Source organism: Panthera leo, chromosome D3, assembly GCF_018350215.1.
Source record: "Panthera leo isolate Ple1 chromosome D3, P.leo_Ple1_pat1.1, whole genome shotgun sequence".
Lineage (NCBI taxonomy): Eukaryota > Metazoa > Chordata > Mammalia > Carnivora > Felidae > Panthera > Panthera leo.
Window position 1 is genome coordinate 62,117,373 of NC_056690.1, and position 288,358 is coordinate 62,405,730.

The window sequence follows — 288,358 nt, forward strand, 5'->3', positions numbered from 1 at the left end:
CGGGAAAAAATGACAGCCAGGGACTTGACACTTATACAAGCAAGATGTCTGAACCAGAATTTAGAATCACGATAATAAGAACACTAGCTGGGGTTGAAAATAGATTAGAATCCCTTTCTGTGGAGATACAAGAAGTAAAAGCTAGTCGGGATGAAATTAAAAATGCTATAATTGAGCTGCAATCTCAAATGTATGTCACAGCAGCAAGGATGGATGAAGCAGAGCAGCAAGTCAGCGATATAGAGGACAAACATGGAAAATAATGAAGCAGAAAAAAAGAGGGAGACTAAGGCAAAATAACACGATATAAGAATTAGAGAACTCAGTGACTCATTAAAAAGGAATAACATCAGAATCATAGGAGTCCCAGAAGATGAAGAGAGAGAAAAAGGGGTAGAATTGTTATGTGGGGAAATCACAGTGCAAAACTTTCCTAACCTGGGGGAAGACACAGACATCAAAATCCAGGAAGCACAGAGGACTCCCATTAGATTCAACAAAAACTGACCATTAACAAGGCATATCATAGTCAAACTCACAAAATACTCAGGCAAGGAAAGAATCATGAAAGCAGCAAGGAAAAAATAGTCCTTAACCTACAAGGGAAGACAGATCAGGTTTGCAGGAGACCTATCCATAGAAACGAGGTAGTCCAGAAAGGAGTGACAGGAAATATTCACTGTGCTGAATTGGAAAAATATGCAGCTAGGAATTCTTTATCCAGGAAGACTGTCATTCAAAATAGAAGAGAGATAAAAGGTTTCCCAGACAAACAAAAACTAAAGGAGTTCATGTCCACTAAACCATCCCTGCAGGAAATTTTAAGGGAGACTCTCTGAGGGGAGAAAAGATGAAAAACAAAACAAAACAAAAAGACCAAAAGCAACAAAGATGAGAAAGAACCAGAGAACACCACCAGAAACTCCAGCTCTACAGGCAACATAATATCAATAAATTCATATCTTTCAGTACTCACTCTGAGACTTCAATACCCCACTCCCAGCAATGGACAGTTCATCCAATCAAAAAATCAACAAGGAAACAATGGCTTTGAATGACACACTGGACCAGATGGGCTTAACAGATATATTCAGAACATTTTACCCTAAAGCAGCAGAATATACATTCTTCTCCAGTGCACATGGGACGTTCTCCAGAATAGACCACATACTGGGACATAAATCAGCCCTCAACAAGTACAAAAAGATCAAGATTATACCTTGCATATTTTCAGACCACAATGCTAACAAACTCAAAATCAACCACGAAAAAAAAAAATTTGGAAAGATAACAAATACTTGGAGACTTAAGAACATCCTCCTAAAGAATGAATGAGCTAACCAAAAAGTTAAAGAGAAAAATAAAAAGTACATGTAAGCCAATGAAAATGATAACACCATACCCCAAAACCTCTGGGATGCAGCAAAGATGGTCATAAGAGGGAAGTATACAGCAATCCAGGCCTTCCTAAAGAAGAAAGAAAGGTCTCAGATACACAACCTAACCTTACACCTTAAAGATGTGGAAAAAGAACAGCAAATAAACCCAAAACCAGCAGAACACAGGAAATAATAAAGATTAGAGCAGAAATTAATGCTATTGAAACCAAAAAAACAGTAGAACAGATCAATGAAACCAGGACTGGTTCTTTGAAAGAATTAACAAAATTGATAAACCTGAGCCAGTTTGATCAAAAAGAAAAAGGAAACAACCCAAATAAATAAAATCAAGAATGAAGGGGAGAGATCACAATCAACACAGCAGAAATACAAACAATAGTAAGAGATTATGAGCAATTATATGCCAATAAAATGGGCAACTTGGAAGAAATGGGAAAATTCCTAGAAATATATAAGTACCAAAACTGAAAGAAGAAAGAATAGAAAAGTTGAACAGACCAATAACCAGTAAAGAAATCGAATTATTAACTAAAATCTCCCAAAAACATGAGTCCAGGGCCAGATGGCTTTCCAGGGAAATTCTACCAAACATTTAAAGAGTTAACACTTATTCTTTTGAAGTTGTTACAAAAAATAGAAATGGAAGGAAAACTTCCAAACCCATTCTAGAAGCCAGCATTATCTTGATTCCAAAACCAGACAGAGACCCCACTAAAAAGAACTATAAACCAATTTCCCTGATAAACATGGATGCAAAAATCCTGAGCAAGATACTAGTCAATCAGATCCAACAATACATTAAAAGAATTATTCACCATGACCAAGTGGGATGTATACCTGGGATGCAGGGCTGGTTCAATATACTCAAAACAATCAATGTGATACATCACATCAATAAAAGAAAGGACAAGAACCACATGGTCCTCTCAATAGATGCAGAGAAAGCATTTGGCAAAATACAGTATCTTTTCTTGATAAAAACCCTCAAGAATGTAGGGATAGAAGAATCATACCTCAGGATCATAAAAGCCATACATGAAAGACCCACCACTAATATCATCCTCAATGGGGAGACACTGAGAGCTTTCCCCCTAAGGTCAGGAATACAACAGAGATGTCCAGTCTCACCACTGATATTCAACATAGTGTTGGAAGTCTTAGCATCAGCAGTCACACAACACAAAGGAATAAAAGTCATTGAAATCAGCAAGGAGGAAGCCAAACTTTCACTCTTCACAGATGACATGATACTCTATATTAAAAACCAAAAAGATTCCACCAAAAAACTTCTAGAACTGATCTATGAATTCAGCAAAATTGCAGAATATAAAATCAATACACAGAAATCGGTTGCATTCCTATACCCCAACAATGAAGCAACAGAAAGAGAAATCAAGGAATTGATCCCATTTACAATTGCACCAAAAACTGTAAAATACCTAGGAATAAACCTAACCAAAGAGGTAAGAAATCTATACACTGAAAAGTATAGAAAGCTTATGAAAGAAGTCAAAGAAGACACAAAAATATGGAAAAATATTCCATGCTCCTGGACTAGAAGAATAAATATTGTTAAAATGTCAATACTACCCAAAGCAATCTACATATTCAATGCAATCCCTATCAAAATAACACCAGCATTCTTCACAGAGATAGAACAAACAATCCTAAAATTTGTATGGAACCAGAAAAGACCCCAAATAGCCAAAGCAATCCTAGAGGCATCACAGTCCCAGACTTCAAGATGTATTACAAAGCTGTAATCATCAAGACAGTATGGTACTGGTATAAAAACAGACACTCAGATCAATGGAACAGAATAGAGAATCTAGAAATCGACCCACAAACGTATGACCAACTAATCTTTGACGAAGCAGGAAAGAATATCCAATGGAATAAAGACAGTCTCTTCAGCACATGGTGGTGGGAAAACTGGACAGCAACATGCAGAAAAATGAACCTGGACCACTTTCTTACACCATACACAAAAATAAATTCAAAATGGATGAAAGACCTAAATGGAAGACAGGAAGCCATCAAAATTCTAGAGGAGAAAGCAGACAACAACCTCTTTGACCTCGGCCGCAGCCATTTCTTACTCAACATGTCTCTGGGGGCAAGGGAAACAAAAACAAAAATGAATTATTGGGACCTCATAAAATAAAAATCTTCTGCACAGCAAAGGAAACAATCAGCAAAACTAAATGGCAACCGACAGAACGGGAGAAGATATTCACAAATGACATATCAGATAAAGGATTAGTATCCAAAATCTGTAAAGAACTTACCAAACTCAACATCCAAAAAAAAATAATCCAGTGAAGATATGGGCAAAAGACATGAATAGACACTTCTCCAAAGAAGACATCCATATGGGTAACTGACACATAAAAAGATGGGCAACATCACTCATCATCAGCAAAATACAACTTAAAACCACAATGAGATACCACCTCACACCAGTCAGAATGGTTAATATTAACAACTCAGGCAACAACAGATATTGGTGAGGATGTGGAAAAAGAAGATCTCTTTTGCACTGCAGGTGGGAATGCAAACTGATGCAGCCACTCTGGAAAACAGTATGGAGGTCCCTCAAAAAATTAAAAATAGAACTACCCTATGACCCAGCAATTGCACTACTAGGTATGTATCCAAGGGATACAGGTGGGCTATTTCAAAGGGGCAGATCCACCCCAATGTTTATAGCAGCACTATCAACAATAGCCAAAGTATGGAAAGTGCCCAATGTCCATTGACAGATGAATGGATAAAGAAGATGCAGTGTATATATACAACAGAATGAAATCTTGCCATTTGCAACTATGTGGATGGAACTAGAGGGTGTTATGCTAAGCGAAATTAGTCAGTCAGAGAAAGACAAATAACATATAACTCCACTCATATGAGGAATTTAAGGTACAAAATATATAAACATAAAGGAAGGGAAGGAAAAATAATATAAAAACATGGAGGGGGACAAAACATAAGAGACTCTTAGATATAATGAACAAACTGATGGTTGCTAGAGGGGTTGTAGGAGGGGGGATGGGCTAAATGGGTAAGGGACATTAAGGAAGACACTTGTTAGGATGAGCACTGGTTGTTATATATAGGGGATGAATCACTGAAATCCAGTTCTGAAATCATTTTTGCACTATATGCTAACTAAGTTGGATGTAAATTTTTTTAAAAAGAACATAAAAAAAGAAAGTGGAATTAGATCATTCAAAAATAAGTTTTAAACTTAAATAATCCACTCCCAAAAATGAATTGAACAACTAGACAGAAGATAAACAAGGATAAAGAACAACACTATAAAATCAAGACTTAACAGGTATTTATAGAACAGTATACCTAACAACAACAGAATACACATATTCTCAAGTCTCCAGGATAGACTATATTTTATGCCATTAAAAAACTTCAATAAAGGACTAAAATCATACAAAGTGTATTCTTCAACTACAATTAAACCAGATTGGAAATCAGTAACAGGAAGAATATTAAGAAACTCAGAAATACATGGAAATTAATCAACACCCTCTTAAATAACCAATAGGTCAAAGAATAAATTGTAAAACTAATTAGATTGAAAACAAAAACACAACATGTCTAAATTTACAAGATGCACCTATAGCAGTGCTTAGAGGAAATTTATAGGTCTACGTTCCTACATCAGAAAAGAAGAAAAGTCTCAAAGCAACAGCTTAAATTTCCACCTTGAGAAACTGAAAAATGAAAATCAAATTAAAATCAAAGCAAACTGAAGAGGATATAAGGAAATTATAGATTAGAATGAAAAACAGTAAAATCAAAAGAAGAAATAAACAAAACCAATAACTTAATCTTTTTAACAAAATCAACAAAGTTGATAAACATTAGTCTATATTAAACATGAAAATAAGAGAGAATAAAATTCCCAAATTAGAAAAGAAAGCAAGAACATCACTACCAAAACATTCAAAATTAAACACATTTAAAGAATATTATGAACAACTTTATGGCAACAATCTAATGTAGACAAAATATAAATTTATTTGTACTTCCTAAAGCAGTCATTAAGAAAATATAAAAATTTTAAAAAGGCAATAGAATTAGAACAGTCTACTAAACAATTATTTATTTAACATAAAGGAAGATAATCAAAGAGAAACAGAAGAATATTTTTGAAGTTAGAAAAATAGAAAACAAACTACAAAATTACCAAAATTGGCTCAAATGAATTAGACATTTTTAAGATAATTATAATAACAATTTTTTTAATTTAATAGTAATTAAAATTTCCCTACCAGAAAAAGCTCAAGCTCATATGGCTTTACCAGTAGATATTAACAAACTTCCAGAAATTAGAGGGAAAAATAATGCTTCCCAGATCATTCTATGAAGCTAGCATTACCCTGAAATGTAACCCAGACAAAGATATTAAAAGAAAATAAAGTAACATGCCAACTTAGATGTCAAATACTCTTCAGCAAAAGATAAGCAAACGAAATCCTTCAATATATGAAAAGAACTATGCACCATGACTTAGTCAGATATATCTTGGAATGCACAATAGTTTAACATCCAAAAATCAATTAATGTAGTATACTATGTTAGTAGAATAAAGGGCAAAATCAATATGATCATCTTAATAGACATACACACACCAGCTAACACAATCAAACACCTATTTATGATAAAAACTTTCAAACAAGTAGGGAAAGAATGGAACTCCCCAACCTGATTAAGCAGACTTTAAAAAAAAACAAAAACCTACAGTTAACATTATTGGTAGAGGACAATTCTCCACTTGAGATCAAGAGCCTAAATGTCCATCAACCGATGAATGGATAAAGAAATTGTGGTTTATATACACAATGGAATACTACTTGGCAGTGAGAAAGAATGAAATATGGCCTTTTGTAGCAACGTGGATGGAACTGGAGAGTGTTATGCTAAGTGAAATAAGTCATATAGAGAAAGATAAATACCATATGTTTTCACTCTTATGTGGATCATGAGAAACTTAACAGAAGACCATGGGGGAGGAGAAGGAAAAAAAAATTGTTAGAGAGGGAGGGAGACAAACCATAAGAAACTCTTAAAAACTGAGAATAAACTGAGTATTGTTGGGGTGTGCGAGGGAAGGGTGGGTGAGTGATGGGCATTGAGGAGGGCAACTGTTGGGATGAGCACTGGGTGTTGTATGGAAACCAATTTGACAATAAATTTCATAAAAAAAAAATAATAAGACCAGGATACCTGTTCTCACTACTTCTATTTATAATTATCCTCAAGTTTCTAGCAAGAGTAATAAAACTAACAAAAAGAAATAAAAGACATCCATATTTATTTTTTTTTTTAATTTTTTTAACGTTTATTTATTTTTGAGACAGAGAGAGACAGAGCATGAATGGGGGAGGGTCAGAGAGAGAGGGAGACACAGAATCTGAAACAGGCTCCAGGCTCTGAGTTGTCAGCACAGAGCCTGACGCGGGGCTCGAACTCAAGGACTGTGAGATCGTGACCTGAGCCAAAGTCGGACACCCAACCGACTGAGCCACCCAGGCGCCCCAAGACATCCATATTTAAAAGGAAGAAATAACATTGCCTTTATTTGCTGTTGACATCATTGTCTCTATAGAAATCCTACAGAATCAAGACAAAAATACCATTATCATTAAAAAATTAATTTGTCATTATTGTGGGATAAAAGAACAGTAACCAAAAACAACTTTATTTTTATATGATAGCAATGAACAACTGGAAATTAAAATTTTTAAAAACTATTTATAATAGCATAAAAATATAAAAATCTAGGAGAAAACCTGAAATATGTTAAAGACTTACAAACTAACACCTATAATATACTGTTGAAATAAATTAACAAAAATCCAAATAAATGGAGATATATATCAAATTCATGGATTGAAAAATTCAATTGTTATTGTTAATATGTTAATTCTTACTAAACTGATCCATATACTCAGTGCAATCCCAATGAAAATCCTGGCAGGCTTTATTTTAAATACATTTCTTTTAATTTTAATTTAGAGAGAGAGTGCACGAGCATGGGAGAGAGGCAGAGGCGGAGAGAGAGAGAGAGAAAGAGAAAGAGAATCTTAAGCAGGCTCCACACTCAGTGCAGAGCCTGACACAGGGCTGGATCCCACAATCCTGGGATCATAACCTGAGCCAAAATCAAGAATGGGATGTTCAACCAACTGAGACAACCGGGCGTTCCAGGCTTTATTTTTAAAATTACAACTTGATTTTAAAATCCATATGTAAATATAAGGTTCCTAGAATAATCAAAATTACTTTGAAATGAAACAAAAGAACAAAATTGGAGGATTTACCTGACTTTAAGAATTGAAGACAGTGAATTATTAGAAAGATGGAAAAAATAAATCAGTGGGGAAAAAATAGTCAATTCAGTGGAGACATGATAGTGTTTTTAAAAAAAGCTGCTGGATCAACTGGATATCCATACATAAAATACAAACTTTTTTTAAGTTTATTTATTCTGAGAGAGAGAGAGAGAGAGAGTGGTCAAGAACACACACTAGCTGAGAGGGGGAAAGGGAGGGAGAGAGAGAGAGAGAGAGAGAGAGAGAGAGAGAGAGAGAGAGAGACAATCCCAAGCAGGCCCCTTGCTGTCAGCATGGAGCCCGACAAGGAGCTCAAACCCACAAACTGTGAGATCATGATCTGAGCTGAAACCAAGAGTTGGACGCTTAACCAACTGAGCCACCCAAGCACCCCTAAAAATGTGAACTTTTATCTATACCTTGCTCCATATAAAATATATGTATAAGAAGAAAACAGACAATCCTCTGAAAAATGCAGTAATACATTTTAACATTTATCAAAGAAGATACAGAAATAAACACATAAGCTATACTTAACATCATTATTCATTAAGAAAATTGAAATTGAAATCAAAATTAGATACTATTTCACATGTTAAAGATCTAATTCAAAGACTGACCATATCAAGTGCTGCAAAGATCTGAATCAACTAGAACTCTTATAAATTGCTGGTGGGTTTATAAAATGCTATAACCCCTTTGTATAACCTCTGTGATTTCTTAAAATGTTAAACATATAGCTACCATATAACTCAGCTACACCACTTCTAAGTATTTACTGCAGAGAAATAAAAAACATATGTTTTTAGAAAGATTTTAGGTTCTTAATAGCTTTATTTGTAATAGCCCCAAACTAAATCATCCCAAATGTCCATTAACAGGTGAATAACCAAAAGGTGGTATATCTATATACTAAAATACTATTCAGAAATAAAATAAATGAAGTATTGATATATCTAAAGACATTGGTGAACCTCAAAATAGTGAGGTTAAGTGAAAGAAACCCCAAAACAATGAAAAGGTCCCATCCTACACAATTCTGTTTATATAAATTTCTAGAAAATGGAAACCATAGGGATAGAAAGTAGATGAGTTGTTGTCTGGGGGTGGAAGATTAAGGAGGGGCAGGAGAAAGGGATTACCAAAGGTCACAAGGAGACGGGGAGGTGATGGATATGTTTGTTATCTTGATTTCACAGGTGTATGCATATATTAAAAATTATCAAATTGTATACTTTAAATATGTACCCTTTATTTTAAGGCAATTATACCACCATAAATCTGTAACACACACACACACACTAGAGAGAGAGAGAGAGACAGAGAGAGAGAGAGAGAGACAGAGAGAGAGAGAGAGAGGTGAGTATTTCATTCACATAATCATCACGCACAAATTTGTTTTCAAAGGTAGAAAAAATAAGGACCAAAGCAAAAAAACAAAACAAAACAAAAAAAAACCACCCTGCATATCTAACAGAAATAGAGATAGAAATGGAGAAAGAGAAACATAATAGGTATATTTAGTTTTTATGTAGTACATATCTGAAGTCTTTCTGTCCTTTCTTTGATCTCTCTTAAAAGTCATTGGAATAAGTTAACTGGAAAACCCTAAATTTAGTGAGGTTCTCCAGCTACGGGAGTTGTATTGCTGTGACCCAGAGCTACCATAAACTACTGCACTGTACAAAGGTAAACCTGGTTTTACTTCAAAGATGGATTAAAATATGAGATGTGAAATAATATCCATTTCTTTTAAAAAAAAAAATTTAAGGTTTATTTATTTTTGAAAGAGAGAGAAAGACAAAGCATGCGCTGGGGAGGAGCAGAGAGAGAGGGGGAAACAGAATCTGAAGCAGGCTCCAGGCTCTGAGCTGTAAGTAAGCACAGAGACCCACGGGGGGCTCAAAGTCACAAACTGTGAGATGATGACCTGAGCTGAAGTCAGACACTTAACTGACTGAGCCACCCGGCCACCCCAAAGCAATATCCATTTCTAATGTATCAGAATATTTGGATATAAAATATATTACTGTAATTAGCATAATGAGTGACTGCTTCTAATTTATCTTACTCTATACTTGCTGAGAGGGAGAGACACCTGTCATCAGAAATTGGTAGTTTATCCTTGGGATTTTAATGATTTTTGAGGATGTCCTTCATTACATCTTTGGATCTTCATTTCTCCATTTGTATACTCAGGTCATGGAGGTATTTCCAGGCAGCCAGGATGTGGTAGGATACTAAATTGCTTGATTACTCATTGTGATCTTTGGCACAAGCACAAAGCATTATTGTTGTTAAATATTATTAGCTAGGGTATGGTGCTGAACTGATAATTACTTCAAGGAACACTTCATAAAATGCTAACTGTAAAGTGTACATAAATTTATATATCCATTAATATCAAACCTGCTATGAACAAATATTTTGGAAGACTGCCAACATTATGCCTTTTAGAGTGTTGGTAAATTTCAATTTATATTCAAACCCAGCCCCTCAATTCCTCACATTCAACTCTCTTCCATACTAATTTAAGTTCTTTGGGTTGAATAAAACACATTTATTTACTTCTTCCATGAGAAGGATAACAGCTTGTGACACAGTGTGAGGAGAAAAAAAACCCTACTACTACAGTTTAGTTGTGGTAGCTTTATATTGTAGTGTTTGGTAAGAAAGAAATGATTGTAGAAATCAGGGAAATTGGGAGTTAGAATTTGGGAAAATAAAAAAAAAAGAATCAAATATTGCTATGTTAACAGAACCGGTCACACACGTATTGTTGAATTTGACATAAACACTGTTCATCAGAAATCAATTTTATTGTCATTTCAGAATGCATATCAACAACTCTGCAATCAGAATTGTGAGGGGTCGATATGAGGTAGGAAATGCGGTCCCCACTATCAATACACACAAGTGTTATACACATATCCCTGTATGTGATCCAGAGGTAAACTGTCTCATTTATCAACCAATTAAGGAAGCCCTGGTACCTACTGGGCCATTCGAGTCCCCAGACCAATTTGCCTACCTTCACCTCCTTTTTATTCTAAAGACTTCCAATTCAACAGAAAAATTAAAAGGCCAATATAGTGATTATGTCTCTACTCAATACCTGAACCCACTAATTGTTAACATCTTGCAACATTTGCATGCACTCTCTTGGTCTCTCTCTCTCCCCCTCTATTTACAGAAGCATTTGAATATACATTGTATACATTTCTAAGTCTTATTACATGTTCTGAATAGGGGGAGTTACATTTAGCCATTGATATCAAATTTCATCATCCCCCCCGAAAAATGAGTGAAGTTTATTTTTTAAAGGCTAATTACATGTGGACACACCTTTAGAAACCCACATAAAGAGACTTCAGGCTGGGCATGCACAGAATGCTCTTTGCTCTCCAGATGGGCACCTAGAATAGGAATGACCACATAGTTTATTTCCTAAACCAGGACATTTCTGATAGTGAATTGAAGCACTGTTAATAATTACTTCCAGAGAACAGGTGAAAACAAACTTCCTCAGGAATACTGGGACTTTTGGACAGTCTACCTTCAGCATACATTGTAGGTACAATTGCTGAGGAGTAACTTGGGTACTGACTTGGGTGCTTAAATTCTCTCTTAACAGACACAATCCCAGAGGACAACACACTTCTCGACCAGGTGATGAATCTAGGACATAACTCCTATGTGATTAACTCTCCAAACAGTGTAGACTAACCTTTTGGTCTCAAAAAAAGAAAGAAGGAATTTATTCACTTAAGATAAATGAATCCAATACAAATGGGATATAATTTATGTCAGCTGTAGTCAGGGCGATACTCAATAAGTGAATAAGCTGGACTTGTCAGAAACTCAAACTCTACCACTGCTGCCAAGTCTCCAAAAAATTTTTCATGTCCCTTAGACGGTAGTTTGAGAAAGGATCAAAAGTCAGGTACCTGATTGCTGGGCAACACAAGAGTCTTTTTCCCTAAATTGGGCTTCTCAAAGGAAAGTGTTTATGCAAACCTAGTTTGATTTCTCCATCTGAATGCAACTGTGCAAGTGAAAATGACCATTTCCTCTCATGCACTGTCTGGTCTGGGTATAATGTAAATCATTCTTTTTATCAGCATATATGAACATGTAGTTTGTTACTAGAAAAAAGAAATATCAAAATAGGTAAAAATTCACCAACACCGAAGTATCATTAGAAAGGACAGGGTTAAAGGGAGCTTCGGTGGCTCAGTTAGTTAAGTGTCTGACTCTTGGTTTCAGCTCAAGTCATGATCTCATGATTCATGAGATCAAGCCCTGTGTCAGGCTCTGCACTGTCAGTGTAAAAACATAAAAGATATAGGTATTTTAAAATAATCTAAATCCTGGGGTGCCTGGGTGGCTCAGTTGGTTAAACATCCAACTTCAATGCAGGTCATGATCTCATGGCTAGTGGGTTTGAGCCTCACGTCTGGCTCTGTGCTGACAGCTCAGAGCCTGGAGACTGCTTTGGATTCTGTGTCTCTTTCTCTCTGTCCCTCCCCTGCTTATGCTCTCTCTCTCTCTCTCTCTCTCTCTCTCTCTCTCTCTCTCAAAAACTAAATAATAAAAAAATTAATAATCTAAATCCCTATATAATCCATCTAAAATAATATATATCTCTATATGATCCATCTCAAGTCACTATGGATTGGTCTAGCCAAGCAAAGGAGGAGCTGGGAGGCATGACTGAAAGACTTGTTACCAGAAGAAAGACTATCTCCAAACGATTAATGTTCTCCTCTTGGGCCTCACAAAGAATCTCCTTTTAGGTTCAGGGAATTCCCTGGGCAACTACCCAGACCTGTTGGTCACTAGGGCAAGGATTCAGTTAACTCCATACCCAGGTGAGTGTGAGGAAAGAAAGAATATCTTTTCTAAAAAAGACAAAAACCAACAAAAACAAACAAAAAACAGAGGAGGCAAGGCATTATAAATAACACTCAACAAAAGATGACTGATAGGTACAATAATTGGAAGCATGATCTCACATAAGTATCAATCTGAAAGATACCACTGAGCTCTGAGCTATTCAGGAAGGCTTCAACGAAGGGGTACACACTGAGCTGAGATTTAACATGTGGATAAAAGAGATGGGTAATGAAGATAGTCAATCTTTTAAGGAAGAAACAAAGCAATGGAAAACATGGAGGTATATGTAATTCCACAGTGAGTTGAGTGGATAAATAAACATATAATGTGTTATGTTCTTCAGAGCTCTTTTATTTGTACCATATCATTTATGTATTTTTTTACATTTGTTTATTCATTTTGAGAAAGCAAGAGAGCGAGAGTGGGGATGGGGCAGAGAGAAGGACAGAGAAAATCCCAAACAGGTTTTGCACTGTCAGTGCAGAGCCCAACCTGGGGCTTGAACTTACAAATCATGAGATCATGAACAGAGCTGAAATCAAGAGTTGGATGCTTAACCGACTAAGCCACCCAGGTGCCCCAGTACCATCTCATTTAATCATCATAACTAAGAGGTAAACTGCATAATCTTACCATTTCCAAATTATAAATGAGGAAACTTACATATAAAGAATATTAACCTGCTAAAGTTCCTTTGAGTTTTAAATCACAGTGTTGGATCTGGTAGACACATATTTTTATGTATTAGTCTTATACTTATTTTAAATTTATAGATGAAAAAAGTGAAGTTCAGAGAAATCAGCACACAAGTGGCAGTCTCAGGTTCCATACTCCATTTCTCACTGCACCCTATTGACTCAAGAAAGAGAAAAATGAGGGTCAAAGAATCCATTAAGAAAGTCAATCTCAAAGCATAAACTAGGAGGATAAAAGTTGTGATTTCCAAATGGAATCTTTGGTCACTATGAGACTTAGATGGTATCCAGGGACACCAATCAGAATACCTTAAGTATTCCAATAGCTTTCTCCAACTTTTAGCCAGTCCTGGATATGAATATTATATTTGTTACTTTCTCTCTGCCTTCTCTCAAGTTTTCCTGTGTGTATGAAGGTCTTGTTCGCCTCACAAGACCCTTATCCATCCCTCAGGGTCTTGGTTCATGAACGCTGCTCAGAACCCTTATTCATCTTTCCCTGACCTGCACTTCTATGGTACTTGTCTCTGAAACACACATTAACATAGCCCTTGTTCTGTGTACAATGAAGAGGGCCCATGTTCTACAGTTGATCCTTATGCCAAGGCAAAATAGAGTGTTGCTGTTTGGTTTTGCTGAGAGCAAAGTGCTTCCCAGAAAATCATGCTGAGCTTGTTGCCTGCCCCTTTTACACAAATTTAGGAGTCATTTCACTCCAAATTCTCTGCTTCCTGACTTCTAGGGGTAGTCATTTTATATTTTAAATATTTTTGAGGGGGGGCAATGCATTTTGGAAATGCTTGTCCCATATTTTAACACTCTTTTCAAAAGTGAAGGAAGGCACACCAGTTTACTGCGTGTGGGGAATTAAAATCTTGGCTCGCTGAGTCCACCTTTTCCTTAGACCTAGAGCACAATTGAATTTTCATCCAGCACCAGCTTTGACTTCAAGCTGGGAGAGCACAGGTGTTTGGAGGCTTAACTCTCTCATTTTTTTTCACATGTAGGGAATGAACAATGTCTCCTGTGCCCTGGCACCCATCACCGTGCCCCTCCCTGCATTGAAAGAACCAATCGGCATGATCACAGTGCATTTTGGCTTCTTTCTCTTCATCCTTCTGATTTAGGCCAGACACTGGCCAAGTCTCTCATCATTTGGCTTTGCTCTTTGAAACTGGCAGAAACTTAAATATAAGATATTCATGCTTTGTTTCCTAATCACCGTAAAGGGGATGCTGTTGTCCCAGCGCCACTTGGAACACCAGCTCTGGTCTGTGCACTGTAGAAATCTGCATTATAAATGGAGCTCCTTGGTTTTGTGGCCTAGATTATTTAGAAATGATAAAAAATCAGGGTAATTCTTAAAGGAATCTTAAGAGGCCCTTTTTAAGTTGTCAGCTGCAGGGATAATGTAAGGGATAGGAATATGCAGTCAGCCAAAAGTGGATGCAATCATGACAATGACATACTATGTGACTTAGAACAAGTTTTTATTTATTTATCGAGCCTATGATTTCTTTTCAGTCTATACTTTGCTAAGCACTTTAAAAGCATTTTTAAATTTAATCTTCACAAATATCTGTGAGGTTGATATCATTATTCTCAGTGTACAGATTATGAAATAGAGGTTTAGAGATTTGAGTAATTTTTAAAAGGACTACACATTGTCGGCTGAAATACAAACCCAAGTCAAGATGATTTCAGAAACAAAGCTCTTAATCATTACCCTATACTATTTTCACCAATATGTATTCATTTCTGCCTGTCCAGAAAGTGTAACCCTCCCCTTCTCTATGTATAAGTGTTTTGCTAAATATTCATTGTTAATCTTTCTTTAAATGATAAAGAATTGAAATTGGAGAAAAATGACATACTGTATAAAGAAAGCTCCCCTTTATCCAAAGTCATCCACCTATTCAATAGATCTTTATTGAGTAGCTTCTGGTCTGAGGCACTGTACCAAGGGATAGAATGATACATACATAGCTGTTTCTGTCTTCAATAAGATTATTATTTATTTGAGAAGACAACTAAGCATTAAGGAATAGTAAGTATTTTGCTAGAGGTCTACTCATTATCCTTTATGAGTACATGGGAGGCTTTCTTTACATAGGAAGTTCTTTACATGGAAGTAAGGAAGGTCTTCTTAGAGGAGAATCAGACAGATAGTATATAAGAAAATTAAGTTCAAAGCCAAGGAATAGCATGGAATGTAGAGAAAGAGAGCCTAAAATCATCGCATTACCTACAACGTTCAGTGAGCCACTGGCAAATGGCCGATGTATTTATTTCACAACTTATTCGACTTAGCCACCTTATTTTCACACTAGATCTTTTTTTTTTCTTTACATAAGATCTCTCTCCCACTATGGTGTATAGTTCTGACAGGAAGGAAAAGACCAAGCCTTATGGCATCTTTTATCCCTTGGTTCCTAATACACTTTGGGAACGAATAACTGTTAATGATGACTGTGGTGGCAGTAATCATAGCAGTGGTACAAAGGAGAAGGAAGAAAAGGGAGGAGAGATGGTAAGCATATGTATTGAGACAAATAATATATTGGGACAGATGCAGAACTTTGAACAAAGTATTCAGTTTTTCTATCTTTATGTCTAGGATGAAACTTGAAGGGTACAACAGTTACTGAACAATGTCATTCTCCCGACTGCCATTCTCTCAGATACAGAGGCATGCTTCTGAATATAGTGACTAATGTATTGGTTCTGAATACTTGACACTAGAGAAAAGATATACTTTTTTCAAGCCCTAAAAAAGCACTAGGAATTAAGAGTAGTTAACCAGAGGAAAAAAGTCCATCTGTTACTCATGGCATCATTTCCCCGTGTCTCTAGTCTATGCTTTTTCACTTAGGCAATAAGCTGTTTTTTCTGCTGGAAAAAGTAAGCAGGGTGAGCAAAAACTCAATCAATAAAAACCTAAGGGAATGAATGGGTGATAATACAAAGCATAAAATATGAGTAGGTGAATTGAAAGAATGTGATTTTTATGGTCATATATTTTGATGGCATTCTGAGAATAAATTCAAGAAACCTCAAATAATGAGTTTTGAATGCTAAATGAGAGAAAGCTATGCTGATTTCTTCTTAGGATCTTATTGCTAAAGAAGATGTTATAAATTGTAGAAACTTAGTACCCAAATTGAGCCATGACCACATATAAACAGCAGATTGGGAATAAGAAGTGGGACTCAGATTCATGTTTTCTTGTTCTATAGGAATAGCATCAACCCTGTGATACACTCACTCTAATTCCACTGGATTCCACTCTTCCACTATAATCATTTTATTCATGATAATAACAACAACAAAAACATACAATTTTGTCCATTTACTTTCTGCAGGACCCTATATATATATAGCCAGATTCTTTCTAGAATATCTAGAACCCAGATATAGCCAGATTCTTTCTAGAATATCTTCCAGTTCAGATGCTATCTATCCTTCATGGCCCAGTTAAGTGTTATGGTTCCCATTCTGTCTTCTCCTCATTCATTCACTTCAACTGACTTCCCCGTCTTGAATATTTATGACACTTGTTGTACACATCACCTATTTGACCTTCCAGTGTTCTCATCTGAACTAAATTATAAGCTCATGAAGGTCAAAGAAAATAAATTGTAAATAAATTGTAAATATGCCTAATTCACCCCATAAACATTTTTTTTTGCATTTATCATATTAACTTTGAGGTTAGAACATAGGGGGCAACATACTAGATAACTTTTTCCTCCCCAGTGAAGTTAATACTGCATATTGCAATGACCCTAATACAAGGGTCAACAAACTGCCTGCCTCCTGTGGGCCAAATCCAGATCTACACATCTGTGACCTTAATTTTCATGTAAGTAACATATCCACAGATTCTGCAGGTTAAGGCATGCACATCTTTGATAGACATTATTCTGCCTACTACAGATAGTAATTATTTTCCTTCAATAATTGAGATTTTCTGTTTTTTCTAAAAAACAGATGCAATGTTCTCTGGATACAACATTTCAAAAATATATATAAGAATCCTGATAGTATTCTTTAAGTAGACCTTAAACGATTATCAAAATGTGCTTCTGCCTTCATACAAAGTGCATAATTCATTTCACTCAACCTTGTTTTCATGATAGTCTCTCAGAGGGATTTAGAAACAGTGACCAAGGGGGTGAATGAAACAAGTGTAGCCTTTGAAAGAAATAGCTACTGAATTATAATGAAGAGGGAAGATGACTACCAAGCTTCCACCATGGTAGGTAGCCCAATATCTGATGTAAGGAAAAAATGGGAAAGATTTTGAAATGGGCATAATAATTACTGGATATCCTTTTAATTGAATGCTGAGCATAGTCTAGCAGACTAGGGGTTGTCCGAATCTATAGGCTCTACTGGTTTCATCACCTGTGACTAATCTTATAATTCTGCAAACTGTACAAAACTAAGGGCAATGAACATGAATTTTGTCTTAAAATATGCAAATTATTTTGTTCAATGGAGATGCAGTTGATTTTCACTTCTGTTAAAGTTTATGTATTTTTGAGAGAGAGAGAAAGAGTGTGAGTCAGGGAGAGACAAAGAGAGAGGGAGACACAGGATCTGAAGCAGGCTCCAGGCTCTGAGTTGTTAGCACAGAGCCCAACATGGGGCTCAAACCCACGAACCTAAAGATCATGACCTCAGCCCAAGTCGGAGGCTTAACTGACTGAGCCACCCAGGCGCTCCTCATTTCTGTTAGAGAAAACCAAAGCTGGACAATAGTTCAAGCAGTAATAACAGATTTTATTCAAGAATTATTGCAATAGGGGTGCCTGGGTGGTTCAGTCGATTTATCATCAGTCTTTGGCTTAAGTCATAATCTCACATGAGTTTGAGCACCGTGTAGGGCTCTGAGCTAACAGCTCAGAGTCTGGCACCTGCTTCGGATTCTGTCTCCCTCTTTCTTTTCCCCTCCTCTGCTCACTCTGTGTCTTTGTCTCTCTTTCTCTCAAAAATAGATAAAACATTAAAAAAAATGTAAAGAATTATTTCAATAGTGGAATAAAGAACTCAGTATAGAAACGGGCTCAATTCCTACTACAACATGGACAAGAGAAGATTGGACAGGAAGCAGAGTTGGAGTGGGAAGTCAGCAGATGGAAAATACTAAGAGGAAACATCAGAGGTTGGGGTGGAGGGGATTCTGGCTAAAACCACTTGTAAGGATTCTTGTTGAAGGCAGACCAGGGGTGATCAGATGTCAGAGGTGGGGGATAACAAACTTGACCCAGAATTAAGGGTAATCAGGTACCAAGGGTGGGATATGCTCTCTAAACTGGTTCAGAAAGATTTTTTTTGCTAAAATTGGAGACACATGCTCAAGAAGGATAGACATAGGAGCCCAATGTTGAAATCTAGTTGAGATGAGGACTCTGAGGCACCTGATTAGTCTCTCAAAGAGAGAATCTTTGTCACTTACAGAATAGGTTAAGCAGTCTTAACATTTATTAGGAAATTCTTTGAGCATTCCTAATTGCCTAAACATACGGTTGTTATTCAGATGTTCTTTTTTTTAAATGTTTATTTATTGAGAGAGAGAGCACAGGGGAGGGGCAGAGAGAGAGGGAGAGAGAAAATCCCAAGTAGGCTCTAAGCTGTCAGCCAGAGCCCAAGGTGAGGCTCAATCCCATGAATCGTGAGATCATGACCTGAGCTGAAATCGAGTCAGATGCTCAACTGACTGAGTGCCCCTCAGATGTTCTTTTTAACTAGTTTTAACACTTTACCGGTATCCTCATTAATTAATTAACTGAATAAAATCTTAAAAAAATTTTTTTTTCTTTTAGAAAGAGCATGCAAGCAGCTGAGAGAGGCAGAGGGAGGGAGGGAGGGAGAGAGGGGGAGAGAGAGAGAGAGAGAGAGAGAGAGAGAGAGAGAGAGAGAATCTCAAGCAGGCTCTATGCTGAGTATAGAGACTGATGTAGGGCTTGATCTCCTAATGCTGGGATCATGACCTGAGCCAAAATCAAGAGTCAACACTCCCAACTGAGCTACCCAGGTACCCCTTGAATAAAATCTTCGACACACATTAATTTTATATTTCAATGAGAGTTATGATTTATGTTTTTTAAATTACCCTTTAGCACAGATAAAGGAATAGAAAGTAAGTTTCCTATGCAGCCTTTTCTCTGTTGTATAAATCTACTATCCATCATTTTTCAATTAGCTTTGAATTTAGGAAGAATTTATTCCAGAGACTGACTAATCAATGATGAACATTTTTGGCTTCCATTGCAATAACTACAGAATTTCTTGAGTTATTTTCAGTAAGAAACTTGGTGATGGTAACTAACCACCTTAAAGTGATCTTATTATCCTTAGAGACATAAAAAAATACAATTAAAACTAGATCGTCTTTTCCACACAAATGTCTAAGAATGAAATATATCCACGGAACAATCAATTTAGAAGGTTGGGGGGGAGGTAGGACACAAAGAAGCATTTTCAAACTTTGCTTTTTTTGCACATAACTCTGCCCAAGTCCAGAGGTTTCATCCCCAACATAGGGTGCAGAAAGAAGAAAGAGAAAAAGAAGAGACCAAATTTGATGAGAACAATGAATTTTTGTGAAAAGCTGGCTGGTTTCTTCCCTCTTAAAACACATGTTACGATTTTGCTCAGTTTAATGTGTGTGTGTGTGTGTGTGTGTGTGTGTGTGTGTGTGTGTTTCTCTTTCAGTTTGGATAACAATAACATCAATATTTTCTTTAGGATGTTCCTCCCTGGAGCATGGTAGAATGTAAGGCAACTGGAAGTCACACAGAGTGAGGACCCCTTAGGTTGCCTGCAAGCAACTTATCCAAGTGGGAGCCAATGTTACTGTTTCCCTTCAATTATGCTTGTTCTTTTTTGTTTTTTCCTTTTCAAGCCTGTTTTGGATTGTAGAACCTTGAATTGGAAACTCAGCATTAGCAATTCAAATTCTAAACTGAGCTTTTTAATGCTAAATACTTGTGGATATCATTTGAGAAGATTGTCAAGTTAAACAATGTAGATTTTTCATATATACAGCAAAGTGACTTTCCAGATATTACTCAGTTAAGATCCAAGCCATGATATTCATCTTGTGCTTATGCATAAAATCCAGAACCAGCAAAGTATTTTGTAAATTCAGCATTTAGTTATCTCTTACCCATTAAGAGGAAGAAAAGCAAACATTTCCCCCTCCCCAACACTTTTATTCATGCCTGAAGCTAAGCAAGGAGGAAGGGAAAAGGTTTTTAGAATTACAAATAGAACCTTTAAATTGTAGAAACTTGCTAATTTCATTTATGAAAGCATGCCTAACTTCTGCTTTCTCTCTCAGTTGTTATTCAAATCTTTGTCCCTTGCCAAAGAAAGAGAGAGAATAATCCTACTAGGAATTTAGTGAGTTTTCTTTTAGAGATCAGACATAAATGCTGCATATTTGAATATGCAAATTTAATAGAACAGATTGCCAAGAAATGAAAAATGGTTGTATGTTTAGCCCTAGGAAGTTAGCCCAGCTTAATAGAGCTGACAAAGAGTTAAGGAGTGCCCACTTGCAAAACTCAAACAAGGAAGAAAGTGCATATAATTTGCTTACCTAACAGGAAGCGTTGCTGAAAATTGAGCTGGATTGTAGAGCCCTAGATTCTCCCAAATTAGCCATAGCATTCTTTTAAAAGGCCTCAATTTCTTCCTATATAAAAGAAAAAGATTATTTCTTTTTTTTTTTAATTTTTTTTAACGTTTATTTATTTTTGAGACAGAGAGAGACAGAGCATGAACGGGGGAGGTGCAGAGAGAGAGGGAGACACAGAATCGGAAACAGGCTCCAGGCTCTGAGCCATCAGCCCAGAGCCCGACGCGGGGCTCGAACTGACGGACCGCGAGATCGTGACCTGAGCTGAAGTTGGACGCTCAACCGACTGAGCCACCCAGGCGTCCCGAGAAAGATTATTTCTACCATGAAAATTTGATGGTATCTTTCTAGTATATCCACCAAGTTCATACTATAGAAAAGGGCCTCTCATGCCTGAGAACACATGGGTCATATTGTTTAGTGCAGTTTGTGTAAAATATGGAGAACATTCACCCCTACTTCCTGTGGCCATCATTTATATGCCATATTTAGGTCTTGTATAGTTTGCCCTTTTTAGGTAGTCCCAACGAGTTTAACGAAAGGGGAGATTTCATCAAATTAATTTATATGTTTAGGCCTCCAAGGAATTCTCTATTTGTCTGCTAACTAATCAAGGTTTTTCCTCTTTAATACTTCTTTTCTTATGTGATAAGCCTCAGACACCTAGTATTTGGAGGTTTGAGAAATTGAAAATTAGTTGCTCTTTTGGATTTACAGTAATCATTTGGGCAGCTTGTCAATATCAATTTCCAGTCTACATGACTCTAACATACCACTCTAAGAATTCGGTCAAAACTGTCCTTGGATAGAAAATTGGGCAAAATAAGCCCAATATGGCAAAAACAAACAAACAAACAAACAAACAAATAAATAAAAACCTAAATCAGTTAGGTAGAGTGGGGTAAGGAAAATAACAATTTGCCCTGGGCTCAGTTTGTAGATCTAGAAATATAGTCACATGTGTGTAATATGTTATACATTCTGACCCCCAGGGGATAGTTCCAGCCCTGTTTAAACTAAACAGTAGGTTTCTGGATTATATACAATTTCTTTGATTCCATCATTTAGTGGGGTGGCAGAATATGCCATCCCGAAATATGCCTCTTTGGTGTAAAGATTATTTTGAGCTAATTAGTCTGAGAAACATCAGACACAGAAGAAGCTCTGGAAACAGAGAAGAAATTATGCTTTTGTAAAAAATGTATAGGTATAATGGAAATCCCCATTTGTAAGGGTGTCTTCTTCTCCATCCGAAAGAAAAGGAAGACAAAATCTCTAGAAACTTCTCAATGGAGAAGGCACTGACCTACATCTGCATAACAAAACTTATTTTTATTTACAGTACTTTTCCTGATCACATCCCCTTACTGGCCTACTCCACACTCTTTTCTCTTTTGCCTTTAGCTGAAGAATGTATTTAAGCATGGATTCTGAAACACCTCTGGGAGTTACTCGTTTTCCCTGGGTATCTTCCATGTATACTTGAGGCATACATTTTAATAAACTTTTGTTTGTTCTTCTCTTGTTAGTCTATCTTTTGTTACAGAGTTCCCAGCAGAGAACTTAGAAGGTTAGAGTGAAAATTATTTTGTTCCTCCCCTGCAATTTATTGTTAGAGGTCATACTTATACTTGCCATTCAGCAATGGCCTTTTATTTTTTTTAACATAGAAGTAATTGTTATAGTCAACATTTAACAATATACCAGGTCCTGTTCTGAGCACTTTATGAACATGAACTCATTTGATAGAAAAAGTGAATATTATTTTCATTACAATTTTGCAAATAGAACTAAAGCTCACAAAGGTTAAGTAAGTTGCCCAAGATCACATAGCTGGTAAGTGATGGAGCTGGGATTTGAATCCAGGCACTCTGGCTACATGGCCAAGTTCTTAAAACTTAATTTTGCTGTCTCTCATGATATTAGGAGCTAGAGATCATTTCATGTACAATGTGAACATCTTTTACAAGAAAATGACACAAGGAAACTTAAATAGAGGGCAAAGGGCATAAGAATTTTGCAACCTATGTATAGTATTTAATAAGTGGCTTGATTTCTCCAGATAATTCAATCTATTTGAGTGAAAATCTGCTACAACAAATGGGTGAATAATAAGTAAGGAAACTTATTATTAACACATCTAATATATGACTATGATATTTTTTGTTAGGAAAAATAGGACTGTACAAAGCAAAATGATTTATTTTCTATATGGTCCCATACTCTTCACATATTACTAATTCTTAATTCCTTTCCAAATATATACATAGTTTGAATAGTGCTCTTTATTTTGACACAAAAAATTGCTATCTGTATTTCTCTCAACAATGTTCAACTTATGTTAGTTTAATGTAATGATTCTCTAATGATCTTCAAGAATACACAAGGTGGTTTTAGAATCTACAGACCAGCTACTTCCAATTCTACTGAATAGAAACCACAAGGAGAAAATGAGAGTGAACTGCAGCTTAGTGAGAGAGAGCACTGTAATGTACATCTGATGGGAAATGCTGGGGCTTAGGAGAGAATGGTCAAGAAAGAATTCTTGAGACATCTTCAGTGCAAAAAGGGTGCTTATTAAAGCATGGACCCATGGACATAAAGAGCTGCACAGGGGTTGTGAGGAGTGACTGATTATATACTTTCAAGTTGGGAGGGGGTTAGGGATAGCGTAAGTATCTAAGGAATTTAGAAGCAAGGTTTCTAGGACCTTGAGGGGCTAGCTGTTGATAGGAAAATGTCATTTACTATTCTCTAGTAAAACCTTAGTCATGAGACCCTTTAGATGTAATCAGTGGGACATATGCTTAGAGGATGATTGCTAACATATAGCTTAGGTGGGTAGAGATAAAGGAAGTTTCTAAAGGGATTTTATAGGATCCTGGAGGTCGGGCTAATGTCAAGCTAAGGTTGCCTTTTTGTCTCTAGCAAAGTATTAACATCAAAGCAGCTAAACTCCTTGAGGAAGGTCACTCTGCCTGTCTCAAGTTCTTGTCAATGGGCTACAAAGGAAATTTAATTTTTTCCCCTATATTTCTTTTGCCTTTGTTTTCCACATCACATCAAGGTAATATGAGTATTAAAATATGAGAACAGTTTATAGGGAGTTTGAATTAAGTGGGTTGCCTCTCCCCAAAACCAGAACAATTTGACTAGAAGGGAAAACTGGGAAGAACATTTTGTTTCCTTTATTTGTGTAGATCTCTTTGGGAAAAAATGGTGCTTGTGATCCACCCTTCTACTGACATATCATCCCTGGAATAATAGTTCAACTTGATCAGTGAAACTAGCCAGGTAGTACAAGTATACATATTTACACCAAATAAGGACTAAGCTCCTATTCCTATCCCTCCACCTGGCATTTAGACAGCACTTTCCCTTATGTGAACTTCGAGTCACCTGTAACAACAATAAAAAAATGACTTAACTGTTACAAAAATAAATTTCACAAACTGAAATACTTACCCCAATATCAAAACTGGATTTCTCATATAAAAATCTATGAATATTTAACAGAAATCCTTAGCTTTTATGTATTCATGTATATTTCCATATACAATTTAGGCAGCTAGGTTCTGGGGCACTGAAGAGAAAAAGACCTAATTAGCAGTCATCTAAATTGGAGAAGAAATGTAAAGGAAAATCTAAATAATTCTAGGATTGCATTGCCTTCGAGGAACAAATTGAAATAGAGTTTTTAAAATAGTCAAATAAGTTATAAATATGATGTTCTCAAATCATTCCTTGTGGTGTAAGTTAGAGAACACTGCAGGAAAGCAAAATGCATTTACCTGCAATACGGGTATTGTATTTTATACCGTGTTTGCTTTTCTCATTGTGAGCAGCCTTTTGGTAACCCAATGAAACCTTGAAATCAAAGACACTGGAAATATATCAGATTAACACTCAAACACAGGGATACAAAAGAGGCATAATCAATAAACTCTCTTAATAGCCAACCCATCAAAGATGCTAAGATCTATTAAATGAATAATATGCATGTAAAAACCAATGTTCCTTCTTCTTGACTGATTTCACACTTGTGTTTCTCTCCACAGTCCTTCTATTGACTTGCTTTTAGATTTTTCATGATGCTGGAAAATACCTTTGTCATTATACCTCAGTTTATATATCTGTCTCTCAAGCTTTTCTCCTTCTGGAAGGTTACAGTCCTCTCCAACCATCTGTCTACTCTAACTTGCTCTTATTCTCTTTTCAGAGATTTTAAAGTAGTACAAAAAAACTAAACAGGTTGGGACACATTGACAGCCCATTAGAAAACTTTGAATGCAACCTAAAAGGAAGTATTGAGCAATCCAGCAGGATTGGTGAAGAAGATACAAAAAAAAGTATGTATGATGTATGTATGTATGTATGTATGTATGTGTGTGTATAAATAATAGATTATACTAGACTAGAGCACCTCACGTTGCAATGTGGTCATTCTCCAGTTCACAGGAGAGGTAAAATATTTCTTACAGACAGTTCTTACCATATTTGAAGATCAGTTTTAAGCCATTTAGTTTTAAACTATTGAACATAGATGGAATTTATATTTTGAATGTAAGACAGATATCATTTGAGCACAACAAAATGAGTGGTAATGGTGGTACCCTTCACAGGTCTTCCTACCTATGCATGCACTGTTCCCACTTTGCACACTTTGTGGACTTTGCCACAAATATTATTAAAAATAATTCATGCAGAAAGCCTCAAATCCTACAATATACACCAATGATGGCAGGCGATAAACGTTGTACGAGGAGAGTCACAGGAAAGAATTCAACTTGGCAGCACCAGGGACAGTGACTCAGAAGTCAGGCAAGGGCAGTATGTTAGATGGTTCTAGAAGTGGATCTGGTTGTTTACACACTCATTGCCTCTAGAATATGCCCCAAACCAAATAATCTAGTCTTCTCTAGTATCTCAGATCACTAAAACAACATCTACTTATGGTGACTTATTTAAAGTGTCATGTGGGCTAATGTAATATGGGCTAATGACATCTATATTGTGTTATAATTTTCCACTGCTTTAACATTAGCACTTTATATAGTGTGTATATGGACACAGTTTGATATTTAACCTTCCCCAATTCTAAATAATGGGTTTGACCATCTATACCTTTTATCCTCTTTGATTGCCTATAGTCCAAAATTATAGGACTTTTATTTATAAAGGTAGGTACTAATTCTTTGTCAATAATGAGACAGTGGTTTTTAAAAATTCACTTTTAAAAGTTTAAAATACCATTTGAATGTAAGGTACTATTATTGTTGTTATTCAAGCATTCTTACTCATCCAATCACTTCTCTAATAATAAAATTTTCTGAGGTTGAAATTTATGAATGTTGAGATTGTTCAATTAGGGAAATTTTTGTTGTAAGGAACAAGCCTCTCATAAGCCAACCCATTTTTAAAGTGTTTTTTAAAGTACATAGGAGTGAAGCTCATGGACATTAAAAAAAAATGAGAAGTGAAATATATCTGGATCACATATGCATGAAATTAGAAAAATCAAGTATAGGAGTATTTTAGCAAGAAAAATATCCTTTACTTTGATCACTGCTGACCAGTTCCTCTCCACCCCAGACCATGAAAATATTTTGCTTAAACAACTTTTGTTGTTATTATTTTATTGTAATATGTTCTTTGTACATCAGAGGGCACTATCTATAGAAATAAACAAGAACCAATGGTCAACATTAGAGACCAAAATGCTAACAAGGCAGGAAGAGAGGTCTTATCAACACTGAGATGAAATTACTATTGTTTGGCTATTAATGCCCTATGGCGAAACCAGACCCAGAGGAGAGGATGACAGCAGGAGTTAGGCCAACTCAAGAGGGACAGATCTTCTTGGAGATTCCACCATCCAGCTGTGAAGGACGTTCCTGTGGTCCAAATACTTCCTGAAAGTAGAGTAGTCTCTATCCCTTCCCAACTCAAAGGATCATGTTCATGTGTCTTTTCCTTTCTCTCTTTTTCTTTCCTTCCTACTCATTTATTTTTTCAGACATAAGGAGAATCTAAGATGCAAAAGGAGCAAACATTATATAATGACCTTTTCCTCTTCAGAGTTTTCAATTTAGTCTGCAGAAGCTTCTAAATCAAGCTTTCTTCTATACTAAACAAAATCTTAGAAATGTACTGAATATGATAAAATTCCAAGGTATCAGGAACTAAAGCTTCTCCTCAGTCTCTCATGGGGCTGCTTGGAATTCTGTTATATGGTTATGCCATTCCCTGCTTACCTATGAAGTCCACATTTTTTCTATTTAGTATGGTTTCTCTGACCTCCTATAACCTCCCCTGGCTTTGGTACCATTTGGAGCCATTTTACTATCTGGTTCTAACATCATAGGGACGTTCTGTTCAAGCAAGGACCATCATGTGATTATATTCTCTCAGTTTTACTTTTTTAAGGTAGGATATGATTGGTAGTTTGGGATACTTTTATTTAATCATCTGTGATCTAAAATCTTTGGGTGGTGGACACAGACAATGAATGAAGTTATGTGGCTTTCTGACCACTCAGCTGGTATGTGAGTAAAAGCAAATTCTCTGAGGAATAGAGAAATAACTCCACAGTCTGCCTATCATAAGGATCATCTTTTCCAAATTCCCATATCCCTATTACATATTTGCCAGATGTTAATCTAGCCTCTATTTGAGTACTTCCCATGATGGGAAGTTCATTATCTTTGAAGTAGCCTATTGCACTTGAGAATATCACAAATTATTCAAAACTTCAGTTGAGCCGAAATCTACTTACTTATAAATTTGATCTATATATCCTACTTGTGCCCTCTGGGGCAGTAAAATCTCATTATATCTTAAATTGACAGGATTTCACATATTTGAAAAAGTTATAATTCCCTTAAGCCTTTCCTCTCTAAACTAAATATTCTAATCATCATTCTTTGAACAAAAGTAAAAATATAGGTGGACCCACATTTTATATATTTGGGATATTGAGGGAAAAAAAGCATATATAATTCAATTTACTCATAAGTACAAAGAGCTGTATTATGATACACAAAGCTTTGGTACATTTGATGCCAGAGGCCCTGAGAGCAAATCCCAACATAGTCATGTGAAAACATGCCATTTAAATTCTTTGATCAGTTTTAGAGTTGAGGAAATGTAGACAAGATGGTTAGGTAACTTCTTCAAGGTTTCATGAATTGTAAAAAAATGGTGGCATCAGATGGTACAATGCCTCTAAGATAAAGTTTAGGCTCCTTAAATTCTATGAGACTTTTATAGCCTGGATTTCCAGTCCCCTAACTTTTCTCTCCAATCTCATCCTTCCCTCCTCCTTTTTCCACCTACTGTCTACATTCCCGCCACTAAGATCCTATCACAGACTATGTTCTCCCTTATTGCAGTACCATCTACACATGATATTGCCTTTTTCTGAATTATCCCTCTCCCAAATATCCACTTGAAGAATTTGTACTCCTACCTTAATTCCCTATATTATCCCCCTCAGTCTTCTTTGAGTATCTAAAACCAAGTTCAGTGCCACTGCTATGTGCTCTCATTGCATCCCAGTTTCCTCATTAAAGTACATATCCATCTTTTGCTCATTTACTTGTTAACTATCTCTATAAACTTCAAGTTCTCTGAGGTCTGGTATCCATTTCTTTTGTATACCAAGGGCTTAGTTACAGTGTTTGGTATATAACAGGCATTCACAATTATCTGTCAAATAAATAAGCATATCGAAGCATCCAAGGAACTAGAAGACATCCCCTTCCTGAAAGGTTTCAGTTTGTCGTGTGTGTGTGTGTGTGTGTGTGTGTGCGCGCGCGCGCATGAGAGAGAGAGAGAGAGAGAGAGAGAGAGAGAGAGAGAGAGAGAGAGAGTGAGTGTTGGACAGGATTCTGGCTCCTAAGCAGTTATCTGTACAATTGTACATATTACAAGATAAATGTGACAGCATTCATACAATATGGCATTAGATATATTATGTCAATAAGTGCTTTAGACAGGTGGGAAGTGTGTACACTCATAATTGTAAGAAGCAAAAATAGTACCTCATTTGTCTAAGATTCCTTAATATTTGGCTTTACTTGTGTTTGTCAAATTTGAGCATATTCCCACCAGTCACCCTTAGAGTAATATTTACAGAGCAGAGAACAAATGCCTCATAGGTCCTACCTTTATTCTGACTGTCCCTGTGATGGCCCTGAGCTATTGGTTCCCTCCAGCTGGAATGTAAACATAACTAAGCAGTGCTCCTCTCTCGGGTACCGCTGCCTCACTGTCCACTAATTAAAGCCTAGTCACACAGAAAGTACCTGTCTTTATCCATCTGACAAAGGCAGTATGAAAAAGTCCCTGAGCTATTTTAATTTTTGATTTCTGAATATTCCACACAAGAGAGGAAGGAAGCAAATGCATGTGTTTCCCTCCAGGCACCTTTCCCAAAGGAGTAAACTGCCAGCTTTTCCCAACATTATACACGACTCGATGTCAAAGTCCTTCAATGTATTCACTTTCCAGAAATCATGTGGGCCTCCACTTGAAGATGGTCATTCTTAGAAAGTGTTTTGACACATTAGTAAGAAGAGCAGATGACATTATATGACTAAGTTTTCTTCAAATTTAAAATTGCATCATAATCTGCTATTTTTGTTTCCTGAAATAAGATGCAAGGAAAGACTCATGAAATAACCTAGATCAAGCAAACAGTACTGCCAAGCTTACTCTGGGAAAGTAAATTTGCGTCTCCAGAAAAGAGTGTGCCTATGGATCATAGATAAATCCACCTTAATAACTGACCTCTTGATAACTGGATCAACATTCCCAGCCAGCAAATGCTAGAGCTCAATATTTTCCTCTTTCTTAACACCTTCTTGGAGCCCAAAAATAGCAGATAGGGAAAGAAGGGCAGGGCAGGAGACCTCACGGCTACCTCTGTTCCATCTGCTAATGTCCCTTTCTGGGCTACCATTGCTTTGAGGTAACCCTAGCAGTGCATAAAACACTGATTCTCTGAACAGATGGTGAGACCAGGTCTGATCCTCCCACATGACCTCACATATATGGCATCTCTGCTACCATCATTCTTGCCTACTCACTTGGTGGTAATCATTCATTTTTGCCTCCTGGTCAGAACATGTCTTCCCATATCACATGCTACTCCTGGGTTGCTAATATAGTGATGCTGACCTCTTCTTAGCATCCACAATCTTTGGGGTCATCAATTCTCTCTCCAATACCATCCCCTAAAGTGTCACTGCCACATATTTTTGGATATCTGGCATTCACCTTTCTCTTTGAAGAGAAAACACTTAGACTTTCTCACATGTTGTTCTCTCAGAAGCTTCACTTTTATTGAGTCACTTTGTCAGTTTTACCTCTCAGTTTTTTCTTTCTCAAAATATTTGGGTGACTGGGATCTACATCAAAGAGGGTTCAGATATATCTTCTAAGTTCCATTTGGAACCATGGCCCTTCTCTTACCCAAGACCCATTGCTATGTCTGGTTCACCAAGACTCCCTTTCAAGGACAACCTGGCTTCCAGTGAACTTCTCTTATCTCTCAAGTCCATCCATATCCTGCCTGAGCAAAGTTACAGATGTTGACTCCTAGAGGCTTTGGGGCCCCATGAAAGGCATTAGATATGAATTTTTCACATGGACTTCTTTAAACACATTGACACATACACAACACCTTGGACTTTACCCTTCTAAATGCCTAAATGGTACATCTATTCTGTCCCTGTAATTAGACAAATCATTGAAAAAGATGCTGAGGAAATAACTCATGAGTAGAGAAGAGAGTTTTATTCTGCCCCAAATCCTTTTGTTCTTTGCTCATCTTAACTATTTCATCCCAAGCCTTCTGATGACACTCTCATATGTAATACCTCCTACAGTGAAGACTGACGGCACCGATGCCCACATCTCTTTGCTCTCTGCCTAGTGGATAATCACCTACATTACACATTTGTACTGGCCACTAAATAAGTGATCAAGGTTCACTGTGAGTGAGACACTTCCAGTTTTATAGAAAACATACAGTTGACTTAACTACTATGGTTTGGGGGGACCACCACTTCGTTGAATCAGCAGCTTCTCAATGTCCTTCCTTTGCTACATATCTAAGGACCACATACTGAAACTATTGGTAGCTCTCAGCAAATGGCAAGAAAAGGATAATAAAAGTAGAGTAAATAACAGCCTGAAGCCACCACAAGCTCACCCCATCTCTGCTGGCACAAATCTGTTATAGGAATTATCATTGTTCTTGAGAGTAATAAATAATAAATCCCCTAATAAGTAGAAATGAATGATTGCTGCTTTGTGGTTTAGCAAACCCATAAAAGCAATTAAGCCCAAATGGTTGGAAGAAGAGAAAATTGATGGGAAATGAACATTTGGAATTTATATTTTTGGAGTTGGGCTGTTGGGCTGAACGTTGAGACAATAAACGGCTTCTTGTCTAGGAACTTGGTAGAAGTTACAACTAACTTGTTGAACCAACCAATTGCTTATATGAGTTTTAGCTTTAACCCAGCTAGTAGCTATATAGGTCCCTCAATATCTGACATTTCAAACTGACTTTTTGTCCCTTTTCCCTCTTAGTAGTATAATATTACTCTACAGAAATGATCAGAAGTTATTAATTTGGGGAATATTCTATATGGCAAATATGAACTAGAACTACAAATAGTGTGATGATCAATCAGGAATCCACTGTTATCGTATAATGTTATTTATTTTATTATATGAAAATATTATTACTCAAAACAATAACTAATATCTATTCTTGAAGTAAAAGGAATGTGACTATGTACTGATGTGATGTTAGACATGTGTTTGAATAAAGACTAAGATGATGAGATGGGAAGAGCCCATTCCCAAGACTTTACTGGATTTGGTGGTTATCTCCTCTCTGTAGTAAATCAGTAGCCCTTGGCAATTCATTTAAAAACTCTAGGTCTTAGGGGCGCCTGGATGGCTCAGTAGGTTAAGCATCTGACTTCAGCTCATGTCATGATCTCACAGTTTGTGGATTCAAGCCCTGCATCAGACTCTATGCTGACAGCTCAGAGCCTGCTTTGGATTTTGTCTGTCTGTCTGTCTCTCTCTCTCTCTCTGCCCCTCCCCTGCTCATGCTCTGTCTCTGTCTCTCTCTCTCTCTCTCAAAAATAAATAATAAACATTGAAAAAATATTAAAAATTCTGGGCCTCAGTTCCCTCTTATGAAAAATCAGGTGTCTCAATATTGATCTGTAAGGTTTCTTCTTCCTTTGAAATTATGATTCTACAGGATTTTTTCCTAAGAGATTTCATATTAGTTTTTTTTTGACAAATAAGCTCATAATCTTACCAAAAATGATGAGGATGGCTCTTTAGTTCCAATTTTATAAATAATACTATTGAAGTTCAGTGAAGTCTTGATTCACCTAGTCACATAACTAGTTTAACACCATGACCATATTTATGATGGAAATTTCTGGATTTTCCTGGCACCACTGTGCAGATATACAAAAGGGAGGTCTAGATAACAGGATACTCTTGACAAATAATTTAACTGCTACAATCATTTGTTTGTTTTTGTTTGTTTTTCATCTGAAAAATCAAGAGCATAATATCACTCTGACTATTTTACCATGTTAATGTTAGATTCGAATGAGTTGATATATGGGAAAGGATTTTGAAAGCTGTAAAATGTTATTCAAATATATTAACCAGACTACATACTGGTGCTGAAAGCATCAACATCATTTTTAACTGAGCTGTTTTATTTGACTCTATACATTCATCACCATAACTGGATAATTGGAAATTCTTGCTTCTTTTTTTGCTATATAGAAAAAACAGGCAATATGTAAATGCTATATATTTTATATAAGGTATCACTTGAAGTTTTTTTTGGTGAAGTCAAAACTCAGATTTATTAATTCATTCAGCATATATTTACTGAGCACCAACTACCTGCCAGAGGCTGTTTAGAGAACATAAAGGTAAATAATGGAGACAAGCTTCTGGTGTCATGAAATGTAGAATTTAGTGAAGGACAAAGAAAAAAACATCAGATATTGGTAAGTTCTTGGATTAAACAACAATAACAACAGCAACAACAAGGTAGGGTTAACCATTAATGTACAATGTGCTGAGATTAAAATTGCACTAAGAACCAGTTAGGTGAAATAGATTACATTGTGCTAAATATACATGGATAAGTCATCAGCTGACTAGTGATAGCTAAAGAATACTAATGGATTAAAATTAATCTACCAAAATGATTATAGAAACAGAGAGGTGAATTCTGTCTTTAATCCTCTTTCATTTAACAACTATACCAATGTGCCAACTAATTCATTTTGTTTGTATCTTTATAAAGTATAAAACCTAACAACTAGTAAAAAAAGAAGAAGAAGAAGAAAAAGAAAAAGAAAAAATGGCGATATAAAAGAAAAAATACTATCAAAATGTTTATGCAAATAAAAACTATAGGTAATTACCATAGACTTTTATTCTGAGCCTTCTAGGAATGAGGCAAAGGATGAAATTCCATGGGGTATATAACTCTCATTTTATAATTAAAGAAAAATATTTCCCTTTCCTCACCTTTTCCTTGTCCTCAACTCAGAGAATCATTTGAAAATAACAACTTTATGTGGAGACCTTGCACAACATAACAGACAATGCTGTCACTGTGATCTTTCCTAAAACATGTGTTCTACATGTAGCTATCCTTTTGTCAATGAAAGCCAGAGAGAAACAGTGGAAGTATATCTTTTTTTTTTAAATTATATCTTTACAAAGCAACTTGAAGAGTCTTTGTGTGGTGTATGTGTGGTGGGACAAAAAGAGATAAAGTGATTTCTGAGTTGCATCTTTCTGAGGACTTAATAAAGGGCTGAAAATTTAATGGAGATATGGATAGAAAACAATGATTCTGCAATTTTTTGATGGCTTAAGGATGGAAAAGCAGAAAGTATGTTGGATGGCATAATCAGGATCCAATGAAACTATAATATATGAGCTGAATATAATGAAGTAAAATTTAAAAGGTTTAATGTTAATGCCTAATGATCTAATGCCTAATATTAATGCCTAACATCTAATGTTGGAGCCAACATCTAGCTACACAAATCTAGGAACAGTTAGAGATGTGGTGGAGTAATATTTAATATGAAAAGTACTTACTAAGAATTGTTAAAATGCTAACTATAAATCAACAATAAAACATCTCCAAAATCATAAATCAGGAAAGGTTGAGAGTAACATCCATACAGTATTAGAGATAATAATAATCTCATTTTATTCTTTGCTAATCAAACTTCAATTTATATATATTACATACTTCTGAGCCCTAAGTTTAAGACAGATAAGCTAGAACTTGTTCAAATGATGGATGCTGGAAGGAAATGAATTCATGACTTAGGATATTCAATGAAAGGAATTAGCAAAGTTTAGCTGGGAATAAGGAAGACTGGGTGTATTGTATGAAGACTAGTTTACTTCAAAGAGCTGACAAAGGTTCACTTACTCTATGTGACCACAAGAAGTCTGATAAGATAAAAAGAGGCTGATTTTAGTTCCACATAAAGAAACTTGTCAAGATATAGTATTAGATCAGTTGCCTTTGGAGGCAGGGGTTCTCTTTTCCTAAGGGTCATTTGAGGTGGGTGGAGAGGGCGTGAGAACTCTGAGAAGAGGTTAGTCTAGAAAACCATTAAGGCCCAAACCTATCCTTGATATTTTTTTTTTTCTATCAAATATAGATTGTCATTTTTTTTAAAAGAAAAAGCAACCTTTACAGAAAGAAAATGAAACCTCAGGAATCTCCAAGTTGAATATGAAGATGTTTTATTAGAAAGTTACATGCCTTTGACCTCCCAAGGGGGAGGTGATTTTAATTTCGACAAGTAACCTTTGGTATTTTATTCTAAAAGTTAGTAGGGGCACCTGGGTGGCTCAGTTGGTTAAGCCTCCAACTTCGGCTCAGGTCATGATCTCATAGTTTGTGAGTTCGAGCCCTGCATCAGGCTCTGTGCTGACAGCATGGAGCCTGGAGCCTGCTCCAGATTCTGTGTCTCCCTCTCTCTCTGCCCCTCCCCTGCTCACACTCTGTCTCTCTCTCTCTCTCTCTCAAAAATAAATAAACATTAAAAAAAAAATTTTAAGTTAGTATAGGTATGCATCAAAGTGGCTCAACAATGCTGATATTAATGTCCTTCTTTAAACAAAACAGTTCATAAAATCATTTGGATTTGCTCTGATGAAATATGCCAACGTGAGTAAAGAAAAATTATCACTGTAGCATCGTTTTTTGGATAATGAACATTTCACTTGCTACCCCTGCTTCGATCACCTGGCGATACTGTTCTTTCATTTCTCTCCCAGCAAGCCTGGCTTTCTGTAGGGCAACTGTTGGGTAGTACAACAGCTGATCTCAGCTCTCAGAGGGTTCATGCTGAGCAGCTGGTTGGATTTTGCTTTAAACTTGTTTGCACAGAGCTACTGTGTACAGCTGTTTACCCCATCAAGTTTATCTCCCAAACACAGCACAATATAATTTATTTTTATAGGGAATTCTTCATAATAGGGGATCGCAAATGGCTTCTTAGGGAGAGTCAATCATAGAATAAAGAGGAACAGAAGGGTTGAAGGGGAGTTGTAATGTGAGAAAGTGACACATGGGAGGTGAATATTCCAGAGAAAGTGAGAATTCCAGCAGGCAAGAGGAAAGACCACAGGAAAAAAATGGGAAAGGTGATGAATGGTGGTGGAAGAGAGTGAGTCAAAGTGGCAGGGACCTGGCATCAAAGGAGGGAAGGTAATGAGAGGCACCTGTGAAAAATTCTCAGCTCTGTATTTTTAGTGGCTTACCTTAGGGCTGCTCTGACAACACCAAGTGAAGAACAGGGCCAAGTTTTTAGTTAAATGACAATGTTTTGTTTACCAAATGTATTCTTTCATGTAAGTTTGGGGAATACTGACCTAGGGATTACCTAGAATGCTTGTTAAAAACACAGATGCTATAGATACAGAAAACACATTGGTAGTTGTCAGAGGTGGGGGTTGAGTGAAATACATGAAGGGGTCGAAAAGGGGTTAAGACTTCTACTTATAAAATGAATGTCATGGAGATAATGTATAGCATGATGACTATGGTTAATAATACTCTGTGGTATACTTGAAAGCTGCTAGAGAGTAGACCTTAAAAGTTCTCATTATAAGAAAAAATACAACTATATGTGGTTATGGATGTTAACTAGACTTATTATGGTGATCATTTTTCAATATATACAAGTATCAAATCATCATGTTGCCCAGTAGTCCCCCTTTATCTGTGGGGGATACATTCCAAGATCCCCAGTGGTTGCCTATGACCGGCGAAGAGTTCAGATAGTATCAAACCCTATATGTAATATGTTTTGTCTATATATACATATCTATGATAATGTTTAATTTACAAATTAGGCACAGTAAGAAATTTACAATAATTAATAATACAATTATAACAATATACTGTAATAAAGTTACATGAATGTGGTCTCTTTTTCTGTCTCTCAGAATATCTCATTGTACAGCACTCACCTTCTTCTTGTGATGCTGTGACATAAAATGCCTAAAATTCAGTAAAATGAAGTAAGGTGAATGACACTGGCGTTGTGACATATTACTGACCTTCTAACAAAGCAGCAGAAGGAGGATCATCTGCTTCTGGACCATGGTTGGCCACGAGTAACTAAAACCACAGAAAGTGAAAATGTGGATGATGGAGGGCCAGTGTACACCTGAAACTAATGGTTAGTTCAAAACATCCTTGGGAGTTGCTCTTCATAATCTGAAAGTGGCCCCAGAATTTGGAGATGAAGAAGGGACTGAAGAAAGAGATAGGCCACTCCACATTGGTAGGTGGCAGTTTTAGTAAGCGAGGGAACTTACATATAAGGCTTATCTTGTGTTGCTACAATATGAGTAGACTTCTGTACCTGCCCACCAAATCTCAAAGTTTATATAGAGGCCTTGACTGGGTTAATTCACATATACCATACGGATGGCCTCAACGCCACATCACTATCATAAGGATATGTCCTTGGAGCAACTTCTGGGATTGGGTAAAGCAGTGGAATGTACACTCCAAGGGCAGGGAAGGGAGTAGGGAGCCTCTGATTGTTGAGGTCCAGCTCACGGATCAACCAGTGGTCACATCCTCTTGATGACCTCCTCCAACACTAATATAATGTTATACGTCAATAATATATTAACAATGCTATTACTACTACTACTAAAATAATAATAATCACAGATATCGGCTCTAATCTCAAATCTACTGTAATGGAATTTATGAAGGATAGACCTAGAAAACTTTCTTTTGAACAATCACCTTGTGACTCTTAGGAGTAGTACAATTTGTAAAATGATGATTGAGGAACACAATTGGTTACAAGCAACAGAATAGCCAGCTGACAAAAACTCAATTCTAAAAGTATTTATTTATATATTTACTTAGTTATTTTTACCCAAGGAGACTGGAAGCAGTTGGCTACTGACATTAACCCTTTTAGAGATCCAGGTACTGTGATCTTCCTTCTCCCCAGCTCTATGCTAATGACTTTTTGCCTCATATACTTTGAATCAGAAGCTATCACAAAAAGGCTACCTCAAACCAGACATGGAGTCTTCATTCAAGGCAGGAAAGAAGAGAGGAAAGAGAAAGCAATAGAGTTTTCTGTTTTCTCAGAAAAGCTAAAGTTTCCCAAAAAACTTCTTTAGTAGTTTCACTTAGGTCCCATTGGAAAACACTGTATGATGGGGCCACTACTGAATTAAGAGGAATCCAGGAAAGCAAATATTAAACCCTCTCTAGTAAATACAAACAAAGGAGAAAAAAATTGGGAATAATGTTGAGTCAGGCAAACTATAGTGTCTACTACATTGATTTAGATCAATTTTAGAATTTTATGGATGAAGAATCCCGGGCTTGCTAGATGATGTGATTTGTTTGTAGCATGGAAAGGATTACAGTTACACTCTGTTGGCTATGACTCAGTGAATTATCCTGAGCTACCTTGACACCACACCTATTCTATAAAGGTTTTCAATAGTGTCCTATATGATCTGTGTTTTTCTGATTCTTACTCTGGTTCCAAGTCACAAGTTTGTACATACATTGTAGTTTACTGATATTAGGGATTCCCGAATCCAATGCCAGAAAAATAAAATCACAAGATTGTGAGTCAAACGTATATATTTTTAACACATGATTATGAGTTTTTCAAGCCTCTGGATGAGCTGGCACTGTGAGATTTCACACAGAGAAGGCAGAACCAATCAACCTCTATTTTGCATCCATTATTGACCACAGGAAAAGGATCTTCACACTTAAAAAAATAGGATAGACTTAATGAAGAGGAAATCAAAACCTCAGAAACTGTGGAAGGGAGTTCTGGATGACTGCTTTAAATAATTTCAAAGTTCCAAGAACAAATGAATTACATCATAGGAAAATAAAGAAATAAGTAAAAAATAAAGAGTAGTAATTCTGGAGAAAAGAATCACAGAGAATTGATAAAGTGGCTAAAAAGCAGAAATGGGAAAATATTCCATAATTAAAATTTTCCCAAAGGTCAGTATTTCTCATTCTTCCCACTGATAGTTCTGAGAAATATTGATCTGGAAGTCTAAGGAAGATTATTAAAAGACAGTGTAAAAAGACTTAGAAAAAATTAAAGAAAAATTATACCCTACACAGAAGGTATAGAGTATCAGTCTATGTTCTTCTGAAATGGTACAGAAACTAGGGTATAAAAACCAGTGGCAAAGCAAGAATTTGGCTTTTTGATCATCCAGCTTCAGGACCCTGCCTGGGGGGAGAATTTTTGGCATTGGCTTTCCTTGAAGGGAACCCACAGCCAGTGGTAAACTGCACTAAGGCAGTGTGTGCAGGCTCCTTGTCTGCCTCACCTTCCTACCTCACTTTCTCTTAGTTCTGCATACTGGGTAAATAGATTACATCCTTAGAGTAGGCACCATCTCTTTTCTCAGCTCTGCAACCCATACACGATACTGTGAACATGGTTTCATGAATGTACTTATATGTTTGCCTTGTTGTAGAGATGCATACTGACAGACATTCAGGTAATTTTCAGGTTTTCTTTACTACAGATAATTCTGTATGAAATTTTCTTGTACATATTTATGTGTCCACAGGGCAACTTCCTAAGTAGAGTAGCTTATATGTTTGCAACTCATTTTAAATTTTAAAATGAGGTATGCTCATTTTGAATTTTGATATAGACCCTATATTTGATTTGTACACCATCATGAAATAACACAGATTGCAAAATATTTAAAAGAAGACTGCCTTCAGATATTTTACTATATAAGTGGTACACAGCTAACAAATTCACATTTAATAAAAATTATAAACAAGCTAAAATCTTCCATATTATTATTAAATATTCACCATTAAAGGCCACCATTTATTTGCATTTTAAGTGCATGTATGACACATCTCTAAGCACAATTAATCAGCTGGCATCTTTGGTTAATGTTGATTTTAGCTAAAATGTGAAATTCCCTCATAATAGCACAAAGCCAGACAAATAGAGAAACATGTTTAGCACCATGCAAATTAATGCAAGGTCATAGGCAAGACCCACGAAATAATTAAACCAGGTTAAGGGAGCCATGATTTGGGAGACTAAGAATTTTAATTAAAACTGTTATTGAGTTCAAATGAGGGGGTTCTGTCTGTAATTAGTGAGTAATATCTTTCTGCATTAATCAACGTCACCAAAAACTGCCTAAATTAACACTTTGCTTTTCCTATATTGCTTCAGGTTTGTGGGGTTAGTGGGGAGTAAGTTATATAAAAAAGTAATTAAGATTAGAAGGATACTTTTAAAAATCTTGCTTTTCTACCTGATTTAATCTTGGGTACCATACTTGACAGTAGTGAATTAACACATATTTATTGAATACTGGCTACAAAAGAGTCATGGTAGGAACTACAAAGAAGGTTTAGCTGCCACTTACAAAGGATGTATGATGTGTTAGGCACCGAATTAGGCATTTTATAACCATTGCCGTATATTTTTTCCTCACAAGAATCTTTTTTATAGTTGAACATACCTTTTCCTTTTTTTTTTTCCAGAAGAAATAAGTGATTTACCGAAAGACTTAGTAGTAAATTACAGTGGAGCCCATAGAAGTCAGATTGGAGAATATGGTTTGGATGTGCAGTCATAATGGAGCCTACCAGGAAGACATTGGTCTGCCCCACCAGTCTCTGTCAGGGGTAGACAACCATAATCCTTCTGGTCTACCTCATGCCTAACAGCAGACCAGAGCATACCCTCTGAGAGCAAGTGGATGTGAGAGTAGGAGAACTCTCTGAGGTGACTGATTGTCCACCAGACAGGTAAGTGACTTATTCATTGGGGAACATTGAGTAATATGTAGGCAGAGAGGGCAGGAAAGTTGTTGTCATATACCCTATGGAAATTTGAGGCCAAGAATGTACAAGCACATCACTAACAGATTTTGGATTCAAACTCAGTGACATGCAAAGTCAATGTTTTTCCAGTGTACTGTTCCTTGTCCATAAGACCATAGCATCCTCCAACAGGAAAGAAACATGCATATAGATTTCAGTCCAGATCCTTCTGTTACATAATGCACCTCACCTTCAGCTCCTGCTTAGTCTCCATCCTGAGGGCCCAATTTTACAACTAATGGGCAGATGATGAAGTATTTGGGGTATAATAAAGAAGAGCTCTGGAGGATTATAGGGGGCTAGAATTTCGGGATTCGCTTACTGACAAATTACTGTTGAAGATTTTTTTTTTCCCAGAAGCAATACGGTGCTTCACTTCACATAATTGAAACAGCTCACAGGAACTAAAAACAAGAGCCTTTTTTCCTTCCCCCTCCCCTGCCTCCCTTCCTTCCTTTCTTCCTTCCTTCATTCCTCCCTCCCTCCCTTGCTTCCTTCCCTTTTCCCTTCCTTCCATTTATTCAACAAATACTCACTAAATGTCTGCTATGTGTTGGGGTCAAAACATCTATTATAATATTTGTTAACACGGCAGCTCATCTTTTATGAAGGCCTGTATAATTTCTTATGAATCCTAATATTTCTCCTCTCCACAATAATCTCGCCTTTGTTATTTCATCAAAACATTGGTTTCTTTAAACAGCTGTTAAATTGTTTGAAACCCTATAAAAAGGATTGTAAAAGTGGATTAACATCAGTCCATTTCTCTCTGTTGAAGATCCATATTAATGCTTCATATAAGTAAAATGAAACTCCAACCTGAGAAATATCCCAATTACTTTGTTTTTTGGGGGGAAATTTTGCTATTTTGCTTTTGTTTTGTCAATGGTGGTGTTATATGGCATTCAGGAAAACAATTTTGGGACAGACTTTGCATATATATATATATATATATATATACACACACATATATATATATATATATATATATATATATATATATATATGAAACTTTATAAATTGAGGCATCTTATTTTTTTGCTGGCACTATCTCTCTGCTTCATTAAGGCTATATTTCTTCCTCTTTGCCCAGGAAAACTGCTCCTATCTCCAAAGGCAAGTTTGAAATTCTATTAAACTTAAATTGCTCAGTTACTGCAGGGTCCAGACATGCACACGTGCACACATGCACGCACCACCCACCCACCCACACACACATATATTTTGGGGGAAAAATGAGGACCAAGTGGTAAAAGGCATAATACATAAAAGAGAAATTGAAATGTAAAAAGAAGAAGAAATACAACACGAGAAAAGGAGCAGCAGAGAACAAGGGTGTGTTAATGCACAGTCAGCTTTTGAATTGGGAACTCTGAAAGAGCAAATAGCTTCTGAAGCAAATACGCATGACACTACTATAGATTTCTGGATAATTAGGCATGAGAAATGATAAGTGATATATTCACCTACTGCATTTATGTTCTTTTTAAGGTATCCAGCATTTTTTTTTCTTCAGTAGATGGTTTGAAGCTTGGAAGTCGGGTGAGGGTAAAACTGCAAAGAGTGGTAGATATTCTCCAAAAATAGTTTTTAGCCAAAAACAGATTAATTAATTTGATTGCTAAAGTTGGTCTCCTGAGTTGCACTGAGTACCAAACATAAGGTGCAGAACTCTGAAAGGACTCGGTTATTTATTTATTTTTTAGTTTAAGGAACATAGAAATACTAAATACAAATGAAACAGCTGAGAGGCTTGGCCTCACCGTCCATTAAAGATCGGCTTATGTCAGAGATTTGAAGGCTGGTTGGTCTCTAGTCTGGGCACCCTCACCACGTTCCATATGACTTCTTCATACGTTGGAGGGTAAGATACAGAGTCCTGTTCCCTTTATTAATTGGTCATTGGTTTTTTGTTGTTTTGCAAGGTTCCCCCACACACACTGGTGCCCTGGAAATACTGACTTCTGCAAAGTGTCCCTATATTAGGTTATCTTCTGTATAAACACTCTGTGGCACACTACAAAATAAATATAATAAATCAATCATGTTTTTACAAAATATCTATTATTGGTAATTGGCCAGAGCTATCCTTGAAGCAGCTTCAATATGCTCAACATGTTGGGAGCTCTAGTGGATAAAAAAGAACATAAAAATCTAGTCTTCAGAACTTCCAGAGTAAACTCTTGTTAGAGAGACATGAGTAGAATACAAGACCTAGACAAAAATGAATCCTATATAGTAGTGAAGAATTTTGGACAAGCAAGTGGGAGAGTCATGCAAATTTGGAATCCTTCGTGTTTCTAACAAATGTCATCTGGTCATTTTCCTGGGAGATCTCTAATGGTACCAACCCAAAGATCTGGTCTAAATGCTTTTTTTCAGAGGCAGCATATTGGGAATGGAAGCATGTATTGACACTCTCATGGGAAAAACTAGTCATTCCTACCTGCTGTCCATTTCTCCTCTCCTGCCCATTAAGTCTGAGCTTGATTCTTTCACTGTTCAAGCCTCCTTGGTACAGTTTCTGCAGTATCCCATGCTGTTCTCTCTTTTTCATCTCTCTGTGGCCTCTCAGCATGGCAGAGCTCTTTCCTCAGCATAGGGGAGGGAGTTGTTCCTGGGGTAAAGTGTTAATTGTCTATTTTTCCCCTCCTTTCATTCACATGTGGACACATTCATTCATTCACTCACTCCACAAGCACTCATTAAGAGCCTTCTATAAGCAGGCACTATTCTAGATTCTTGGGATACAGCAGTGAACAAAAAATATAAAGAACTCCACCCTTGAGGAGCTGAAATTCCTCTGTTGATAATAATAGTAAGACTGTTAATAATAAACATACTAAAAGATCTGCAAAGCATGGAGACTTGGACCATTTAATGGAAAACAAATGGGAGGAGAATGAGCAGAAGGAAAGAGAAGGGGCAGTAGGTTGCACATTAAATATAAGGGTTGTCAGTAGAGGCCTAATTGAAAATCTGAGATCTGAGAAAAGAGAAGCAATAAGAGACTAGGAGGGCTGGAATGGGGTGAGCAAGGAAGGAATACCATGAGAGACAAGGTCAGAGAGGAAAGCAAGGGGACAGTTCATGTAGGACTTTATAGGTCATTGAAAGACTCTGAATTTTATTTTCAGAAAATTTGCTTCATCTATATATCCAAATTATGAAATAAAACTTTGAAAAAGTCACACTAATTTGGAAATGGCTAACGGAACTAAATGAAAGTATTTGATTTCTTTTCCTTTTGATTTGTGACATGAACTGATTTCAAAAACCTACAACTTTGCATCTAAATTAAAACATTTACACATATTTTTAACTGTTTGAATTTAGATAATGATAACCCTAGAACTATTCTCAAAAATATTCATTCTCTCATCTCTTCAACAATGTCCAAGAAAAGGACTGATTGTACTAAAACCTGTGCCTAATCCTGCTCTCCAGCTTAAACTCCTACAACAGTTGTCATAATTGATGTATGACTCCATAGCTGAAGTAGAAACAATGGGTAAAAGTTACAGGGCCAAAAGTCACAGGTGAACATAGGGCAAGGCACCTCAAAAGGTCCAAATATGGAACAGGAAGCAGGAATCTTTTTACTACTGAATATATTTAAACAGAAGCATACTGGCCATCTAACAAAAATCTTGTAAGGATGATTCCTGTATTGCCAAATGAATAGAGAACATCTTACATTCTGTTAGGTATATAAGATATAAAGTTGCATTCACTTTAGGGTTCCTGGGTGTCTCAGTCGGTCAAGTGTCCCACTTCAGTTCAGGTCATTATCTTGGTTTGTGAGTTCAAGCCCCACATCAGGATCTGTGCTGACAGCTCAGAGCCTGGAGCCTGCTTTGGATTCTGTGTCTCCCTCTCTCTCTGCCCCTTCCCCACTCGCACTCTGTCTCTCTTTGTCTCAAAAATAAATAAACATTAAAAAATTTTAAAAAAAAGAATTCTAGAACTTCAATGGACTTTTCTTGACTACTTATTATGAGCCAGATATTTCTGGAAGCATTTTATATAGATTAGCTCATATAAGCCAAACTACTCTCAAACTTTTGAGTCTGGATTTTGTTGTGCTCACTTTACAGGAGAGGCAAATGAAACTGTCCAAGTTTATAAAACTAGTGATTTAAGGGGACAGTATATAAATTCATACTGGTTTTATTCTAATTCCTTTGTACTTTTGTGTTGTTATTCTTTCCATCCCATTTCTCAGAAACCAGAATCTGAAATAGTCTACAAACCAACTTTTATCTCATTATTACTTTACTTATTTCCAGAATCCATCTGCTCAGTAGTCATATATTAAGTTCCTCACATGCTCAAGGCATTGTTCTGCTGCTTTGAGACACAAATGGAAGACACAGACATGGAAGATAATCATTACAATTAGATGATCAGAGAAGTAGAACTACCCCTTGTATACCGTGATCTTGATCTTAATTCTATTTCCTGAGTAAATTCCATGTATATATTTTGTCTTTTTTTTTTACTTCAGTGTCTTTGCTTTTCTTTATGCTGCCTATAAGAGTATCATCTAATTATCCAATTGATAAATACTTCAACAGCTTTATTACTCAGCTGTAAATAGAAATATTACTGAACCTAGCTTCAATGAAGGCAAACACACAACTAAGGACATTTACTGATTTATGTAACTAGAAGGACAGAGTTTGAAGTAGTCTCTGGGTCACTGGGTCCACCAATTCAGATGGTGTCATCATGTCCTGCCTCAATGTTCATTTTCCCACTCTCTCTAGTTTACCCCCTCACAAATCTCTCTGCCTGACTTATCTCTACCCAGTTTAATTATCTCTTATTGTAAGAAAGCACTTCTTAGGCAGCAGGGTCCATCTGCAAACAGCTCAGGCTTTACTTCCTTTCAACCCCTTGACCTTCAAGATAAGGCCTCTGATCTTCCAGTTTTAACTTTTAAAAATTTCCTAAAAGAGGACACTAATAAGCCCAGCTTGACCTGCTGAGTAGGATAAAAGTAATGGGTTGGATATGGGTCATGGAGCAAATATGGGTCACAGAGTAAACAGGAATGCAAGGGCCTTGGGATTGGAAATTCCACTAGAATCACTAAATTCCACTAAACCTGTAGAGAAATAGTTCCTCCAAGGAAAAGTAGGTGTGGTAGAGGAGACCAACAATTCAGCAGCATGTGTCCACCACAAGACCCACATGAATTGCTATCTTCTTCACAGTGTATCCTGAGCCACACCACATGTATGATCTTTCCCCTTCTAAAATTCCTGACACAGTTGCCATCTAGAGTTTCAATTGTCATTTACAGCCATGTTTGTCCCCTAAGTGATTTAGATCTCTTACATGAAGTCCCAGGCAAGACTCATCATTGAATTCCCTGAAACCCATGAAAGAATACCTTTCCTGAAAGCAGTGTCTCACAAGTACATGTTAGTGGGAAATAGAGAAAGGAGCTTGAGCTGGGGAAGAAGGACATTAACTCTTATTGACCCACAAATTTTATTCAAAAATCTTCCTTGAAATACTACCATTCACCTGGCATTCTGCTAGAAGCTGAAGCCTACAAGGTAGGCACTGTCCCTATTTTCCTGGAGCATATATACCAATGCAACCAGATATTCAGAAAACAAGAAAATAAGCACAGAATGCTGAAGTGTCTTTGGAATTAAGAAAAAAAAATTCCTAGAGTGCTATGTGAGGAGTAACTAAGACATCTAACTTGGATTGTGGGGTGAAGGAAAGTCCATTTGAGGAATAGCAATTTGAGCCAAGCCCCAAAAGCCACGTAGTAAACACATAGGTGAAAACTGGGAAAAAATGACCTAGATGAAGAAACAGCATCAATGAAAGCTTATAGCCTTTCAGCATTTTAAGGAAACTACAAGAGAGCCCATGTGGTTGGTGCTCTTGGGAGTGGAAGTAGACTACATTTCACCATTTCTTTACCCTTCCACAGGATGGGTTTTTCCACTCTTTCCCTTGCTTTCACAGTGAGGGTTCTTGAGAGCCAGGGTCACCTGAGAAAGAGGTCCTGTGGAAGGAAGGACGGCAACATCAAGACTGACTGGGGCACCAAGGCTCTCTATTTGCCAACTTCGCTCTATTGCTAACAGCAAAATGACAAGTTCTGGAAATAACACTAAAGTAGACACAGGAGACTTCATTTGACAATCTGGACATCTAGTTCATCCCCTTTAGAACTGGGACAAATCACTAACTGTGTCTGAATTTTCTGTTCTTGTATATAAATTGGGGATGCTCCCTTACAGAGTAGTTTTCAAGTTTTACATGATATAGTACACTTGACTTTAAAAGATCAAAAGTGAGGGGTGCCTGGGTGGCTCAGTTGGTTTAGCTTCCAACTTCAGCTTAGGTCATGATCCCACATTTCGTGAGTTCAAGCCCCACTTCAGGCTCCGGGATGACAGCTTGGAGCCTGGAGCCTGCTTTGGGTTCTATGTCTCTCTCTGTCCCTCCCCTGCTCTCACTCTGTCTCTGTCTCTCTCAAAAATAAATAAAAAATTAAAAAAAATAAAAGATCAAAAGTGATATGCAAGGCAAATACATGGCACTCAGGGCTGTTTTGTATATTTAGCATTCAAATTAAACCCCTGCACATTACTGATTCTCACAGCAACATCCCTGGTACTCTAGATACGGTACAGAAGCAGAAACTCATGTGCGTGTGTGTGTGTGTGTGTGTGTTTGATTGAATATGCGTTGTATGTGGCGAATTCATGTGCTGCTTGTGTGTTGGCTTGTGTGGTGTGTGTGACATGTATGCATGTTTGTGGTGTGTGTAGAACATGAATATGTGATATGTATGGGTGCAGATGCCTGTGTGTAGTCTGTGTGTTTATGTGGTAGAAGAAGGTATGGTGTGGGGAGATGCAAATGGGCTGAAGTCAAGAATCATTATCTGAAAGTATCCAACTTAATTCCAATCCCTGGGGGTATCCCAGAGATGGCACATTGCTAAACCCACAGAGACTGCCAGCTTCAAAATAAACCTAAGCCTTTGCTTTCTGGTAGTTTGGCTAGGGTCAAACTGGAACCCTCTGGGAAGTAACAGAGGCTGTGCTATTCAGGCTTAGGGTTGCCGCCAGCCCTCCTAAAATACTACAGGTGCCTAAAAGGCTGTACCAGGAGAGAGAGGCCATTGGCAGGTGCATGCTCTGAAGCGTGCCAGTAGCAAGACCTCTCCAGGCCAACCTTGGGCCACCAGAAGCTGGGGAGAAGAGAGTATCTTGGTGAAATAAGCTGTTGTGATGCCAGGCAGAAGAAAAGCAAGTGTATTGTTCAGGTTTAATATAATCCCCTTTTACTCAACTGTGTAGCAATGAGTAAACATCTAGTATCCTGGTTTCTACATCCCCTAGATTAGGGGAGAGTAAACTGGAAAACTACATGAGACATAGAGCCACATAGCATTTGTTACTGCTCATCCCCAGGGTTGTGTGTGGAGGAAGGGGGCACTCCAGGCAATAGTGCCAGGCATGACCTCACATATTCTCTGGACATACGCTGCACTGACTGCACCTCCAGAACATACTAGAAGAGATTTTTTAATCAAAAGCAGTGCCCTCAAGTTATAGTCACTGTACACTAGAGCACATGTCCATCTCTGCAGGGGAAAAAAAAGGAGGAAATGAAGTACAGTTCTTCCTCATAGAAAATTCACAGTCTAATGCAGAGACAAAGAGTTCTAGCTAGAAAACAATTATGGCAAAGTATGATCCTGGATTAAATTCTCAAATGTGAAGTACAGAGATGGAGGAAATCCATTAAGAACATCTTTATGAATGGGACTTGAGTTTGGTCCTAGAAACAGGTGGATTTTGCAAGCCACACTGGCTGACAGTGGAAGAGAAGAGCAGAGAGAGATAGCACACTTGGATGGGATATATTCTGTATTTAGGAAAATACACAGTGTACCTGAAACAAACTACATGCACAGAATGTAGTTTATCCCTTAGGTCCTTTAGTTACCTCTGAGGTTGCCAAGGGCCTACAATAATGATGCTTGAGACCTAAAACAGTAAATATAGACCCAAAATCTAAACAAAAAAATTATAATCAAAATTATAAATATTCCATTATATCTATAAAACACAGCATAATTTCCATTAATCAGCTGCATCTCAACATATAAATGTGATGTTTGAGACAGATGTTTGATACGGTGAGTGGTGAGATAGCCCCCAAAAAGAAAGAGTGGTCAGGACCAAGAAGGTCTCAAATAGGCCCTGCTTTAAAAGATAAGACAACAAGGGAGGTACACCAAGAAATGTTACTTTTCTAGACATTGCTTTCTTTTCTTTATTTTTAGAGAGAGAGTATGAACAGAGGAAAAGGACAGAGAGAGGGACAGAGAAAGAATCCTAAGCAGGCTCCATGCTCAGCACAGAGCCCAATGCGGGGCTCGATCCCACAACCTCAATCTCATGGAATCATGACCTGAGCCAAAATCAAGACTCGGTCACTCAACCAACTGAGCCACCCAGAAATCCCTAGATACTGTTTTCTTACCTGAAAAAAAAAAAAAATGAGGCTTCTAAATTGGGCTCTCTAGAGGCCTGGGCATCATAAAACCATAAACGAACCACAGAAATTTTACAAATTTACATAGAGATAACTCAATTCAAATCTTAGAGTAATCCAGTCATATTACCTAGTATTTGAGGATTCTACACAATCACTACTACCTTGGGGGGGGGGGGGCGTAAAACTTGTATAATGTTTTATCTGAATGTACATGCAGATCCTGCTAACTTAAACAGTCTATAAAACCTAACCAGCTGTACCCTGCTGTTTCAGTAAATGTTTTGTGATGAAGGTGAGAGTTACAAACAATGGAAAGAACTTCAGTTATATATTTAGAATTGTGCCAAAGCCAAGATCTGGAGATATAGGAGTATGTCACATGTATACATTGCTCTTAAATGCCAATGTGCTCTCATGGCTATTTAAAAATTGCTCTTTCTGCAAATTCTGTAGCTTATCTGACATGGTAAATACTTTTACCTGAATTTGGCAGATAGGTAAACCAAGTTGGAGCCTAAAGTCACAGAGCTGGTTTTAAAGGAGGAGCTAATCTCTTAACTACCAATACCATTTGTTCTCATGATGCCCTCATGTCCCAGAGTTCTATGGAACACTAATTCTTTGTGTTGGTACTCTGTGTGGGTGTCTGTGTGTGCCCTATAGGCTGGCATGTCTGTAAATTTCTAGGAGCGATAAACTGTATATACCATTTCCCAGAGTTATTTAACTAAAATTACTTTTCTGGGTATTCAAAAGAACACATTTTGAGAATTTTTTTATTCCTCCATGAAATCTCTATTAATCTCAGAAGAAAATAGGCCTTACTATACCTTGCATACTTGATCATAATGTTGATAATGATACACAACCATTTCAAATCTGTTATCTTTTCTCTAAGAAATTTGCAAAACCAAGTAAGAGATGCCTAATGCAGTTTGTTTAAGAAACCCCGATTAGTGGTTCAGACAGATGCTTTCTGGAATAACAACCAGTGAGCTGTGACTGGAACGCTATGAAATGTTTTGCACATAAAATGAATCCTTATGCATGGAAAGTCAATATCTGTTGTGAGTGGTTATCGTCTGGTGGTTAGTTTGAAGGGCTGGGAATTAGAGTAGCTCATTCCAGCTGAGGCTCTCACTCCTCAACGAAGAAGCACGAGCCAAGAAGTTTACACAAACCCAAATGTGTTATGTTCTGGCTTTGTCCCAGGTTAGTACAAAAGGCACAGCTCACACCTTTGGAGGACTTGCCATACACAAAGAGCAAACTTTGCCAGAAAGAGCGCAGGATTTCTCTTCAAAGGCAAAGAATGTTTTACAGTATACCCCAAAAGAGTCTTGATATTTCATTCTGCATAGAGCATGGAATAAGGTGACCACTCAATAAATCTACTTAATTAGATTGAGTAATGTTGAACTTCTTTTATTGAGGCAGAAAAGTTGTTTTGTGCCTATCAATGATTTTCTTATATCAATGAGATACATTTTAGATCAGAAGTTCTAAGAAGGCAGAGACCATGAGGTCTTCATGATAGCAAATCAAGTACTAGATTTAGTTAATTCAGAAAAAGGCAGCAAGTCCATTTATATAACATTTTGGAAGTCAACTGGAGTTATTCAAATCATTAACTTTTCAGTCATGAGTTAGATATGATGAGGAACTTACATTCTTATAAGTAAGCAATTCCATCAAGACTTATTATCTGCCCAAAATAAAATTTCTTCTAAATTTTATTCATGGAAATGTAGAGCCTATTTCCTTATCTTTGCATTCTTTTTAACCGGTTCTTCTCCCTACAATAGTTCTTTGTCTCTCTGTGAATTTCTGCTATCTTGGTAGTGATTTCTCTATCTCTTTCTCTTTTTCATCCTCCCACCCCACTTTTCCCTCTCCCAATCTTTGGTGATGATTAATGGCCAATCATTGTTGGGTTAATAACATGACAAATATGCCTAGGAAAGGAGAAGGAATTAAAGAGGACATTTTAAAAAAGTAGTCAGTGTGTGATTCCCCTGTGGTCCTGTGGCCATATCCCAATGCCCTCATATTCCATGTATTCACTGAAGGAAAGCCTTAGCCTTCACCATCATTAAATTAAAGAAGGTGTTCTGTAGTGCTGAACCTGACCTGGGTAGAATAATGGAAAATCACAGAACCAGAAAGTAGTTGGGTTTGGAGGAACTTTGGGAGACATCTAATCCAGCATACATGGTGTTTCGGTTACAAGTATGGGCTCTTGACTCAAGACCGTGTTCAGGTCTTCTCCTGTTATTTTCCAGCTCTGTCATCCCTTTCAGGAGGATGACATTTTCTTTGCTTTGGCTTCATCTACAAAATGAAGATGATCATAGTACATATTTCAGGAATCCCTGTGCTGATTAAATGAGTATAGCATCTGGCATGCGGCAAATGGCTCATAAATATTAGCTGCTATTATTATTATTATTATTATTATTTAATAATAACAAATACTGTTATTAATAATAGCAGCAGCAGCAATAGTAGTAGGAGTAGTATAGTAGTAGCAGCAGCAGCAGAAGTAGTGCTATCTATTATACGAGGAAACCAAAGTAGACAGAGGTTAAATGGATTTTTTAAACTCATAACAATAAGAAGGGACAGAGCAGCAAAAGCCATGAGTCATCTCAAACTCATGTCGAAGTGTCATCGCTTGGCATTCCCCCACTCTGCCATCATTCCCTATATTCAGGGGCCATGCCTGACTTGCATATTTGCAACTCCGAGATCTAGGATCCCATTGTGACATGGCAGGAGGTTCTCACTGCGTATAAACGAAGAGCAACTTTAGAGTGACACAGTTATCAGAGGTTCAAGAGAGTAAGGAATAAAATAAATCCTGAAGTTGTACCCAGAGGACTTAAATATATATATAATACTTCAGATTCTGAGGACAGAAATGATGATGCTTTCTTAGAATTTTAAGAGTTTTAGAGAAGACAATGCAATGAAGGCGTAAGTTAAAACTAGGACAAGAGCAATAAAGAAATAATGGGAATTTCTAGGACCTCAAACCAGCAAAATAACAGCTATACATACATGAAAAGAAAAAATATAAATTTCAGGCAAACCAGTATTAAAGAGTTTATGCTTTTGTAATGACAAGATTGAATGTATGTGTGTAATCTATTCATGCATATAAACTTTGTTTAGCTAATGGTGATTGTTTTATACTTAAGGCTTTTATTTTTACTTTTTTTCATCTTTCCTAATATATAAAAATTTGCTAATAAAGACTGTGTCTTCATTTCCGGTAACTGTCTAACAGTAGCACCCACTTAGGTCAATTTAGTTCTAACTAGTATTTTATTTATCTTTTAACATGCTGAAATGAGGCAAAGTAACAGTCAATTAAATATGTTTAAAAATTAATTAAGCAAAATCCTCCATACTGGATTAAATTGTATTCACTCTTTATAAATACCAGAAAAATCTTCATAGTTAAAAGAAGAATAGAAATATAAAGACTAAAGATTTTTGTTACTACTCTGGGATCTATGTATTTGAATATTAAGACTGTTTTCTATCACTACTAGATAACTCTAGAACTTGCATTCTCAACAGAAATGTAAATTGGTTCCTAGGGATGAAAATTTTTTTTTACTCTATGTGTAAAGTGCAAATATACATATAGCACATACACAGAAAACAGTATTTTATCAAATGAACATTTCATGGGGAGAGCAATTAGGAAGACATTTTCTAAAAGGCTCCATGGAGGGGTAGGCTAATAACCAAAAAGGATTGAGAAATACTGGTCTAAAATTTCTGTACTACCTTGTTTTGATTCAGAAAAAGAGCATTCTATACCTCCTAAATGCCCCTCCATCATGCACTAGTTTGATTGTTCTTAACCTATCTTTACTAAGTTTTTCCATGTTAAAAACAGAGCCCGGAGGAGAAGAAATCTGGGTTTGACTCCCACTTTCACTAAGCTCTACTTGCATTCACTGTGTAATGCAACTAACCTCTCTTAGCTTGTATTTTCTTTAAATCTGCACAGTGAAATAACAGCACCTGCCATATACTAATGTTGAGAAGAGTTAAATAAGGTAATATAGGACAGTAATTTAGCTCACGGTTTGGCACAGGTTAGGTATTCTGGGTGAGTGTGTAGCCTTGAGTATTATGACTCTTCTAAGTTTTAGTCCTGGAGTGCTATTTCCACGTGGAGGCAGTAACAATCCTGCTTTTGAAACCCAATCAAAACCAATTTAGAACCTTCCCACTGAATGAAAGGTGACTGCATTTTATAATCTGGCCCTCCTTCAACTGATTCTTTTTTGACAATATTTCAATCTAAACAGATTACAAAATAAACCAGCACATACACGTATATGTATGCATAGGTACACATGCAGATGTATATATATTTATATAAGACAAAGATCAAAGGGGTGGAGCACTTTGTAGAAATGTGATTAAAAAAGGAAAGTTAATAAGCGTTGTTCAAAAAGATTCCAGGTATGGCAGAACAATAGGATTAACTGCCTGTTTTCTAATTCCTAATATGAGTATATGCCATGAAAAGAGATACTAATCATACTTCATTATAGCAATATTTAAAAAATTCAAATTATTTCATCTTGTAATGATTCTTTCTGTAACCATATTTACCCTTGGCATGAGCTGGAGCTAAAAAACAAAACAAAACAAAACAAAAATCCATCAAATATTTATAGGGCACTCAGAAATTTATAGTGACTTCAGAAATGAGAAGATGTTTTCTGATATAGTTAACTCCATATTTTCTTTCTTCTTCCAAGATTATTTGTTTCTCACAACTATCGTTTGCATAGCATTTTGTTTCTCTGCTAGATTGGCAGCAGAATGGTGATAGATGAAAGCTGGAAAAGATTAGGAGGACTGACCAGTAATGCTTCAGAACAGAAACCAAACTCAGAAGAGCTGGGCTGGTACAGAGATGGAGTGTGCCTTCTCGCCTAGAGTTCTAACAAAATACACTCTTCCATCAACTGCTTTTTTTAAAATAGTGATAATTAAACAATAATTAAGCAATAAACCAACAAGTATTTTATTTTAGAGACTGCATGTTTTAGGAACAGCCAAGAAAGAAAACATTTATTATATAGTGTTATTAATTGTAGATTATTTGTTGTCACCAGATCAACAAAATGCTATTACAGTACACCATTCCTCCTGGGATACAAGAATGACTTTGTTATGCAAAATGTCTCTCTGTAAAGCTTTATGCCAGAATCAGATTTTACTATGACAGCACTTTATTCTACATAGCTAGCAGTACAGAGCCCTGCTCTCTGACCTGTACTGAAAACATGAGGGGAGAGAATACTTACTGCTCCTCTTGCTACTCTTAGAGAAAACAAAAAGGTGTGCTAGCCGAACTCTGAACCAGGAGCCTCGGATTCCAGCTTCACAATTAACCTTGGAAAACGCACTTACCATACTGTACTTCAATTTTCACATCTGCATAATGTTGATAATAATTCCTGATTTAACCACTTCCTGGAGTTACTGTAAAGCAAAAGTGTTGAATAAAAATGGTTGGTCCCAAAGCATGTAGTGATAGACATTTGTGAGTAGCTAAGACAGTTCTTTTTTTGAGCAATGACATGGATGGGACAAGGGTAAGGGCCAGGCTGCCCATCAGAGTTGATAATAAAAATATGTAACAAGAGGCTGAGCTACCATGAAGATGGAGTGGATGCTGGAGAGTTGTCTCAGGGAGTATCATCAGTATCCCAGCCCTGGCATTTTTTGCCATTGTAGCTAGCTCATTCAGGACATATTCTGAGCTTCCCTTGAATAATCAGTCTCTCTAGACATCCCTGTCATCCCTTCTCCTTTGGGTGGGGGAGTCATCTCCTTCAGTGTCTGCCAGACAGAAGAGCTTATTACATTACCCTTATTAAATTTCCTTTTGCTCTTCAATTCTCATTGCCTATGCCCTCTCATTTCTATCAGGCTTATAACATTTAATTTCTCCTTTCCTCTGCTATTATTGAGTCCAATTTTCATCCCAATTGTGAGGCTACAGGATGTAGCTTCCATTCCAGTGGGAGTTCTCCATGGGGGCTTTTAGAGTGACAACTTGACTTATTAATATCATTACCGATTAATCATTTTAAGTGCAAGAAATATGTCGAATACTCTTGTTTGAATTTTCCAAGTATCTATGGCTCCTGAATTAAATGAGACTTGGTTTTACTCCTCATTGATAAACACTTATTTTTTTATTTCCCTTGGCCACATCTCCTTAGATGTGATCAACCAGTGGCAATCAGTTCTATAGTGGATTAAACTATAGGTTGGTCCTTTTTGGAAACCTGAAATCGCTCTCCCATTCCTTTGGATATAGTTGAAGATTCTCTGGATAGTTCTTTATAAGCAGGGTTCTTTATAAGCAGTTCAACAAAACAGTAAGAATCTCGCAGGGATATCTCTACCTTGTCATGTTTATTTACCATTATCCTATTAATTTAGTTAGGATTATTCTGCAGGCTGCCTCATTCTCATCTTAGCATGTTTTCACATCTTTTTGTCTTTTCTTCTCCTCCTCATCCTTTTTTTAATGTCTTCTCATCTCATAAAATCCTACTCGCCACCTAGGGCACTGTTGAAGTATCAGTCTTCCCCACATGGTTGAGGTGTCCTCTCTCTGCACATCTTCATTGTACAACATTCAGTACTACCACTTATTGTCTTACTATATCAGCTAATTTGTCCATTGGTATTGCGTACCTCACCTTACCCTGTAATTTCTTTGAGCCCAATTTACTTGGAATAGTCTTTCTCCTGTCTTATAGGTCTCATAGAGATGGGAAGAGATAGGCATAAGGATGCTATACACTTACTACTGTGCAATAAAGTGTGATCATCAATGCTTGTGAAGCAATTGCTTTGAAGACTGTCTCCACACCCTTAACCATTAGACTATTCTGCTCCATAATCACTACGTGTTGATTGCTGAGTCTATTTTAAACATTTGCACAGAAGCAGTGAGCATATACATGTCTAGAGCATGGTCTTCACCTCACATCCAAAAATCTCTAGGGTATTAAAGAATAGGTTTCAAAGATCTTATTAACACATTAAAAACTGGATGCAAAATTTTGTGTGATTTGATTCTGTCCCTTATCTGTTGCTCTTCTCACAGCTTTAAACCTCCTCTCCAAGGAGTCTATGACTTCCTAGGACATTAGAAATCTTCATACTGAGCCTAGGAGGATACTGCCAAAGCCAACCATTGCACATGCTGGTGTTGGGCAGTGGTCAATAGGCAGCAAAATACATTGGAAAAAAATGATTCCAATTTTGTTCCAAATTCTAGCCTTATTTCTTAGTGGATTTAAGCTGTTATATCGGGGAATGCCTGTCTAGGTCTCTTAAAACAGATTTCTATAGTTGTCTAGGCGAAAATGTTATTTGCTGGTCCCCATCCTTCCTATGGGGAGTCTTCCTCCCACTCCAGTCCACTGCCCAAAGCTTATCAGCAGAGCTGTGCCCCGGGCTGTGTACTGGTGGGGTGGAATGCCTAAAGCAAATCCAGAATTAAGGAGTTCCACAGGGAGTGGCCCTGGGGGGGCATTAAGGAAACAGGGCTCTGATTTTCCCTCCAGCAACAATCCTGTTTCTCCACCAACCCTTCAGGGTGAAGAGGAAAGCTCAGCGTGAATTAGTATCTCAAAGCAAGCCTGCCAACCAGGTCCACAGTAATTGTCTTCTCTTCTTGTTTTTGGAAAAGAAAACCTCATTTCTGATTTTCCCCTGGACTACAGCTTTCATTCTTCTCCTATCTGCCTGGGCTAATGCACTCCAAAATTGCTTTTTTCTCACACTTCTGATGTTCATCCTTTACTTGGCCTCCCTCTAGGTTAACACTGACTTTCTGAGGGTCTAGGGTGGGGGAGGGAGTGGATGCATTATGCTAATAAAGTTCTATCTCTCTTTCCTCTTAGAGTGGCAAATCCCAGTTCTCAGGAAGGCTCTTTCACAAGGCTTTTAAACACCTGAACTGCTCCTTTGAGGATCAGTGAATGTGGAACACAGCCTTAGACTATAAAACATGGAAGTAGAGACAAAGTAAAGTTTGCAAAATGTGTCCTGTTAAACTTATATGGGAGGTTTGCTTGCCCTTCTTCACACCTAGTCCTCATTTTACCTCTAGTTCTTAAGACCTCAGTTGCTTCCACGTCTGAGAATTTCAGGTCTCATGAGAGACTAGGTGACTATCACACTGCCACTAGCAAGAATGCAGAACATGCCAGCAGAGTGTGCTGTTCTGGGTCCCATGGTCAAATGCACATAATTCCCTATGGGATCAATAGGTTAACAACTCCCTAGACCCTCTAGTCCAAGCATCCCAAGTTCTCCAGGGGCTCTACGGTGTGACGTAGAACCACAATTCAAACTCAACTTTATCAAAACATGGGATTACGGATAAGTTTTAGGGGCACCTGGGTGGCTCAGTCGGTTACGCATCTGGCTCCTGATTTCAGCACAGGTCACAATCTCACAGTTCGTGTGTTCGAGCCCTGCGTCAGTCTCCATGTTGACAGTGTGGAGCCTGGAGCAGAGCCTGCCTGGGATTCTCTCTCTCTCTCTCTCTCTCTCTCTCTCTCTCTCTCTCTCTGCCCCTCCCCTGCTTGTGCTCTCTCTCCCTCTCAAAATAAATTAAACTTAAAAAAAAAAAAGAAAATAAAAGGACAATCTCTAGGAAGATGAGTACTTGCTTTAACCTATGAGCATTACAGTCAGCTAAACTTCAAACACTATTCCTATGTACTTCCGCTGGCCCTATTTACCTCTCCCCTGCTATTGCCTGGCCAGGGCTCCAGCACTCATCTGGGCACCTTAATATTATGGCTTGTGGTATTCGCAGCCATTTTCCCCTTAAAAAAGTATCAAGTGATGGGGAGTCATTTTAAATATGCACAGGTTTACACTTAAGAAGATAAAAAAAAATGTTTATGGTGAGATAATACTTTCGGGTTTCCATGTCTTCTCATTGGATCTGTTTGAATCAGGGTAAATATACAAGTTGAATATGAGTTGGAACAAAATAATCAAATTGACTAAAACTCATTTTTATCTCCAGTCTATTTCTGAAGTATTTACCAAACATTGACTATGGCTCAGTTCTGGGATGTTGAAGGAATTGCAAAATCTGCAGACAGATAGCAGAATCTTCTCAGAGGGTTATATTTTAGAGAAAAGAAACTATATAAATTAGTGGCTAAGGTGTGTACTTTTCAAAAGAGTCAAAATTAGTTCCAATGAGGACACAGAGACAGACAAGATGCACACAGAGAAAATGCAATGTGAAGATGGCAGGGGTCAGGGTGATGCTTCTATAAGCTAAGGAATGCCAACAATTGCCAGTAGCCACCAGAAACTACGGGAGAGGCATGGAACAGATCCTTCCTTACAGCCTTCTTAAGAAACAAACCCTGCTGAGGTCTTGATCTTGGACTTCAAGCCTCTAGCACTGGGAGACAATACACTTCTGTTGTTTAACCAACAAAACAAAACAAAACAAAACAAAACAAAACAAAACTTTCAGTGATACTGATGCCCTAAATTAAATTTCAGCAAATTCCTGAAGTACATATAAACACATTTATTAAGTTGATTTATGACCATACCCTCATTGGCTGAAGCTTCTTGATTAATAATTATTTTACCCTGTTAAACTAACAAAGAAAACCAAATCACAAGACTCAGAAACTGCCAATAGCTTTATTTCTGACTGCAACTCTCTTTCTAAATTTTTTACACCATTTGGAATAGGCGGGTAGGAGCACAAAAAAAGTCATATGCAGATGTCTATAATATATTTGAATATATTGCCCAAACAACCTCAATACATTTGAGGCATATCCTTGTTCCTCTGTTACTTATTTCTTAAGGTCCTTTCACAATTTAATGTGGCTTTAGGACTTAGGTAAGAATTTGAATGGGCAGTTGACCAAAGACCAGAAGTCATCTTTGTAATGTGCAACATGTAATGGGCTCCTAGGGCAAAAAGAATCGTGAATGAGTAAAGTTAACTTTCCTATCATTATGACAAAATGGTGGCTTGGAATTCTTACTAAGTTGAATTTTAGGGGGAAAATGCACTATAGTCCATACTGTTGAGTTTGTGGACTAAGATCACACCACTTACCTAAGTATCTCTCAAATCACTCTAAGTGGCAAACTTCAATGCTGCTCTTGACAATACAGTATTCATGTTTCAGTCTACCTGCATCTTTAATTATCTCCTGCCCAAACTCCCATTTAAAAAAGTACCATGACTTTCCCTCTTCCTCTTATTGCCTAAATATGAAGCAATGTTGAAAAGGTTGACTATGAAGGATTCTATAAGAGTTGTAATCCTATCTGAGATGAGAAAGTAACAAAATTGTATAGTAATTGATAGTTTCTCATCCAAACCAACTGCTGAACAAACTATTTAGAATAACAAGCCAGTGCTGGGAGTTTAGAGAAAATCTGTATAAGCTCAGTACCAAGGTCGGTTTGGTGAGGGAAGAGTTGAGCAGAGGCCATGATACTGAATGTGGCTCTACCATTTAGATGAGGAGAAGAGGGTAATGGTCAGAGCAGGACTATGGTCCATGCCAACCTTGGGCCATGCTGGCCCTGGGGTAACCTGCTGTGCTTCTCCTCTCCATTGTCTACTATCACTGATTTATTCCCACGTCTAAAAGCCAGTTTGCAAACAATTAACAAAATGCCTATGCTGATGTGAAACTGCAAAATTGGAAGTTTGCTTTTTCACCCACCTTCCATTTTGACAACTCTATCTGCCCCTGTGTTCTATAGGTTTCTTTCATGTATGAATAAATGATGAAATCTCTCAGGTTCTCAACATGTGTTCAAATTTTTGATACGTGCTATGGGGATACAGGTAGGAATAGGGCATTCCCTTCATGACAGGGAAATGGAGAGCTGTATGCTATTTGATAATATTCCTGATGCCCATTTTGAAGATGAATGGACAGGGTGTGCTACCTGGAGGGAGGGAGTAGAAGCTACAGGAAACTGAAGGGAACAGCACCGATCTAGGGGTTTCTGGGACCTGGTCATAAGAGGAAGAGCATTTACCCATGGCAGTGGAGTTAGCGTCACTGGGGGGAGAACTGGGAATGCTAGCGCAACACATCAAGGATAAAGGGTAAGGCAAGGTGATGCTAGAAAGGAGAGAACAGGCAATGGGGGCTGAGGCTGAGATGATCAAAGGCAGACTGGGACGTGGCACAAAAAAATGGGTCAAGACCAATGGTTCAGAACTAAGGCTGTGAACAGCAAGGAAGAACTGGAGTTCGCCTTTTATGTAGTGCCCAGTGTGTGGCCATGGTGTGAGGGTGGAGACTTACAGCAACCATTAGGGACTGAAGCAAAACACATTTATAATGTGTGCTTAAGGAACATACCTTATTACAGGGCAAATAATCATTATAAATATTAAAGCACATTATTGTACTTTTTCTAAATAATTTACCAATAGACTCATACATGTGTCCTATGCAGGAAAAAATATTTTGATGATAATTAAACAACTCAAAGATCTTGGTTTATTTGCATGTTTTGTCTGTAGTGACTCTCCCATTAAGGCTGACCTGCCAATCAAAAATCATATTCATGGGACTTGTCCCAAACTGCTTCATACCTCTCTGCACTGCAGGGTATTTTCTCACTCTGTATTTTACCCTTCATACCAATTCCTATGTGCTCTAGCCTTTCTAATTTAGGATGTCAACTGATTGACATCTTTAGATCAGAAACCTTAGTTTTTTCCCAGCCTGTAACTGGTTTTGTGCCCTGAATGGTTCTTCATTGAAAGCCTGGTAAATAAACCCATTTAAAGAAATATGGTAGCTCTAGAAAGCCCTAGAGAGCCCTGTTGAGCATTGCCCAGGAACCTAGTTCATACCGCCTTAATTGATTCCAGCATTCTTCAAAATTTTGGGTCCTGTCTTGATATCCTCCTTTTCATAGCATCACTCAATGTCCACCCATAGTTTTGATACCCTTCGTTAGAAAAAAATTTTCTCTTTCTTCCCATCAATATGATAAAATAGTGAATCATTATATCAGAAGGATTTTCCACATCTAAAAATCAAATTACAAGGCTATCTTCATTAACTATACCCCAAATCACAAAGAGCTACAAGCAATTCTATTTACAGGTGAGGCTGCCACACTTGCTCAACCAATAGTGTATTACCAGCACAAGCCTTGTATAGTCTTCAGTGCACTAAATTGAATTGGCCTTGTAAAATTACTCTTTCAACACCTTTCTTGGGTAGGAAGATAATATGTACGCATGAAAAATTAAATAATAATACAAGGAAAGAGTATGAGCAATGTAAGTAGTATATGATTAATTAGCCAGCGAGCTCTATCAGCAATGAGTCTTACACTTCAGAGGAGAGATTAATCAGAAAAGGGGTGAAATGGAGAAGCTCACTGGGATGGTACTATATGGTTAGATCTTGAGCCATGGTAAGAATTGTTAAAGGTGGAGAGGCAGAAGGGAAGCATTCTGGGAGAGAAGAGCAGGAGACATTCTTGGAAGGGAAAAAATGCATGTTTAGAGGCTGCAGACTTGCTTATAAAAGAAGCTCTCAGGGGCGCCTGCCTGCCTCAGTCGGTAGAGCATGTGACTCTTAATCTCCGGGTCAGAAGTTCAAGCCCTATACTGGGTGTGGTACCTACTAAAGAAGAAGGAAGAAGAAGCAGAAGCAGCAGAAGCCGCAACAGCTGTCAGAAATGAGGCATCAAATCTGCCCTCTTCTCTCATAAGGATGATTTGACAAGAGTGTCTTTAGCAATATGCAGGGCTCTCTTCTGTGGATAAATAACACTACCTGGACATCAGATATTTCTAATTAGAACCATCTCACCAAAGTAGTGTGATGAGCAGCATCTCCTACTCCTACTGCACCTGTATGACTTTGCTTTTCCCTCCTCAAATACCTGTTCCAAACTACTCCCTTTCCAAGCAGCTATGCTAACCCGATTCCATCAAGGAATCCTTGTTTCAGTTGAAAACTAACTTAATTCTGGTGGCAACTAGTAATGGCAAAAGGTTTCATCTTTCCAACCTCTAAAATGATTCATAGGTTTCCTATAAAAACACTAAGATACTGACTGCTTTTTAAGGAGATTCTAAGGGAAACATACCTCGTAAGAAATATCACTCAATTATAAGACATTATACAAGAGAAATAAGGAAAGAGAACATTTATTCTTTCACTTAGGTAATACACCAAAAGTAAAGGTTAGATATACCAAAAAAAAAAAAAAAAAAGGAAATATGATGAATCCACCTAAGATGCCCTGAATCATGTGCAGAGATTTTGCTGAGTAATAAAATAGGAGTAATTAAATAGCGTCATGATCAGTGAAAGGCAGACTGAGATTTATTTATTGGGTAGTGTGAACAGGTATGTGGTTTTTCAAAGACAAATGAAGGTAAAGTTCAATACCTGGGAATTCCATCATGTATGGAATAAAAACTCAAATATACAGCTTAGGACACAAAAGACAGCTTAGGATACAAAAACAATACCATACAGATTATAAATATGTAAAAATGATACTTCAGCAAAAACAAAAAAATACTCTTCCACCCTCCATAGGCATGTAAGGTCTACAAGCAATTTTTCAGCAGTGGTCTATAAACTTCATGAATCTGGACTGACTAGAAACACTGTCATCAGCATGCAGACAGTTATGAAGACGATGCTGATACATCGTACAATCAGTACAAGGTGCTGATAGCACAGTCATTGCACTGAAAGGGCTTTCTATCTCTTTGGGGAGAACACAACTACTGCCAAACGTCAAAGAGGGACATAAATCTTCAAAAAAATAGCCCCAGTTCTCTCTCTGCTTTTGCCCTCTGATTTTCTGCTAAGTACTTCCCATTGACTAAATCCAATCAGAAGGGAGAAAGGCAAAACAAGCCATAAAAGTCAGTCTCTTGGGCCAAAAAGCAAAGGAAAGAAGTATAGGAAATGAATCTGGAAGGTAAAATAGGGACATGACATTGCAGTAGCATGAGATAAGCAACCCACTTCTTAGCAACTCATATATTCAGGAAGGTCAGGAAAACCTTTAGGGAAATAGGACCCTCTAAAGTCAAGATGCTGTCCTATAGACTGTGCACCTGACCTTGAACAGAAAACCAATACATAGTATCATTACCCCAAGTAGCCAGGTGACTCAAGAACTTGGTTACTATTCCAGTAACTCTAGACTTCAGTGAGTTTGGTAGATTGTATTATCATTCACAATATTATCTGTCCTGCCCTGAGTGAGGATTACGGTTTTCTGTCCTATTTATATCATTCTTGGTCATGTGACTTACTCTGACCAATTAAATGGGACTAGAACCGGTTTCCAATTAAGTTATGGGAGGCACAAAGAGGAAATCAAAAAGTGGGAGGAACAGGTCTCTTACCCTCTTCCTTCTGCTTCACATCACGTCTCCAGCAGTGGCTGCCTCTGTCCATGACTACAGTCCCTTCTGAGCAGCTCATTCTGCATGGTTTCAGCTCTCATTATGTTCCCTTAACACTATTTCCTCTTCCTGATTCTTCAAGTCTGAAATTATATCAGCATCCAATAACTGCTAGCCCCTGTATGCTTCAGCATGGTCCCCTTAACTTCAGCTATACTCCTCCTATAAGCACCCCTTTTTTCAAATATTTCTTTGATTTTTCTCATTTGGTTGATTCCTCCCACCCTTGACTCTCTGTGCTTGCATAATACGTCGTATATAACATTATGCTTCTAATGTAGAAACACAAACATTTATGTAACCGAAGAGTTTAACGCTTACAGGGTTTTTTGCATGGAGGCAAATACTGAACCTAGTAACTTGGGTTGAAATCCCCTTAATTTTATTCAATGGCCATCTTTTGAGTTTTAGATTATTTCTGTAATTATGTTCATGTTCTCAACATTTTCCCTAGGAAGACAAGCCATTTTTTTAATAACAATATAGTATTCCCTGGGAATAGACTACCTGGCAGCTGGATGACATTTGAGGTATTATTTTAATTTCTTATTCTTGACCCTTCATTATATCATCCTCCTGTTGAAACCCAGCCAAAACCAGAAGCATAACCCAAATTCAAGATGTAATTTGTAAATTCGGGTATTTTAATCAATTAGCCAGTAATTCAATGAGTTGTTTGTGTGAATTACATTCCAAGGATTTTCTTAGTGATGGATGCTAAAAAGAGGAAGAAGGGGTACTAACAATCAAATTGAACAAGGCCAATGCACATGAAACAATTAGTTAATAGTATAAGATGGTATATGAAAGCATTCTTAATGGGGTGATACAGACTTTTAGAGCTTTGGGAGCTCAGAGAAGAGGGAAATCAATAAAGCATAGAGTATTCCAGGAAGGCTTTAGCTTGAGGGAGCATGCAGTTTATAGTTTGGAGTGGAAGGTTTTAAGTGTTTATACTGTGTTTATACTGAGGCATTGGCAGTGTCTCTCCAAATATATGCCACTCACCGATGGAAGAGGCAATACACACAACAGTGTCTACTAGCCATCCATTTCCCATAATACACAATGTCGACGCTGTTGGGGAATTTCCCAACTGGCATCCATGTGAGCCAATGTACCAGAATCATAGAAAAATTACCAGACAACAAATTGTCTTTTTGTCCTTCTGTACACATAATAAGAACAAATAGCAGCAACCTTCCTTTGCAGGGCTGTCCTTAAATGGTTCTAATACAAATCACGTTACACTGAAAACCTGGCAGGGTATTCATTAGAACACCTCTAAAGTCTGCGTGGAGGGCTTAATAGGTAAAACAAGTGATAGGAATTAGCCAATCATTCTATAACTGAACTCACCATGAATTTTTTTCTAGATTTAGATAAAAATTCTAGAGACATTCGCTTTGCTACACAGTAGAATACCGCTCAGACTTGCATATGTCTTGTCAACATTTATAGTTTACAAAACAACATTTATCTGGGTATTTAACAAATATTTATTTATAATGATGATAATAGAGATTAATTCAGATTGGAATTAAATAGCAAATACTATAAAATTTGGATTAAACGAGATTGAGTCTCTGCACAATGAAGTATTAAACATAAATCCTCTTCTCCTCTTTCAGTTCTTCATTAGAAAGTATTGACCCATTTTACAACTGTATACATCCACACATGCAGAACACACACACACACACACACACACACACACACACACACACCTAATCTTTATTGAGCAACTATTCTAAGCACTTTGCTAGTCCTTATTTCTGCTTCAGTCAGGGCAACTGGATGACCATAACTGCATCATTCTTTGATGATGGTGTACTCATTGGTTCATTCTGGTTATCATAGCCACCTTTTGTCACTGTCAACTTAAAAGTGGGTAATAGGGGTACCTGGGTATCTTAGTAGGTTAAGCATCTGACTCTTGATTTTGGTTAAGCATCTGACTCTTGATTTCAGCTCAGATCATGATCTCACAGTTCATGAGTTTGAGCCCAGCCTTGGGCTCTGTGCTGACAGCGGGAAGCCTGTTTGGGATTCTCTCTCTCTCTCTCTCTCTCTCACTCTCTCTCTGCCCTTCCCCCACTCTTGCATACACACTTTCTCTCTCAAAATAAATTAATATACATTAAAAAAATTAAAAGTGGGTAATAAGACAGAACGGGTAATATGTGAAGGGAAATCTTCATGTGTAAGCAGTATTTTAGGCAAGGGGAAACAGGTGACCATGCAGTGTCTTTGCAGGTGAGGAGGCATCTGTGAGCAGAGGCAGAGGTGGACAGGAGAATGTACCTGCTTTCATGGACAGGGAAGCCTGTGTCAGAGGCCAATGTAGCAAATGGAATGCTTACCGCACTCACTAAGAAGGGGAGATTTTGACGGCAGGCAGTGTGAGCATCAACACATGTATGTTTGTTATCTCTGGCATGTATGACATTCCTTTCCAAAAATCTGGTGTAGATAATAGTCTGAATAAATAATGACCAAAGCCTACAGCCAGAGAGTACATTTAACAAAACAGGAGTTAAACCCCTAATGACATTTATTTCTTTGTAACATGTCCCTTTTTGTCTTAAATCAGAACTACTGAGGAAAGAAACCTATTGAGGTTTCTTTCTATGGTACCAGGAATGTGATTACTGTTGATTTAAAGTTGCTGGTGACTGCTTCCAGCTTCCCTATAACACCATCTGTGGTTCTGTTGAGCGTAAGGAGGTCTTCTTCAGCTCAAGGCCAAGAGAGATTACTACTGAAAGTAAACCTTCTCCCCTCTCAAAAAACCCACCTGGCCAAGACCTGTTTTACCTATAGGGTTACCTTGAATCATGAAGCCTGAGTTAATGGGATAAAGCTCCCTAAAACAGATTTTCCCTTGTTTTAAATTGTTCTACGTCTGAGAAAAGACACTTTAATCAAATCTGGAAAGAATTTTAGGGCAGAGAAATGAATTCTGAAATGTAGAAAGATAGACTTCCTTTGGGAATGGTCATAAGATATATTAAAACTACAGCTATAAAGAGATTGCTTATAACTGGTTAACTCTACTTTGATTTTAGAGAAAACATTTTCTACCAGATTGGCAATGCATTTTTTCATACATATTCACATGCACAAATATATAAATATATGCATATTTATATACTTATTTGTATATTTACATATATATTTATGTATTTGTGCAAGTTATGTATATATGGTATAATTTAGATGATTATATACAAATTATATATCTGACATATATATATATTAGATATATATTATATATATAACAGATATATATGTAAATTTTAGATAGTTAAACACAAAAGAATACAATACTGAAGCCATCGATGTTAATATAGATCATTCATTACATCTCTCACTTTGAAGATGAACAACAAGAAAGTCAAGAAATTTTACTTCTGCAAGTCACCCGGGCTCGGATCTGCAGTCCACATGCTTCTTGTAACATCCACATTATTCTCTGTTATTCTGAATTATGGCAACTTTTCCCTACCCTTTTGGGAATCTTTATGGAGTTCATACATGCAATCATATTGTTAGTTTTCTGGACCAAGCAAATATAACCACTTGACTCCGTATTTTTCCACAATTTCTTATGCCATCCCCATAGCCTCTTAGCTGCCAATGATTGCTCTGGACAATTTTCTGGTAGCGATGCTTAAGGAATGGACAGTGGCTTCTGAGACTATTTCTGGTTTTCCTTCAAACAAGCTTAGTGAAGTGTATGTCTTCTTCACATTAGTTTCCTGGTGAGGACATAGCTGTCCCAGTAAGGCTGTCATCACTCAGATCTTCTGGCAATTCTAATTGTTGAGTTACCTTGACAGCCGTTTCAGAATCCACCCAAGAAAAAATGAACACAACTGCTTCTCCTTCACTTCTTCTCTTCCTTCTAGCTGCTATTGTTTTATAATCACATCTCAACTTTAATCAAGCCTCCTGCAATATGCTGCTTGGATCTGCTAATTTTCATTAATTTGAATTTATTCCTTAAATATCTCAAATTATCTTCCAACATAAGGAAGCAAATCTCAGTATTATAAAGCCATTTCTCATTACAACAGTGAACAGATTAGTAACTTTTGTTTTCAAAAATACCTTTCAGTGCTTCTAAATATTAATATCGTTGAACTCAGACATTTGTTAATTTTGGTGCCAGTTTCTGGCTAACAATTATGTGTTGGAAGTTGTTGGTTTACATAAAGGTTCCAACTTAAATTTTCCATAATATTCTTTGGATGGTAGGTAGCTTAATTAGATTATTGTAAAAAAAAAAAAAGGTCTTATCAGCTTTCCCTTTTTTCCTAAGTTATTTTTTGCAGAGTTCCCTTGCTAAGAAATGAAAAATAGGCAGCCACAGCAGAGAAACTAAGAACTTGTTCTTACTTTGTTCAGCTGAGCTAAATCTCCTTAGTGGACACTAAATGTATACATTCTTCTCTGTATTTCGATGTTGCTAGGCTGTCAGGTCTCATATATTGTAATTGAGACACCAGACCATCAGCCCCTACATTTCCCTAAGTTAGGATAACTGAGCAGGATCTTCTAAATGCAATATGTTGGATGGAAACAGGTTTAATAAATTATTTTGGAAATATATATAGGAACTTTTGAAACTAGAATAGTAATATATTTACTTATGAGTCAAAAATACAAAATCAACTCTAAAGAAAACATAAATGTAATTAGAAATTAGGTGTTCAAAATCAAGGAAATAGGATAATTATGAAAGATTTGGGGACAAGCATTTAAATAGAAAATCCTGGTCCAGCAAAGGGTCACCTCTGTGCAATGTAAGAACTCAAGACTGGAGAAATTCCTGAGTTGTTGTGATGAGAAACCTTGCTTGGTCAGCTGTCCATTCATACTTGTGCCCTTTAGAACCAATGCACCTAACCAGCAGTCCTGCCACCATAATGCAGGCCATCTCCACCATCATTACTGTATATATGCCTTTGGTACTCATTTGAACTACCTCTAAGGAGTAAGATGAGTTGGATTGAGAGAATGTCATCAAAAGAGATCATGCTACCTTGTCCGTTTGTCTGTCTTACTTTTAGACTCCTATTTATCAATGCAGGAGACCTCAGCTAGAGGCCCAGCTGCTGCAGTGTGCTGTCCGAAAACATAAACACAGTGCGTCCAGCTGCCTGATGGGGAACTCTACTAATTGGAGAAGTCTGCTCTGGTCCCCTGTCACCAGTTGGCAGACAGAACAGTCTGGGCTGAAGCTGATTTCCAGAGTCAGGCATTCATTTATCTCAGTGATAACAGGGTATGTGTGGAGAGAGGTAGCAAAGAAAGCAGAGGGCAGCTGCAGTTGAGGTGGGGACAATACTAATGCCCCAGTATCAAGGACATGCTGCGTGTAGGGGCTTGGCAGTTTATTCCTCTCTCCAAAGTTTAATTAGTCACTAATTATAAACAACTCTCTTTTATTATGGATGCATTTGGCCAGTGCTGTAATTTTTTTAAGAAACATGTTCTCATCTTAACTAAGTTCCAAATGCTAACGTATCAATGTCAGAAACTGCAGTCAAGCACAACCTGTCCCCAAATCCCAGCCCCTTGAAACACGATGGCTCATTAATAACTTAAAAAGGATGATGACACTGATACTATTTATAGGGCCCTGCCAGGCAGGTCTGCCAGCGTTAAAGAAATTAACACGGAGAAATTGTCAACTGGAAAACATTAGTGTTTATCAACAGATCAATCAAACTTCAACAACTGTAAACTGTGCTCTTAGCTAAGTGAAACGTATTGACAATGACAGCCACTTACCCACCTTGCTGGGGAGCCCCCTATATTTCCAGGTCAGCCCCAAACCAGGCAGACTCCCCTTGACACTGCAGCCATGGTCCTGCTCTACAGCCGCCTTTTAGGGAAGAGTCGGCCTGCCTCTCTCCCATATCTGGGGGCAAACTGGAAGGACTGGGTGGTGGTCTCAGTTTTGCATTAATTAGTTTTGACTGCCAGTTTGTAAAGTCTCAAGCAGACTAAATTGAATACCAAGGTTAGTGGCTCCAGGAGCCAAATTCTAGATTTATGTATACTTTATTAAAGGAAGATGCTATGATTTAAGGAGTTTTTCTTGGTTCTCTCGTCCTTTTAGAGCAATGCTTGACTCTCATTGTTGTATATTTAGAGATGGTTCTATTTTCATTTCTGGGCTACATCGGTGATGATGACATGGCTTCAGAACCTGAACAAAGCTGGAGAGCTCTGATAGGCTGCTGGTGATGTCATCCCTGTGCCTCTAATGCCCAGGAAAAGCACCAGGGACTGACTGTTTTCCTGACTTTTTCTTTTCTTTCTTTCTTCTTTTTTTTTTTTCCTTTTTCTTTTTTCCTCCTTCCCCCCAACCCCACCCAAGTACGAAATCCCACTTTCACACTAACAGTGCGTTTGGAGTTTCATATCCTAGCAACGTTATCACTAAAGGTAGCTGGTGACCGCTGCACACAGCCCAGCACTGCTTTGGTTTGATGCAGTTTCAGCCCTCATGGAGAGGATTTTGTGCTGCATCACACTGAATGTTGCTGCTCCCGTAATTTCTTGTCATTATAGCAAACCCGTTCACACGCTCCCTTTCTGTAACCCAGATGATCAACACCTGTCAAATTCGACTGCTCACACAAATCCTAAACACAGGAGCCTAACAGTGGCAGGAGGACTTGAAAATCGGAAGGAAAAAAAAATAGGAATTAGGGCCAGGGTACCTCCTTTCAAAATTATGATAGCCCCCCTCATCCCACAGAGTTCTTCTGTTTCATAAAGCCTCACCAACTGCCACCTTTTGTTCTTTTTATGCATACATTCCTATAACTGCAGGATAGCGGAAATGGTGTTTTTACTGGCATCAGAGTGGGAAGGCCTGGGGGCACCAGAAGAGGGATAAAAGGAATGCTCTTGGTCCCTATTTAGAGGGGTTTGTTTTTGTGTTCAATGTGTAACAAATGTCATATTCTTTTAAAATAAAACAAAACACCACCAATCCTGCAGTGTTACTTTTGACATCCTACGTAACACCCTCTCCAAGCCCCATGGTCTCATCTATTAAGTGAGACAATAAGGTACACCTGAATGGGAGTTGTGCAGATTGGACGCACCGCTGTATCTAGAGCATGCAGCACATAAGAGGAGCAAAACCAAAATCTGCTCCTGCCGATTAGAATCCACACTTGGTGACACAAGCAAATAAAGATAACAAGGGAAGGTAAAAAGTAAACAGGAAAAAAAAAGAAATCGAGCACTGCTCCAAGATCTCTGTGGCAGGCCAAGGAGTCAGGACATTCTCACCTCCAGAGTCCCCGCCCTTCCTTGTACCATCACAGCTGGTTTTCACCCTGGAGTGAAATCTACACTGCTAGACTTTGAGGGGAGATGGAGGGATACTAAAGTAACTTTTCAAATCAAAATTAAAAAAAAAATCAGATGTGTCTCTACCTGATGCAAAAGATTGTGTAGAGTTCAAAGGAAAACCTTCCCTACAGCGTTTCTGTGCAGGAAATTTAGCAGATCCAGGAGGCTCTGAAAAAGGAAGCTAGCAGTTGTAAATGGATGTTTTCAAAACACTGTTCTGACTTCTGTGAAAATTACAAAGTAAATACATCAGTCATGGGCCTTGGCATCAAGACTTAATATCCAGTTTTATCCTAACTTAAATCTATAAAAGTGAACAAAAATAATTGCTCAAAATGCAAATATGAGTTCAAGATAACAGAAGACCATCAAAAGGCAGCATGTGGTCAAATGTGAACTGCACTGTACATTTATAGGAATTCGAAAGAGAAAGATTTTACCCCTTAAACAAAATGGCCAGAAAAGGTTGGATTAAAGATAAGAGCTACCCTCTGGGCTTATGGAGGTTGGTTTGATGTGGATAAACAATGAGAAGAGGGAAGGGAAGTTCAAGATGGTAGGAAAAGTGTGAGTGACAGGCTAGAGGAGCGCCCGTCTGCAGGAAGTGGCAGAAGAGCACAGTATTTGTAAAGGTGTGGAGAAAAAAATAGCGGGCAAGTGCTAAGGGTTCCAGTTGACCCTGGAAGGCAAATGTATGGCTTGTGCATTCAACATGGAAGAAGACAGGCAGATACTTGTTTTCAAACTCACTTTTACTTATGGATCTGAAGCCTTCCGTATGAGTAGTATGCATACTAGCTCCTCGCTTTCTGGCCCTCCCATATCTTTGACACTATACATTGCTACCCACCTCCTTCTGGAGAGTAAGGCCTGGGCCAGATTCCGAAAACTCATCACTAAATCACATTTTAACACTTCAGCTTTCAATGTGTTCAGTAATTGCATGTGCTAATATTCACGGATTGGTGTAATTTCTTCAGAATGAAAGATGTCTTTTTTTCTGTTTATTTCAGTGTCCCATATTGTTTTGATGCAAAAAAAAATGGTATTTTAAAAACTGTGACAAAGTTCACTCAATGTAAACTATGTCATGTGTGTGGATAATGTTGAAAAATGTTTGAAGAAAATTTAATTGGCTTGATTAGGAGCTTCAGCATCGTAATCTTTTTCATTCTGTACTCCCTTACTTACGTTCATTTTCTGGTTAAATGTCACTTAGTATGCTATTCCTAACGTAACCCATCTTGCCCACTAGAGCAACATAAGAAGGACAAGTTTTACAGGTTGCCAAAAATACTACCTTGAGATCCAGAGAACGATGGGGACACAGATGACTACAGTGGTATCAGGCAGACCACAAAGTAGAACACCTTCATGCCTCATTTTCCTTTTGAAATTTTCTAACTCATTCTGAAATCTTCACTGTTTGGACCAAGTCAAGGTTTTACGCTCTATTGCTTGCTATTTATTTATTTACTTTAGATTCATCCAGCTCTTATAATTCCTCACTATCCAGTTAGATGCATGGAGCACTTAAAAATGTTTTGGCTACCTGAATGAGCAAGACCCCATCTGCTAGGAGCCATACACTGCATGTGCAGGCACAGTCTTGGTCTTAAGGGAAGAACCCCCAAAATATGTGTCCAGGCAAATAAATTGTGTTTTAAATGATCGTTCCTGTCACATCGGACAGGTGGTTTTGAATTAATAGCATCATTTCAGAAGTAACTAAATATAATATTTGCACTGGCACATTAAGTGTTTCCAAGCAGGAATTTTCAAGCTCATTAGAGGAAAAGGGATATGATCTTACAGACAGATAGTATTGTCAAGTGACCTCTGCTTTCTCCATATCATAACCTGACAAAGAGAGAATAGTTTCTATATTAAAGTGCCTACAAACCACAAAGCCACTTGATTCTATAAATAAACCTACGCGTGTGGCTGGGAGAGAAGCCTTTCTAGCTTATTAAGAAAATTTACTTTTTCCGGGGGCACCTGGGTGGCTCAGTCGGTTAAGCATCCGACTTCGGCTCGGGTCATGATCTCATGGTTCATGGGTTTGAGCCCCGCATTGGGCTCTGTGCTGACAGAGGAGCCTGCCTCGGTTTCTGTGTCTCCCTCTCTCTCTGCCCCTCCTCTGTTCACATTCTGTCTCTCTCTGTCTCTCAAAAATAAATAAACACTAAAAAATTTTTAAAAAAGGAAAAGAAAATTTACTTTTTCTAAGACTGCCTTCCAAAGTAGCCATTTCACTAATTGTGAAAGGTGTATCCATTCCTTCTTTCTTTTTAAAATTACTTCCTTCAATACATATTTATTGAAGGACTAATATGTAGCAGGTGCTGTTAACACAGGGTGAATACTTGCTGAATAAGACAACTATCTTCTCTGTTCTCTTACATTGTGTTGTGGGAGCAAAACAGGGCACAGTGATATAGAGAAGCAGAGAGAGGAAGCGAGTCATGTTTGGTGGTCAGAGGGAGACTCTGTGAAGAGTGGGCATTAAATTTACACATGAAGGCTGACAAAAAGCCATTCCTAGGAAAAGCAAAGGGAATAGTATGTGCAGAAACCCTGAGTTAGAAAACAGTTTAGCAAGTGAGCCCAAAGGAAGTCCAAAGGGCTGTAGCAGAGTGAAGGAGGGGCAGAGAGTAAGATATGAAGTTGGAAAGGAAGGCAAGGGTCTAGTGGGCCAAGGTATATAGGTAAAATATAATTCAAAGGGGAGATGCCGAAGAATTTTAAAGAAGCAAAGAATTTAGGGATGCAAAATGATCATGCAACTATTTTAAAAGATTACTCTGTTACACAATGAATGCAATGAAGAGCCTAAGAATGTTAATGTAGGAATTGTTAGGAAATGTGTAACAGTCTGGGTGAGAGAGGATAGTGGTGGCTTGGAATTGGATTAGAATAGTGGAGATGGGGAGAAATATATGCATTTAAAATACACATGTAAGTGCACACTCCAGAACATGCAGATGAACACAGCTACGAATGAATGAATGAGACAGAGAGAGAGAGAGAGAGAGAGAGAGAGAGAGAGAGAGAAGTGTGTCAAACTGAGCAGATGGATAAACGGTGAAAGCCTTTCTAGATTAGGTTTGGGGGGGGATTGTATTGGAAAAAAAGAAAGTTTAGAAAGTCACTTAGTCTTCTCAACATTGAAATTCTGTGACCCATCCAAGTGGTGACCTCCGGTAAAGGGCTGCTATCCAAGTCAGGAGCTCAAAGAAAGGTCAGGGTGGATTGAAATGTGGGAGTCATCAATGTAGAGATGCTACAAAGGAGGAAAAGTTATTTTTCTTTCTACCCTCCTAGGTTCTCCAGCTGGAGCCCTTGTAAATTGGACTGACAAAAGATAAATTAACAAGAGAAAAGCATGCACATTTATTTAATATTAGTTTTATAATACAAAAAACTCCATAAGGAAATGAAGACCGAAAGAAACAGTTAAATCTGAGTGCTGTTATACTAGGCTTGATGAAGAGTGTAAAGTTGTGGGGAAAATGTGGTAAGACAAAAGGGTAGTAAACTGGAGGGAAGTTAGTATGGCCTGTTTGTTCAGATCCCTCTTTGCATGCCTCCATCTTCTGATATAAAGATGCTCATTTACTCCAGGTATAGAGAGGGCACCTCTCACATAAGGGTCTTGTGACCTGCTTCAGGGAAAATGATGGAGGTCAGAGAGTCCTTCTTGCACCTACTATGTCTCAAATTCCTTTAGCTTAAAAAAATCAGTAAGCTAAGGAGCCATATTTTGGGATAGTATGTCCTGAACCCCATCAACTCCATTTAATAGGATGGCAATGGATGAGATCCCCTTAGGAGAAAGTGCAGAACAGAAGCACCTAGGACTAATACTGAAGGAATTTTAATATTTAGATGCTGGGGAAATAAGCAGGAATTGAAAGAAGCTGAGGAAAAGAGGCCAGAGAAGTGGAAAGAAAATTAGGGATGTGTAGTGTCATGAAAGCCAAAACATGTAATATTTTGAGAAAAAAAGCAGTCAATTTGGAAGAATGTTCTCTACAGCAATGTAAGGCTAAGAAATTTCCATGGGCACAAGCCACGTCTGGTGTAGGGGTGGGGGCATAAGCCACCCCAGTGACTTGAGGCCCATAGGTGATGTTTTGCCTTGGTTTCATCTTAGTTTTAAAGTCAAACTGAAAAATTTCCCTAAGCATATGTCGTTACTTTACACATGGTTATATAATGTTCCCCAGAACGGGCCTGTTGGTTAACTTTGTGACAAAGGTTCAAACTGGTTGTTTAATTGAACTTTTCAGTCATTCCTACTTGATAATCTCTTTGTGTATCTAAATATATACTCCAACACAGACTGGGGCCGATGTAGTCAACAAACAAGCAGATAGAAACCATTCAGTGAAGAGGAACAAAACATCCTGTTCCTGAATGGAGAAGAAAGATTCATATTTATTTATTTTATTTTTCTATTATTCAGTTTTTTGAATTTTGTTGCTCAAATTCAGCAGACAATTGCTTAAGTCTCCACAGAAGTCACACTGTAGAGTCACAGCATGAAGCTGGCCATCCTAAAATGTGCAAAAATTGAACTTGCAGAGAAATCTCATCTCCTCATGCTATCAGACTTAAAATATTCCAAAGACTGGAGACTGACCTTTGTCTGCTGGACCTCTCACTATGTCAGTTGAGTGTCCTACTTCACCGAAATGGGCAGGATTCTCAAAGTTGAAATATATATGGGCCACATAAGTTTGGACCATTTGAAACATAAAAGCAATTAAATGCCCCCAACACACACAAGCACACATACAACACATCATCCCTAAGATGAGCCATCCAATTTCTAATAAAAAAAAAAATTTTCCAGTGAGTAAGCTATGAAAGCAATGCACATTGTCTGCATAAAAGCCTACTTTTGACGAGAAAATGACTATTAATGAGAACATGTTCATTTCTGGCATCAGGCTCGAAGAGACACAGGTCATAAATCTCTTTGATCTTCTTGCTAAAGCTAGAATCAAGCAAAGAAGCAAGTTCATTCATTTAAAAAAAATGGTTTTGATTGAAATGATTCCATTTAGTTACAAGTAATTTATCATGTTATTCTTTCCCTTCCCAGGTTTACTTTGTTTTCCATTCTCCACTCCAGTCATCACAGTTAAATCTTTGCTCATGTTCCAACTAGATGTTACTTTGGGGTTTCTTATTTGACGAGGGTCAGGCAAGACTTCCAAGAGAAATGTGTGTGTGAGGGGATGCATAGTTTGGGGGGGGGGTGAGACAAACAACAATAAGAATTCATAAATTTTAAACAACAACAAAAAAAATGTCTTTCGTAGTTGAGCCTGTAAACCTCCATGACTTGCTTTACATGTGCCAACACTGCCCTCTCTTGCTCGTTCACAGCCTACATGGAAACCAAGGTTTCCGTGCAGCCTTACAATTCCAGCACCTCTCTATCTTCCCACTGCTCCCCGAAACTCGCCATCAAAAACAGAATGCAGAGTTCTTCCAAGGTTCTTTTCCAAGTTGAATTTATTCACTTTTTAAATGAAATCTGTTGCCTTCCGTATTTCTGTCCCCTGCCTCCCTGCACGCCTGCTCGTGTGTTAATACGGAGCACCTCAGAGGAACAAGCCTTTCAGTAGCAGAGTCCCTTTGGAGATAATGCAAGCACTCCCAGCAGGGGAATCAACATCTCTCCTTTCTGTAAAGAGGCCTAATTCTACCCCCATTACCCTCTGAGAATGAGTTTACTTACAGCCATACTAGATGCAAGATGATATTAGGAGTCCTTTACTGAGTATCTCAACCAAACGTCCTTACTATTGGAGTCTCTGAGCTTCCTTGGTGAGAAGAAGAATGGAAGCCAGAGGTTGACTGTACAAAGAGGAGAATCTGCATGCCTTTCACTATACAGAGAAGGCAAGAAATTACCAAACACTCATCTATGACCTCTCTTTAGTTTTCAACAACAACAAAAATTGCGTGAACAATTGCTCTCTCAATTTCTGAAAAATTCAGAGAAAGTGGGAGATATTAAGGCTCAAGTCACGAATTGATACACTTAGTTATCCCTCTTGCTGCACTGCATAGCATTTTGATCTTGGTCACAGGAGTTACAATGACAGGACAGAGAGAAATGTTAAAAACAAAATGCTCATTTGAGTCATTTTACATGTAAGATTTGGAGCTCTCAAGTGTTGCTTAGTCATGGGTCGCAAGGAATTCTCTCAGTGCTTCTGAGTATGCAGTACAAATTAGAGAAGGACTACAATAAGCCTAAGAAAAGTAGAGTAAAGTCTTCAACAGCTGCTGGCTTCTAGGTCAAATATGTGGTTTTATTTGTGTGGAAAAAGGGCTTATGGGAAATCCCCCACCTACACACTCAAAAGATATTTGGAATAGATCCCATCTGTCTTGCCTCTTCCAATTAATAACTGGCAACTGGGTAATGAAGGAATCTGATACCCTGACAGTTCAGTGGGGGGAAAATATGTGCAATCTAATGATGGTACATGCTATCAGAGTGGGAATAAGGGACGATCAACCACAGTGGGTTTAAATTTTGCCATTTCTTCTTCGGATGCCAGCATATGGCCTAGAATTATGTTTTGTTTATCACATTTAGAGAGGATTGGCTCATCTGCATGGAAGGATGCAAAGGAGGACTTTGTAGGAGTAAGAGACAGGACCAGGCACTTCAAGGGGAAAGGAAGAAAGGAAAAACTTAACTCATTCACCTGAAGAGAGAAATAGATCTTTGTGTTCCTCAACAGTCAAAAATGGCAAGAAGGTACACAAACGCATCAGTAAATGAGAAATAGCTGGAGAAAGGACTGGAGGAGGGTGAGGCAGGGGTTCACTGGATGACAATATAATATCGAGAAGTAGGTTTTCAGTATTTCAGTTTCCACTTACTATCAACTCACTGTCTTTTTTCACTTGCTGTCATTCTTATATTCCAGTATCCAGGTGTTCTTGGCTTTCTCTTTTCATTTATCCCAATGTGCTTTTACGGAAATCTCTCACATTGTCCACCTAACTCAGATATTTTGCTACTGTCATTGTCAAAATATACCTGTTTCATCTCTAGACATTTGGAAGTGGCCAAGAGAGGAGAAAAACAAGTTTGTCAAATGTCTACTACATTTTCATACCCAACTCCGTAATGTAGACTTTTAGAGCCAGAAATGACCAACAATGTAGTTGAATAGATATTATCAGCTTTTGTTTGCTTGTTGTAATGGAATGAATATTGGACTTAAAGTCAGAAGGTGTATATTCAAATCCTGTGTGATTCTGTTGCATGTCAACTGGGTGACCTTGGCCAAGTCACTTAACCTTCCTGAGTCTAGTTTCCTATTCTATAAAATGAGGATAATAATTCCTGCCTTGCCAACCTCACAATGTTGCTGTGAAGATCAAATGAGACACTGTATGTGAGAGTTCTTTGAAACACTACAAAACACTACACAGATGCAAGCTATTGTTACAAAGCTGAATCCCGGTGGGTCCCTGTATTTTTTGAGCCATACATGAGCATGCTGGGTCTGGTCTATCATTATTTCTAAATATGGCTGGTCTATTGGCTTCTGAAGTTTCCACATGAAATATAGTCTGTGTATTTGCTTGAAGCCTCTGCTCTATGTCCTCAAATAATGGGCCATTAAGTGTTACATTCCAAACCAGCAGAACCAGCATTTCTGACCTTGTACCTGTGACCTGCAGAAGTACTATTGTATCTCAGCGATAAACGTACCTGAACTGCAAGGTGCTTAAAAGATATATTTAGTGCATAGGCATTTCATTTGTCACTGAGCAATTTTACAGTGTCTGATATAAGCTGGAGATTTTATGATCTATAATCAAAGGCTTTTGCAGACACCTCTCCTTAATTTGGATTTGTGGCAGTACTAAAAAATGGGACTTTCATCTTTGGATCCATTTCACTTACTTGGATAAAACAGACATGTATGCTTTTAAGTGCAAGTCACTTAAAATTTCAGACTGTCCTTAGTAACACAGGAACTCTTGACACAAACTTATGCTATTGACTTAAGGGAAAAACATTGTATTTTCTGCCCCTTTTGATCACCCTGGAACCTTTCTTGCACCAGGCTGTTTTCACTTATTAGACTCAATGTGCTAAGGATCTAATGGTCAAGGGTGGAGGTGGGTATTTCTCTTGTTATAATTACATATAGATACTCTATGACTGAAATATCCATGGCATAATGGAGATAGAATCTCATAACGTTAGAACTAGTCAAGAACTTTCAGAGCATTTCTTTAAAGAGTCCCATTTCACTTATATAAATTCTGAGCCTCAAATAGATTCAGAGGTAAACCAAAAGGCACACTTCAAAATAAACATTAATGACTGACAAAATAAACATTAGAATCAATATCTGGTTAAAGTATTATTGCTATAGTACAAGAGATAATCTTTCATTTATAATATGAGGAAGACCCATCTCTGAACATGTTCATAAATTCCTACAGATAATTCGAGCCATGGAATCTTGTTATATGGCATATATCACCTTTTTCTGCTCTACTGGAAATGCCATGAAATAACGAAAAAGCATCCCTTCCTTCTTCAAGACTATTTGAAGAAGTTAGATCTACATAAAGGCTCTACCATGTATTTACCACCATTATGTGAATAGATTGCATGCACATACAAAGTAAAAAAACAACAACGACAACAACAAGCAACCTCAATCACAAGAGCCATTCTTCCTTCTCTTTCACACTTTATTCCTTTTATTAAGCTAAAACATAAAACCCTGGGATGTAATTAATTTTGTGTCCATCTCTCAGCTTTCCAGGACTCTGCTGGATGATCTAAATTTCACAAGGGGATAGAACGTTTCTTTCCACTTGGCCTCAGTAAAAAGATTCCCCCTTCTCTCCATCATTCCATTTTCAGTGGCTCTGGACCTACTTTGTTGGTCATAAATCTGCTCTTATGGCTTCCCACCTCTAGAAAAACCAAAGGTCAGTCATCAATAGTCCTTATTCCCATCTACCCTCAAACAATGTGGGAGGGTACTCCATAAGTGTGACCAGGAGATGAGAATTATTGAGGCTATTTTGGAGTCTAGATGCACAACTAAGGTGTAAAAAATATATATACTGAGAGGGATTAATAGATTTAAGAAATATTTAAGAAATTCATAGATTTAAGAAACAAATGTATCTGGTTTTTAAATAAGTGGAGATGCTTGGTATTACCAATTCTGCACCACAGAATGTTCTCAGGTCAAGCCAAAATATTTCTTGGGTGTCATGTTGCCCTAGATTGTGTCTGAATACATCTTGGATGGGGAAAGATGGCAGGAAGAGGAAGAGAAGAGTGGCAGGCACACCAACATCAGTCCCCTACCAGGGAGAGCTCTGCAGAGCGGCCACTTACAAAGCACTGTTATTGGTGCCAGAGTATGTACACACATCCAGGCCCTCATATTCTGCTTCCCAGGCCAAGTTTCATCCACCAATGTCTGTGTATGTGCTGTGCTCTCATTGGTGGTTATTAGATGTGCTTGTCTTCCCTGAGCAGTGGCCAGCATGTACCACACCCATATCAAGAAACTGAGATGCCATTTTCTAACAGATTTTTTCCCATTCCCTCTGCATCTTAAGTGTCTCCCTATTGCCTGGATCTTCATAATTCTTCTCTTTATATTGATTGGACAAATCTAGTAAGAGAACTGGCTGGCTCCATCATGCCTCAGAAGCTAAGCCATTTTCAGGCACAACTATATTAGCAACGGCATGTGAAGGACCTGAACACAAAGAAGGTTTTCCCCTTGGCTTAGGCTCAAAATTGGGTCTTGAGCCAGACTGTGACCAAGCTGATAGTGTGTAGATGCCAACAGCAAGAAAGGGGGATGCTTCTCCTCCACAGGAGACCAAGGAAAATGAAATTAAAATGGGATTTGGCACAGTTATCTCCCACACCTGAGCAACTGATTAGCATTTTAAAGAAAAACTGAACACGGTGGAACACAAAGAGATGTAAGGCACAAGGAGAAACTCTTCAGGTGAGCAGATTCTTTTAGAAATATTTGGGGAGGTGAGTTGTTTAGAAGACATTTTCTTCCTGAGCATCCTTGGGTCCAAGATGATTTGGAAAAACAACAGAATAAAATAATTAAGAGAAGAACTATAGAGATGTATGTCAGGAAACATAATTCAATTGCCTTAACGTAAGTGCAAGTCCTGCAGTGGGTGAGGCTTCAGGGTTGGACTTATTCAGACCTGGCTCAGTTCTACCTTCCCAACTGCTTTTATGGTGCCAATCTTATCCTATGACTGGATTCGCAATAAGGACAGATTTGTTCCCACAGTTCCAGGCTTCACATCTGCAGAACCACCACCATACTCAAGGAGATAAAGAGAAATTTTTCCCCTCTAGTATCCCTAGTAAAAGTTCTGAAATTGAATCTGTTTGCATTGCTTAAAATAGATGCTTAATGAGGGTGGCCAGGAGAACAGAATATGCTGATTGGTTTATAACCAGGTCCCTAAATTTGGCAGAGGTGGGGGTAAGAGCTCTTTAAAAGATAAGACTGCAAGAAGAGGGTAGACACCCCAAATAAGATTTGGTTTATTTTCAAAAGAGGTGGTTGGTGAGACTAGGGGAGGCAACAGATTTTGGGTAAGCAACAAATAATATCTATTTATTTTGATGTTTATTTACTTATTTTTTTTTCAATATTTACTTATTTTGAGAGAGAGAGAGGAAAAAAAAAAAGAGTGTGAGCAGAGAAGGGGCAGAAAGAGAGGGAGAGAGAGAAAAAAATCCCACGCAGGGGTCAATGTAGGGCTATAACACAAACTGTGAGACCATGACCTGAGGTGAAATCAAGAGTAGGATACTTAATTGCCTGAGCCACCCAGGTGCCCCTAAACTAACTTATTTTAGAGGAAAGTTTGATACCTATATCAAGATTTAAAATGTTTATGCATTCTGCCATAATTCTATTCTTAGCAGTCTCTGCTTGGCAGAAATACAAGTGTGCAAACACGTAAGTTCAAAACTATTCACGATTTCTTTACTTGACATATTAATTTAAAAAAATAAAAAATGCAGGGGCACCTGGGTGGCTCAGTCGGTTGAGCGTCCGACTTTGGCTCAGGTCATGATCTCATGGTTCGTGAGTTCGAGCCCCGTGTCAGGCTCTGTGCTGACAGCTTAGAGCCTGGAGCCTGCTTCGGATTCTGTGTCTCCCTTACTCTCTGCCCCTCCCCTGCTCATGCTGTCTCTGTCTCTCTCTCTCTCTCTCTCTCTCTGTCTCTCTCTCTCTCAAAAATAAAAAAATAAACATTAAAAAAATGAAAATGAAATGAAATAAAATAAAAATGCAACCTAAATTCATTAATTTAACAAACATTACTGAGTACCTACAATGTGCCAGATACTGTTCAGGACTGAGAAAACAGCCATTAACAATAGAGCTACTAACTTGGCCTTCATGGAGTTTATATTCTAGTGAGTGTAGAGCCTATGACTGAATACATAATAAAATAGATTTGTGGGTTATGACTTAGAAGAAGGTCTATGATATTTTGATAAGTGATAATAGGCAAGGTTTAAAATATAATGTGCTATAATTTCAGTTTTTAAATGAATAGCACATGTGTGTCTGAAAATAATTTACAAAATAAGCACCATACTGCTAACCAATGGTTATTCTACCATGATAAGGAAAGGGTAACCTTTCTCTCATCTTTTATACACTATATTGGTTGACATTTTTTCAATAGATATGCAAAAATTTTGTAATATGAAAGTTTCTTTAAAAAAAAGAAAATATATAATCAATCATATTGTACTGACTTTGATATGGAGAGTACCAAAGTAGGAAAAAGAAGATAGAGGAGAAAGGGGAAAAGGAGGAGAAGGACAGAAGAGACTGAATATGTCAATGAATAATGGCCAGACCATATATAAAAACAGAACCTTGACCTACACATGCAACAACCTGCACAGGAAACCAACCACCACATCTGCAATAAAGAAGCCAGCCTTCTATAAACCAGACTTACAGGAATCCAGATTGCTATCTCTATTGATAATCCAGGAATCTTAACAATAATTTCTGTGATAATTGGCCCCAAATGACCAGAATTTATTTCTGAAAGCTTCCCTAACTTTTGTCCCTGTTTCTAGCTTAAACCAGAAAAAAATTAAATATGCACTGGTAACCAACGATACAAATGTCCTGCTTCTAGTTAGCCCAACCACAGCTTCCTGATGCCAACAGTCTCCAATCAGCACTTACCTGAAGCCATCCCTTTTATCCACCATAACGTTTTCTGAGTCTTAAGCCTTCCTTTGAGTCTCTGCCCAAATGCAAGTAAAGCAGCTAACTCCCTTGCTACAGAATGCTCAAAATTAATAGCCTTTGCCTTTCTCATTTGTGTTTGGTCTTCATTGATTTCCACAGAGGAGACAGAGGAGGAAAAGAAGAGGAGGAGGAAGAAGTCATCACAACATTTGATTTGTAAAGTTATTGAGAGGATAAATCTATCAGGCCTGAAACAGTGAGAGAAATATCATAGATGACAGACACAAAGACTTAACAATTACATGGCACAGATTGTAAGTTATTTGAAATTCAGGAGAAAGTTCTGTGGACTACAACACCGATAGATCAAGTTGGGCCTTCATGTAAAAATAAGAACAAAATAATGCTTTCTCCTTGGGCTCTCAGGGGAACCATATCTTGAGTGTCATACTGGAGAGAGATACCATAATCAAGACCTGATATTCATACTGTCTACCAAAGGAAAAAAAATGTAATGTGTGCCTCCTGGTTTATGATTTTTCTCACCACACCTCTGTCTTTTTTTCTTAAATAAGTCTATGACTTTATTGAAAATTCCATTCATTACTTCAGGGAAAAAGCTAAAAAAAATAAGGCCCTAGAAACAGAGAGCTGACTGAAAAATAAAAGTACTTGTATTACTTTTATTTTTTTAATTATTTTTTATCTTTATTTTAGAGAGAGAGTGGGGAAGATGGACAAAAGGGGTAGAGAGAAAGAGAAGGAGAGCAGGAGAAAGCAGCAGAGGAAGAAAGAAAGAGAGAGAGAACAAGACAGGGAGAGCAGGGAAGAGAGGAAGAGGGAGGGAGAGAGAGAATCTTAAGCAGGCTCCACACTCAGTGTGTAGCCCAAAGCAGGGCTTGATATCACAACCCTGGATCATGACTTGAGCTGAAATCAAGAGTTGGATGCTTAACCAACCGAACCACCCTGGTGCTCCTGTATCACTTTTAATGTAAGCTTAACCTATAGGGTGGAAGGGACTGAATTCATGTATTATGGTGTATTATAATGATATTCTTTTTATTATCAACATTCAGAGTTGACACACTGTGCAGGGGTGGGGGAGGGAGTGGGGCTTTGGGATTCAGATAGCCTTGGTCCCCTTGTCAGGAGCTCCCACTGCACAGCTCGGGGCAAGGAGGCAAGAACACTTACATGCTGATCCAAAATAGTTGCTTGGCCATCTACTTCTCAGGTCTATAAGATCCATGAGAACAGGTGTCTTCTTCACGCTGTACCATCATATCTAAAATATAGAGCACCAAACTGGCCATGCTTCATCCTTATGTATTTTTCAAATGAAGGAAATCTTGAATCAAATCCTCACTTCCACTTACTAGCTACAATCTTGGGAAAGATATTTAGTTTAGTAAAGCTCAATTCCATGATCTATAAGATGAATTAAATAACACTCAGCTCAAGACTGTTGAGAGGATTACATGAGAAAATATAAAGTAAATAGCACATTAAATATTGCTTGCTTCTTTTTTTCCCCTCTCCTCAAGGAAGAGGTTGCTTAGTATCTTCTATTTCCATCTAAAAAGGGAAAGGGAAATATATTTAAATCACTGCATTTGCACATGAGAATTTCTTGCCATCAGGACAACAAAACCAAGAATGTGTTATTGAGGAAAGTTGGTAGAAATTTTTAAAAGAAGAAGAAAATGTAAGGAGAGAGCTGACATTTTAGGGCCAATGTTCTATTTTCATCTTGGAAAAAGCTTGCTGAAGTAGAGAGGATGGAGAACTTTCTCAGACTCTCAGGCTTCATAACACTAGTGGTCATTTCCGCTAAAGCTAGTAAAAAGATAATTAATGCGGGAGGAATAAATATTTCTAAGATTATTTAACATTTGCCTCCATCTGATCTCTAAAACTGAAGGAGCATGTCTACACAAATCTGATTTTTTTTTTTCTTTCTGTGAGCAGAGGGTTGGCAACAAATTGATTTGGAATTACCATCTTGCTATATTTCCTTATGATGTTACTTTGGGCAAGGGTGAGGGAAGATAAAAAGAAACCTAACATTTATATAATTTATTTCAGTCTCTCTCCTCATAATTTTATATAGGAGAGATCCTACCCAATTTTTTGGAGGAGGATCTTGGGGCTTAGTAAAATGACTTCCCAAGGCCACACAGCAGACAAGATGAGTAAGTAAGGTTTAACCCAGGGGTGTCCGACATAACCAAACTCTTCACCCAACTTTTATTTTTAACTACATCATATGGCTATTTGAAATTTACTTTCCTGACTCTCCTTTCCTAATCTGTTGAATAACGTGATGGATTACATGCTGTAATTTATTTTCCCTGAGCAAGAAGGTATTATTTCTCACTTGAAAAGCTATACATTTTAGCACTCGCTGGTCTAGTATAAATACCAATGTTTTGTGTGTTAATTAAACTCAGAAATTAACCCATCTAGGAGAAAATATAAAAAGGAATCTGAAAGTAACAGTATGTCTGAGGTTTGTTTTTTTTTATTAATCCATTCATTCATTCACCTATTGGCAAATGTTTATTGAGTGTCTATTACTTGCCAAACAATATTCTAGGAAGTGGAATAGGGAGCCTTGCTACAAATGTGATCTGTGGACCAATGACACTGGCACCTCTTAGGAGGATATTAGAAATGCAGAAACTTAAGACACAACCCAGGCTTCAAAACTCAGAATATGCATTTTTAATGAAATCTCCTGTCGATTCATATGCACACTAAAGATGGGTAAGTATTGTAAAGAAAACAAAATAGTAACTGGCTTTTAACTAAGAAAAAAAGAAAAAATTAAGAAAAAATATAACCAGTCTTTTGTTTAGGTAATACAGACAGAAGTATTTATTTATATATTTATTAATGTGTTATTATGATATGATTGTATTTTAATTGGACTAATTCTCAATGCTGGATTATCCATTTGGAGGAAAATTGAGCTTTTGGTACTCTTATCATAAACACCCACAATTCTCCCATTTGTTCCAATTTATCTTTTAAAATATTTAATTATTTCTTGCTTACAAAGTCTTTAAACAATGGGAAAATAATGGTCCTAGGTAATGTGTATAGTAGCATCTCGGAAACCATGACTAACTAAACCAGAAAGAATTGTTGGAAAACACTGCAGAGCTATCAAAAGTGCCAGCTGCTACAATGTCCAGGGATGGCACCTAGTAATTCTTACTTGGAAAACACTTTCTTCTGTCACATATATGATGAGGTAAAGAGCCTGTTCTGGCTCTTCATATGGAGGCTTTCGATAGTTATATATTCTGGAATACAGTTGGTTAAATGAAATATTCATTTTACCATTCAAAAAATAGAATGGAAATGCACCCGATGCCCACTGGGAAGTATCCAAGAAGATAAATTATTGGGAAAAGCAGATTTTGCCTCCTTCTTTTCCCTGGTCTCCATGCTTTCCAAATCCAAGATTTCTTTCTCTTTTTCTTTCCCTTGAGAACATTTTAAAAAGATAAATACAGATTTATCATTTTTAGCCCAAATGAATGTTTTCAAAATAAGTTGTGGTTCTGTCTGCCAGCAGTAGGCACCCCTGTGTTCAATAGGAAAATTCTGCCAAACTGTGTCCTCATGGGCACCTTTGCACTCTAATTGCCAAAAAGGAAGGGGAAAAAAAAGCCTCACATCAAGTATGTGGCACCCAAGGGATAGAAAAGCAAAGAATATGCACATGAACGGTAACATTTTTCAAAGAAGAAACATAACTTCCTGAAGCAATGATAGGTGAATGGATTTTTCTAGAGATATTCACTCTAAATTTTAGGCATCAATAATATCACTACGCTGGATAGAAACTTTCACACATAGGACCTCAAAATAGTCGTCATGGAAACACCTGGATACCAACCCTAAGATCAGACCCACGCAATGAAGCAGGGTAGCATTTCAGGCTGTGTCCTCTACAGCTCCATTGCCCATCCCCAGGAAGCACTGTCCACATGGACTCCAATATAAATGGCATCTCTCCAGGTTGTAGGGCATGGCCACCTGGCACAGAGGCCCCCTTCTCAGCAACAGTCTTATCTTTCATCAGAAAAGTGTTAACACCTCAGTCTGATATTCCACCTCCTAACCATCCTTCCATTCTCGCCCCAGGTAGCTCTAAATTGGGTGAAATGCTACGAAATTTCATAGTATAACTCTTTTCCACCCATTTCTTCTTTTTGGCCACCTAAAATGTACTTCCAATTTTTACTTCAGCTGGCTGTCTTCTAGGACATCCAAAAGAGGAAAAAAATAATAATAGTTGAAAACTTTGGCTTTTTTGTTTTGTTTATTTGCTTCTGAAATCCAATAAAAACAGTGGAATGACCAGCGAATAAAAAAGATGCATTTGGTAAACAATGTAACTGTCTTGGGCTTTCTGCAAATCTCAGACCATGGCATAAATTTGCAAACAAGACTGTCTCACCTAGTTAAAAATTTCATGTGGAATTTCCAACAGTGTTTGGAGGACTCTGCTGATATCCACCATCACACACCACAGATTAAGTTGGTTTATCAAATTTCTCCTCTGTCTACACTGATTGGGGAACATTTGGATTCATTCTGTACATGTATTATTTTATAGACATTATATTATTTTAAATATCTCATTTAACTCCACTTTTTTAAATTTTTTTTTTTGACGTTTATTTATTTTTGAGACAGAGAGAGACAGAGCATGAACAGGGGAGAAGCAGAGAGAGAGGGAGACACAGAATTTGAAACAGGCTCCAGGCTCTGAGCTGTCAGCACAGAGCCCGACGTGGGGCTCGAACTCACGGACCGTGAGATCATGACCTGAGCCGAAGTTGGACGCTCAACCGACCAAGCCACCCAGGCGCCCCTTAACTCCACTTTCAATAAGCAATGAGAATAGGTATGTATTCTAAGATGTTTGATAAACAAGCAAATGAATAAACAAGTAAATGAAATTGTGAAATACTGTGCTAGGGATTTATTGGAGCAGGTATTTCCCAAAGGAAGATTTAAGATGAAGTCTCAATCACTGAGAAGTTTAACATTTAGTTGAGATCTCAAAATCATGTCCAGTTAAATTGACATCTGAGCCTATACCAAAGTCCAACAAGATAGCAAAGTAGACAGTAGAGACATAATGATGCTGTAAGAATTCAAGGTGGAGGTGCAGAAGTCAGCAATTGGTCAGAAAGTTCCCCCAGGAAGTGAAGTTTGAGGTACCGTTGGATGAATGTGCAAAATTTGCTGTAAACCATGCTAATTTCCACATACCCATTTACAAAGATGGTTGACCTTAATGGCTGAGGAATGTTCATTTAAAAAGGGCCAAGAAACTGAGGATTTTTATATGTCACCATAATGTTTACTGACATGAGTACAGTCTTTGCTTTACAAATATAAGACACAAGAAGACACTGTTTTTTAGAGTGAAGCAAGTATCTGAAATCACAACTGTAGTTCTCTGAAGGCAGATTCTACTTTTACCACTTATCCTGGTTCTGATTTAGGACACATGATAGAAAGTGGAAATTGCTACTGAATACAACAGCCTTTCTGAGAAACTTTAAACTATATGTAATCTAATTAGCAGAAAGAAATTCCAGAAATGATGTCAGGACTCAAAGAAGATGGGAGTATTCCTGATCAGAATTCTTCTTAAAATTGGTGTAGTCAAGAGGCACATATGCAATGGTCTTCTTAGAACTGGCCTAATCATATTTATCCAAGGGATACAGGTATGCTGTTTTGAAGGGGCACATGCACCCCAATGTTTATAGCAGCACTATCAACAATAGCTAAAGTATGGAAAGAGCCCAAATGTCCATCGATGGATGGATGGATAAAGAAGGAGGTGTGTGTGTACACACACACACACACACACACACACACGAACACACACACACACACACACACACACACACACACACACACATACAATGGAGCAATCAAAAAGAATGACATCTTTCCATTTGCAACTTTGTGGATGGAACTAGAGTGTATTATGCTAAGTGAAATTAGTCAGAGACAAATATATCACTTCACTCATATGAGGACTTTAAGATATGAAACAGAAAAACATAAGGGAAAGGAACCAAAAATAATATAAAAACACGGAGGGGGACAAAACATAAAAGACTCTTAAATATAGAGAACAGAGGGTTACTGGAGGGGTGTGGGAGAGGGGGTGGGCTAAATGGGTAAGGGGCATTAAGGAATTTACTCCTGAAATCATTGTTGCACTATATACTAACTTGTGTGTAAATTAAAAATTAAAAAAAAAAAGAACTGGCCTAATCAGTAGACATGTATGTAGTGACCACTTTAACATTTTTATGTAGCACTGGTGTAAAATAAATTCATCTGACTTCAGTCCATCTATCTCTCCCTAACCCATTTTAAACCTGCCCTTGATCCAGGTCTCCAGGCAATAATCATATCGGAAAAAGAAACAAAGATTTTGAGTGTACTTCTTTTTCTAAAATAGCAGGTTTGAAGGGTCTATGTGTTACCCAGGCAATATAAAAAGTATCTAAACACTGTGAGTTCTGGAAAAATAAATCTGCACTGTGTGTGTGTGTGTGTGTGTGTGTGTGTGTGTGTGTGTGTGTGTGTATGGCTTTTTAAAGCCTTGTCTCTTTAACAAGAGTGCTTCTGTAATGATTTAATGATGGGTGCTGATGGTTAGGGGCTGCCTTCTCCCTGAACAGTATGAATAAAGCAACAGGACATCTGTGATATGCAGACTTATAAATCTCAAGACAACAAGGGTCATTTGGGTTTCCCATTGCTCACAAAGCACCATTTATATTTCCCCTATGTTTTATTTATTTGTTTGAGTGTTTCATTGCACTTTTTTTCTATTTCCTTTACTTTTGAGGGCATTGACCCATCTCTTTCTTAAGAGCATAAAGAATGAGAACAGAGATTAAAAAATAATAATAACTCCACATTAGGCCCTTCACTTCCTCTCAGTCTTCAGTGAAAATTTAATAACATTTGAAACCTGATTCTATCCTTCATGTCCAGGAGGGTGTTAGTAACTTGCCCTTTTATTTCCCCATCCAATACAAATTCTTTCTTTTCTAAGGGAAGATTAGCCAGCAATTGGGCAAAACAGTTTTATTCCACTTAGAAATGGCCCCTGGAGAGTGGTCTGGGAGAAGACTCCTCCAGACAGCCCTGGTCCTCAACCTGGTCCTTGGTAGGGAAGTGTAAGCAAGTTGACAGATTCAGCAGGTTGTGTGCTTTCCTCTAACCCTGCAACCTGAGAACTGACAGAGTTTCCCCAATGGATCTTTGTCTCATTGTCCTTCACTGTCCCTATTTTCATCATTTGCTCTCTTGGGATCTTAAATATAGGATGCCAGGATCTCTGAAAGGATAGACCAGCAAAGTTGCTTACATAATACCCTAGGGGTAAGTGTTTTTAATATGGAGGCCACCTTGACGTTAGTCCTCTGAGTCTCAGTTTCTTCATGTGTAAAACTGAGATAATAATACCTGCCCTGTGTTGTTGCTGATAAGAGGTTACGAGATTCAGTAGCCTTATAAATGTAAGATATATCATCATCCTTACATTTAGTAGACCCTCAAAGACTCCAGTTTCCTTCCCCTCCTCAGGCTTCTGTTATATTTCCACCACAATACTCACCATGAAAATCCACATAAGCTCGGGAAGTTCTTTGGAATTAATGGAAAATGTTAATATTTCTCACATGTGACTAATGATACCTATTGAACCAAAGCTGAACTCTAAAATCCTTTTGGAGCTTTCTCCCTCTTTATCCATTATTACAGCAGCTCCCATCAGAGCATCTGTCAAAAATTGCATTGGGACACATTTGGCAGTCACTTTCCCCCTCATTCATTTAATGTTACCAATTAAGGTGCAACCATAATCAAAGAACCCATGGTATAAATGAAGATATTGAGCCAAGTGAAGTTTAAAGTTAAAAAAAAAAGTTAAGATCTATTTAGATCATTCTCTAATGTGTGTGAGATATGACTCTTACTATTACAGGATGCACTCAAATTTGTGGCTTATTGTATTTATCATGGGTCTCTGAAATGTGATTTTATTACTAGAAGTACAGAGAGTACCATTTGCTACCACGGGATTAACTGTACTTAGGTCATAAGGCAGGGACCCCAAGGATACTTTGGCAAATATAAATATGCAAATGGATTTCTCTGTTCATGGAAGATTACATCAATTTCATCTGTAGCAGGTCTGCCATTTTGTTGGGAAAGGGCTTTTCAAAACATCCATGTTTTCTGGCCTCTAAAACAACTTCCCCTCAATTTTGTGAGTGAGTCTGCCTCTTTCACAGGATGTAGTCAATAAGGGCAATGACCTAAAAAGTATTGCCACCTGAGGTATCTGGGCATGTTATCAGCCTAGTGAGAGAGAAGAACAGCCACGTTAGATTCATTTCACATCAGTTGCATGTCACAGCATAGACAGTAGCAGCACAGTAAGAAGAAGATGGTCCTGCTTGCCAGCCTCGGAGCTGCCCCAGGTACCACCTAGCAACAGCAGCCTGGGCTGTCGGGAGGCGGCCTCATGCCATGCCTACCTCTCCTTCAGAGGCCTTGCTCTTCACACTAACAGCACCCCTTAGCAGTAATTCCGATGGTAAAATAACGCTGCCTCTGCCCTGCATAATCAAAGAGCAGAAGGAACGTGGCACCAAGAAGCCCGGGCGTGAGCAAGTAATAAATATGTTTCGAGATGACAGTTTCAAGGAGCCTGAGTCTGCACGGCAGAGTTGAAAGCAGACAGCTCCAGATGGCAAAAGCTGCCGAGGAGATGTCTTGGAGACCAGCAGTGTCTGAAAGGAAAGAACAGAACACAGGCCAGGTCTGGATCAGAGGAAAAGCCCCAGAGACGTGCGATGAGATGTGCCTTTTGAAACAGCTGGGAGAGAATAAGAAATAAGGAAGGGACTGAGCCAGTTCAAGTATTCTTGTAATAGGATGAGGTTGCTTTATTTCTGTATCTGAAATCAGTTCCCTTTCAAGGCATTTCTTTTTACTCCACTTTGCTTTAGCCCCTGCCTCTTAAGTTCTGTTTCATAGGGCACCGAAACTGCATAAATAAAACCACTTTGGAAACTCCCCCCTCAGTCATCTTGGGGGCATGCATGATAGGCAGTGTTGGTATAACTCAGCCTTTTATATATTTTTAACTACCTGACATAAACCTACATTTAAATGTCACCAGTAGCAAAGCCAAGAATAAATTCACAAGCATGCTTGCATTCAAGCACGACAGCAGAAGTGCAATAGCACCCACGCGCACACACACACACATGCACACACACACACACATTGGTACTAAGAACAAACTTGCCATTTGCAAATGGGACATCAGAATCCATTAGGACAAAGGTGGCCCTATGGTTTAAAAAAGTAAATAATTGGTTTTTGTCCTGTGTCATGTTTTAATTAAAGATAGCAATGTAATCTACAATATATCTGGAAATTATTAGAAACCTTTTTTTTTTTCCAGAGGCAAAAAGGATCAATACCTTTTTGTCTCAGTGGCATAAAACATCTCAGGTTACTTTGTCCCTGCTTTTTACAGCAACTCAGAGTTGAAAGTAAACATTAACGTGACGAGGGTGAAATCATATTCTGAGAGTAAATGAGGACATTTTGAAATTAGCTAAATTGTTTGTTTCAATAGCTTTCAAGACATCAAACTGGAGTCCTTTGCTCTAGGGATAGAGACAAAGGAAGAGGTAAGTGATTCAAGGTGGGGGGGGGAGCTTTCTGTTTTTCAAGCAGAACAGTCAAAACTATTAGACAAAGCTGCGACTCAGAGTCTGTGGAGATGGATGGTGACAATTCATCCCATTTCTGGGAGGAACTAGAACAATGCAGCAAGCTCTGTGTGTTTCTCTCCATAAAATGGGTTTTCAAAATTTGCTGCTGCTTCTCAGGATGATGAAAGTAACATATCATGTTAGGATACTGAAAGAAAAAACATGTTGCTTCTGTAAAAAACATTTTGAGAGGTGACCAAATGCAGAAGCGGGAAACCTCTTTTCAGCTACCGAAAAGAGCATTTTTCTAGGTCTTTCCCACAGAAACGTAACCATCCGATAGCATTTCAGCACACTACACAGAAGTGTAGAAATGGAGAAAATAGAATGACCCTCCAATCATTATCTATAGGACATTACACTGATAAATGGTGGTGTTAATGAACACAAATGAATTTGAATCCTTTCTCCCTGCAGTTATTTTGATAATACTGGAATCTACTAAAGTGCATGGAATTAACAATTAAAGGGGGTTAAGCAGACACTTAATACTTGTTCTATTTTGCACAGTTTGGCAGTAATGCATCTGCCGTAATCAGGGTTTTTATTTCTCTTTGAGAAAAAAAAAAAAAAAGGAAATGTTTATGTTTTGGAAGCAAAGCCTCCAGGATCCAGGCTCCTCCGTGCAGACGCGGCATGTAAGTGTTTGCGTTGTGTGAGCTGGTGGCCCGCCGGGCGCGGCTGGCCTGTCTGGCTTTCTCCTTTTGCAACAGCTCCACCTTTGGGCTTCTAAAGGGAAAGGTCTCTTTTTCGCTAAAGGACATAAAAACCAGCAATAACTAGAAATACGCACTCCATCCTCAACCTTTTGTTCAGTGAAACTAAAACATAACATCATTTTCCTTCTCAGAAAGAGAGACACAAAGGAAAAAAGGAAAGAATGGGGAGAGAAAAGGAGATTAACACAGGAGGTAGGAAACCAGAAGAGAGAAAAGAGGGAAAGAGAAGAGGGAGGGAGGACAGGACAAGGGGAAAGCTTCCTTTCTGGACCAGAGGAAGATGCAGCAGGTCATGGAATCATTCCTTCTTGGTGCGTTCCTCCCTGGATTACCGGCTTCTGTAAGGCTGAGACTGACCCACGGTCCCAGATTCCTGTTCCAGACTTCCTCAGTGATGCCATTTTCCTATCTCTTGTTTATAAACCATAGCAACAGCTTCATGAATGACAGACTAAGAGAAATTTTGGATTTCTGTTCAGCCCATTCTGTTTTAGATAAGAATTAAATACCATGTGTGCACTTGGTAAGGATCTTACCTAATGCTAAATGGTCTTGGATTCTTTTCAGACAGGTACAGCCTCACTCCCAGGAAGCGTGACCTCAGCTAACTAGGAATGGGGGAATGAACACAGAGAAACTTCTTAAATTCCACTGTCTACTAAATCCCAATTTTAGATGTGCAGGGTTGAGTTAAGGAAGTATCCTGGGAATACACAATCCATAGCTCAGTCAGCAGGGCTGGAAAGCCAAGCAAATTTTGTCTGGGGAAATTGGTTTGGGTCTTTTATTACAAAAGGATCGGAAAAAAAATGTAGACCCCAAAGAATGTGCCCTCAATGAATTTAGATTTTTTTATAATCAAATCTATGAGACTATAAGAAAAAAAAAAGGAAAGTGTTGCAAATAGAGTGGAAAGGACATTCTGATGCCTCAGATTAACTCCAGGACCCAAGCGATTACATGCACTTTGCCTTGGAACTTTTAATTCTGACCTTCATAGCTTCAAATTTGGGCTAGTTCTCCTTACCCTACTTGTTACCTCTTCTCTGAAAATCTCCTTTCATAGTTTACCTAGATCCCAAAACCAAAAGTGCCTCCTTCAATCAATAATTCTGTTATCACGGGGCGCCTGGGTGGCGCAGTCGGTTAAGCGTCCGACTTCAGCCAGGTCACGATCTCTCAGTCCGTGAGTTCGAGCCCCGCGTCAGGCTCTGGGCTGATGGCTCGGAGCCTGGAGCCTGTTTCCGATTCTGTGTCTCCCTCTCTCTCTGCCCCTCCCCCGTTCATGCTCTGTCTCTCTCTGTCCCAAAAATAAATAAAAAAAACGTTGAAAAAAAAAATTAAAAAAAAATAAAAAATAAAATAATTCTGTTATCAATTAATAACAAAAGCTTTTAAGTTCATTGCATTGTTCATATTTCTCAGCCCTAATACCAAGGTCTTTGCAGAACTGCTCCTAAAATTCCCTCCCAATAATTCCATGTAGGGATGGTCCGTTCTGGTTATGGTGGACATTCAATGCCTCATCCCCAAGACCCCACTAGGGCATCCCTGATAAACCCATTCATTAAAGCATCCATTCCCTCTTATAAACCTGTAGTTCTGATTATATAAACACTCACTGAGGTATATATTTTATAGGGGATGAGGTTGACTTAACTCCCTATGTCTCATATTTTCAATTTGGCTGGGTTATAAGTTTGTTGAGGGCATATCCCATGCCTATTCGAATCTCCTTGTGACAATTAGAATAGTGTTTTGTATATTGAAGTGTTTAATTTTAAAAACACAGATTTTCTACACTGCATGTTCCAGGAAAATGAGTGTTTCAGTTTTTGCACACCCAAATACTTCTCCATGGCATCTTTTTTGATAGTTTAAGGGGCCAGTCATTGAATAAATCCGACCTGCAGAAAAGCAGGCACTTCTGCTTCTAAATCTTTACGATTTAAAATTTAGGCAGTCCCTATTGCAGAAATAAGTAGGATCTTTATATTATCTCTGTCTTCTACCTCCCAGCTATATTTACATGCTTTTTACATTTATTTTAAGTATCTATAAATCTTACATAAGCTGGAACCAGGAAATAGAAATCTTCTTTTTTTGGTGTATAATTTCTCATATACCCTATTTTACTGGAAGCAAACAAAGCTCCAAGAACTCTTGTGACTCTTAACTATCACTTAGGCCAGAAATGTATCCAATATAACCCTATCTCTCCCTATTATCATATATCCACATTTTATTATTTTTTAATTTGGCTAAAGAATAATGGGTGCTGAAAAAGTCATCATTTATATATTCTCCATTTAGAAGGCATTCTATGCTTCCTTTACGTTCTGAGAAAATGTTCTTTCCTTAGCTCCTGAACAGTGAATTATTTAAGTAGGGCCCTTATGTTTCCATTGGTCCCACACATGATCACAATGGACTGAGTGCAGAAACCCTTGACTCAGGATGAATAAGGCTCAGAGGCTTTTGCATAGCAAAGATGGTAAGGGAAGGCTCCTTATCACTCCACGGGGTCTTTTCATCACTGCTGAGGAAGGTGGGCTTTGAATATTTGCGTCATGGAGTAAAAACCATCTTTATCAGTCTACTGGTATATTTCCTATTTGTTTTGTATAAAACATTTGTGCTTACTGCAGAAGACGTGTCAGTTATAGCCTCTGACTTCAAATTCTGAGTATGCTATAGAATCTTAAGACTAAACATCTATAAGCAAGAATAATTTGTAAGAGGTAAATTGTATATAAAAGGCTATCCACCCTGAAAAAGCTTATAGAACCTCTTCCAGATCTGGAATTAGACGGGGCATGCCAAACCCATGGAGGATTGACAATATTCTCCTTGCCAGGATTGGATTTAAGCAACATGGCTTTTTTTTTTTTTTTTTTCCTGCTTATTGTATGCTTTCCTTTTTTTAAAATAGAAATTCTGGAAAGGTGCTGGATTCATGAATACACATCTCCCCACTCTCTAATCTTAATATTTTATTTGTAACCAAGCCTATCACCTCTTCCAGACCAAATTATTCACTTCTCATTCTAGACTTCTTGTAGATACCTCTATTTTACAGCAATTATTTAGTGTGTCCGTCCCTCTGTAGGTGTATATTTATCAAGAGCAAAGAATATGTCATATATATCTATGTATTCCCTCTACCTAGAACACGACCTAGCACATCAGGGTGATCAATAAATGCTTGTTAAAATGTTCTAGTAAATTGTAAGCTGCTTTGAGACAGGGAATTATATCTTGATCACATTTACATCCTTAACATGTTTGGAACAATGTTTTGTAAATAGATGGAACTCAATGACTATTTGTTGCTTTAAAATAAGGAGGAAATACATGATCCAAACTCTAAGAGATGAAAGCTAAGTCACAGCACAGCATATCTAATTTCCAGGTTTGGGGCTCAGATACAGAATCCAGGCCATTAGCTGATATAAGAAATATATCAGACAACATACATTTATCTTTTCCTTCATCAGAATAGTGTATCTCAAAAATTTCTTTTAAAGAAAGAAGTTGTCATTTATTATCGTGGCATTTCATACTTGCTTTCAAGTTCTATTTGTCAGCATCAGATTCAGTACTGCACTGTTTCTCTGGTAACTTGTGCCATTCTGGTAAAGTGCTAACTGCCTGTCGATGGGGCAGTTTAAATGTGTCTGAGGAATAACGGTACCTGGCCTTTCACCTTAATGCCTTTAAAATGATCTCTGCTTTGTTTTCAAAAGTGACTAAGACAGTTTGATATCAGAAAGGGCTGAGTAAGTATTCAAGGCAAATGCATTTCAAGTCAGAGATGGGCTGGACCCCTATGGTTCACATTATAAATTCATCTTGTGGGTTTCTGGAACAAGAAAAACAATTGTTTCTTGGTGCACTTTTAATCCCCACCCCCCACCCCAGGCTATTTAGTCTGTGACTGCTCAGTACATGTAAATAAATATGTTGTTACCCCTTTCTATTTTCAGAGTAACAGCAATAAGGGAAGAACTATAGCAAACGTCAGGATGTAGGTGTGAATACTGTGGGGGTTTGGTACTTGGAAATGCAGAAAATCCCTCTTTCCCTCTGATCTATGAGAACCAGGCTGAAAGGCCAAAATTACAAAGGCTTGGTGTAGTGAGAATCTCCAGAAATAGATCCAATAGGATATACACATATATAAGAGAGAGACAGACAAAGAGACAGAGACAGAGAGATTTATTATAAGGATTTGGCTCATGTAATTAGGAGGCTGCGAAGTCCCAAGATCTGCAGTCAGCAAGATGGAGACCCAGGAGAGCCAATGCTGTGGTTCCATTTGAAAGCCAGCAGGTTCTAGACCCAAGAAGAGTAGGTTGTTCAGTTCTAGTGGAAAGGCAGGAAATTACTGATGTCCCAGCTCAATCAACTTAGAAAAGACAGTTTCTTATTTCTCAGCCTTTTTGTTCTACTCAGATCTTCAAGTGACTGGAGGAGATCCACCCACATTTGGGAGGGCAATAAGCTTCACTCAGTCTGCCTATTCCATGTTAACTTCCTCAAGAAATACCTTCACAGACACACCCAGAATATTTGACCCAGTGACTCAGTCAAGTTGACACGTAAAATCAACCAACCCAGTTGGTATTGCTTAAGAACATAATTGGCTCTTGAATAAATGTGTATGTGCATGTCTGTGTACATGTGTAAAATTTCTAAATTTAATCACTTGCTATCTCATTGTATATTATTTGTATTAATGCATTATAAATACAGGTAGGCATCTGTTTAGTCTTTACCAAGTATCTAGCACTCTACTCAGTGTTTTACATACAAATGATGTCATTTATTGCTCAAAACAATCCTGAAGGATAGGTATTCTCATGACCCCAGTTTTATAGATACAGAAACTAAGTCTGAGCCAGGTAAAATAAATTTCCCAAAATCACAAAACTTGTAATTCACAGGCCAAGACTAGATCCAGATCTATTTGACACCAAAGTTTTGTATTCATTACTCTATTTTGTACAACATTCCCGAAAATCATGACACTCTGAAAAATCTGCATTATATGCAGAATCCTAAGATTTAAATATAATAGTCCTGTTTTGAGGAATAATATTTCTGCCTTAGAAGCCAGTATGCAACAAAATGTCACTAGAAATATCACTACTTAACCCTTTGTACATGCAGAGGAATAGTAATAAGAAGAAGAATTTCTGAGGTATTCCAAAATCTTGGAATGCAGCATAGTGAATTACAAACTCATGAACACAAAACCACTGTTTTTCTCTGAAATAAATATTCCCAATACCAGAGTGTTCAATTTTTATTTTTCTAAACAACTTCTGGTCTATTTCTGCTCCCCCTTTGGAAAGTATAATTAATTTGATATGCTATGATAAAATTATAATAATGTTAGATGTTGATATGGCAAACTATACAATAGACCTGGCTACCTTTCAAATTTTAGAGTGAAGAGCTATCTAAAAACCACATATGAGACACACATATTTTTTGTTGTCTTCCAGAATTTTTGTTGGTATTCCATGGTAGATTTAAAAAACAAAACAAAACAAAACAAAAAAATCCAACAGCACACAGTCCTTTTGTGACAATGATTCCAGTTACCATATTTTTCATCAAACTACAAGTTCACTTTTGAGTTCAACGGATTATTTATGTTTGGCTACATTATTTACCATAATTCTCAAGTTCTAGACCATATCATTAGTTTGACAAAACATTTTAAAAATCCAATGCTGAGTTTTGCTTATAACTGTAATGGAATAATTGGTATTACACTAGTCTCTCCAATTATAAAATTGGGCAAAATATATGAAACATAACTGTTTGCAGATAAAGGACAAGATGTAGTACACGACTACAGTCCCAAAGAAGGCAAACAATGAAAGGGTTCCATAACTGTGCATGATTTCTGCCTGGACACATTTTCTAGACCACAGCATGTATGGAGAGCTCAAATAGAGCATAATGATCTTACATCATAAGACAGAGGACAAAGATCAGAATTTGGGGCTATGAAGGTGGCTAAAATTTGCAGGGTCTGATTCCAGAGAGAAAAGAACTCCATAAACCTGTGTAGGTTCCCTTTGAGTCTTTGAATAAATGCTAATCAGAGTTTACTCAGGATGAAACTCCACAAAGCCAAGCAAAAGCACTAGTATATAAAGAATAACTATGGGAGAGCTGACCGAAACAATTCATGGGGCTCATATAGGACTAAGAGATTTTGAGTCCTGACAGCCAAAATAAAGAGAAAGTACTGCACAGATCAAGCATGCAGTAGAGACCCCAGAAAGACCAAATCATAGGTACAGAGCTTATCTCATTCTACAGTAAATGTTTATCTAGACTCAGCCTATTCAAGATTAAAAACAAAGCCTTTATTTAATTAATTAATTAATTTATTTTTTAAAACAAAGCCTTTAAGGAAGCAAGCTGACCTATGCACAAACTAACTTCCTGCCTGAATAAAACTTAACACCCCTTTAAGAAAAATAACAAAATATGGATACTCAACAACGTAGAAATCATAACACCTGACACACTACCAAAACTTACTGGAAATGTGAAGAATCAAGAGACCTATAACCAGAAGAAGAAACAATAATAATAAAAGCCAGGAGAAACAGACCACGGAATGATGGAACTAGCAGACTAGGGCTTTAAAAAGAGCTATTACAATTAAGTTCGAGGCAAAATATATGGAGGAACAAATATATATATATATATGTATATATATATATATTACACACACACACACACACACACACACACACACATCCATAAAAGTTAACAGGAAATACAAATGAAAAGATCCGTGAATTTGAAGACAGGGTAATAGAAACTATTCAAACTTCAGAAACTATAGAGGAAAAAGGAAATACAGAAATACTTCTTAATTTATTTTATGTGGCCAACATAACCCTGATACTAAACCCAGAGAAGATCACTACAAGCAAACAAAATTACAGAGCAACAATCCTCATGAATCTATATAAAAATTACTAATAATATTTTACCAATTATATTCAGCAACATATAAAGAGTAATTCATAATGGCCAAGTGAAGTTGACTCTAGAAATGCAAGATTTGATTAACATTCAAAAATATACCAATGTTTTACACATATTAACAACAATAAGAGAAAAAGTATAGGTCATCTCAATAGATGCAGAGAAACATTAGGAAAAAAATTCAACAGCTATTTATGATTTAAAAAATAAATAATCAGTAGACTATATAAAAGGGGACTTCTTCATCCTGATAAAGGGCATCTATGCAAAACCTGAAGCTATTTTCATATATAGTGATGAAAGACTGAATACTTTCAGATCAATACTTTAAGATCAACAATAAAGAGTTCACTTCTTGCCATTTCTATTCAACATTGTATTAGAGGTTTAAGCATATTGAGTAAGATGGAACATAATGAAAGGTTTATAGATTTGAAGGAAAGATGTAATAGTGTTTTATTCATAGACAATTGATAATGCATGTAGAAAACTCTAATCTATAAAAACACTACTAGAACTAATAAGTAAATTTAGCAAAGTTACAGGACACAAGATTAATATATAAAATTCAAGTGTAATTCTGAGTATTTTAAAAATTGGAATTACAAATTAAATAAAGAATACTATTTATCATAGAACCAAAACCAATGAAATACAAACTGATAACTTTAACAAAATATGTACAATACCTGCACACTGAAAACTACAAAACTTTGTTGACAGAAATTAAAGATCTAAATAAATGTTCATAGACTAGAAGTCACAATATTGTTCTCCAGAAAGTATTCTATGGATTCAGTGTAATCTCAAACAAAAATTGCAGCAGGCATTTTGTAGAAATTGATAAACTATATCTAAAACTTAAATGGAAATGCAAAAGAGCTAATTGACCAAAGTAATCCCATGTAAGAAAAATCTGAAGCCTTTATGGTAGCTGGTATTTAGACTTAATATAAATCTACATTGATTCAGGCAATGCAGTACTGCATAAAGAAACACAAATAGATTAATGGCAGAGAATGGTGGTTTCAGAGATAGACCCACTAGTATTTATTCAATTGATTTCAAAATTCAAAGCAATTGAATGGAGAAAAAGAAACATTCCAGAAATATTTGGGAACAACTACTTAGTTGTTTAGAAGAGAGAGAGACAGAGAGACAGAGAACGAGGGAGAGAGAACCTCAGTCTCTACCTCCACCATACAAAAATTAAATGCTAGATGGATTATAGCCCTAAACCTAAAGCTAAATCTATAAAACTCTAGTTAAAATATAGACAGTCATAGGGTAGGCAATTATTTCTTAGGACATTCCAAGCATAATTAAAAACTGACACATTTTACTTTATCAAAATTAAAAACTTCTCATTAAGAAACATAGTTAAGAAAATGAAAAGGTAAGCAACATAATAAAAATTGTAATACATACATGTGATAAAGGATTTGTCCAGAATAAACCACTTAGAAAAGTCAATATAAAGAGACAAACAATGGGGCGCCTGGGTGGCTCAGTTGGTTGAGCACCTGACTTCTGCTCAGGTCATGATATTGTTGTTCATGAGTTTGAGCCCTGCATCAGGCTCTGTGCTGACACCTTGGAACCTGGAGCCTGCTTTGGATTCTGTGTCTCCTTCTCTCTCTGCCTCTCCCCTGCTCATGCTCTGTCTCTCTCTCTCAAAAATAAATAAACATTTTAAAAAAAAGATACATAACCCAGGAAGCTCAATCAGTTGAGCTAAACTGATTGGGGCTCAATCAGTTAAGCCTCAGACTCTTGGTTTTGGCTCAGGTCATGGTCTCACCATTGTGAGATCCAGCCCCACACCAGGCTCCATGCTGAGTGAGGAGCCTGCCTGGCATTCTCTTCCTCTCTCCCTTTGCCCCTCTTCCCTGCTCATGTACTCTCTCTCTCTCTCTCTTAAAAAAAAAAAAAAAAAAGACAAACCAAATTTGAAAATGTATAAAAAACCTTAACAGGCACTTTACAAATGAGGATATACATATTTATTTATTTATTTATTTATTTATTTATTTATTTATTTATTTTTAATTTTTAACGTTTTATTTATTTTTGAGACAGAGAGAGGCAGAGCTAAACAGGGGAGGGTCAGAGAGAGGGAGACACAGAATCTGAAACAGGCTCCAGGCTCCGAGCTGTCAGCACAGAGCCCGACGCGGGGCTCGAACTCACGGACCGCGAGATCATGACCTGAGCCGAAGTCGGCCGCTTAACCGACTGAACCACCCAGGCGCCCCGAGGATATACACATTTATAAAAAGCATGATAAAAGCACTCAGTATTATTTCTTATCAGGAAAATGTAAAGTGAAATCCCAATGAGACTACAATACATCCATCAAAATGGCTAATATTAAAAATACTGACAACACCAGATGTTGGTTGGTAAGAATGTTGAGCAAGCAGATCTCTCAAACATTGCTAGTGGAAGTGTAAATTGTTCAAACACTTTGGAAACAGGCCTGGCAATTTCTCATAAAGTTAATATGCATATATTCCATGATCCAACAACTATACTCTTGGGTTATTTACTCAAAATAAATAATATGGCTACAAAAAAACTTGTACAAGAATGTGTATAGAAACTTTAGTCATAATAGCTAAACACTAAAAACAATCCAAATGCCCATTAGTAGAAAAACAGATTAAAATATATTATGTTTTGTTCACACAAGGGAATAATACGTAACAATAAAAAGGAACTATTGATGCATGAAGCAACACAGATGAATCTCAAAAAAAGTATACTGAGTGAAAGAGTAAGATATAAAAGAGTACAGTATGATTCCATTTCCAAGAAATGTTACAACAGGCAAAATGAATCTTGGCTAAAAGAATCATATGAGTAGTTGTATCTGAGGTGGGATGGACATTTACAGGGAAGCACAACTTTCTGGGGTGATAGAGATGTCCTATATCTTGATAGAGGTACGGAATAAACAGGTGCACACATTTGTCAAAACTTATGAAACTGCACTCTTTAAATCTGTGCATTTCATAGTACACAAATCATATCTCAATCGAATATTCCTGACCCAAAAAAAATCCAATGGAGAGCATATGTCTGGTATATAGAAAGTACTCAATAAATCTGTGTTGGATGATTATTATTTCCAGGTAAGAATCCCAGATTGGGATTTTTTTTCCTGCAAAGAACTACGGCCAATATTGAGGAAACAACTCAAAGAGAATTCCAGTTGCATCATTTTTGTTCATGATGAATATCAATATTATTTTTACAATATTGATTTCTGTTCTGAGTGAAACTAAAACAGATCGATTTGTTCAATTCAATCTGCAGAGAGATTTAGGTAGTATTAAAATGGCTCATTGGGAAAGTTGAAGCCTAAGCAAACACACATCTCTGGGCCTGACCTCTACTTTTATCAAACCCAACCCATAGACTGTGATTGCATCCCTCAAAGTCCATTTGACAGACAGGAAATGTCAGTAATAGTCATACTTAGCAGAAATTCATTAACCTGTAGACCTTTCCCATTCAGGGCAATATTCTCTCAGTCTACTGATAGCATATTCATTTCTCTGAGAACAGCCTCAGATGCACTTACTCCTTGAAGTCTTTTTCCAGCTTTGCAGCCTGAAATAATCTCTACATCTTCTAGATCTCACGGCAATTTCCCAGTGCCTCTATTATAAAACCCATCACCTTCTACTTTATATTACAGCAATTTGGATACCTGTTTTATCCCCTCCTGGATCACAAACTGCTTTAGAGGAGAGAGATTGTTATTTTATGTTTTCACTGAAGACACCACATTGGAGTTGTCTACCCAAATATTACCAAATAAGTGCATGAATAAACAGAAGAATGGAGAAATGTTTGGATCAATGAGAGAGAAAAACTCATAATTACAAACAGCAGAATGTGATTTTATATAGTAGTTTTTCAGTAATTTTGCTAATTATTACTTTTCCAAATGTATCTATTGAGTACAATCATTTGACATTGTTCTAGCAGGGCATGTGGGTAAAAATTGAATTAGACATGGACCTTCTCCCTCAAATAGATCACAAAGGGAAAGGGAGCTGGATGGGTAAGTAAATAATTGGTTGTTTTTTTTTTTTTTTTTAACGTTTATTTATTTTTGAGACAGAGAGAGACAGAGCATGAACGGGGGAGGGTCAGAGAGAGAGGGAGACACAGAATCGGAAGCAGGCTCCAGGCTCTGAGCCATCAGCCCAGAGCCCGACGCGGGGCTCGAACTCACGGACCATGAGATCGTGACCTGAGCTGAAGTCGGAGGCTTAACCGACTGAGCCACCCAGGCGCCCCGGTAAGTAAATAATTGTAAAACAATGTACTAAGAGATCTAACTGAGGAATATTCAGGAAAAAAAGCACAATAGAAACAAAGTAATCATATCAAATGGTGGTTTGGGGAATTTATGAAAGAAATTTCAGATGACTTCACAAAGTAATAATAACTAACTCTATAAAGAGAAAACTAGGCTATGTTCAAATCCTTTAATCTTTCAACAACCCTAGGAGGTACTACCTTTATTTCTATTATATAAATGAAGAAACTAAGTTGCTAAAATTACATATGTTTCATAAGGCTATTACAGCTAATGGTGAAATTAGGGTTCAGGTACAGGAAATTTGAACCCAGAACCTATATCTTCTATCACAGTGATCTGGTTCCTGAAACATGAGTAGGCATTGCATCTGGTCCACATGTCTGGTATGTGTGAGAATGTTCATTGAGGTTAGAGTGCTTTTATTAGTCAAGGTTCTTCATTGTTTCACTTGAGTAGAATCACTAAATCTTGCTACTTATGTGGCAATAGAGAAACTACCAGAAACATAAAAGGATTTCTTAGAATATCCAAGCAGGTATTGAATATCCAAACCTCAAAAAGGGAGGAACTATGTCAGATTAATGGGTTTTAGCAGCTGGAGAGAATGGGTCTTCTCTCTTGGTATGTTTAATTCTTGGATCACGTGTAAATTCCTGGATCAATCAACTGTGGTCAAGGGTAGGATCATATTGTAGCTGGGCGACCACTTATATTATGGGGTACCATTCACACGATAAACTATACACAAGCAATGTGGAAGATGTAACATGGAATTAATACAATATTTATACTCATAGGGTAGTTCCATCATGTGATGGGTGGGGCAGGGAAATTTCCAAAGGGAAAGGAATATTTGAACAGAAACAAAGCAAGACAATACAATAGGTATTATGCCACAGGGATTTGGGGCAGGGATACAATTCAAAATGCTCTCATATAAACAGGTCTCAGGTATTTTATATCATCTAAAAATAGCATCAGTCCATATCTGTATTCTTAGTCCTTGCTTGTATCCCATACATTGTAGCACTTCAGAAAACAATGCCCCATTTTTTAGTGATTTTATTTTTTTAAGTAAAAATTATTTTAGACTGATTTCACCTGGATTAAAATACAGCATATTTCCCCCCAACTCAACACATCACTTGGAAATGTACTGAACTTCACTCAGGTATTTTGTATCATGATATGATGGGGTGCAAAATTAATAAATAGAGTGGTCCATCATTTGAATCAATGGGTGGAGTATTCAAGTCTGGAGCACTATATCCAAAGGCAAGTCTAGAACTTTGCTCACACTAATGGTGTTCATATACCTTAGGTGCTTTACCTGCTTTGTCTTTGTGGAAACTGGGAGGATGCACAGAGAAAATCAAATAATACTATTATGCCACTAGGTATTTATTAAACACTAAGTCTTATATGTAAACTATTTTACCTAATACTCCCATTAAAAGACAGGCTTTCTTTTCCTTATTTTACAAATGTGAAAACAAGCTGAGGTTGAGCAAGTAGTTTACTTATAGTTACATTGTTAGGAAATGGCACCAGTGGAACTAAATCCCACATCTGTATTTGTACCCTTCTATGTCAGGTCCCCTGAAAAAAAAAATAAAACCACTGACCCAGACTCTGTGGCTGTGACCAGAGCAACACGACACTCCACATGTACTGACACGTGTAGCACATTCACCAGAACCCAAATCAAAGGACACAATTAACTCCTTTCAACCTCAACTTTTCTTTTACTTCAGGGGTATACTGTAATATTGATATTCAATTCCAACTTAGTAAAATTAAGAAGAGAAGTTTTAGGTAAGGAAAATTGGGGTTATTTGGTAATCTCATTTACTAACTGCTGCATTATTTTTTTAAGTGGTAAAATTATTCTTTACTAATTATAGAATTTTTGCCATTGGTAGCTTTTGTCCAGCACACCTGTCATTATTTTCCATGAGTCTCTTTCTCCTTCAGTAGGGGCCCCATATTCCTCATCTTAGTGTGGGTATAACTAGAGCTAATAGCAACTCACATGAAGAGTGACTTCTTGAATCCAATAATAGTTAACTAGACTTGAAAACAAAGAGGCACCACCAACACATGGTAGAATAAATCTTATCCAAGGAGTTAGGAAGCTCTACCTACATTTATGGTTTATCAGTGACTTATAAGTTGAAGCTGTACAAACAACACAACCACTCAGGGTTTCTTGTTCCTCATTTATCAATTACAATATGTGTTCTAATCTGTTAAAAAAAAAAAAGAGCAAAGGCTTGAATGAGTTAATGTCTGTGCTTTAGCTGAATAGAAAACACACTATTACACATTGCTGTACTTTACTCTGATAGACATTTTAAAAGAAGCCACTAATTCTTCACATGTTTTTAAGTGGAAAAACCAGGAAATGGGAAGGTAAAAATAGAAGACCTAACTCCCAAGTGACTGATGGAGGAATTAGAGACTGGAGAGGATCCTAGGGGACAAATAGCCGAGTGGGATTTGTGCTGAGGCAGGCCAGCTGTGGCAGGCACTGACTTTCCAAGACAATAAAAATAAAACTTCAAGAACCCACTAACTTCAGCTAATAATGTCTAGAATAATACCCCATAATACAAAGGTCCTCTATACTCACCTGCCTTTGTCACATTTTTGCACACTCGATGATATTTGGCAAAATCCCCCCTGACTTCAGTGTAGCTCTCAAGAACATGAAGCTATTTTGACAAATGTGACTCGAAAGAATCAGAGGTCAGAGGCAAGAATCTCTTCTGGCCTGCTAATAGAGCTCTGAACTGAAGGACTCACTAGTCCCTTTGAGATTTTGTTTTATGTAAATGTTCCCACCTCCTGGAGAGTCCTCCCTTATGACTTTGTTAGAAAGGCCATATATTTCCAGATTTCATTTAGGGGAAGCATTTGTTCATTCAGGGAAAGAGAAAAACTAATTCCCTGGGGCGCACTGACATTGATGAGAAATAAAGCCAGAGCCCAACAATGGTGTGAGACCAGGAAAACGCCAGCAAAGTAGAATGAAAGTCAAAGGATGTTTCAACTGCACACAAAGGAAGGGCGGAACCTTTTGAGAAAGTAAAACCATCTACTGGAAAGTTCTCTGTAAGTGTGTATTTTGAGGACAGAGGAAGTAAGGGGAGGTTGTCTCTGGAAAGGTAGTCCATATGGTTTTCAGAGACAACCTTTTGGTCCAGCCATTTTGCTGCCCTTCAAGGGTTAAGGCTGTCTGAAACGGTGTCAGCTGGCTAGAAAACTATTTGACCTTCATTGGATCGTCAGTCACTCTTTTGCTTGAGTGGCTGAATGAAGAGTATGTCATTCTGTCATAGCAAAAATCTGGAGAAGGGGAAAAAAATTAAATCGATCCTCTCCATCTCAGAAAGGCTTAGTTTCATTGGCATCTAACTGACACAAATACTCTTCACTGGGTTTCTATTTGCTGATAGTAATTAAATATTCCCGTCTTTGACTTCACAGCCAAATGCCCTGGCTGATGAGGACAATCCTCTCCACTCTTAAAAGATGGGGTTGGAATTATGCTTATTTTAAATGCCTCTGATCATGGACATGTGTCTGCCTGGGTTCTTTCTTTTTGCCTTTATAACATCTACTGCACACACCAAATACAGGAAACTATACAGATAAAAAAAATTAAAAAAAAAAACAATAAAATATACCATGCACATACACAGACATCTGCAGTTCTGTCCTGGCTATTAATTGGAACCTATCTATATAAAAATCTGGATTGCAGATGAATAATTAAAGCAATACATGAAATTTCAGGTTTTCAGTTTATTTATTAAAACTCAGAAAAGTGACTTTAAAAAAGAGAGAGAAATGAATAGAGAGATAATATGGCAAGCAAGAGCCCTGGGTGATGTGACCTATCATTATTTTGCCACAAAACGTTCCAACTGGGAGACCTTGATTGCCTTACATTTTGTTTGTTTGTTTGCTTGTTCACTTGTCTTTGTACCTCACTGCCTCCCTGAAGTTAGATGGCAGTAAAATGGTACTGTGACTGACTACGGATTTTTCCAAGACAACAGTAAGATATGGAGTCCTCTTTCCCTTAAGAAAAGAGTGAATAGCAATTGTCCTGGTGGCTTTCAATAACTAGCAAGATTAACCCCAGAGAAACCTCTTGTAGCTGAGACATTGATTGTTCTTTCTCATCTGGGCCAGAGTCTATTTGAGGAGCTTCATCCCCATCTTTAAAAGGGAAGGGGATGAGGTCAAGGTCAGGAGTTACACACAGTCTCATTTTCTCCTTTAGAATTTCTGTGCTCAGGACAGGTCTCTATATACAGTCTAGTTGGGAATTGAGGGCATCACCTAGAGACTTTAGACCCTAAAAATGCTTTATTTAGAGAGTTATATACTTCAGTTTAGAGAGTTTTGCTTTTTATTTCTTGCTTCAACTTACCTGAAAATTACCTTAGGACTCCACTCGGCTTTGCTACAATTGATCAGACCACAATCTTCCTACTTTATTAAAGAAACCAAAGGTCTGAAACTAAGCAGCAGGAAATGAAGAAAAATCTGACAAATAGTAGATGCTGGATAAATGGAATTAAAATGATCAAGGTCTGCAAAAGAGCCTTTTCTTTTTCACCCTATTATCTTTCCTCCCCCTGATTTATACAATTTGACGACCTCCTTCATTTTAATAAAAACTTCATGAATTAGGTTCTTGGAACAGCCAAAGTGTGTCTTTTGGATCATCTTTCTTGTAAACAGTCAAATAAAAAAAATTATGCTGAATCTATTAGTATTTTTGAACTCTTGTTTAACTTTAGTAGTTAAAGCAATGTAAATCAATAATATAAACATGCACAGTGTAAGTCACTGGGTCCAGAAAATTTGGGATTTGAGCTGTTCTAGGAAGAAATCTGTATGAGAAAATAAAGTAAGGGGAGGCTGTGTGTGTAGTTCTTTCTTTAGCTTAGGTAGTCACCTACCTAAATTATCTGGATATGACCTTATTTCTTACCAGTTGTCCTCATAAATAGATTTGTATTTATCAGGTTAAGTTTTGTCTAGATTCTATGCTAGACATATTGTATCTTATCTCTGATCTTCATCACAACCCTGAAAGTCAATATTCATCAACCTAGGTTACAAAATATGTGACACACCTTGGAACTGATCCATCTTGCTTTAAAGTGAGCCCTATAACAGTGTACCATGTTTCTTCTATGTGATCAATTATATGGCAATGAAAGTAAACATGAATGTTTAAAGAATGCTAAGGACTCTGTGGTGGCTTGATTGAACATATATGTTGGGGAGTAAGTAAGCAGATTCTCAAATACCAGAGGTGACTGAAATGTATTCTGAAAGCTACAGACAGCCATTTAAGAAGGGGTAGGGTATGAATGCTACTGATATCACAATGAATATAAGCATTTCACTTTAACTTTCATTTTTGGTATATAGGCTCCTACATAGAGCCCGAATATAATAGGTATTGTTCAATAATTCTTCTATAAAAGAATAAATGGAATTCAGGTATGAATCCATTTCCTGAACTAATTAAAATTAAATAGAAGTCACAATCAGTTCTATTCATGAACTCGATGTCATTGTTCAATTTTAATGCCAGAGGCAGGATTTGAACCCAAGTTCCTATAATTTCTGGACACTCATTGAGCAATTACATGTTAAGTACTGTCTATTTGCAACAAATGTCTATTGAGCACATACTATTCACAGCAAATATATATTGAACACATGCTATAAAAAGAACCAATTTGGTGCTTCATAGACACCAAGAAGTTTACAATAATGCCTCTCCCTCAAAATACTTAAAATCTTGCTACAGAGATTAGACTTAATCATTTGAAAGTTTTATTAATAATAAAAGAGCAATAGAAGTTCACTAGTAAAAACATAAGGAAATACGTAAGTATATAGCAAGTAATGCCTTGGATAATAAGTAATTCAATTCCCATAACAAGCTATCTCACAAGTTTAAAGGCAAGTTTCTGCACACCTGTTAGGAATGTCAACATGTTAAATGTATAAGCTGTGCATATTTATTTGTGAATTGGGTGCTTAGAGTATTTTTTTTAACCAATGTATTACAATTGCACAAAACCAAATCTGACAAATTATAAATCGGCTTGGTGAGCTCCAAGTGAAGAAGATGTTACATTTTCATTTAGGAACTGACTATAACCATCAGATCACAAAAGAAATAAATCATGGAAATGAAAGAGATGACCTAGTTTTAACCCCATAACCTGGCAACTACACCCTAAATCAAGAGCAAATGTATTCAAAAAAGCCAACTACATGGCCACTTCTGGATGACTTCTTTTTTTTTTAAGTTTTATTTATTTATTTTGAGAGAAAGAGAAAGAGAAAAAACACAAGTTGGGGGCGGGGGGGGGGGGCAGAGAGAGAGAGGGAGAGAGAATCCCAAGCAGGCTCTGCACTGTCATCAGGGCTTGAACTCACAATCTGTGAGTTCATGACCTGAGCCCAAGTCTGCTTAATCAACTGAGCCACCCAGGTGCCCCTAGGGGGCTTCTTATTGTTCTCTTCTATCCCTACCTTCACGTTTTTTCAAGGCCTGTATTTTTTCATTTGTTGTAAGACCCTCCTACTGATATCTGCACCTATTTGACAGCCATAAATCAACTCTGACAAGTGCTGATTTTTGTTTCTGGTTTCCCCTCCAGGTTCAATGTAACCATTTTGATGAAAACCACCCCTTCCTGAATCTCAGTTGTATCTGTTACATGTGCCTGTTTCAACCAGTTTGTCTTCTATCTGGGCAAGAAGGTTATCCCTGTTCTCTGGTGGAGCAATCACTTTACCAAAGAAAACATCTCACCAATGAGGACACCACTCCTGGTCACCTCTTCCGTATAATACATACGTACATCTATACATACACAAAGAAACAAACAAATAAGCAGGTTATCCAACTGAGATCCTATCTCAGACCTAGGGCTAGTTCTATATATTGGGTAAGAAGGTGGCTGTATATTATGGGGGGCATTAAAGAAATACGCATAATCCTAAGTGATCTGCAAAAGTTAGTTCCCTGCAATCAGAGCTTCACCTCTGCATTGAGACACACATTCAAATGTAAATGCTCTCCCTGTAGAATGACATCCATGTGCATCAGCAACTTTAATTTTTAGTTGCTATAAAGCCTATATAGTTAGATTTATCCTTTAAGTTAGATAAAATTTAAGAAGGTTGAAGAATAAGGAAAGATGTAGTTGGGATAGAAAGATCTTATTTGGGAGATATACAATGGGAATTCAGAAAGACCATTCTATGAGCATTTGGGAAAGGAGGAATTTTTAAAAGAAAGTGTTTAGTACTGTAATGACTCAATTTTTTTTTTTAATTCCACAATTTGGCCAACAGCCTACCTATACAGTTTACCTGATATATCTGAGATTTTATATTGTTTAGAGATAGTTCAGTAACTGAATTCCTTCAATTTATCTGTCCTTGTAAAGGTTAAGAACATTGTGTTATTTCTAGATTTTAGATATTTTTCCACCATTAGCACCATTAACAAGAGACAACAGATCCCTTCCATGCAGATGGAATTCAGTGAAGACCATTGACTCTGCTATGGATGAATATTTTAAAGGATTCAGATCTAAGTCTGCCTTTTTATTTTAATTCATTATGTAAATCCTGAAACATTTCTTCAGATACATTCAAACTCTTCTTTATGTTGTAATCTATATGATAATGCCATGAAAATCCCATCAAACATTTTATCCTGCTCCATTTTTTGATGATTTACAAAGTGATGGTACCTACTCTGCCAGAGAACACTCTTTCCAGCTATCATCAAAATACAGCCACTTTCAAGGTGGCTGAATTACATGTCTCTATTACCTGTCAACCAACAAGAAGTGTGACTATATTTGTATATGCTGGCAAAAGTATGTAAAAGCAAAGAAATTAGCATAATCATTCAATTCACCAGTAATTTATTGGGTTAATTCTTGCATAACACTGGCCTAAAGGATACATTTTATTGTGAATAGAAGGGAGAGAGGCTTAATGATAGTTACCATTTATTTTGTTCCAAGTACTTTAGGAAAATTCTTTTAAGGATCTCAGCAACCATATAAAAGGCAAATTACCCCTACACTTTTTTTTTTTTTTTAACAATGAGGGACTTAGTGTGATTGAGTAAATTCCATCAAAGTCACATGGTTACATAGTGTTAGAGCAAGAACTCAAACCAGGTCTGTGACCGTCAAGCCAGCACTGACACTACTATAGTCCCCCTCAAAATAACTGTCTTACTGCTGCCATAGGTCAAACTCTTTAAACAAACTTGAGATCCATCTCTGAAATGATAAAGATGCAGAAATGATGAGTGCTCTGCTGAAGCCTCATCCTTCCAGCGTTTGTTTTCACATGAACTATATCAACTGGGAGCAAACTTAGGTAGATCTAAACTACCTCAGTTCCCAGGCCATTGTCAGAAAAGAGGAATTGGTCAGCAAGTTCAGCCATAAGGTGAGGTTTAATAACTCTTCTACAAATAGACATGGCATCTGGATTTTTTTGGAGGAACTTACAGTGACAGTCTTTTCTCCTGTATGTCCCCTTCGCTACTCCTTCTGCCCCCAGTACCATATCCTGATTAAAGTAGCACCTTCACCCCTGTCCTGATCCCATTTTATCACTCTCTCAATTTTCTCTTCTTCTCCTAATGAGGCTATTTAGCTAGGATAAATATGTCTGCTTCGCTCTCACTAGCCCCTCCAAATAGGGCAGCGCTTCTCACAGAGTTCATCAGAACCATCAGGGAAAACTGCTGCCTCCCTCTCTACTGCCCATCCCTTAACCTTCCTATTCTGATTGGTAGCCCTGGGTGGGGCTGCAGTTTTTTTATACTGTATCAAAATTTGAGAACCAAATCCTAAGAGATTCTAGCTTTCAAACCTCTAGCTCTGGAGTGTGATGGTGTCATGACCGGAAAGAACTCTTGTAACCTTGACATGTTTATGCCTGATTATATTACCTATCAAGTGGAAAAATTCACTTTGCAAAACTATGTTTCCTGTGGATAGAGCCCATCTTTCTTGTTAACTGGATGGCATAACTTGAAAGCTACTTATGGAGCATGGCACATAGTAAGTGCTCAATAAATATTTAATTAATTTGAATCCATGTTGGAAGGCTGAGTGGATGAATAAATGGATGAGTGACATGCCTGTTGGCTGGACTACTCTGTTCTTTCCTTCCTACTGCACACACTTGCCCCCAAGATAATAATAAAAACTCTAAAATGTTCCTTAGAATTAGAACCTTATTACATCATATCAAACCAATATATTTCCCAGGACCCCTGAAAAAAATATTGATAGATAATTCCAGGAACTAGGAGAGCTTCAGTCAAACCTACAAAAGTATCAAGTCCTCTCATAGCACATTTTTACTTTCTGGGAAAGTGAGTTCATGTATAACACAACATACTTATCTAAGTGACAAACATTCATCCACACATTTTCTTATCCCAGTTCTAATTGTTTTGTTTTTCTTTTTCCATTAAAAATCCTCATTCATATTGACCAAGTTAATTTTGTTTAGTTTATAAAATCTGATGAGATTTTAGCTAGAAGTGGCACGGCCATAGGCTAGAGTGAATGCCCATAAGAAATGATATTAGTAAGAATATGACTTTAGTTTTTATGATAGGTTTTGAATCAGATTTTCAATGACTTAGAAGTTTTCTTAAAGTGTGTACCATGTGCCTAAATTTTTTTGACATTTATAAAGAAGGTTATTCTACGCCTGAGCTCTTTGGTTATCTGACTACTAGAGAATATGATGCAGAGAACACTTACTGCAAGGAAAATGTTCTTTTATAGCATCCTTTAGTATGCATTATAGCTCTAAAAGAAATGGAAGCCAAGATTTCCAAATATATTAGGTTCCCAAAGTTATCACTCCACAATATTTGACACAAGGAGAGAGGATAGGTGGAGTTTGCACAGTCCTTGTTAAACCCTGGGTTTAATGATTTTTTTTTAGGACAGTCGTATTAAAATGGGATCGTTAAAAATATACTGCCATTCCAGCAGCATAAAAAATGCATACAATAAGTTCACACAATGCATACCGATAATGACTCAACAAAATAAATGGTGAAATGAAACCAGCATTGCTCACACTGTGTTTAAAATAACCTTTAGGCATTTGGGGATTTTTATTGGTAACAATTTGGTGGCAAACTACTCAGTGTAAAAGAACAGTTTAAAAGCTAATAGGAAAAATCTGGCATTAATAATGTGGTAGATTACAGTGAGAACAATACTGAGGTTACTGCAGAGAGCAATGTATCTAGATAATTAAACTTAAACCATTTTGGTTCGACAGCAGTGCAAGATATGCCTGCTGGGAACATGAGAGGCCCCACATGCAAAGCTGACTCTGAAGTAAGAAGTTGGCTTTCCAGTACACAAGTAGATTGAAATGGAGACCTGAGAAATACAGAGAAAGAGAGGCAAATCACTGGGATTCACTATTGATCCTCTCGCAGCTTTATTTTTCTTTAACTCCAAAGGTTATTATCATTTTAATCCTGAATTATTATGGTAAACACCATACCTCCCTCTTAGCTTAATCTGTTTTAGGATTATGAACAAACAAATGTGCAAAAGACCTTAGAGATTAATACCAAGATGAGCTATAGATAGAATTATCCATAGTTTGAAATTAAAGTCCTGATGCAGTTACTTCTTCTAGATATCCATGAAAAGTCCAATATCATCTTTGTGTCTCAGTTTCTCAGTATGCATGATAATGAAGCAAATGTTAATCATGATCTTGTCATGCAGAGCGATTAATTAATAAGTGATTAGGTCTTATCACATCGAAATGATTTTTGTTGGCAGTCTTGGATATGTGTTTCTTAGAAGTCCACTGCTATCTGAGATTGATTCTGACAAGTAGTATAAAGGGAAAAAAAAGAATTATAGGGTTTTATTAATGGCCAAACCATAACAGGAATGGATCTGAGCTGAGTTGATACACAGAATATGATCATGGATGTTTAGATATCAGTGTAAAAGACAGAGTTGAAAGCCAACGCATTGCTAATGTGCAAAAATAATGACTGTGGATCATCCTATTTATTTTATTTTATTTATTCCTTTGAAGTGATTTGTACTCATAGCCTTTTTTATTTGTTTTCTGCTTTCCATCATATTAACCTTGTCAAATTCCTGGATAAGACAGACTGTTGGACACGTTTTAAATTGTTGGACCCTGGAACTCCTTATTTAAGTAGAAAAGGGTAAGTATATTTTGATTCAAGTGAGTCTAAACATGACTTCAAAATCCTGAATCAGAATTTGTCGAAGACTCAACAACTCCTCATATCTGAAGACAAAATGAAATCTTTCCTTATATATTATTCACATTTAGTATATCACTTAGTAATCACAATAGCCTTATAATGCTGTAGGATAAAGATGTTGAGCCCCTATGAGCTGACAAATGTAAGCCCAGGCTGCTCAGGAAACCTGTTCACATGTAACGTCAGAGTCTTGGACAAGGAGACGCTACATGGTTGAATTAAACACACAGTCAACTGTCATAATTCAAGGAAAATTTTGAGTTCTGATAATCAGTCTGTGTTACAGTTTCAAAAAATAACTACCAAAATATTTCAAATAGAGAAATCTGAAAGTAGGAGTAAAAAAATGTGAAACCCTAATCCACTACCCCCCCCCCCCCAACACATACACACATCAGCAAACCTGGACCATCCCAGGGAGGAGGCAGAATCTCTGATTCTGCTTCACTTTGACAAATGACCCTGAATTCAGATTGTTGGTGCTAACTTTCAATAACTGTATACACAGAGTTACCAGCAAGAGAAAAGTGTGTTTATCTCCTGGGTGCTATTCTCAAATACATTTATTTATATCCTAGAAGTCACTTCCAAAGGACCAATAAATGGCAAAACAACAAAGAAGAGGAAGGGGAACAGGCAGAAGAAGAAAGAGGAAGAGGAGAAGAAGGAGAAGGATGAGGAGGAGGAGGAGGAAGAGGGGGGAGAAGGAGAGAGCAGGGAAAGGGGAAGAGGAGGGAGAATTATTCTGAGTCCCCTCTGTGCTCCTGACCTTTTCAACCACAGACTTTGCACCAAGATGCTCTCTAGATTTAATTCAATGAGGTTTGGCTGTTAACAAAAAGGACCCAGAAAGTGCTATACTGCCCAAGATGGCAACTATATGTAAAGATCACTTCTTGACACTCTCTCCTCTCTTTTATTCTTGTCCTTTGCCATTCCTTTCATAAAGCAAGAGATATCTGAAGGAGTGGGGGAGGGAGCGATTGCAAGATGGGAGGAGAAGAAGAAGACGACGAGGAAAGAAAGTAGCCTGACTGCAGCTTCACTTTGTGAATTCAAGAAGTGTGTGTTTGAAAAATGAAGGTGCATAAGTTAGCGTAGCTCCAGGGCACCAGCTTCCCTAGTGTTAGCATAGCTGACACACTGACAGTTTATATGGAATTTATGTGCCTATTTCCTCTGCTTTTTATGGGAAAACATGTTGTTACCTTACAGCTGCCCACATCACATGCCGCCAATCCGCCTCTGAGCCATAGAGCACCTTTCTCAAGGAAACGTACATACATCAAGGGCTTATGTATTTTTTACAATGTTGTAAGGGGAAAATAATAAAATATGGGTTATTGTGTACACCATTCCACGGTTTAATTTTTTTTTATTTCACTGGTTTAATTGACTCTGACCATTTTTATTGCCCTTTTCCCCACCTCATCTCGCCATTTTAATTGTTTATGTGTTTGTGTACAATTGGATCGCATCTGGAAAAGGACAGGAGCTGTAACCACAACTTAAAAGCCAATTGTAGAGCTTTAAAAAGTAAATAAAGCATTTAAGCTGCCACATCAGTGGGAAGATATATGCAGATGTAAACAGAAGGAAATGTACGTTTTAAAGTAAAATGCTTAAAAATCAGCTCTTCTTTTCAATCACCTGCAGGAGCCCTGGATCCTTTGTGCTCTCTGGCTGGTGGAAGGCAGTACACAAGAAGGTATGGCAAGGGTCTCATTCTACCTCTTCCCTTGGATTATGAAGGGCTCTGCATTGACCACAGCCCAGGCCTTCACCTGAGCACAGCTGAGATGCCCTCCTGCCCACATTCCTAGTGCCTACCATCAGCCACCCAGATACCATCACTGTGGCATTGTAGCATTTCTTCCAGAAAGCATCCCATTTTCTCTTTTAATCTCTATTCCTATACTTTCAATGAGATGCTAAGAGAAAAATACATAATTTATATCAATTTACATTTCAATTATTCATATACTTGAATTTATATATATGTGTGTGTATATATATACACACATACAAATTATTTCAATTTACCTATACTTGCAAATATGACTTTATTATTATGAATCAATCCTTAATTGGGAAGTGAAGAATGTAATGCAATCAATGACAGAGAAAAATTGGGGACAGATTCATGAATCCAAAGTATAAGAAGCACCTTCGACTGGCTCTGGACCCTTCAAAAGGAAATAAATAGAAATACAATTCAGCATTCATCTTGTCAAGCTCTCCTCAAACATGTCTGTTTAAGATTACTGGGCTATCCCTGCTTATGGGCATATAACTTGGCAAGAAAATGAGGGAGATTTTCACTTAAAGGGGAAAGACAATGTATGTGAATTTATAAATAGGCTAAGTATATGTGAAACCTTCTAATAGGTAGCTTGTACCCTGAAGGATGTAAAGAAAGAATACTCCCATTTCTCCATTGTGTGTGTACGGTGTGTGTGTGTGTGTGTGTGTGTGTGTGCGCTGTGTAGGCACATCTTGAACATCATACTTGATAATTTTGCCAGAGTTGGTACCCAGAAGCTTTTAAATTAGCTAATTCATTAGGCAGATGGAGATTTTAGCTTTGACTAGTACTACCAGACTCCTTTTAAAAAAAATACTAAGTATACAGAAAAAAAAAAAAAAAAGTCATAAGCTAAGATGCTGGGACAGGAAGAAGCACCATATAGTGATGAAGAAGCACCAGGTAGAAGCAGAACATCCTGCTTCACAGGATGAAGCACCATGTACACATGATCTGTACTTCCTGCAATCTGCCCACTGGCACTCCCTCTCCTCACCAGCTGCCTAATGAATTATGGCAAAATCATGTTGTCTTCCAGTGTTAGCGCTTCCCTCTATAATGCTCCATCCCCCAAAATGACAGGTCACTTTTTTTTTTCAGTACTCTGTACCAAAACTGAGACCAGGCTAAACTATTTAATTAACATATATAAAGGATATGCAGTAACAAAAAGCAAATAAACAAATATTTTCATGAATTAAATTGTCCATTTTGCATGATATGCTTTATTCATCTTTGTATCCAGCCCGTTCTGAAGCTGGTCTCCTCTCGAACCCCTAGCCTGCCTCCACATGGCAGAGACTTTGTTTCACTCTGCCTGCTGGGAATTCTTCAAGTTAAGGCCAAGAAAAGTCAAGAACTCTAGTCTGCCTCAAATATATGAATCCTATCATATGGAAGAGAAATTTGACTTGCTCTGGTGGAATTCTGGTGTATGAAATTAAGATCAATGACAGCGACATGGAAATATAATTCAGCCAAGGATAAAGAAGAATCCTCTCAAAAGTAGCTTTGGATTTTATGGAATGAGATGCTTCAGGATACCAGGAGTCAGAAGTAGAGTTTGAAAGACCAGCAAGGACATAGGACACTCACATGTAAGGGCTGAAGAGGTTGGTAAAGTTCATAAAGTAGGGCACTCACTCCTTCTGCAGGTCAACGACTCTATCATGCTTTCAGTTTTAAGATTCTTTAAAAATAGCTCTAAAGGAAGAGGCCTCTCACTGATGTAACTCATCCTACTGTTAGGTAGAGATAGGATTTGCCAAGTACTGGGTTCGAAAGAATGTCTGAAGTGGGTATGAATGCCAGGAGGTCTTAATTACTTGCAGCACATAAGTCTTAGTGCTAACAGAGACCTAAGAGGTGGTATTTGTTCCCTCCTGCAGTTATTTAGATAGTTTTGGGGATAAGTTCTCAGTTTGGTTTTATCTATTACTGGTTTTAGGTCTCACGGATACCTATGCATGTCTTAGCTCATGGCTCTGTTAGCATTGTTTCTGAGGGACAGAAATGTATTCTACATTTTTCTTACCCTACAGTTGTTCTTCCAGACCAGGAATATATACAAGAAGAAATATGGCAAATGTAATCTTCTCTCATGTCAACCTGCATTTACTTAAAGTGAAAAGCCAAAGAGATCAGAAAGTCTATGTACCGAAATTTATATAATCAGTCCCACCTGACACAATAAGAACAGGAAACAACTTCAACTTCCTGCAACACAGATGTGTTAAACAAAGAGAACACTGTCCATGGCATGCTTGTGTGTGTGTGTGTGTGTGTGTGTGTGTGTGTGTGTGTGTTTATATTTTCACTGAAGGAATTTGACAAGCAAGTCATTTTGCTAAATTTTTTTTCCTATATCCTCTATACTTTGTCTGAAGATTAAAACAATAAAAAAAAAAAAAAACACAGAGGCCAAACTGAAAGGAAACTTAAAGGGCTTCCATAGAACTCCTTCATTTTATTGATGGGAAACCTAAAGTCCAACGTGGTGAAATGTCTGGTCCCCAGTTGTACACTTTGTTAATGACAGAATCAGAACTTGGTAGCAGTATTGGTGATTTAATCAAAGATCAAGATTGAAGTTAATTTTGTACACCTACCACAGTGAATTATGGGTTTTAGGATACACAGGGCCATACCTAGAAAGTTGCTTTTCATAGGCATCTTAATTTGCTACTGTTAGGAAGAAGGCTAGGTGGGGTTTTTTGTTTTCTTTTGTTTGTTTGTTTTTGTTTTTTATGTTTAATTTTGAAAGAGAGAGAGAGTGGGGGAGGGGCAGAGAGAGAGAGAGAGAGAGAGAGAGAAGATCTGGAGTGGGCTGGGCACTGACAGCAGAGAGCCGGATGCAGGGCTAAAACTCATGAACTGTGAGATTACAACCAGACCCTTAACCAACTGAGCCACCCAAGGACCCAAGGTCAGGTTTTTAATGATGAATAAAATTCAGTGAAAGGATTACTTGTATAAGAAAACAGCTAATATCTGTTGAATGCTTGCTTTACCCATCTCAGTTCTGAGTGTTTTCATATATTAACATTGTTTAATCCTTACTACAGAAAAATGTAATTAAAATAATTATTCTACTTTACAGAATGAGGAAACTGAGACTCAGGATACGTGCCCAATATCACAGTTGCTAAAGACATAAGTAGAATTACAATCTAAGCAATGTGGTTCCAGGGCTGCTTTCCTAACCAAGTTATTGTGTTTCCCTGCAGGATTATTGTATCATGGATGGTTACCTATGTTGAGTGATTCAAAAAGAGTGAAAAGTCCCAGAATGTCCTTATGTCTTTTATTTATCTTCACTAGTTCCTGAAACTTCTAGTGAATCTAGGCAATATATATATATATATATGTATATATATATAAAGAAAATGCTGTTTATTAAACTTATTACCACTATATAGTTCATTATAAATAATTGTCACTTTGGAAAACAGAGCTGTAAAAAAAGACACTAAGGACAATTAAGTTCTGAAATGTGTTTTGTGGTAACATCAGAAAAATCCAGACCCTACAAGGACTTATCTAGAAGGTCAGAATAAGATTAAATTGTGCTAGTAAGAAGCTTCAGGAATCTAGGGACAAAGGAAAGCACTTAAATTCGAAAGGGGAAGAAAGCAAGCAAAATGAAAGAAAAAGCAGGGAATTGGCAAATATTTCCAATATATATACATCTATACATTGCATATGTAAATATGTATGCCTATATCTGCATCATGATAGATAGTCCCAGATACTTAACTCTTAGTTGTGTAAGTCTTAGTTACAGCACATGCCCACCTCTCCTATTCTTCACTACTGAAGTCCTAGTTGAAACTCAGTGTGTCTTCAGTGTGCCCTTTAAATTAAATTTGCTCTATCCTTATTAGGTCCTTAGCCCCTCGGCTCTGGATTGATACATTAGGCTGGGTATTGTTCTGTGAATTCCTCTTTTAAACACTGCCTCTTTTTTCTCCAATCCCACCTAATCCATTTTAACCAAAGTATTTGCTATATCAAATCTTTTTCTTAGGTTTCCCCTTTCTAAAGCATATACCTCTTTAGCATAGCATTCAAGCCCATCCACAGTTGAACCTCAACCTGTCTTTTCAGTCCATGACTCCTTTGACAAGTCTTGTCAAATGGACCCCCTGGCCATACTCAGAATATGCTCTTGTCTTCCTGCTTTTGAACTTTTACTCATGGCATTTCCTCCACTTACAGTCTCCCCTCCTACCTCTGACTTCAAAAATCCTACTTCTTCTCAAGGCCCAACTCAACCGCTATCTCCTTTTGGAAGCTTTTTTACTGCCACAATCAGAAAAATACTTTCTGGTGTATTCTAAAAGACTTTTAATGCTGTGACACCTATTGCATGCTGCCTTAAACCGTAGTTATTTGCATGTAAGTGAGAAATATGTAATAGTGACTCAATCAGTATTTATCTTCAAACTCCTGATTGCTGAACATGTTCTTCTTGAGTCCTAATAACATGTTTTTCCATACCTTTCTCTAGAACTGTACACGGAATTAGGATCCAGATATGCAGAAGCTCTAAATGAAGCTCTGCTGAATGAACAGATGATAAATATTTCATGTTCTGATCTCATCTCTTTCTAGTCACTCCCATTTTCACAGCATTACCATGAATATTCATGGGGTTACCATGGCCCCTATGCCATTCCTCAAGCCTTCAAGAACAGTCTCCCTCAGGGCTTTGCTCTTGGAATGTTCTTCCCACAAATATTAGCCTGGCTCACTTCCTCACTGGAAGCAGGTCTCTACTCAAATGTCACCTAATTAGAAAAGTCTTCTCTGACCATCTTATATGAAATAATAGCCCCCTTCCAACACCCATCTCAATCTCCCTGACCCTGCCCTGCTTTGTTTTTTTTTGTTTTCTTTGATCTGCTTATCATCACCCAACATTTTAGTTATGAATTTATTTGTTTATATGTTGTCTCTCGTCAACTGAAAATAAAATACATGAGAACATGTTGTTTGTGTTATGTTTGGGGGTATCACTGGTATCTAACAGGAACTTAAAAAATATCTGTGAAATGAATAAAGGAGTAAATTAGTGCTTTTTAAAAATTGTTTTTAGTAGGAAATGAGTTGAAGGCAACACATAAAACATCACTATCTCCAAATCAAAGTTAAATAAAACTGTAAAGCAAAGCCATATATTGCAGTTTAGATGTGTTTACTTTATTTTTTAGTAGATACATACAAAGGAGCTTGACTCAAGGGACTCAAGCCTAAGTCTGATCCATTCTCTGGATCCAGCTGCCAATTAGTATGGAGTCCTAAGGACAGAAGAACATGCTGAACTGCACCATGAGTGTGCACTCAGCAGCACAGAGACTGTAGGAAACTGTACAGGTCAAACTAGCCAGATTTTCAACAGATAACTCATAAAGGCAAGAAAGGAATGAAGGGAGAACTTGTAGACCAAAAAAGACATACTGAGTTAAAAAAAAAAATAGGCAAGACTAATTAAGCTAATCTGGAGATACACATTTGGGTAATAAAACCATAAATGAATGCATAGAAATAATTACTAAGTATGAAAGTGATCACTTTTGGAGGGAGGAAGAGGCTGAATTGGGACTCAGCCCACTGAAAATCTGCTTGGGATAGATGGCAAAGTTCTATTCCTTGACCTGGGTGGTGAGTCAGGAGTACTGTCTTATAGCAAGTTAACTAAGTCATGTATTTTATGTGTATGTGGGCGGCTGTACCTGTGTTATTTTAGTTTATTATAAAATGAGAAAACAAAAAACTTGGCTCCCAAGTATAGGGTCTACACTTTAAAATTTCCATGCACATTGTTGCATCATCTGCTCATTGTGGTCTGCCTGATGCCTTTGTCTTGGTACCTCTCCTTCCCATGAATACACTGAAGGATGCATTTGGCAAATTCTGGAACTTAATCCCACTGCCTAATCACCTCCACCATCCTCCCCTCTCACTAAATTCAAGAATTAGTCTATGTGCTTAGTGCCCTGTCACCTGCTGGTTAAAGCCCTTAAGAAAACTACCTTTGGGGGCAACTGGTGGCTTAATCGGTTGAGTGTCTGATTCTTGATTTTGGCTCAGATCATGATCCAAGGGACATGGGATTGAGCCCTGCATCAGGCTCCACACTGAGCAGTGGAGCCGGCTTGGTATCCTCTCTCTCTTTCCCCCTCTGTCCCTCTCCCCCACTCATGTATGTGCTCTCTCTCTTTCTCTAAAATAATTTAAAAAAGAAAACTATCTTCTAATTTCCTCACAAGGAAGGGAAGGAGAGAGGGAAAGAGGGAGAGGAAAAGGAAGGAAGGAAAGGGAATTGAAGAAGAAAGGGAAAGGGAGAAAGGAGGAGGAGGAAGAGGGGAAAAGAAGAAAAATAATTCCCTATGTATATTGTGCTTTTCTCCATTGCCCTACCTTGGGTGAAAGGAAGAGTGAGTGGAGTGTTAATGAAGACTCTGTTTATTTATTTATTTTCCCAAAGCAGGCAACTTTGGCCCTCAAACAGTTTTAAGGATAATTAAAGCAATGATGAAATGTATTGATCGTTTCCAAATTTCCTCACAGGAGTGATTAATTGCATTTTGGACTTTGAGAAATTCCAAAGCAGATTGCAAGAGAAAGAGAATCTTGATCTTGGGCTGTGTCTGGCCTTTTTTTTTTTTCTCTTCTACCTTCTTACTGTTATTAAAATTACAGCTCTAGATACACAAAGACAGGAAAATGTGTCCAGGGCTTAAGAAGATTTAAAGAATGACCCCCACTGTGTCACTGCACCTCTGTAGACACTTTACAATGTGCTGGAGACACCTAGTCAATAATTTAGGAGAAAAAACATCAATATGTGGACAGTACATAAGCCCACAGCTACCTTATGGAAACGTTGGCAGTTTCTCTAATGGCATGAAATGATGTGATTGGAGGAAATTTTTTTTTCTTTTACTTCTTCTTGACACTACAGTGGCATAATTTAATTTAACATGACCCAAAACTCCATCTTCTGCTAGTAGCCCCTCCCCTCAGCTGGGTCATGGAGTAAGTGTTCCAAAGCAAAGGTGTTCAGTTAGGGAAGAAGTAGAAAACCAAGTAGGATCCAGAGGAAAAGAATGGACTTTCTTTCCTATGGAACTCCAGCCCTTGTAGCTCCTCTGACTCTTTTTCCCTGCCTGAAGTGAGTATTGGATCATATCTCCAAAGCAGGCAGACTCCACGTGGCTAGGCATTTAGGGCCCTTCTGTGTTATCATGACAGTAATAACTAACGTTGATCCAGTGCTCTGATAATGCTAGAAACTGAGCTAAGGCCTCAGATTTTTTTTTCAGTATAAGAAATTTATTGTCAAATTGGTTTCCATACAACACCCAGTGCTCATCCCAAAAGGTGCCCTCCTCAATACCCATCACCACCCCTCCCCTCCCTCCCACGCCCCATCAACCTTCGGTTTGTTCTCAGTTTTTAAGAGTCTCTTATGCTTTGGCTCTCTCCCACTCTAACCTCTTTTTTTTTTCCTTCCCCTCCCCCATGGGTTTCTGTTAAGTTTCTCAGGATCCACATAAGAGTGACAACATATGGTGTCTGTCTTTCTCTGTATGGCTTATTTCACTTAGCATAACACTCTCCAGTTCCATCCACATTGCTACAAAGGGCCAGATTTCATTCTTTCTCATTGCCATGTAGTACTCCATTGTGTATATAAACCACAATTCCTTTATCCATTCATCAGTTGATGGACATTTAGGCTCTTTCCATAATTTGGCTATTGTTGAGAGTGCTGCTATAAACATTGGGGTACAAGTGCCCCTATGCATCAGTACTCCTGTATCCCTTGGGTAAATTCCTAGCAGTGCTACTGCTGGGTCATAGCGTAGGTCTATTTTTAATTTTCTGAGGAACCTCCACACTGTTTTCCAGAGTGGCTGCACCAATTTGCATTCCCACCAACAGTGCAAGAGGGTTCCCGTTTCTCCACATCCTCACCAGCATCTATAGTCTCCTGATTTGTTCATTTTGGCCACTCTGACTGGCGTGAGGTGATATCTGAGTGTGGTTTTGATTTGTATTTCCCTGATGAGGACACGACATTGAGCATCTTTTCATGTGCCTGTTTAAGGCCTCAGATTTAATCCTCCCCATGATACCGGGCAGGAGATCTTGCTATAACTGCCACATGTAGAAGCTGACACAGAGGCTGAGGGCTTAAGAGATTGGCCTCAGCCAGAAACACAGGAGCTAGGGTTTTCAATCCATTGGAGCACTCCAAAGCCATGCTCTCAAAAGCAAATTTCCACACTATTTATGTTCCTGACAAAATGCAGATTATTATTCAGGTTACCAAACATCATGCAGGTGAAATCCTAATGTTGTTTACCTTTGAGATACCTCTTAAAGGGGCAAGATGAAGGAGAAATGTCATAGCATCTGGCATCAGAAACCTGGAATTCAAATCCAGGCATGTAGATTTACTGGCTCTGTGACCTTGAGCAACTTTCTTATTCTCTCTAGGCCTCAGTTTCTTCATCTGTAAAATGGACACTTACTTCACACAGCTGGGGTGAGAAAATGGAATAGCACATGTGAAAGCTTCTTATATATTCGGATGGGTCATGGGAATGAGTCATTGTCTATGAGGAGGAAACTGAGGCCCAAAAATATTAAGTAGCTAGCTCACAGCTGGTTAAATTAGTCAAAGCTTGAGTTGAGAACCCAAGTTTTTCACACACATTTATAAACCTTCTCCCCAAAAGCAGGCCAAATTTAAATTGAATTAATACCTATTAGTCTTAGGGCTTTTACTGTTAAAAAGTAAGTATTAATTTGTTAGCATTATGCTTGGTACACTGTACTCAATAAATATTAGGAGTTACAGTAATTAATTATACTTATAGAGTTATTAATAGTTATAGTTATTCATATTATTTTCAGGCTTCTTAATGTTTATTTTTGAGAGAGAGAGAGAGAGAGTGAGCATGAGTGGGGGAGGGGCAGAGGAAGAGGGAGACACAGAATATGAAGCAGCCTCTAGGCTCTGAGCTGTCAGCACAGAGCCTGATGCGGGGCTGGAACTCACAAACTGTGAGATCATGACCTGAGCTGAATTTGGATGCTTAACCAACTAAGCTACCCAGGTGCCCCTATTTTCAGTTTTGTTGTGAAGAAGACATAAGATGAGAAATACAAAAAAAAAAATTGTTTTAAATGATACATGATAAGCATAATGTCGGACAAAGTTAAGAGACTATTTTCAAATCTAATAGCTCTTAGCTCATCACCCACACTGCATCCAGCACTTCTTGTCAATAATGCCATCAAAAAGAAAATAACTAGTCCCTTCTATAAAGGTATTTAGCTTCTGGTCCAACTCAATTTTTATTCTGAATATGTCTTATAACCCCAATCAAGGCAAATATCCAATCTTTTTTCTTATTCTCACTAGCCAATGTGGGTTTGAAAATCTTTGAAGGAAATTAAAGTATTTTCACCTGCTGTTATAACTGAGCTTGTGGTTTTTTTGGGGTTTTTTTTATTGTTTTTTTTTTTTTTACATTCTCTATTTCAAACTCCAGGAGAGAATGCTAGTCCTGTAAGTCCTTGGTTTCTACCAAAACTAACTGGTCCTCCAATGGTTCTTTGAGCAAAAGGCTATTTACAAAAACAAAGTGCATGAATCATTTCACAAGGACATCCACTCACACATCCCCTGCCCCAGTTAACATCACTTTTGTACTGATAAGCTGGGCCAAATAAACAACATAGGTAGATACTGGGGTATTGGTAGAAAGTGGGCAAGAAAATGGCAATTAACAGTGTAACCAGGATAAAGGCCATTCCCATTATCGTACTGCTAGATCCTAGAAGTAGATAGGGGCAGAAAAATAATGTGTTATCAGTCCTCTTTAAGCGTTTGCACCTCTTCATAAAGTTCCCTGTGGCGACTTTTCCAGAGTATCTTCAGCTCTGGTTCCTTGTATGGACCCCCAAACTGCAGACCAGAGTTGAACTGAGGCGTGGTGACTACCCTCTCTGGGCTTCGCCATGCTGCACCTGAGCTCCACGTAGCTGCTGAATTCGTAAATCAGATACATGTGAGTTTAAATCAATTGGCCTGACTCCTCTGTCTATAGCAGGAAATGTGTTCTTTCTTTCAGCTTGCACAAAGCAAAAGCCTGTATCAGGCTCACGGCTCCTCCGTAATCAGGAGATGGCCATGCAGCTGGGTGAAGCCACTGACATCCTCTCCCTAGAATTGGGGGCTTTTCCCACTTGTTTGCTTTTTTAATTTGTCGACCTAAGCTGTCTCTCTACCTTTTGAAAAGGACATAAGAAGTCTGAGCCCAGGGAGTTTCCCACCAGTAGTGCCTGCCAGGAACTGAAAGGGCCAATTAGCAGGGTCCCCTATCCGGGCTTTCTCCTCCTCTCGCTGACTTGCTGGGGACTCATAAATTACCCATGCTGAGGCAGACGCCAAGACCCTGGGCACCTGCTCACAGCTCTTCAGACACCACAAACTGAATGCGAGCTTCCCTCTGAGAGGGCCTGCGGGACTTTCACTAAACTTGCCTCAGTTGGAAATCAGTGGTTAACTAGGTCATAGGCAGCTGGTGGAAACTCTAAAAAGAGTGAGTCTGCTAGGGACTTTTTGCTTCAGAGAAAAGTTTGTGCTTTAGACAAGGAGGAAGAGCTGGAAGAAGCTAGAAAAGAAGCCAATGCTTTAAGAAAGAGAAGAAAGGGAGGAAGTAAAGGAAGGAAGGAAGGAAGGAAGGAAGGAAGGAAGGAAGGAAGGAAGGAAGAGCGGTTTTACACGTTAGTTCATTAGCTGTGACCTGCTCTCCAAAATAAACAACAGTATTTTGAAGACCTGATATGTTATGATCTGATTTTCATACTAAGGCCTGATTGTGTGACAATCTAGATATGTACTTTTATAATGAGCCATATAATGTGTTATCACCTCTGATTATGATGGACATGAACTTGGACACAGGACCTTCTACTAAGAATTCAATTCCTTTTGCAAACCACCAAACTGACATGTTGGTCTAAGTTTCCTCATCTCAAGTAAGTTTGGACTAGAAAATTTTTTAGTGTCCTTTGCAGCTTTACTAAATAAAACCTTAGGTTTCTTTGGATATATACCTTAAACTCAGTATATTTAAAAGCAGAATTCTCAGCTTCTTCTTCACCCTATTTCTCTGCTTGTGTTTGTAGTCTTGGGAACAGACTCACCTTCTGCTTGACCCAGGAGCATCTGGGACTCCTCCATCAATTCTATCTTGTCATAAAACATATTCTGCCAAATCAGTGTCTGTGATGTCCCCACACCTGCTGCCTCCATTCTCACTCTGAATGCCTATTAAGGGACCCTCAAGTCCATGAGCTGGCAGTGCTGAGGATGTCACTCATTGGCTTTCCTGCTTCCAATTTGTGTCACTTTCTGTCCAGGCTACACACCACACTTAAAGGTCTAATTTGAAAACACTCAAAAAAACTAACACTGCATATGGATTCTATCACAAATCACCAGTTTATTATTCAAGTTGTACAATCTAGTCCAGCTTTTCCTCTTTCTCTCTTGACCCTACAAACTGCCCATTTAAGCCACAATGGACAGACTGCATTTCTATCTCCTTTCTATTTTGTCCTTGCTCTTCCTTCTATGTCTTTCCTACTACCTTACCCCACTCTTGAAGGCACTGCCAAAGTACCACGTCCCCCAAGATAATTTTCCAGCATCCCAACTTCAAAATAACCCTTTCCACTCCTTTTATTTATTATGGTTTAGTTGTAACCATACTATAGACTTGCTCTAATACATTAGTCACATGTTGCTATTGAGCATTTGCATTACAGCTAATCAAGTGCCAAATCAATGTGTGCTGCTAGTGCAAAATACACACTTAAAATTTGGTATTAAAAATGTAAAATAGGGTCCCTGGCTGCCTCAGTTGGTAGTGTGTGACTCTTGATCTAGGGGTCATAAGTTCAAGCTCCAAACTGGGCATAGAGCTTACACAAAAAAAGATGTAACATATCTTTATTAATCATTTTTATATAGATGGCATATCAAAATTGTAATATTTTGGACAATTTTTTGAAAATACTGGGTTAAATAAAATATATTAGAATTAATCTCACTTGTTTCTTTTTACTTTGTTTTTTTAAGTTTATTTATTTATTTTAAGAGAGAAAGAGAGAGACAGAGAGAGAATGCAAGTGGGGGATGGGCAGAGAGCAAGGAAGAGTGAGAATCCCAAGCAGGCTCTGTGCTTACAGCACAGATGTGGGGCTCAATCTCACAAACTGTGAGATCATTACCTGAGCCAAAATCAAACCGACTGAGCACCCAAGTGCCCCTCTTTTTACTTTTTCAATGTCACTATTAGAAAATTTAAAATTATATGTGTGGCTTATATCACATTTCTATTGGACAGCACTGCCACAGAACATCTGACATTTAATATTGTATTGTCTTAATATTATCTTACTATTAATGTGCCAGCCTCCCTACTAGATTGCCAGCCTCCTTAGTAGATTCAAACCTCAGAAGGAAAGGACACAAGGTATCTTGTGCCTTTTTTTTTTTTAGTATTGCAATACCACCTTTATAATACATCAAATTTAGTATTATGTTTCTAGTAGATAAGAAAAGATTGTAGCTACCCTGAAACTAGTATGAGAATAAGGTAGAAGTGTTTAGGTAGATCTTTCTGAAAAGTAAAGCTATCAGAGGCTCAGCTGCTCAGTGAAGAAAAGGATTTAACAACTCTAGGATTGACCAAATCGGTTAAAATTTGTACAAAGCCAAATGTGACCAGTAAGGTCTTTTATGCCACTACCTCTTCCATTCTGTGGCTACAAACCTAAAACCTTCCACATATAATTTCAAGAATCTGTAATGGTTTCTTATTGTCCATTATCATTGTTTCTCAACTGCACTCACAGCCAGTAGGAGCTACTTGGAGGCAGAGGCAAGGAGTAGAGGCAAGGAGAGAAAATGACTTTTCCTAGATGAGATAAGGCAAGAGACTGTATGTGGGTGATAGATAGGTATGTTTTGTGGGTGGATTATGTAGGGGAAAAACAGCTAACTTTTGCATGTTTACCAGCAGTTTAGCAAAAGCAAACCAAAAAACATTTTAAAATGTAGAAAAAGGCATGTCTGTTTTTCTTAATGTGAAAAATATGGATAGATACTAAATATAATACAAGTCATACATACATAATAATTTTTCTGAAACTAAAATTTTAGTGTCTGTAGCTTAATCTATTTGTATCTTATTGGTATATCACAGATATTTTCTTATGCCATAAAACATTCTTTGCAAATAAATTATTAAAGACTGGTTTAGTCTGTGAATGTACTGGGTTTTTGGTTGTTGTTAGATCTTAGTCTTGTTAGTTTTTCTCATTATTTTTGGTGTTGGAAATAAAATTATAAATATATGCACGTTTTAAACAAATTTTGGTTATATTATACTATTTCCTTATAACAACTTCTATAACCTGTATTATTGGATTAAAGGGAATGTCTGTTTTGAAAGCGTTTGATACAGGCAAGCTTGGGTAAATATATGGACTTGTATTTTAGTAAAAACAAAAATAAAGAAACACTCCTTTTATTATCTCTTATTGCTATTCCAGAAAGATGGACTCAACAGATTTTCTTTCACTTTGCAGGAATAGAAGTGAATACCACCCTTCCTTTGTTATATGAATCATTAATGATTTGGGATCTGGGTTCTAAGGAACGGTAAAATCTATGATGAAAGAATAAAACTAGAAAAGAAAAGGGTTTAAGGAGAAGGCCAAAGGAAGCAAATGCCCATGAGGGAGGAAGAGGGGAGTGTCAAATAGAAAACAAATCCAGACTTGGTACAGAGACTCTCTTTGAAAATGTTACCACAAGGCAGGGAAAGAGTCTCTCACAACTAGGAGGGAAGGCTACTGCAGTAGAGAGAATTCTCTCACCATAGGATCTGCAGGTGTCTCTCATTTCTTGTCTCTCAGGTGAGACCAAAAGAGTTTTTCATTCAAATGGAGAAGTAAACAAGGCGAAATGAAGGGAGGTCAGGGGCGGGGGTGGGGGGGGGGGGTGGGATGAAGGATGTGGTGTGATGAGACAGGAGACCAGAGAACATTTTGCCCCTAATCCCGTCTAAGGAGGAGAAGTTAAGTCTGGGCTGTATTCTGGCTCAGGCAGAGGGTAGGCTAAAGTTCAGGATCTAGGGGGAAGGAAACAGGGATCTAGGGAGAAGGAAAGACTTTTAACTGTAGTTCGACTAGCAAGCATTTTATTCCAATTGATCAGGGGGTACAAAACATCTCAGCTAGTCATTTATGAGATAAAGAAATGGGAATTTGGAGAGGCTGTGTCTGTCATAGGTAAAAAGGGGGTGGTGCATCTGGGAGTCATATTATCTGTGTCATAAGGAAGACTGCTTCTTTGCATTCAGTTGTTTCCAGAATCCAAAAGGGTGGGGGAATTTCTTAACCTACGCTGTTTTCCAGCAGCACAGGGATCAAGTGAAATTCAAAACTGTCAGAAGAAAGGATTTTCCTGAATCAAAATGGTCAGAAAATGGTGGAAAGAGGGAGCTGGGGAACAAACAGAGCTTCCCAGAAAGAATGGATACTGACTGACCCCCATCTCTCCTGCTGCCCAAAGAGCAGTAGTGATGACCCCCTGGAGCAAAGAGGGTACTAGATCATCTCTGGCATACTGTCTATGTGGTGTGGATGTCCCTCCAGCAGATGTTCACCTATATCCAGAAGCTTCTCCAGTAGAAGTAATCAAGAGTAAAGCCTGCCGTGCCTTTAAAAGATTTTGCTAGTTCCTTCTAAATACCTAGATCTCATGGAGCTGAACTCCTAGTGAATAGATAGACCTACAGGTAAACAAAGAAAACAAATACAGAATGTGATAAAAAGTAAATAAAACAGCATGGAAGAAAGTAACAAAGATGTCTACTTCAGGTAGAGCAAGGAGCGAGATATTCTTCAAGGGGTTGATGTTTAGGTTTAAGTCTTAGTGATGAGCAGAAATGAATTAGTTAGGAAGTAGCACTCTAGCTAACCGAAGGGCACCAAAGATCCCAGGAAGGCAAAGGAACAACCCAGCACTTGACAGAAAGGCCATTGAGGGCAGGGCACTGAGCAAACAGGATGGCTTAGTCTTTGAGGCATGAAGAGAAGTTTAGATCAGAATCCAAGTGCACAAGAAGTGATTAAATATCTTGAAATGAAAGGATTACATAATGTGTACTCATCTTCTAATGCTCCCAGATGCTGGAAGGTGGTCAAGACTGCAGAAGAAGAGGATGAAAGTGGAGCGTTCTAGGGAAGAGATTTGGTGGCTTGAGTAATAATTCTATCCTCATATTTATATCATGTTTTAATTGTCCCACCTATTTATATCATGTTTTAATTGTCCCACCTTTATATGATTTTACTACCTTATGGTCTTAAGTCATTATTCTTCTTCAAAAATATTTTGGGCATTGTCAGATTTTTTTTTGAGATACATTTTTAAACTATTTTGTTAAAGTTCATTCTCTTCAATGTCCACTGAGATTTGGGAGAGAATTACATCAAATATTTAACTTAATTTATAGAGAGTTCCCATATAAATAATACTGAATTGATTCTTACCAACCAGCAGGAAAAATTTTCTCAGTTTACTATGCCCCTCAGTAATTTTGGTAGTTTCTCATGTAAAACTTAGATAAGAATTCTTCATTCACATTTCTTTCTAAGTATTTTATATTTTATATTTTAAGCAATTCTAACAAATTTTATTTTCTCCTTATATTTCCTTTCCTTTTTTTAAAATTTATTTACTTTGAGAAAGAGAGTACATGAACGATTGGGGGAGAAACAGAGAGAGGGAGAGGGAAAGGGAGAGAGAAAATCCGAAGCAGGCCCTCAGGCTCTTCAACTGGCAGGGCAGAGCCCCAAGAGCCTGATGCGGGGCTCAAACTCATGAATGGAACTGAACTGTGAGATCATGAGCTGAGCTGAAACCAAGAGTCGAACACTTAACCAACTGAGCCATCCAAGCACCCCTCTCCTTATATTTTCTAATAATATAATATGGTAGTACATATTTTTGTTATGTTGCTATTTTTAATAGTTTTGAAATTATTTTCTAAATGGACAATCACATCATCTACCAATATTGATGTTATCAATTTTCCATTATTTATCCTACGTTTATTGTTCCATTCTTATTGTATTCTTATTTCAAAGAAAGTTTTTTTTTTAATGGAGGTGGGAGCAGCCATCATTCTGTATATTTTGGCCTTGGTTTGAAACAAATATTATGTATCATATTTAGGAAATATTTTATTTCACTAAACATTTTTTGCCTAATATTAAACTTGGGTTATTTACAATTGGTGTCTATATGTGAATTTCATAATTTCTAAGTGAATTTCATTTATAGTTTTCTTTTTTAGTATTCATTTAAGGTCAATGTTATATTATCATCCTAAAATTATGAGACTTTCGCCTTTTAATAACACACAGAAGCTATTTTTTCAATGAAAGAAGTAATTCACTTATTGAAACATTTAGTTAGGTAGGTCAAGTAATATTTTTAGAATAGATATTTAATATTTTAAAAATATTTTTAATAAATTTTAACTACTAAGATTTTCCATTTCTTCCTGAGTTTAATATAATCAGATTTTCTGAAAATTATTAATGTCCATATTATTAATCTCCATATATTCAAGTATAATTATATATGATTTTCTCTTAATATTATTTCCATTTCACCTATACGTGCATCTGTTTTATTTCTTTTACTAATTTGAACATACATGTTCTTTTTTTTGCTTATGTTAGTAAGCGTTTCTCTCTTTGTTATTTGTTTTTCAAAGAAGCTAAACAAACACTTTAATTCCATTCTTTTTCTGCCTTCTTAATTATTAATCTTTTGATTTTTAGCTTCATTATTGTCTTTTTCCTCAAAATCTTATGACTGTAAAATTTGAAGTGTTGTTTAGAGAAAATATTTCATAAATTTTCATGTAGCTGCATGTTTTCTGTTTAAACATTTGTTATTTATTGTGAGTTGTCTCTTTGGGGGATCAGACAATTTCTTGCTTTTTATATTCTAACCACAAATAGTAAGTTTGGTAAATACCTATTAAATATGTTTATAATTTTGTCTCCTTAGTCTCGTAAAGCCTGAGGGGGTTGCATAAAAGTGTCCACATTTTACGTTTTATAATTTTACTTATTTTATAGTAGAAAGATAATTCCATGAAAAATTTTATGTTTTATTTTATAAGGATGACATTTGTCATGGAATTCTTCCAAATTTCTATGACTCTGCATTTTCATAAGGATCACTTCTTCTCTTTTTCCTCTCATCCTCCTTCTTTCTTCTTTCCTCCCTCTCTTTCTTTCTTTCCTTCCTCCCTTCCTTCTTTTCTTCCTTCCTCTCTTCCCTGTATGCTTTTCTATATATACATTCTGAATCTCCTTGTTGAGGTATGTATCTTGTCAAAGCTTTCTTTCTTTGTCTTATTTTACTTTGTATCTAATATTAAAGTAATTATCCAATAAATCAGATAACTCTTATAACTGTATTAGCTAAATGATTTAGTCTATATCTTTTATGTTTTGTACTTAATACAAATCCTTGAGATGTTCTTGATTTCCTATCCTTTGCACAATAAATTCTATTTTGCCACCCACATCTTTATTCCTTACCAAAACTTGGAAAGCGAAAATTTAATTCTAAAGTATACTTGTAGCTTTTTTTTATACTTTAGAAAACATATGAGTACTTCATCCTGTGTTTTTCTCTATTATCAATTTGTTAATAATTTTATCAAAATGTATTTTTAAATATAGACACAGGAAGGAGGTTTGCCAAAAATATTTTGTATAAGAAAAATTATGAAGGAAGACTTTCCCTGTCAGATGTCAAAAGATATTAAAAAGTGCAATAAGCTGAAAAATATGGTTCTGTAGCAGAATACCTATCTGACCAGTGGGAAAAAGAAGTAAATTAAGAAACAGCCTCAGGAATTCAGGAAAATTCAGTTGATGAAAAAGTTAGCATTTCAAATAGGAGGAGAAATGATGGATTATTCAATAAATGATATTGAGGAAGATAATTATGTATTTGAAAACCATAAAGTTAAGTCTAGGCCCTATTCCAGGAGCATATATTCTAATGGGAAAGGACAAACTGACAAATAACATGATTTCAGGCATTTCTAAGAAAATAAAGGATATTAAAAGGGTAGAGAGTGCTCATCAGGGTAGGGGTGGTGAGGAATTTTAATAGGGCTATGCTAAAAACTTTTTAAGGAGAAATATCTACAAATCAACCTTAAAAATTGGGAAAGCACATTTCAGGCCAAGGACTTGACTAGAAATGGGCAGAGCAGTCTTGAGTATTAAACAAAGACCAGTAAAAAAAAATAAAGCTAAAAAAGTTAAATTAAATTAAGTTAGATTGGCAAATTTTATTTAATAACTACCTGTTTTGACAAGAGTATAGGAAAATAATCACTGTTTTATATTCTTAGATTGTAGATTCATAAAATCTATTTGGGGGTCAACTGGCAGTACACATCAGCATATGTAAATGTATATCTTTACCCATAGTCCCTTTTCCTAACACTTATCTGATAGAAAAATTTATACAAATAAGCAAAAGAATATCTGTTGCAGCACTGGTAATAGCAAAAGATGGGGACAGACATGTCATGACACAAACTACACAATGAAATAAAAGGCAGCTGTTAAAACAACAAGATCTACTGATTCACTGATCTGGAAACATTCCCACAATACATGTTATTGTTGTTACTGTTTTACTTTATTTAAAATTGTTTTACTCTCAACAAAGTGGTTTTAAAGTGAATACCTCATTTATATATGGCAAATTCACAGCTAACATCATGCTCAATGGTGAAAAACTGAAAGCTTTTCCTTTGAAATCAGGAACAAGATAAGGATGTCTACTCTAGCCACTTTTATTCAACATAGTATTGCAAGTCCTAGCCTAATTCAATCAGACAAGAAAAAAGAAAAGAAAGAAAAGAAGAGAAGAGAAGAGGAGAGGAGAGGAGAGGAGAGGAGAGGAGAGGAGAGGAGAGGAGAGGAGAGGAAAGGAAAGGAAAGGAAAGGAAAGGAAAGGAAAGGAAAGGAAAGGAAAGGAAAGGAAAGGAAGGAAAAGACATCCAACTTGGTAAGGAAGAAGTAAAAGTATCACTATTCGCAGATGAGATGATATTATACACAGAAAACCCTTAGGACACCACTGAAAAAACTATTAAAAGTAATAAGTGAATTCAGTAAAATTGTAGGATACAAAATTAACAAAGAAATTTGTTGCATTCCCATACACTAATCACAAAGTGGTAGAAGGAGAAATTAAGAAAACAATTCCATTTACAATGGCACCAAAAAGAATAAAATACCTAGGAATAAACTTAACCAAGGAGATGAAAGACCTGCCCCCTGAAAATGATAAAACACTGATGAAAGAAATTGACAATGACACAAACAAATGGGAATATAAACCATGCTCAAAAACTGGAAAAATTAATATGGTTAAATTGTCCATACTACCCAAAGCCATCTGAAGATTCAAAGCAATCCCTATCAAAATACCAATAGTATTTTTCACAGAACTAAAACAAATAATCCTAAACCTTGTATGGAACCACAAAAGACCCTAAATAGCCAAAGCAGTCTTTAAAAAGAAGAACAAAGATGGAGGTATCATAGTCCCAAGTTTCAAGATTTACTCACAAAGATATAATGATCAAAACAGTATGGGTCCAGATCAATAGAACAGAATAGAGAACTCAGAAATAAACCCACACTTACATAATCAATTAATCTGTAACAAAGAAGGCAAGAATCTGGAATGGGGAAGAGACAGTCTCTTCAACAAATGGTACTGGGAAAATTGGACAACTACATGCAAAAGAATGAAACTGCACCACTTTCTTATATTATAAACATAAATAAACTTAAAATAGAATAAAGACCTAAATGTGAGACCTGAAACCATAAATGTCATAGTAGAAAACATGGGCAGTAATCTCTTTGACAGTCTTAGCAACATTTTTCTAGATAGGTTCCACAGGCAAGAAAACAAAACCAAAAATAAAGTTTTGGGACTACACCAAAATAAGAAACTTTTGCACAGTGGAAGAAATCATTAACAAAATTAAAAAGCAACCTACTGAATGGGAAGATATACTAATAAATGACATATCCAATAAAAGAATAAAATCTAAAATATGGAAAGGACTTCTATGACTCAACATTAAAACAAAAATTTTTTTAAAAATTAATTAAAATTAAATTAAAAATTATTTAAAGACAGGAACCTGAAAAAAATTGTTTTACATCATGTATGTTTAAGTAGGAAGAATTTCAGGAGCAGCATGGTATGATCGATTGCTCTTTAAAATATAATTTATTTTAATGTTTAATGTTTTATTTTAATATAATTTAATGTTATAATTTATTTTAATGTTAATATAATGTCACACAAATATATATGCAATGCTGTATATTTAGACATGAATGAGGGTAGGGAGGAGCCTGGGAATCTAATGTCAACATGTGGGGTGTAATAAATAAATAAAGTTTGAAAGTTTTCTCTAACATATCTTGAATATTATTTCTATGGCTTGGTACTGACTGCTGTCAAATTTTTGTCTCAGGTTTGGAGGTGAACGGTTGATTGATGTGTATTCTCATTGTCAATTCCCCTTCCACCAACCTGAGGTGTATGGGTAAAAGGACACATCCGTTTGTGGGAAAGTCTTCATTGGGCCTTTTCTTCTCCCAGAAAGCAGTTTTTCTGTAACTGTGTTTTCTTAATAGCACTCCTCAAATGATATTATTGTCAAATAAAATGACTTTAGGGAGAAAGTGAGGCAGCCATATCTTATAGTTTTATGATCACCATCCTCCCCACCGGCCCCCAAGAATGGATCTCTCCTTTCCCTTCCTGAGTGCATAAAATATATTTCTGAAGTTCTAGAAAAGTGATGTTTCTCTAAATCTGTGTCTAACGTGGTTGTTCTTTCATAAAGGGAAAAGGCAGTGCATTATTATATACATTTTCAATTAGCTTTGGATCCTGGAATAAGATTTCATTTACCGCTTAGGGGCAGTGTACATTCAAAACTTTCTTAAGTGACTCAGTGGGAGCAAGAGAAAGATTTATGTTTACTCCCAGAATGGACAGCTCCCACCTCAAAAAAAATAAAAATAAAAAAAAAATAAGGTGGAATAAATACTACCTCCATTATTCTCATCAGATAATCTTTATTTCCAATGGCAATTTGTTTCATTGACTAAACCTACAAGAAAGAAAGTGGAAAGGTGTCTGCCTTTTTGAATAGTGTTATTTTAGGCAAATGGGGAATGTAACATGCCCCTATGTCCTACCAGTTAAAATGTCCTACTTACTGCTATAGCATTTTAAATAATAAAGGACCTTCATAAAGTGATTTCCTGTTATATATTTCTCACAGCTTCCTAGTAGATCTATGTCAGTTCTGTCAAATTCATCTTCTAAGTCCTAAAAGCACCCCTTTCATATACCACCATTTCTTTGTCTGTGTTCGTGGTTTTCATTACCACCAGAAGGTTAACGTTTACCTTCTCTACATAAATAAATCTTTCCTAGCTTTCAAGGTCCTACTCAATTCTTATCTGTTTTGAAGCATTCCTCACATCCTTATTCATATTCCTTCATCATAATTCCTATAACACTTACAGTCTGTACTATATTATTCCAACACCTAATTATATGTTGTCATATTGTGCTGTTCAACTTTCTTTGCTTTCATGGACTGTGAGTTCTACCAATGCACAGATAATACACTTCTATTAAAGTACCTACGAAAAAGAAACACATCATAAGCATTTATTAATAAACAGCACAGAGATTACCTGATTACTGAATTGACTACAGGAAATGATGACTCCAGCATTAACTACTCAAGTGCAGACAGGATGCCAGCATCACGTGGGTACTTCTGAAGTCATGCATAGCCTCTGTACCCTCTCATTCTTCCTCTACACCTCCACTGTGTCCATCTGCTATTCCCACTCAAAGGAACATTCCCCTCTTTGAGAATCATCATTGCAGAAAGCAAAGGATATCAATAAAAGTGGTTCATAAACTTCTATGTGGCAGAGTGAAAAAACTTTTTCATGGCTGAGCTAGAGCACAGAGCATATAAGTCAGAGTAAAGACATAAATCTTTGAAAGATGGGTTGTATTCTCTTCCCTAATGAGAAATGTGTATCTGTGGATAATCTGAGGATGGAGATAGGCCAAATTATGGAAGGCTTTAGAGATCATGTGATCATTTTGGCTCTATATCTGCTTTGGAACTTGGTGTTTTTCACTGAAGAATGTATCTTTACACCTCTTTCCATATTACTGTGTAGGAATTATGTCATTTTATCACTTTACACCCATTATTATGGGTGTCATATTAGTAAAGAAAAATGGAAAATAGCCAAGTTTCGGCCAGGATATGGAGGAGAAATTGGAACCCTTGTCCATTGTTGGTTAGAGTACTGGTACCATGTGAAAAAGTTTGACAATTCCTCTACAAGTTACACACAGAATTACCATATTAAAAAATATTAAAAACATGGTAAGTGAAATATGCCAGGCACAAAAGAAAAGAAATAGGTCATGATTTCACTTATATGAGGCACCTGGAATAGGCAAATCCATAGAGATAAAAAGTAAAATAAAGATTACTAGGGACTGGAGGAAGGCAGGAAGAGGGACTTCTTATTTAATGGGCTTAGAGTTTCTGTTTGGGACAATGAAGATGTTCTGGAATTGGATGGTGGTGATGATTGCACAACATTATGAAGAGACTAAATGCAACTGAATTATACACTTAAAATGGTTAAAACAGTTAACTTTATGTTATGTATATTTTACCACAGTGAAAAATGGAAATATTTAATTTTAAAAGGGCAGTGTTTTGGGGTGCCTGGGTGGCTCAGTCAGTTAAGAGATAGACTCAGGCTCAGGTCATGATCTCCTAGTTCATGAGTTCGAGCCCCATGACAGTCTCTGTACTGACAGCTGAGAGCCTGGAGCCTGCTTCAGACTCTGTGTCTCCCTCTCTCTCTCTTTGCCCCTCCCCTGCTTGCGCTCTGTCTCTCTCTCTCAAAAATAAATAAACATTAAACAAATTTTAAAAATACAGTAAAATAAAAATAAGAGGGGTTTTTGTTATATGGATACTGTAAGCCTAATTTTCATATAATTATTTATTTTTTGTTTCATTTGTTCTGAATTATTTTATAGGATACACCATCTATATTTGCGTCTTTTAGGTCCCCATGTATGAAAAACTCAGACCTCCAATCTGCCCATCCCCCTCCATTATGCTACTCCCTAGGATATCTCAATCGCAGCCTTGCCCCTCTCCTCCACACTGCTGCCTCAAAAAACTACACCATGACCATACACTCTAGATATCTGGGGTTTTTTTTTAATTTTTTTTTATGTTTATTTATTTTTGAGACAGAGAGAGACAAAGCATGAATGGGGAGGGTCAGAGAGAGAGGGAAACACAGAATCCGAAGCAGGCTCTAGGCTCTGAGCTGTCAGCACAGAGCCTGACGTGGGGCTTGAACTCACGGACCGTGAGATCATGACCTGAGGCAAAGTCGGATGCTTAACCAACTGAGCCACCCAGGTGCCCCTCTAGATATCTGGTTTTAATGGAGTGGCCATCCCATACACATGCAAACCCAACAGAATTCTATCATAATTAGGAATCTGAGTATGTTGCAAATGAAACGAGACACCTTCTGTACTGTTGTTACCTCATAAATGTTTCTACTTAATTTGATCAAGTTTTCATAGGTTTAACTATACTTCCTCATTTTACTCTTACCTCACTATTTATAGCCAGCTTGTGAGATTATTTTTTTAAGTAATTATTTTCATTGCAACAAGCCTCCTTTTCTATAATTATCTAATTAATCCAGAGTTGGGCAACGCACACAAGTCTACTCAGATACCACTGCCTGACAATCTGACCAACAGCTTTATGTTCCCTATTCCTTCATTTCTCAGGTAAACATCCATCATTCATTCTCAGATAGCATTCATCATTCTAGGCAGTTCCAGTATTTTCTCATTATGACCAGGAGCTAAAGTAATTATGCCTTGGGCTTAGTTACCTCAGAGACATCTCTTCAACGACTGACTGGCTTATAGTTCTTTATCCTTCAGAGAATTTTCCAGAGTTCGAGCAATTTCTGGGGGGATGGAGATGGAGTCAATGCTTTCTTACCATAATCAATGTACTTATTTCACTGTCCATTGTTAAATACTATTCTAAATTTTCTGGCAGAAGCAAAATGATTAGAGAGCCAAACTTGTTATATAAACAAATTTGACTTTAGCTATATGCTATTTATCCATAATGTTAATTCTGAAATTCCATTAACTTAATATGACTCCAAGGAGTAACTATTAAGAAAATATATGTTGATAGTAAAAACACGTAAGAGCTCATTTCAATAAATAAAAAGTTTTGTTGTGACAGAAAACTGCATTATCATCAGCCACAGATACATAATGTGAGAAGAGACGTGGAGAAAGAGAAAAGGAAAAGAGTTCAATTAAAACACAAAAATCAGCCCTAACAAATCAAACAACAATACAGTAACAAATAAGTAAGTTGTATTATTAGGTATATGATTTTGAATCTCCCCCACAGGCTCTCAAAACATAGCTGGGGGAGATATAATTATGTGAGCCAGAGGTCTGCCCTTTATAATTGCTTATGCGGTTCACTAAAGAAACAAAGAAAGCTTTTGACAGTACTTGGGCACCATCTTGAAAAGTGGGTAGGACTGAATAAGTGTTGAGAAAGGCTTAATGTCCATCCAAGAAGCAGGAAGATCCACAAAATAGTGGAGCCTGTGGTAGATGTGACTGGAGGTGAGTAGAATGCTGAGATAATAGGAAGAACTGAACGATACTGAACAAAGTAACACTAGACTCTCTGTATGAACATTGGACGTCCCATGGTGGAAGGGATATTTTAGGAAGACAAATCTGGTGACAACATGCAAAATATTCTGGAGGGAGAGAGACTATAGAACAAAAAAAAGTGGGGGGAGAGGAAGAAGAACTAACAACGGGTAGAGGTTGTGTCCTTATTAACCATGACTTTCCTGTGAAGTGAAGTAGGTAAAGGAGGGTACATTGTGTTCCCACTATGTCAATGGAGAGAAGCAATATACTTTGTTTCACTATTTGAATTGCTTTAAATCAGACTATTTACTGTGAGGTTTCATAAACATTAGGGTTTATTATATTTTACACTGGGGGATATTAAAGGTTAGATCTGCTAAGTTAATGCTTTGAGTTTTTGTTAGTTTGCTTTTTAATGTATAAATAGAACTTGATTAACTTGAAGGAAATTACAAGTTATAAATAATCTTTTCAAATTATACATATATTTAGAACTAAGTCAAAGAAAATTTATAAAAAGTAATAATAACATAATAGTCAACTTTCATTGGATGTTTACTATGTACCAGCTAATATTCTAAGCTTTTTAAAAATCAGTGCAAAAGTCTCTATAAGGCAGGTAGTATTATTATCTCCATTTTACAGATGGAAAAACCAAGTCACAAGGAAAATATATTTGTACAGGATTGCAGAGATAGGAAGTGCTAAAATCAAGATGAGAACCTGGACAGTCTGCTTCTGAGCCCATGCTGCTAACCACCAGCTCACATAGCCAAAAAGTAAATAATAAAGGAAATCTAACAGCAAACCTCAGAACAGTCACTGTGCTGTACATTAGATCTCTAGAACTGCAGTTAATAATACTGTATACTCGAAATTTACCAAGAGGGTAGATTTTAAGTGCTCTCACCAGAAGGAAAAAAAAAAGGTAACTGTGTGAGGTGATGGACGTGTTAATTGAGTGTAGTGATCATTTCACAATGTACACATATATCACATCGAGTTTTATACTTTAATTATACATAATACTTATAAAAAAGAAAATAATAAAACATAGTAACTATTAATAACAGTAATAGTAATAATTAGGAGGCTACAGAGTCTTCTGAAGATTGCTTTCATCACTATATTATTGCATGAAGTTCTCACCACTTGACAGGAGAAACTAAGGCGCAGAGACGTTATTTGATAGAACATTCTAGAAACGCTGGGCTTAAGCATGAACTTTTTTCAGGGCTTCAATACTCTTCCACTTTACATAGTACATATTCAATTACCTCTAAAATTCAGCAAGTAACAGGGGAAAAAAGAGTAAAATGTCCCCAAAGAGAGGAAAGTCACCAACAATCAAAACTAAGGGGAATGTCAAAACTAACAAATAGCACCTGCAGAAAATGAATAAATTAGGTACTTATAATACTTTATTATTTTAAATTATGGCACCTCTAGCTGAGCTGGGAAGGCTCTTTTTTTCCGTGGTTATTGTATCTTTAAAAATATGAATTCCATCTCGACTGCCTCTTTAAATAAGATTAATTCACAGCATTTCTCATTTAATTGCTTTATCTGTTTTGGTCCATTAGATTCTATTCGAGAATATAGCTTTTATGATAAATTAAATTCTAGGGTTTTATTTTGACATCTAAGTTAATTTTTAATTCTGTAAAAAGTTCTGCCCTAAGCAATTTAGTTCTTTCAGAAGTGCTGGGGAAAAAATAGTATTTGGAGCATTATAAGTTATCCATGGAACAGGTATTTCACAGCCAACCAGCCTGGGCTTGCTTTCGGTTTTCTTAGTCTCAATCTCTAATGAACGTTCTCTTCAAGGTTTGTGTATTAACTTCTCCTAAGGTTTCTAAAGGGAGACTTCATCAGAGAAAGTTGCATGGTTGGTGCACACCTATCAGGGTAGAAGTGAATCTCCACGCTGTCTTCATTTGAATAACTGAAAAGGCATCTGAGTCTTCCATATGGGTAACTCACTGTAAGTTAGTCAGGTTTTGGCCATGGAATCAGAGCCTTGCTAAGAATTAGAGGGATACAAAAATTAATAAAGAAATCAGGGCTTACACATATGTAAGAAGAGCAGGGAGAGTAGAAAGTCAGGATGGCTAGGGTCACAAGGTTGGCAAAACAGTCATTGATGACTTCAGCCTGAAGTGTGAAGTGGGTGGCTGGCAGAGAAATTGCTTCAATTTCCAAGTTTATAGGAAGGTCCTGCCACTGTCTTAGTCTACTTCATCAGCGTGGAAGCTCATACAGGATCTAAGAAGCCACTTGCTTTGGCTTCTATAACTTCTCAAGGCCTGTGTTCTCTTCCACCCTCTGTATCTGGAGCTATACAGAAAAGGGGGTTCTGGGAAGTGTAGCTCCTGGCTTTTTCCTGGTGGTACAGATTAAAGGTTAGAATTTGGCAGTGGTGATGCCCAGATGACAACAAGGCAGCCTCTCTTACGAAACATGGGATGAATGGGCCATTCTGTTACACACCAATAACAGTCCAATACTCTTCCACCTCTACAATGAGACTTTATCTTAAAGTATCATGCTATATTGAAAATCAAACCAGTCACTGTCAATTTGGGCATCTATTAGGTAGCTGGCAATGTGGTTGGTAGTATGAGTAAGATGACTTTTTTTTCCTTTTTTTTTAAGGCACCAGAATTAAATCATGGTCTGAAAAAAATACATTTTAGTTCTGTCAAAAAATTGGACACAGTTTGTTGAAATGTAGCAATAATTTCTAGGGCACTTTAACAGTTTGTTGGAATAAGGGATCTGATTGTCTGAAATCAAGATTGATTCAGAAATTTTAAGACATTTGAAAGCATAATTGTTCCACACATTTAAGACATATGGTATGTGTAAACGTTGAGTAACAAGAAAAGAAAAATTGGTATTGGATTTATTAGTGGACTATTTGCACTTGAATGGCTCATGGGAATCTGAGCCTTCCAGAGAACAGGACACACAATTTTGTGCCTCAAAACTGTTTTTTTTTTTTTAAGTTTTGAACATATAGTTTTGTACAATAACCATCTGTATCCTGAATGTATTTGCTGACAAGTAGTCTAGTAGACTTCAAAGTCTTGGGAGACAGATACCCTATCTAGGACATCTTCTATTCTCATTGACCAACAGAATTCTAGATACATGGTAGAGACTCAACACAAATGTATGTAAAAATTATTTATAATAATTTAAACAATGTAGTCCTAAACAATATTGAGAATGTGTGTATATGACCTCTAGGAAGGTGATGGCAGTGTCTCACAGAGTGGCATGTATTTTCTCGGTAAACTTTCTCGCAATGGCTCAGATGGTGGCCTTTATCCCTGCAGCCTCAGTAACCTGCCTCTATCAGCACATTGTGACTGTATCTATCTAAAACATACTCACCCTAACCAAACTTGTGAGACTGAGGAATAAACTCAGGATGTCAGTTTACTCACTTACTGTAAACAACACTTTTCTACTGGGAGAATAAATTCCACTCATAGGAAATGAAATATGCAAAGTCTACATGGCCAATTATTTTCTTTTTGGGAGAAGGTCTATGTGGGAAACAAGATAATAATAAGAATTGGTAAATATTCGATTCAGAAAAAAAGTAGTTAATGGAATTAACATTAGTCTGAGATTGGAATGGTCTTGTCGAACAGAACCAGAACACATGAAATAAATCTATTAGGTATCTCCTTTGGCATCCATCTCCATAGGATGGCCTTGCCAAAGGGAACACAACACCCGCAGCCCTTTATCTGAAATTTCTCCCTCTGAGCAGGTCTTAAAGCACACTGCCAACATATCTCCATGTGGTTCTTATTTGTCAACACTTTTTCTCCATGGCTAACCCAATTCCTTGCAGGTTATATATTCTTTCAGGTCACAGACAATGGTTGCAAGCTTAGGAAAGAATCTGCTTCTTTTAGAAAGACTTGGTCTTTCTAATCTACTCCACAATGTATGGATTTTGCCATTTTGCTTTTGGTGGGCATTCATATTTTCCTCATAAACAAAATACCTAATATTTAGGTATTTTGCTACAATATTAATATCCATCATTTATCAAGAGGTACATTTTGGGGGCGCCTGGGTGGCTCAATTGGTTAAGCGTCTGACTTCAGCTCAGGTCATGATCTCACGGTTCGTGGGTTGAAGCCCCGCATCGGCACCTGAGCTATCAGCACAGAGCCTGGAGCCTGCTTGAGATTCTGTGTCTCCCTCTTTCTCTGCCCCTCACACTGCTCACACCCTGTCTCTTTCTCTCTCAAAAATAAATATTTAATTTTTTTAAAAAAAGAGATACATTTTGTGTCAGATGTCATTTATGTGATTTATATCTTTTTTCTTTTTTCCTCCTAGCAACCTTGTAAGGTGGACATCATCACAGAGCATTCATTGATGAAGACAGTGGCATTCAGAGTGGTTAACTCTGAACCAAATCATTCTGCATTGTGAGTGAGCAATCCAGACTGTGGAGTGGTCTGTTGACTCTAAAACCTGTGTTCTAGAAACCCCAGGACACTGCACTTCAAACACTGACTTTCTTTAGACATAAGCTATAGTATCGTCTTTTCCTTCCTCTTTCCTCTTTTCTTTCAAGTAGAATTTTATTGAATCCAGAATAAGTTAGATACTACCTTAGCTATTTAAACCCCTAATACTTTCATTTATATTTACAACAAAAACTGCTATAAAGTTGAAATTTTCTAAACTGGGCATCTTTTCAGAAGAAAATATTAAGTAGCTTTGTTCAGAATTATATAATTGAAAATAGATTCCAAGCCCTCTACATACTTATTGCTAGGTCCAATCTTCAAAGGTCAAATAATGCTACCACTGAGTATTCTCATCGGCTCAAGGGATGGTCCAGAGCAGCTACTGGGAAAGAGAAGCTGGCTGTCCATAGGTGGTGCAGGAGGCATGCAAAACTTTCCAGTGGCTACTCCTCACTTAGAGTAAACCTTTATTATGCCTTACTCTTGGTACTATGATTTACAAGTTCCCATATGAATTAGCCTCCTGTTATTCTTTACCTTTAACTCCTCTGCTCTCCTCTTTTCTCTATTACTAAGCACACTAGTCCCCACATTCTTCCTAAAACTTGCCAGTCACTTTCCCATTTCAGTGCATCTAAAATTTCCTCTGCCTGGGAAGTTTATCTTCAGGATCACATCTGCATGACATTATTCTCTCTCTCTCCCTTTTTCTTGACCTCTCACTAGCGCATCTAAGTTTTTTACTCCCTCCATCCAACATATTTGATTCCTACAAGATTGCCTAACATATAATAGAAGGTCACTAAATACTTTTGAATACATGAATAAATATTGGATTTCAGTTAACTTTTTTTTTTCAATCAGAGTGAATGGTTAAGTGGAGAATGTAGCCACTGACCCCAGTCAAGAGTCCCATATGATATCTTCAGAATGTCACCAAGGAAGGAGCTCCCTGCCTATGTTTGCAATGAACTGGTATATTCTAGAAAAGCATGCATGATAGAATGTTATTACTAAGAAGTGTATGGCTAGTTTTAAAGCTTTGGAAGACTGACTTATAGTTCTATTTCGTGGAAACACATCTGAAGACAACAGGTTTCAAGACTTTTTATAGTCACCTACAGTTTTTCAGAAACTCATCTTTTTTTTTAATTCATTAGACATTAAATCCTACACTAAATTGTGGGTTCTTTTAAATTTTTGTCTGATGCTATCATTTCCTGTACAACTAACTCACTTTGCATATGGGTGATTTTTTTCCCCTAAGAAGAGTTACTTAAGTAATTTGAAATTAGGGATATATATACATACATATGTATGTATATATATCCCTAGTTATGTCCAGCCCAATTCAATATAAAGAGAGTAGTTAAAAAATACCTTTGAGTCAATTTTTGCTGTATTAATTCAATTCATTCAAACAAAAATTGATTTAATGGTGTGTATTCAACATTACACTGTGAGCTACAAAGTTGAGAATCTATGGATGCTCAGCATATTTGGACAAGAATAGCAAAGTTTCAGGGTTACTCACTCTGGGGTCTATATCAAACACAAAGAGGAATTTGGAAATGTGTGCAGTGGTTCTGATTTCACAGCGCTGGGCCACACTGGTACCAACAAATACTAGGCATCAAGGGATGTTCAATAACCTATAACAGTCCCACAGAATCAAGAATAATGTTGTCCAAAATGTCAGTGCTAATAGCATTCTGTCCTTGTTGGGAAAAACTAGTTGTGGCATTGTGGGAGTTAAGTCACAGGAAATGATAACTTACACTGAAGAGACTAGATATTATACTATAGGCAATGGGACCACCAAATGAATTTAAGTACAGGGAGAGTTGATTGTTTTAAGCTTTAGGAAGGAAAGGTGAACTAGCATAGGAACAAAAAGGAAACAGGGAGATCATGTAGTGGGAAATTGCAGTCGTACAGCTAAGGAGTTGTATCTTGTTTCTCCTCTTTACTGTAGCTCTTTCCAGGGCACTGTTAGCAATAAAATCACCAAAAGTAAGAAAAATTCAGGAAAGAAGAAGAGTCTGTGACCCAGAAATTCTAGTAAAAGAAGAAAGTCCATCTTTAAGCAGATTAGTGTGCTTACGAAATGGGGCATGATGACTGGCTTCTATCATACCCACTTCTAGAGCTGAGAGTGTAGCCAATCTTAAACAAACAATCTAGCTGAGAACAGAATGCTATTGTAAGGAAACTCAATGTTCTTTTAGATAGTCATAAGAATGAATAAGAGGTCACAATGGAAAGGTACACAATAAGTAACTATAAGATAGTATACAAAAGTATATATGGAAATTTGGAAACTTGTCCTTCCAAAAGGACAGTTCTTGCAATATCTCACACAGAACCAATCATTTAGTGAACATCCAATAAAAACACACTCAGTTGTATTGTGAAAAGTGTAAAACATTTTATTTATTTATTTATTTATTTATTTATTTATTTATTTAACTTATTTATAAATCATTTAAATCCAAGTTAGTTAACATATAGTGTAATAATTTCAGAAGTGAATTTGATTCATCACTTACATATAACACTCAGTGTTCATCCCAACAAGTGTCCTCCTTAATGCCACTCACCCACCCAACACCCTGCCAGAAACCCTTAGATTGTTCTTCCTATTTAACAGTCTCTTGTGGTTTGTCTCCCTCTCTGTTTTTATGTTATTTTTGCTTCCCTTCCCTTTTGTTCATCTGATTTGTATCTTAAATTCCACATGAGTGAAATATATTTGTCTTTCTCTGACTGATTTTACTTAGCATAATATACTCTAGTTCCATCCACATTGTTGCAAATGGCAAGATATCATTGTTTCTGATCGCTGAATAATATTTCATTGTGTGTATGTATGTATTTGTACATACACACACACACATATACATATATATACATATATATGGAATATTTTATACACACACACACACACGCACACACACACACACACACAACCACATCTTCTTTATGGGCTCTTTCCATACTTTGGCTATTGTCAATAGCACTGCTATAAACATTGGGGTGCATGTGCCCCTTTGAATCAGTACTCCTGTATCCTTTGGATAAATACCTAGTAGTGCAATTGCTGGGTCATAGGGTAGTTCTATTTTTAGTTTTCTGAGGAAACTCCATACTGTTTCCTAGAGTGGCTGCACCAGTTTGCATTCCCACTAGCAGTGCAAAGTCCTCTTTCTCCACATCCTAACCAACATCTGTTGTTGCCTGGGTGGTTAATGTTAGCCATTCTGACAGGTGAGGTGGTATCTCGTTGTGGTTTTGATTTATATTTCTCTGATGATGAGTGATGTTGAACATTTTTTCATGTGTCTGTTAGCCATCCAGATGTCTTCTTTGGAAAGTGTCTATTTATGTCTTTTGCCTGTTTATTCACTGGATTATTTGTTTATTTGGGTGTTGAACTTGATAAGTTCTTCATAGATTTTGGATTCTAACACTTCAACTAATATATTATTTGCAAATGTCTTATCCAATCATGTCAGTTGCCTTTCAGTTTTTCTGGTTGTTTCCTTCATTGTGCACATGTTTTTTTTATCTCAATGAGGTCCCATAGTTCAATTTTGCTTTTGTTTCCCTTGTCTCTGGAGACATGTTGAGTAAGAAGTTGCTGTGGCTAAGGTAAAAGAGCTTGTTGCCTATTTTCTTCTCTAGGATTTTGATGGCTTGGCTTCTTGTCTGATGTTTAGGTCTTTTATCCAGTTTGATTTTATTTTTGTGTATGATGTAAGAAAGTGGTCCAGGTTCATTCTTCAGCATGTCACGGTTTTTCCAACACCATTTGTTGAAGAGACTGTCTTTTTTTCCATTGGATATTCTTTCCTGTTTTGTCAAAGATTAGTTTGCTATATATTTGTGGGTCCACTTATGGGTTCTCTATTCTTGGTTCTCTACTGTGTCTGTTTTTGTGCCAGTACCATACTGTCTTAATGATTACAGCTCTGTAATACAGCTTGAAGTCTGGAATTGTGATGCCTCCAGCTTTGCTTTTCTTTTTCAGGATTGCTTTGGCTATTTGGGGTCTTTTCTGGTTCCACACAAGTTTTAGAATGGTTTGTTCTATCTCTGTGAAGAATGCTGGTGTTGTTTCGATAGGGATTGTGTTGAATATGTTGGTTGCTTTGGATAGTATCGACATTTTAACAACATTTGTTCTTTGAATTCATAAGCATGGAATGTTTTTCCATTTTCTTGTGTCTTCTTCAATTTCTTTCATAAGCTTTCTATAGTTTTTAGTGTATAGATTTTTTACCTCTTTGGCTAGGTTTATTCCTAAGTATCTTACAGGTCTTGGTGCAATTGTAAATGGGATTGATTCTTTGATTTCTCTTTCTGCTGTTTCATTATTGGTGTATAGGAATGCAATCAATTTCTGTACATTGATTTTATATCCTGTGACTTTGTTGAATTCATGTATCATTTCTAACAGTTTTTTGGTTGAGTCTTTGGGTTTTCTACAGAGTATCATGTTGTCTGCGAAAAGTGAAAGTTTGACTTCCTCCTTGACAATTTAGATGCCTTTTATTTATTTTGTTGTCTGATTTCTGAGGCTAGGACTTCTAACACTATATTGAATAACAGTGGTGTGAGTGAACATCCTTGTCATGTTCCTGATGTTAAGGGGAAAGTTCTCAGTTTTTCCCCATTGAGGATATTAGTAGAGGGTCTTTCATATATAACCTTTATGATCTTGAAGTATGATCTTCTGTCTCTACTTTCTTGAGGGTTGTTATAAACAAAGGATGCTGTATTTTGTCAAATGCTTTTTCAGCATGTTGAGAGGACCATGTGGGTCTTATCCATTCTTTATTAATGTATTGTATCACATTGGTTGATTTGTGGATATTGAATCAGCCCTGCATCCAAGGAATAAATTCCACTTGATTATGGTGAATAATTCTTTGAATGTATTGTTGGAGATAGGTTGCTAGTGTCTTGTTGAGAATTGTTGCATCCATGTTTATCAGGGAAATTGGTCTGTAGTTCTCCTTTTTAGTGGGGTCTTTGTCTGGCTTTGGAATGTTGGCTTTGTAAAACAAAGTTGGAAGTTTTCCTTGAATTTCTATTTTTTTGCAACAGCTTCAAAAGAATTGGTGTTAACTCTTCTTTAAATGTTTGGTAGAATTTCCCTGGAAAGCCGTCCTTCCCTGGACTCTTGTTTGTTAGGAGATGTTTGATTACTGATTCAATTTCTTTACTGGCTATGGGTCTGTTCAAATTTTCCGTTTCTTCCTGTTTTAGTTTTGGTAGTTTATATGTTTCTAGGAATTGTCCATTTCATCCAGATTACCCAAGTTTTTGGCATATAATTGCTCATAATATTCTCTTATTGTTTGTATTTCTGTGGTGTTGGTTGTGATCTCTCTTCTTTCATTCGTGATTTTATTTATTTGGGTTCTTTCCTTTTTCTTTTTGATCAATCTGTCTAGGGATTTATCAATTCTGTTAATTTTTTGAAAGAACCAGTCCTGGTTTCTTCTGGGTTTTTTTTTTTTCTTTGTTTTTGTTTTTTTCATATCATTGATTTCTACTCCTTCTGCTGATTTTGGCCTTTATTTGCTGGTCTGTTTCCAGCTGTTTTAGGGGTAAGGTTAGGTTGTGTATTTAAGACCTTTCTTTCTTCTTTAGGAAGGCCTGGATTGCTATATACTTCCCTCTTATGACCATCTTTGCTGCATCCCAGGGGTTTTTGGCTGTCATGTTTTCATTTTCATTGGCTTCTATGTACTTTTTAATTGTCTTTTTAATTTCTTGGTTAACCCATTCATTCTTTAGGAGGATGATCTTCAATCTCCCAAGTATTCTTCACCTTTCCAAATTTTTTCTTATGATTGAGTTTCATAGTGTTGTGGTCTGAAAATATGCAAGGTATGACTTTGATCTTTTTGTACTTGTTGAGGGTTGATTTGTCATCCAGTATGTGATTTATTCTGAAGAATGTTCCATGTGTACTCAAAAAGAATGTGTATTCTTCTGCTTTAGGATGAAATATTCTAAATATATCTGTTAAGTACATCTGGTCCAGTGTGTCATTCAGAGCCATTGTTTCCTTGTTGAATTTCTGCTTAGATGATCTGTCCATTGCTGTAAGTGGGGTGCTGAAGTCCCCTACTGTTACAGTATTAGTATCAGTGAGTTTATTTATGCTTGCATAAATATATAATATATATATAAATATATATATATATTGTTTGTTTGTTTTGTTTTATTTATATATATGTTAGATTTATATATTTGGGTTTTCATGTTGGGGGCATAAATATTTACAATCGTTAGGTCATCTTGGTGGATAGACCCCTTAATTATGATACAATGCCCTTCTTCATCTCTTGATACAGTCTAGTTTGTCTGATATACGTGTGGCTACAGCAGCTTTCTTTTGACGACCATTAGTATGATAGATGGTTTTCCATCCCTTTACTTTCAATCTGCAGATGTTTTTAGGTCTAAAATGAGGTTCTTGTAAGCAACATATAGATGGGTCTTGTTTTTTATACATTCTGATACCCTATGTCTTTTGACTGGAGTGTCTAGTCCATTGACATTTGGAGTATTAAAAGATATGAATTTGGTGCCATTGTGTTGCCTGTTGAGTTTGGTATTTCTGGTGATGTTCTCTGGTCCATTCTAGTCTTTGTGCTTTTGGTCTTTTTTGTTTTGTTTTGTCTTTTCTCCACTCAAAGGATCTCCTTAAAATTTATCACAGGGCTGGTTTAGTGGTCAAGAACTCCTTTAGTTTTTGTTTGACTGGGAAACTCTTTATCTCTCCTTCTATTCTGAATGACAGCCTTGCTGCATAAAGAATTCTTGGATACATATTTTTTCCAACTCAGCCACTGAATATATCCTGCCACTCCTTTCTGGCCTGCCAAGTTTTTGTGGATAGGTCTGCTGCGAACCTGATCTATTTTCCTTTTTTTCCCCCTTAATGCTTTCATAATTCTTTCCTTGTCTGTGTATTTTGTGAATTTGACTATGATATGCCTTGGTGATAGTTGTTTTTTTTTTTTTTAACGTTTTATTTATTTCTGAGACAGAGAGAGACAGAGCATGAACGGGGGAGGGTCAGAGAGAGAGGGAGACACAGAATCTGAATCAGGCTCCAGGCTCTGAGCTGTCAGCACAGAGATCGACGCGGGGCTCGAACTCGCAGACTGTGAGATCATGACCTGAGCCGAAGTCGGACGCTTAACCAACTGAGCCACCCAGGCGCCCCAATGTGATAGTTGTTTTTTGTTGAATGTAATGGGAGTTCTCTGTACTTCTTGGATTTTGATGTCTGTGTGCTTCCCCAGATTAGGAAATTTTCCTGTTATAATTTGTTCACATAAAACTTCTGCCCCTTTCTCTCTCTCTTCATCTTCTGGGATTCCTATGATTCAGATGTTATTCCCTTTTAATAAGTCACTGAGTTCTATAAGTCTTGAACCGTGCTCTTTTGCCTTAGTTTCCCTCTTTTTTCCCCTGCTTCCTTATTGGCCATAATTTTATCTTCTAAATCACTGATTCACTGTTCTGCTTCATCCATCCTTGCCATTGTGGAATCCGTTCAAGAATGCATCTCCATTTGCATCTCCAAAGCATTTTTAATTTCTCCCTAAATAGATTTTATTTCTTTTATCTCTGCAGAAAAGGATTCAACGCTTTTTTTTTTTCAAGACCAGCTAGTATTCTTATTATCATGAACTACTTTCTACTTCATATATCTTGCTTATATCTGTGTTGATTAAGCCCCTGGCTATCATTTCTTCCTCTTATTTCTTTTGGAGTGAATTCCTTAATTTTGTCATTTTGGAGGAAGAAAAATTAATAAAGTAAAAAATAAAAATTAAAAAATTAAAAACAAAACAAAAAATTAAAGGAAGCTACTAGATGCTAGGTGTGTTTCTGTCTGCTTGTTGAAAGAAGCTTGAGAATAAAGAAAAAAAAGGGAAAGGAAAGGAAAAAAAGGTAAGAAAAAATTTAAGAATTAAAAAACATACATAATAAAATAGAATAAAATGAAATAAAGAAAATGAAAGAGGGCAGAGAGAGGGAAGATGGTGGCATAGGAGGACGCTGGGCTCAACGCGCGTCCTGCTGATCACTTAGATTCCACCTACACCTGCCTAAATAACCCAGAAAACTGCCAGAGGATTAGCAGAACGGAGTCTCTGGAGCCAAGCGCAGATGAGAGGCCCACGGAAGAGGGGCCCTCTTGAAGTGGATCACCTAACGAGAAGCGAGCTAAGCCTGCCCCTCCTGCCCCCGTGCACCTTGCCTACCCACCCCAGCTAATACACCAGATCCCCAGCACCACAAGCCTGGCAGTGTGCAAGTAGCCCAGACGGGCCACGCCACCCCACAGTGAATCCCGCCCCTAGGAGAGGGGAAGAGAAGGCACACACCAGTCTGACTGTGGCCCCAGCGGTGGGCTGGGGGCAGACATCAGGTCGGACTGCGGCCCCGCCCACCAATTCCAGTTATACACCACAGCACAGGGGAAGTGCCCTGCAGGTCCTTCACCACTCCAGGGACTATCCAAAATGACCAAACGGAAGAATTCACCTCAGAAGAATCTCCAAGAAATAACAACAGCTAATGAACTGATCAAAAAGGATTTAAATAATATAACAGAAAGTGAATTTAGAATAATAGTCATAAAATTAATCGCTGGGCTTGAAAACAGTATAGAGGACAGCAGAGAATCTCTTGCTACAGAGATCAAGGGACTAAGGAACAGTCACGAGGAGCTGAAAAGCATTTAAACGAAATGCAAAACAAAATGGAAACGACGACAGCTCGGATTGAAGAGGCAGAGGAGAGAATAGGTGAACTAGAAAACAAAGTTATGGAAAAAGAGGAAGCTGAGAGAAAGAGAGATAAAAAAATCCAGGAGTATGAGGGGAAAATTAGAGAACTAAGTGATACACTAAAAAGAAATAATATACGCATAATTGGTATCCCAGAGGAGGAAGACAGAGGGAAAGGTGCTGAAGGTGTACTTGAAGAAATTATAGCTGAGAACTTCCCTGAACTGGGGAAGGAAAAAGGCATTGAAATCCAAGAGGCACAGAGAACTCCCTTCAGACGTAACTTGAATCGATCTTCTGCACGACATATCATAGTGAAACTGGCAAAATACAAGGATAAAGAGAAAATTCTGAAAGCAGCAAGGGATAAACGTGCCCTCACATATAAAGGGAGACTTATAAGACTCGTGATTGATCTCTCCTTTGAAACTTGGCAGGCCAGAAAGGATTGGCACGAGATCTTCAGTGTGCTAAACAGAAAAAATATGCAGCCGAGAATCCTTTATCCAGCAAGTCTGTCATTTAGAATAGAAGGAGAGATAAAGGTCTTCCCAAACAAACAAAAACTGAAGGAATTTGTCACCACGAAACCAGCCCTACAAGAGATCCTAAGGGGGATCCTGTGAGACAAAGTACCAGAGACATCACCACAAGCATAAAACATACAGACATCACAATGACTCTAAACCCGTATCTTTCTATAATAACACTGAATGTAAATGGATTAAATGCGCCGACCAAAAGACATAGGGTATCAGAATGGATAAAAAAACAAGACCCATCTATTTGCTATCTACAAGAGACTCATTTTAGATCTGAGGACACCTTTAGATTGAGAGTGAGGGGATGGAGAACTATTTATCATGCTGCTGGAAGCCAAAAGAAAGCTGGAGTAGCCATACTTATATCAGACAAACTAGACTTTAAATTAAAGGCTGTAACAAGAGATGAAGAAGGGCATTATATAATAATTACAGGGTCTATCCATCAGGAAGAGCTAACAATTATAAATGTCTATGCGCCAAATACTGGAGCCCCCAAATATATAAAACAATTACTCATAAACATAAGCAACCTTATTGATAAGAATGTGGTCATTGCAGGGGACTTTAACACCCCACTTACAGAAATGGATAGATAATCTGGACACATGGTCAGTAAAGAAACAAGGGCCCTGAATGATACATTGGATCAGATGGACTTGACAGATATATTTAGAACTCTTCATCCCAAAGCAACAGAATATACTTTCTTCTCGAGTGCACATGGAACATTCTCCAAGATAGATCATATACTGGGTCACAAAACAGCCCTTCATAAGTTTACAAGAATTGAAATTATACCATGTATACTTTCAGACCACAATGCTATGAAGCTTGAAATCAACCACAGGAAAATGTCTGGAAAACCTCCAAAAGCATGGAGGTTAAAGAACACCCTACTAAAGAATGAGTGGGCCAACCAGGCAATTAGAGAAGAAATTAAAAAATATATGGAAACAAACGAAAATGAAAATACAACAATCCAAATGCTTTGGGATGCATCGAAGGCAGTCCTGAGAGGAAAATACATTGCAATCCAGGCCTATCTCCAGAAACAAGAAAAAATCCCAACTACAAAATCTAACAGCACACCTAAAGGAAATAGAAGCAGAACAGCAAAGGCAGCCTAAACCCAGCAGAAGAAGAGAAATAATAAAGATCAGAGCAGAAATAAACAATATAGAATCTAAAAAAACGGTAGAGCAGATCAACGAAACCAAGAGTTGGTTTTTTGAAAAAATAAACAAAATTGACAAACCTCTAGCCAGGCTTCTCAAAAAGAAAAGGGAGATGACCCAAATAGATAAAATCATGAATGAAAATGGAATTATTACAACCAATCCCTCAGAGATACAAACAATTATCAGGGAATACTATGAAAAATTATATGCCAACAAATTGGACAACCTGGAAGAAATGGACAAATTCCTAAACACCCACACTCTTCCAAAACTCAATCAGGAGGAAATAGAAAGCTTGAACAGACCCATAACCAGCGAAGAAATTGAATCGGTTATCAAAAATCTCCCAACAAATAAGAGTCCAAGACCAGATGGCTTCCCAGGGGAGTTCTACCAGACGTTTAAAGCAGAGATAATACCTATCCTTCTCAAGCTATTCCAAGATATAGAAAGGGAAGGAAAACTTCCAGACTCATTCCATGAAGCCAGTATTACTTTGATTCCTAAACCAGACAGAGACCCAGTAAAAAAAGAGAACTACAGGCCAATATCCCTGATGAATATGGATGGAAAAATTCTCAATAAGATACTAGCAAATCGAATTCAATGGCCTATAAAAAGAATTATTCACCATGATGAAGTGGGATTCATTCCTGGGATGCAGGGCTGGTTCAACATTCGCAAATCAATCAACGTGATACATCACATTAACAAAAAAAAAGAGAAGAACCATATGATCCTGTCAATCGATGCAGAAAAGGCCTTTGACAAAATCCAGCACCCTTTCTTAATAAAACCCCTTGAGAAAGTCGGGATAGAAGGAACATACTTAAAGATCATAAAAGCCATTTATGAAAAGCCCACAGCTAACATCATCCTCAACGGGGAAAAACTGAGAGCTTTTTCCCTGAGATCAGGAACACGACAGGGATGCCCACTCTCACTGCTGTTGTTTAACATAGTGCTGGAAGTTCTAGCATCAGCAATCAGACAACAAAAGGAAATCAAAGGCATCAAAATTGGCAAAGATGAAGTCAAGCTTTCGCTTTTTGCAGATGACATGATATTATACATGGAAAATCCGATAGACTCCACCAAAAGTCTGCTAGAACTGATACATGAATTCAGCAAAGTTGCAGGATACAAAATCAATGTACAGAAATCAGTTGCATTCTTATACACTAACAATGAAGCAACAGAAAGACAAATAAAGAAACTGATACCATTCACAATTGCACCAAGAAGCATAAAATACCTAGGAATAAATCTAACCAAAGATGTAAAAGATCTGTATGCTGAAAACTATAGAAAATTTATGCAGGTAATTGAAGAAGATATAAAGAAATGGAAAGACATTCCCTGCTCATGGATTGGAAGAATAAATATTGTCAAAACGTCAATACTACCCAAAGCTATCTACACATTCAATGCAATCCCAATCAAAATTGCACCAGCATTCTTCTTGAAACTAGAACAAGCAATCCTAAAATTCACATGGAACCACAAAAGGCCCCGAATAGTCAAAGTAATTTTGAAGAAGAAGACCAAAGCAGGAGGCATCACAATCCCAGACTTTAGCCTCTAGTACAAAGCTGTCATCATCAAGACAGCATGGTATTGGCACAAAAACAGACACATAGACCAATGGAATAGAATAGAAACCCCAGAACTAGACCCACAAACGTATGGCCAACTCATCTTTGACAAAGCAGGAAAGAACATCCAATGGAAAAAAGACAGTCTCTTTAACAAATGGTGCTGGGAGAACTGGACAGCAACATGCAGAAGGTTGAAACTAGACCACTTTCTCACACCATTCACAAAAATAAACTCAAAATGGATAAAGGACCTGAATGTGAGACAGGAAACCATCAAAACCTTAGAGGAGAAAGCAGGAAAAGACCTCTCTGACCTCAGCCGTAGCAATCTCTTACTCGACACATCCCCAAAGGCAAGGGAATTAAAAGCAAAAGTGAATTACTGGGACCTTATGAAGATAAAAAGCTTCTGCACAGCAAAGGAAACAACCAATAAAACTAAAAGGCAGCCAATGGAATGGGAAAAGATATTTGCAAATGACATATCGGACAAAGGGCTACTATCCAAAATCTATAAAGAGCTCACCAAACTCCACACCCGAAAAACAAATAACCCAGTGAAGAAATGGGCAGAAAACATGAATATACACTTCTCTAAAGAAGACATCCGGATGGCCAACAGGCACATGAAAAGATGTTCAACGTCGCTCCTCATCAGGGAAATACAAATCAAAACCACACTCAGATATCACCTCACGCCAGTCAGAGTGGCCAAAATGAACAAATCAGGAGACTATAGATGCTGGAGAGGATGTGGAGAAATGGGAACCCTCTTGCACTGTTGGTGGGAATGCAAATTGGTGCAGCCGCTCTGGAAAGCAGTGTGGAGGTTCCTCAGAAAACTAAAAATAGACCTACCCTATGACCCAGCAATAGCACTGCTAGGAATTTACCCAAGGGATAGAGGAGTACTGATGCATAGGGGCACTTGTACCCCAATGTTTATAGCAGCACTCTCAACAATAGCCAAATTATGGAAAGAGCCTAAATGTCCATCAACTGATGAATGGATAAAGAAATTATGGTTTATATACACAATGGAATACTACGTGGCAATGAGAAAGAGTGAAATATGGCCTTTTGTAGCAACGTGGATGGAACTGGAGAGTGTGATGCTAAGTGAAATAAGCCATACAGAGAAAGACAGATACCATATGGTTTCACTCTTATGTGGATCCTGAGAAACGTAACAGAAACCCATGGGGGAGGGGAAGGAAAAAAAAAAAAAAAAGAGGTTAGAGTGGGAGAGAGCCAAAGCATAAGAGACTGTTAAAAACTGAGAACAAACTGAGGATTGATGGGGGGTGAGAGGGAGGGTAGGGTGGGTGATGGGTATTGAGGAGGGCACCTTTTGGGATGAGCACTGGGTGTTGTATGGAAACCAATTTGACAATAAATTTCATATATTAAAAAAAAAAAAAAGAAAATGAAAGAGAAGAAAAAAATAAAAATAAATAAAAAATAAAGACAAATTTTTCTCTTTCTGTATCCAAGAATGAGGAAGTAAAGAAAAACAAAGAAATGAAATGAAATGAAAAAAAGAAAACAATTTAAGCAAAAACAGAAGCAAAGAAAACGAACAAATAAATGAACTAGCAAACAGAATAAAACCAAGATGAAGCTACATCCAGTTTCCCCTAGAACTGAAACTACAAAGTAGCTTTCTATAGTCCATACACTAAGCAGATGGAATGACTTGTGCTGGTCTTCTAGAGGATGTGCTTGGAGGGTGCAGGTAGGAGGGGCTTGGTGTAATGGCTCCATTCTGCACTAGGTGGCATTGCCTAGCTTATTGGGGTGGATAAATGTGGCACACATGCGCTTGCGTGGGACAGGTGGAAATGGCTTCACCCAGTTCCCTGTCTTTGGCACAAGAACTTTGCACTCTCACCAGCCCATGATGAATCAGGCACCCCTCCTTTGTCTCAGGCCTCTGTGCACTCTCTGCCTCTACCCTGTCCTACCCAAGCTGTCCACCTGCCAGGTGGCCCCTCCCTTCAGAGTTTTATCTCAGATGGGATTGTTTCAAAATCCTACATTTCAGAGACCCCTGTGGCTTGAACCCACATCAACTCTCTCAGGGAGGGCCTCTCTGAGCAATCGCTGGTTGTCAGCTTGCCCCAGAAAACATTTGTGCAATCACACAGCAGCAGAGGTTCAGAGATTATGGCAAACCACAACACATAGTTGGCTCCAGGTTTCACTACACTGTGGCATCTTTGTCCCAATACCAGCAAACGTGGCTGCTCTCTGGGGTCCACTGGAACCTTTGCCTATTGGGAGGCCATATGGCCTCTACCAAATGCACTCCAAGCAGGGGAACCACTTTTCCCCTTGTGGCACACAGATCCCTCAGGTCCCACTGTCTATACCTGGGGATTTGCCCTGCTTCCTCACTGGAGCACCACCAGGCACTGAGCTCTGAAAGTTCAGACTCTGTGTTCCACTGTTTGTAGAATCCCAGTGGTATTGAAACCCTTTCCTTTCTTCTACTCAGTGGTTTTGGGGAATAGATTTGTTTAGTCCCCTGTGAGTGTTTTCACTCTCTCTCTCTTCCTCTTCGGCTACTTTCAGGGTAGTGCTTTTCTTGCACAATCCTGGTACACTCCACTCTCCCCTTTCCCTTTCTCTGTCCTGTCTCTACAAAAACAGCTCCCTACCCTCTGTGGCTTTTCTCTCCCCCAGTTCACCTCTCCACACTGCATTCCTGCCGAGTTCTGTGGCTCAAGTTATGTAGATTGTTGTGTTAATCCTCAGGTCAATTTCCTAGGTGTTCAAAATGGTTTGTTGCTGATCTCTGGGATGAGATGAGCTCAGGGTCTCCATGTTTTTCTGCCATCTTAACTCTAAACCCCGTGTGTAATACATTTTAAATTTAACTTGCAAAAATAAAAGATCTACTATTAATCATTTCATCACCTACAGTATGTGGAGATATCTATGTAACCAACATTTAGTACACTAAATATTGTGTTATCTGCAGAGACATTATAGTAGCAAAGATGTTTATATACTATATGGACAGATAAAAATAAAACTTATGAACAAAAAAGAAATTAGGGCTAAACTGGAGATACTTGATAACAGGGGCAAAAGCAATTCCAGAGAAAATATTGAAGGAGACTGGTGAAATCAAGGAATCTTCATGGAAGAGAAGGGACTAGAAGAACAAAGAGAACTTGAGTAAAGGGTTAAAGAATTGATGCAAACCAATGTGACTAAAATAAACAAATGGGGTTAAAAAAAAAAGATGAACCAAGCCTAGTTTCCATTTTGCATTTTACTACTCTGCAATTGATCGCTCTTGATCTAAGATTTCTGAATGGAAAATGCAACTAATAATGCTTATCTTCCAGGACTGCTATGAATATTTACTGAGATGGTAAGTGACACAACTCTCAGAACTGTGCTCAGAATGGTATTCTCAGTCACTCATTTGTTCATTGTTGGAAGATGTATGTATCCCCTGTATATGAAAGATGGAGTTATGTAAGCTGAAAAAATCAAGGTAAATGTGTAGCTTTCACTGTGACAAAGGTCAAGACTGGGAGATGAGAGTTTCAAGTCATCTTAGGATCAGCCTGATCATTTCGCCCTCCTCCACTGATACCTCACACTGTGCCTTACCATGAAATATATTTATTTATGCATTTACTCTTTTCATGAAAATTTGATGGAAAAGATTTATCACTACTCCACACACACTGCCATTACCCTGAGTCCTTGTTCAGAAAACCCTCCTTTGTCTCAGGCCTCAGGTCAGAAATAGGTTCCCATACAGGATACCCCAACCTACCTTCACCACCAACACTCCTTAACTAAGTTTGCTACCAACTGAATGTTTGCATCACTTCAAAATTTAAATGTTGAAGCCCTAACCCCCAAATCATGATGGTATTAGGAGGTGGGACCTTTGGTAGATGATTATTGGATTTACATGAGATCATGAGGTCCTCATAATGGGTTTATAGCCACATAAAAAGAAACCAAAGTGCTCTCTCACACACTCTTTCTCTCTCTCCCTCCTTCCCTCCCCTCCTCTGTCATCCTTCCTGCTGGCATATGAGGATATAGCAAGAAGGCATCCAGTCTTCTGCAAACCAGGAATGGGGCCTTCACCAGGAACTAAATAGACTAGCAACTTAATTTTGGACTTCCAAGCCTCCAGAACTGTGAAAAATAAATGTCTATTGTTTAAGCAGCTCAGTCTATTTTATTATAGCAGCCCAAGCTAAGACAAAGTTCTTGAGAAAACCACAGGAATCAATGTCATGAAACTACAGATGACTGAAACAGATTCCAGCACTAAAACTTCTGCTGTGTATATTTGTTACTTAACTTGACAAAAATCATTGGAATGTCTGATAGTAAGGCTTGCTTTATTCTTCCAAGAATAATTTTTCTTGTATATTTTTTATTCTTTTACAACTTTTTCTAAGAATGATTATGCAATTTTCTAACCACAAATTGAGTTCCAGAATTAGGGGAAATGGCCTTCATTCTCTACCCTCTGCCATGTACTAGTTTACATTCAGTTATTTTGCTCAGTTTTCTTTTTCACAATCTCCGACCCTCCAACCTCACCTCATATGACCTGTTTCTTTCCATTTGTTCATTTAATTTTGCGCGGTGATTTGAGCCTTCTCTGGTCAACTCCAGTTATCATAGGAGGGACAGCAGCAGAGTTGGGATTAGACCAAATTTTAGTGACAGGTGCTGTTCTGCAGTCAGAGCAGGTGCGCATAAAGCCAGAGGGATGCTTCATGCAGGCACAGCCATCAGCTCACTCAGCATCGAGGTAGCTGCCACTGCCTTGCCCAGAGCTCATTGCTTTAAATGGAAGTCGGCTTTAAACATTCATTCAGATCGATTTATTCAAAAGTGTTTAAGGTTGAGCTGAGTTTATCACTACAGATGTGGTTGGGCCCTTACCATTTAGCATAATGTTTCATCAGTTATAAAGCCAAATACACCCAGGTGACAAGTGGTGTCTTGTTTACAGGGATGTGGGGTCTTTTACAGCAAATCAGAGACTGGGGTAGAAGGCTTGCTGGAGAACTTGTTTTCATAATACTCTGAGGGGGTTAAAGTTTATGAAGATTTTAAATCTTTTCTCTTGGCTTGAATTATCTTTTTTTTTCTTTTTGCCCATCCCTGTCTCCAAAGAAAGCAATAAGCCTGTCAAAGGAGGAATTAATTAAGCAAATCAATCAGTCAGTTTTATTAAGGAATTACAAAGCCCAAGTGGAGCATTAATTATTCAGATAATGGGACATCTCTGAGCCTTTCTTTTCAATTATTGATAAGCTGCTATCTATCATCCAGACTGCTTTAGTACTGATTTAGCTGTGAATGAAGCCAGGTCATTCAGCCAGAGCATATGCTAGTTATGAGCACTGCTGGAGGCTGGGGTGAAGGAAAGGGCTGGGGCTCTGTGTTTCCCCCAGTGTGAGTGCAAACCATCACCACCTTGAGGCAAGGACCAGGGATACATGGCAGGCACCTCAGTGGAAGCTTTGTCATGCTGGTGTCATCCAAGTGATTAATGATGGGCACCGAGGCAATGGCGCTGGGGGTTTCTTTTTCTTTGCCACACCTAAACAAAGTAGCCTTTATAATAAAGCCATGCCATTGTTTAACAGCTAAGAGCAAAAAAATGCCCTTTATTTTACATCTAGAGAAACTTTAGATCTTTTTCTCTCTAGCATCAGAAAGAAAAACATTATTTTCAACCTCAGATTATCTGGGATACCCTTGGCTTTAGCGTTTACATGTGTACTGCTCTTTGTCCAACTCTTTTCTGATTTGTGTGAGCTCAACCACATTCTTTCTTTTTTCAAACATTTATTGAGTACCTACGAGGTGCTGAATCCTGACAATTAAACACTAAGACTTCCAGGTACTCATGGTGCTATGATAAGGCATTTACTGATAAAGTATCTATTTTTTTTAATCAGACAAGCCCATCAGTCCCTTGAAAGTGAGTTTAAAATAATCAAAGATCTCAGTGTGGGAAAGAGGATAACAACAATAAGTACACTAAATAGATAATTTGTTCCTTATATATCAAAGAAGGAAATGTATAAAATCCAAAGGGCCCATTAAGACTTTAAATAAACTTCTGTGGAATAAAACAATACATGACTGACAAGGGGAGGGGGTTGCTGGGGGTCTGAGAGCTGAGAAACATTTCTGGCTCTTTATATCACTAATGATTTTGTTTAGGGCTCACTGGCCAGAGATAGATACATTTCTTGAACTTTATGTGCTCAAGCCAAATCCTGAAACATTAACAATATATCTCAATACGTAGAAAATTCAGGAGTCAGCAGCAGCTTACTGGAAAACTGTTAAGCAACACTGCAAAACTACCTACTTCTAAGTGATCTCTCCCTGCCCTGAACTCTCATAGAACTTCATATTACTCATATAACACTTAGCATATCCTGTGGACATTCAGGCAAAGGCTTTAAACATGATGCCATATTAAAAGCTCCTTAAGTTACTGCCAGAAGCATGAGACATAAGATAAAACATTGATAAATAGAACATTAAAATTAAAAATATTTGTTCTTGTAAGCAAGGTCTTCTGGCTGAAGGTGATGGATCACTACTAATACTCATCTCCTTTTGCTCCTCTCTTCTCAACATCTCTCTAAACTGTTTTTTAAGGCAGTAAAAAAAATACAAAATGTAAAAACTAACAGCAAATATAATGGGAGTAGTGTCACCAGTTTAAAAGAAACACTTGCAAATTTCAAGAATCTGGAAAGCAAACAGAGGTGTAACTCACATGGAGGGACAGAGACTACTACTGGTTTGAGTGCACATACAAGAATTTATGGGCAAGAGAACTCTTTGTTTTCTTTCTGTAGAATGTACAGAAGTTCCAGATTCAGAAAAAGTCTTAATACAGAACAGCTTGCCTCCTACTCCCTCACCTACTTTCTCCTGTACAAAATGGGCTTGCCTGTATGTTTACCCCACTTTCTTTTTCTTTTCTTTCTTTTTTTTTTTTTGAGAGAGAGAGAGAGAGCACACATGAGTAGGAGAGAGACAGAGGGAAAGAGAGAATCTCAAGCAGACTCCATGCCCAGTGTGGAGCCAATGCAGGACTAAATCTCACAACCATGAGATCATGACCTGAGCTGAAATCAAGAGACACTTAACTGACTGAGCCCTCCAGGAGCCCGACGTTTTTTGAGAGAGAGAGGTTTACCCCACTTTCTGATTTCCCACTCACATTTTGACCCCTTGTAGTGGCTATAGTGGTTCTTTGCCCATTGGTACTCCTTTTAAGTATCTGTTCAATGAAAGAGGCCCACTGATATTTATCTCACACTATACTCAGCTACTTGCAGAGCCCCACCTAATTTGAATGATCAGATCATTTCACTGGGATTTAGGAATACTGCTATGTGCTAGAATTAGGCTCAGTTAGTTAAAATAATATAAATCCAACTAGTTAATATGGGAAAGAATTTTGGCAACTTTACCTGTAACTCCATTCAAAGTTCAGTTGCAATCTCATCAGGTAGGTTTTGTGATGTCACTTGTATCGAGACGCTTGAGCACTAAATGACAGGGACATAGTGGTATATTGGCTGTCTCCCAAAAACAGCCTGACCCATCACATAGAAGTCAAGCATATGCCCTTACATTCCTAGGTTATTTCCTGTTTTCTACCTCTGCCTCCAATGATAGATCAATAGCAATTAGTAGCAATGCCTTTTGACATGGAATTTGACTTCCATGATCAATTTGATATAGAATTTTAATGAAATGATTGGGTGGAAAGGTAGCTTACTGTGCTCTTTGCCTTTTGCTCAGAAAATGACTCTTGCATCCTTCTGTCTCAATATATCAGTCTGGTGGTCTAAGCCTCAGGCGAGCAGCATGATAACCCTGCAATACTGTTAGACTCTCTTACCTTTCCAGCTCTGGAACAAAGGGGCCCTTTTGTGACATCCTCCTGCCTCTTGCCTCTGGTTCCTCCAAATAACACAATCTCTTTCTCCCTCCCCAACAGCACTGGCCTCAACTTTGACTGAAAACTGTTATATTTGGGGAAGGGTTAGTAAACAGGACAGAACATTTGGCCTTAGTTTTGAACTTAACTTTCATGGCAGAGTGGTGGGTCTTTTGTGTGCTCTGTTTGGTGGTTCTCTAAGTGTGGGTCCCTCACTGATCTTGGTATTTGAATACTTTTCAAAGCTCACTTTGTGTCAAAAGCTGGAACCTCAAATATTACAAACACAAGCTCTTGATAAGACAAAAATTAATTGATTGCTTCCTATTGGAAACATCACATTGCTTTGGCAAAGTCTTTATGGGGGGAGGCAAGGTCAACATTTATTGACTTCAGGCAGGTCTTTCAAAGCAGGGGATTGATTAGGATTGAGTAAGAATTATGAAACAATGTCTGAGATTGATGGAAACAGCAAAAGAAGTACTCTGAGGCAAAGGATTCAAAGAATTTTAGGGCATAAATTGTTGATGTTTTCCATTGAAGAGTAGAGTCCATCAGGAAGTTCTTGTGAAGAATGATGAAAACATTTACCTGGGCAGGAGACTTTTGAAAGAATTAGGTCATGCTAATGAAGACTTAGAGATAGCAAAGACATGCTAACAAAGACAGAAGAACTGCACTGTCATGTTAGTGTAGAAGGTGCTTTCCATGCTCAGGGTCCAGGCTATGTGTAGAGACGGACAAGTTCTCATTTGTCAACATGGTATCTGTTAGTATGCACATAATTATTAAAATTTCTAATTATTTTGCCCATTTGTTTTGGAACTTTATATTAATTACCTCTAGTTCATGCTCATTCATTCCACTTAGTGAGATTGAGGACATTGGCACTTAGCAGGCCTGAATTTGAATCCACACTCTACCATTTCCTAGCAATGTCACTTCAATCAAGTTACTTCATCTCTCTGAGTCTCAGTTTCCTCATCTGTAAAACTGGAATAATATTGTTTACCTCAAAGAACAGTGGCCTGAAAGAAGACACCTGGGTTTTACAGTGTAAGATCTCTTTGTGTCATTGCTATGTATGTACATATTTATTGTTTTGTGTCCACATTCCTTCAGTTTTGTCTAAATCCTCATTTCAAGAGACTTGTTTTCTTCAAAGTTTGCCTATATTCTCACTTTGCCCTCTCAAGTATTCCCAAATTTCTAAGACACTGACAACTTTTTACGACTATCTAATGTATAATTGGTGCATTCTTCTGATATTTATGTAGCCTCAAGCATGTTGGATTGGAAAGAGCACTGGGAGTTTAACTCAGGAGCTCCTGACTTAATCTTTAACTCAGGTTCTAGCTCTCCCTATGACCTTGGGCTGTAATAGCCGTACTGAAGTTTGACTCAATTAGACCTTTGGTTCCACATCAAACCCTGCTGAGCTTTGAAGTACTTCTTCAAAGAGTCATACACTCATCCACACAATTTGGTCAATAATTTCATAGAGTTTCCTGATGTATCTCCATGGAATCTTTGGACTTTTCTGGGCATGATTGGAAAATTACCACCGTAAAACCACGGCACAGACTTAAGGAAACACATTTCCTCTTCTATTCATTCATTTATGCCACAAATATTTATTTTCAGCTTCACAGGAAGTCAATAAAAATGATTATAGGGATACAACATAATTGTTCCTTTGCCTTAGAAGTCTTAATAATTCTCAAGTCCTCAAAATGAAAACAAAGCTTCTCCCCTTTCCACACTAACCTCTCAAAACACACACACACACACACACACACACACACACACACACACACACACTCACATCACCATCCACAGCTGCCATCCTTCACAAGTTCCTCCATCATTGTGCTGCCTGTTCACTAAGAGTGCCCCTCCAGTGGCATTGAGGCCAGGCCTTCACTGCACAGTCATTGGCAATTTGTCTCAGTTGTATTATTTCTCCTACCAGCCATTTCAGAGCACATCACAGCCCTCTGCTTTTTCTCCATCATTCCTCCATCTCATTTATTTTTTAGTATTTTCTCAACAGTTCCTCCAGACGCTCTCATTAAGCACTGAGCTAATTAACCTCCTGTTTCTGAGCAGTGGAGCTGTGGTGTGCTGCATGGCCCTGCAGGAGGGCTCCCCCACCACAGGAGGAAATCGGCCCAGCTCCAGTCAGTTAACACACCTGCAACAGCCCGCAACTGGACCTGGCACCTACTCAGCAAGGCTGATTTTTGGTGTGTTTTTTTTGTTCTTGCTTTTTAAGCTTCTGTTCTTTTTCCCAGACAAGGAAATATCATGGCCCCAAACAGCCCTACTCATTGACAATACCAGTGATAGAAATCTCTCAAACCTGAGAAGCAGAAGCTCTCTATTAAGTTTGTAGACATGTTTTCCATGCTACGGACCCAGTAGGCACGTAACTGATCCTCTCCAAGATGCTCTGGTTCATGGCTAAGAGCAGCTGATCTAGCCAATGCCACAGAGAGCCGTGCACTGAATTAAGAGCAAGGGATCACTGGGTTGTCATGTATTCTTAACTGTCTGAAATGGCACCTCACCATAACATAGCTTTCTTCCCCATTTTGATATCCTAGCCAAAGTATATCTTAATCTCTTCTCCTAGACCCTAGCATAGCAAACTTCTTGAGTCACAGTTGTTGGAACAAGTATTAACTTCAGAGCCTTACATTACAGGAAGGAGAGTAGTAAAATAAAATTCTCTCCCTAACCTGTTACCTATATAGTGAAGATAGATATCTAATATTTTGCCCAGCCCTGGCTGAGTCTGTCTAGGTTAAGATAATTGATGAGCTACTCTTCATTCATCCATCTTTGCACATCCTGTGAATAAATTTTTTAATAATAATAACATTGTAAGTTATCAGATGCTTTCTAAATTTCCTTCCTTGCTTTAAATAACAGTAGTGTATCACTTTGTATTTAGCAAAAACACATTCAGGCCCACCAGCTTATTTATTCCTCAGTTAGATGAAAGTGTTACCATCATTTGAGATTTAGGAAAATATGTCTAAGATCACCCAAAAAACAATGAGAAAACCACAATGAAAAGATAGACCCTCAAATTCCAAACCCTATGTTCTTGTTTTTATAGCAACTTGCCTTCCTCATTCTGACATCTTTAAAAAAGATGTTTTAAATGTGTGACATTTCTGTTTTCAGAACATAGTCACACACAATTGCCATGTCCCATCCAATGCAAGAATCCCTCCCCTCCAATTCCTGGGAGACAACTGCTCACCTTTTGGCTGCTTCCAATGTGGACAACTCCACCCAGATGGACCTAACTTATCATTGCAATACTGCACATTATCTAATGTAATCTAAAATGTAATAGGGGCACCTGGGTGGATCAGTGAGTTAAGATTCCGACTCTTGATTTCAGCTCAGGTCATGAACTCATGCTTCATGAGATTGAGCCCCGCATCAGGCTCTGAGCTGACAATATGGAGCCTAGTTGGGATTTTCTCTCTCTTTCCCTCTCTCTCTTCCCTCTCGCTTACATGCTCTCTGTCAAAATCAATAAATATTTTAGGAAATACTAAAATATAACAATACCATGGTGATGTTACTGATTTCATAAATAGGAAAATTAAACTCCTAAATTTAGAGACTTTCTCAACTGCTACTCATGAGATGGCCACTGTTCTGTCTCTGCTGGATGCTTTCAATCAATCCTTTGGGATGGAAGGGTAGCAGAAGTATAGAAGTAACCTGACCCTACTATATCTCTCTGGCTCTGACCTCTGGCACATGGCCTTGCCATCTTGCTATCCACACCGAATCTGATGGCCATTGTTAACCAAGCAGAAGGCACTGTCCCCATATTTTTTTTCATAAACACTAGTGGAGTTTGCTCCAAGGAAGGTTTCAGAACTTGTATGTTCAACTATTTGTGTCAGGTTCAAAGTGACAAGCTAGAGCAAGTGATGGAATTATGCTCTTTCTCTAGTTACTTTTTTTTCCCTATAACATTAAAAAAGACAGCAACTTTACTGCTTGTCTCTGGAGGAACCAATGGAGGCACCCAGGCTAATAGATGTGGCCTCAATGTTCACTTCCTCCATGCCCAACCCCCACCCTCTCAGCTCCACACTGCAGCTCTCTGCCTTCTTTACCATCCTCTCCTTGGGCTCCTTCCCTCTTCCCAGGGCATGGCACAGAAGTTTGCCAGGCCTACATCTATTTTTGCATCCGATAATTTTCTCAGCCTGCTCTCTCTCTGATAAATGTCAAAGCTATTCTTCACCCAGTTTCTGACAAGAAGATAAACTTTATTCTCACTACTGTGGAGGAGTTACTTGAGAAGTGATATATGAGAAATTAGTATTATTCCTACTTACATATTTTTTTGCTTTTATTACAGATGAACCAAGAAAGGTCATATTATTGTGATGTAAAAGCATCACCCTGCTCTCCCTGCATCTTTGAGCTTTCCTAGCCAAATCTTTGATGAAAGGAGGTAGGCTCAGATTTCATCTCCTGAAGCTCTGAGTTTCTCTCAGGACTACTGGAAGCAGAACAAGGAAAACAAGCTTTCATAGTGAAAGAACAGTGGTGTACAGACTCAAGACATGTTTTCCAACTCTATATGCCTTCTGTGTGACTCTGTGAAAGTCATTAAACTGAACATGGCCTTGGTCATCTCACAAGTCAGCTGAAAAGAGGGGCTAACGTGATTTCAAAGACTCCTCTGGCAAGAAAATTCTACAATTTTACCTTGAAAAGTAGCCTGTTCCATTACTGAGTGACTCAGGATAAAAGAAAACTATTTTTTCCATTGAGTCAAAGTTCACCCACTGTCTACCAACTGGTACCAACTATGCTCTTCTTCATTCCCCTCCTCCACACAATAGAGCGTGAAGTGTTTGGGACAGCTTCCACTTTCCCTGAAGTTCTTCCACTTTCCCTGAAGTTCTTCTCCATTGCTAACTGTTTTTAGTGGTTTATATGGCCTTGCTCTTGATATTTCATGTTAATGTCTTGAGTAGCTTTGACACATCCATTAAAATATACTATGGCTTTTTGGGCTGGACCTTCTTTATAGAAAGCATAATTACAACCTATGGATTGCTTTGTTTCTTTTGTAATATTAGTTCTCCTTCCAGAGGATTAAAATTTCTTTTTTCATGATGACATTAGAAACACAGAAAAATGCCATCAGTTAATCTACGCTATGAAATCTCTGACCTCCTGGGACCCCGGTTTCTCTCCACCTCACATGTTTGCCTCAGATACTTTCAGCAGTACTGTATGAGAGACCAAACTCTGAGCAATACTGCCGATGTCTTGGAGAAGAGAGAAGGATAAGAATGCATTTCTGGGAATTTGGAGAAGTGGTAATCTCACCTTTGGGTAAAATAATAAACAGCTAGTCAGTAGTGAAAACAGGATTAAACACCTTACCTGTTTGACTCCAAACCCCGAGCTTTAACCATTAGACTGTGAAGGGGGATGATGAGGTTATAATGGAACATGAAAATAAATTCAAAAGTAGTATATAGCAATGTTTCTGACTCCAGCTTAAGCTAAGTAAATTAAAACATCCCAAGTCCTAGCTGAAAGACTAAGGACAGATTGAGCAGGTGACTCACTGTAAAGAAATGAACCAAAGATATATTTGACTATAATGAGGACAGAACAAGTTTCAATATCTCTCCCTTCTGTTAGTGAGCCCCAAGCTCAGTTTCCAGTTGAGCGGGTAGAAACATGGATATGGCATGACCCTGTTGGATCAATATCCTGGTATGCCCTCAACCTTGATGGCTACTCTTTTTCAAACTTCTTGCCCATCTCCTGACTTCTAAATGCACGACTGTCAAGCACCTTATACTTAACCCTCAGCTCTTCTGCATCTAAAATCTTTCCCTAAGTGTTCTACAACCCAAGCTGAAGCCAGCCTTCTGGTCTAAAATTATGGAGGTCAAAATTGGAGAGTTAAACACCGAGACTCAACATCAATCAATCAATCAGATATTGATGCCTCATTCTCTCTCTCTCACTATTAAAACTGAAACTCTTAATTTGTTCCCTTTCATTAAAATTCAGCTATGTTTCAGAAAATAATATTAACTAGGTCTTTAATTATCAGTATGTTGGTGTGAATGTACTTACCCAGGACCTTTCTTGAGGGAAGAAAGTATGATGACAGAAAGCTTAGCCAATGTGTAAAGCATGGTCTCAGATGTGCAGTCCTCAATGGGATACCTTTAGAAAACCAGGGTGCAGCACAGGAGAGATGTAAGGAGAGGTGAAGCAATCATGAAACCAGGAAGGGAACTGGTGGGTATAAACTCTAGTGCATAACTCCCTGCAGGTACTTTGCTAAGCATCCTGCAGAGCCAAACTCCCTTAATTGTCACAACATAAATGTTGTTATCCATAGGCAACATGCTATAGTGGAAAGATTCTCAAAGAGGTTCATAAATATACCTCAGATTGTTCAGCCAACCCATGATGATGAAGATATGAGAGTCTAAGTTTTCCTCCAAAGTCTATCCTCTTTCTCACCTACCAGCCTATCTAGTAATAGCAATACTTAGCACCTGTGAGTGATATGTCAGTTGGACTTGGTGTGCATTCGATGACAAGAGATGCTAGTAGGTAAACCTGTGAAGTGTTCCATCACTGTATCTGGAAGACCCATCATTGGTAAACTGTCAAGCCATAACAGCTTGTTGCTAAGCTTTCTACCTTCTCCTTTCCCTTCTGCTCCAGGTGCCCACCATTGCCCTTCTTTCCCTTGCATAAATTCACATTTAGTGAATTCTTAACAGTGTGGTTTCCTATTTTCTTCCCATCAACTTCTCCTAAAATTCAAATACCCTCTGTACTCAGAAGTTGTGGGAACATTTGACAATCACTGCCATAGTGAACCCACAGTTGCTGATTGGAATGTGGCATATTTTTCAGATGTGCTGCCATTAAAAAAAAAAAGTCAAATCATTTGTTTTATATGAAAAGTTTCTGAAAAAGAATTTGCATTTTGACAGGGATTAGAGCATAAAACTAAAGGAATGAAGCTTGAAAAGCAAGTTTTCAGGCACATAGTACTGGAAACAGTGAGGGATTCACAATGACCTACTATGATCCCTGAGCTCATGCCACAGAGACATGAGTTTAGTTCATGGGTTAAATTCTGATTAAGTATATTTTCTTCCATTCTTAAAAATATAAATTTCTTTTCTAGTCCTTTAGGTATTTTTTCCTAATGAGTAAAGATAGGTTTTAATTTCCTCCACATTGAACCCAACCCCAGAACCCCAACCCCAGAACCCTGACTCCCTCACCCATGCTCTTGAGCAGGTAGTCAAATTCAGAAGAGCAAATGTTTAACCCCAAGTTCTTATGCCACTTTGATTCCTTTTTTCTCAGTGCATGCACATGACCCATATCTGTAGCTGTGTTTACTATGTTCTTTCCCTACAGTAATTTCTCTCACAGCAAGCATAATTCTGGCAGCCAGCCACATTATAATCATCTGAGACTGGCTGTATATCAAGTTCCTTGGAACTTTGGTCTGCATCTAGGTAGAAGATCACTCTGGGGGGCTTCAAACCTGACTTGGCAAGTTGACTTTGGACAAGTCATTTAACCTTCCTGGGATACAGTTTCTTCATCTATAAAGGAGAAGTAATAGGGCCTTGGGAAAGCCCACATCATATCTGTTCTGGCTCATAGCATTTTCTAACTTTCCAGAGGTGGCTCAATGAATCAAAAATTTTCTGTATTAGCCCCAGCCTTCTATTTTGGGTACATAAGAGGTCTTACAAAAATATTCTTACACCTTCCCATGGTATTACATAAGACTTCATTTGTATACCAAAAATTATTTCCATGGTCATTTGAAATTGAATTACAAGTACAATGTTGTGCAACATTTATATGATGGATATTATCCGTGGCAAAACCAACTTTACTCAGTTTGGATTTTACCCAAGAGTCTAAAAATGAGTACCATTGATCTGCATTGTTACATAATCCAATGGGAACTTCTCTTCAAAATTTTCTGCATTAAATACAGGCATCTCAAGAAGTTACCAAAGTACTTGGAGCTTATGACTTGAAAGTCTTGCTCAGAACATGAAACACTATAGGTATCCCATTCCTTTCCATGATAGTATGAAGAACATGAAAGCAAAAAGTGCAGTGAGGTATGGTCTAAATGACAACTTGGCTGCCCCAATGATGTTAGAACTCTACTGCCCCAAAAACCTAATCTCATTCACCTCAAGAAACTAAGTTTCTACAACCATTTAAATTTTGCCCTGAGATCTAGAGTAACAGATACTTATTAAATCATTGATATAATGAAGAATATTCCATACAACTACTTCTAGATTTTACCCTTAGTAAAATTTATTTCCTTCAAGAGTAATTATACTGACTTATTTTCTTTCACAAATAAAGATAAGTATAATTTTTCCATTCTTTGAAATAGACCCAGTGAAGTAAATCATTATTTTCCTCAAAAAAGAATTAGAGATAGCAACAGCAACTAGTTAACAGATTGGAGATTAAATACAATAATACAATATAAAGAGCTATTTTAGCACCTAGCACATATTCTATATACTCAATTAATGTTAGCTATTAATAAAATCCACCCACCATTCTTCCTTGTCACAAGATTCCATGACTCCCAGAAAGAAAGGAAAATCTTCTCCTTTAAAGTGTTATAAACACTTTCAGAAGTCCCTTGTCCCAATATCTGCCTACTGTAAAAATAAATAAAAATTAAAAAGTCATTATAAACCGATGGTGTGGTATTTGTTCTACAATTTACATGCTGTGAAAAAGTCTCACTTATTATTCAGAAGGCCTCCAGCTAGCTAGATGGATTTCTCTACCAAGTTATGAGCCAAGTTGTTGGGGTTATAGATGCCAAATATCTGACTCAACTGCAAGAGTGTGTCAAAGAAAATATTCTAGGCTCTTTAAAAGTATTTACATCGATGAGATTAACTCACTCTGAATCAGCAACCTCATTGTTGAAGCCTAGACACCATTGTCAATCAATTCAACTAGACCGTACACTACTAGGGTGTGAATGAAGCCACCACAATAAAAACTACCTCATGTATTTATTATGTATATACTCTGGGAAAGAGCTAGGCCATATCCTTTCACTTTTACCTGACCAAACCAGTTGTGTAGGAACTTAACTTGGAAAATTCCCTTAATGTTATCTATGTCATCTGACAGTCTGTCCCTCAGGAATGAAAGAAATCTGGTAACTTCAGTACACTAAGGAGTTAAGGACATCATGCATTAGTATTACAAGAAGGAATTGCCTTTTTTTTAATGTTTATTTATTTTTGAGAGATAGAGACAAAGCACGAGCAGGGAAGGGGCAGAGACAGAGGGAGACACAGAATCTGAAGCAGGCTCCAGGTTCCGAGCTGTCAGCACAGAGCCCGACGCAGGGCTCGAACCCATGAACCATGAGATCATGATCAAGCCAAAGTTGGACGCTCAACCGACTAAGCCACGCAGGTGTCCCAAGAAGGAATTGCCTTTTAAAGTGTGGAGTCTAGACAGGGCAATGGCTAATCAAAAGTAATGAAGATTGATACACTTTCAGACATCAGCAGGTGAGGTACCCAAAGATACGGACGTACTTGGTACTTCAAATGGTATCATTTAAATGACTCCTCTGAAACATATTTTTGTAGCTACTTATTCATTTACACAAGGTATTCAGTGAAAACTTAGTGTTGTCAGAACATAACACTAGTCATACACAAAAGAAACAAGATAGACATCAGAGTAAAGAATTATTGTAAATACAAAGTATAATAGGAGTTTGTAATCAGGACCTGAAGAAGTTAGGGAAGTCAGGGAAGGCTTCCTTGAAGTCTTCTTACTAAGTTCTAGTAGAAATTACATATGAAAGGGAGTTTGAAAAGAGAGAAAAAAAGCATTCAAGCAGAAGACTAACACTTGTGAACACCTTGAAGTGAGATGAGCATGCCTTCTACAGAGCACTGACTAAAGGAGATGGGTATGAATAGAACTTATAGAGGAAGGAGCTCATCAAGAGGTTAAAGCAGTAGGCAACAGGCTGAGCCCCAGGCTTTATCTCTTTATAAACTAAGGTTAGTGGAAGCCACAGAATATTTAAAGCAAGAGAATGATTTGATTATATATGTAGCTACAGAAGATATTTCAGGCTTCATTGTGAAGAGAGGTTAGGTGGAAAGAGAAGCCTAGTGAGAGATGACCAGAGCTTAGACCAAAATGGAGGCTGCAGATGAAAAAGAGTATAATAATTCGAGAAGAAATTACAAGGTAATAACCAATGAAATTTTGTGCTCGACTGCATATAGAAGCTGAGGGCAAAGGAAATAATCAAAAATAACTCTCAGTTCTCTGATTCACTCAGCTAGATGGGTGATGGTGCCATGAGCACAGGCAGGACCTTCTGGGAATTCCAGGTGCTTCCGGTTCCAGATGGTTCTGTGAGTTTGTATTCTGATCACCCCCTCTGCTTTGCCACATAGTAATTATAGACAAAACATATAATGAGAAAACAAAAAAACATGTAACTTAGGAAAAAATAAATATTTTCATGGACCAAAAATGGAATAGAAACACCAAATGAAGAGAGAGGTTAAAGTGATAAGTCTTCCCACCCCAAATAAAGATAGTGGTGGCTAGAAATTCTGCTTTTCTGAGGCAAAGAAGACAAACTACCCTTTTTTTCAGAAAGGTAACTGATTTAGGCTCTCTGTTTGAAAGCACAGGAGGGAACCCAACTATTAGTATAAATAAGCTATGAAAAAAAAACAGCAAACAAAACAAAACAACACAAACAAAAATTGTTGACTATTATACCTGCTTTATATCTAGTGAAATGAAAACCTGCATACTCATTTATAGCAAATGTTTATAGAAGCTTTATAGGTAATCGCCCCAAAGTGGAAACAATCCAAATGGCCCTCAACTAAGAAATGAGTAAATAAACTGGCCCATTCATACAATGGAATACTATTCAGCAATAAAGAAAATATGGATACATGCTATAACATCTATCATATCAAAATGTATGAAGCTAAGTGAAGAAAGAATTTAGATTCAAAAGACTGCATCCTTTATGGTTTCATTTATATGGCATTCTGTAAAAGGTAAAACTACAGGGATGAATGGTCCCACATGAGTGGGTGGAGGATTTGACATAAAAAGACAGCAAGCATTGGTAAAACAAGAAACAAATAGATCAGTAGAACAGAAGAGAGTCCAGAAATATGCCCACATAAATATAATCAACTGATCTTTCACAAAGGAGCAAAAGCAATGCAATGGAGAAAAACAGTTTTCAACAAATGGTGCTGGAGAAAATTGGCATCCATTGGCCAAAAATTACATGAAAGAGTGTCCTTACACTCTTTACAAAACTTAACTCAAAATGGACCACAGATCTAAATACTAAACACAGGGGCGCCTGGGTGGCTCAGTCGGTTAAGCGGCCGACTTCGGCTCAGGTCATGATCTCGCGGTCCGTGAGTTCAAGCCCCGCGTCAGGCTCTGTGCTGACAGCTCAGAGCCTGGAGCCTGTTTCAGATTCTGTGTCTCCCTCTCTCTGACCCTCCCCCGTTCATGCTCTGTCTCTCTCTGTCTCAAAAATAAATAAATGTTAAAAAAAAAAAATTTTTAAATAAATAAATAAATAAATAAATAAATACTAAACACAAAACTACAAAATTTCAGAAGATGACATAGAAAACCTAGATGACCTTGGATTTGGTGATGACTGTTTAGATGCAACACCAAGGGTACCATCTGTAAGAGAATTGATAAGTTTCATTAAACTGAAACATTCTGCTCTGCAAGAGAAACTGTCAAGAGAATGAAAAGACAAGTCACAGACTGGGAGAAAATATTTGCAAAAGACGAATCTGAGAAAGGACTATTATCCCAAAAATACAAAAAGAGTCTTAAATTCAACAATAAGAAAACAAACAACTCAATTAAAAAGGGGGCCACGACCTTAACAGACACTTCCCCAAAGAACATATACAGATGGCAAATAAGCGCATGAAAAGATGCTCCACATCATGTCATCAGAGAAATACAAACTAATACAACACTGACATACGACGACTACATACCTATTAGAACAGACAAAATCCAGAACACTGATAGCACCAAATGTTGACAAGGATGTGAGGCAACAGGCACTCTCATACATTGCTGATGGGAAGGCAAAGTGTCATAGACAGTATAGATGACGGTTTGGCAGCTTCTTATAACACTAAACATACTCTTACCATATGATCCAGCAATAGCACATGGTATTTACCCAAAGAAGGTGCAAACTTCAGTTCACACAAAAACTTGAACACACATGTTTATAGCAACTTTATTCATAATTGTCAAAACTTGGAAGCAACTGGGGCACCTGGATGGCTCAGTCGGTTAAGCGTCTGACTTCCAGCTCAGGTCATGATCTCATGGTTCGTGAGTTCCAGCCCTGCATAGGGCTCTATGCTGACAGTCGGAGCCTGGAGCCTGCTTCGGATTCTGTGTCTCCCTCTCCCTATGCCCCTTCCCCATTCATACTCTGTCTCTGTCTCTCTCCCAAATAAATTTAAAAATTAAAAAAAAAAAAAAAAAAAACCAACTTGGAAGCAACTAAAATGTCATCTAGTAGATAAATGGATAAATAAATTGTGGTACATTTAGACAATGGAATATTATTCAGTGCTAGAAGAAAATAAGTTATCAAGCCATAAAAACACATGAAAAACTGAAATGTGTATTATGAAGTGAAAGAAGCTAATCTGAAAGGCTACATACTGTGATTCTAACTATTTGACATTCTGGAAAATGCAAAATAAAATAGTAAAAAGATCAGTGGTTCCAGGGGCTGAGGGGAGGGACAAATGAACAGATTGAGGCCAGAGGATTTCTAGAGTAATAAAACGACTCTGATACCATAATGCTAGATAAATGTCATTATAATTTGTCTAGAACCCACAGAATGTACAACACTAAAAGTGGACCCTAATGTAAACTATGGACTCCAGGTGATAATGATGTGTCAGTGTAGGTTCATCGACTGTAACAAATACGACTCTGGTGAGAGATGCTGATAACGGGGGAGGCTATGTATGTCTGGAGGCAGAGAGTATGTGGGAAATTTTGCCCCTTCTGTTCAATTTTTCTGTGAATATAAGACTGTTATAAAATAAACTTTATTTTTTAAAAAGGCAGCAGGAAGATTCCATGCATTTGTCAAAATCATGAATTGCATACTAAAAACAGTGAAATTTGCTGTATATTAATTTAAAAATAAATAAAAATTAAACTTGAATTACGGCTCTCAAACAATGTGCAGAAAAGCTCTATACCAGGAACTGAGCCAAGATATTCTCTGGCTCTGTGGCTGGATTTGCAGGGCCTTTAATACTGGCACAGGAATCCATCGTGCATTTATGATGGAACCTGGTCTGCAAGGCTATTTGGAGTTGTAGCAAAACCACCAGAGGAGCAAAAAGAAGAGGAGAGAAGAAAAAAAAAAGCCTCCACAAAAAATACACCTATAACTCAAAGTTAAAGCACATTTAAAAAAAATCTAAGTAAGTAAAGTAAGTAAACAAATAAACAGATCTACTACAAGGGTTATTTCTCCATATAAAATTAAAGTTCCAAGAGAGTCAATTACAAAATTTAAGATGATGATGTTTCAGATGCTTAAGGATGTAACTGATGACACATCTTTCATTATTTTAAAAGAAGAGATTATGAAAAAAATGGACAGAAATAAAACAAATGGATGTGGATAGAACATGTAACATGAATCTAAAATGAAAATAACTAAAAAATCTTGTTTGATCAAAATATTTCCATTAATATAAAATACTGCAGTAGTGGGATGCCTGGGTGGCTGGCTCGGTTGGTGGAGTGTGTGGCTCTGGATATTGAGGTTGTGGGTTCAAGCCCTACACTGGGTGTAGAGTTGACTTAAAAATTAAATCTTAAAAACAAATATTGCATTAGTACTGCAAACTCAAAATAAGTCATAATCACAATAATGCCTACAGAGTTGGGAAAAAATTGAAAAATTCATTACAGTACAGAGAAACAGAAAATGAGACTAAAATTTTATAACAAGGAAAACAGCAAAACCTTTTAAGTCATGAATCCAGATGCAAAAATCCTAAACAAAATATTATCCAATTGAATCCACTATCACATAGAAAACATAGTATATTATGACCAATTTGAGTTTATTCCAGAAATGCACAATTATATATTAAAGATAATATCCATATAATTGCTTCAATAGATTCCATAAGACATTAAATAAAGTTAAATATAAATTCACATTAAAAGTTTCCAGAGAACTAGGAAGAGAAGAAAATTCCCTAATATGAAAAAGTGTGTGTGTATGTGTGCACGTGTATACAGTAAGCATTACTATAAACAGGAAATGTTAGAATAAGGAAATGAGATGAAACACCCACCTTCATCAATTTAACTCCTTGACCTTGTATTAGGGATCTTAGATTCTGCATTCGAAGAAAAAAGCTTGAAGTTTTGGAAGGAAAAATAAAAATCTTATTATTGTAAATGATATGAGACTTCATATAAAAGAATTTAAAGAAACTATGAATCAATTTTAGAATCACAGCAGAGTTGAACAAGAAGACTGGGTAATAAGGTAACAAAACAAGAGTCAATTACATTTACATACACCAGAAAATACAACTGAAAAGAAGACAATATCATAAAATAAAATCAAGTAGGAATAAATCTAACAAAAGATAAGAAAACCTGTACCAAGAAAACTATAATATTTTATCTGTTTGGAGTCATTAAATAATGAAAAGATACTGTGTTCAAAAAAGGATGAATATTGTAAAGTTGTGAATTATTTCTTTGAATGTTTGGTAAACATTCAAAAATATTTATGAAACATATATATGGGGGAAAAGGAGGTGAAAATAGTCAAGAGTCTTAAGAAGAGAAGTGAGGAGAGGAGACTAGTCCTACCCAACATCAATTGTTATTGCAAACCAAAGGAATTAAATCCATAAGCTTCTGGCATAAGCAGAGACAAACTAGCAAAAGGAATAAAACAGCGCCCAAATAAACTCATTTTATATAGGACAAAGGTTGGCCTGGCATACCAGTAGACATACATGGCATTACTTATTAAATGACATTTTTAAAAAGTGACTACACTGGGATAAAATGCTCTTGGATTTCCCATCTTACTCCATATACAATAAATCAACTCCAGATGCATCTGCATTTGTGTGGGTGTGTGTGTATTTAAAAATGCATTCCAAAATAACATGTGTGAAAGAGAGAATTCCTGCAATGGAAATTATAAAATATTTAGAACTGAATGATAATGAAGATACGCTGTAACCAAATTTGGGAGTGACAACTAACATAGGACTCATGGTATGTTTAGCATTTGAGGTGATAATTTAGGAAAAGAAAAAGAATAGCAAGAAAATAATAAAAGGAGCAAATTAAAGAAAATAACAGAAAAAATAATGAAATTGAAAAGCAATTTGTAGCCAAATATCAAGCAGGACATGAGAAAAACGAAAGAAGAATGTAAAAAAGAGAGAAGAGAAAGAGAGAAAAGGAATATGTTTATAACATTGGGATTAAAAATGGGAAAAAAGTGGACATAAAGATTTTAAAAATCAATAGAGTAATATGAAAAAATTATATTAATACATAATTAAGATAAAAATAATTTTTTAAAATAATATCTAAACAAAAAATAACCATTTAAAAATGTAAATTCACATTTAAAGCAATCTCTGTCAGAATACCAACAGCATTTTTCACATAAATAGAGCAAATGATCCTAAAATTTGTATGGAACCACAAAAGACTCCAAATAGCCAAACCAATTTTCACAGAGAAAAGCAAAGCTGGAGGCATCATAATTCTGGACTTCAAGTTATATTATAAAGCTGTAATAATCAAAATAGTATGGTACTGGCACAAAAAACAGACACATAGATCAATGGAACAGAATAGAAAATCCCACAGTTATATGGTGAATTAATCTTAGACAGAGGAACGAATATACAATGGAAAAAAAAACCTCTTTAACAAATGGTGTCGGGAAAATGGGACAGCAACATGCAGAGGAATGAAACTGGACCACTTTCTTTCACCATACACAAAAATAAATTCAAAATGAACTGAAAACCTCAATGTGAAACCTGAAATCATAAAAATACTAGAAAAAAACACAGGCAGTAACTTCTTTGACATCAGATATAGCAACGTTTTTCCAGATATGTCTCTTGAGACAAGGGAAACAAAAGCAAAAATAAACTATTGGGACTACATCAAAATAAAAAGTTTCTGCACAGTGAAGGAAAGAATCAACAAACCTAAAAGGAAACCTACAAAATGGGAGAAGATATTTGCAAGTGACATATCCAATAAAGAGTTAGTATCTACATCAAAATAAATATCTTTTGTACTGTAAAGGATACAATCAACAAAACTAAAAGGCAACCTACAGAATGGGAGAAGATAATGACAAATTCAATAAAGGGTTAGTATCCAAAATACATAAAACACTTATAAAACTCAACACCCAAATAATAAATAATCCAATTAAAAATGGGCAGAGGACAAGAACAGACATTTTTCCAAGACATACAGATGGCCAACAGACACATGAAAAGATGCTCATCATCCCTTATCATCAGGGAAATGCAAATCAAAACTGTAATGGGATATCATCTCACATATATCAGAATGGCTAAAATAAAAAACACAAGAAACAACAAGTTTTAGTGAGGATTTCTTTAGTAAGTAATTTAGTAATTTCTTTCTTTAGTAAAGAAAAGGTACACTCATGCACTGCTGATGGGAATGCAAACTGGTTCAGCCAGTGTGGAAAACAGCATGGAGTTTCCTCAAAAAGTTAAAAATTTAACTAACTTATGATCCAGCAATTGCATTACTGGATATATACCCAAGGAATACAAAAATACTAATTGAAAGGGATATATGCACCCCTATGTTTATAGCAGCATTATTTATAATAGCCAAGATATGGAAGTGGCCCAAGTGTCCATAGATTGATGAACAAATAAAGAAGATGTGGTATATATACACAATGAAATATTATTCAGACATAAGAATGAAATCTTGTTATTTGCAATGAATGGATGGAGTTAGAGAGTATTATGCTAAGTGAAATAAGTCAATCAGAGAAAGACAAATACCATTTGATTTCACTCATGTGGAATTTAAGAAACAAAACAAACAAATAAGGAAAGGGAATAAAATAAGAAAGAGAGAGAGAGAGAGATAACAAGAAACAGATCTTGATTACAGAGAACAAATAGATGGTTACCAGAGGGAAGAGGGGTGGAGGACTGGGTTAAATAGGTGATGAGGATTAAAAAAAGAAAGAAAAAGAAAAATGTAACTTCCAATAAAACTCTGTTAAAAAGAAACAAGTTCCAAATATATATATAGCCAAATTTTGCCAAATTCCTTATAAAAAAAAATCTGATCTTCAGAATTTCTCCAAGACTAAAATATGTGACTAAGTTTAAGTGTGACTAAGTCATTTTTCAAGACTAATTTAATCTTAATACTAAAACCAGAGTGGTGAATATAAGAAAAGATAAGTATAGACCAACTATATTGATGAATATATTGACAAATTCCTAAATAGAGTGTTAGCAAACCAATTTCAGTATCATCTTCATGTATTAGTTTTTATGGACTCTAGAGCAAAGAAATATTAGTTTAATGAAAAAAGTATAGTAGATGAAGGCCATACTTCTATTATTTTGAAATAAATACAAAATACATATTTTTGTTTATTTAGAACAAAAAATCTGAAAAGCTAAACTGTCAACTTTGGCACCATAGTAATTTCCCCCTATATGCAACATTATATTCAGCAAATTACTATTCATGTAGACTGCATCCAGGGTATACATCATGATGATATTGTAGTTATATAGCTCACTTAAAAAGTTTTAAAAATTATGTACATAGAGTTTGTCTTCCTGGAGCCCCAGGCAGATTTTTCCATAAGGTAAAGGAGTTGTTACAGGTAAGGAGCACTTTCTTATGATGATAAGTCCAATGAAAACACGGTGTGTAAGGTACAGAAGCAACAAGAAAACTAGTGGTCTAGGTACAGAATCAAAGGCATCACTTAGCTCTAGATGCCCAGTACTCCTAGGCAACATCTCAGGAAATGGTGCATGTGGAGTTATGACTTTGTGAACTGCCTTAGTTTGAAACATTCCAAGGAGACCAATTGATTATATAAAGTCCCTAATCTGGAATCTAATTGAGAAGGTTTTGGTCCAAAGACATAAGAGATAAGGGCATAGAAAGGCAGCATTTAAAAGATTTTCAAATTATTCTATGCAGATTTTTCTTCCTCAAGGTAAGAATCTACTTTTTTATTTTCTATACACTTTACTGCTCCTTGTTTTTTTTTATCAAATTAAATATTTATATTTAATAAGAGTAGTTAAGACTATTTTATCCTTTCATAGGGTGGAAATGGGAAAATCTCTATTTGCCAAAGGAGACTAGAACAAAACATTCACAATTCTTGGTATTTGAACTCACTCCCTGGAATGGACCATAGGTTATAACAACCTCTAGCCCTAGAATTACCAACAAGTGTATGCATGTTAACTAACTAGAATTTAAATAAAAACTTGGAAAGAAAAAAAAAAAGAATTACCATCAAATACATTCTTAACAACCAAACTTATTTTTCTTCATGAGTATTAGCTTAATAAGAAAACAGAAATTACAAACAGGTTTAATAAGTGTCTCTACAGTGACCTAAAATTGAGAATGCAGAAAACTAATCCAAAGGCTTAAAATTAAAACTTTATTTTCTTTTTTTATTTATTTAAATTTTAGTTAGTTAAAATACAATGCAGCATTGGTTTCAGGAGTAGAATTTAGTGATTCACCACTTACATAAAAAACCCAGTGCTCATTACAAGTGCCCTCCTTAGTACCCATCACCCATTTAGTTCATCTCCCAGCCACCTCCCCAATAAACCCATAGTTTGTTTTCTATCATTAAGTCTTTTGTGGTTTGTTTCCCTCTCTTCTCTTTTTCTCCCCCTTCCTATATATTCATCTATTTTGTTTCTTACATTCCACATGAGTGAAATCATACGGTGTTTGTCTTTCACTGATTATTTCACTTAGCATAATACATTCTAGCTCTATCCCATCATTGCAAATAGTAAGATTTCACTCTTTTTTGATGGCTAGTAATATTCCATTACACACACACACACACACACACACACACACACACACACACACACATCCCACATCTTTATCCATTCATTAGCTGATGAACATTTGGGCTCTCTCCACGGTTTAGCTATTGTTGATAACGCTGCTATAAACATTGGGTTCCATGTACCCCTCTGAATCTGTACTTTTGTATCCTTTAGTTAAATACCTAATAGTGTAATTGCTGGATCATAGGGTAGATCTATTTTTAGTTTCTTAAGGAATCTCCTTACTGTTCTCCAGAGTGGCTGCACCAGTTTGCATTCCCACCAACAAGTGCATTGTTCTCCACATTTTCACCAATACCTGTTGTTTCTTGTGTTGTTAATTTTAGCCATTCTGACAAGTGCAAGGTAGTATCTCAGTGGTTTTGATTTGTATTTCCCTGATGATGAGTGATGTTGGGCATTCTTTGATGTATCTGTTAGCCATCTAGATGTCTTCTTTGGAAAAGTGTCTATTCATGTCTTCTGCCCATTTTTTAACTGGGTTATTTGCTTTTTGGGTGTTGAGCTTGATAGGTTCTTTATAGATTTTAGACACTAGCCCTTTATCAGATATGTCATTTGCAAATATCTTCTCGCTTTCTGTAGGCTTCTAGTTTTGTTGACAGATTTATTTTTTTTAACTGAAGTATAATTAACATACAGTGTTATATGAATTTCAGGTGTACAGCATAATGATTCAACAATTCTATACATTACTCAGTGCTTATCAAGATATGTAGTCACCATTTAAATTGAAACATTTATTAAAGTAATCCTAAAGTAATCCAGCATATTAACACTTAAAAGAGGAAATGAAAAGTAAGATATTTTCATCATACTTATTTTTCAATATAGCCAGAACAACAGTTGGTTAAATTTTAGATTCATTCATGATAAAACTTTTAGCCAACAAAAATAGCAGGAACCTTCCTCAAGTTCATAAAAAGTAGCATATTAGGGGTGCCTGGCTCAGTTGGTTAAGTGTCTAACTCTTGATCTCAGCTCAGGTCATGATCTCACAGTTCGTGGGTTCAAGTCCCAAGTCAGGCACTGTGCTGACAGCACTGAGCCTGCTTGGGATTCTCTCTCTCCCTCTCCCTTTCTGTCTCCCTCTCTCTCTCAAAATAAATAAATAAGCTTTTTAAAAAAATTAAAAAAAAATAAGAGTACTATATTGCTTTTCTAGTGCTGCTGTAACAAATTTTGACAAATTTAATGGCTTTAAACCATACATCTTTATTATCTTATAGTTTAGTAGGTTAGAAACTTGACACAGGTCTTACTGGGTTAAAATCAAGATGTCAGCAGGACTGCATTCCTTCTGGAGGTTCTAGGAGAGGAACTACTTCCCTACCTTTTCCAAGTTCTAGAAGCTGCCCACATTCCTTGGTTTATGGCCAATTAGTGACTTTAAAAACTAGCAATGGCTGGAGTCGTTCTCACATCTCACATTCCATCACTTTGACTTTCTCTCTTCTATCTTCCTCTTCAACTTTTAAGGATCCTCATAGTTACATTAGGCTCATGTGATTAATCTAGATTATCTGCCTCTTTTAAAATCAGTTTAAAGTTAGTAATACTAATTCCATTTGCAATTTAATTTCCCCATGCCATGTGTGTAACATATTCACAGACTATGGGGATTAGTATGTGGACATCTTTGGGATGCTATTACTCTACCACAAATACATATAAATTAGGTTTGTTTTTAGCTGAGATTAACCAAAATTCTATCAGAAATGGTTTAAATAAACTTTTCATTTGTTGCAACTATAAGAAGTCTGAGAAGTAGCAGTATAGGAAGGACAGTATGGTAATATAAGAATGACATCAGGGTCTCCAGATCTTTCTAGATTTCTGCCACATATTCTTTGATGGCAAAAAGGCTGTAAGTCTTATGGGCATCAGATCTGCATTCTTAGCAGGAAGAAGGAAGTAAAAGGGGGAGGGGACAGTGCCTATGCCAAGACTGCTAAAACCTTTCCTGGAAACACTCAATTTACATGTCATTATTCAGAACTGTATTTTTAACTGCAATAAAGTTTGAAAATCAAAAAAAAATTGTTTTTGTTCTAGACATACTGCTGCTCTTTTTAAAAGAGATTACCTATTAGTAAGATGGTAATCTTACTAATTCATGAATATTGCATAAGGAACTAGTAGCATCAGCTATGGATTACTATCATCATATTTAATGGTGGTATTTTAGGGGCATTCCAATTAAAGTCAGGGATAGGTTAGGAATGTCCATTACCACTGCTTCTACTCATTTTATTGGAGTTTCCAGTCAATGCAGTAACAAAAATAGTCTGTACAGGAAAATAAAATCACAGAAGATGAGCATATTAGCAATAGGACATCATGGATTCAATTTTACACAAGATGGTGAGGCATCTATGAAATATACCTTTGGAAATGTCACTTAGTCAGTTGAACATATGGGTAAAGTACAGAGAAAAAACCTAGGGTAGGGATTCAAATTTCAGTCATGCATGAACATATGAAAAGGCTCTACAATTAAATCTAATTGCCTGGGGAAAGAGTAGATCATAAGGTTAATAAAAGGGAGAGTACTTAAGACCAAACACTAAAGAATGACAATACTTAAGGCAAAACTCAGAAGGAATTTTCCAGAGAAGTGAGAGTACACAGTAAAAAGTATGGTGTTGATGTCACTAAAGGATAATTTCTAGGGTAGGAAGTAAGAAATGTTTGATTTTACTGAGAAGTTGAGAAAAAAAAAGGAAACAAAGAATGTTAAATTTATTTGGGGACATGGTAGACTTTGATGACCAGGGCATTTAGTGAAGTAGTAGAGATTTTGATGCAAGCCTGATCAAAATGAGCTCTTCAAGAGTCCATGGAAAATACAGATATCGAAACATTAAAATCCCTTTAACATTTTAGTTTAAGGTAAGAACAGAAATAGTTTTAAGGCAAGGTATAGGGTAGTTAGTAGTGGAGGCTGAAACTAAAGCCAAAAGTAAATTTTTATTTATGAGAGACCAAACCTTAACAGCTAATTGGAATGATCCTATAAAAGGAACTGGTAGAGGTTTCAACAGAGGGAATGTATGGCCAAGAATATAATGTTCCCAAATATGCAGGAAAGAATTGACATATAAGAAGATGGATACTTCCTTTTCTTAACAAGTTATAGAGAGAAAAGAATGAGTATAGATAGATGTGGAGATGAAAAGGCAAAGAAGCTCCCATCTTACGGTTTCATTTTTCCTTGTTACATGAGAAATACAATCATCTGCTGAGAATGGGCAGGGGCAGAAGGGGAGACCCAGAAGATTAATGAAAATAAAATAGGTTTGAAATAGACATTGTAAAAGTTGGATAGAAAACTGACCAGATAAACAAAATAGAATTTTTGGATAGTAATATTACTGAGATTCAGTTGAGACTGACAATCATTAATTCACAATGGAATTACATTATTCTGTTATGTGATTTTTCCCCAACAAAACATGGTATTTCCTGGAAATAGTTTTATCCAAGAGTTGACGTTGTCCCAGATGAGAGCAATAAAGGACAGAAGAGAAACATAATTTACCATTTGTACAATGTTTAATTGTAATGGCAGGTCAAACAATCAAAGCTGGATAAAAGAAGGATGAAAGCAGGTTAAAAGCTTATGGATAGCAAAATAAATTAAATAGGGGTCAAATAATAGAAGTCTGAACCTTCACATTAGAGCAAGCTGGATAGATAGGAACTTAAGGCTATAGAGCAGTAATTTTTTTTTTAATGTTTAAATGTTTGTTTTTGAAAGAGGGAATGAGAATGGGGGAGGGGCAGAGAGGGAGGGAGATACAAAATCTGAAGCAGGCTCTAGGCTCTGAGCTGCCAGCACAGAGCCAGATGCGGGGCTCGAACTCATGAACCTGATCCAAATGACCTGAACCAAAGTTGGATGCCCCACTGACTGAGCCATCCAGGCACCCCTAAAGAGCAGTCATTTTTTTAAAATGTTTATTCATTTTTGAAAGAAAGAGAGAGACAGAGCACAAGCAGGGGTGGGGCGGAGAGAGAGGGGGACACAGAATCTGAAGCAGGCTCCAGGCTCTGAGCTGTCAGCACAGAGCCAGACTCGGGGCTCGAACTCACGAACTGCGAGATCATGACCTGGGCTGAAGTCGGACACTCAACCGACTGAGCCACCCAGGCACCCCAAGAGCAGTCATTTTTAAATAGTGATTTTGGAAGTGAAAATGTTTTACGATTAAGGTAAGGAGTTGAAAGAATATGAAGTGTACTCATCATAAAACAGACATTCCAAAGAGAAAAAAAAATGAGTTTGGATTAGGGTCAACGCAAGGCACTACAGAATATATGGGCAAGATGGTGCAATTTCCAGTGGAGGGCCAGAGCAAGATAGCCTTGTCCTGTATCCTACAGGTAGCAGGATTGAGCTTTGAGGGATACCATGATGAAGGTCCCTGCTGGCTACAGTGTGAACTGGAGCACTGAATGGGGTGCTTTTCTGCATTCACAGAATTTTTCACAAATCACCAAATAATGTTCCCTCTGGGATGAATCAGTCCATGTGAATGAAAAGTGATGTCTTCTAGTCATCAATTTCCTGAGGAGCACATGTGCAGAAAACTGAGGAGCACAAACAGTGCTAAGTGATAGCATGATGTGTAGCTTCTAAATTTGGCTCCAAGACAGCCTTTGAGACACCAAGGGTTTGAGTGCAGTTGAATTCTCTGACGACCACCCCAATACATACACACACATTTGGCTTGGCTATCCTGTTGCCTCCCAGAGGGCTGAAACACACTCCAGTGCTTTGGGATGTACTCTTTATTGTGTTTAAACACACCAAATGGTGACAGCCTGTTTAGATTCATATTCTCTTTGGTTCCTATTGGTGACAGATAGGCTAATCAGTCCAAACAATTTATGCAGAGGCACAAATGGCTGAAGGTAGCATGGGTCATTGTAATGTCCTTGCAACCAATTGTTAACTCAGGTTATCAGAAATTTACTCTAAAAGGGTGATTAATGGTGTTTCAAGTACTGTGTGAGAGTTGGGAGAGTCTCTTCCATGAAGAGAAGATTTTTAAATTACCCAAATTCACTCTTTTGTTTATGCAGCATCTGAGAGACTGTTGTATCTCAGACATTACTCAAGGTTCTGGACACAGAACCATGACTCAAACAATGTATAGTCTGGAAAGAAGCCAGCCATGTAAACAAAAAATTTAAGGTAATAGATACTACAGTACAAATCTACAAGTACATAAGAGACATAAAGGTGAAAGTGGCTAATCCTCATTCTCTGATTTCCTCTGGAAATTGCCCCATTAATGACCCATTCTCTTCTGTTTCCATTATGTTTCTTCTCTACTAGCCCCTTCTACTCATCCTATAACTCAAATCTTTTTCACTGAAAACAAAAGAAACCACCATCATATTGTTAACTCTAGATATTCTGTTTCTCTATATCTCTTCTAGCTTTCTTATCCAAAATGTTCTCAACTTCAGTTGCATATTGAAATCACCTGGGGAGCTTTAAACAATACTGAAGTCTGCTCTCAAAGATTCTGATTTTATTGATCTGGGAAGCAGACATCAGATTTTTTAAGGTCTCCTCAGGTGCTTTCTAAAACACATGCAAGAGTAAGACTCAATGTTCTACAGGATGATGAAGACTGAGCAATCTAACATACGTACAGCACAGTACATATTAATAGGCACTCAATAAATGATAACGATTACCAGCACATTAATCACCAAACATTAGTGTGCTTTCTGGACACAGATGTCACAATCTAGTTAACAGAAAACTGGCAGATCGACTGAAGTTGAAATGACTCATGTTTCAAATTTGTCTCATCTTCAAAGTGTTGGCAGCTAAAAGGCAAGAAGACACTTGGCACTCAGTTTCTCTATCTATAAAATGGGAAAATCACTTTTTCTGAAACCACTGGGTTGGTGAAAGGACTAATTAGTTTGCTCATGTAAAATGCTTTGTAGAGAGGAAAAAACATCTATAAGAGCTAAGGATTATGGTCTCCCAGAAGCATCTATAATTTGTAGAGACATTTATAGCCCGTCTGGTCAGCGAAGCCTGCAGTTTGGAGCCTCACCCTTGCTTCTCAGCCTTAGAGCACAGATTGTAGCTAAACTCATCAGCCTCCATTAAGCCCCTGGCAAAATGGCTATGAACTAGTTGCTGTCGAAAATGTCCGTGACCTTTGCTCTGCATGCTCTGGGGTGGACATTCAATACTACATGCTCCTGAGATGCCAATGTTTACTGCTCCTCTTGGGAAAATGAGTGGTGGAGGTGTTAAGAAGAAGGGTAAATGGAGTCCCTTTCCCTAAACATACATTAATTGGATGATGTTTCTTGACAACTAAACTGGACCTTTACCTATTTTCCTGGAGGAATTCCTAGTGGCTGTTTTCATATCCCATTTCAGTAATATTTAATGTCTCCTCACCTCCCATTGTGCTCAAAGGTCTTCATAAGGACAGTGAAATAAAAAGGATGGTTCCTGGCATCTGCACAGAGTGATGCAAGAGAAAATTACAAATGGAAAAATAGAGCAGGGGTCTGCTTCCTTTCTTTTGGCAAAAAACCTGCTATAGAAACTAATGTAGATGAGGGGGCACTGAGCCATATATAAGTGAGTAATTATCTACTGTTACAGGCCTTATTATCTCTCCAAATGTTTGCTAAAATTCTGTTGGGCAACCATCTGGACCCAGAGATTTACCCGTGGATAGAGAGTGGATTGTTGTTTTAACTTGAGATGGGAAAATTTCTTTCTCTAATTCTTTTCTGTCATCTTCTGTTAAATAATTTAACTGAATGTCTCTTAGATAGCTTTCTGTGAGTCCTCGGAGTAAGTGGATTCTGTGTGATATACTCATATAAAATATTCTTTGAAAGTTTTTTTTCCCCTTTTCCCCCACCAGAGGATCCAAGGACAGTTTGCCATCTGTTGTAAGAATTTCATTAATGCACCTATTTTCTCTTCCTTTTTGCAAGAGTGGTCAGTCCAAATAATTTGTAGCCCTCTCCTGTTTCAGGCAGGATTCCTGTTACGGGAGGCCCAGAAGCCTTACCCCATCATAGTTAAGTCCCTGCTCTCTCATTATGGCTTTCTCTCAGGTGGCTTTGTTAGCTCAGAACAACAAAGCCTGTGTCCCAAAGCCTGGCTGGGTATCAATAATTTAATAACATGTCATAGACAACAGTGAACCATGCTGCTAGGGTTGAAATATTCCTAGGGCTCACCATCTATTATGCTCTGCTTTCTCAGTATGCTATGAATGGAGTACAGGTGGGCCCAGCATTTTCCCAACTCAGAAACTTACAAGATAATATAATAGCACAGGGGAGGGGTTATTTGCATTACAAAAGGATTCCATGCTTTACCAGAGGGTTCACTTTAGATTTTCTTTAAATTAAGAGCTCCTCTTCAGCACTTAAAAGTTTATAAACTTAATTAGTTTGGGGCTTTCTAGAAAACACCCCCACAGAAGAAAGACCTTATTCGGATGTTATGGTTCTCCTTCAGACTTGATTGGTCAAAAGTCTGAGAACAAAAGATTCCCAAACCATCATTTTTTGCTTCCAATTTTCTTCTCGTTCAGATTTCATCTCAGTCTGGTAGCTTCAAGCCTGTCACCTGATCTGAACAGACTCACCCTATGTGCTCACCATCCTAACTTAGCCACAAGACCCAGCTCCTCCCCCCAGTGTCCAGAAAAATTGCCCAGGCTCTGAAAACATTAGACAGCAATGCAGAATGTTTTATGTTCTAGTGATTATCTTTGGGAGATGGAGAAAGGGTTTACAGTGCACACCTCATAGCACATAACCACACAGACACCCAGAACATAGATTTATATTCTCTAAAGTTCCTCTCCAGGTCTTCTTCTGTCTGTCCTTCCCAACAGAGTGCCCAGGCTCTGGTCTCTGGTCTCCATCCTACTGGAGTCAGTCCTCATTGCCTTCACCTAAATTGTGCAGAGAATTCAGCTCTGTCCAGTCCATATTTACTTCCCTACTATCATTCAACACTGTTCTCAGTTAAGAAAGAGCTCTCAGGCCACCAGAATCCCTCATCCTTCTACCTTTGTTCTTTTATATAATAAGTGGATTTTTTTAGTCTCAATTAAACTGCCCCACATCCACTAGAGAAGTCTACTCTGACAGTGGCATGGTCTGAAATATCAAATAGGACAAACCCAAGTTGGGAATACAACACTAGGTCATTCAGTGTAACTGTTCAGAGCAGTTTGGACAGGAGACAATTACCATATACCCATGAAAGCTGGTGAATCAATGCAGAAGAGTTACTTCTTATGTAGTTCTGAGAATTGTTTAGGCCACTTGCCTTGACTGGAAGCTACGACCCCTCTTTATCAGGATTGACTAGAGTTGCCCCCCTGATCATAAGGTTTCCTTCAAAAAATTGTGATCATATGCTGGAGTTTTCCGGGGAAGGGTTTGTGAGCTAGGTGACAAATGTGAGGGGTCAGGGATCAGACATCAGGGGTCAGAAGTCAGTTTAAAAAGGAAGAAGTGTCCTTTTCCTCCTGGGCCCTGCTTTTGCTCCTAGGACATATCTTGAACCCTCCTGTCACTATCCTTGTTATCTGAGTCTAGGGTGCTACCACTAATAGCACTTACCTTGCTTTTTTTTGCCTGCCTTGCACCCTTTCCAAGCCTCTTGGATGCCATGACCACAGAAATCTTCCTAAAACACTGCTTCCATCCCCTCATTCCCCCTGTTCAAAGAGCTACACTGCTTTTTATTGCCGTGCACTGGTTACAGGAGATATGACTGTATAATTTATTGGCCAGACCAGGACATATCTGAGAGTGGAAAAAAGCACTTTTGATATTTATGTCAGGACCACAGGTGTAAATGGAGATGACCTCAGGTAAATAGGGGTATATGGCACCTTAGATATAAGTTTTCGACCTTGTTTTTGAGATTGTATCCATGTAAGCATATCCCATGCCACTTAAAATCAATCTAATCTTACTGTAAATCTTAGCTACTACTAAAAATTATAACAGCAATGGCAATCATAATACTAGCAACCACTCATGGATTCCCTTCATAGCAAGCACTATTCCTCACATTCTTTTTTCACTCTCCACAAAATCCCTATGAGAACGGCACATTACTATTGCCGTTCTAGAAATAAGTAAACTGACACAGAGATATTTAAATGCTTTGGCCAAGATAACTCAGCTAGTAAGTGGGAGAGCTGAAACATAAGCCCAGGATTATTGGACTCCAGTCTTACCACTGTTTTGGACACCATCTCCTTGTTATTTTTTTAAGTATCTTATAAAGTACACAGGGAACATTTAGAACTATGATCAACGGAGTATTCTGGTCTCAGTGTTGTCTCAGCCATATTGCTTAATGGCAGTGTGAATGTCATTATTAACATTACCATGCTCCTTCCCAACCCTGCATCTCTGCTTATACTGTTACCTCTAAATTTATAGTCCTCTTATGTTCTCCACGTCAATCTACACTAGCTCCATCTGGCAAAGCCCACTTTAATTTCACACCCTCTGTGAAACTATAGCTGGTTACTCAATTGACATTAATCCCTCCCACCTGTATTCTCCCAGCCTAATTATCCTCAGTATGACACAAATTGGCACTAGATTATAATTCTCCTCTTCGGTTTTCTAATTGTTTTGTTTGTTATTGTTTTCTCCCCAACCTGTATGCAAAACCATCAAAGGCAAGGAACTTCCTAGAACCTTATTTAACTTGAAATTTGCCCAGATTAATATGGCCTGAGCATTATTATTATTTTTTAAGGTGAACAAACTCACAAGAAATTAAATAACTTACCCATATCCAAAATTATAACCCTAAAAAGACTGTTAAAAATTTAATACTGTCTCTTGCTCAAAAAATGATATATTCTTAGCAGCATAATTAAGAGAACTTGAAATAAGATTTTTATTTTAAATGAATGGAAAAATACTGAAACAATGAACTTAAAATGATATACACTATTAGCTTATTAATAAATATTTCAAATTGGTTTGAGATGTCTCATCCCATGGAGGGAAAAAATAACCTCTAGCATTTTCTACACACTTGCAATGGGAGGTAAACATTATCCTACTATCTGAACGAGAGCAACCAGGGTGAACAACAGGGATCTTTTATTGTCTCAAGTTCATTAGAAACTTATCTGTGGACACCAAGGAGGGAGATGACCTCAAATACCTGCTTTGGCCACGCTGTCCCAACCACAATACACTGAAATTTTCTATGAAGCTAAATAATGCCATATCATCAGCTTTGCTCTGGCTTTATTCCTTTTGCTAACAAATTGATGTGACTTCTCCTGGAAGTGCTGGGGTCATCTCCTAGCCCAGGACTGATAATTCTATATGAAGAAATAACTCAACAAGTACCACTCAGATGGTCAGCAACCTGCTTTTGTTCTCTAGTCAATTTTTGTCTTATTTGCTATCAAAACAGTAAGTTCTGCAGTGAATGGAGAAGCAGATTAGAACCATTATTTCTATTTATTTCCTGGGCAAATTAAATATGAAGAGATTCTTAAATGAGATAATGTATGAAAACTACCAATGAGTGGCTGGTACATTGAATGTGTTTAAAAAAATTACCTCTCCCTCCCATTTTCTTAAGCACTTCTGAGTAAACAAACAAAAAGCTAGCTTTTTGATAGATAAGTTGAAGTGTATATGTTCAGTGCAATTAAAAATTGCCTTAAAATTCTGTTTATAACCAGGAACTGAACAGATGGCTAAGGATCTGGTTTCAGGAACATCTCCATTCCTTGAAATACGATGCCCCTTCATTTAAGAAGAGAAGCTCCTGGGGGGTCTAATTTCATGAGTAGGCTAGTCTAATTGTGCAAACTCAAGAAGTTTTCAGAATGTAGACCAAGATAATCAACTGTCATCACTTGGGCCTCCATCACCTTTGAGATCAGTGGAGCCTGTCTCAATGCAATTTACTAGAGTAAGACTGCTCAGAAGGCACCTGGCAGGACAGCCTAATTAAGTATTTACCCCGGCGGCCAAACTAGCTCTTTCAGGCTCATTATGGTTTCCCAAACAACTAAAATTAACTTAAGTAGAAAATTATATATAAAAATACCTTATTGGAGTAGTTTGATTTATTAATTGAATCAGCTAATTTTTTTAACTTAATGAATATTGTTTTATCTCCAGCATATGTTATTTGTATGGCAAGGTGCTCATGACTGGTCTGGAGTAAAAAGTCATCAGGAGCCTCTGGCAAATAGACATTCCAGATCTGGTTGACTTTACTTGTCCTCAGCTTATACTTCATGAGCACAAGGTTGACACTCTAGAGTTCTTCCACTGCCACACCAGCAAGTAAAAGAGAGAAAAGTGTATGATTGGGGTCTTATGGCATAAAGACAAGGTTTTAAAATGGGAATATATAAAAGAAAGAAAGATAGCTGGTTTTGTATGAAATACTTTCTTAAGTAAGAACTGTCCAATAATATAGCTAAATCTCAACACTTAAAATATATTTTAAGGAAATACTTAGGTATACAATGTGACATCTTTCTTGCTAATTCCTAAAGCATTTTAAATCACTGCTGATTTGTACATATTTTTCTTTTAAATTCAGGAAGTGCTTATCTGCATCTTTCTAAATGCCACATAATTATTTTTATTTATGATTTTGCAGTGGTCATAGGACTTCAAAAATAAGACAACATCACTAGAAACGAACACGGATTTACTTACAATAACATATAGCAAACGAGATGCTTTCTGTGTTTTACAAATTATATTAGACTGGGAAATCACAGGAGAAAACAGAGAAATTCTTTAGAATATATTTCAAGGAATTTGTATTTCTTTCTGATGTCAGATGTTTTTATGTTTTAATAAGAGATTGGGAACTGAATGATGATTATTTTTACACCAGTGTTACTACTCAGGTATCAAGGTCACATTTAATTGCCTCATTCTTAATTCCCCTTCAAATGAATACTTTGGCTTAATCAGTTTGTTCACATGTTTATTCACATCTGCCTTTCCAAATAATACCCATTATACGATTATACCCAATAATACGATTATACTGACCATATGAATTTCTCAACTCAGTGAAGCCTCCTCTTTTATCTCACCCTAGAATCTGCCCTATCAGTCACTTCATCCCCTCCAACATTTCAACTATATGCTTACTTCATGAATCCCCAATACTTTTATGCCACTCCCTCCAAGCCAACAATTCATCAACACTATTTTCCAATGTGTAGCCTGTCACTTTTTCATTTTCCAAGACCCATCTTGTGTCTTCTCTTCCTTCCTTCCCCAGCTTAGATGCCAGGGTCAATCACTTATTCCCTTACATACACCTTCATCTTCTCTGCCTTCTCTCTTCTTGGTGAAACTTAATTTCTTCATCTATCCCACTTGTGCACTGAAACTATGGAATGTAGGCTGGGGAAACAGCACAACAAAACATGGTAATTCTGATTAGTTTCACTTTAAGTTGCTAACCTTCCATCTCCTGAAAGTTCTCAGAATGTCACTGTAGTCTTTCTATATTTCCCTAGTTCCTACACTCTATAGATTTCTTCTAGAACACGTTCACCATTTTTCCTTTCTTCTTAACCTTTTAACACTCATGTTCCTCACCATGTTGATGGCTTCATCTTTCATTTTAGTTAAAAAGAAAAAAAGAAATAAGAGAACAATATCCATATCTCCCATCACTAAAGTCAACCAGCATACATGTACTCTCATTTTACAATGCTTTTCCTCTGCTTCTGAATGAAATTTTCTTTGCCTACCTTGAAGGCCAAATATTCCCCTTGTGTGCTGGATCCTATCTTCTCCAAAATATTCAAAGGGATTTTCTCCTGCAATTTTACTTCTCCCTCTTTACTGAACCAATATCTCTACTATAATTTTCTTATCTCTATATACTGGTTGTTATATCCCTCGTTTTTTCAACTTCCTTGGCCCTACATTCACATGTCTCTCTTCCCCTTTGCAGTAAAACTCATGTATAAAGTTCTTTATATTCATTCTTTCCATTTCCTTAAATATTATTCAATCTTGAAGCCATTCCAACCAAACTTTCATCCAGTCACTCAATGACACTCTTCATGTCAAGTCATCAAAAACTTCCATGTTATTGAATCATTAGTCATCTCTCAATTCTAATCTTCTTCTACTCTGGCGCAGATTTGACACAGTTAATCACTCTCTCATCCTTAAAACACTTTATTCACTTGGCTTCAGGAACACATCGCCTTCCTGATTTTCCACTTACCTCACTGGTTGCTTTCTCAGTCGTCTTGGTTGTTTTGTCCTCATCTTCCAAACCTGGGATTAGACTTCTCTCTCTTTTCTTCTCAACAATCACTCTCTCCTTTAGAACATCCATCTGTCTATGGCTTTGAGAATCATCTGTCCACTAACACATTTATATCTCCAGCCCAGGATTTTCCTTTCAGGCCTAGAATTGATTGATTAATAAGCATCAAACTCAATATCAAGTGATCTTTCTGAAATGAGACTGATCTGGCTAACCTCTGCTGAATTCAGAACTCTTGAGGCCTCTTTTCATGACCTCATACTCTTTAAATTTGGTTATACCTCATCTTCATAAATGATCTCATAATTCAATTAATTCCAAACCTAAGTATCATTCTTGATTTGCTTCTTTCTCCAAAAATATTACATACTTATTTGTTCAATGTATTCCATCTAGTCTAAAAACATCATTAGGTCAGGGGCTTAAAAGCCCTTAAAAGCCCTACTTTATTCACCACTTTATCCCAGTGCATAAAACAGTATCTGTCACCTGGTAGCAAATTTTTTTTTCACAATGTATGAATGAATGAATGTTTCATCTCTGAACAGTTTTGTTTTGCAAGTTTTAGTGTAACATTTCTGTGTTATATGATTTTTTGAAATTTATTTTTACTCTATATAATTTTACTTAGCATATATCCACATAATCTGGCAGCTTATCAGACATTGTATATTGTGACATAGGTGCTTCACAAATACATGGATCTTTCATCCCATTTAAATGGTAAAGACTCTTGAGGGCAGAAACCACATCTACTTTCCTATCTCAGTTCTTCACATTATGTTCAGAACTTTAAACTAAAGGAGGACAGTGCTTCTAAAAGCATTAAGGGCTTCTTCTGATTACTTCTGATCCCATAGTTAGAAACACTCTAATATTATCTGAAATAGCATTCCATTTACTTGGTTCTGGGGCAAAGCTTATGCACCTGGAGACCATAAAAGGCATCAGCCACTAAAGATGGCAATGCTACAAAAATTATTTTGATAAGGAGAGAAGATTAAGTGAAGTGCAACATTAAATAACAGTATTTGCATATCTCATTAGTACTTCCAGGATGTTGAATTCTGATATTTTAAAAAAAGTCATGAGTTTAACATTGAAGATTATAGAAAATAACAACCAGAAGTTGTTCTGAGGGTGAAAAGAAGAGTGCTCTGGATAGCTAATATTTCAGAGTCTTCTTGGTATACTGAGTGCATCTTTCAATCAATTTCCAGACAGTGCAGCAGAGAGGAGGGGAGGGCCAATCATCCAGGGTGAAGGATCAAGGAAGGGAGAAGCAAGGTGGGGGAAGGGAGATCAACTCATGCGGGGAGAGCGATCTCAACTATGGATGTAAATGTATTTGTGTCAAGCAGCATACTCTGAATATTACCAACAAGACATAACTGAGTCAAAAAAAATTAACCAGACACCAGTATAGATTTAACTACATTAGGAGAAGAAAGCAAATCATGTGCAAACTCTATTTTCTCTAACACAGAAATGTTTGGATCTGTGGTTACCATATATTGCCTGAAAACAGTCATAAAACCCCTTTTTTAACTTACTAGTATTTGTCTGATTGCATTTCACACAGAGGTCATCTATGAAGCTACGAAGAATGCCAAAGCTTCACCTTTAGCACTAGAAGCATCCATCATAGAAGTATGTCTATCTCTCTTGTGTTGTTGGTAATTCTTGGGAGGTAAAGCACTGAAATGCAATGTCAATGGCTTCTACTAGCTAGATCCAGTCCTCAAAACTTATGTTTTTGCTTTGGCAAAGAGTGTATTTGGTGTGTCTCCTCATAACTTTACCAATTTCATACAGCTCTCTCTTATACCTTTTAAATGCTTTTGGAATCTGTCTTTCCTTATCTGCACTTATTTTGTTAAGGAAATATCTTGTACTAATTTAACTGATTACTAATCAGGTTTTATTCTACTTTGAACATGGTCACAAGAGTGATCTTTCTGAAATGAGACTGATCTGGCTAACCTCTGCTTAAAGGCTTGTGTGAATCCCCATCACCCACAGAGGAAAACTCCCAGCTTCTCACATGGCCCTCTAGGTCACACCGCTTGGCTCCAGTCTATCTGCTCAGCTAGACCTCCTACCACTCTTCCATGAACACCTTATGTTCTAGTTCATTAACCCACCTATCGTTTCTTGGCCTCAGCATTCCTCCCCTGCCCCTCTCTCTCTCAGACTCCCTTGCTTCTGCAACACCTCTTCTATGAAGCCTTCTTTGGAAGCTCCAGAAAGAGCTCAACTTTCATACAGGATCCTGTACATAGCACACAGCACATTGGTGAGCGGTTTTGCTTTTATATTACGTTGTTCCCCCACAAAACTGCCAGCTCTTGAGGGCAATGAAATATCTGGGTCATCTTTTCTTCCACAACACTTAGAATAGAGATGGGGAAGAGCTAAGTGAGGAAAGGAAATAAAAAGGAATCATTTTCTGTGTATGCTGCAGTTGATTCTTTATATATTATTTAGTATTCACAAAAACATGAAAAAATCTTCATAAAAACATCATTACCCTTGGCTTGCAAAATACGGAAACTGAGTCCTGAAAAGGGTAAATGGTTTGTCAAATGAAACATTAACAAAGCAAAAGCCCAAACCTAAGTAAGTCTGTCTCATATCACAGCCTCTATTCTTCTTATGACCCCACTCTTCCTTCCAATAAGAATTTGTTAAATAAATCAACTAATGAATAAATGAATTTTTTCAGACTAAAACCTGTTTCTTTTTAGCTCTTCAGTCTTACATTTGGAGAATTCTGTTTTTGGCAAAAGTGACTCAAAGCAAAATCCATACGTTGCTAGTTTTAAAACTTATGTAACCAAGAATTTGATTCTTTTCTGTGGCCTTTCTCTACTGATCAATTTCTCTTCTTTCAAACCCTAAGACACACTGCTAATTTCAAAGCGAATCACTGTGATAACTACATCTAGATGAAATAAAACAGGCTCCTTTTTGTAAATTCTTATGTTCCTTAACTTTTTACCTTAGAGAGTTTTCAGCAACTTCCTTCCTGGATTTGAGATATCTAAAGAGCAATTCCCAATGGCATGAGTCTGTTCCTTCAAAACGCACAGTTTGCACCATTTTAATGGAATTATAACAGTATATTTTTTCATGGCTGGAGCCAAAGTTCACATTAGGGATACAAATATGTCGAAAGGCTCCCACGTGTCTGAGCTTAAACTCAGTCAATCCTAAACTGAGAAATATGTCAGATATAATGATGTCTAGATTTGATAAAGGGTGCAGTCTATTAAAAGATATAAGAATAGCATATATTATTAGCATATGTCAATATTTTCCTGTATCATATAAATATTTTTGATCAACAATTTTTTTACTATGTGTGTTTTGCTGAAATACATATCAACCCTAATCTGTCTGTATTTCTTAGTCTTACTCATAAGTACCTATTCATTAGGTTATCCTGGGTTGAGTCTCTGTTATTATCCACTCTGGCTCCACTGTTCTTCCTATAGAATAATTATGTGAACTTATGAAAGTTCTCATTAGTTATTCTAACATATTTGAACATTATGTATTAAACAAATTGGAATTAGTTTCAAGTAGAGAATGAAAGTTGGTGTGTGGAAATAAAGTATATTACAGCCCTCTCTTCCAGTTTTGAATGAAATTGAAAAAAAAAAAAGACACAAGTCAAGCTGATGAGCAAGTCTCTATATGTGACTAAACTGAACCTGAAAATGTGGCTCAGATGGATGACTATAATCAGGCCTCCTCATACTTTCCCTCCTAGTCCAGATCTCAAGACAAACCACCCCAGAGAGAATTTGTATCTTCAAGTTTGATACACTTACCCAGGATCACTGCCATAGATCCTGGTGTGTTTAGTCATTTATTTGTTTAACAAACATTGATTAAGCACTAACTATGTGCCGAGTTCTCAATGTTATAGACACTGTAGAGAACCAAAATGTAATAATTCCACTCTAAGTTTCTCACTACAGAAAAAGAGAAGCTGCTAAGACTATGCCCATTCTTCAGTCACACAGATCTAAAACTGGGAAGAAGAAAAGCAGAGACACAGGCTCTTTTCTCAGTCTCAATTATTGAACCATCCCCCCTTCCTCCTTCAGGGAGGAATAAGTGAGAGGATGTGGAGAAAAAAGGGTGGGGGCACCTGAGTGGCTCAGTAGGTTGAGTGTCCAACTCTCAGTTTGGACTCAGGTCATGATCCCAGAGTCTGGGATCAAGCCTGGTATGGAATTGAATCTGCTTAAGATTCTCTCTCTCTCTCTCTCTCTCTCTCTCTCTCTCCCTCTCTCTCTTCTGTCCCTCCCCCAGGAGCACACACTCTAAAAAAAAAAAAAAAAGAAGAAGGCTGACATGTTTCTCCCATGACATTCTCTCCTGGGGAGCAAAAATTCCCCCCACAACCTGGAAAAAAGAATATAATCAGCTTTGAGAATTAGAAAGATAATATTATTGGAAGAATGGAAGATAAAGTAAAGAGGAACATGTTAAGTTCCAGTGGTTCTGTAAAAGATCTTAAAAATCTTTGTCTTAAAAATTAAAACTTAAGTTTTCTTAATTATGTATGAACAATAACTACAACATGAAGTGACTCTGTCTAGAACTTAGTGTCACTGGTAAAGGTTAATGAAAATAGCATTTGTTCCCAATTTCTTTTGCATGATCACTGTTCTGGTGGACTAGATATTTTTTTTTAGAATTGCTTGAGAATGTGAATATATTATTACATTAGCAGGCCACAGCTTTACTTTGCAATCACTAGAAGATATGATAGGAGTAATGAACAGAATTTACAGTGAGATTATTAGCAATGCTGAATTTATTCCCTATTTTATGATTTTCTATTGAAAACTAGAGTAACCGCCAGGAACCTTGCAATTTTACTTAGGCACGATAAATGCTGTTGCTCTTTCTATGGTATGTTTCTTATGCATCTTAAATTATAAGAGCATTTTTTAATATCCTTCTAAATCACAGACACAGCTTCCTTTCATATCTCCAAACACTCTAAGAACAAATACTTTGTATTATACAAGAGCAATACCATTTTCATTTTGCATGAGCTTTTTCATTAGAATATAGCAAGACATGGCGTATATGTGGAATGTTGTATTTGGCTTTAGCTCCTTTTCAACAAGTTTTGCAATCTGTATTCTCACAACAAGCTTCTAAGAAACATAATGAGGGTACAATTCCCATTTCACAGATGAGGAAACTGAGGCATATAACAGTTCAATGTCCTTCCTAATTCCACATGAGTAGTTATGGGAAAACAAGAAAGAAGCCCAGTTTTCTCAACTCTTAGCCCTGTGTACTCTCTTCTATAACATGCTGCCCTCACAAATGCGGTCATTAGTCTGTGGCTGGGATTGTGATGGTGTCATGTCAGTGGGGCCAGAGCAACAAATTTAATGACACAGCTGGGAAAACTTAAAAGCCTGCCCTTGGCTGGGTCATAAGTGGAGGTTAATACAATGGTGCCATTACAGCCCTTTGCCCGCCTCCCAAAATCACAGCACAGTTCAAGAGAATCAGAAAGGTTCCACTGGGGGTTGGCTCAGGTCTGAATGAGCAGCCAAGGTCAGGATGGAAATGTGGAATAGACAGAGAACTGTTGAGCCCAATGCAAAGTTCAAAGCCGCTCAGCCAATCCTACGTGACCCAAAGTCTACCCTCACCTGCCAATTAAATGAAGGAGATCATCCTCAGTTAGAGTTTAAATCAAGGCAGCACACTGTTTCTTGGGCTAAAGATTTGGAGATTGAATGCAACTTATTTCTAAATCAATCCTTTCCAAAGTAACATACTTGAAACAAGGCTATACTACCTGTCCAAAATGTTTTAAAAACATACTCCCCCTGCAACTAAATAGAACATCCCAAAGTCTCATTGCACACTTTGCACCCTCTACCATGTACTATACCTTTAATTTCATAATATATGCAGTTTTAAATTCAACATTTATTTTTCACACCTATATTTTAATGAAACATGAAATATAAAATGAAACTCCAGTCTGCCTTGTATGAGCACGAAGAAAAATCCTAATTACCTGTTTCAAAAGTGTGAAGCGCTTTCTAATTTTCCACCAGCCAGTTTCCTTAGACAGCACTCAGTATTATAACTATTTATGCCAATTGTGCTATTCCATGCATAAAATTACCGCATTATTGTTGGAATAGATGCCAGAGAGATATCTAAGCAGGGTGCAATCACTTCACTTTCTATCAAATTGGGCTCCTGAAAGGTATCATAAATTTTATTAGAAGGCAAGGGGCTAATGGCAGCCAATCAGTGTTAATGTTGATAAAATTGCTGTATTTTACATTATAAAAACCAGATGATATTTTTTGTCAGAGGGCCACCTTTTGTTTTATTAAGAATGCATCATGAAAACTATATTGTAATCACATACGATACTTAGGAAAGCTGACTGCCCTTCCCCAGGACTGGGGGTGACATCTCTCTCGGGGTGCTCTGGCAGCAGTTGGTGAGGCAGCCTTTGCTCTCTGCTGCCTGATTAATGGCAGTGTAAAATGAAGCAATGCAAAATGCATCCCCCACACTATGGGTACCATAATTCAACTGCATTCAGCTTTATTCTCTCAGGGTCCACTCTTTGGGAAACAAATATTAATGTTCCACTGTTCCCAGGTCCTTTATTGTGCTATAAAAAAATTGTTTTCGATTAACCTGCCAATTGAATCTGGAGAGCTGGATGGTTTTTAAGACTCCCTCGCTTCTTCCTCAGGCACCACAGTAAAGAGTGGCAGATTATGATGATACTGGAAAAGGAAAAAGAAAAGTTTGGTGCAGAGTTCCAGCCGTGTGGAACACTGCTGAGTTGTGCTTTACCAAAAGTAACTGTAGTTTCCATGAGCTGATGCCTAAAATGTGTGACCTTGGCCAAATCACTTAGCCATTCCAAGTCTTTGTGCCCTTATCTCTAAAATGACAGTATAAGATAGGACAGTTACTAAGGCACCTTCCAGCTCTAAAAGTCTAATATTCTTACTATATGTACCTTGTATGCACACACACACACACACACACACACACACACACACATACACACACCCTGAAGAAATAACTTCCCTTCTTACTCTCACTTTTGTTAGCCACTCCTCACCTGCACTGGTCTCTGAGAGAATCACTATTGTCAGAACTGAGGAAGCATGGGCCAGATGATCTGGTCTTTTGCTGCTGTTCTATTCCAGAAAGAAAATCATGGGACAAGGCAGCTCTCTATCTTCAGCACCTAGCAATAGTAAACATAAATTAAACAATTAAACAAGCATATTTGGGTGTCTAATAAATGAGTTTGATGCCCCCAATTTCTATCAATTAGATCAAGAATAAGATACACTATATCACTCTTAATTACAATAAGACTTATACTGTTTTGTCATGGATCCAAAAAGATATAAATTCATCAAGGAAAGGGACCCATTTTCTACTACTTTTGGATAGTCCTACTGCTCAATACTAAGTAGTCACTCAAAAGTTCCTTTAGCACTCGCTGATAAATAAGTGGTTGCTAGAATATGGGGAAACCACTGGTTGAACTTACATGATGAAGTACACCGAAAGAGTTGTGTTTGCTCTTACAGGAATTGATTTCTTTCAAAGTAGAGAATGCACAGTAGGTATTAAGCAGACGTGTTTTACAACTATGCCTCCAATTTCTAATACTACTTAATGATTGGTATAAACCCATTTTTCTTTAAAGTTGCTTATTTTGAGGCGCTTAGGTGGCTCGGTCGGTTAAGCATCCAACTTTGGCTCAGGTTATGATCTCACAGTTTGTGGGTCCAGGCCCCACATCAGGCTCTGTCCTGACAGCTAGGAGCCTGAAGCCTGCTTTGGATTCTGTGTCTCCCTCTCTCTCTGCCCCTCCCCCGCTTGTGCTGTGTGTGTCTCTCTCTCAAAAATAAATAAACATTTAAAAAATTATTTAAAAAAAAGATCCATATTTTTTTTTACTTCCTTTTAGGTTGGTTCTGATATTTCCCCATTGAATCACTGAAGGCAGCTTGGTTCCAAAATATTCTATCCTACCTGCTGGAGCCAGTAATTATAACCTTGGTACGAGTATTTCTAGAAGATTGGGAGTATGCATTAACAACAACAAAAACAAAAATAAAAACATATTTAATTGGCTGAACAACATACAAATATTTATATAAATTAAGTTGCCTATGTTTTATACAATGACAAATTACCAGTGTTCTGTGATTAATGACTATAATGTTGCACTGACCAGACAGGGCCTCCATATATGGTTGTAGAGTTTGTGTGTCACACAAGGGTGTAGCCAAGAGGGTGAGTGGTTGTGAGTGGCTCACCAAGCTGTGTAACTTGAGTTAAGGAGGCAACCATCAGAAGGAAGGTGCACGTTTTTATTCTCAGAACGACTTAACCCACTCTCTCAGCCATGCGCTCATAGAAGGAAGGCATGTTTTCCCAATGTACACAAAGAGGCCATAAATCTACAGGGCACTAGTAAAACTAATGATTTTTAAAATCCACTAAAAGTCCCCTACATGCTGAATCTCAAAAGATCTCTAATTCAGGCAGTTTCTACAAGCAATAGCAGCTATAACCTGAGCAATATTATATCTCCTAAAGACAAATTCTCCATATGCTAGACTCCGCTAACATCAAATGCAACAAAGCTATGCCTCCATCCTCCAGTAAGACAATTTTTATTTGGACTGACCTCGCAGCGGGTATTTCTCCCAGAAGGTGGAGAGAATTAAAATGGACTCATACATAAATGCTCAGAAACAAATGAAACAGTTCCTTAAGAGAACAAGAGGGAGCCAGGAATGCACCTACCGACCTGCATGTGCAGTGGACAGGCACAATGTTCTCATTATGTACACATAGTTGCACCATTCTCAGATGTGTTAATGACTTAGGGATATTTTTCCATTAGGGTTTTCTTAATTATTCCCACATTTACTGTAACCTTTGCACCCAACTTTATAGTTTAAGAACAGTATATGAATGATTCTGAAATGCATTAACTACAGCTGAGCAATTACACCATTAAAGTCGAATACAAATGTATTTCAAGGTAATGAATCCTTAACTAAGAGTATGATAGAAGAATTGCCTCCTCTAGAAGGCCCTACAGTTAGTTAATATTCTATGTGATACATGGTTTTAGAGAAACTAGTTGTTATTTGGGGGAGTTCAAAAGGTTTAGGGCATGTTCCAAAGCTGGACATTGTGACTGGCACCATATTTATGCATTCCACCTAAATAGCCAAATAATGAAAGTAAAACATCCCAATTACATAATTAACCATGCAATTGATATGTACTCATAACCCTTGTCTCGCATCTGAATCCCATTCCATTCCTAAACCCTGCCACCATCCCTCATACCATTCTTGAACCTCATATCATCTCAGAAATTGGCAAGCCTGCATTCCAATCCCTGGCCACCTTCTAACATAAACCTCTCCTCCCAGTAATTTAATGTTTGCTTTTAGCCTCATCAAAAGGTAGATGAAATCAAAACAGATGCTTCACAAAATGCCATCTAATCAACAGAGCCTAGACCCTCAAGGTGTTTAAAATACAGTTGAGAAATTGAAATTAAACCCATAGGAAATACAAATAAGAATAAAGATTTAACAAATATAGTGGAAAACTTGTCCAAAGCTGATACATGATTAGTATCAAATAAGTGGACTAGAAAATAACTGATGTAGGAGGTAAAACAGGGGAAGATTTATTGTGGGATATACTCAGTGCTGTGGGACAGAGTGCTAATGTCAGGAAGGAGAGGCACTTTGGCTCCACCATGGGAGGTAGAAATCCTTAAGACTCCTTCTTACTCTTTCAGAATCTAAACATGGGTCCTTATAACCCTGCTATAAGCCACTTCACAGATCATGACACTTCCTTATATCCAACTTACAGAGGATTTAGTTATGAGTCAGGTGACACCGTGGACCAAGCTGTGGTCAGGGCATGCAACCATATGGAAAGCCATGGTAGCTTAAACACACAAAAATGTAAAGAAGCTTTATAAAGGTTATTTGTGTCCATTTTTTTGGTGGTTGTTTTTGATATTGTTTTAAATTCTTAGATCTGGAAGATGAGTGGCAAGCATGCTAGTTTACCTGAAAGGGGAAGGTTAATGGAAAGAAGAAGGAAATGACTAAAAGGTAGATGAGATGACAGAATCTTGGAAGTTTTACCTAACTTCCAGAAACAAAGGAAGTTTAAGCAAATGAATGATGTGATTAAAGTGGGTTTACAGAATCAAAAGTGGAGACTTGGACAGATTATGTGTAAGTATATGATGACACTAGGCATATTTATGTAGCCTGCAGCTACTATTTTTACAAAATTATTGGTTACCTTCTAAAACCTTAGTGGCAACAAAAACATAATATTTGAATCCTCAATAGGCTAAATATTTCATGATTCCAACCACATGCTGATTATATGAAACCTTGGTAATATACCCATGCCCAATATACCTTAAAACCCTGATTGGTTTATAATCTTGCAATTATTTGTACCCATTTATTATCTTTTATATAAAATCAGACATCTTGAGTTGTCTCTGATGCTGGATCTAAAGAGTTGAAAGAAGAGGGGTTTAAGCCACAGGAGCCTTTTTGCAGAGAGGATATAATGCAAGAGATCAGCAAAGCAATAAAAGGGTCTGACTGTCCCATCCCTAGTATATGAAATTCAGTTAAAAATATAACACCAGGATTTTTTAATAAAGGGATGGAAGTATGCAGCTCCTGTCCTTGAAGATTCTAGTGCCAGATGAGCCTTTACATTCAGACCTTAGGGAGGAGGGGGAGAGATGTGAAAAAAAGAACTAATAAATCTCTAAAATTTGACAAGTGACAGATCTTTGTCTGGTTAACTGGCTATGCAAAGATTTTAGTAGATTCTTCTGTCATTCCCAATTTCTCTTATTCATGAGAATTTTATAATATTTAAATGACACAAGGGAGGGCAAGCCTATATTTTCTTTGCAGAACATTTCAAGATGTGCACTCAGCACAGTGTGTAGTCCTGTGTCCACCATTAGGCAAAGACAAAGTTGTATAGTTAACTCCAAATCAGGAAAAAAAATAAACCCACAGAATTATTTTCCTTATTTCATCATGTAGTAACATTGCTAATAGTACCTATACTTAGACCTGTTTTCAGTAAATTATCTGAAATCCATCAGTCATTAAATTGCTACAACTACTTGGTCCCCCTTTCATCCCTTTGTTTCTGAAACTCTACCTCTCCTTTTCCTTTTCCTGTGTCTGTATGTGTGCATGTGTGTGTCTGCTATTTTTGTCTCCTTTTCCCCTCTCTGTGTCTTTCTTCATACTGATTTCTCTCTTGTCCTGTTCATGGCCCTCCCCATACTCAACCCCAAGAAACACATCTTCCTTAGTCCTCATAAGTCTTCATGCTCTTCTTATATTGAAAAAGGAAAATTGAATGTCTTTGCTTAGCCATAGCTTGCATTTATTTCTAGCAAACTTTTCAAACACTCCAAGTGAAAACAAGATATTCAAGCCAAATTTCCAGGGAAAAGTTGCAAGAAAGTGGCACAAATTAAACCAGGAATGAGAGAAATGTGATCAAGTTGGCAGAATTATTTTATAGAACTATTATCATAGAGAAGGGACAGAGAAACTGGTTTTAAGACGATGGAAAAATTTTAATGAATAACTAAAATTGAATGCCACTAAAAAAAGGCCATTAGCTCATAGGCTGAGGTACCCACTATGGGACTGGAGAGGCCTTGTTTGAACCTTGCTTCCACTTTTTGTGGTCATGTGTCCTCTCCAAAACTCTTCTTTATTTACCTTCTCTAAGATTCTGTTTACTTATCAACAATTTTTCTTTTAAAGTATGGTACCTATAAGATACTTAGCAGAATCTCTTAGTACATACTCAAAAATGTTAGTATTATCAATATTATGGTTTTCGTTTTTAAGAATAATAATTTACAAATTAATATATTCATTCTCTTAAAGGCAATTATCCATTCCATAGTTTCATGTTCTTTTCTTCCATGGAAGTTTAGCCACTTATTTTACTTTTTATTTGTATAGGAATACATATTTATAAAGGTTAATAGGCAACAGTTTCTCAAAATCCATAAGAAAAATCACAGTAGTTAGCCTCACCTACTTGCACTCTAAATTCCCACTTCTAGAAATAATTACTTTGAATTCTTTTATATTTTCCTGAGCTTGCCCCTCTATCTAGCTAAATAACTTTCTAATTCTATTTTTTCCTTTCAGATGTTACTACTATCTGTTGAATACCTACTATGGAAGATGAGAATCTGGTTCTCTTCATCATTTCCCCACAGACTCAGAAATACACACACACTTCTTTTCTCTGTCTCCCCATTGTGTGTCACAATTTTTAGTTGAAGTATTGTTCAGTGTTTATATAATTATGACTATATAAATATTACTCACAGTTGAACCCACTTAGTATATGATTAGATTTCCTTTCTTGTAGAACTTCACAGGAGTTAATATTTACCTGGTTATTTTCAGTTGCTTAGTATTCTATGTACTTATTACTAATTCACCCTGAACTCTTCAACAGAAATTGAAATCTTGTCTCAATATATTTAAACATATCAGGTATTTTATTAGTTTCATTTCTTATTTGTATACAACCCTCCTAGGGCTTTCCATCTTCCTGCTCTAGTCTGAAGTGACTGTCCTCCAGGCTGTTGCAATATCTCTTTGGAATTCTGTTTCTCTCCTATACTGGATCCTCTATTTCCAATATCTCTTCTTCTCTATTGGTATCAACTCTAATTTTGGTGTGTATGTTTGTATAATACATTTTTGGAAAAAGAACAAAAAATCAAGATTTCTTCCCCATGATGCTGCTTATCTGAACATGTTTTTATTCCCAGGGGTCTATGACATGTGGGCTAAAACTCTTAAAACTCTATCATACATGTAAATAACTTTTATTGGAAAATAGCCACATCCATTTGTTTACTTATTGTCTACTGTCCTGTTAAAATTACAGAGTTGGGTAATTGCAACTAAGATTGTTTGGTCTGTAAGCCTAAAATATTTATTACCTGGTCCTTTACCAAAAACAAAAACAAACTGCTGACTCCTGCTTTAATCTATGCTCACCCCAGGCTGACAATTTGGCTAGGTACAACATTTTAAAGGCATTATTCTCTTGTCTTTTAGCTTCCAGAGTGAATGTTTGTCTACCACCATTCTGATTTGTGAGCCTTTATATGAAAAGTCTTTTTTTCCTGTATCTGGAGGCCTCTGGATCTTCAGCATGTATGGGCGCTTTTTCATATACTGCAATGAGTACTCAGTGGACCCATTCAATCTAAAGAGAAACAAGATCTTTGATAATTTCTCCTCTTCAATTTCTTCTTTTCTCTCTTTCTGCAATTCCAATTAGTAAAATTACAAATCCCTTCGACTGACACTCCAATTTTCTTATTTTTTTTGTTATGTTGTATTCTCCTGGCATTTAGATCTTTCTGGGAAATGTCTTCAAGTTAACCTTCCAACCTCTCTATAATGTGTGAAAGTTTCTGCTCTTGTATTAACTTCCAGTAACTGGCTTTATTGTCTCTTTTTAACATCCTACCCTTATTTCACAGATGCAATTTCTTCACTATTTCCGTGAAGAATTATACCCAGCAAAAGTATCTTTCAAAAACAAAGGCTAAAGGAAGACTTTTTGAGGTACATAAAAGCTGAATTTATCACCAACAGAACTTTATTACAAGAAAAGTTAAAGGACCTCCTAGAGTAGAAGGAAAATTATATCAGACAGAAATATGAATCTACACATAGAAATGAGTAACACTAGAAATAATTTTGTGGGTAAATATGTAAGAGTTTTTTCTTAATTTAAAAAAAAATGTAATTATAAGATAATTTCTTACTTAAAAAGAATTATAAAGTAAAAGGCACAACCATGGCATTAAAACAGAGAGGTTTATAACATAAATTAAAATGCATGACCATAGAACACAAAAAAAAAACAAGAGAAAAACAAGTATACTACTGTAACATTCTTATACTATATGCAAATTAGTACAATATCATTTGAAGATAGACTGTGATAAATTAAAACTGTGTAAACTCTACTGCAACTACCAAAATAACAAAGAGTAGATAATAAACCAACAAAAGAAATAAATAAGATCATAATAAAATAATCAATTAGTGAGGAAAAAAGTAGATAGAGGAAAGAGAGGACAAAAAACAGAGGAGAAAAATTTAAAACAAAAAGCAAGGTTTGAGATCAACAATCATATTACATGTAAATGTTGTAAAACCTAAAGTCAGGGATTATAAGATCAGATAAAAAGTGGAAGAGGCATCTATCTACATGCTGCTTATATGAAGTTCATTCCAAATAAAAGATGGAAAATAGGTTAAAAGTAAACAAAATGGTAAAAGATATACCATGCTAACACTAACCAAATGAAAACGAGTGTCTATCTTAATATCAGACAAAGTAGATTTCATAAAAAAAGAATGTTACCTGAGCTACAGATGGCCATTTTACTATAAAGGGATCAAGTCATCAGAAAAACATAGCAATCCTAAGTATTTATGTACCCAAGAAGACAGCTTCAAAATACATGAAGCAAAAACTGATACAACTGCAAGGAGAAATCTAAAAAGCCATGCATAAAATCAAAACTTTCAAAACCTTTCTGTTACAATGGTAGAACAAGTGGTCAGGAAATAAATAGAATAAAGAAGACATAAACTACATAATTAATCCAGTTGATCAACTGACATTTATATATTGCTGTATTGAACAACAAAAGAATGGGCATTTTTTTAAACAAGTGTACATGGGGCATTCACCAAGATACAAAATACTCTGGGATGGCTAAAATGGAATTAAATTAGGATTAAATAACAGAAAGAGGTCTGGAAAATCTTTTGAAATATCTGAAAACTAAATAACATACCTCTAAATAGCCCATGCATCAAAGAAGAAATTAAAAGGGAAATTAGAAAGTATTTTAAATTGAATGAAAATGAAAAAGCATTAGAATTAGTGGGATGCCACTAAAGCAGTACTTAGGAGGAAATTTATAGCACTAAATACCTATATGAGAAAAGAAGAAAGGTCTCATCTCAATGATATCAGTTTTCACTTTAAGAAAGCAGAAAGAGCAAATTAAACAGATGATTATGGAAAAGAAAGAACATAATAAAGATCAGAGTGAAAAGCAACAGAGTAGAAAAATAAGAAATAAATAAATGAAACCAAACTTTTTTGAGATCAATAAAATCATTTAACTTATGACCAGAATATTCAGGGGAAAAAGTGACAGAAAATAAAATATTACAAATATAAGGAATGAGAGAAGTGAGTTTGGAAGTATTGCTCTGCATATCAAAACCTGACAAAGACATCACATGAAAAAAATACTACAGATGATAGGGTTAATGGGATTATACAGATATGCTAAATACAATTTTAGCTAATAAAATTCATTTTTTTCAAATGTCAAGTGGTCTCAGACCATTTGTTCACATGTAAAAGTAGGTCACCAAAATACTAATTGAAAGCCCAGTATACATGAACAAAGTTTGAGAAATAGTGAGCTTCTCTTTAAGCTCCTCTTTAAGCTACTTGGTCAGGGACTCTGTTATTTTTTTTATAGTGAATCCCAGCTTTCTTTTATGGGGAGTCTTTATCCATTGGGCAAGTCAATACATCCCCAAAAGGCAACATTCACATCTTTTATCAGTACTGTATAGAACCAGCTGTCAATTTTTTTAAAGAAAATATGGGGGAAATACTTATGGATTTGATCATTCATGATAGGGTAATAAGCTCCAGAAGTATTGTGCAAACAAGGCAATAAGATGGAAGAAGAGTGTAGCTCACAAATCATTTACGTAATTTGATGGTGCTTAATATCCTATATCAGAAATGAATAACTAATATTTAAAAAATATATAGGAATTTATATATTAAAATCTGTCATATCAAAGCTTTCAGATGAACCACCTTAGGAACATGGACAATGGTCAGATTTTACTGAAAATAATTCTTAAACTCATTTTGGATTTTAATTTGGAGCCAAAAGTACTTCTTATGGATACCCTAATGAATGAATTGTCTTGGGAAATAGGCAAAAGGCAAATTAGATTAACATGGAAGATGATCAAGCTGGAGATGCAATTCTGATCTCAAAAATGAATTGTTTGGAAGTACTGGGACTTGAATGCTAGTTCAAAAGAGAAATTCCAAATGCGTTGTGAATGCTGACAGCCTCATTAGAATATATGTATCTACTCCCAAAATGACTACTTTTGAAAGACAGCTCTCACTCAGATGTATAATTTTAGGTGTGTCAGCATGGGTGGGAGTAATTAGGAGGTCCAATTTATTTCTTTACAGACACACTTTGGGTAAGTTCACCAAGGGAGGTCAAGTAAGTTGCCCCATTACTCACCTGCAAAAGCCTATTAAAGTCTGACCGCCTCCTGAGAACGTGTGGCTGATAACAGCAGAAGATAAGAAGGCTACTGCTTTGATAAATACCCTAAGGGGCTGCAAAATGGCAGTGCTGGGAGGCATGTGCCAAATCATGTTTGGCTTTGGCCCCATAACTTGTGATTCTGTCAAGGACTCATCACGTCAATTGGTGGAAAATGGATTACTGTCATTCTTCAAGGCACGGCACATCATTCCCCATTGATTGGCATGCCAAATCCTTCACAAAGTAATGAGTCAGGGACGATTCAAATCATCATCCAACTGTCAGCTTGATTGCATAGCCCTCTATCAATGGGATTAAACTGGTGTGGCATCCAAAATGTAATGAAAGGCATTACTTTACTTGAAAAGTTGACAGGAAGACAGTGATGCTGGACCCAGGAGGCCTAGGCATATACAAATAATAATAATAATAGTAATAATAATAATAATAATAAAAATGGGGAGAGTGAATGGAAAGATGATATAAATATATTTTTCAGCCTCACAGGAGATGCTGTGACCAAAGGGAATTACACTTCTCTTCAAAAAGAATTAGAGCTGAAAGGGACACTAGAGAAATCATCCCATGGACTCTTGTTCTCTAACAACAACAACAACAACAACAACAGATAACAACAACAACAACAACGAAACAGATAAAGAAAGAGAAGTGAGTCACTAAAGTTAGTTAATGAGGAGAGAATGGGAGGAAAATACAAAGCATGTCCCCTTGGTGGAGGGAAAAAAACTTGGTTTTCGATAGTGGTTCTCCTACTTACTAGTTGTGTCATCATAAACTAGTCCCTCAGCCTCTGCCTCTTTACCTGCCAAATGGGGATAATTACATTATGTATGTCACATATATCATACAGGAGGATTAAGGGAGCAAATCACTGAGACAATGAGGATTCCATCTCAATGTCTATTGAGAAAAAATACGCTGCTGTCTTGCTCAATTTGTATGAAGTACACATGAAAGAAAAATGTGCTTCTAGAGGCTCAAACTGAATCTCTTACTTTACTTTTGCCTTGGTTATCACCATAATTTGGTCTTGGAAAAAGGGCCATTTTTGCACATATATACTTCATAAATATTATTTTACTTAATTTGGCTTAGAGAGGTCATAAATCTTGCCAAAGTCACACACCTAGTAAGAGGTTAGGGTTTTATTGGTATGGCTTCAAACACTTCTCTTAATCATGAGCTCTGATGCTTCTGGTTTGTCAACAGTTGAAAACATTCTCTCAATATTTTTAGCAGCTGTACAGGGATCATGCTGGACCATCTATAGCGTGCTGTCTCATGTTCAATGTCCAATGGGTTGTATTGCAAGACTTGCCTTGCATGTAAGTAGCTACCTATGTGATACTAAAGTGGAATTCACCTACAGATTGCAACAACATTTATTAAAGTACAGTAAGCTGATTAAAGGTATATTAGCTTGGGGCACCAGGGTGGCTCGGTCGGTTAAGCATCTGACTCTTGGTTTTGGCTCAGGTCATGATCTCACAGTTTGTGAGATTAAGCTCCATGATGGGCTCTGTGCTGACAGCACAGAGGCTGCTTAGGATCCTCTCTCGCCCCCTCTCTCTGCCCCTCCTCCACTCTCTCGCTCTTTCTCTCAAAATAAATAAATAAACTTTAAAAAAATACAGGTATAGGGCATCTGGGTGGCTCGGTTGGTTAAGCGTCCTACTTCAGCTCAGGTCATGATCTCACAGTCCGTGGGTTTGAGCCCCGTGTCAGGCTCTGTGCTGGCAGCTCAGGGCCTGCAGTCTGCTTTGGATTCTGTGTGTGTGTGTGTGTGTGTGTGTGTGTGTGTGTGTGCCCTGCTCCCCCACCCCCACTCATACTCTGTCTCTCTCTCTTTCAAAAATAAATAAACACTAAAATTAAAAAAAAAAAAAATACAGGTACATTAGTTTGGATCTTAACAAACATTTCATTTTGTGGGAAGTGTTACCTCTATCTTTATCAGTAAAGAGATTATTTGACAACTGACGAAAAGACTAAGTATCTGAGGTATTATTAGAGTGTTGGAACCTGGAAGGGGAGGTATAATTTTATGAACAAAAACTCTTCCCAGAGTCAGGCATGAGGACCAGGGTCAGGGATGTGAATCAAAGTGAATCATATAGGCATCTATTCCATTTTCAGAAGTCCCACCACACTCTCTGCCAGGTACTTTAGATGTAGATGCTGTGAAAAATTCTGGAAATTATACCTTTAGAGTGGCGTTGGCAATTCAGAGTGTATTCAAAGAACGGAAAGTGAATTTTGATCAGAGAAGTTGAAAAAATCTTGTACTGTGTCCCTTTTAAAGAATCTCAAATGTTTACTAACATATTAAAGTCTGTAAGAAATCATGGGGTTAAAAAGAAATCTAAAAAAAAACTTGTAACTTTGTTCACTCCAGTATTTCTTCACCTTCTTTGACAAGAGTTCTTCCTTACATAAATAATGTCTACCAGAACCTATAATAGGGCCTGGCATATAGGAGGGGCTCAGGAAATACTTGTAAAAATGTTGTGGAATAAAGTTCCCAATGGATTAATGGCTCATGGTTGTACTACAGAAGAAGCTGATTTGATATATACATATTGTACTATGGCAATAGGCACTAGGGAAAGAGTAGAAAACGATAAATGTGACATACGCATTAGCCTCAAAGGAGTTTAGAGTTTAGAGAATAAGGCAGAAATGTTCATAAATGACAATAAGGAGGCAGTATCACATAAATATGGAGAGCAATAGCTTTGGTCTTGGACAGAACTGGGTTCAAGTTCGGACAACTACCACTTACCAGCTGGATGGTTTAAGGCAAGTTACTGAATCATTCCAAGGCTTCAGTATTCTAACCTGGAAAATAAAGATAATAGTGTCATATAGCTCAGGTGAACACCATATGATATAATGTACGCTAAGGGACAAAAACTGTACCTTGTCCCACTGTTCCCCACACCACACAATGTCAGAATATAGACATCATTCAAATATTTGTTGAATGAATTAATTATGGCCTAATTAATTATATATTTATAACTTCTACATAGTAAAGTGCCTTACATGGAGTAGATGCCTAAGAAAGCATTGTTGAATTAATAACAGAATGAATCAGAGAAGAACTAAGTTCAGCACATGCAACATTCTCTTGTCTGGGTACATAATTTTCCTGCCTTGCCATTGCATTTTTAGCCATGCTTATATCTGGGCATTTTATGAATATCCATATTTTCCTCTTTATTTTAAAGTTTATTTATTTTAAGAGAGAGAGAGAGAGTGCATGCCTGTGAGGGAGGGGTGGAGAGAAAGAGAATCCCAAGCAGGCTCTCCACTGTCAGTATAAAGGCTCACACAGAGCTCAGTCTCATGAACCACGAAACCATGACATGAGCTGAAATCAAGAGTTAGACACTTAACTAACTCAGCCACCCAGGCACCCCAAATATCCATCTTTTTTCTATAACCACCCACGGTAGCTTTGTAATGTGTCAGCTTGGCTGGGCTGAACTACCATAACCTTTTTCATTGTATGTTTCCAGTTGAGGTGGGCCTAAAGACACCCCCTCAACAACCACTCCCCACCATATTTTCAGCATGAAAGTAGAGCAGCAACCACTTTGTAACTCATACCTGTGTCATTTTCTACCTCCCGTCTTCATGTGGGTAGCAGATGGGCCTTCAATTGTTCCACATTCTCCTGCATCCTCCTTCAGTTTCTCCAGCTCCTGGCCAGATATGCTAAACTCCATTATGCATACCAATTTTACCTGCCCCATCAACATTAAAAGTACCAAAAATTGCCATGAGTTTGAGTCTCTCCTTGAGGGTTCCAGCTCAAATTGCATAAAATATTTCTAAACAGCCCATGTTTCCCCTCTGGTAAGAACACAGGGAACATTATTTGGTTTTTACTAATGTCATTAGGGTCCTGAGGGCTCTCCTTTCACATATCACTTCCTAACCAGAGAGACAACAGGGCAGTGTAAAGCTCAGCCAGAGAGATGGGATCTAGTCACAGCCCTGAGGCTATGGGTAAGTCAGTAATTCTGTTAGTGACAGTTTCTGCTTTAGTCAGCGGAAGATGTCAGTTCTTCCCCTGAATAACTTAAAAAGCTATAGTAGAGATACACCATTACATTGAAAGCTAATATGCCTTGAAAAGATAAACAAATCTCTGGTATTTATAAGTGTTAATTATTATTTTTGGCATCATTATTATTATTCTTTCAAATTTATCATTTAGTGAGCACTTACTTTATATCATGCACCATGCTCAGAATACATTCCATGTTTTCATTTATACCTGGTAGAATGGGCCTGACTCTCCCTATTATACTTCTAAAAAAATAAGTTAGAACTCGGGTTAGTTAGATAACTATCTCAGAGTTTTAGCGTGGCCTATCTAATTACATAATCATAGCAGCTACACATTTCTTATTCATTCATTCATTCATTTATTTATATTTTTAATGTTTATTTATTTTTGAGACAGACAGAGAGAGAGAGAGAGAGAGAGAGACTGAGTATGAACAGGCGAGGGGCAGAGAGAGGGAGGCACAGAATCCAAAGTAGGCTCCAGGCTCCGAGCTGTCAGCACAGAGCCCAATACGGGGCTGGAACCTACCAACCATAAGATCATGACCCAAGCTGAAGTGGGATGTTTAACCAACTAAGTCCCCCAGATGCCCCGCACCTACATATTATTTTACAACATACAGAACATATAAAAACATTGTGCAAGCTTTGTTTTAACGTTGAAAATACGGTGAGTCCCTTACATTAGCTGTATAATAGCTGTGTTACATGAAGTTGTTTATAATACATTTTATTGAACTGTATACTGATGTAATACTAAAAATGAAAAACTATTGCATATCACATGACTGTTCAACTCTAGGCAATGGAAATTGCCAAATCACATGGCTCACATTGAGATTTTTCAGACTTGGGAAAGGTTAGTATGACTGACAAAATAGTTTAAAGAACTATCCCTGAGGCACCAACTCTCTATCAATCATAAACTCGGTTGATATTTAAGAGCAGCTATTTAACTTCAAGCAATATTATTATAATTAGAGAAAACTGAAAGTAAGAATTTTAATATGGTATATAGTAAATGTGGATTAAATGATTTGATAGGTCTTAAAATATAATAATAAGGTTAAGATTTTAAGTTTGGTTTTGAAAATCAACATGTCATATTGATATATAATTGCTATTGGCTAAAGGTGCTTCAGAAAATATTTAGAATCTAAATGTGAAGAATGCTTAGAGCTTGATTGGGATAATGAAATTATGTAGATAAAAATATTTTCTATGTAAATATTAATATATTTGGTATATGACTGTTTATACACAAACTGTTATGTGTGTGTGCTTATGTGTTTACTCAAAAAGTTATCAAATCAATGTGTGTTTTATGATTCATGCTACCTTAAGTTGAGGGAATTTGGTACATGTATTTAAAGTGTTGTTAATTTTAAATCTTGTGCACTTAAGCCAAAGACTCCAGATAGGTAACATATTCTAGGTAAATCATTAGAAGAGGTAAACAGTGTGAATAACTGCAAACAGGTCAATATGGTAAAACTGCTTCATTTTAGAACATGAAATCTAAGATTTCATAAAATTTAAGTTAACTAAAATGTCAGTAAGTAAGCTTCATAAACGGTGAATATGGAGGTAAAACAATAAACCTTGATATTGAGAGAGGAAAAAAAGACAGGAGTCAAAGGGAACAAGCTAAAATCATTAATTTTTTAAAGGTATTTGAATGGGCAAATTTTATTTCCATAATAAAATGAAATTGCAACCCTGGAATAACTACTACATAAAATATTGAAAAGTAATTGTAGCAATCAGAACAATGAGTCTGTAGCCTATGAAAGTAAGTAAATGATAAATGATGTGAATTGCAATCCTCGACAGAAAGAGCAACTCAGATAGACTGGTATGCTCAAAGAGAGGAGGAAAAGAAAAGAGGAGAAAAAAGAGAAAAAGAAAAGAAAAGAAAAGAAAAGAAAAGAAAAGAAAAGAAAAGAAAAGAAAGGAAAAGAAAAGAAAAGAAAAACATTAAATGTGAGTTTATACAAAGACCACAACAAATCATACGCAACACACAATGTTTATTTAGATAATTCATTTGTTAGAGTTCGTGACTTAGTGAAAATGAGAGAAATAATGCAAAAACACATGGAGTAAGATACTTTTTTAAGAAAACAAATCTAGAATAGGATGAAAGAAATTTATTATTCCAAATTAAAAATAGGAGACTTCACTGAGACTTACAACAGCTAAATAAATTCTAGTGAAATTATGCTCCTGATCGAGCCGTTATTAGACTTTAGGACAAGTATGTGTACATTCCCAACACTGGTATATATATGGTTATGGTAATACAGAATGTACACAACTTAAATTATAGTAATGCAAACATTAAAGTAACAGGAAGTTCTCAAGTGAATGGAAAACACCAGACCTAATCTGTGACTGAATTCTTAGAACTATGAAACATGCTTGGGAATTTGTACTTGTGTGGTACAAGTTGAACACGTTCTTATATTCCCTTTGGTGTAACAATATACTTTTAAATGTATATGGTAGGATTTCTTTTGGTTGTCTATAAACATTATCTCTTTCCAACCTAAGACAGGAAATGTTTTTTGGGGGCTGAAAGTTTGGATACAGGCCTGGGTAGAGTTCCATCTGGAAACAAACATTTTGCTCCTGGGTATCTGGATCCCAACCCAAAGAAAGATAAATCTGAGGAACTTATACACCATTTGCCAATAGTCTCAGTCCATGGTCTGGTGAGAAAAATGAAATATCTATTCTCCATTTTCTTTCTTCCACCCCACTTCTCTATATTTTCTTTCTCTTTCCAAACTCCTAAAGATCTGCCCTCCAATGCTTCTCGGCAAAGTTTTGGATATTAGAAAAAGAGACTTCAATATTATTTGAAATTACTGTGGTACAGTTCTCAAGTGAAATTTTAATTTTTTCTTCTAATTATAAATTTAAACTTAGCATTGAAAAGATTTCATGTATTATCAGCAGAAAGCTAAGGTTTTTACAGGAGAGAAGGTAGGCTTTATATTCTCCACAAAATCATCTCTGAGCTGTACAGAAGAACTGTCAGATCCTCCAGTCAACCCTTTGCTCAAGTAGGCACAGCCCTACAACAGAAATGTCTACATGGCCAGAAGACCTATGCTGCCGTGGTGCAAGAGCAATGCGTAATGAATGTTATCAAACCCCAAGCTTAAATTCTGCTACTTTGGTGCACCCAACATGCTTTTAAATTCGATCAAATAGTCATGGAAAGATCAGTCAAAATGTGAAGTAAACAGAAGGCCTTCCTAATCAACCTCTGCCCCTCTCCATGCTAAACTCCTTGGGTTTTCAAAGCCTCACACTGCACAGCAGCATGGTCCAGACAACCTGGAATTCTAGGTGGTAGTGGTGTTTTAACTTCCCTCCTCAACATATCCTTTTACTAATCACCTCAAGGTCTTTCATCTGGTGACAGAAGGATACATGTAACTATCCTGCTTAGTAAACCCCACCAAGATAATAATTTCAGAACCAATAAGAGGAACAATACATTAGTTATATACCATGAGAATTTATTTTAGAGCAGAGATGGATGAAATTCACACTATATAGTCAGGCATTTACTTCACTTAGTTTTAAAACTGGACCAGGTTTCACAGGCACATGTAATCACAGTGTACAGTTCAAAGTCACTTTGTATGTCCACAGCTCTCAAAAAAATTCCCCTTTCCTTTGCCTGATGGATAAGAAACAGCCTGCTACATTTTTCTTAACTAAGGGTCTCACACATTGGCAATTTTGTCAACCTAGATGTAAACACCACTGCCACGTCCGAATCATAATAAATTTTGTTTACTGTAGTTAGACATTGGGTTTGCTTACATTTTAGTTAAAACAGCTGAAGATTTATCCTTCTGTCAGAGCCACTGGAAAATTGAGAGTCTTGTGCAAGTTGTAAGCTTTCTGCTTAATCTTCTGGAAACTTTTCCAATTTTCCTTTAATAACACCAGGAGGCCAGCGGTATGCCACTTATGGATGGAGGGGGAGGAGTTCTTTATCCCAGTCCCCCTCCTCTACTCGGCTGACAGGCTCTACAGAAATGAAATGCAGTAATATACATTAGCACTAACTTATACACCAGGCTGTCACCATCAGGTAAAATTGATCACAAATTACTGATTACTGAATCAGGAAAGTCATCAGTTATATTGTACTTGATTACTTTCTCATAAGAGGAATATATTACTGAATATGGTGAGACTACTCATGCATAAGAATTTGGAAGTGACACCCCAGCAGCCTGCACTCAGGAGGGAAGGAGAATTGTGCTGAGGAAGTAGAGTCTAAGTTCCTTACATAAATTGTTTTAAATCACTTATTAAATTATGGTAAAGACTGATGTGTACTTGAAAATTTTTCAACTGTTTTCCAGGTTGAAAACTTGTAAACCACACAGTCTTCCCTCTAGGAAGTGCCATGGTCACTTATATCAGCTATACTTCCTGGTGGAAAGAACTCTGATACTCTTCAAGGTCCTAAAATTAGGCCAATCTAGTTGATGGGACTCTTGGTAGGACAAGTTAAGAAGCAAAACATTCTTTTCTTTGTGATTCATTTTCTCCTTGAAGACTCTTTTTAATTTGCCTTGACTTTCCTTTCTCTTCCTTCCTAGGCCTTGGTTGTTTTGAGACATATTGGAAACTGCCTCTCCTTTACAAGAGGTTTACCTACTCTTGAGAGACCACATGGGCCAGGATGGTGGTCATAAGGCAGATCCTAAGCATTAAAAAAAAAAATTGAAGGAGATATAAACATCCATACATCTAACCAACTTACCGAGAATATGGAACTGAAGTATTCTCTTATGACAGAGTGTGCATTTGTTCACATATAAACAATTTTATTACTGGCAACTGATGGCAGCTGATTGCAATTCAGGCTCTGGGAAAAGAACCTGACCATATAAACTTACACCAAAATAAAGTCCAGCTGATTAAGGGATTCTCCCCCCTCCTCCCCAAACTGAGGTATATGGTGAGTCTCAGGAATAAGCAGTGGTGGAGAGGGAAATATGAAAAGTCAAAGGATAAACACAAAATATCTTACTGGATTGTCTATTTTATACTAAGAGTTGGTATCCTTGCAGTTTTAAAATATTTAGGCTAATCTCTTATTTTTATTCAAATGCAGAGAGCAATATGCTTTTATGTTCAGGGAGTGATTTAAAATATTTCACTTTTGTGTTCGATGCCCTTCAGGCCCTCCCTTTCACCAGATTATCAGCACAGTGGGTGCTATGTGAATACAGTTTGCTCTGCTGAGAAAGTAGATTATACTCTCAGCACTAACCCTGCTCCTGGCAGTAGTCTACAAGTGATATTTAGTTCTTGGTGTTCAGCTGGAGACACAGAGGCCTAGAAGCTACATGGAAGAGAGCATTAGGAAGACAATTTTCATTCACTATTCTGAGCCTGGATGCTCTCATGGTTACTGACCATATACTGTTTACTGTCTATGGTCATATTTTGTCAGTCCCTCCCAACATGTATTAATTTATCTGCAGCATTCCTAATTTATAGTCAAGATTTTGTTAACAAATGGATGGACACCTAAAACCACAAAACTTCCTGACTGAATTAGTTCACTGCCTATAGATTCATGATCCAATTTCATCCATAAGTTTGAATTTCTTTTTTTTTTTTTTAATATAGACAACCAGCTAGAAATAAACCCAAGTCTTAATCTGGTTCCAGAATTGGTTCACTGCCTATAGATTCATGATCCAATTTTGTCCACAGTTTGGATTTTTTTTTTTTAATATAGACAACCTGCTAGAAATAAACCCAAGTCTTAATCTGGTTCCAGAATTGGTTCACTGCCTATAGATTCATGATCCAATTTCGTCCACAAGTTTGGATTTTTTTTTTTTAAGATAGACAACCAGCTAGAAATAAACCCGTCTTAATCTGGTTCCAGAATATGGATATTTGACTACTAGATTGCCCCTGCTGGCCCCAGGTCTAGCACCATATTCTCACAAATAATCATGGCCCACTCCATTCTTACCAGGAAAAACTGTCCAGTACAACTCAGAGTTCCACTTGGAAAATCTACAGAAAACATCTTCCCAAACAAAGGGAATACGACCTACTTTCAGATTATGTGCCATACAATATTTTTTTAAAAATCTATAATATACATGTTTAATTTTTTATGGTGTAATCTGAAAGAAGATTCATTATAATTTAGAATTTTGGGCTGATGCTTGTAATGCATTATAAATGTGTCAGAATAGTATTTCATAGGGAAAAAAAACCCCAATATCCCCAACCATTTAATCATCAAAGCTGGTTGTTTATAACAATAGGATATTTAATGTTATAGGACAGAAAACAAATGTCATGCAATGCATTTTTTTCTTTGCCTGAGCTTTAGTCTTCAGTAAGATCTGACAAATATTGGCATTATATGTCACTAAGAAGTAAAGATCATGCTCTGACCTTCAAGAATCCCCACAATATGTACATTATGTTGATGTGCCCTTTGTTTTGTCTATCTTGGTTTGCTTTGGCGGCCTCTGAAATTTCAGGATGAGCCAGGTTGTTTTACCAAGTTTTTGATGGCATCATTTTAGCCAAGAAATTAACTAAAGGCAAAGACTACTTCTTCTACCATTTATTTATTTCACTCTGACACAGCTTGAAGACTAGACATTGAGAAAGGTATAAGTCACAAATGGCTTTAGATGCTCATTTAGGATTATTTGAAGACCATAGTGCCTTCACCAAAGCAGGTGTAAATTAAAAAAAAAAAAAAGTTTTATTTTAAATCTAAGTCCCTTGATAAAGGATTCATCAGAGAAAGTTAAAATTTTTGTTTCTTCTTTTGCATTGGTCATTCACTCACATGTCAAAAATGTACACTAACTTTAAAGTTCCAGTCACATTCCTCCTAATCTACAGAGATGTACTCCCACCCCCACTGCTATCTCCACCTTCTGTTTCTTTAAACTTCTAAAGTTCTTTTAATCTGTATTGTACAATTTATCATTTAATCATATTTTCCTTGGTTTTGCATCAGTGATTTTGTCTCCCCAGCTAGAGGTCAAGCGTATTAAATGAGTAACCACATTTCTTTTCTAGTATATGAAATGGCCACATGGCATACTCTTAATAAAACAATTGTATTGGGTTTATTATTTAACTGTTTTAAAAACATACAAATAAAAAAATAAAATATAAATATTATTAGATCCTTGCTTTCTTTTATGAAGTCAGAGAAACTTTCCTCTAATATTAACTGTGTATTTTTACTTTTTGAAGTAATTTTACAACTGATATGATTTGATCAGTTGATCATCATAATTGCCCTCGAAAATAAACAGAATTGACCTATGTGTGTGAGCATGTGGTCATACCTATCAGTGGCAGAGGCTAGAACTCAAGACTCATAATTCTTACCTGATATGCTTGACTCTATACTGGCATAATTTTCTATTCATTTAGGAAAAACATGCTTTTGGTTTTGTCAGCTAATGACATCATTAAGAGAGTATTACTAAGATTCAATGGAAAATAAGAGGTTTCACTGAGTTTGGTAGACCAAAGAAATTATTCCCCTTGCATTTATAAAGTAACAAAGTAATGGATCACACAAGGGTTAAAGTAGAATTATTGAAAGAAAAAACTCAGTAGAAGTAAAAGAATTAGTCTCAGTTTTGCACATCTCTATTCTGAGCATCTACAGTCTCAAGACAATCAAGGAGTTAATTTCAAGCATCTCTTCCAGCCTAATACTTTTGATTAACCTCTCCTTAGCAGTGATAATTAGGAGTAACTTTTTTATTGTCCAATTCTATTATCTGTGTCTACTCTATTATTTGGGACTTGTCATAATGCTATTATTTGAGTAGATACAGTTTACCTGGTTTGTAGTTCAATTGTTTGGCTCATCTATTTATACATATTTTAAAAGCTAATTGGTGATCATGTTGCTTGGTTAAGAAATCAAAACATGTTTCTTGAAGATATAAAGGCAAGTTTAATCTAATTCTACTGATAGAAAAAAAATCCCCATTCCTTTTTAAAGTTTGAGAGTATTTTGATCAGTTAGTATTTATTAAGCACATATTCAGTACTCTAGAAAACTATATGAAGTGTGCTGAGAAATACAAAAAGTCTAAGGATAGAGTCTTGCCCTCAAATAACCCAATAATTATGCAGGGAGTAAAGCATGCAGAGATTCACAACTAGCTGACAATGCAAAGTCTTATATAATAAACACCAAATTTGCCAAATTCCATGGAGTAAATATTCCCTTACTGGCTCATTTCAAGCTATCTACATGAAGTCACCGAACACTGGGTTGGGGAGACATGCACAAAATAGGTTCTGGCAAGCCAGTTCAATTGACTCCAGCACACTAGCACTCCTATAGGAGTCTAATTCAAGCAACGATCTCCTGGCCCAAAGTGATCAAATATGTTCTGTGGAAAAATACCTTTCATATGTCTGAATGACAGTGGCATATGAATGAGGGATAATTGATATGAAAGTATTCCTGACAGGAGAGGTGATATAAGCAATGGCTCAGGGGCTCAATGACAAAGATAGGCTTGGGAATACAAATACATCTAGTTAGCATAGCATAGGAGGATCTTAGAAAGTAGGGAACAGATTTGGGAGAAGCTATTGAGTGGTTTGGATAAGACTGTAGGTTTGCCTTTCCAAATATGTGAATAATATATACATCTCTAAAGAAAAAAAAAAAAACAAAAACAATAGTGGCAAATGCCAAATTCATTTTTTCAAATATTAATTTAATCATCATAACTGTGTTACTAAGAATTTTTTAGAGGTAGAAATTACCAAGAATATTTGCATAGAGAGCTCTCCAAATTATAGGAGATCCCAGAAATTACTCTAGGAAAAGAAAGTATAAATATCTCTTCAGCCAAATTAGATTCAATTCTTACAGATGTTATATTCAGTATCCCATTGGAGCTGTAAGATTCTTTTTTTTTTTTTTTCATAATTTCCCTCCAAATAAATCTATGTTCCGCCCTAAGGAACTTTAACTTCAACCCTACTTCATGGCAGAATCTACTGTTGTAACACTGTTCCAAAATACTTCCATTTTTGTCAGAATCCCTACAGATAAGGCTTCTATTTTGATAATTCATGTGGCTGGATATCAAACAGCTGCCAGGATATCTACCAACATCTGCTGTTCAGTTTTTATCAGTTTGTCCCATCTGGCCTACATTCAACAGGACCCAAATCAACACTGAACAAAATCACAGGACCTTCAAAAGCAATTTCATGTTATTTTTGGAAGCACTGAGTATTCTTTCTCAGTTGTTACAGTCAGGAACTACGTTGTCGATCATCCTAAAGACAACTCTGAAACTTTTCAGATTAAACTTTTCAACACACTTCCCTCCACCAAATGTTAACATTTCCAACATACGTTTTTTATGTTCATCTGTACTGGCTTCTGTTTGGCTCAGAAATGTTAAATGTGATGAAAAGAATAGTAAATTATTTGTCACCATGATCTTTAACTAAAATACATTTGAGTCATTAATTCAATCTCTACAGGATTTCTCATCTTGGGCACTTAAAATTATTTTCTCAGGACTCTTAGCATCTATCCTTCCTTCCACTCAGTTTAATGCAGCAGATTTCTGGTGACTTCCTTCCCTCATGCCACACAGTTCAACTTGTTATTAAGGATCTTTTACCTCTGCCCATAGCTATCAAGAAAATAAAAGGGACCAGTAGAGTAAATATGCCAAATACCCAGTAATATAAAAATTTACTGTCTATGAGTCTACCACCTTTCAGCTTCACCTGGGTCAATTCCTCTCCTGTGAGCTCTTGTAGCACATATTCAGCCCCAGCGTCTCCTTGTTTAACACCTACCCAGAATTCTACTCACTTAGAAAAATTAAGATATACAGTCCCATTTTTAAATGAAGAGACAGATACCAGAAAGCGAATGATCTTCCAAAAGTCATGTAGTAAATCAATGGCAGAACAATGATGAAATCAAGAAGATTGGACTCAACAAACTCGGCTCTTCCAAGAACTTCCCTGGGACCAGCAGGATGTGTTTGCTAAAGCAAGCTGGAGACGTGTTTTTCACTTCAGAGTAGAGTATGGCAGACAAATCAGAAGATGTGGGCATAAATGAATTATTTGGTTCACATTATTGAATTTTTATAAAACCATGATGAGAAGAAATAAAATATAGTTTGACAAAAACAGCATTGCAGCTGTACCATCTTCTTTCCTTGTAAAAGGTCCAACTAGAGAAAAGACACATTTCCACTGCGCCCTTACACTCAAGGTTGAGAACTGAGATAATTTTGTATCATAATGGCCAGAAAACAAATCCCACTTTCCTATAACATTTGAAGAGTATTGTTTTCTATGAATGTTCAAGTGAATTTCTATAATATTTTCTTCTACTTTGTTCCACCAATGGTCTAGGGAAACCAACCATTCTGATTAGGTTCTTTTCCATAAGGGATTAAAGACAATCAACCAAGGGCCATTAGAGTCAGAAAAAGTAGGTACCTAGTTTCTAACTCTCACCTTAGTAAATTCCCTTCTAACATCACCTATGAGTAACCAGGATCCAGGATTTTTTTGGTCCAATTGGCCCTAAGCCCAAGGTCTTAAATGCCTCTCCCTCAGGCCTCTCCTCCTGGGGCCAGCTGTAATCCCACCTCCTTTCTGGCCCAGGATGGTCCAGGGCTGATGACAGAGTTTGGATATACAGATGAGGTATCCACACATACAAGCACAAGGCTCCCTATAGTACAGAACAGATCTGGAGATGGGCAAAAAGGAACGTAGGTCAAAGGCAAATAGTCAGGGACTGGAGCCAGAGCTAAGTCTCCCTGTGGCATCACATTCTGCATAAATCCAAGAAGTCTCGGAATTCTACATTCAAATCTGATGTTTCTGGTCTTTAGCATATTTACCACACTGCTTCATTTGTTTATTTAATTTTTGAATATTTGGATATGTGGTATGAAGGCCTCCTTTCATGTTCTTTCACCAGCCCTGCAAATGTTAAACATAGGCTGGCTATCTTCTTTCAACGCACAGTGGATATGAATGTACATCACAAAGAAACATCAGGTGATTTGATTAATGTAGTCAAGAATGGACTAGCATTTTTATTCAAAATAATTACTGTTTAAGGATTTTTAGGCAAATCTCAAATTTATGATTATAGAGCATTTAAGCTCCCTTTTCTTTCCCAATTTTGCTGTCAACACTGATCCATTTGTTGAAATGATGTCAAATTTCTACTTCATTCATTCTATAGAGATTCCAAAACAGAATAATCCTTCAGTTTCTTCCTACTATATCCATTCCAAAAAAGTAGCAAATTTAGCCTAGCTCTCCATTTCTCTTTATAGAGCAATGGTATTTTTATTGCTATGAGAAATTTACATGCCACTTTCAAAGTGCTAATTCTTACTCAAAATAGCTTTGGCATAGTGTTATGCAAGATTTTTCCTCAAAAGGAAGTGCTGAATCTACAGATCCAGTGTGGGGAATTTCGAGGTTGTGCCCAGTGACTTTACTATGTCTGCCAGAGAAGTCCCTCTTGCTATTCAAGAGCAATTTCATCTTTGGTTTGAGCAGAACTTTTGTAGCTTAATGGGTGATAATTTCCCCCTGTCAGACATCTCATATTCTGCATGCCCCTCATCTGGCCTGTGTCACATAAAGAGGAGGGAATGTAATTTCCACCCACCTGTAGAAAACAGCTAAATTTTATTTCTTATGCGATTCCTAATACACTGCCCCGTGAAAGGAATTCATTATCCACAGATGAAGTAATTATGCTCAAGCAGAGTGGAGTGGAAGCACATAAACTTTTAAGTCTGACAGGGATGGGTTTGAAGGCTGGCTCCCCCAACCCTTACGTACTATATGATCCCTGGCAAATTGCTTAATGTCTCAAAGCTTCAGGTTTCTCACCTGTAAAGCAGAAATAATATACCTATTTTATAGAGTAATTGTGAGGATTAGATGAGACAATATATATAAAGTTTCTGGCACCTGATGAGCATTCAATAATTACTATTATTTTTCAAGCATCTAAATAATTACCATCATCCTGCTCTTATTTCTTTTTACTTTATCAGTCACTTCTTTGTGAATGATTCTTTTGTGACCTCGTCTTTTATCTCTAATCAGGTATCTCTACTCAGATGTCTCAGCATTATCTCAATTCAATTTGTGTAATACAAAACAAAAACAGTGTACAAAAAATCCTCAAGTTTCCTGAACGTAAAAAATATCTGGACACATTGTTTAACTTTTGTTTGTTTAACTTTTTTAAAGCAATAATAAAGATGATATGAAATTTACAGTGAAAATCTCTCCCCTCCCATATCTTTCCTAAATTCCCATGGTTAAACATGGTTAAAGTCAGGTATGTTTTCTCAATGTCGTTTTTTATCTTTCTCCATTTTTCCAGTGTATGCAACCTATCACTAAATCCTAGCTTTTGTGCTTTGTAAATGCCTCTCATGCCAATTGATGCTCCTTAATTTCCTTTCTATTAATACTGCTCTAGGCTCTCATCATTGCACATCTACCTAAACACCTCCCACATGCCTAATCCCTCTAATTTTCCTCCTTCTTCTCCCAGTCTTTTCCCCTGTACAGGTTTCTACTGCTTACTGCGCTCACTAGGTACACTCACTAATCTACTCAGTTTTCAAGACCCTTTGGTAGTTATGCCTGCCTTTCTTATTCACCCCATGTATTATAATATAAAGTAGATGATAATTTTATATAAAGTAGGTGCTTGGTTTGGTTTGGTTTTATTTTTTTCACCTCAGAGACTTTGCTTATGCTGTTCCCTCTGGTTAGGGGTTGAAATGTGTTCCTTCAAATTTACAGATTGAAGTTCTAGCCCCCAGTACCTCAGAACATAACTGTATTTGGAAAGAAGGTCTTTACAGAGGTAATCAAAATAAAATGAGGCCATTAGGGTAGACCCTAATCCTATACAACTGGTGTCTTTAAAAAAGGAAAAATTTGGAGATAGACACGCATACCGGGAGAACATGTGAACAAGAAGGCAGAGATAAGACGATGCTCCTAGAGCCTAGGAACTCTAAAGATTGGCAAATCACTAGAAGCTAGGAAAGATGCATACAAGTGATGTTCCTCACAGCACTCAACTGCAGCTGATACTAGCAGCTTCTCTCTTCCTCCAGCTTTTAGCAGAAAAAGGATGCCTTGATCTTCAATGGCTATCTTGTGACCCAGAAGCACCAAGTATGAGAACAAATGGCTAACATGCCAAGAATGGCAGAACAAGAACACTGTAAGTGCGTGAGTCCTTGATGGCATGACTGACTGCCAAACTAATGCCAACAAATGCTAATCTCCAGACTTCTTATTATGTGAAGAAAATCAAGCTTTACTGGTTTCAGCCACTTTAGTGAAAGCATGCCCAACTGACAATATGCTAGGAGAGTTCATTATATAAAAGTCTTGCTTACCTTCCAAGGCTGGGACATTTTTCCTCTGGCATGTGGTAGATATTCAGTAGATAAATGTTAATGTTCTTCATTTTATGTTAATGTTCTTTATGAAGCTGTTAACATCTGACCAATGTGTGTTTACTTATCCTGCATAAATATGGATAATCTAACAATAAAATATTTATTTATGATTTCAGTTGTCATAGCCACTAGTGATATTCTCCAAATATTTTCAAGTTCCATCATTTAAGCACCAATAACAGAACTGTATTTTTCTTCCCCATATTAAATTAAACATGACTATAGGATTTGTATCAGGAAACATGAGTAGAAATGATATGTCACTTCTAGGTGGAAGCTTTAAGAACTAGTGCACGATTCACGACAATTTCTTTTGTTCTATTCTGGCAACTGGCAATACTCCAAATGGGGGCTGCCAGTACCCTGTGTCCCAGAATAAAGATGGTGTGAAACAGGATTTTCAGCTGACCCCCAACGGATATTTAATGTGAGTAAAAAGTTAACCTTGCTGTTTTACACCACTGGGATTTTTGCTACCACAGAATAACCTAGCCTGACTAGTACATAAAACCATCTTATCTTGTGAAACAAGATTTCAGGTTGATTTGAACACTAAAACCTCCTATGGCCACCATTTTGGCTTCAGTGATCTGTGATTTAGGTCTTTTTCTATGTCTTTTATTAACATTCATATAGTTTTGTAATACTATATGGCTCTCACCCAGAATGGTTATGAATAATTTTATGACTTTATTAACCCAGGTCCTGCCCTCGAGGCACTTACAAGATCTATAGTGTATTGAGTTTCTCTATAAATATTCAGCACATGCACAAACCACTGGCAAAATGTAAAGCAACAACAGCATAAAAAGAAAAATTACCAAACACATTTAGAAACTGAAGACTTAAGGAAGGACAAAAAGGAGGGAAACAATTTATTTTTCAACACTTTCAGCCTTCAATTCCATAAAAGCCTTCCTTTTTATGTGTTACTGTAAGTGTTATTAATAGTCATATCTGGGTTCTGCGTACCAATGGCAAAATTGCAAGGTCAACAAAGTTTGTGTTACTGCCTTTAGCCTTGGCAGTGGTAACTGCTTCTCCATTTCCATGAAACTTTCTCCAATATGTAGCCCTCATTCCAAATCCTCCTTTCTCCTAATGTCTTCTGCTATTCCTTTATCAAAATCTTACACTGAGGACAAAGACATCCATGGTTTAAAATACACAATAATGACAAACACTTTGCATTTTGAATTCTTCCTGCAATCAAGACTTGATGGATCTTGTCCCCACTTTAATGATCTAAAGTACTGACAATATGGAGGAGATGAAACTTTGAGTGTTGCTGGGAAAATTCACTTCTTACCTCTGAAATCATTCAGTGGAGTTCCTTCATCCAACATATAATTGCAACTTCTTTCAAACTACACTAACCAGTGGACACAACAGTAATAATAATTCCTAACAGTATTATTGAGTGCTTATTGTGTGCCAGGCACTTTTCAGGACATTTCTCAAGATTTAACCCATTCAATAATACCAACTATAATGTGAGACAAATAACATTATTCCCTTTTTTTTAGAGGTCAGTTAAGTAAATTGGCCCAAGGATATACTTCTATTCTATATTTAACTTCTGCTGTATTCTGCCTTTCCATTATTTTATATGTAGCTCAAATGAAGAGCTAGAAGTCGAGCATCATTCATAAGCCTTAGCTCAGGTTAGTCTGGAAGATGAAGGGTAAGAGAAAGGTGATCCTTAATGGAAGTTCTGTTTCATTCCTTTTCCTTGCCCTTCTGCTATAGACTGAATATGTTCCCCCCAAATTTATATGTTGAAATCGAATCCCTAATATGATGGTATTGCAGGTGTGGCCTTTCAAAGGTGATTAGGTCACAAGTGTGGAACTCTCATGAATGGAATAAGTGCCCTTATAAAAAAAAGGCCCCAGAGAGATCCCTCAACCCTTCCACCATGAGAGGACACAGCAAAGAGAACTGTCTATGAACCAGGAAGCAAGCCCTCACCAGACACTGAATCTGCTGGCAACATGATCTTGGATTTGCTAATCTCCAAACTGTGAAAAATAAATTTCTGCTCGTGTAAGACACTCCTTTATGGTATTTTGTTATCACAGCCTGATTGGACTAAGGTACCTTGCATAGAAATAACCTTTTCAAGCTGGAATGTTTTGACCAGGTTGTGCTCTGCCATCATCTTAGGATATTTTGGTATTTTGTTTTATATCCAGCACCTTGTGCTCCACTGGACAGGAGATTAAATTTGGTTCCGAGTTTTACACTCACTGGCTTCCTGAGCTTTAGATACCTGACACTCTTGGAAAAGCCAGTCTTCTTGTTTCCCCATCCTGCCAATGATTATTATAGAGATGAATCAGAACATTCTGATTCAAGAATATACCTTATATCTAGAATTGGGCTACCCATGTCAGAACTTCCTTTTCCCTATTCAGAGCTATGCAGATAGAATTCTCAAGAGACAGAATCTTGGGGTGAGTGGAGTGATAACTTGAAGTTATTTTTGTCTAATCATGAAGGTCATTAGATGGTCAATCAAATGCTACAGTCTTCTATTCCTCTTGTCTCCCCCAATAATACTATGACGGCTCAGCCTACAGTAAGAAGTCAATAAATGCTATTGACTGATAATTCTTGAGTTCTTTGCATAATTTGTTGAGGAACTTTTCCTCTTTAATTGTGGAACTCAAGTATATTTCAGGGAGTTAATTCTGCATTGGTCTGACTCATTTGCAATTTATTTTTTAAAGAAATTATTTGATGTCTAAGGGCCTTTAAAAAAAAAAGAAGCCATTTCCTTTTGAACAATGAAATCACGTTTCACTGGCATAATTGGACTGGAACACAGACAGGCTCGAGTTTAGCTCTAAACTCAGAACCCATGAAGGTCGATTGGAAAAACGCAGTCGCCCATCCCAGTCTTAAGTGGCACTTTTTTTCAAATTGTGTCACAAACATGCATACAAAACAAGGGCTAAGTGTTACGGATTATAACCTAAAGCTTTCTAGCCATGTCAGTTAGGAAAGAAAAATAAAAGGAAACTTGCAATACCTCAATTGAACTTTCTTTTACAGCATGTAGGAGGGTGAGGGGAAATCAGTTAGGTTAACAAAAAATAGCCTACAGTGTGACCAAAAAAAAAATTGTTTTACCATGCTTTGCTTTTATTTCAGGGTACTATCAGTTTGGCTACAGCCTGAACAAACAAAATCTGTCTTTTTAAGAAACGTCAACTCTCATAAGTACTCAATAAATCAAAAACAATAAAAGACGTGTCCTGCTCACAGACCAATGCACAGCAGTTATATCAAACTGTTTCACCTTGTACCCCCTCTGCTCAGCTACCCACATTTACCTATTTATAGCCCCATGCTTGCTCCCCTCCTCCATCACTGTGTTGCAGCTAGTTTTGGCCTTCAGAGCTCTGGAAATCTGTTCACCTTTTGATTCCTCCTAGTTCTAAGTAATGCCTCCCTATATTCACATTTACCTGTCATTGGTTTGTCTATTAGTACCCTCAAAAGGATTTTTCCTGTCACCCAACAAGAAGAGACTTTGCTAGGCCAATATATAAACAATTTATGAAATAGTATAAAGAGATACTAAATCAATGGAGGTGTAGAGACCTCTCAAGGCAATGAGTATTGCCACTAGCAATAAGTGATTTTAGGGTGCACAGGTATAAAAACTATACTTATATAAAGTCACAAAGATTGTTATCATTAGAAGGGCCCTAAATTCATCTGGCTCAAATACTTTATTTTATAGGTATGGAAAGTTATCCCCGAAAAGTCAAGAGAATTAGCCAGGTTTATATGGTAAATTACTGACAGACCTGAAACTGGAACTGAAGTGTTCTAAATCCAAGCTTTTATTCCCTAATTCTCGAGGGAACTCTATAGTGTTTTACAAATTGACATGATTCAGTAAAGACTGAAGGCAGCAAAGAAGAGAAGGAGAGATTAAGGAAGGGAAGGAAGAAAGAAGATAATGTATTCTACAGTCTTTGGACAAATAATATAGCTTTAGAAAGTTCTGTCTTTCTTGGTGTGACGTGGAGTGAAGCAGAGTGAAACAGTGAGTAAGTGAGAGAACTAAATAACGAGGCTCAATCTAGGATACAAGGATCCAAAAAAACACACCTGGCCCAGAAGCAAGAGTCCTGTCTTGGAAGAGGTCACGCAAGAGTCTAGGCACAGGGAGCGCAATGAGAAGGAAATTGCTACTTGCCCTTCAGAGAGTGTCTGAGCTGGTCTGACCCCAATGCCAGTGTTTCAAGACTCTAAGCCACTGTCTCAGCCCCTCATCCTTCTGGGCTTTTCCCTCCCTCTGCAATTTAAGATCCATAATCAGTACACTTTCATATAAGACCCTCCATGGCTCCAACTCCCTACCCTCTCAGCCTAACTACCCAATACAAACTGTGTGTTTGCAGTTCACTGAATTTATTGCCATTTCCAGAACTGGACTTGCACACTACAACATTGCTCAGACATTTCCACTTGGAATGCCCCTCTGCCACATCTTCAACTGTTAAAATTCTGCCTTAAAGAACATCCTTCTTTTGAAGCTGCAACCAATGTCCCCTCATATCACATTCTCCTCTTTGTGGGTACCACGACACTATGTTCCAGGTTACAGATTTGCAGTATATGTTTCTTCATCTCAAAGGAGACTTGAGATTGTTAGTAAAGCTACTCAGGGTCATGTCTCTCTTTCCCACCAGGCAGGAAATTCCTCCAGGAAACAGAATGTGTCTTATTTACCTGAATCTTCACTCAGAAGCATCTAGTAAGTGTCTTGCAACAAGTATGAGACTACGCAATGTTTATTCCCTTGAATTGCCTGGCCTTACCTTCCCTAACTTACATTAACTTACCTTAACTACATTCTGTAGTCTCTGAAACTGATAAAAAAAAATCATTATGTTAAATAAAATAATTGTCATTAAGGTGAAATAAATTAACACATAGGAGAAATGTAATCTCGATGTTTTCTCCAAGCCAGTTTACTGACATTGGAGAAACACTATTTAACAATTACCAGTAAACTAGATCAGAACTGCCTGGAAGTTACTATCTGCTATCTTAGCATGGTCAAATCAGCATTTATTATGGATTTGGAGGCATATAATGATTTTTTTCAGGTTAAATAAAGGAAGAAGAAAATAAAACAGAGTAGAAGAGAAATAATCACAGTCAACAAATGATGTCTCCAAAGGAACATCAATATAATGTAATTAAAAGTCAAGAAGAAATCTTTTCATTCTGAAAGTACTTAAATTGTTTATCTCTTTACTGTTTGAAACATTTCATCAAACTTCCTCAGCAGCTATTCCCTGTGGGCCTTTACAAGCACATGATAAATGTGAGGTTTGAAAGTTCTGCTCTTTTGAGTTATTTTGATGTATTTTACTTTGAGTTATTTTGTGTCTACATGGAAGCATGCATGCATGCACACATGCATGCACCACGTGCGTGTACATACACACACACACACACACACACACACACACAGTGGAAACACCACTGAATAGTAAGTCAGAATTCCAACACATCTTAACCTGTGATCCTGGGGGAGCACATTACCATCATGGGTGGGAGCTTTCTTAGTTTTATAATTGGGGTCCTAAGAAGAGTGATGCCTAATTCCTTTTTGGTTCTTAGGCCCTAGTATTGTATGTAAATGCATACCATTTAAATAATCACCTAACACCAAACATTTTAAAGCTTTTTTTTTTCTTTTAATATACCTAGTAATTTCTCTGGTAGGACTCTTAGGTTCCATGGACCATCTTAACCCACAACACCTTAAAGGGGAGAATGTTGTAGATGAATCAATGTTCTGATTTAATCTCATATCAGGTGTTGTCACACAATCTTAGCTTTGTCTTCTCTCAGTTTGGTTTCACACATGAAAAAAAAAAAAGCCCTTGGAAAATGTGTGCAAATTGTTAAATGTCAGCTGAATGTCATTTTCCAAGTTCGGCACTCAAATAGGGCTCTCTGAAAATTGGTTGTCATCCGCTGGGAGTTAAAGGAAAGATCTTTGAAAAGGTCCTCAGAGGCTTCATTTCTAGAGGTTTTTAAGGTCTCACAGGAGCTGACTACTTCCCTACACAAGCCATTTTCCCCCCTGGTCTCCTGCAATGTCACGGTGCTTCCAGCTTCCATGTCTTTGATCGTGCCATTCATCTGGCCAAAAATGCCTCCCCCCACCTTGCCCTCTGTCTGTCCAAATGTTACTATCCATCACAGACGACATTACAATACTTCCACTATGAAGCAGTCTCGTCTCTTCAGTCATGCACAATCTCCATTCTCTACAACCTGCCTGTACTTGGATCCTGAACCAACTAGCCCTGGTTTAGACAATTTTGTTCACACTGCTCATTTCTCTTGTCTCAAAACTTGCTTGTAACCCTTCAAGGTAGAAATAGATTTACTATACTACTCACCTTGCTTAGCACAAAATTGGTCATACGAGGGGTGTTCAAACACATAACCCTTGTTCTACCATTCAACAAACAGAAGAATTTGAATGTCCTTGTTGCCATCAAAGATAGACCACAGAGCTGTTATTTTCTTAATGATAAATTAAGGTAAGTAACCAAAGAATTAAGAGAGTACTTTCCACTTTTGTTGTATGAACATCTCAGAATAAAGCAACATTTGGGCCTGAGTCACCTGGACCGTTGTCTCCACACTTAATTAACTCTGCATGCTCTAAAAGCATTTGCCCACACCTTAGGCTGCTATTCATAACCTAGATACAACTGCTACAGTTACTGGAGAACTTAAATATCACAAATGCCCAAACTGAGTACCATTAAGGAGTGAGGTGTGAGCTGCCCAAGGACAGACATGAGTATCTGATGGAGCTACACCCGCTCAAAATCCCGGGCATTTGTCTTACTGCCAGATTGACCTTCTCTTGAGAAATACGGTTATTTTTCTCCCATTGAGGTGGCATAATCGGTGTGTTGACTCTTGTTTTCCTTCCAGGTAAATGGGACAGAGATAGATGAAGAAAAATACAGAGGGAGCTTTGATGAATCTATGCAGTGTTTTATTGCTGATGCAGACTGATTCCATAAATTTCTAGAAACATAACACTTTAAGAGGAAACTGGGTGGGGGCCAGAATTAAGGGAGCAGGTGAGGGGAATGGAAGTCAATGCACCTTATCAGTAGTTGGGCAGAGACACTCACTGTGCAGATGGACCTCATCACATAGGAAAAATCAGATGACACTGAATAGAGCTTAATGTTTTCATTAAAGCGAGAAGAGACTTTTACTTGCCTAAGAAAAATGTCTTAACTAAAAAATAGATTTTTCAAAGACCACAGACAACAGCAAGGTAAAATGTAGCTGATTTATGGCAGGTTTAAAAGGTCTTCTTCCCACATGTGAGTCTAGAGCCACCGTAGGTGCCACAATAGGATGATAAATGGAGAAATAACTCAACAGGAAAGCGGCCAGGCAGTGGACTCTGGGGTGGCTGTGGCCACACCACTGGGCCTCAGCATGAAATCTCAGTGCTGAGGGGGGAGCACTGTGTTATGGGGTGCAAGAGGCAGATAAAGAAAAGAGGGTGACACTGGCAGGCAGAAAAGTAGAATTTCTGTCCCAGGCCTGCCACTAATCATCTACATAGCCTTAGGGAAATCATTTCACCTTTCTTTACCTCCACTTTTGCATCTCTGAATAAGAATAACAATAGACCATTCCACCTACTCACTGGGACGTTAAAAAAAAAAAATAAAACACAGTGTGATAATAGATGAACTAGTTCTTTGAAGAGCTCAAAGCACCATACAAATGCAAGGTATTAATTATGTTCTAAAGGTATCATTTCAGTGAGAGAGATAAAAAAAGAAGAAACATATTATTAAATTACATATTTGAAAAGATAAGAGGCATATTGGGAGGGCTGCTTTCAAGAGATATTATAAAAGCTGGCATTCTATTTTCTAGACACCAGCCAATCGTCACGCAAAAACACAGACCTGAGATGAGGGAGAAACAGCTGATGGTGTACAGGAGGTGAACCGTGTACCTAGGTAAATTGCAGAAATGTACTGACAAAGTAAAACTGGTGACTTACATAATGAGCACCGCAAATTAGCAAGCATACAAAAGACTTTACATTACAAAGAAGTGAGAGAAGAGAGAGGTTCAGGGCAAATTCAAAGCCACAAGATGAGCTTAAAAGGACAATTATAAGCCAGCACTCCTTCCTACCCAAAGACAGGCGAGCTGTGGAAATATAGGTAATGAAGAACCAGACCTTTGCTGCGGTCCATCCTGCCAGTGGCATGAACAATAATTTCAGAGACCAGCAAGAGCTTCAGGTCCAAGCAAAAATAGTCCTGTAAAATATTTAATGTGTACCTAGTGTTTATTCTGATTTGTGCATTAGGTTGTGAGGGAAACAATAGAAGGAAAAGCTGGAAAATTCTGCTTTTATAGGCTAGCTAGCAAGAAAGGATGAAAATGTAGGAAACCGTGTTTAAATGTTAACCACGGGCTATTGACTACGAAAGTTACAGCTGGTAACTTGGTTATTATATCAGTTATATATTGGTCAGTTGGTTATTATATTGTAGTTGGTTTTATAGTTGGTTAGAAAGATAATTAGAGGGTTTGCTTCGGTGCGAACAGTACTGTTAACTACCATTTTTTGAGCTACCACCATACGGTAGGCATGCTACCTATGAACTGTTTCATGTATCAATGAACTGTTTAAACTCAAACCATGCCAGGTTAGTTATTTTGCCCATTTCATAGAAGAGGTGACTGAGGCTGACAGTCACATAACTAGTTACTGACACAGACACAATTCACAGCCAGGTCCAACTGGCTCTAAATAAAGCTCATGTTACTTCAACTGTGGCAGGCTGCTTCTCTGAAAGAAGCACAATTTTTGATCTCGGTGCCAGACTAGTGGAAAATATCATTTGAAAAAGAAGCCCACCACCAGTGGCCCTCAAATCATACTCAATTGGCAACTGCATAAACCACTTTATTTGAAAGACTGGACCTGGTGAAGAGGATACATACGCAAATGTAAGTAAGTAAATACCACAAACCCTTGAATGTATTACATATATGAAACTTTATAATTCACCTAATGCAAAGTTATATTGGACTATTCTGTAGCCTATTTAAGCCCTAACCTGAAAAAGCTCCCCCTTTTTCCTAACACTGCTATTGCTTCCACACTGTGAAATTCTTGTGTATATACATCCCTTGGGCTACCTAGATTAGTTATCTTCCTATGTAAATACCTTAGACTTTGCATCTGCTATAGGATTTAATCCTGACAGCCTGGAGCTAAAACAGAGAGAAGAAGATAATAAACAATGGTAACGAAAGAAAGAACATAAATATACCAAGACCAGAAAGCAGCAATACCTGCTGGTGCACTACCACCATTCAATATTAGAAGCTTTATCCTCCTTTAAAGTATTAATCAGTAGGAAGATTTTTCAAGCTCAAAAATCAACAAGATTCCTTTTCTTTATCCAAGATAAAGTCTCCTTTGTACCTCACGCTCTTTTCATTGTGCTGACACTCTAAAACTTGATGGACATTAATAAATAGCCCCAAATGGTCAATTCAGAGACTCCCAGAAAAACTTGGCAGAACTGAAAGTGCTGGGCTCCAGATAGGCATGAACAGTAGACCTTCTGGAGTGTTACCCGCCCAGTCGGAACATCTTACCATTCACTCATCATTCCTTATTTCCTCATTCCAAAACGGCCACATGCTGCCCTGCAATCTTTCCACACACATTGCACCTTTGGCAGAGAGACTGCCGCTCCTGTTTAAAGCAGTTATTGGTCTCACATTTATGATAATTAATCAAATGTCTTGCTGAAGTTCCATTTTTTTATGAGGGTATGTAAGAGACTCATGGCGACTTTGCTCTATTTGGCGAAAATTAAAAGCTTTGAAATTTCTTGGCCTCTTTCAAGAAGGAAGCTTTAAGGCAAATCCATTCCTCATATCTCCTAAAGGGATTGACATCACCCTTGGGCTGTAGGCACTCCTGATGCCAAGCTTGGCATGCTGAATAGTTATTTTCTATAATTTATTGCATGAAAATACACACAATTCTGAGAGTTGCATTTGGAATTAGGGCCTAGTCGCAGAGCCACGAGGGCACACCTCCTCCTCAGCAAAGTCATTGAACTCCTACCCCAAACCTCAGTATCACATACCAAATTATACGTTTGCTGAGAACTCATCTTTTACCAAGTGGGTCAAAGGGCATGAAATTAGAGAAGGAAGATAGGAAAGAGGTGTAGGCCAGGTACAATGAGAGTAACAGAATTCTTCAATAAAGTTATGATCACCCCTATTACAGACAGGTTAACTAAGACTAATAGAAAGTAAGTAACGTGTGCAATGACCACAAAGCTTATGGTGTCATATTTGATATCAGGACTCTCTGGCTTCAAAGACCAGGTATGTCCACTTCTTCATAATACAGAAAGAGAGAATACATACTTTGAGTAAAATTCATGTCCAAGAATCTATATTTTTACACAATTACCTGGCATCTGATTGAAAAGAATTAGAAGACACCCACCCCTTTCTCCACTGCCAAATTATGCTGAAAGAATGTGCACACACATGTGCGCGTGCGCACGTGCACACACACGCACACACACACACACACACACACACACACACACACATGCAACAATTCTAAGCACCTGGTTAGGGGCACAAAGAAGCAGGATCACAAAGACACTTTTTGAAACCAATGCAACAGGGCGCCTAGGTGGCTCAGTCAGTTAAAGTGTCTGTCTGACTTCAGTTCAGATTATGATCTCACGGTTCAAGAGTTTGAGCCCCGCATCAGGCTCTATGCTGACAGTGCACAGCCTGGAGCCTGCTTCAGATTCTGTCTCCCTCTCTCTCTGTCCCTCCCCTGCTTGCACTCTCTCTCTCTTTCTCTCTCTCTCTCAAAAATAAAAAAAAAAACATTAAAATAAATCAATAAATAAACCAATGTAACAGACACCAGCTTTATGAAACACATATACAATGGAAATAAAGTCTCCTGTAAGCATCAATTTATAAAGATTCAAGACATACACTCATACCACCAAAAAGTAGGCAATCTATTTCCAGAAATGGGAAGATTTTCTTTTTCTTTTTTCTTTTTTTAAGAGAGAGAAAGAGAGAGAGCACAGGGGAGGGGGCAGAGGGAAAGGGAAAGAGAGAATCTTAAACAGACTCCATGCTCAGAGTGGAGACTGATGCAGGGCTCGATCTCCCATCAAGAGTTGGACACTTAACCAACTAAGCCACCCAAGCTGCCTGGAAAGATTTTCTCTTAATTGCAAGAATACAGCCATGTTACTAAAAATGAAAATAGTGAAATACCTGATACTGTTCAGTGAAAATATAATGCAATCCACAAATGTGAGTCACATGTAACTTAAAATTTTCATAGTAGTCACATTAAAAAAGCAAAAAGAGACAAGTAAAGGTAAATTTAAAAATAAGGTTTTATTCATTATTTTAGTCAATGTAGACTGTTACAACAAAATATCATAGACTAGGTGGCTTTTAAATCACAGAAATGTATTTATCACAGTTCTGGAGGCTGGGAAGGCCTAGATCAAGCCACTGACAGACTCAGTGCCTGATGAGGGTCTATTTCCTGGTTCACAGATGGCTATCTTTTTCTCTGTGTTCTCACAAAGCAGAAGGGATGAAGAAGTTCTGCTTGGTCTCTTTATTTTTTTTATGTTTATTTATTTATTTAGAGATAGAAAGAGGGTACATGTGTGCGGGCAAGCAGAGAAGGAGCAGAAAGAGAGAGGGGGAGAGAGAGAATCCCAAGGAGGCTCCACACTGTGAGCACAGAGCTCAACATGGGGCTTGAACTCCCGAACCATGAGATCACGACCTGAGCTAAAATCAGGAGTCGAATGCTTAACTGACTGAGCCACCCAGGCACCTCTTGGGTCTCTTTGATATGGGTACTAACCTCATTTAGGAAAGTCTCACTTTCATGACCTAATTACCTTCCCAAAACCCACTTCTGAAAGTGTTCACATTGGGGATTAGGTTTCAACATATGAATTTGAAGGGGTGGTCACAAACATTCAGTCTATAGTACTCCATATATACAAAATGTTATCACTTCAGGATATAATCTATATAAAATGTATTAATGAGATATTTTATATTTTTTTGATAAATCCAGTGTGTATTTTATACCTAAAGCTCATCTCAATTCAGACTAGCCACATTTCAAGTTCTCAATAGCCACATGAAGCTAAATGCTAGACAGCACAACTCTGTACCATACCCCACAAAAAAGAGCTAGAATGGATGTGTGTCAAGACATCAGAAAAAAAGCTATTCTTCTCCTTACTGGTCTTCTTGGTTCATAAATAAAGGATCCAGACTAATCAGCCTACTGAGGAGTGGAGGGGGCCAGAAAAGACCAAGGAAAACTTTCAAAGATAAGTAGCAACTATCTCAGACTATGAGTCAAGCAGTGGGAAAGGTCAAAGAGCTTTGGGTGACAATTTGCCCTCCAGAGTAATGAAGCAAGAGTGGGAACATGCACCAGAAGCCTACCTGCAGACTCTGAAAGATGTGGCCACAGCTCAAGTTGACAGAGTGAGACCAATAACTACAGTCATGCCTTCAGTTGACAAATATTTTGGCTGAGAAAGATTTCCCCCAGAAAAATTTACAAAAACAATAATAGCCATAACTGAAGGAAAATTTAAAAAGCATAGCAAATCACTGGTAAAAGAATGGATTATTTTATTTTATAACTACTAATAAGAAGGTGAATTAGAAAAAGTATAGTTACATCAAAATGTAAATGCTTTTCTCTTTAACAAGACAATAGAAAGGTAGAAGAAAATATCAAGAGTATTTTTGTAAGCATAGAACTTATGGAAGAAAGCCATTTGGTGGCATGAGAAACAATCAGGTTGTTTGTGTCAAAAATAGAACAGTTCTGAAATTCAACAAACATCATAAACCAAATTAAAAACACATGACAAAAAAGAAAATACTTAATATAAATGTGTTTTTACAAATTGATAGTAAAAATAAGAATAATGAGTTAAACACATGTATAGACATTTCAAAAAAAATGACAGAAAAGTAGATGAAAGTCACGAATGGACAATAGCCTGGCAGAATTCAAATAAACTGAAAACTGAATTATAATATTCAAACTTAACCAGTCATAATAAAACGAAACAATTCAAAAGACACCACTCATGTGAAATTCATCTATAGGATTGTTTATTATGGTATAATATGTACCAGCAAAAGACAAAAAGTAGGAGGATTCTATGTGCTAATGAGAAGAAAATTAGTTATATTAAATAAAAATTAATAAAATAAAATTAAAATAAAAAGTAAACATTCTTTTAGAATAATATTTTTTTTTAAACTTTTTTTTTTAACGTTTATTTATTTTTGGGACAGAGAGAGACAGAGTATGAACGGGGGAGGGGCAGAGAGAGAGGGAGACACAGAACTGGAAGCAGGCTCCAGGCTCTGAGCCATCAGCCCAGAGCCCGACGCGGGGCTCGAACTCACAGACCGCGAGATCGTGACCTGAGCTGAAGTCGGACGCTTAACCGACTGAGCCACCCAGGCGTCCTAGAATAATATTTAATGATATGTTTCTGATGTATAATAAATAGGAAAATTTAGTCTACAAATATTTGATGTAATTCTGAATAAAAATGAGATACAAATTAATGTATACAGATAAAATTATTTCTGTCAAAATATGTTTATATTTTAATAATGAGATATATAGGTTAGATATTATTAAAAATATATGCATATGTATGGCTCTATGATATATATTTATTATATATGTACATCCATATATATACATATACACATACACACATAGAAATACAGACAAACACATTATAGAAAAAAAAGCTTGAAATTATTAATTTTTTAACATAGTTTTCTCTGGAAAATAGAGTTGTAAATTATTTTTATTTTTCCTATATTTATTTTTGTATTTTTCAAGGGTTTTAAGATAATCACATATCATTTTTATCATTAAGTTATAACTAATTTTAAAAATCCTAAATATGAGTAGATAACATGTTTAATATGGGGCAAAAGAGTGATGTGCCCATGAACAAAACTAATGAGATCTCTATTTCTGGAGCCAAAGTACAATATCAAGTCACACTGTACTCTGTATTTCTGGTTCAAATGAAAAAAGTTACTACAGTACATAACCCAAGAATAGATTACCCATAGATACAAATATAAAGAACCTGAGGAGGGAGAAATCAATGAGCTGGAATTAGTGGGGTATGACCATGATAAAAATAAAATTTGTCTAAGTCCTTGAAGAGCTTTTGAAAAGCAGAGAAGGTAAATACTTGGGATTGGAAAATACCACTGGCACAGACAAAGCTGTGGAACAGCCCGGGTGCTGAGGCTCTTTCATTCTTGTGCAGGAAATTTCTCTTCTCCATGAGCTCTCCTCCTCACAGAAAGCAACCCAAGTCATCTGACTTCCAGTCTGAATGTCTTTGTGAAGCGTAGTAAAAGAGAAATTTTATCAGCCTCCTGGACCTGTAGTTCAGAGGCAGTGGTGGCTCTCACTAAATAGATCTTATAGGATAGAATAAGCAATAATTTCAGTTTAGTTTAGTACAACTAATTCTTTGCTTGTATCCTGGCCCAAATCACAGGCCACTTATTTGGCCAAAGTCTAAACATTCCTTATAATTGAGTTCTGAACAGAAGGCTGAATTTAAGATATATTGTTAGCATATAACTCTCAATTTCTGAAAATGTGTCCTTGTTGAAACAGACATTCCAGTAACTGTATACAATTTGATTTTAATGATCTCAATCTTTATTCTCATGTGACACTTCTTACTTTCCTTCTCTGTTTTTCACTTCTACTCCATCTTTACTCCCAACCCATTCTTTCTCTTAGAGGTGGTTGTTTTTACACCTAGCTCTTCTGCCTGCCTCAGAGAATTTCACCTATCTAGTATTTATCCACTACATGTGGCCCACAGTGCAACACAGAGAGTCTCCAACCTGAAGGAGGGTAAAAAATGATCTGGAGAAAAATTCTTCTCCAAAGAAACATCTATCTGCGCGTGCACACACACACACACACACACACACACACAGCAGTTACCTTTTGTTGGGGGGCACTGAGGAACACCAAAATAAAATAACACTTCTCTTTCCAGCAAATTCAGAGTCTAAATCATACCACTTGACCATTCCCAGACACCAACATCCTGTATGCCGTGCTGTTACAAAATCTTTTCACATGAAACTATCCTCTTTCAATTAATTGCAAAGCAGATTTCAGAGGGAGAAGCCCCATCAACAACTGGGACTTAGCCAGAGATCCCAATTCTTGTAACTAACTTGTTGATTCCTCAGGTGAACTTGAATCCTCTTCCTGAAGGTGAAATCTGTCTACAGAGTCCACTGAGCCTTTTAGTCCCTTGAAAGTTCTTACAGTGTCTATAAAAATTTCTGCTCTTAACCTTTCTTGTGTTATAAAAAGCACAGCCACGTTCCTCATAACTATTTGATGTCTTATATAAAACCCTTTATAAAATAAAATAAAAAAAAATCTCCCCAGATAGCCTCAAAAGAAAAGTTGCCCAGCGTTGTCTTTAAACGGCATGCTTATTTAATATCGACATGAAGACAGAGTCAGTGCTCTGAATTCTGGACTGCCCATGCTGGCATTGAGGGGCACTGTTAAAACCTGCCAGTTGCTAAAATATCCCTTCTACTCCGTGGGGAGATAGTGTCAAGAGTAAAAGCCAGAAAGGGAAATTCTGGCTGGCATCCAAAAACAGTTGTAGAAAAGAAGGTTCTCTCTCCGACAGCATTCTGACATGCTTTCTTCAGTTTTGCCATGAAGTTGAAATCTTTCCTCAGGAGAGATGAGTGTATATATAAAGACAGCAGGCACATGGTGGGCTCAGGAATTTCAAACATGGCCCAGTCTGACATGAAGGAAGAAGAGGGAGAGGGGGAAGGGAAGAAACTGCTGAACTTACAGAAAGACCTGTCAAAAGTAAGCCATTTCAACAGGTTTATCTTTGAAATATTTCTACTGCCAAACTCTTCTGGGAGATTCTAATATAATTTGGACTCAATCCTTGGATAATTTTATGTCCTTTTAAGCTTAATTTCTGAGTTTGGATCCATCACATATAATAATATATATGATCTATATGATAAAAACTTTTGCATTTCTGGAGTAGTTAGCACACAACACTCAAAAAGCAGCTAAAAAATGCAGTCAAATTTAAACAGCATATTTGGAAGAAGGAGGGGTGATAAGGAAAATATGTAAAAAATTTCAATATCAACTGGCAGTGACTCTGTCACAGAGAAGAGAGTGGCAGGCCTCTGTCATCACGTGGACTTACAAAGTCTGAAATTGTTCTGGTGGAGGTGTGTGTGTGTGTGTGTGTGTGTGTGTGTGTGTACAAGAGCAGGATAGGGCCAGGAGGCCCCTCAAGCAAAAGAAAACTTCAAAAAAAATACATATGCATCTCTTTCCTTGACAGTTATCCCTCTACTGAGAAAACAGTAAAAAATATGGCAAATTATTGAAGTAATTTCATCAATGACTTTTGTTAGCAGTAACTACAGATAGCATGTATATTAGACTTTGACCAATAGTGTGGGTTTAACAAAGTGATCCTTATTTCATGATTTCATATATTCTGAACTGTAAGAAAGGTCAGAATTTCTAACCTTAAGGTCCCTCTGTATGGCTGTTAGTAAGTAAGCAAAGAAAGAAACCAGAAATGATTGTGTGCTAAGGAAGCAGAATTAGATGAGCCTATATAGCTATCAAAATATACCCTGGAAACATAAAGCACAATTTTCTTGGTTTGTCTAAACAGTAAATTTCTGATTCTGTCCTTGGTTCTTCCACTAGCTAGCTGTTTATCTTCTTCACAATAAAAAAAAATTCTTCTGAACATCAATTTTTTCACTTGACAAATAGAAATAATAATAATAATACCTACTTCTCAGTATTATGTGATTCCAAAGGGCACAATGGGTGTATCTTTAGCAGACTATAAAATGCTGCACACATGTTGATCATCATGAATAGTGGTAATATCTCTGATTCATTTCACTGACAAGATTGAAGAGAAAGATTATTTTATAGCTTCTTAGATTTTAATCAGTTTCTAATGCACTAATTTCATGGTCATAAAATATTAGAGCTGAAAGAGAGCTTAGAAACCATTTCACTCAAACTTCCTCATTTTTAAGGCCCAGAGAGTTTGTGATGTGCTCAAAGTCAAACAGCAAACTTAAAAAGTTATACATGCACAGAATATAGACACGTATTCCAGATGCACAGAGTTGTAACATAGGCTATTGTGAGCTTGCTAAATGTTTTCTTTGATAGTATTTTCTGACTTTTTGTAAAAAAAAAAAAAAAAAATAGGTTAACGAATTTGGCCTTAAAGAACATTTCTGTAAAGTGAATTTTCTATTTACCTATCACTTCTTATAATGCAGTTTAGGAAAAATGACCTTATGGAAACAACAGGCAGAAACATCTTTTAAAGCTATAAATCTAATCACCTCATCCCTTTGCTTAACCCTTTCTATTGGCCCTCTCTGGCCCATATTATAAAGACTCCTGGCCACCTCCTGCAAGGTTCACATGCTCTGCTTCCTGACGGCTTAGACAAACTCATCTCCAATGAAACACCCCTTCCTCAATTATACTTTTGACTACACCTGCCTTTTTCCCCAAAAATTCTGAGATTTAGGTGATGATTTCCCTCCAGATCTTTGCATGGCACACATTTTGCATTCCATGTCTCATCTTAAGTGTCATCTACCTAGATTTTTTGTGACCTCTCCAGTGTCTTATCTTATTTTGCTCCTTCTATCTGAAATGGTCTTATTTGTGGATATTTTCCATAATTAGTGTCAACCTCTGCTACTGGAACATAAGCTCCACTAGGGCAGCAATTGTTCTTTTTTTTTACAACCACTGAATCCCCAGTATCAGGCTAGACCAGCTGGTTAGCACCTGCCCAGCACATAGTATTAGCTACTAAACTTTCTATAAACAAAAGAATAGATTAATGGATAAATAGATGAATGAGTAGATCATGCATAACTTTTGATAAGAAACATGCTAAGATGGTGATCAGGATTGCTTTCATAACAGCCCACAGTTCCAACCTGGTCATAGCACCTTGGCAACAAGAATTATGTTGGAAGAATTATGTAAATAAATATTGACACTTGAGAGCAAGATGAAAGAACACCAAAGACAAACTATATTGGTATCAGAATTTCACATGATGCCAGGCCTCGGCATCAGGCAGATTAATTAGCTCTGTGAGTTAATAACTAAATGTTTGAAGCATCTTCAATATTCAAGGCACACAGTATACAGGGGAGTGAAGGGGAACAAAGATACATAAGATGCAGTCTTTGACATAAAGTCTATATAGTTTGCTTTAGGATCTAAGGTATTAATAAATAACAAATTGTATTACAGTGCTAAAATTGAATAAAGATTCAAACTTTAAATAGGAACTGTTACAGTCTGAATGTTTGTGCACCAGCCTCCCCAGCCAAATTCATATGTTTAAATCTAATCCCCAGAGTGATGGTATTTGGAGTGGGCCTTTGGGAAGTGATTAGGTCATGAGGATGAAGCCCTCATGTATAGGATTAGCACCCATAAGAGAAGAGGCCAGAAAGAGAGCTAATTCTCTTTCTGCCATGTGAGGATAAAAGAAATTGGCAGTATGCCTTCCAGAAAAGGGCCCTCACCAAAACCTGGCCATGTTGGCACCCTTATCTCAGACTTCTAGCCTCTAGAACTAGGAGGCATAAACTTCTGTTGTTTTTAAGCCACCCATTTTATTGTGTTTTGTTAACAGCAGCTGGAGCTAAGACGGCACCAAAGAAAGATACAAATCATAAAGAGTGGTCATGGTCCTGTGTCAGGTAAGTAGAACAGTCAGAAAGTGCTGAGAGTTCAAGACAGAAAAGAGTGTTGTACACTGGTATCTAATGTAAGGTTTATGTAGAAGGAATTTTATTAAGTTGTCTGCATTCATCATTTTAGGCAATAAGGGCTGTTTGGATCTCCTGATCTTTATTTAGGCCTAAATACATGAAGGTGAAAGATTTTATTCCCCTTATTCTACAATGCTCAAATACCACAGTGATGATCGTAAATGACACAGGAAAGAGTGTCAGTAAACCATACAAAGTTTGTCTATGAAAAAAAACTGGGACATGGGCATAAAAATCACGTTACCTTTATGTTACCTTTTGGGGTTTCCTATTCCTAGGCCCATTTGCAAATAGCAGCAGAGCTAGTGTGTTCAATCCGCTTAATAGTGGGGGATCAATGGATTAGTGTGAATGTGACCAGAATGGTTTTCTAGCTAGAGTATGAGTAAACTAAATTCCTTTAGCTTTCTCTTTTATCTGCCAGACTGAAATTTCTTTTATTGCTCATGTTTTTGATAAGGAAATGGTAACAGAGACTCACTAGAGTATATATATTTTATACCTTTCCTTCAATATTATCTTAGCATCTCTACTCCAGATGGAGCTGGGTTGAACAGGAACTCTCTTCTGGCAGGGATCAAAGTCTCAGGTCCCAGAGACATTGCACCCAGCAAAGTTCAAGCAGCCACTACTCTAGGATAAGAGCCCAGTTCTTCCAGGGTGGGATGCTCTTGGTGACCCTTTGCCTTTGCAATCTGGGTCCTGCCTGCTAGACTCAGGAAAGGGGTGTATTCTTCTTTATGATGGCTCAACTCTGTAAATTAGCAGTAATCAGAGTGCATTGATGGTGCCTGTCAAATACTTGGAGGATGGTTAGATAAACGTCCAGATGCTTGGATGCATTTACAACAGATACATATAACATCTGTAAGGTAAGTCCTTTCATCTGAAGCTACCAGCCCTATTCTCTGCAGACAGTTGGTTAAAGGCAGGTGAAAAACAGGTATTGGCATGATTGAGACGTGGGTTCAAACTCCAGCTCACCAATTTAGCTCTTCATTATGAAAAGCAAGATCATTATGAAGACTATGAACCTCAGTTTCTTTGTCTTTAAAAAGTCTTTAAAATGTTCAAAACTTTACTTTCCAAGATGAAGATCAATGAATGGAATTATATGTGTAATGGAATACTTATTTTTCATTTCCCAACCGCCAGAATTTTTTCATACCCTGGTCTGAAAACAGGACTTTTGTTTGTTAGTTGCTTGACTCAGGGTTGTTTTCCCAGGCCTAAGACTAGAATGTCTGATGATTTTCTCTACAGCTGATATTAGTTGCCTTCCTTTTTTTTCTTTCTTTTTTCTTAACTCTAACCTTGCTAGGGGCAGAAAGCCATGCAAAGCACTGAAGTAGGGGAACTATCTGCCCCACACCCTAGTGCATATAACAACATTCTGCTTCTTGGTATTATACATCAGGAATAAATCTGAAAATGAGACTTAATTTATTTCATGTTCTCTGCATTGTGATGCTCATTTTGTAAAAACATTCCCACTCATCACTGCTTATTGTTCTCTCAGATAAAACTGCAAAATTGTGAAGGTGGTTAAACTATTTATTTATTTTAAAGCTAAGTCTCCTTCATCTCTTATATCTTTCTCCAATTTCCGTCATTCTGTGACTCAGGCTCTCTCTTCTTATCATTTTCACACTGCACCCAGGCGTGGGGGCCATGGAAGAGCTCATCACTTCCTGGACAAGAGCATCCATATCTCACAGGAGCAGAAATGGGATGTACGCGTTCATTATCAATGAAGAAGAGGGGAATGAGCATAACATTCAGAAAAGCTGCTGTGACAAACCCTGTGCAAATCAGAGATTTGTGGAAATGATCACATTTCTACAGCCTACCTTCTTTCTACAGCACGCTCTGCTCATTAATTCATTAATCTTTGTACCACCCCTGCAGCGGAGGTAACTATTATTAGCTTGGGTTTGTAGTTGGAGAAATAGAACTAAAATACAGTGGAGTTCAGCAACTTGCCCAGGATCACAGTGGGAGATGTTGTTGGGAGTGGGATGTGAGCCCAGAAGTCTTGTCTCCCAAGTGCCTGCTCTCACAGAGATGCCCCTCCCATCCTGTCCATTAGCATAATGGTTAAGGGAAGCTGTCATTTTATTTCTTAGAGTTGCATTCACCCAAGCTACTGAACTCTCCTGAACACACATACAGTTGAGTTGTTCTAACATTTACACTGCCAAATGTCTGCATAATTCCTCTCTTTTCCTTGCCTACCTGTCAGCAGCTGCCCTGCCTGACAGAATGCACCCACTTGGTCATGAAAATATATTTTTGAAAAAAAAAATACTGCTGCACTTCAGCTCAGTGCTACAAAAGGAGCATAATATTGTCACCTAGTGAAACAACACATTTCTTTCTGAAAGGAAAGGTATATCATATTCTTCTTATGCACTGACCCTCTCTGTGTATCCCATACCAAAGTGCAAATGACATTTTGATTTATCACCAAGATGCTGATGATGAAAATGACCTGCCAGTGGAGATGTTTGGCCTGTTCAACTTAAAACTCCTGGTTTGATTTCGGGAGACCTGTGGAACAGATCAGGGAGGAGGCTCATGTGGACTCAGGGCTCACTGGGCGTTGTGCACTGCACTGCACACAATGACTGCCACAACATTACAAGAAGAGTGCTGGTGTTCCAGTTTTTTACCTGAGGAAATACAGAAAATATAAACTGAGAGGTGAATTGATCCGAATTGCTCAGCTACCAACTGGAGCCAGGATCTGAACTCAGTTCTATCTGACTCTAAATCATGTTGAATCTATGTATTAGAATAAAAATACATCAATAATATTGACCCTTATCTCAGCTGAACTCACCTTATAGAATCCATACCTTTGAAACAAGAGAGGCCTCGAGTTAAAAATCATTTGTTGAGCATGATCTCATAGCTGTGCTAGATCGTGGGATTCTGCCCATGTGTACACAATTGACTGTCAGGTCACACTGTGATCACTTCTAACCTTGAAGTGGAAACGCAAAATGCTATGAGAGTACGGTTCTCCAGCCTAGGCTGCAGAGTAAAAGAATCTGAAGGCTGGAGATGTCCTGAGGAGTTGAGTGTTAGGGTCTATTACAATCAAAGTATTCCAATAGACAAATATGGATAAATTAGCTACCATGTGCCAAGCAATGTAACAGATCATCTCTCCATTCATATATGCTGACACTAAGTTCAGAGGGAAGATGTGACTTGCTCGAGGCACAGGACAAGCTGGTGAGTGAGCTAAGGCTATAAACATTCTCCTAACTTCCCAGCATTATTGCAGCCCTTTCTCCTATACCACACCCACATTCTGTGCACATCTGCTACCCAGGAAGACACCATCTTTCCTCTACATTCCTTCTTTCCCACTCTGAGAAGTCCATTGTGAGAGGAAAGATAATTAATCTTTCCCAGGAAATTGTCTCTAACTTTTTTTTAACGTTTATTTATTTTTGAGAGACAGAGAGAGACAGAGCATGAGACAGGGAGGAGCAGGGAGACACAAAATCTGAGGCAGGCTCCAGGCTCTAAGCTGTCAGCACAGAGCATGATGCGGGGCTCAAACTCATGGACCACGAGATCATGACCTGAGCTGAAGTCGGATGCTTAACCCACTGAGCCACCCAGGCACCCCTGTGTCTAACTTTATGCTTAGACTTTGATGGAAATCTTACTAAATGTGGTGTTAATGATAGTTCTTTTCAAAATACATTCAGAAATATTTATACACTTAGTCATACCATTTAACACTTATATACAAAACAAACGCCAGTATAATAACTACATGGGTTAAGAAATAGGTATTTTCTAGCACCTCAAAGGCTCCCATGTGACCCTTTCCTTTCCCAGTAAAGATAACTATTACCCTGACACATAGAATAACCTCTCCCTCTTTCTTCTCACAAACATAACTTTAAACAAAAGTAGCAAGACACTAAAAAATTCATAGAATGCAATTCCATTCATAAAAGTTCAAAAGTAAAACTATATTGTGTATAGATAAATATATGTGTGCCATTAAGAAACAGAAATAAATGAGTGACTTCTTTTTTATAAGTCAAAACATGCCATCTCCCTGTATAAAATCCTTCAGCAACTTTCCATTTATATGAAATAAAACCCTTACTCCTTAGTAACCCACAAGTGTGGGGTCTGATGGTGCCCACTCCTTTGACTCGACCCCCCCATGGCCACTGCATTCCACAAACATGGACTTCAGCCTGTTCTCAAAAAAGCCTTACCCATGTCTCACAGCATTTTCTAAGTCAATCTTTCCCAGGACCTTTGCACTGCTGGTACCTTGTCACTCAGATCTCAGTTTAATATCACTTCCTCAGAGAGGTCCTCCTCCACCACCCTCAATATAAATTAAATCAATCCACCTTATTATGTTTCCATCATAGTATGTATCATTACTGAAAGTTTATTATTTATTTACTCACTTGCTGATGTCTGTTTGTCCCCACTAGAACATAAATTCCATGAGGGAAAGGGCCACCTCTGTCTTATTTAATGTTGCCTCCTTAGCAACTGAAACGGTGCCTGGTACACAATAGATACTGAATAAATAGCAGTTGGCAAACTAGTCAAAGATCAAATCATTCTCTGCTTAGATGGAGATCAAACCTAAGAATAGATAAATGTTTCTTAGTAGAATTCTGAGCTTGTGGCAGAGAGCTGGCCAGTGGTAAGAACCAGACATATGAAGACAAAGAGAAAGACCCAGGGAAAGAAGTCTTGTTCCAGATGCTGGGACATGGATTCTCATCTTAGGACTGAAATTCATATGTAGGAAGTGATGAATTTTACCTTCTCCTTACAATTTCCACCTCACCCCCACCTCTCCTATTCTGAAAAGAAGGTCTTGATTAAACCACTGTCTGCCCATTCTAACTCTCCTCCCACACCAATAACCGGGAAAGAGAAGAGCTAAGGAGTACTAGAGAAATGTGAGAACTCAGCCAAGGCAGGCTGGGACTTTTAGAGATGCATCCTTGTCTGTGTCCAGTCCTAACTCATGCCACAGCCGTCATCCAGCCGTGTTATCAATGGACCACAGGTCCCATTCAGGGTCAGGTGACCTTGTGAAGCAGAAATAATATGTCACAAAGATACAGTGTAATAAAAGATGTGTGCAAGGCTTGGCTGCCAAGCCAGCTTTTCTAAATAACATTCTGATTGCATTCGATGCCTCAGCAACCCCACTATTCTTGCTGCCCAGGCACTCTGCAGCCAATATATGCACTGGATGATGAAAAGCCCAGGGACCCACTGGGCAAAAGCCAAATCACATATCGGCAACATCGGCATAAGGGCATATAAAGCAATCCTGTTAAATATTTAGATGTGTAGGGCCCCAGAGCGTGACACACATTCAGCTAGAAATGTACTTTTTTTAAAACTAGGAAACGTGAGATTATAAACCTGTATAATATTGTGCCTTTTAAAAGGAAGTGAATCTGAGAAGGATTTGTTGCATATTGACCTACGGGATTTAAATCATCACCATCAAATCACATGCCTGCCTGGGACTGGGTTCATTGAATCACAGCATTAATCCCTTACATTTACATTTCACTTTTTTGGTTGAAAATCGCTTTCATAGCATTATGTTGTTTCATGCTCAAAACAAAAATCCATGAAGATAAGTTCATTAGCAAGTATTTTTTGAGCATCTACTGTGGGCAGGACACCAAACTGTGCACAATGGGAGGGAGATGCATAGACTAACCCTCAACCCGAGAAAGAGGGCATATATAGAAACGGATAGGTATTATCATCTCCTGAAGAAAACTAAAATAGAAGGAGTACCAAGTGGATATCAAAGATAAAAGTAGAATTTAACAGCAAGAATAAGCATTTATTGTGTGTGCCTGTGATCATCAGAAAACTACCGTAAGTTTATGGTTTAGAACCAATTACCACACAGTTATTTATACCACAAATGAAAAGTCAGAACACTTTAACTAATCATCATAAATACAATATTATATGTGACTGCCCACCAAGTAACCCTGAATATGAGGATGTAAGATTCTGAAGGAAGAACAGACTGAATAAAGTTTGTAGAAGAATTTAGATTTGGACTAATATTTGAGGGAAAGGAGATATAAAGGAAGTGTAAGGAAGGCTGTGAATGTGGGAATATAAAAAAGTGTCTTCTCAGTTGAAAGCTCATTCTTCGCATGGGGGATAGCATGAGTTCTCAAGAGTTACAAAGCTAACCAGCCAGAACTCAAATGTATTACAACCTTCCATACTGCAAATGCTACCTATAAATAACTGAAATGATCTATTCACCCGTTCAATAAACAGAGACCAAGTATTAGAGATGGGGTCAAAAGACTGACATGTGTACACAAAGAAGTTCAGTTGGGAAGGAAGGAAGCAGGAAACAGAACACATAGGTGAGGCTCCTGGAATGAGCATATGGGTCGAGTTAGAGGATCGATTGGAATTAGCAAGAGGAGAGCTGGGATAGGGCATTTCTGATAGAATAGAAGAACTAGAAGAAGAAAGGCTTGCATGGGTAGAGCAGGCCACCTGCATTCTGGTAGAGTGTGTTATCCAGGGTACGGAGCCCAATAGAGCAAGCCCTCATCTATCTTTTCCTGAATGAGAGCCTTGGTGGGATGGTAATAAAGGAGGATGGTGATACATACTCCCACCAAGAGTGGAACCTGGGCAGAAGCATCAGCACCAAGCAGACAAAATCCAAGTACCGAGCCTCCCTCAGTCCCAGCAACAGCGGTGAGTCCTGAGGAATGTGAGTGTTCTAGAGATGCTACTTCTCAGATTATATCCAAGGTCAAAAAACGGGTTTAAAAAGATCTGCCTACTGACAGCAATGAAGTTGAGCTTCATACTGAGCCATAATGGTGCATATACTTTTTCAGCCATCTGTATTCTTGCTTAATCTTCTCTCCAGTTTTCTGATGGCTCTCAAATACCTGAAGCTTTGCTCAGAACTGTTAAGTATATTAGATCCCATTAGATCATTTTCATTCAAAGTAAGTGAAAGAGTTAATTACAATTACACCTCTTGAACTTCTCTTAATAAACCATGTAAACCAGCACTCTGAAGAAAAGTGATACTGCTTATAGCCACAGCTACCATCAGGGATAGTTGTTCACTGGGACTTTCTTTGAGGAGAAACTCTCAGATAATCTCATCTGTTATTTCATTGATACAATATCCAGAATAACAAAGAAATCATGTGCTCTCACTCTCTCTCTCTAAAATAAATAAACATTAAAAAATTAAAAAAAAAAAGAGTTGGAAGATGTGAACCTGGGCCTATATCCACTGCTTCCCAATTGTGACCCTCTTAGGATCATGGCTCTTTCATCTGTAAAATGTGGGTAGTGCAACCACCATGGGAGGCAGTCTGCAGCCCAACTCATATGGTTATTGTGTGCTTATGAGGATTCAATGGGATCAGCTGTCATAATCTCTGCCACATTATAGGAAAGTAAAAATGCTAATTTAGTAAGTGAATAAAGTCTAAAGAGGCTGAGAGTGAGTAGTGCTGTGCAAAGTGTGGCCTTTAGAGTCAGAGAAACGTGGGTTCAGAAACTGATACCAAATGACTGTGGATAATCGTGGGATTTCTCTGCATTTCATTAAATGAGAGCACCTAAGACACAAATGAGGAGACAGCTAACACAGGATGAGGAGAGTGAGTAAAATGTTTGTTTCATTTCCTTTTGTTTCAAAATAACCTATCATCCAGGACCCTGTACTTTCTCTCTAATGTAGTTTAAACTTACCAAAAATCTACACCTAACGCCATATAATGTTACTATGCCACCCACCCCACTCCAAGTTTTGTCAAAACTCTTTTCAGTTAGCAAGTTTTCTGAAGCTTTAAGATTAAAGAGAGAACAAGGAGACACAGGAAGCAAGAACTAATGTTTATGTTTGGGTGAGTTTGAGTCTATGTGTATGTATGCTCAAATGAGGTCAAGAGCGAGTCTATGATTTCCCTAGTAAGATCTGGATGAAAAGTTAACTGGAAGAGAAGCAGATCAATATGAAATAGTATATACATATGATCCAAGTATGCTTAGGGGCCCCCAGGACTGGTTTAATGCAGCTGTAGCTAAGCTATTAGACCAAGACCCTAGGTGTTAACAGAGCTCCTGCCCAGAGCCACACAAGATATCGACTACTGAGAGACAGGGCTGGGGTAGTTAAGCACAAAGATCCAACCTAGAATTGTGTGTCATTTTTACCTGTGCAGAAAAAAAAATTACTACCAAATTTGCCATTGTAGGAAATAATGTTCCTATTTTCTCAAACTGACTTTTATTCTTTCGTGTCTAAGGTTTTCTGTAAATGGGTTATTCAGGCGAGTAAAAAAGCAGAAAAATAAACACTGCTACTCTTTTCAAATTACAACAACTACTATGGCTGTTAGTAATCCTGGATTGGTCCTGCCACGCTTCAGTAACAGTATTCCATACGCTTCCTCCTTAACAGTAATCTTGAATGTATAGGATGCATTGCCTTATTTTTTATCAGAACCTTCAAAACTGCATTTATGAGAGCAGCAATCTGCTAAATAAATTTAAGGTTTAGTTCTCCTAGCACAACCAGAGAAAGGAAAGAAATTCTAAAGAAACAGTTGTTACTGTATTATTAAAAATACTGAGTCTGGCTGAAGGCCCTTCTCCTTCCTTCCCAAGCACTGGGATAGGATACGGCTCTCAAGTCTGTCAACTGGAAAATTCTTCCTAAAGGGCAAAATGCAACATTATGGATCACAGTCAACCAAAGGGGGAGAAAAATAAAGTAGAAAATTGCCCTCCAAGCTGATAAAAACCCATCTGCCTCCCATGACAAGGCAGTGCCATTCTTCATAGCCTCCCATCCTGAAGACATTTAGAGGGTCATAATTTCCAGTTCCTTTTTCTTTTATTCTTCTTTCTTTTTCTTGGTGGGGGAAGGCAGGTCTGAATGGAGCTGGTTGCTGAAGACTGAGAGAAGATGGCCTGAACTAATTCATCTTGTGACCTTTTAGTGCCTTCACAGTAAGGTGATTTAATAGCACTTAATCTGTCAAAAATCTGAAGCTTTGTAATAACTGTATATTAAGCCAGTTTTTATGGAGCATTAGCTAAAGTTCTTCCAGTTTACAAAGAAAGACAGAAGGAAAGGAGAAAGAAAACACTGGCTGTGTTTATCCTCATTAAGCTTCCTGTCAATGAGTGGATTCCTGCACTGTGGAGTGACTAAGCCCATAAGGCAGTTATGTCCCTTCCTTGTGGGGTGTCCAGGGGACAGTCACACCACAACTGGCCTGAATGGAGCACCGCAGGTTGAGCCATGTTGCTGACTCTGAAAATGGATTTGCTACTGAGAGCTGATGGGAAGAGGTAGGAGCAAACCTCACAACCCGGTGGCTGTTTTGAATCCAGAGTACTTTGATGTAAAGTGAAAGAAATTGTGATTGGCTTGTCTTGATTTTTTTTTTCCCAATACCAACAACCAATTCTCTGACACCAACTGGGTGTCCAACAATTCAGTTCAATTCTGACACTATCTAGCTAGAGTCTGCAGCAGATTCCACAACTTAAAATGGTCATCCTGTAAAACTACTCCCACGTCAGATGCCAGCCACAAGTGGGGTCCCAGGTGCCCATACTTCAGACCAGCTGACTACAAACTCAAGGGTTCCCATGACTCCCTCCTCAGATTCTACAATTGGCTAGTGACAGAATTCAGGAAAATGCTTTGCATGTGATTACTCGGGCCCCACCCTGAGTCACCTATAGCAGAAACTCTGGCATGGTGAAAAGGACTCTTTATGAATAACAAAGAAGACAGTTTGTATTTTAGAACATTCTTAGGCTCTTAGGAACTCTGTGCCAGGACCAGGAACAAAGGCTAAATACATGTTTTATTTTACTACACTTGGACACAGAGTGTACAGTCTGACAAGGATGAGTCAAGGCCAGGTTACAAATTTTACCTTGAGTGGATCTAAAACTCCACTTCTTAAAAACAGCGCACTTACATCCACCTGGCGATCTTGCTCATATTTCTCTTCTTGCCTAAAATTTGGATCACTTTGCCCATAGATGTTTAATACCCGCCCTTCACCAACTATTCTGCAGGGTCCAGTTTCGTCTCATCTTCTACATATGCCTTCTTTTCCTGACCTCCCTATCTTTCTCACTCTTACCTACCTTTCTCTTCTCTGAATTCCTATGTCACTTGGAATCTATGACACAAGCTTGGTTAAATTTGATTATTACTCCAACTGGATCACAATTTCTGTATCATTTGGTGTCAAATAAGAAATAGATGGCACATTTATATCAGGGTAAACTGATGAAAATCTCACAGAAAAACAATTTTCAAAAGTAAAGACAAGATATAGAGAAACCAATGGAACACCAGTGCTAGCAATAGCCCTGTTGCTGTTCTAAGGCTGGAAGTGATGAGGGCAGGAGCAGCTGACAGGACTGGAAGGAGAGAGATGTACAGACAGCTTCCTTGAATGGACCTGTGAATTCTACTACAGAAGTGAAATAAGACTCACATGATACCACAGAGGGGACTGGGTGAATAAAATTCCCAAACCCACTGTCTCATCTCCTACTATAGTTCCACGTTGTCTGAACCAAACCAGAAGCCATGAGCAAGCAAGCCCACTGATGAAGTCCACGCAGCTCAGTCCCCTGGGGCAGAGAGAAAGTGGAGAATAGTTCTAGAAGTGCAGTATAACAGAGAGCAGTTTAATAATCATTAATATATGGATCCTGGGGCCCATAGGTACTCCCCAAGACCAGACAGGCAAATCTCCCTGTCAGGTCACTTACACTCTCTTCTATGGCTGCCATGCCCCAGTGCCCCATATTTCTGCCTGGAATATTGGAAAGATGCTTACCAAATGTTCACCATGAAACGTTGCTATTTTGATCTACCGACATTTAGCAAAAGGAATAAAGGAGCTAAGGGTCTATAGAGGATTCAAAGTACTAAACCCAATGGGTAGGGATACAATAGGATAATACTCTTTTCGTCTTAGTTTCCGTGAAGCTTCCTTCCTAGTTTTTCTCCTAGCTCACTGCAACTTCTTGGTTCCTTTACATGCAGGAGATAGTCTCCTCCATGCATTCTCTCTGAGCTTTTTTTTTTTTTTTATTCTTTCTTCCTAAAGAGGGCTTGGCTGTCATGATTTTAAATACTATCAATACGCTTATGCCATAGAAGTTTTTGAAATCTCACATCAGACTTTTTTGACAAATTTCAAGCACATACACCAAGCTCCCTACCTAGTAGTTCTTATTGAATATCTCACATACATCTCAAAATGTATCCTCTCTGCAAATAAACTCCTTCAGTTTTCCCTGACTCATTAAACAGCCCCTCCAACCACCGAGTTGTTCAAGCCAGCAGGGTCGTGTTGTGTTGCCTCCTCCCTCCTCTCTATCCTTCAGCTGTACAACTGCACCAAATCCTGCAAGCTCTCCCTTACTCTAGAGTATGCATGGAATCTTCCCACTCCACAAGAGCCATTTCTGTCCAAACAACCAATATCTCTCACTAACTACTAATCTGATTCTTTTCTTTGTTTCTTACAAATCACTGTCCACACTGCTGGCAGAATGACCATTTTAAAACGTAAATCCAGTCCTGCATTCTTCTTCTTAAATTCCTTTACCAACTTCCCACTGCATTTAGAATCAAACCCAAACTCCTTCCTCTGGTCTACAAGACCCTACATGATCAGGCTCTGCCTCCCTCTGCAGTGAACCAGCCTAACATACCACCACTCTTCTTCTCCCTCACTCCTTCACCTACCAAGTTTATTGCTGCCTGAGAAGCTTCTTTATGGGTGCTCTCCCTTCTTGCTGGAATGTTCTCCCTAAAGAACATGCATGCTGGCTATGTCACTTGGCTCAAGTTTCAATTCAAATGTTATCTCCTGGGAGAAGCATTCCTTGACTGTCTCAAGTAAAATGATTCCCCTCCTAATCACTCTCAAATCTCATTCCTTCAGAATGGTTTCATTCCTTCAGAACCTATATATCCTTCAAAATATAATATCTGAAATTATGTTGTTCATTATCTACAGTGTTTTCCACTAGAATAAAAATTGCTGGAAATCACCAGACCTCACTGCCTAAGCAAAGGTTGATACATAATAGTTGCTCAATAAATTTACTTTTTCCTGAAATTAGAAGACAAATGAATAAAAGAAGTCATGAATAAGACATAATTCTCTCTTCTCACTAATGATTCTTTAATTCAATTAAATAAGCACCTATCGCATAACTTGATATATTAGCTATTTATATAAACAAAATTTATTTTCAAGATTTGCTGCAAGATTTATTTTTCCCCCAATTCAGTGCAAGATTGTGAAGGATGGAGACTAGATTTCATACAACTTTTCATCCCTTACGGTTTCCAGTGCATGACATGTAAATCAGAAGTTGCGGGATAAATAATTGCCAAAAGAATAAATGAAAGAATAGAATGGGAGGGAATGAAGAAACAAAGTACCATTTGTTGCATATGATAACAAGCTCAGCATCCAAAATAAACAGCTCCAGCCAACAGCGTCCCAGCTTCTTATAGAAATAACCTTCTCTATGTTTAATACTCTACCCCTGGGGTTCCTCTTTTCTTGAAAGTTTAGTCTTTGTACAAAATCCAAAGAAATAAAGAGGCACAACGTAAGCCCTCAGAGCAACTTGGTTAAAGAGTGAGAAACAGAGGTAAGGAGCGGATGTGATTTAAGACAGGTACTTCGGACTCCATAAATTTTCTCAGTCAGCATTAGAGCTGCTTAATATTTTATACAGCATTGCTTGCCCAGGTGTGACATCTAGAAAACCTCATAAATGTATAAGCTTTCTCTTCAGATTCGTTTTCTCTCCTGGCATCAGGGATAGTTTCTGTCCACATTGCCTACATTTCCCTCCCTCCTTTTTTTCTCATTTACCCCAAATATAAGTATCTCCACTTCTCCTAGATTATAGTTAAGAAATCAATCCCAGATCATCATCTCCCCACCTTTTTCTTTTTAAGTAATATAGGCATATCTTGTTTTATTGTGCTTTGCCTCATTGTGCTTTGTGGATATTGTGGGATTTTTGCTTGTTTGTTTGTTTTTACAGACGGAAGGTTTGTGGCAACCCTGCAACTAGCAAGTCTGTGGGTGCCATTTTCCCAACAGTATTTGCTCACTTCGTGTCTCTGTGTCACATTTTGGTAATCCTCACATTATTTCAAAAGTTTTCGTTATTTGTGATGGTGGCCTGTGATCAGTGATCTAAGTGTTACTACCATAATTGTAGGGGACACCACGAACCATGCTCATGTTAAGACAGCAAACTTAATTGATATGTGTATGTTTGAACTGCTCCACTGACTGACAGTCCCCTCATCTCTCTCTCTCCCTTCAGGCCTCCCTATTCTCTGAGACATGACATTATTGAAATTAGACCAGTTAATAACCTTACAATGACCTCTAAGTGTTCAGATGGAGGAAGAGTCACATGTTTCTCCCTTTAAGTCAAAAGCTAGAAATTGATGAAGCTTAGTGAGGAAGGCATGTCAAAAGCTGAGACAGGCCAAAAGCTAGGTGTCCTGTGCCCAACAGTTACCCAAGTTGTGAATGCAAAAGAAAAGTTCTTGAAGAAAATTAAAAGTGCTACTCCAGTGACCACACAGGTGATAGGAAAGTGAAACAACCTTATTACTGATAGGAAGAAAGTTTCAGTGTTCTGGAGGGAAGATCAAACCAGCCACGACATTCCCTTAAACCAAAACCCTATCCGGAGTAAGGCCTTCTCTTTAATTCTATGAAGGCTGAGAGAGGGGAAGAAGCTGCAGAAGAAGAGTGTAAAGTTAGCAGAGGTTAGTACACAAGATTTAAAAAAAAATTAGAGGGGCGCCTGGGTGGCTCAGTCGGTTGAGCGTCTGACTTCGGCTCAGGTCATGATCTCACAGTCCGTGAGTTCGAACCCTGCGTCAGGCTCTGTGCTGACAGCTCAGACCTGGAGCCTGCTTCAGATTCTGTGTCTCCCTCTCTCTTTGACCCTCCCCCGTTCGTGCTCTGTCTCTCTCTGTCTCAAAAATAAATAAAACATTAAAAAAAATTCTTTAAAAAAAAATTAGAAAAAAAGCCATCTCCTAACAGAAAGTACAAGGTAAAGCAGCAAGTGCTGATGTAGAAGCTACATCTAGATGCTAGATGCTAGATGCTAGCTAGATCTACTCTTAGCTAGATCTAGCTAAGAGAATTAATGAAGGTGGCTACACTAAACAACAGATTTTGAATGGAGATGAAACAATCTTATACTGAAAGAAGATGTCATCTAGGACTCTCCTAACTAGAGAGGGCTTCAAAGCTTCAAAAGGACAGGCTGACTTTCTTGTTTAGGGGCTATTGCAGCTGGTAGCAACTATTTTATAATAAATACTTGGTAATTAATTATCCTGATTAAAATTCATAGTCTACTTATTCATTAATTAAAAAAAGAAATATATCATGCCTTATTTATATGATAAATATAAATTTATATAGGAAAAAATAAAAGGAAACATACTTTTAAAAAAAGGAAAAATACCGTATGATAAAATAATGCTTCCATATGTCAATGCTGTAATATGATTTCACCAAACAATGCAACAGAAGAGTCCAGTGATCATATCACCACAAAGAACCATTATGACTTAATAACCACAAATGTAGGCTGATATACTTCAAGCATAATTTTAGTCAGTAGTATAGTTATAGTAACATTCTGTAGAAAACACAGTGAAATCCTCCCTCAATTTCCCCAATATTCCTCTGTGTAATAAAAAAATTGTTTCTCAGCCCTCAGAGAGCTGGTCTTTTTGTTTCCAGTTCTACCTCTAAACCCTTGGAATTTCCTAAATGATTAGGAAATTTCCTAAATGATTTTGTTATTCATGGTGGGGCCCCAAGGACATTCCTGATAGTTTATGTTAATAAGATGATCTAGGATAGGGAAAGGCCAACCCAGAAAGACCAACCATATGATTAGAGAATTGAACTACAGGATATCAGCTAGACCTCTGGGCAAAGGACAGTGGGTGAAGACTGAGTTCAATTACATAGTCAATGATTCAACAAATCATGGACTACATGATAAAACCCCAATAAAAAACTCTGGATACTGAAATTCAAATGAGCTTTCCAGGCTCAGCAATATTTTGTGCATATTGTCACACATCAATGCCAAGAGGGTAATACATGTTAAAAGCATAGAAGCTTTGCATCTGAAACCCTCCCAGACTTTACCCTATGTATGCATTTCCTTTTATGGCTGGTTCTAATGTGTATCCTTTTGCTACAATAAAATTATAATCATATGTATATCACTTTATGGAGTTCTGTGAGTTGTTCCATTAAATTATTAAACCTAAGGAGTCTGTGGGGACCCCAGAATTTAGAGCCAACCAGTCTGAAATGAGGGTGGTCCTGAAAACCTGAACTTGTGGCTGCTGTCTGAAGTGGAGACAGGAGGGTAGTCTTGGGACTGTTCCCTCAGAATGTGCAGATTATGTTTGTGGAAAATTCCGGATATATTAAAAATCATTAAAAACATTTTGGTTTTAGTCTGCTTCTGGTAATGGCAGCCTAGATTTGTTTTAGAAAAAACTCTACTGCTGAAAATAACTAGGAAAAATTGAAAACTATCAGTTAGATGGCATAGAGAGTTACTGTGTCAGTGTCAAATTATGAGCCAAGATCCAAGAGAGGAAGGAAGTTCAGGGAATGACTCCAGCATCTGGGGCCACTTTCCTCCTTAAGTTAATTGCCAATTTAGAAAGAAGAGGCTGAGAAGCTGAGAAACCAAGCAGAGCTTTCAATAAACTCATATAACTAAGTGGCAGAAATTGGAGTGATAATCTTCTCAAAGATCAGGAGCCCTGTACAAACACCATAAACTTGCTGTTGGGATGTCAAAGGAGAGCACCATAGGAATATAAATGAATCAGAAATAGCTTAACCTTATCAGAGACTGAAATTCAGATTTCAATTAGCATAAGCTTTGACTGATAAAAGTCAATCTAGGATATCTAGCACAGAGTATTCTAGCTGCCTGTCACCACAGCCACCTCCACCACCACTACCTCCCCAAATAACATAAACCAGAGCCTCACCTTAATCTACCCTTTTTCATATATAATTTTTGTCATTCAACAAAAAATGACCAGGTATACAGAAGATAAGACATGGCCACCAAGAGAAAGCCAAGAGAAAAAGAAAATAGGAACAGATTCATAGGGAATCAAGAGAGTCATCCAAAAAGGACCTTAAATTATTTATTATTGTTATATTCCAGGAATTAAAAGACAAAATTGATAACGTTGGCAAAAAATAAAACTGTGAAATGAAATTAAATCAAAATACTTACAGTAAAAACAAGAAAATATGTAACACTCTGAAATTAATAACTCAAAGAATGGGTTTAACCAAAGATTACACTGGCTGAATAGAGATGTAGAGAACTGAAAGATAACTCCAAAAAAAAAAAAAAAAAATCCTGACTCAAGTCAAGAGAGATTTTTTTTTTTAATGTTTATTTATTTTTGAGACAGAGAGAGAGCATGAATGGGGGAGGGTCAGAGAGAGAGGGAGACACAGAATCTGAAGCAGGCTCCAGGCTCCGAGCTGTCAGCACAGAGCCCAACACGGGGCTCGAACTCACGGATCATGAGATCATGACCTGAGCTGAAGTCGGACGTTCAACCGACGGAGCCACCCAGGTGCCCCAAGTCAAGAGAGATTTAAAACTGGAAAATACAGGGGCACCTGGGTGGGTCAGTCAGTTAAGCATCTGACTCTTCATTTCTGCTCAGATCATGATCTCACGGTTCATAAAATCAAGCCCCATGTCGGCTCCATGCTTAAAGCATGAAGCCTGCTTAGGATTCTCTCTCTTCCTCTCTCTCTGCCCCTCCCTACTCATATGTCCCCCCTCCTCAAAATAAATAAATAATCTTAAAGAAATGGAAAATAAAAAACAGAGCATACAAGATACAGTGATAGGGCTACATGCTTGCAACTGAAATCCAAGAAAGAACAGAAGATAAAATGGACAGAAGCAGTATTTGAAGAGATAATAGCTGAGAATTTTCCAAAACTGAAACTAAAAGAATTACTACAAGCATCAAGTTTATAGTCAAAGTTCATGAGTTATTACAAACCTCAAAAAGGATAAAACAACACTAATAAAAATAACACTTATAGAAATCATAGTACACTGCTAAAAAACAAAAAGAAAAAGAAAAATCTGAAAAGCATATAAACGAAAAGGACCTATTACCTTCATAGGAACAACAACTGACCTCTCAGAAAGAGAGTAAGGAAGGGAGGAAGAAAGAGAGAGAAGGAAGGAAGGAAGGAAGGAAGGAAGGAAGGAAGGAAGGAAAGGAGGGAGGAAAGGAGACAGGAGAGAAAGAAGGGAAAGAGAAAAAAAATGAAATGAAACAATAGCCAAAAGCCAATGAGATGACTGATATCTTCAAAGTAGTGAAAGAAAATATCTGACAATCTAGAATTCTATATCCAGTGAAGAAAAATTAATGCCTCAAAAGTAAAGGCCAAGTAAATACATTTTCAAAGAATCAATAATTGATACAATTTGTCACTTGCATACTCACTGTAAATGAAATATGGGAAGCAGAAGGAAAATGATTCACCTTAGAAGAAATTAAGAACATTGGACAGGGTAAATATATGGGTAAGTTGACAGAGAGAGAAAGAGATAAAATATAGATGACATAGATACAGGTATAAAATACTATACTTTGGGAAATTTTAAATTATATGACAATAATGGAAAAAATAAAAGGAGTGTATTTGTTATTTTTTTTAAAGTTATTAAGTTTTTAGATTTAATTCCAGTATAGTTAACATACAGTGTTAAATTAGTTTCAGGTGTACAATATAGTGATTCAGTAATTCTACATATTACTCAGTGCTCATGATAAATGTACTCTTAATCCCCTGTACCTATTTCATGCACCCCCCCCCCCACCTACCTCCTCTCTGTATACACATACACATACACATACACACACAGCACAACTTCTTTATCTATTTGTCTATCACTGGACATTCGGCTGCTTCCATAATCTGGCTATTATAAGTAATGTTCCAATAAACATAAGGGTGTATATATCTTTTCAAATTAGTGCTTTTGTATTCTTTGGGTAAATACTCAGTAGTGCAATTACTGGATTGTAGGGTAGTTCTGTTTTTAATGTTTTGAGGAGCCTCCATACTGTTTTCCACAAAGGTTGCACCAGTTGCATTCCCACCAATACTGCATGAGGGTTCCTTTTTCTCCACATCCTCGCCAACATTTGTTGTTCCTTGTGAGAGAAGTGTATTTGGGGTAAAATATTCTAAGGTCCCTGCGTTGTCTCAGGAATGAAAGAATACTAATTTATACTAGAATTTAATAAGGTAATACATAAACTCTTACTCATTTTTACAAGAGGTTAAAAAAAAGAAAGCACGAAAAAACACGCCAAGAATATAGAAAGCAAAAAATAAGTTTGTAGACTTAAATCCCAATATATACGTAATTACATTAAATATAAATGATATAAACATTCCAATTAAAGAAGAGTTTGTAAGATTAAGAAAACAAGGTTCACTAGGGAAACCTAATAATAAAAATTTCTATGCGCATAAAAAAAAAAACCACTTAGCTTTTATAGTTAAAATTGCGGTGGTTCTAGACACTAGGTAGGCTTTTAGCTTTTTGTTTTGTTTTGTTTGAATCAATGGAACATCTGAAAGTTAGATAGGACATAGGACAATTTTTTTTTTTATTTTGCAAGATTGTCCTGTCCATTTCCAAATATTTAGCATTCTTCCATTAAATGTCAAAAATACCATAACATACTACCCCAACACCCACTAAGGAACAGGATTAATTCAATCATTAGGCTAGATAACCAGAACAGAAATAATAGTAGGTTGTTACCCTCTAGTTCAAGACATTGGTAACTGCAACCTGGGGGAAGGAAGCCCCAGAAATCAAGAATTCAAAGTGCTTCCTGCTCATCTTGTAAAGCAAAAGGGGAAAATTAAATTAAATTTTCATTCTTAGTTGATAATTACATAGACAGTGAAACACACTCAATGCATGTCAGTTAATTTCTCATTAAGTTCCACAATTTATGGTCAAATGAATAAGAGAAAGCCTTATAAGAATTCTAAGATTGAAGTTTAAGAGAGATAAGCCACAGTCAAAAATCACTGAAATATAGGAGAGAATAAGTAATAAAAAAATTATAAGTAAGGTTTGAAAAAGACAAAAATCACTATTTGCTTTGGTATCTTCCCTGATGTCAGGTAAGTGTACTTTAAATGTCCTATGGATGATTCTAATGCATTGTGAGGGATAAGAATCAATGTCTCATGCTGTCAAGGAAAACATGTATTGGTACCCTAATGTTGTAACTTCTATGGTGTAAACATTCCTAGTGTAAGACTTGTTAAAAATGGAGATTCCTGGGCACTACACAAAGATTCTGATTTGATAAATCTGGAAAATGGTCCAGGAATCTGCATTTTTCAGGGCCATTAAGGAATTCCAACACAGACTGCACCCTGGACTACCCTTTTAGAAACACTCTTCTGAAGACAGTTACCACATTTATTTGATAAAATATATGTTTCAGTTTAAACCTGGAAGGATGGTTCCTCTCAAAAAAGCCAATTCTAGGGAGTCCAGAGAGAATGGGGTACAACCAAGAAAGGAAGTATGCACTTTCGGTCCCAAATTGATGAGACTCTTTAGGACCATTATGGCATAGCTAAAAGGCAGAGTGGATGGGTCTACCTGGAGAATAAGGTTTTTTTTTTTTTAATTTTTTTAAATGTTTATTTATTTTTGAGAGAGACCGACAGAGTGTGAGCAGGTGAGGGGCAGAGAGAGGGAGACACATAATCCGAAGCAGGCTCCAGGCTCCAAGCCATCAGCACAGAGCCCGACGTGGGGCTAGAACTCACAAACTGTGAGATCATGACCTGAGCAGAGTCGAGCGCTCAACCGACTGAGTCACCCAGGTGTTCTGAGAATAAGTTTTTGGAAGAGCCTCACATATTAGCCCTGGAGTCTGAGGGCATATGTGAACATGTGTCTGTGACTCTTCTTTTTGCTCTAGAGAAGACTGAAGACAGGAAGAAGGAAATGGAGGTAGAGGGTACCATTCCAATTTCCATTTGCCTGTGGAATATTCAAAAGAATTCCTCAGTGTGTTATGGGACTGAAACTAAAGGGGGAAAAAGTTTAATAAATGCTATGGGAGCAGTGGGGCCACCAAGAGAGCCAGGGGTTAGGGGAAGATATGATGCAGCAAAAGTGGTGTTGGGGTCTTGGACCACTGTCAGATGAAAGGGAAAATGAGCCAATATACTGTGATAGGGTCACTCAATGATATGAAGGCACAGGGTGAAACTGGACTCTTCTCAGTGTAAACCATATACACAGATGGTATATGGTGTCTATGGTTTACAGATGGTGCATATGGCTTACATACAAGCCTGGAGAGGACAACAAACTCTTATAGACACAGAACATACTAGAGACCACTGCTGTTTCCACACCTCTGATTATGTGGCCGAATTCAGAAGAAGATCTCAGAAGAAAGATAGACTCAGAGCTGGGCAAGTACAGAAACTAGAGAGCATGTTTTCCATCTCACCAGAAGTCTCTCAGAGATAATTCAAGTCTATGCTGTGAGAAGGTGGGGAAAGGCGAGCAGATGGGATTTAAACTGGACTAAATTAATTTTAATCATTTAAAGTGATCATGAAGTTTTGGGATCTGGTACCCAGCTGGAAGGGCATTGAGACAGCAAATGTTGAAAATAGTATTTGGAGCAATAAAAGCTATTTCATGTTTGAAATTCCACTAAGTTAAGCCCCTCAGTAAACTGGTTGATAGATGCCTAGTGGCAAAAGTGAGATAAATACCCTGACATGAATCAATCCTTCCACGTGCCTGGACATTTCCAGTTCTCACTTTCTCCTTAAGTCTGAGTAATTCCTCCCATACTTACACTCCATGTAATTTCAAAGAAAGGCTATATCCTTAGCAGGGGTCCTGCTAAGGAGGACCCACCTTTTCCTTTCTTTCTACCCTTGTTATCTGAAGAGAGGTCTTGAGTCCAAAACTCCAAGAAGATAACAATGTCTATGAGTTGGCAGCATCTTAACAGCAGTGCTCATGGCAACAGACACCAATTTGGAGCTCTGGGGTCGCCAGATGGGACGATGTGGGGTCATTCCAACATAGGCAAGGTTGGACTGGGACTGCCTGTCCATCAACCTGGCTTTCTCTCTTCCTGAATGCTTGGAGTGCTGAGAGTTGCCTTGCCGGTGGGGAACAATTGCATTACCATAAACCTCCAATTAGAGAGCCTCACAGGCAGGCTGATCTGATCCCTTTACAAGAGCTGCTGATAGAGGCCAAGTTCTGCCCCAGATCTGCATATTCACTCACTCAAAAGACACAGGAAACAACAGAAAAGAGATTTAGAGAAGGAATTTGGCCCAATGAGCTTGGCACCTGAGGGCTGCACGTAGATTCACTTCTGAGTGCAGGAAGAATTAGTAATTAGTAAGTAGACCACTGTCGATTTTAATAAAGTGACTGAAAAGAGACTGGTTCTCCCCTTTCTAAAATCATGTTTGGGCTCTGTGATACTCTGATCATCTGAGATGTTTTCAGTTCAGATGTTACTAGAAAAATCCCAGGAAGGTAGGTGTGAGGACAGCCTTGCCCCTAGATAACTAATCACATCTCTGTGATCATGTATCACTTTCATAGTGAGGTCAAAGCTAATACTGATAACACAGTCTCCGATGAAGTAAGTACAACACAAGCATTTGTTTAAAGTTGAACAAGTTTCTTCCTCTAGTTTTAAGATACGTGTTTCCAAATCTTGGATTCTAATACACCATAAACAAGAGTTCTAATTTTTAAATGTTAAACATCACACACTTTAAATAAAGAAATCAGTACAATATATATTAAAAAAATGTGAGATGGTGAAGAATGAACAATAATCCTTCATATAGGTCATGGAAAATAACAAATCGTCTGAATTTAGACCAACTAGTAGAAACTAGTCTATGTAAGGGTTAACATCAGCATTTTCTTCTTTTTATTCCATTAAGACCAAACATATCTGAATGCAATAGTTAATCTAGAATAGCCAAGAACTATGAAATTCCAGCTTTTATTAAATGTGTGCATGAATGATATAAATCTTCTGTGAGCCCAGGGTCACTTTGATCCTTTTAGTGGCTCATAAAGCAGCGTGTATCCTCATGCGGACAAAGGAGGCAGGCGCCACGTGAGAGCAAGAAGCTGAAGAAGGGTCTTTGAAGGGAGGACAGGGATGCGGTTGAGTCTTAGATTGCCTCAAATACTGAGACTAGATTTTTCCAACTCAGTCTGATAGAGAAAGACAATGAAAAGCGGGATTTTTATACACTGAACTCACCCTCTGATCCTTCTCCACTGCTATCTACAGGTTGTGGGCATAAAATCTAATGTTCGGCACTGTCCTGATGAAATCAAATTGGGTTAAATGAAGCTTAAGTGCCTGTCCCTGAAAGATCCTCAACCTAAGGTCAGAAACCTAATTATTGTCACCACTAGGAACTGGATAGGGGAAGCACATAGTCCTAGACTATTTGGAAAGTATTTGAACAAAAAAAAAAAAAGGTTTTCATTCATGTGTAGGTAACTAATTTGCTCGCTACACTTTCATTTGCAAAACCTAGGGTAGCAGCATTTTTACCTTTTTGTTTTGTTTTGTTTTTAAAAGGCATTTAATAACACTTTTGTGTTGAAGGACTGTTCAGAGATGAGCTACCAGTTATCTGAAAAGACTATGTGACACAGGCCAGCAAGTGAAGGTTAAAACTGTTACACAGGCTGATGGGACACACTCGCTCATTACTTTTATGTAAATATGAGGTAAACAAGCCATTTTGCCTTGAAGGGCCCAAAGGAGGAGTGATGAGATAGTGAATTTAGAATGCCTGTGGTGTGTTTTAGAAAAGACAATTTACGAGACCGGGGCATAAATATTATTACTGTTATTATTCTGATGCTCTACTAAATAAGGCAGCATTGCCCATGGTGTGTTCTCTCAGTAAACCCCTCTGGAGATTCCAGCAAAGGTCCGACAGGTGAAAGGCCACACTTTTCATTAGATAACCCCCAAGCAAGGTTTGGAAGTCTGAGTTTTTAATAAGAAGAGCCTTTTCCAGTCCAAGTTTCCAGTGTGTTGACATAGTTACTCATATTACAATTTCAGAATAAATGCTTCTGGCAGAGCTCTCACCAGCAAATTTCTCTCTACTAATCTTTAAGAGGAATCGGGGTAAGTAGCATATCATCACAGAGGCAGGATTCCTTCAGTCAAGGCAGAGTGAAGTGTCAAATACTTCTGGCAAACACCCCTACCAGGCAGGGGAGACTCCAAACTTGATATGTTACTAGCTTTGCCAAAACTGAATCAAAATTATTTATATTTTGTTTCCATCCACTGATTTAACTGTAATTTTAAAAAGATGATCATTTTTACATGTTAAATTATCTCTACCACCATTGTCACACATAAGGACTTACAGAAAAACATGGAGAAAGACGGTGACAGTTTTCTCTAATGGTGTATACCTTGTTTGAGAAATTAACATGGTGATAAGAACTATTTCATAAAACTGTCATCAGAAAATAACCAGAAAGGGAGAGGTGTATGTACCCATGTATTTCACTGTACACATTTTAATCTTTATTGTAAAATAAACCTACAAATAAGTACACAAGTTTGATCAATAATCAATGGCTTATTATTAAACGAATATGTAATGACCACCTAGGTCAATCCCTCCATCCTGTGCCTCCAGTAATCACTATCCTGATTTAAATGTAATTACATTTTTGTAATTGTTGTTTTCACCTGAATACTACAATTTGGTTTCATTTGTATTTTGAAATTCATATAACTGGAATAATACTGGAGGTACTCCTTTTATTTTTTGGCTTCTTTAGTCTATGTGTCCAGGGTTTTTATTTAGGTAGGCATTCCATGCCTGCATGACTAACCTTAGCTGCTCAGTCTCTAGCTAGCTCCCTCAGAGGTCAAACTAATTCAGTATGGCGCCAAATCCCAGGCACACCAAAAGTTCACCATAGATCACAGTGTTAGCGTAAACTATACGGCATGGTCCAAACATGCACGTACACAAGAGACTCTCAGATAGGAGGGGGTAAATGGAATTAAAGAAATCTAAAATCTTTCCACTTTGGGGGAAAGAAGTTAAAGAAATGGAAGATCTGGATAATATGATTCCGTGAATCCCCTGAACACCATTGCAATAATATATACAGATAATCTGATGTTATCTAGAAAGGCTGTAGCTGTAAGAGATTCTGACCACAGTGGAATGGTATATGAAAAACAGAAAGCAAAGGACAGAAAGGATACCAGCAGGTGGCTTTTCATATATTCTAGCCAAGCCAATCCTTCTAGACTGCTCATATCTTAAATTTGGAATTCTTTGATTTCTGGAAAAAAATATCAAGACAAACTATAGGTATTTCTGTAGTGTCAACCTGTGGGGTGGGAAAGGAAGGGGTAGGAGGGCAATAAGTATATAGGGTGCTGCAAGCCAATGAGGACACCCAGAGGTCATCCTCAGAGTCTAGGAGTAAGGGTGGGAAGAATCTGACAGGGGTCTCAACAGAATTTTCAGCCCCATGCCTGTAAATCATTGCTTCCTGCTGGAAGTTGTGGAATGTCAGGATAAACATTATGAAGTAAATATTGTGCACAATGGGAAGGGAATTAGCTGTGCAATTCCCATTAATGCTAATGAGACTTTGGTGGTTAATTTCCCATGCCTTGTGCTGATTATTTGCCCCAATTAGTTATGTCAAGCTCGTGCCACACTCTGAACCAACCAAGTTTCCACTTTTGGGAAGGGGTATGGAAGGAAGTGGGAAACTGTCCTCATCACTTCCTTCAATTTCAGATGGTGAAGGCAAGGCTGAAGTCATCTAATCATACTATTTGCTTCTTCGGATGAAAAGCCTCTGAGAAACGAGCACTTTGCCAAAACTTTTGAAATGCACAACCCCTTGGAAATCATTGTTTTCATTAGTAAGCTACCTGCTGGGGCATTCTCTTACAGGAGACAGGTTTATTTTAGTTTATTTATTTCACTCCAAAGAATAATTTCATCTCTATTCTCATTAGACCTACAGTTTAGTTTAACATCCCTATTACTTCCATGATGATGCTCCAGATAATAGGAAATTAGAGGAAATGTAGGAGTGATTTTTAGAGGAGTACAATTGGATGGATCAGTCCATAATATGCTTTTATTCTTGTGTACAAGGTAAGGTTTTCTCTTTTGTTCCAAAGAAATGTGTATATATCTCATTTATGGCACCTCTCACATCTGCTTTATATTACGTATTACACGTATTTCTCTTATTTTCCTTACTCGATTGTATGCTCCCTAAGGATTGGGACAGTGTTTTACTCCCTCTACTAATATCTAGCAAAGCACTAGATTCTCCATTAATATTTACTAATGAATGAAAATATAACACAATTAAAATGGGTTTGGAGTAACACAAAGCAGTATAAATATCAAACAGACATTCTCTGTAAACAAAATCTTAGGGTACATGGAGTCACACCACATATATCTTCATAACTTTAAAATTTTTGCTTGGGGTACCTGAGTAGCTCAGTTGGTTAAGCATCTGACTCTTAATTTCGGCTCAGGTCATGGTCACAGTGTGTGAGTTTAAGACCCACGTCAGGCTCTGCACTGACAGTATGGAGCCTGCTTGGGATTCTCTCTCTCTCTCCTTCTCTCTGCCCTTCACCTGCTTGAGCACGCTCACTAACTCTCTCTCTCTCTCTTTCTCTCAAAATTAATAAATAAGCTTAAAAATTGTTTTTAGTGTGTGAAAACTGCCTTGAGAATAATTTTAAAAAGGAAATAACAGTGTATTTAGAACATAAAAATAGGTAAAAAAAAAAAAAAGAGGGAAGGAAGGAAGGGCAGATTTCTGCAGTAAGCTTTTGGGAAAGATATATGAAAATGAGGAGAAATAAATTTCAGCCTTTAAGCTGCATTCAGGTGGTTATTGTGAGGTGAGGAGGGCCTAGAGCATCTGTAAGAGGAACCAAGATGTCATGGGTTCTGGAACAAAGAAAGGGAGGACTATGTAACCTTGGGGGTCAGAGAAAGGAAGTGATCAATATACACTCAAATGGGCTGCCTTGAGGCTTTTTTATATTTCAAAGATGCCTGTTAATCCTTATAGCTCTTCTTTGGGAAAGAAGGGGGGTGGGGGCCTCAATGTGAAAACACAACAGTTGATCATGAATCAGAAAAGAACTTCTAAATGTTGATTGAGAAACATATCCTAGCAGAAAACTACAAACTGTCCCTCCTGTGCATATTCTCCATAACAAAAGAAGACAGCACACAATTTCAGCATTTCATTGAAATCTTAAGAAAGTACATTCTGAAAAGACAGTAATAAGCAAAACTAATAGCACGATATCTCTCCTCATAAATGTGAAGCATGTAAAATGTCACTAATTCAGTCTTTAGTCTATAGGTACACAATAAATAAATGAATGGATAGTCCCCAAAGCATGCCACCCCTAGATTGGCCTTAGAAGACATTGCTTTCTTTTTTTAAAACATTTTTTTAACCTTTATTTATTTTTGAGACAGAGAGAGACAGAGCATGAACAGGGGAGGGGCAGAGAGAGAGGGAGACACAGAATCTGAAACAGGCTCTAGGCTCTGAGCTGTCAGCCCAGAGCCTGACGCGGGGCTTGAACTCATGGACCGTGAGATCATGACCTGATCCGAAGCTGGATGCCTAACCGACTGAGCCACCCAGGCGCCCCAAGAAGATACTGCTTTCAAACCTTTGTAAATGTGTTTAGAGAAATGGCCTCCCTGGGGCGTTTGGGTAGCTCAGTCAGTTAAGCATCCAACTCTTGGTTTCGGCTCAGGTTATGATCTTGCAGCTTCGTTGGTTTGAGCCCCGCATTGGACTCTGCACTGGCAGCTTGACGCCTGCTTGCGATTCTCTCTCTCCCTCTCTCTCCTTGCCCCACTCCCACTCATGCTGTCTCTGTCTCTCTCAAAAATAAATAAATAAACTTAGAAGGAGGAGGAGGAGGGGAGTGAGGGGGAGGAGGAGGAGGAGGAGGAGGAGGAGGAGGAGGAGGAGAAGGAGAAGGAGAAGAAGAAGAAGAACAACAACAACAACAACAACAACAACAACAACAAGAACAACAAGAACAAGAAGAAAAAAATGGCCTCCATAAGAAGCAATTTATGACCATCAGGAGGGACGCATATCCATGTCCTAGTCATGATTTCCCTTTTCATGTTTCCTCCAGAAAATAATCTCAATTTATCTTCACCCTTACCTACAGTAATTGCATCTAACTTACACTGAATGCTCTGCTCCCTATGTGCTGAGCAATACTCCAAGCATTTTTATGTATTAACTTATTTAATCTTCCTAATAACCCTATGATTTAAGGGTTATTATTATCATTTTACAAATATAGAAAACAAAGCTTAGAGAATCTTGGTAGCATGCTCAAAATCACTAGTCATTAAAAGAATCAGGATTTGAAACCCAAGAAGCCTTACTCCATAGCTTGTTTCCTTCCTTCCTTCCTTCCTTCCTTCCTTCCTTCTGAGCTTTACTGAGATATAATTCATATGCTCTTATGGGATTCTGTTCTCCTCCAAAATTCATATGTTGAAGCTCTAACTCCTAGTACTTCACAACATAATCATATTTAACTACAGGACCTTTACAGAGGTGATTAAGTTAAAATACAGCTATCAGAGTGGGCCCTAATCCTGTATGACCTATGTCCTTATATACAGAGGGAATTTGGACACAGGTGGGTACAGAGGAAAGAGTATCCAGAAAAACACAGAAAGAAGATGTCTATCGACAAGCCAAGGAGAAAGGCCTAGAACAGATCCTCTCCTCGTGGTCCTTAGGAAGAACCAATCCTGTCGAAACCTGTGATCTTGCACTTGTAACTTCCAGTACTGTGAGAAAATAAATTTCTTTTATTTAAGCCAACCAGTCTGTGTTACTTTGTTACAGTACCCTAGCAAACTAACACATACCATACACTTTGTGTAACATGTATAATTCAGTGGTTTTTAGTATATTCATAGAGTTATGCAAATATCACCACAATCAATCTTAAAATATTTCATCACCCCTCAAATACCTCATACCCATTAGCTACCACTCCCCACCTACAGGCCCTGGCAAACACCAATCGTCATTCTGTCTCTGTGGAATTGCCAATTCTGGAAATTTCATAAAAATGGCCTTTTCATAAAAAGTGGCCTTTTGTGTCTAGTTTCTTTCACTTAGAGCCCACTTTCTTCACTACGATGAATACTGTCTTACTGTCTTACTTCTTTATTCTTGCATTAATCAATATACGACTTAATAAATTTCTGGCAATTACTGCTAATTCACATAAATATTCAATGGCACTCTGAAACAGTAAATCTTCAGACAAATCACTGAAACATATGACGGCATGGAGGAGTGAGTGGTGATGGTGAGCTCCGGTGAATAAAATGTGCCAAAAAGCAAATCTGTATTACATAAAAACGAATCTAGATGATACTGAAAAAAATTCTTGTAAATTATACGAATAGTTTTGACTGTATTTCTGGGGCCGTTAAATGCTCTCAAAAGATTGCAATATCCCCCTTCCTGTTGACTGTGTGTTGGTGATGTAAACGAAAAAGAAAAGACACATCAATCCCACATTTTGGGTTTTAATGTTGTCGGGTCATAGAAACTCTCTAGAGCTGGCAAAGCCTCACTCTCTAGAAGTAGTAGTAACTCTTCCTAGGCCTCATTTTTAGGAAAAACCCATCTCTTTATTGAACACCTATTGTACCATCCTGCTCCATCCCAGGCACCAGGCTGAAGAGAAGCAGTCGAGGAAACACCATCCCAGAACAATAGGATTTTATAGAAAACATCAAACAGATTCAGTACAAACAGAAAGAACCACATTAAAATAGCAAGGCAAAGAAAGGGAACCTTATAAGCTGGGCAGTCCACCAGAGAAGGCAGCCCATCAGGAGGAGGTAGATGAAATTTAACACTGTCCTTCTGGTAAGGAAATGGTAAGGAATCTTTTAGTCTCAGATGACAGAAATCCAACTGAAAACAGGTATTGGTGGACCAAAACTCCAGGAACAGTGCTGGTTTCATGCATATCTGGATCCAGATGGTCAAATAATGTCCTCATTTTTTGTCACACTCTCATACTCTCCATCTCCACCATCTCAGCACTCATTCCTCCAAGTTTCTTGCCTTTCTCTGGCAGCTCTTTTTCGTTTGTTTTTTTTTTTTAATGTTTATTATTTATTTTTGAGAGACAGAGAGAGAGAGAACAGAGAAGGGGTAGAGAGAGAGGGAGACACAAAATCCAGAGCAGGCTCCAGGCTCCAAGTTATCAGCACAGAGCCCGGCGCGGGGCTCAAACTCACCAACCATGAGATCATGACCTGAGCTGAAGTCGGACGCCTAACCAACTGAGCCACCCATGCGCCCCTGGAAGCTCTTTTTCTATGGCAGAAAGAAGGCCACTCTGAGCTCTGAGCACATATAGTCCTTTCCATTTGTGACCCCAGAGGCACAGAAACCTTTCCTCTCCAGTGCGCACCTATCTTGACTCTCAGTGGGATGCCTACTGGCTCTGCCTGTCTGTGAGCTCACCTTGTGGACAGAGTACTGTGGACAGAGGACTGGGGCAGCAAAGCCTGCCCAACCACCCATTCCTGAGGCTCAGAGTGAGTGAGGCAACATGACTGACAGTCTCCTCATAACCTATGGGATAGGGAAGAGGTAGTTAACTCATGGAAAAAGGGGTACTGGGAAGATGCAAACACACATATCCATGCAGCTCAATCAACTGAAAGAAATTTGAATAGGCAGAGAGAAGAAGTGGAAAGCTAGGGAAATGTATAAATAATATATGAATAAATTTATGCCCTAGACTTGATGTTTGCATTTCCCCAAAATGTTGAAATCTCATCCCCAATGTGATGGTATTTCAGTGTGGGACTTTGGGGGGGGGGGTGATTAGGTCACGAGAGTGGAGCCCTTATGAACAGAATTAGCACCCTTATAAAAGACACTAGAAACCTCCTTTGCTCTTCCACCAGGTGAGGACACAGCAAGAAGATGGCCATCTAGGAACCAGGAAGCAGAACTTCACCAGACACCAAATTTTCTGGCACCTGGATTTTGGACTTCCCAGCCTCCAGAAATGGGAGAAATAAATTCTTACTGTTTATAAGCCACTCCATCTATGGCATTCTGTTTTAGTAGCTCAAACCCAGTAACAAAGTTATATAGTGAGAGAGGAGTATGGTAAGCATTTTGGGGGAGAAAAAGAGAATGCGGTATATAGTGACTGGAAAATAGATTCATTATAAAGGAAAATATGAGCACGGATACTATAACATTTCCTCTTCCTACCACTTCTCACACCTCCTCTGTTTACATGGATGAGCCAAGCAAACCTTGAGGAGGACCTGATGAACACAAAAACTAACCTAGTTGATCTGACATAAGATGTGGTGCCCACCTTTGTGAAGTTCATAGCCTCATTGTAAAGACAAGACATATACACACAGAAAGCTCTCTGGTGATGGATGCTAACGGATTAACACACAACCAAGTTCAATACTCAAAAATAAATCTACCTTTACAGCCCCACAGCCCCTAGGCTTAGGGATAATGTCTGATATGAAGAAACCAAGCCTGATGATCTTCCTATAGGGGTCCTGCTGGACGAAGGTGGGCCTCAGATTGCAGCTTCTTCCTCACGCTGTGAAGGTCAGATTGTAGTTCAAAAAGAATCCTGGTGACATAAATTATGTAAAACAACCACTTCAGGGTGTTAAACTGAACTGAAGTCTGGATTTAACTGCCCAGCAAATCACTGAAAAGGGACTATAGCAATATCTTTAATAGATGATATAAATACTTAGGGCATAAAACTGCCTATTCTACTTATTTCCATTACAGCAATCCCCTCCTCTCCCAGACCTGATTAGGGCTGATAAACAGGCTCTCGAGCTTCTGTTTTCTGGGCATGTGCATTTTTTTCTAAGTACACCACCTTGTCCCACACAACCCCGAACTTATTTGTTTGGGTTCTAAATAAGAAACATACCTGCAAGGCCAGGAGCAGCAGACAAGACCTGCTGTTTTGTACAGGACACTCAGATTACTAAAGTTCATAAATTCCTGTGTTGGCCACCATTTCAGGCTGATATAAAATCTGTCAAAATCTAGTTCAGCCCTAAGTCATCTAAGCTCCATCTCCCTACTGCCCAACCCAATTCCCACCTTTTTTGATGACCCTGAGCACATGAATCTGTCTAACTTCCTATTCTGACCACAATGGGTTGCCTTGTGTGGTAATTTTCCAGGTCTGCATCTTTTTTCCCACTGTCGAATGAATGTGGGGTTCTCAGAATCTGAGAGCACATTTTATTTTTATTCTCAGGGTGTGGAAGGCAGCATGAAGGGACAAAATAGACCAGATTTCAAAGTCATAAGAATTCAGGCTTGAAACCAACTCTGCCATTATTTTTTGTGAGCCCCAGTTATCTCTTCTGTAAAACAGGAATACTTCCACCCCAACTCTTAATTGTGAGAATTAAAATGAAATAGTAAATGTCAGTTCCTTTTCTTGCCCCGCCCCCCGCCGTTGTTTTTCTTTTCGTGATGCCTACAAATGTGCCTTCTGAATGCTTAACAAATATTCTTGGCAAATCCAGCTGCTCTTCTAAAACCTGGAGTCACATGCCACATCCTTTCTGCCTCTGTAAAGTCTGCCAACATTTAAAAGTCCAGCTCAAGTCCTAAGTCCAGCTCAAGTCCTAAATCTTTCATTCTCTAATCTAATAGCTTTTGCTCTTTTCTGTCGTTTCCAAGAACACTGTGCACTCTATTTCCAAGAGCACTGTGCACTGTGCAACAGTTAACTACTCATCTTTCAAATGTTTCACATCCTTAATTTTTCCTTTTCTGTGAAGCTCCTTCATGACAGAGGGAGTGGGGGGGGTGCACTTTTTGTCTTTTTTGTGTGTATACTTTCTTATAACTAGTAAAGTACTGTTCCTTCAAATAGAAACAAAATAAACAGGTCTCGATCAACACAAAAATAATACCACAATCAATAATGTACATGTAGAAATTAGTAAATTATAACAGTGAAGGCTACAAAAAATTGGTATGCCAAGCACTCTTCTAAGATGCTTTACACAGATTATCTTACTGAAACAAAAACCTAAATGCATGAAAACAAATATTAAGATATTCTTAGGAAGGGGAGAGAGCTAAGTTGTTTGGATTTTTCAAGACAAAGGCTTTGTAAATGAGATAAAACTTCTGAGGAACTTCAAACGGTTCTTGTTGCAAGGCTGCAATTAGAAACAGCTTGCAGAGTTTTGGATAATGTTATTTTCCTATAATATATGGTCCATCAATCAGCTGGAAATGTGTAAAATATGACTAATTCCTTAGGGGCCACTTTCCCAGCCTAATCATGGAGCTTCTTGGGTTTCTGTGATCCCTTCCATCTGTGACCACATAGATAAGCACTTCTGTGGATACTTCTGCCTTCTTTGTGGTTTCCTGTATGTATGATTTTGTCTCTAACTAAATTTTAACTTCCTTTCAAAACGAAGCTTTTCCCAGCTTCAAAAAACCTAATACAGACCTGAGACTACACAGACAGCATGCAACAAATTTTTCATTAAACTTACTAAATTTCATCCATTCCAAATATCACCGCGAAATCCAGCTACATCTCAAAAGCCCACTATCTTTCAGTAAGGAAAACACGTGACAGAGTGCCAATAAAAACAGCAATTCCTTTTCTAAACTCCTCTAGGAAGTGAAACCATGTTGCACAGTAGAGCATAACAATTTGAAATCCTGAAATACAAAGCAAAGCTGCCCACTCAAAAATGAGGCTCATCCCCCACACAGTGGCATCTGGTTACTCACGGCAGACTAATTCCTGTCTTTGGATGCCCGAGTATACCTTCTATTACACTAACTTAAATGAAAACCCCAAGGGGAGAACATGACCCCAAAGATTTATCTGATGATATGGCCATATTAGATCCTTTCAAATCCTTTAATTTGCAAAAAGTCCCAAAGTCGGTGAACCAAACAAATAGCAGCTCTCTCCCCATGCTGTGTAACTTGGGTGATATTTATGGACAGGCAGAAGTTCTGTGTTCAGCAATTTCCTAATCAACTAAGAACAAATGGAGAAAGCAAATCCATGAAATAGGAAAGGGCAAGACCACCGAGCTATGACTTAAAAGGCAGCAGAGAAATGTTAGAGCCATTACGCTGCTGAGCCTCCTGCCCTAGTCAAAATGCATTCATCAGAGATGCTACAGGAGCTGAAACTTGAGGAAATGGCCTGAGAGTGTTAAAGCTAGAGACTTCCAACAAGGGCCCGACAGAAGAAGGCCCTATCTGATGTGAAAGGGGGATCTATCCATAGACTCAAATACCAATGACATGTCTCACTGGATTCATTTACGTTTAATGTGATATAATTCATCATTGGTTGTTTCCAGTAATAAATTAAAATTTAACAAATTATTTTAAAAATACTTACTATGTGCATGTCAACACCTGAAAGAAAAGTTGTAGAACCTCTAAAACGGAAGGCATGGCCCCATCCTCAAAACGTGACGTATTTCAGAAGTTGACTTTTGTTTTTGCTTTTGCTTCTGCTTGGACTTGGGCTTGTGAGTGGTTAGCTCTTCACCTGGATGCCTGTCTCCTCCACCCTTCTACCTTCAGTAGATCTGTATCTCAAATATCCCAGGCGGATGAACCATATATATTCTCGTTGTTTTCCAGCTCTGTTTTTAAAACCTTATTTTACACCATGGAATCCTGCCAGGAAAATCTTCCCTAAATATGACTTAACTAACTGTCCCCATACTGGACCTCAAATTGTTTCTTCTCACCCTTGATTCACAGGAAAGAGAATAACCTGTTTCCTCTTTACGACTATGTTTATATTTGCCGACTCAGAGTAGAAAAGTATTTCTGAATCTAAGGAATACAATTGTAGAATTTCTCTAAACAGTGAACACAAGTTGTTAAAAGAATAAGAGAACAGGAGAGCTCAAAGGACTACAGAGAATGGCTCCCTGCCCATTCAACTTCCTCTTATTTCCCATGTGGGGGCTGTGTCCCAGGGAATATGGGTCATGTGCACAGCACCACAGTCAGTCTCTCTCTCTCTCTCTCTCTCTCTCTCTCTCTCTCTCTCTCTCCCCCACAGCATGGCTATGGAGAAAGGTTGGCCCTACGTCTTCTTCTA